The sequence below is a fragment of the Sorex fumeus genome, unplaced genomic scaffold (genome assembly GCF_029834395.1).
Source record: "Sorex fumeus unplaced genomic scaffold, SorFum_2.1 ptg000061l, whole genome shotgun sequence".
Taxonomy (NCBI): domain Eukaryota; kingdom Metazoa; phylum Chordata; class Mammalia; order Eulipotyphla; family Soricidae; genus Sorex; species Sorex fumeus.
Genome location: NW_026606118.1, coordinates 17,058,967 through 17,347,324, shown reverse-complemented (window position 1 = coordinate 17,347,324; position 288,358 = coordinate 17,058,967). Strand labels below are relative to the sequence as shown.

The 288,358-nt window shown below is 39.2% G+C and overlaps 2 protein-coding genes across 7 annotated transcripts; one reads left to right on the top strand and one right to left on the bottom strand.

Annotated features, from left to right (window-relative positions):
- Nucleotides 1-47,322: 47,322 nt before the first annotated feature.
- Nucleotides 47,323-52,826, bottom strand: LOC130034723 (translation initiation factor IF-2-like). The gene is made up of 2 exons (XM_056126353.1): nucleotides 52,342-52,826; nucleotides 47,323-47,395 (listed from the first exon to the last, which is right to left on the bottom strand). Exons 1-2 carry the CDS (start codon nucleotides 52,824-52,826, stop codon nucleotides 47,323-47,325), a joined length of 558 nt encoding a protein of 185 aa, XP_055982328.1.
- A 458-nt stretch (nucleotides 52,827-53,284) lies between these two features.
- STXBP5 (syntaxin binding protein 5) lies at nucleotides 53,285-233,767 on the top strand. 6 transcript variants are annotated; one of them, XM_056126390.1, is made up of 28 exons: nucleotides 53,285-53,522; nucleotides 54,918-55,015; nucleotides 80,015-80,096; nucleotides 82,003-82,103; nucleotides 100,336-100,470; nucleotides 103,010-103,073; nucleotides 109,532-109,615; nucleotides 121,468-121,591; nucleotides 136,098-136,176; nucleotides 154,552-154,706; nucleotides 155,904-155,976; nucleotides 160,573-160,720; nucleotides 160,906-160,973; nucleotides 161,227-161,267; nucleotides 162,954-163,174; nucleotides 163,703-163,881; nucleotides 169,251-169,376; nucleotides 173,339-173,490; nucleotides 178,908-178,970; nucleotides 184,797-184,856; nucleotides 184,957-185,004; nucleotides 195,322-195,372; nucleotides 207,757-207,996; nucleotides 211,935-212,304; nucleotides 212,565-212,730; nucleotides 219,106-219,217; nucleotides 225,193-225,413; nucleotides 228,179-233,767. In XM_056126390.1, exons 1-28 carry the CDS (start codon nucleotides 53,367-53,369, stop codon nucleotides 228,218-228,220), a joined length of 3,459 nt encoding a protein of 1,152 aa, XP_055982365.1. In that variant the 5' UTR covers nucleotides 53,285-53,366; the 3' UTR covers nucleotides 228,221-233,767. The 6 variants fall into 6 exon arrangements, with proteins under 6 accessions (XP_055982365.1, XP_055982364.1, XP_055982367.1 ...); XM_056126389.1 differs by having other exon boundaries at nucleotides 178,905-178,970; XM_056126392.1 differs by lacking the exons at nucleotides 184,797-184,856; nucleotides 184,957-185,004 and having other exon boundaries at nucleotides 53,286-53,522.
- The last annotated feature ends 54,591 nt before the right edge of the window (nucleotides 233,768-288,358 follow it).

The window sequence follows — 288,358 nt, the reverse complement described above, 5'->3', positions numbered from 1 at the left end:
ACATTAAATTCTTGTTACTTTCATAATTTGTTGCAAAACTTCTGCTAGTTATATTTATAGCATGCATTATTAACTAATATTATGTTACACTAAGATGGAGTTGTTTTTGAAATGGCAACTTCAGTGAGGCTGTTGCAGTGTACTATATTTATAATATTTCCATCTTCAGTTCAATTATAAATATATTCTGAACAATAGTAAAAATTAGTTTAACAACAATTAGAATTACTACTCTCAGAACATGAAATCTAGTAAATGAAAAGAGTTAAAATTACCTTTCTTAACTATTTCCACCTATCCATTTAAGCTAATGAATATCCATAGGGTTCATTATGCACAAAATTCTTATTTCTTTTCCATACCCCGAAACTATAAAATAAAGTTACATCCACATCTGAGATTGTTGATTCATTTTACTCACCATTATGTTAGATTGGGTTTCAATAGAAACCTTCTGCAAATACTGTGAACAAGCTTAAATAAACTAGGTAAAGCAGTTTAAATGTTTTCTAAATTTGTAGTAGACCAATTTTATAATTCATGAGGCACTAAGATCCAAAATTTTGGTTGAAAATAAAGTTCAGAGAAATTCACTTTATTTGGTTGGATGACTTATAGCAGGAATCAATGACCAATAACAACCCACTTCCCAAGAGACAAAAACAAGGAACCAAATCTTGCCATACCTCAACTGTTACTATAGAGGGAGGAGATGGTTTACTGTGAAACTCTACACCTGGGACCACACTTCTACACCTGGTCAGTTTCACACTTCTTATCAGTATTCTTTCTCCAAGGTTCATACTGGGTAAAAGCAGAATTAATGCTTAAGTCTACACTTAAAATTCTCTGGATCCTTTTTCTGTGCTATCAGTTGTGCTAAATGATTTACAATCCTATATGTCTGTATAATTATTAAGGTCTACTTGAAAACCCAATAGACTGTGTTACCAATAACTGCAGCATTTAATTGAAAATATATTTTTTGTTTCTTTGGTAAATATTGACTTATCTATGTGCATTTAGTTGGAATTCTTTTTTCTTTTACAAAGATATACAGGAGCTGGAGAGAGAGTACAGTGGATGGAGCACTTGCCTTGCAAACAGCAGACAGAATCCTCAGACCCCATATGATACCTCAAGACCATCCGGAGTAACCCCTGAGCACAAAGCTAGAAGTAAGACTTGACCACAATTGGGTGTAGCCATTCCCAACAAAGCAGAACAGATATATATCCATATATGCATGTATGTGTGAATTCTAGGTACATGTGAAAGACTACTATAATGAGGATCAGTCATTGAATGCCTCTCTTAGGTTACAAATGCAGATATTTGTATCTTTTAAGAATTGGAAACATCCTTTATTATATATATATACAAATATAGTATATGAAAGTTTAATTAATATCATTCAGCTTTAGAAACCACTGTAGTCAACCCTAACCAATATTCTTCTTAATGTCCCTGACTGATATTCTATAATTTGGTACTTCCCTAACTCCCCAGATTGTGCTCTTGTTCTCCCTTTCACATGATGTTTCCTCAGGCTTCCAAGTTTCTACCACTTATCCTTTGTACATGCTGATTCTGTTGTTTTGAACAGTTTTATTACACATTCACCCTTCAACTCTCAGTCCTCAAGGAACTTTCTTTGATGCTTTCTAATCTAATTTCATTACATTTTTCTATGTGTTTCCCTAACACTTTTATTTTGTTGTTGTTATTGTGGCAACTAAGATAATATCCTTTTTTTATATTTATAAAACCATAATGTATGTAAACTCTGGTTTTTCTTTTTCCTTTTGGACCATAGTGCTCAGGGCCAATTACTGACCCTGGGTTCAGGGATCACCCCTGGTGGGGTTTGAGGGAGCACATGGGGTACCCAGAAATCTAACTTGGGTTGGCTGCATACAAGGCATGTGCCCTACCCTCTGTACTATCTCTCTGGCCACAACTCTAGGTATTTTGAACATGGATATTTAGTTACTACAGTTTCAACGTAAGAGAAAATGAAATAATGATCCTGATGCTGGATATGAGGTACTGGAAGGGAGGGAAATTACAGTGAACTGACTAGTTCAATGTGTTATAGTTAAATAACAGTAGAGCTTGTCTGTAGACATTTGGCCTCTGGTGACTCATTCAATGTTTCTCTAGTAGAATGTTCCTTCCAATAGCACTTAATTTTCTGGCCATTTAGTCTTTATAGCTCACATTTGGGGGTATTTGTTAGTTTTTTCAAAATAAAGAACTCTATACTGAATATAAGCTGAGCCTTAAAAAATAAAGATATAAAGATAAAAAAAAACTATAAAAAAAAAACTTCAACACCATTAGAGATAGTCATGGTCCAAGAAATCTTGGCTTTAAAACATCAAAAAATTTTGTTAGACTCACCATGAAAGATTAATTCACTACAATTTATTCAACAACATTTATTTCCTAAATTTGCTGATTGAGAAGTAATTTGTTAACTTACATTATTTGAATTTTCATTATTTATTATAGTTCATATTTTTAAGAAGTCAAGGTATTTGGGTCAAGTCAAGGTATAGCACAGCGGTAGGGCATTTGCCTTGCACGCAGCCAACATAGCCGACCCGAGTTCAACTCCTCCGCCCCTCCCGGAAAGCCTGGCAAGCTACCGAGAGTATCTCACCCACACGGCAGAGCCTGGCAAGCCACCCGTGATGTATTCGATATGCCAAACACAGTAACAACAAAATCTCCAATGGAGACGTTACTGGGCCCGCTCGAGCAAATAGATGAACAACGGGAGGGCCTTTACTTTACTTTTACTTAAGATATTTGGGAACATTATTCTTTGCTCTGTTATTTAGAGTAATTTTCTGTAACATAATTTGAAGATTTGTTTTTAATAAATAAATCTGAGTTCATTTTCATGCAACAGCTACACTTTTGCTCAGACAGATAATATGATTTCTGTTCCATTTTTCTCAGAATCAACTCTCTTGTCTTCTTTGAAGACCCACTTTTTCTGCTTATTCATGTTCCTTGCTTTTCCATATTCTTCCTGTGGCTTTGTATCTGGAGGATGTTTTTCCATTTTTTTTTCCTAATTCATGGATATTGGCCCTACAATTTTATGTTTTCTTATGCTTTTTATCAGTTGAATACCTATATTAATCAGTCCTAGTGTTGACGCATTCAAATTTGTAAAAGATACAAAAAGATTGGCTCAACACAATCTTTGGGCATATTTCAATCAGATCAACAAGTGAGGACTCATAAGTAAACAATGCCACTAACACACAGTTCTTGACCCTGTCATGCCCCAAGTTACAACTACAAGATCTCCAAAAAAAGTGGGTGGATTAAGCAAATAAAGTAAACATGTCTATTGTTAGTAAACATTTATAAAACAACTAGGATACTAATTGCCACAATAAAGTGACATACAGGGTATTGCAAAATCATATCGAAGATGCACTTAAATTAGATCATTAATCATCACAAAAAAAATTCTATAGTGTTGATATTTAAAGGGTAAATATGTAACAAGACCATGATGTAACTTCTCTAAAGCAAGAAAATCAACATGTACAAAGATAACTGATGTAAAATGTTTGGTGTCTTGAGGAAAGAGCATATGAAATAGAGAACAAAAGAAAAATGCAGAGAATTAGGAAGGGTGAAGCTACAGAATATTTGCCAGGCTTTCTAAAGAATGTGATGCCATCTTAGAAACCACCATTTTTCTTTTAAAAATTGTATAAAGAACTAGGAATATAACATTAGCAATATGCATATTGCTAGTATATGTATATACATAAGTACATATAGAGAGAGAGACAATATAACAATAGCTAACTTTTTTAGAGGTTGGTATATCTCAGGCGTTTGGAACACATCTGACATCTGAAGATATTTTTACAGAAGGCGCCATAAGAAATACATTGTTAGTATCCTTATCTTTCATATAAGATCCATGAACCTAGTGTGTAAACCATATCCAAGACTGAATTCAAGAGGAGAAAAATTACAAACAGAAAATTCAATTACTCTGTTATTGCATTTATCTTTGTCTGAGATGATTAGAACTTAACTTAATGTTGTAAACAAGAGAATGAAAAGCTGGGTAAGCAAGTAATAAAGGGGTCAGAACCAAAATCTTGTTCAGATTAGAGGAAAGCAAAAGAAATAAAATTAGTCAATAATAAATCAAAATTATCTGTATTTGTCACTTAAGTTAGCAATGAGGCCTAGAGAAAATACTGTTGAAATAATGAATCAGAAACACCTGTGACATACGAAAGTAAAACTGTCCAGTTAAGAATTATACACACGCCCCCCAGTGCCATCTTTACAGCACACAGCCGTACAGAGAGAAGAAGGGCCACATGGAGGGCTGACTCCACAGCTCCTGGAGAAGAAACCAGGTTCCAAAAAGAGCCGAGATCACCGGGAAGTCCCAGATGGGGTAGGTGCCGCATCCCCCCTCCCCCAGATGGAACCCCGGTGACCAGAAGCCTCCACAAGCATAGCTCGAGTATGCGGGAACTAGGACTTTTTATATACAAAGTGATCAATGGGAAGTAAATCACCCAACGTTTCTCCCTGAAAATCAGAGTTAAGTTTGGAGCATGGCCACAGCCCCAGAAGCACAAGGACTTAATGCAGAACCCAGCAGCTTGGAGCAGAAAAGTGAACGGACTATGCGTTAATCCAGGCCATCATGTCTGCCTGGAGGGGAAAGGGTGTTGCCCCATTCACCCTCTCCTTTCTGGAAAGAAAGATGGCGGCCGCATGGGAGCCTTGTGGACAGCAGGTATGAACCGGGGGTGCGGGAGCGACTAAAACCACATGGGAAGGGGGGCGTTCCGGTCCGTCCTTCACGGCCTACCGAGGTCACCAATTGCCCCCCACGAGCGGCTCTCCAGCACGGCCTCGGCCCCAGAAGCACAAGGACTTAATGCAGAACCCAGCAGCTTGAAGCAGAAAAGTGAACGGACTATGCGTTAATCCAGGCCATCATGTCTGCCCGGAGGGGAAAGGGTGTTGGTCCCTTCCGCCCTCCTCCCTCTGGAAAGAAAGATGGCGGCCACATGGGTGCCTTGTGGAGAGCAGGTGTGAGCCGGGGGTGTGGGGGCGACTAAAACCTCATGGGAAGGGGGTACGTTCCAGTCCGTCCTTCACGCCCTACCGAGACCGCCAGTTGCCTCCCACGAGTGGCTCACCAACACGGCCACGACTCCAGAGCACAGAAACCAATCTCTTAATTATCTGACTCTCAGTAGAAATACTTCCAGGGTTAATTAGCAAAATAGCGGAAATCCAAAACCAACATTTAATTCTTGAACCCAGCTGTAGAAAGCAAATCACTTCACAATGCTTTCTCAGCATGTCTGATTTGGGGGGAGGGGGTAAACTCTAAATAATAGTGGTGTATCTTTTATTGAAACAATGAATCTAACCAAAGCAGATAGAATGTCAACTAGAATTCATCTGCCTCGCAGGCATTGGGAGGGGTGGGGGATGGGGTTTTATTGGGGTTCTTCGTGGTAAAAAATAAGTATCGGTAAAGGGAAAGGTGTTTGATATTTGCATGACTGAGACCTAAACCTGAAAGCTTTGTAACTTTTGCCACAGTGATTCAATAAATAAATAAATTATAAAAAAAAAAAAAGAAAGAATTATACACACACACACACACACACACACACACACACACATACACACAGTCACGGTCCTCCCGTTTTTCATTGATTTGCTTGAACAGGCCCAGTAACGTCTCCATCATGAGACTTGTTACTCTATTTGGCATATTGAATACGTCCCAGGTAGCTTGCCAGGCTTTGCCGTGTGGGCGAGATACTCTCAGTAGCCTTCTGGGCTCTCCGAGAGGGGCAGAGGAATCGAACCCTGCTTTGCTGAGTCAACTGCGAGCAAGGGAAATGCCCTACCACTGTGCTATTGCTCCAGCCCCCACCCCCCACACATCTATATGTAAGGTGCTCAAGAATATTGAGAAAATATAGTTTCTTAACCCTTGAAAGGTATTTTTCACATGAAGTACAGGAAAAATATTTCAGGTTGGTGGGTTTCTCTCCTTCATTAAATTAATTATTTAAAGACCCAGGTTGGTAGTGGCTTTCCCATGTTCAAAATGTGGCTACTCTACTCTTTGCATTTTGTCTACATAATTTATAATTGTATTTCACATTCTATAACCAACGTATGTCCTTAATGTCATAGGAGGAAGTTCAATCTCTCACTTGTAGAAGAACTTGCTCAAGGATAGTTAATACAAAAATACTCATTTTACTTTAATACCATATTAATACAAAAAAAACACTTCAGTACAGCAATGAAAGTAATGCAACTAATTAAATGTAAAATGTGCCAGACTTTATTTAATAAGTTTTGTACACTCAACTAAAATTTTCAGTAAATGAAACATTTTTACTTGGGAGATACAACCTTCCAAGTAAAGAGTAAAGAGACATGATTCTCTTCGGAGGATTATATTAACATTTACAGATATAATCAACCTGAATTCTTCCTCTTTTTTGACGCCAATACAATTAACACCAGTTCCATCTGGGGTACTTTGTATGACTCCTGAGATGTTGAATTGGTATTAAAGGTATAAATATTGACTCACTAATTTTATATGTATTTGCTCGAGCTCGAGCGGGCCCAGTAACGTCTCCATTGGAGACCTTGTTGTTACTGTGTCTGGCATATCGAATACTCTCAGTAGCTTGCCGGGCTCTCTGAGAGGGGTGGAGGAATCGAACTGGGGTCGGCCATGTTGGCCGCTTGTAAGGCGAACGCCCTACCGCTGTGCTATCGCTCCAGCCCATATACTAAATGTATGTATGTGTGTCATACACATTGATACATTTGACTAGCATATACATTTATAACTTCTCAAACAGAGGTATGAATGCATGTCTCACCAACATGTATTTGTCTGTTCCTATGTGTGTGAGTTTATAGCTCTGCCATAAGAACAAACTATCTAATACCCAGATTTAGTGTCTATTTTTAGAGGTCTGGCTTGGGCCCCTAGTCCTTGCTCTACACTCAGGGACACTCCTAGAAGTGCTAAAGGTATCATTTATGGTGTCAGAAATCCAACCAGGGTTGGCTACATGCAAGGCAAGTGCCTTAACTGCTTTGCTCTCTCTGCCCACATATGATCATCTCAAAAATCTTTTCTGGTAATAATGGAAAAAGATAACTTGGTATTGTATCAGAAAGTCAGAATATGCTTCTTTATTGTAGATGAGATATGGAAATAATCTTACCATCAATGATGAACAAGTAGATAAAGAAGATGCGGTTGCGACTGAAGCATAGTACAGGAGTTAAGACACTTGCTTTTTTAAAATATTTTAGTTTTTAATTTTTATTAGTGAGACACCGTGAGGTACAGTTGTAGACTTACAAAGTTTTGTGCTTGGGTTTCAATTATACAATGATCAAACACCCATCCCTCCACCAGTGCCCATTTTCCACCACCATGGATCCCAGTATCCCTCCCACCCCCCATCCCCCCCATCTCACCCTGCCTCTGTGGCAGGGCATTCCCTTTTGTTCTCTCTCTCCTTTTGGGTGCTATGGTTTGCAAAAGAGCAATGAATGACAATCATGTTTGGCAATCATAGTCTACTTTCAGCATGCTTCTCCCATCCTGGGAGGATCCTCCCAACACCCTTTATTTGGTGCTCCCTTCTCTATCTGAGCTCCCTTTTCCCCTAGACTTGCTTTTTGCTCCCAGTTCTATCCCCAGCACTGAATATGGTTCCCAAGCACCACCACGGGAAAGCCCTGAAAATATCCAGGGTGGAAGGAAGATGGAAAGAAGATGGGGGTGGGAGAGTTGGGGGGCGGAGTGAGAGGGGAGAGGGCAGGAAAGGCAGAAAAGTTTAAGGATAAGAGTAAGATGAGGGATAAAAGGAAGAGGAAGGGGAAGCAGTGAATGAGAAAGAAGAAGAGGAGGAGGAGGTAAAAGAGGAAGAAGGGAATATAAGGAGCAGCAGCAGTAGAAGAAGAATGACAACAACGTAATGATATACTACTCAGCTATCTAAAAAAATGAAATCTTGCTATTCATGACAGCAAGGGTGGAATTGACGTAACTATCCTGAGTGAATTAAATCAGAGGAGTAAGACAAATAATGGATGATTTCTCTCACACATGGCACATAAAGAAGCAAAGTGAATAAGCAGATAAAAGGAGACAATAGTTCAATTCTGTCTGCAGAATTGAGGTTACCAGAGGGAAGTAGGGGTGGCAGTGAAAAGCAGAGCAGTTACAGTACACTGTGGTGGTGTGTTAGCAGTATTTTGGTGATAGGTGTGATATGGTAACACACGTTTGAAGAACTGTGAACCTGAATTCCTGAAACATACACAACATCATAAACAAATGTTACATAAATTTTTAACAAAAGTAGGATTCAGGACCAAAAAAGAGAGAAAGTATTGAATAAATAATAAGATCTACATGTCAAAAAAGATACAGAACCCAGTTTAATGTGCACTAAAAATAGTGCATGTAGGTATAATGAGAAAGAAGATATAATTTTTTAAAAGATAATTATAAGGAAATATATAAGAACAATAATATTTTGAGAAATATAACACAAATTACTTATTAATTACAAAAGTAAAACTTTATAATCATAACTTAACAAGCCCAATTTGTTATTAAAGTTAATGTCACTGATTATGAGATAAAATAACCTTTTATGTTTCCAGATATGATGCCTTGAAGACACAATGTCACTTTTATATTAAAGGTAAAGGCCCTCCCGTTGATCGTCGATTTGCTCGAGTGGGCCCAGTAACGTCTCCATTGGGGACTTTGTTGTTACTGTGTCTGGCATATCGAATACTCTTGGTAGCTTGCCGGGCTTACCGGGCTCTCATTTTTATATTATAATAAAAAATACAAAATCTAAAGGCAGTTGTAATCAAAGATCAAAGAAATGTATCCTGAACAATATTCTACAAAGTTACTGACTTTTCCAAGTTGTTCAAATCATGAAAGAAGAAAACAAAGGCTGAGAAATTGTTTTAGATTAAAGGAAGCTAAAAATCATCACAATATAACCCGTGATCCTGTATTTTATGCTGCACAAGAAAAAAATCTACATAGGATATTATTAGAACAATTTATGAAGTCTGGATAAAAACTGTGAATTAGATAATAATATTATACCACTGCTGCATTTTATGATTTTAATAGAACTACTTGCTACACAACAAATAGTCCTTAGGAAATACATAGAGAAATTCTTATGGATTAAAAACTAGAGGTAGATACCGAGGTCACGAGTTGCCCCCCACGAGCACTCTCCGGCACAGCTATGGCTCCAGAAGCACAAGGAGTTAATGCAGAACCCGGCAGCTTGCGGCAGTAAAGTGAATGGACTATGCATTAATCCACACCACCATGCCTGCCTGGAGGGAAAAGGATGTTGCTCCCAACTGCCTTTTTCCCTCTGGACAGCAAGATGGCGGCCACCTTGGAGCTTTTTGGAAAGCCAGGTATGAACCGGTCATGACGGGGCGACTGAAACCTCAGGGGAAGGGGGGCGTTCCCGGCTCGTCCTTCACGCCCTACCAAGGTCACGAGTTGCCCCCTACGAGCGGCTCTCCGGCACAGCCATGGCTCTAGAGCCATAGAAACCAGTCTCATAACTATCTGACTCTCAGCAGAAATACTTCCAGGCTTAATAAGTAAAATATCAGAAATCCAATTGCGGCCACGCATCATCATTTGATTCTTGTAACCAGCTACAGAAACAAATTATTTCAGAATGTCTTTTCAAGAGGTCTGATATGGGGGTGTAAACTCTACATAATAATAGTGCATCTTTTGTCGAAACAATGAATCTAATCAAAGTAGATAGAGTGTTAACTAGAATTCATCTGCCTCACAGGCATTGAGAGGGTTGGGAGGGAGGTATATTAGGGTTCTTCTTGGTGAAAAATAAGTACTGGTGAAGGGAAATGTGTTTGATGATTGCATGACCGAGACTTAAAACCTGAAAGCTTTGTAACTTTTCCCACAGTGATTCAATAAATTAATAAATTAAAAAAAACTAGAGGTAGGTAAGAAGGGAGAGGAAGACGGAGCTGAATAGGGAAACGGGGAGATCAAATTCTAAATGGGGCAAATGTTTAGAGAATTGTTGAATTTAGATATGAGATATAATACAGTTCTGTGTAATATTTTTCAACATTTTCCCATTCAGCTTTCCTTTAATATTATTTTCCAGGGGCTGGAGCAAAAGCACAGCAGATAGGGTGTTTGCCTTGCATGCAGCTGACCCAGGTTTGATTCCCAGCATCCCATATGGTCCCCCGAGCACCAGCAGGAGTAATTCCTGAGTGCAGAGCCAGGAGTAGCCCCTGAGCATCGCTGGCTGTGACCCCCCCCCAAAAAATTATTTTCCAGTTGTTATTTAGGTGCCATGATTTTTACAATACTATTAACTATTGGGTTTCAGGCATACTGTGTTGAACTTTTCTGTAAGTGGAGAATTACCTAAAAACTAGAAACTTAGGCTGGAGAGATAGTACAGAGGGTAAGGTGCTTCCCTTGCACATAGTTGATCAGAGTACCATCTCTAGCACCCCATATGGTTCCCCAAGACCCACCAGAAGTGATTCCTGAGTGCAGAATCAGAAGTAAGCCCTGAGAACAGTTAGGGATGGCCCACAAACAAGCAAACAAACAAACAAAATTTTCTCAGCTAAGGTCTTAGAATGTTGCTGAGCAGTAAAGCATTTTTGCCTTACAAGTGTGAGGCCCTGAGTTCATTAACAGGACCTAATTACCAAGATGAGACACAGGAGTGTAGAGGTGGTGGGAGGTGTGGAGGACATCTTGGGTAGCATAGTGGTGGTGAGGTGAGATAACAGCGCACCAAGACACAAATATCAACACCATTTTAAAAGCATCACTCTAACTATAATAAATTTTTAATAAAATAACAGGTTAGAAAAAATGATAAAATCATTAGAATCTGACCCAAGTAGATATCAATAGATCATTTTCTGGATTTGGTAAATATTTGCAATACAATAAAATATTTCACTCATTTTAGAAGCTGCCATCTATGTGGTCAGAAAAAAAATGGAAAAGTTTACAAAGTTCGTTGTTTACAGTCATTCTTTATTGTTTGATATAACCATGTCTTAGCCCATAAGAGTAAGGTCATACCATTCAACAATCATCTGAGCAGTCCACTTTCAACAATGGAATTTTAAATAATAAGACAGCCAGAAAGCCATCTCTGAAAGGAATATGTTTTTAAAGATTCTAAGTGTGATCTCAAATAAGCTAAAAATATGCCATAGGTGTCACAACATCTTGGGAAATTTCATTCTTAGTATATATATGCCTTAGTGAACAACATGTGCTAAAGAGAGAATTCTCGGCAGAGCACTTCAGCCTTACAGTTAGAATTCAACTCTATTACAGAGAAACTAGCCTGCTGAAAACTCAGGTATATAGATCCTGTGACTGAAATCCCCAGGTTATCTTGGAATTGGGATGGGCTTCCTCCCTCAACCTCCCTGTACTTCCCAAAGCCCCAGGAATCACAATCACAAACCACCTCCACTACCATATAAACTCAACATTCTGCTTTGCTCCAGAGACTCATAAATAAATCTCAAAAGAGATCAACTAGCTGCAAAAATTTCTTGGATGCCGATTTATGACGAAAACATCCAGGGCACTCTGGGACAGGGGGGGTGGCGGCCAGCACCCGCCCAAACAATGAGCATCTCTCATTCCCACACTCCAAAATTGCCACCATGATTCCAGCTGGAATCCATCATCTCAGGATCAAGCCTCATACACAAATTAACCTGCTGAGAACTCAGGTAAAGGATGGGTCTCTGTGATTAAAATCTCCAAAGTTTCTCAGAGTTGGGTAGGGTTACCTCTCCCCAATCCCTGTACTTCCAGAAGTCCTGGCAGTCATGCCCACATCCCAATGCCACTGCCCAGTTAAAACTTTAACTCCAGCTATACCACTCAGTTAAAAATACTGGATTTCCTGGATCAACATCTCCAAACTCTGCAACTCTGCTAATCCAGTAATAGCATACCAGATTGGATGGGATATGCTATAGAAATCAACCAACTTAACTAACAAAAACATTAACACAGAAGGCTTAACTTGAAACATCTCAGTAATCCCTCTTACAAGGACTTAATGTCCCCATGGTGAGATACAACAATTTACACCAATTTTCTTCTAAGGAAATATTTTTTGATAATTCTACTAGCAAGTTATTGTAGCAAACAATATAAAATAAATTATTGTTGGGTCTACTATGGGGGCAGACTTGAGAGGTCAGGGAAATTGGAAAAATACTGTAAGGAAGTTAATAGTAATGATGGGATTGGTGTTGGAATATTGAATGCCTGTATCAAATTGTCATGAACAATTTTATAAAACAACATTGTTTAAATAAAGTGTAGGAGAAAATAATTTTTGCATATGTAGACCTTACGCATTTTATGTAAAATCAAAAGTAGATTAGCACAGAATTTTTTTAAAGTTTTATTAATGACAGGTAAGACATAATTATTATCATAATAAGATCAAATGACAAATAAAATTTAGTGTAGTATAGTTTAGATTCCAGAGTTGAAAACTTACTTATGCAAAAGAGAATAGGCTTATTATTATATTGTAAAAAATTGTTTTAATTTCCTTATTTACATAGGTTAAAATCATATAGCAATCACAAATTAGCTTTTATGTATTTATTTTCTGATAATTCTATTTGTCATTTCTTTAAATTTTGTTAGAACAAGCAATGTAAAGTAAATTTGTCATGTGCTTAAGAGGGCAGGTTGAGGTCAGGAGGGAAACTGGGGACACTGATGGTGTTGGAACGCTAAGTATCCTAAACGACTGTATTATAAACAACTTTGTAAATCATGGTGCTTAATAATAAATTTTTAAAAGAAATAAAATAATTTATTTCTACTAATAGATTATTTACAAAGATATTGTTTATATAGTCAATCAATTATCTTCCTAATAAGAATCCTGCAAATACATTTACTCACTGTATCACCGTATCACTGTCATCCCGTTGTTCTTCCATTTGCTCGAGCCAGTAAGATCTCTATTTCTCCCAGCCCTGAAATTTTAGCAGCCTCTTCTTACTCATCTTTTCCCAACAATTGGAAACTCTTTCAGGGTCAGGGGAATGAGACCTGTTTGTTGTTACTGGTTTTGGCATATTGAATACGCCACGGGGAGATTGCCAGGTTCTGCCCCTGTGGGCGGGATATAATTAAATAAATTTTACAAGCCTTACAAATAAAATCTACTTTGTGAATAGAGAAGAAAGGGCCCCGGAGAAATAATCCAGTAGATAAGTCTCTTGCCTTGCTTGAGGCAAACCAGGTTCGATCCTTGACACACCATAGCTTACAAGGAGTGATTCCTGAGTGCAGAACCAGGAGTAACCCCTGAGAATTGTCAGGAATGGCTCCAAACCTAAAACAAGAATAAAAGAAATAAAGCAGATTTTAAATAATTTTTTTCATATTCACACAATGTGCAAGAACTTGTGCTTGTACTAGAGCCCTGCAGTACCAACCCTCCCTACATTAAGTCACGTGGTAGGTAGAAGAAATAATATAGTCAGTGTGGTGACTACCTAGAAGATCGCTTCCAGAGATCTAAGAAACAATCAACACTGCAGGGGCTGGGGGTGCCTCACTAGAAGAGCAATAGCCCTGAACGTGTGAGACCCTAAGTTCAATACCCAGCAATGAAAAGAAAATCAACACTGAAAATAAAAGTATAGGTTCTAAGATACAGGTTCTAAGTTATATTTATATATACACAATACACAGATATATTTATCTGTGTATAGATCAATTTAACTTAGAATAAATATGGATTAATATTTATAATATATTTATAAATATAATAAGTATATATACATATATTTGGGCTGGAGAGATAGCACGGCGGGTAGGGCGTTTGCCTTGCAAGCAGCCAACATGGCCAACCTGAGTTCAATTCCTCCGCCCCTCTTGGAGAGCCTGGCAAGCTACTGAGAGTATCTCGCCCACACGGCAAAGCCTGGCAAGCTACCCGTGACGTTTTCAATATGCCAAACACAATAACAACAAGTCTCAAAATGGAGATGTTACTGGGCCTTCTCGAGCAAATTGATGAACAATGGGAGGACAGTGACAGTAACAGTATACATATATTTATATATATAAAAATATATGTTTATATATATATTTATATATAAATTATGTATATATACTTAAATATCCAAATATATGCAGTATTTAAATAAAAGATTATATATAACATAGTTAGATGTTTCTAATCATCATAATGGAACACTATATATTTTGTATAAAAGTAGAACACAAAATTATTGAAACAGCATAATTTAAATATACATGCTTATATGATATATTGAATATATATGTGTATATATACCCATACGCATAAGAAAAGTACTAGAAGGAAATCACCCAAATGATAACATATATATCAACAAGTATTGCAGCTCATTATTGCAGTTTGCATTTGTATATCTTATCTTTATTTCCAAATACTCTATCCCTAGTTTCAGTTATTTTTATAATTTACGCATGCCAATATATGACAGAATTAAGTTGAATATTAGCATAGCATTTGTAAGGATGAAAAGGGAAACAGAGGGGATGTCAATACAAGAAACAAATCCAGGGAGACTGGGTGTTTTCTTTTGCCAACATTCATCACATAAACCAGGACCTTCTTTAAATCAATGAACGTTAGACAGAGCAGCATCTTGAACTCCCAAGAAACCTCAATGAACTTGTTTATCTTGTGGATATGGTTGATCGTGCTGAATCCTTTGCGGAACCTGGCTTGCTCACATGATTGTCCTTCATCTAGTGTTCTGCCAATCCTATTCAGGATGACTCTAGTGAACAGCTTATAGGCAGATCGGGCGATAGTTGCCAATGTCATGGATGTCTCCCTTCTTGTACAGTAGTACAGTCCTGCTGGTTTTCCACTGGGACGGAAACTTGCATTCAGACAGCGTGTGAAGAGCCGAGCCACTGTATTGATGAGTACTGATGGCAGGTTCTTCAGGTGTTCAGGTATGACCTTTACTGGGCCAAGTGCTGTTCATTTCTTTACCAACGAAATGGTGTGTTGGATTTAGGAAGGGAGAACGTTGGGAACGACATATCCATCCTGTGGGATTTGGTATGTGGGCAGGTGGATGTGGCTATCAAAGAGATCCGAGTAGAAGTCATGTATAATCTTCTGCATTGCCCTTCTGGAAGATGTGATAGATCCACCAGGACATCAGAGGGCAGTCATCTTGGTCTTGTAGTTTGTGAAGGACAGGCGGGTATTGAGAATGTCATTATACATTTGTCAAAACTCATAGAATTTACAACTGCAAGAATGGCCCCTCCAGAAATAATGAGGTGTCAGTAAAGGTTGATTCTATAATATATCATCCTATAATATATCATATTGATTCTATAATATATCATATATGATATATATATTCTATATATATCATATATCATCAAATATATCATACGAATGCCAATAATAGGGCAGTTCTGTGGGTACATATATATATTCACTTAAATATCCAACAATATACAGTATTTAAATAAATGATGATATATATATAACTTGCTCAGATATTTCTCTGTAATTTCCATTCAAATTTTCTCTGCACCTAAAATTGTTATAAAAATATTATGTTCATTAAGTATAATGGTAAAAAATTTAACTTAAAATGAAGCTTCCTGATAAAATTTAACAGAACTCTTTAATTATTCCAAATTTAAGGCATGAAGTAACACACAGAGACTTAATTGGTTTAATTTAATTTGGATTGCTTCAGTCCAATCTGATTTAATTAGATTTAGCTACATTTTAATACATGCTTTCAAATTTTATTCCTAGAAGGTAGAATTATTTTTAAAGAAGTATGTATGTTTCTGTGCATGTACACATATAGATGATGACAGGTTGATAGAGCTAGGAGGCTAAAGATGTACATGTGTGTATATATATCAGAAAGATAGAGAGACATATAAATATATAGATATCAATTATTCATTTATAAAATGCCTATCTAGGTACTAGTACTGTCTATTGGAGATAAAAATAATTGAAGGCAATTTTTTTATTATTGAATCACCGTGAGATACAATTACAAAGCTTTCATGATTGAGTTTCAGTCACACAATGATCTAACACCCATGCCTCCACCAGTGTGCATTTCCCACCACCACTGTCCCCAGTATCCTTCCCCACACCCCCACCCCACCCCACACCCTGCCTCTATGGCAGACAATTTCCTTCTCACTCTCTTTCTACTTTGGGGCCTTATGGTTTGCAATACAGATACTGAGAGGCCACCATGTTTGGTCCTTTATCTACTTTCAGCACACATCTCCCATCCCGAGCGATCCCTCCAATCATCATTGACTTAGTGATCCTAAAGGCAAATTCTTGTCTTGTAGGAAATATCATTTATCAAGCGATAGCACAGCGGTAGGGCGTTCGCCTTACAAGCGGCCAACATGGCCGACCCGAGTTCGATTCCTCCGCCCCTCTCAGAGAGCCCGGCAAGCTACCGAGAGTATTCGATATGCCAGACACAGTAACAACAAAATCTCCAATGGAGACGTTACTGGGCCCGCTCGAGCAAATCGACGATCAACGGGAGGACCTTTATTGTTATTATTTATTATTATTAAGGAGGTATAAATGAAAACAGTTCAAGGCAATCTGGACTGATTGAACTCTGAACTCACAGTTCATGCTGTGAACTGCATGAACTTCAGCGGAACTATTCACTTAGTAGATGTGAATATCAAAAGATATGAATGATCAAAAGAAGAATTATGGAAGAGAAGAGAGTTTTCTAAGTTTCTGAAAAACAAAATGCAAGATATGTAATAATGATAAATAAATAAGAATTGGGGAGGAACTTTGGGAGGTGACAGAGAGTAAAAGACTTAAGTGGAAGATGGAGTGGAGAGCTTTGAATAAGGATGTGTCATGAGCAGATATTTATTTTAGACAAATAATCCTTAGGAAGCAAGAAGACAGTTAATGCTAAAGACAGTAAGATATTACATGCTGAATATAGGAAGCTCACTTGTATCATTTGTCATCCCGTTATTCATCGATTTCCTCTAGCGGGTGTCAATAACATCTCCATTCATCCTTGTTGTGTGCTAGTGTAGCCCAGTGGCATCTGCTCGTTCCAGGAACATGAAGAATAGGAAGCTCAATATTACAAAAATCAAAGTGAAAATAAAGGAGGATTCAAACTAGGATGGACATACGCTGAGGAGGGGAAAAGGAACCAGACCCAGAGAGATGAAAAGGTCAAAACCTAGGAAATAACTGCCCAGTCCTTCTGATTTAGTCACTAAGCAGAAGAGAGAGAGAGAGAGAGAGAGAGAGAGAGAGAGAGAGAGAGAGAGAGAGAGAGAGATTATAAGAAAAAGATCTATAGTGTCTTAGAGAAGAAGTAAGTAGTTCAGTTTTAGACATGTTGAATTAAAATGTTTATGGTGCTGATCAAGATGGATAAGTTCAGATGTCAGCAGGTTTTTGGTCATATCCTTCTCACTGGCCCAGAGCAAGAGGCACCCTCAGTTTTGTGAGTGTTACTGTATTTGTGATGAGGTCACACAAAGGAACATGGGGAATCTCGCAGAGCAACATGAACTAACTTGCTGGTACACTGAAGCAAACTGAGTGTTTTCTCTTCAAAGGTACCACTTTTCGGGGCTGGAGCGATAGTACAGCAGGGAGGGTGTTTACCTTGCAGAACCTGGAGGAACCCCTGAGCATCACTGGGTATGACCCAAATAGAAAGGGAAAAAAAAGGTACCATCTCTTTGCTGCCAGCTGGTTTTCTGTGAATGCCAGTAGGCTAAAACCCAGTTCTCTTGGATTCCAGAGGTGCATTGCATGACACGGTCCTTACATGTGCAAAGGACACAAATCAAGATGGATGTGACCACTCTGAGCATTTAAATCCATCAAGTTAGGAAAAAAAATTAACTATTCCCAATCTTGATATAGCACACACACACACACACACACACACACACACACACACACAGTGTCGCCAGAGGACAGCTCTGTAGCGAAAGTGCATGCCTTGAAAGTATGAGATCATGTGTTCAATCCTGGTGTCACCCACAAGCACCTACCATAACCCCTCAGCTCTCTGTCTTCGACCCCTCACACCCTAGGGAAGTGTGCAAACTCCAGAGCATGGCAGTCAGGTGTGTGTGAGACCACCTCTGAAGTGTGTACTCCCCAGTGAGCATCACAAGAATAAAAGTGTGTGCCTCTCTGCAGGAGTGCGGGTTTGAGTGAGCACATGTGTGGGCATCACCCAGACCCAGCCAGTCCTACAACCAGAATCTCTCTCAGCGGCACAAGTCGAAGAGTGTGACTACCAGCAGGGATACATTCAAGCCCCTCAACTGACAATGCATAACTCCCAGTGAGTGCCACACCTAAATGTGCAAGCACTTCAGCAAAGCCTATGTGTGAACACCCAATCACTACATCAACAGTGGCACAGGGAAGAGAAGGGGAATATTTCAAAATATTTGTTTTGTTTTGTTTTGCTTTTGCTTTTTTTGGGGGGGGGGGGTCACACCCGGCGATGCACAGGGGTTACTCCTGGCTCTGCACTCAGGAATTACTCCTGGAAGTGCTTGGAGGACCATATGGGATGCTGGGAATCAAACCCGGGTCGGCCACGTGCAAGGCAAATGCCCTACACCCTGTGCTCCAGCTCTTTACAAATATTTGTAAAAGACTATTTCTTCTGTAAATGGATGAAGCCCTCTGTTAGATACTCCACCCAAGTAACCAAACTTATCAAAGATATTGGAGTGGGGGCACACCGACTGGTGCTCAGGGCTTACTTCTGCTCAGTCCTCATGGATCATTTCTGGCAGGAGAAGATGGAGGGAAATCATACAGGGTATCAAGGATCAAACGCAGGTTGGCTGTGTGGCAAGGCAAATGTCTGACTTTCTGTTCTATCTCTTTGGCTATGTTAGCAAGACTTTTATTTTTTTCAAAATGTATCCCCACACACACATACACACACTACCATTCATTCCATCTCAACCCCTTTTTCCTCATATAACCTTAGTTCTATTCCTGATGTCCCTGGGTTTATCATTTTATTTGATAAATAAAATAAATAATCCAGCCACCCTCTACAGAAACTTTTGTTGCTTCCCTATTTTAACCACTGCATAAAATATTTCGTTTTATGTCACCTTAAATGTTTCATTTCATTTTCCTTGCTGGAGGGTTTTTGTCCCCAGAAACATCTCTAATGCTAATGCAATGGAACAGTTCACCTTCATTATCTTCTGTGTGATCCATGGCTTGGGGATCATGCATCTAGGTTTTAATCTGTTTTGAAATGACTTTTGTCTCTAAGTAGGAGAGTAGCTCAGTTTCACTCTCTTTCTTTTTTCTATTTTTTTTTTTTTTTTACTTTTTTTTCCAGAACCAGCCACCACCATGCTGAGACCACTCTCCACACACATGAAGGTACCGGCAGAGGAAAAAAGGCACTCAGGTCCCGGGGCTGAGATCTCCAAGCCTACTCGAATCGGGGCTGAGCATCCTCCACCCAGATCCTCCAAATTCCAGTAGGCGGGGGTCACACCCACCAACTGACTCCCTGGCGCCATGTAATCCCATCAACGGCCAAGACTCAGAGACTATAAAAACCAGTTTTCTTTGGAAGCACGCGGCCGCATTCACGGCCACGCAGCATCTTATCATCTCATTCCTACTTTGGACAAACTGGCAGGCTACCGAATGTAACCTGCCCACATGGCAGAGTCTGGCAAACTCCCCGTGTCGTACCCAATATGACAAATACCAGTAACAATGAAGGGTCTCATTCTCCTAACTCTGAAAGAGCCTTGAATATGGCACTTTTAAAAAAAATCTCAGGGCTAGGACGAAGGAGACGTTACTGGGGCCTGCTCAAGGCAATCGACGAATAACAGGATGGTTGTGATTTGTGATTTGTGATTTTTTTACAAAATAATTTTTATAAAGTTGTTTGCAATATTTGATAATATTTAATATTTGAACACCAATCCTACCACCATAACACCTTTCCACCACCGTATTTGGGATGTTTCCATCCCGATCTCCAATTCCTGCCTCAAAGCGGAACTGAATTTTATGTTGTTTGTTATGAATAAACCACTGAAAGTGATCCAAAAAAGTTTCCTTAAAGGAAAGTGTATAAAGATGGTTGTATTTCACACAGGGACCATTAAGTCTTTCTGTAAGAGATTACTAACATGTTGTTAAAGATTGAGCCCTGTGTGCTTATATATACATGTTTTAAACCCCACTAAATATGGTGTGCTATTCTTGGAATATTAGTGGTGTGAGGTATGACATGTAGCAGTCCAGGAGAAAATTCACTCTCTTTCTTGAGGCTGCCCAGTTTTCCCAGAGCTATTCATTGACAAGACTCTCATTTCTCCATTGTGTATTAAGATTCTCTTGTCTTAAATAGAATATCAAGAAACATATTAATTTATTTCTGGGTTTTTAACTTTCCTCTATTGATCCATGTATTTTTTTTAATCTAAAGGCATGTAGTTTTAATTACTCTAATTTTCTTTGGGGTATATATCCAAGATACCAAGAACTTTCAATATAAAGTAGCAAATGGACATGCACAATTTCCTTCGGGCTTAAAGTGATCATCATGACATATTTGTAAATAACATAATTATCCAAGTATGTCATTTTGAAGGAGGAAGCCTCAGTTTCCTCCTTTGCCCACTTTGGCTTGTGACTCTATTTTCGCTGACTTAATCTACTTTTTAGACATCCCTGCAAATTCCTGGACTTTCTCTGAGACTCAGGAGTTCACACTTTCCTAAGACCATAAACTCTTCCCAGCTTAGACTCTAGGAGCCCAAGAGATAATAGACAATACCCAGGGAGATGGTTGAATAAATAACCTAAAACACCCCAGAACACAAAGGGTATTAATCTTAACAACACATATGCATCCTACATTAACAATACATCTCTGGGAAACCAACAGTAATCTTCCCAAACTTTGATAAGTAACACAAAGACCCACTTTTCCTATCAAATCCCCACAAAACAAGCCATACTTAATTTAGTCCTATATAAAGTTCCTCCCCTGTTGGGGAGTTTCTTTCTCTTCTAGTTATTTTCCAGTAAATTTTTCTATTTCCCAACTCTGAGTCTAAGAATCTTTTTTACTCATTATTCTCATTCTTGAAAATATTGAAGGATCTAGGAACCAAGGACAAACACGGAGACCTGTCACCGCTCTTGCATCAGTTTGTAACCAACCCCAAATAAGTTAAGAGCTGAGCCACAACAACTCTCTAAGCAGAAATAGTTGTTCCTATCTGTTCTCCACTCACAGCCTAACCCTTACCTTTGGGTAACTCATCAATCAGATGAGTGACCCTCTGAGGACCAGCCCAACAGGGATTTTTTTTTTTTTAGTGACTCTGGCACCCACTGCTCTGCAATCCATCTTACTAAATTTTTTTTGTGGAGCTGGAACTATAGTATAGCGAGTAGGGCATTTTCCTTGCATGCTGCCAACCCGGGTTCAATCCCCAGCATCCCATCTGGTTCCCTGAGCACTGCCAGGAGTAACTCCTGAGGCAGAGTCAGGAGTAACCCCTGAGCACACCCACTGGTGTGACCCAAAAAGCAAATACATAAATAAATTTTGTTTGCTTGGGGGCCACACCCGGTGGTGCACATGGCTTACTCCTGGCTCAGTGCTCAGGGATCTCGGTTGTCAGCCTGGGGACCATATGGGTGCTGGGGATAGAACCTTGGTCAGTAGTGTGTGAGGATAGCACCCACTATGCTATCACTCTGGGCTCATCTGTTGTCTTTATCTATTTTTAAAAATCACTTCTTGTGTCCCTGCAGACAAGATGATTTCGTTGTTGATGGGTTGTTGGGGAAGCACGGAGAGAGAGACAGAGGTTACCAGAAAGAATTGCTACTCCTTCCCACCCCAGCAACATCTCATTGGCTAGACCCCTGGAGAGGCTTTCCTGCCTTTCAGGCCTGACCAAGTTCACATGAGCTCTAGCACAGCACAGACCTGACCGCTCTTTTGGACTTTCCCTGCCTATTTGACTATTCTTGCAGAAAGGGATGCCAGGGGGTGAAACTGAAGAATTTTATCTGGGAAATATGAAGCCAAAGAGAGACAAAAGTGCGGGGGTAAGGGAGGGTCCTAGAGTGAACATGGGTCTCTCCGAAGAGAGGGTGTGCGGCAAAGTACAGGAATTATATAACCCAAGCTGGGACGCACATGACTCTCAGGGATGGACTGTGCCCCCACGATATTACGGGGTAAAAAAAGGACACCCAGAAACACAGATGTGTTTGACTACCAGGTAAAATGGAGAGTAGATGCCAAGCCTTTCCAAAGTGGAGCTTTTCGAGCTCTCCAAGCTGTCCCTCATTGAGATATGTTTCTGGACTGGCATCTAGAAAAAAAGAATTGCTGAATTGTTCCTTGATGTCCCTTGCTGGGTCCTTAGTGGGCTTCAGATAGTCTTGACTTTTTGAGCTTTCTTGAAATTCAGCGTCAAGGATCCCTCAGAAGCTGAGTGTTTAGCAACGTTGAGGACTTGAGTCCACTGTTACAGCAGAAGGGATGGGAAAGTTGGGGTCCCGGGTAACTTTGTTCGTTTACTTGGTTCTTTTCAATCTCCCCAGTTTGAGGGATTGTCAGTCAGATAAATGGGAGTAGCTAAGGGCAGGAATAAAGGTGAAATACAAGTCAAACAAACACTCTCGGACTCCTACTCAGGCCCAGACAGAGGACAGCTTCTCCTCGACCTCTCATCTGTGACCCCTCGTCAGTGCCCAAATGAAAGGCAGGAAAGCCACATTTTTTACCAGCACATGCGTGGACAGAGAACTAGTAAAAGTCAAACCACCCATGTGCGAGCAGATTTGCACGAGCAGGCCCAGTAACGTCTCCATTGTGAGACTTCTTGTTACTGTGTTTGGCATACTGAATACTCTCGGTAGCTTGCCAGGCTCTCCAAGAGGGACGGAGGAATCGAACCTGGCTCAGCCCCGCTGGCTGCGTGCAAGGCAAACGCCCTACCACTGTGCTATCACTGCAGCCAAGAAAATCCAAGGGGACCAAGAGATGCTGGACCACAGGCCATGAGTGGCAACCTGAGGAGAGCCTTGTCAGATTAAAGAACAGCAAGCAACAGTGTAGATCTCCAAACCTGCTCGGATTGGGACTGGGGCCTCCTCCACCCCAATCCCCTATCTTCCAGTATATAGGCTTTACACCCACCAACTGGCCACCTGGCGCCGTGTAATCCCATCAATGGCCAAGATCCAGAGACTATAAAACCCAGCTCCCAAAAGCGACATTTTATTATCTCATTCTTGCTTTGGACAACTTGACAGGCTACCGAATGTAACCTACCCACACGGCAGAGTCTGGCAAGCTCCCCGTGGCATACCCAATAAGCCAAATACCAGTAACAATGATGGGTCTCATTCTCCTAACCCTGAAAGAGTCTCGAATGTGACACTTTTTAAAACCTCAGGACTAGGATGAAAGAGACGTTACTGGGGCCTGCTCGAGGCAATCAATGAACAGCAGGATGACAGTGATACAGTGAAGCAACAGCAAGGCGACGAAATAAAGAGCAGCAGGCAACAGCAAGGGGACACGGGCTCCAACGTTCCCTTCAGGCAGTGCTCAATTGCTGTGGGGCAGGACCTGGTCTCCGTACACTGGAGGGAGAAAACAGTGAAGGGACAGGACAAGTGGCATTATGTATGGGTAAAAGAGAGATGTTTCAACCTGGGAAGGGACTAGAACCACTAGTTTAAAACTGTACAAGAAACTAAAAGTTCACAAACATCTGGCCTTTTGTATGCAAATCTGTTGTACATTGCTCAAGGGTCTACTCACTCAGGAATAGAAGAGTTTCACACTGACATCCACCAGCCTCCAACCCGCTGGCTTAAAGTTCTTAAAGCTCTTTCTCAATCCGTCATCATGTCCCTCAATAAATTGGCCCTTGAGGGGGCTGGAGCAATAGTACAGCGGGTAGGGCATTTGCCTTGCACACATCTGATCCAGGTTCAATTCCCAGCATCCCAAATGGTCCCTGAGCACCGCCAGTGCAAAGCCAGGAGTAACCCCTGTGCATCGAGGGGTGTGATCCAAAAAGAAAAAAAATGACCCTTCAGAGAGAGTGGAAAGGGCCATTTGCAATTGCAGTTTTGAGGAATGATAAACTCAGACTGTCAAAACTAAAAATACCCTGCCTTTTATAAATCAACAGAAGCAACATTAATGACACAAAAGTTTAGGTACAGGATGATGAATTTGGATTTCTGGGATTATAAGAATTTTTTCATAGAAGAGAAATAGCCTGAAAGAAGGTTGAAGGACGAAGTGGGATAATCTAATAAAGGAAAGTTGTGGCTATTTGCTCTAGGAAAGACAATCTGTTGGAACTTAGAGTTTAGAAATAATAATGCAACTTTCAATGGAAAGTTATTTTGATTGCTACCATTGATAACATCTGCACTCAATAATAGTAAGTGCTAAGTTGAACTCTAAGTTTTGAGTACGTGTAAAACTGTTCTATGTGGTGGCTTATTACATAGAAGTAAATTTTGATTACATTATAGTTTTATAGATCTTTCCAAGCATAATTAGAATGTAGGCATTTTGTAGTGTAAGTTTCCAATTTTAAAGTAATCATAACAATGTGCTTAAATATGCATATTTGGGGAACTAAAAATACATTTCTATTTTAGGTGAAAGAGGAACTATTAACAACAAAAATATTTCCACCCAACTATCCTTAGTAGTTGAAAAACAAAAGAATAAATGATTCCAGAACAACTTCAGTACAACAGTTCTTCTGTCAAAAAATATTGATTTGATGATCTCATTTATGAAAGCAATCAATCTTCACTATTGGTAACTGTAAGTGTAGGACAGTTTTTGAAAACTGTAGTTTTTAAGCAGACATTTACTTGGCTATTTAAAATTCTGTGTAAATATTTATAATGTTTATTTTAGAAGAATATTCAAAAATAGGGATTTAATTTTCTTGTATACAAGTTAAAAGGACAGCATAAGATCATCACTGAGATTTGAATATTTAATGATCTAACCTGATAATCATTTCTCATAGCCATTGTATGTCAAATAATAACAAAACAACATATGATTTTAATTAATCACATACTATGAACCAACCGTGGTTTTAATCTTTTTTCATAGACTGAATAATCAAAATCTCATACATTACTGAAGGGCACCTAATATGATAAATGAAATCAATGTGCTTTACAGAGTTTAGTCCTAAAGTTTTATGATTTAAAATTATTTAATGTACTTTGAATATTAACTAGGGCAAGAAACAGCATAAAATTTAAATTCCTGATTTTGATTATTAAAAAGGCAATTTTATAGTCTTATAGTACCTATATTAATAGTTATATAGCAGTTATATTAATTGAAATTTAGAAAAGATTTTTCAAGAGCAGAACATAATTGGCAAAAGGAAAGCAAGAAATTTTATGTCTTAATCAGACTTGGTGTATCAGAAATCATGGGGAAAAATACTGAAGGGAAAGGAGAAATCTGATAAAGGTGTTAATTTTTAACAAAGTAAAAAAAGAATATACCATAATCCTGTATTGTTTTTTATTTTTTATTATTTTTATTTATTTATCTTTTTTTTTTTTTTTTGCTTTTTTGTCACACTTGGCAATACTCAGGGGTTATGCCTAGCTCTGTGCTCAGGAATTACTCCTGGCGATGTTTGGGGGAGTATATGGGATGCTGGGATTGAACCTGGGCTGGCCACGTGCAAGGCAAATGCCCCACCCACTATGCTATTGCTTCGCCCCCTGTTGTTTTTTAAAAATCATTTTATAACCAGAGCTATTCTCAAGGAAACTTTGGTATAAGAGAAAAGATTCTGGGGAGTGGGTTCTACATGCTATAGGTCTTTTTTGGCAATTGAACTTAAAAATTCTTCTCTGAACTTTATCTTGTCAGTCCTAAAATAGGAATAAAGAGATGTAAGCATTGTTATGAATGCAAAGCATACAATAGACTTTTAATGCTATAAAATCCATGCAAGTGGAAGATATAGGCTATATTATTTTTCAGTTCAGTCAATGAACATTATTCCTTTTCTTGATCTTTTTCTTGTGGGCATAACAAAGAATGTTGGCATCAGTTTGGAATTCAGTTATGCTAAGCTTTTGAAATTCTAAGTAGAAAGCCAGTTTGATGACACAGAGAAAAAGTGTGTTTGAGCCTGAGGCAGGACTAAATTCCTGAGTCTATACTTCAACAACCCATATACTCTGGTCACTCCACCCTATATCAATACATTCCTTTCAGCCAATCCAGCCGCCCAGGGCACATCAGAAGATGGATATCTGAGTGGCTCGAGGCAAGAGATAACCTTCATCTTGGAAGGAGACCCAACTGAACAACAGAGAGTACAATTGCCTAGCTTAATAAATCTATATTGTGACAAGAAATGGTATATTTTCTAATCCTAGCATATAAGGATTTGGAGAAATTCAGGTTAATAGGTTGTTCTTGTTTACTGATAGTTACTTTATATATCATAGGCCGAATCCTCCACCTCTACTGTGTCATCATGAAGTCAGCTCAAACAGTGGTTTACTACAACACAGTGGCAAGCAAGGGTAGTAAAGGTGGTCAATCTGCACCTCTTACCATGGTGGAGGCTGTGTCACTAGAAAAGTTTGGTGCAATTTTGTTTGTTTGGAGGGGCCATTCCAACAGTGCTCAGGGCTTACTCCTTGCTGCAAGCTAAGGGATCACTCTTATTGGGATCAGACAACCATATGGGGTGCTAGATACCAAAACAGGGTCTGCCACTTGCAAGAAAACCCTCTGCCACTTCTCTCTCTCTCTCTCTCTCTCTCTCTCTCTCTCTCTCTCTCTCTCTCTCTCTCTTTCTCTCTCTCTCTCTCTCTCTCTCTCTCTCTCTCCCTCTCTCCAGTATCATAAATTTTTATGCACTGTGGCTGTCACTGTCCTCCCATTGTTCATCGATTTGCTCGAGCAGGCCCAGTAACGTCTCCATTTTGAGACTTGTTGTTACTGTGTTTGGCATATTGAATACTTCACGGGGAACTTGCCAGGTTTTGTATGCAATGAAATGCAAATGACAATAGTAGTGAAAAATCCAACTCATCCCTTTAGGAACAGAACAAACTCCTGAGGCAAAGTGTAGGGTGAAATAGGACAAAGGGACTGATGTATTGGGAACAAGATCAAGATCACTGTCATGACCATCCTGTTGTTAGTCGATTGCCTCGAGCAGGCCCCAGTAACGTTTTCTTCATCCTAGCCCTGAGATTTTTAAAAAGTGCCATATTCAAGGCTCTTTCAGGATTTGGAGAATGAGACCCATCATTGCTACTGGTATTTGGCATATTAGGTAAGCCACAGGGAGTTTGCCAGACTCTGCTGTGTGGGTAGGTTACATTCGGTAGCCTGTCAAGTTGTCCAAAGCAAGAATGAGATAATAAAATGTCGCTTTTGGGAGCTGGGTTTTATAGTCTCTGGATCTTGGCCATTGATGGGATTACACGGTGCCAGGTGGCCAGTTGGTGGGTGTGACCCCTGCCTACTGGAAGGTTGAGGATCTGGGTGGAGGATGCTCAGCCTGGATCTGAGCAGGCTTGGAGATCTCAGCCCCGGGACCCGCATGCCTTTGTTTCTCTGCCGGTACCTTCATGCGTGTAGAGAGTGATCTCAGCATGGTGGTGGCTGGTTCTGGAGGTCTTCGGCTGCTGGAGCCCTGGTCGGGGCGGGGAGGGAAACTCAACCTGCTCCCCTCCAAGGGGCCTGGGCGAGGAGAGCCAGGCGTGGGGTCAGAAGCAAGATAGCTGGTAAAAAAAAAAAAAAAAAAAAAAAACAGTTTAACCAAATTGTGTTGATTTACTAGACCGATACCCAAAGTAGATTCATTGAAAAGAGTAAAATTTTGGTGGAAGAATGGGGTTGGACCATATCTGACTTTATTCTACAGCTACTTGGAGTTTGGTGCTCAGGGGTCACTATTCATGTCACTAGGATGACCATAAGATGCCAAGGATTGAGCTTTGGACCCCAACATTGAAAGCATGTGCTCCAAATAAGGTACATTTGCTTTAAAAGCATATAGCTATGGCATATATTCATGTACACAAATGCAAACATATATTGTTTATGGTAACTTCAAAGTTACTAATTTAAAGTCCTTTTAAATTATATATAACTTGTATTATATGCATATATACATACATACATACATACATATGTAAATGCCAGTAAAAGAAAATCACAAAAGCATGGATAAATAATAAGACAGCCAATGGAAGTATATTAATTCTCATGTTTTGGTAGAAAATCAACTAAAACATTTGACCAGTGAATTGAAATTTAATACAAAGAAAACCTGAGAATAATATAACTGCTCCCCGGTGGATACTGAATTAAACCTAGGAGGAAAGACAAAACCAAGGTGACAACCTTTATTTTCTACTGAGTCTGCTTATAACTTTGACTCAGGATCTTGAAATTTCCATTCATAAACTATATCCCCCAAATTCAAATTATCTCCAGGAGGTCACAAACTAATAAAAAATATAGATAAGATGTCTTTTAAACTATTCTTTAAATAATAGTTTTTTTCTTTAAAAATGAAATAACAGAGAAAAATTGAACAGTGAAAGGAAAGAAATAATGCTCATGTGCTATAAGAATTTGTGGGGGGAGGGGGAGGTGTGGCGGGCATTGGAAAGATAGGACAGAGGGTAAGATTCCCTTGCACACAGTCACTCTCAGACACTCCATATGGTCCCCGTGGTGTAGGCAGGTAGACAGGGAAGGCCCCCTCCCGAAGCAATGACAAAAGCCAGCCCTACAGAAAATAGGAAAACAGGAACTAAGGCTTAATAAGACTCTCACCTGGCTCCAGCAACAGACCCAAAGAAGCTCCTGCAGGAACAAAAGGCCAGGAAAGGAATTTCAAAGACCATCACCACTCCCATCCTCCCTGGTAACCTCCTTAGCAACGGACTTTTACCTGGGAAGAAGCCCCACGTGGGGGCAGGTTGGAGAAACCCTATAAAGGCCACCTTGAACAAAGGAAGGGCGCGCATATGCTGCCTGAGCCTATGTGCTGCTTGCGCCCACGTGGCTGAGCACATGCGGTGCCCAAGCACATGTGTGCCCGCATCGTCCCTCTTGAGATGTGTGCTCTCATGCTTTCGTGTCTAATGCTAGGATGTGTGTAGGGACTTGGAGAAGCCCGTGTTCTCTCTTGAGTACATTTCTCTCTCTCTCTCTCTCTCTCTCTCTCTCTCTCTCTCTCTCTCTCTCTCTCTCTCTCCCCGCCCCCCGCACCTAAAAATCCTCCAAATACAATCTATTTGTTTCACTGCTTGTCTAATCCTGAAATTCCTTTCTGCGAGGCGAGACAAGAACCCAGTAACCCTGGTTCCCAGGTGGCAGAGGCGGGTGGGGAGAAAGTGACCCTCTTTCTCCTCCCCACTTCACATAAGTCACCCGTGGGGCCCACCAACATCACCCAGAGCCCTAGCAGGAGCAATCCCTGAGTGCGGATGCAGAGTGAGCACAGATGGGTATGGCTCCGAAGCCCCCACTGCCTCCAAACAAATCAAAAAAATTAGTCCTATCTATCTGTAGAGAAGAGAAGCATAAATGTTTCAGAAGATCAGTCTCTGATTTACTAGAGGAGGAACAGGCATCTCGCACAGAGGTGACTGCAATGTGAAACGGTGTCGCTATGCATGTCAGAGAGTTTGGGTGTGCTCGCTTGAAGGAGCCCTGTTCACCTTACCTTGTGTTAGAATTCTGAATAATCTGGTTGTCAACATTTTTCTGCCTAAGGTGATAAAAGCAGCATGACAGTTTTCAAAGCAAGCAGGAGGAAGCCAAGAGGAATGCAGATAAATAACTCCAGATTTTTTGTGATCTTGTAAAAATAAAGCTGGTGACTTGTTATCGGTATACTAAAATACATGCAAAAATATTAGTAATACTATTTTACCAGGATGTTGAATGTAAGGTAATATGGTAGTATAAGAAAATTGAGACAATAATTATCCTATTATCCTACTTATTATTAAATACCCCTCCAATTATTCCACATTTAGGCTCTTCGATATGGATCTCTGTTTGACTCACTGAGGGACTGCAAAAACTATGCAGGCAATCAAAGGGAACACAATCTCTCTCTGTCTCTGTCTCTGCCTCTCTCTCTTCCTCTCTCTCCCCCATATCTTTTTCTTTTCCTCCCTCCCTTCCTTCCTTCTCTTTCTTTCTTTCTTTCTTTCTTTCTTTCTTTCTTTCTTTCTTCTCTTCTCTTTTTTCTTCCCTCCCTCCCTCCCTTCCTTCCTTCCTTCCTTCCTTCCTTCCTTCCTTTCTTTCTTTCTCTCTCTCCTTCCTTCCTTCCTTCCTTCCTTCCTTCCTTCCTTTCTTTCTTTCTTTCTTTCTTTCTTTCTTTCTTTCTTTCTCCTTTCTCTCCTTCTGCACACTCAGCAGTGCTCAGTAACAACTTCTAGTAGCTCCTGGCAGTTCTTAGCAGGCTGCGCAGTACCGAGAATCAAACCCAGGCCTCCCTTCTATATATGCAGTTGCCTTTTGAACTATCTCCTGGCTCCTTAAAAATCACATGCTTCAATCTGAGATACAGGAGACTTAAGAATAAAATAGATTTCTGTGTGTGTGTCTGTGTGTCTGTGTGTTTATGTGTGCTGGGGATTAAACTCAGGGCCTCACACATGCAAGGCTAGCTCTCTACTACTAAGTTATATCTGCAGTCCAACATCTTACTTTTTAGATTTCAATTTTAAGTGAAAAAGTTTTATGTTGAAGAAAAGAAGGTAAAATAATTATTAGCTCTCCATCTTCTCTGTGTGATAGAAGAAGAGATACAGTGGTTCAGTGTGATTGTAACCTAGGCCTTGCCCCTCTTTGCTCAGTGTGGAATATTAGAGCACTGTAGGATAACATTGCTTTGTCCTTTCTCCCTTGCCACAAGGAGCTTAACTTTATCAGGTTACACCCATCACAGTGCTCCCGAGTCACTCCCATTCCTTCATTTATCTGTAACCACTTCTCCCTGCTCTCTTCCCCAACCAGTTAATCAGCTTTTCCCTAATCAGAATCTGTTAACTTGTAAGGTCAGATCCTTCTAGGCCACTAAAATTGTATTGTAAGTTAATATTGCCTTTCTCCTCTCCTTATGTCTTTTGAATAGTTTAATACAATGTTCTTTTTGTATAGATATAGGAAGACAGTTAATATTATGCTTTGTAACTTAGGATTTAATTGGCTTTGAATATTATTCACTCCCGGGCATCTGCTTTCTCGACTTAAGCCTCAGTTGCCCTTAGTTCTTAACACCCCAAAAGCAGGGTCCAGTCAAGGGACTGAACAGATCCAGGGCAAGTGGTGAGCTACCCTGGCATCCAAATGGGCCAGGCCAAAGTGCCACGATTCTTAACTATAAGTTAAGAGCTTGATCATAAACAAATGCTGTCATGATCCAAAAGAAACGATGAGACTAGGACCCTGCTAGGGTTTGGAAAGACTATTTGGCCTGAGCTCTGTAGTCTGAGATTGAGATGACCCTAGGAGAGCAATTCTATAAGCTTAATATATTTCTTACTTTGTCCATACAAAATGATTAAATATTATGAATGCTTATATGTTTGTTGGACAAGGAGAGAAGAAATGAACCCATGGGATTCCACTCTAGGGTGGGTCAACCTTTTAATGAGAATCTGTACTAGAAGCGGCTTTCCCTGAGGGAAAGAACTTTACCCCTGTTGATTGTGACCACACCTATGTGTAAGCCCCAACCCCTCATGCTTTGGGATATAACTAGACTGCAAGAGTGGGCTGGGGGATCAAGATCCAGACTCCAGAAGAAGGAGGAGAAAGGGGATCCAGATTCCAGAGCCAGAAGGAGAATGAAGGGGGATTGAGGAGGAGAATGAAGTAGATGGTGGAGGAAGAAGCAGGAGGAGAGACAGAGGAGAATGGAGATGGGAACGGAATAAACTGCAGCTGACACCAACCAGCCTGGCCCTCGTTTCCTTCCTTTGCCTGCCCATCGCCATCAACCTCCCTGGGGTAGGGGAACCAGCATGAGACTACCCAACGTGGGCAGCAGAAGAGATAGACTGCTGCTGTCTTTTTTTGAGTTTACACAGAGCACCATACAAACACAGACTCAACCTCCAAGTGTCTTCTTTCTCCCTGTGACCCTTTACATAAGTGAAGGATGCTCAGGGAGGTCAGGATGTCCAGGCGCTGCCTTGGGTGGAAGCTGAGGTCCCTTCACTGATGGCAGCCTTTAAGCTGCACTTGACCTACTAAGCCTGGGAATCAGTCCCTGCCACCCTGACTCGGGGAAACTACAAACCTTAGTGTGGGGCAAAGTTATACGCTATAGGAAAAGGTAAATCATTCAATCATTTTGATTTTCCCAATCGTTGTCTTCATTACAAAAGATAGTTTTAGAAAGATGACAAACTCAGCAGAAGAGAGTCTTATTGAAGATATAGTACATTTGTATCACTTGTCATCCCGTTAATCTTCGATTTGCTCGAGTGGGTGCCCGTAATGTTTCCATTTGTTCCTGTTGAGTGCTAGTGCAGCTCAATGGCATGTGCTCGCTCCAGGAACATGAAGAGACTCAAACCGTTTGTTCAGAGTTTTGACGAAGAAGTCTAACCATCTCATGGGTGGTGGTACATTTAGTTCCCTCAAAAGGGAAAAAGAGGACTAAGGAAAAATCGAAATAAAGTTGGGGAGATTAAAATTCTCTCAGTTTGGGAATATTTGCAAAGAAATGAGGTTCTTTTCCAGATTAGAGAATTTTCAAAAAATTAAGTGTGACTAAAGCTTCTAGATGATCTAGTAACCATACTTCTTGGTCTCTACCCCCAAAACACAAAACATAAACTCAAAAAGTGTATGCACACCTATTTTCACTGTGGCATTTAATGCACTGGCCAGGATAGAGAAACAAGTCAAAAATCCAAGGACGGATGAATGAATAAAGAGGTTGTTGGTTCCCAAACTTTAGCCAGATTCTTGGCTAATATCTCTCACTCCCCAGACTCTCCCAGACAACTTGTCCAAGTCAAGTCCACAACTCCTAAGTTTATGACCACATGGACACTCTATCTCCGTTGTAAGGTGCTAGGATAACATTATGTTTCCAGCCTTGCCTAGAGTCAAACAGCTCTAATCCTGATGTTCTCACATCCACAAACATTAGGGGACCAGTAGCTCTTGATGGAGAAGGTCACCCAATAAGCTTCCAGTTTCTCAGTGATTTAGCATCTTCAAGGAAGCCCTTCCTTGAGACCCCATTAGGAACCCAACCAGCTACTACTCACCCAGCTTGGTACTAGTCCATGAGGCTCCTGGGATGAATGTTTTAGTCAATACCAGTCTTCCATCTGCCTTCATGCTATACCAAGGACAGAAGTAGTTTTATGTCCTCAGGCTTGTCCATCATCCTCCTTCCAGCAACTCTCTCATCCTGGCCAGTGCCACCATCTACCATTTCTTGCCCGCTCGGTCTAATACCTAGAAGAAGGCATGAGTGGTTTAGTAGGGAGAATTCTATGTTTACTCATGTATATGTTACATCCATCCAAGTAATTTGTATATATAAAAAAGTCAATTGTCTATTTTTGCTATGTTCATGTAAAACTATGTTTATCAGTTATTTCAGGTGGTGCTATTTAGAGATTTAAACAGAATAAAAATAATCCTGCTGATTATGCAGAGGGCTGGCATCTCAATCAACCAGGGCCCTCCTGCCCCTTTGTACCTCTGACACATCTCACTGTTCATTTCCTCTCCATATTATAGGGATGGGCTGGAGCGATAGCACGGTGGTAGGGTGTTTGCCTTGCGCGCAGCCAACCCAGCTGAGCCAGGTTTGATTCCTCCGCCCCTCTTGGAGAGCCGGGTAAGCTACCAAGAGTATCTCGCCCACACGGCAAAGCCTGGCAAGCTACTCGTGATGTATTCGATATGCCAAACACAGTAACAACAAGTCTCACAATGGAGACGTTACTGGGCCCGCTCGAGCAAATCTATGAACAATGGGAGGATCATGACCGTGATTATAGGGACAGCAGAAGGTGTGGGTAGGCACTCAAGAAAAATGTTGGGTGACACAGGCATGTAGAACCCAGCAAACAACAAATTTTGTGACTTCATTTTAATTTTTGATTTTGGACCCTACGTATAGACTTTCTGAAAACTCTCCTCTCCTCCCATCCCTCCTCTCCTCTTCTCTGTTACATGCTTCTGCTCAGACACAAGAGTACTCTTGTTCTGCTATTTGTTGGATTATGTTTATAAAAAGAGGCATGTGGGGACATTATCCATTTAATGGGGAGAGCAAGAGTTTTCAACTCTGCCCCCTCTCCCCAAGAAGCTGGGGCGACAGATGGCAGGGGTGCTTGAATCGCTTGAGTCATCAGGAACTGGCTATTTAATTGAGAGCACCCTTATATGGGACTTTCCAGGAACTTAGTTGATCGTGAATTTACTCAGATGTGCTATTGGGGGACTCCTTGACCCTTGTTGCTGCTTTCGGGGAGTTTCTCAACCTCCTCCCACCCCCTCATCCTTTCACTACTCCAACACACCTGCTTTTGGTGCTTTGGTTGATACTTTGGCTGTGCTTTGGTTAGTACTCCAGCACACGTGGTTGGAACTTTGGGGGAGACTGCCTATAAGGGTGATGGCTTGTTGCCTGGTCCGACTTTTCTACCTTATAGTAACTCCAAAGAAGAAAATCCACATGACATCTAAATTGAAAGGGTTGGGCATGTGGAGAGGTGAGGTTTTATTATTGCTATTATTGGTGCTTATTTTTCCTGGCTTATAATGCAGTGAGAAAGGAGGAAGAAACCAGAAACATATATTTAGATCATGTTAAATAAAATGGATGGAGAGTGGGAAGAGGGAGTACGGCCTTGCCACAAGTGGGAGAGTTCTTTGCCAATGCAGAAAGGGGAGCAGTGACCCCATTAGTGCCCTAGTTTCCCCTTGCCTATCCCTGATAGATACATCGTGGGAGTCCCTGGGTTGTGATCTCTGCAATCCTAGCTCCCACTCCTATCTGGATGTCTTGATACAATGCCTGTGTGGAGCAACGCATATTTATCCTGTCAAATGCTAACAAAATGAGTTCAAGAAGAATCCGCTTCTGCAGTCAAAACAAAGATAAGTTGTAGGACATCTATCAATATAGAAATATAGATAAGAGGAACACTATGCAGTCATGAGAAATCATGAATTTTTCTGCAACTTGGATAAAATTGGAGAGTATCATGTTGAGTGAAATTAATCACAGGGAGAAGGACAAATACCAAATAACCCTATTCATCTGTAGTATCAGAGTAAAGACAAGTGAATAGGTGATATCAACTGGTGGCAAACTCTGATCCTGGATCACAGAAATGAGAATGACTAGCAAAGAGACTGTGGGAGTGGGGAATGGTGTGATGGGCTGAGGATATCTTAATGATATTGGTTAAGGGGTCTTAGACATTTTGGTGGTATGAATGTGGGGTTAAACCATATGAATGATCGGTTTGAGGCTCTTTGTGTTCCTAGAACAAACAGATGCCATTGAGCTACACTAGCATGCGACAGGGATGAATGGAGACGTTACTGGCGCCTGCTCGAGCAAATCGATGATTAACAGGAAGTCAAGTGATCAAGTGAATGTGGGGTAACTGTGTTCTTCAGAACAGAAGAGTCAATACAATTATAGGGAGGTGATCCAGTTTATGATAAGTTTTAAAGAGGAAGTTTTTTTCCAAGAAAAGTTGCCCTTTGGATAGAGCTTCCTTCTACCCCTCTTCAATACCATGGATGATATTTTGGTGATTCTCATGTTTTCAGGTGCCTGATGGGGGAGGGTAGGTATGGTGATTTTACTGCAATCATATTACAATGAAGTAAAAAGGAGAGGTTATAGGCAAGTTCTCTGCCATCTCTATTTTCCTCCAGATCTGACCAATTCATCTGTGTGAGTTCTGGGGTTCTAGGGATTAGACGGTGGTATCACAGGAAATGACCAGAGGATGGTGACAGGTTACCCATACAGAAGCCTCCTGACTTCCCTGAGTGTAATAGCTTCCCTGAGTGTAACGATCCATAAGACTTGTTCTAGCTGTTCTTCACGAAGCCAAGGTTAATGTCAAGTTTCTCCAAAAAAGAAAGAACCCACCTCTTTTCAGCTGGTGCAACTAGTCAAGTACAAACACAACATGACAGTCAACCAACTTGGGCTGGAGAAAGGCTCACTGCCCCGGCTTGATCTTACAACTTGCCGGAAGCAGAAAACCTGGGCTTGTCCCAGCAGAAATAGGCGGAGTCTCTGGGTACATTTCAGAAGACCGTCCTCTACAGGGAGTCAAGTTTCCTCCTCCTGAACCTTTCAAGGGTGATGATTTATTATCTGTACTGAGAATTTAACAACTCAAACAATGGCTGGGAAATGACTCTCTCCCTTCCCCACCATGGCAAGTTTGGGGAAGGGAGCACAGAGTAAAACCTCTTGAAATGACGAGCCAAAAACTGAAATGGTTGAAAAGGTCTTTCACTAAGCTGACCTTTTGTCAGTTGAGAAAATAAGGAGAAAGAGAGAGAGTGGGCTTCAAGTCAGCAAATCATTTGATTGTTTGAAGATGAATGAAACTTCATGTCTTACACTCTGAGAACTTTGTGCCTGATGCTATAATAATAAGGCTTCAAATTTGCTCCTTGTCCCTCTCCCAAATATGCTCCTGGATAATTATTTGGCTGCCACTAAAGCAGCAGTCTGAATTGTATGGCAGCCAAGAAAATCTCAGATCCTATGTTTGCTAATTGGATATAACAATTCATGCTCCGGGCTTTACTCTGCCAGAATTGTTTTGGCTCCCACTTTTTGGTTAGCCTTACTTTCTCTTTCCAAGTTGTCTAACCCACGAAAGCTACTTTTCTGGCAAAAAGTATCTCAGTTTTCCACCCAGATATAAGAAGTATCCATTCCACTCGATCTGGGGATGACCAGTTTTTCTGTGGAAGAAGATGAGGGTTGGCAGTTGGAAAGAACTGTTTCTTTCTTTGAAATTTGATCAATTTAGAATTAACAAAAGCAAGTTATTGGAAATGGAATGAATTCATAAGAAGCTCTAAGTAGTAAACATTAAAGAATAATATAGTAGTATTTCTTTTTTCATTTTAAATACTCAAGACACAAAAAGCATGGTTCACAAATCAAATTTATCAAACAGGAGATTCAACGATACAAGTTTAGGTTTAATTAATAAAAAACCAATGATAAGTTTTTGGACTTGAATTAGCGAAGGAATTCCCTGTGCCTAATTTCTATAACAAATACTTAATTTACAAAGAAATATTTGGAAAAGAGAAAAATCAGTGAGATTGATTCTTCAAATGAGTCCTAAAGGTTTCTTTTTCCTCTTAAAAACTTTGAAGTACAAAAAAATGGTCATATAGAGAAAGTTAATTTGGTCTTTTATAACTTTGAAGGGGTCAAAGACTTTGCTTAGGAGAAATTTTGTATTTTTAGAAAATCTAACATTTATAAGCTAGTGAATATAACATATTTCTAATTTCTTATTTTGTTCTGTTTTGGGGACTTACTCACCCATGCCGAGGACTTCCTCCTGGCTCTGTGCTCAGGAATCACTTCTGACAGGGTTCAATGAGCTATATAAGATGCTGGGGATCAAACCTGGGTTGCTATGTCCAAGGCAAGTACCCTACCAACCGTACTATTGTTCTGGCCCGATTTCTAATCTTTTAATAATCTTTTTACTAGGTGAATTTTGTTTTACATTGGAACGATAGCACAGTGGGTAGGGCGTTTGCCTTGCACGCGGCCGACACGGCCGAATCCGAGTTCTGTTCCTTCACCCCTCTCTCGGAGAGCCCAGCAAGCTACCGAGAGATCTCGCTCACACAGCAAAGCCTGGCAAGCTCCCCGTGACGTATTTGATATGCCAAATACAGTAACAAGTCTCACAATGTTACTGGGCCCGCTCGAGCAAATCGATGAACAACAGGAGGACAGTGACAGTGATTTACTAGCTCATTTGATCTCTATGGAATGTCATATTTTTCCCCATTTTGCAAAGGGGCATTTATAACCTGAGGGGTGAGATGACTTGCTGAAGAGCTACTTTGGCTTACACTAGAAGCCAGCAGGAACTCCTGCCCAGAGCTTATTGATTCATTCCCTCTATCAACTGTTTTATGCCCCAGGGACACAGCTGACAAGAGAACAAACTCCCTTGCAAATAAATGTATAGCTTATCAGGTAGTGACACGCTATGCAGGAATTTTATTGCAGAGAAAAGTAAGACAGAGTAAAGAAATGGGTGGGGACGCAAAGAGTGTGTGTGTATGTGTGTGTGTGTGTGTGTGTGTGTGTGTGTGTGTCTCAGGTGGGGATCTGGTAAAAGTGCTCCTTTTTCTAGGAGGTAAAAGGTCAATGAAGGTGATATAGATAAGGTGACTTTTGTCACAATTAGCCAGAGACCTGAAGGAAATGTGAAAATGCATCACACAAGTAACACAGCAAATAGAAATATTGGCCAGGGATTACCAAATCCTGCTCACCACCTGTTTCTAAAAGCATATTTTTATTGGAGGGCCAGAGAGGTAGTTCTGGAACTGGAACACAGACTTTGCCTCCCTCCTGAAGGCATGTGTTAGAGCCTCAGAAGCATAAATTTTCCTGAAAACCTTCCAGAACAGCCCCCAGCACCATGCCAGCGGTAACCTCTAAGCACCACCACGCAATGGCCCTCCTACTAATACTGATAATAGCACTGCACTATAGTACTGTCCTCCCGTTTTTCATCGATTTGCTCTAGCGGGCTCCAGCAATGTCTCCATTGTGAGACTTGTTATTGTTTTTGGCATATCGAATACGCCATGGGGAGTTTGGCAGGCTCTGCTTTGTGGGCGAAATACTCTCAGTAGCCTGCCAGACTCTCTGAGAGGGACGGAGGAATCCGATCTAGGTGGGCTGCATGCAAGGCAAACATCCTACCCGCTGTGCTATTGCTCCAGCGATATTATTATAATGATAATAATAAGCAAGAAAAATAAAATAAACTTCGATTGTAATGCAGTCACCTCAGTCAAGGTATTATCTGTGTCTGTTTTGGGGGAGTCTGTATGAAGTTTCCCCCAGACTTAAAATACTTACCATGAGGTTCATTAAAGAAGACAGGTTTGCTGAGCCTAGGTGTAGGTAGCGGGAACAACAAAAGCCTGAGACAGGCAACGAAAGGCACTAAACAAGTGCAGTAAACAAGGAGAGAAGAAAAGACGGTGTGGACAGACCAGAGACCCCCCGCAGAGCCTGGATAGCTACTGAGGGAACTTTGACCTTTACTGGGAATGAAAGCACAGGAGGAGGCTGAACACAGAACTGACATATTCTGTCTACATTTTTTTCAAATGTCACTCTTGGGCTGAAGTGATAGTACAGCAGATACGGGCATGCGCCTTACACGTGGCTGACCTGAGTTTGATCTTGACACTACATGAGACACCACCAAATCCATCCCTGAACAAAAAGTCAAAAGTAAACCCTGAGCACAGATGGGTGGGGACCGAAGAACAAAACAAAAATAAATAAAATGTCATTCTTCCTAAGGGCTGGGGGAGAGGGAGTACAGGGGTTAAGGTACACGTCTGGCTGATTCTGATCACCATAAAGTCCCTGAGCTCCAGATTTAAGTGGAGTAAGCACTTGAACTAAGACACGAAGTAGAAGTTGGAGAGAAGTTTTCAAATCCTGGAGGTTTATGATGATGCGATTTGTGGATGAGCTTGACTTTCAGCTGCGGGTTGCTTAGGGAGGGGAGGAGAGTGGCTGTTCTAGTTTTTACTCACGTGTACCTGAACATCTGGGGGGTCAGAATGGACATGAACAAAGATGTACCTGCCAGAGCTGTAGGTATACATCGTGTTTACAAGTTCAGACTCTAATTTGATTATTAAAATTTGAACAACATACAAAGTCAATCTGGAGTTCAGGGGAAAAGTGTGAAATGGACAGACACATTTGGGAGTTATCAATGTTAAGACTGCATTTAAGTGACAAGAATAGAAAAAATTTCTTGAGTGTGCCAACACATACTAGGAAGTATGACTAAAATGGTCACCATTTAATTTCCATATATGTGAACAGGTTTTGAGCCAGGAAATTTATACTCTCTGTTGCTAACATTACAACACTCTAACTAGACAGGCACTTGTACACCCATTTTCCACAAAGACATGAAAATCTGATGCTAATTAGCTAGTGACAGAGTACAGAGAATCCTGCATCAGTTGTCTGAGACCTTTTCTATTTTGACACAAGATCTGCTAGGCGTTAAGAGTTGAAGAAAGAGGTAGAAGAATTACCCAAGTAGGTTTCACAACAGTGCTAACATATTATCACTTAATGGGCATCTCTGCTCCAACTTTGAAATGTAGTGAGACCTTCTTTAAGGAAACCACTAGGCTGGTGAGCTGAGATAATGCCATCAGGGAACTTCCTCCTCAGTTTCCTGAACTGAACAAACTCTTTCATCATGAATAGCAGAACATTTCCAGTTTGACAGCAGATGAAACGCCTGCCACTGCAGAATACTTTGTGCATCGATGTCATATACTATACTTTGGGCAAACTATAGGTTTCTAAGGTTAGAAGTCCTTACAGGATACTGCACCAAGCCTTAGTTAAGTCAGAGAAAAAACTGAAAACTGAGTATGAATCATTTGATGTTTTTAAATGTGAAACATTTAAGGGCAAATAGAAAGAATGTTACTCAGTCATAGATATAACTCCCAGTCTCACTAAAGTTCTTGTGTGATATTTAGCCTAAAAAATTCATTGGCCCTGAAAAAAGTTTTCTTGATCCCACTGACAGTCCCCTGACTTTTTTTTTTTTTTACTGGCTTCTTAAAAGTACAGTCATACTTAATGACTGAAAAATACAGCCAAGTCAAGCCTACTATCTTTCTTCCCTTTCCTCCTATCTACGACTTCCTACAGACCTTACCTAATAGGAATGTCTGGTGATTTTTTTTTTCACTACAAAAATTAAGATACAAACCTGGAGAGATAGTATAGTGAGTAAGGTTCTTGCCTTGCGTGCGGCCAAACACAGATTTGATCCTGGCACTGCATATGTTCTCTGGGACAAAACCAGAAGTGACCCCTCAGCAGACAGAAATAATCCCTCAGCATGCTTGGTAGGGACCAAGCCCTCCCCCTAACCCCCCAACTGAAAGATGCACACTGCTCCAGTCTAGAGTAATTAGTAACTAAATTGTGTGCAGAATGGAAGAACCTCCACTTTACCAATGTAAAGCCACACCTTGAGGTTACACCCTCATTACGGTTATGAGGAAACTAAGCTGTCTGAGCAGCCTGTCAAACCAGGGTAAGTCTTGGTGGAAATATGTGAGTTCTGTCGGCCTGGGGGAAATGTAGAGGGAGTGGTCAGAGGTTTGGGATGAATAATAAGGAACTGATTCCATTGTCTTTTCTCCTCCACCTTCACGTTTCTCAGCCACAGAAGCTGCTTCCATGGAGGCTCATCCTTGGGGACAGGTACCATGATGTTGAGTGCGTACCCAGGAGGAGAGTGTTGCTAGGGAGAGATTGAACTGATACATGCTAATCACCCTCAAGAGAATAAAAGTAAAATGCCTTTGGCATGGGCTCTAATCTTTCCTTTTAAGAGTTTTTGCTTTCCCATCATTTTATCGCCATCTTATTGTCCGAACCAATTTGTTTCATGTTTGTATTATCCACATCTATCAGTCACAGAGTGTACAAAGGGAAAATGTTTGTGGGCTAGAATAGTAATGGCCATGTTGCTGGCCAAGGACCTTGAGCACTAGGATTCAGATGCCTGATTTTCTATTTTGGAAGCTGCATTAGTGACACCATCCTCTTTCTCTCTCATTCTTTATAAATTTAGTTGTGTTGTGTCCACAATGCCATGACGATTGTTTCTCTAGACGTATTTATGGTCCAAGACCTAATTGGTACTGAACTTCTCACGTGTTGGGTAGTTACATTTCTCATCCTTCCCTGGTGACTAATGTTGTGTCTGGACTATTTACCTTTGTCTTCTTCCCTGCCCCACCTCTTCCTGATCAGCTGAGCATGTTAGCTGAGTGTCAGGGTAGGAACTGATAGTGTTACTTAAGAGACTATGTAGCACTGTCCACCTGCTGTTCGTTGATTTGTTCCAGCAGGCCCAGTAACATCTCCATTGTGAGACTTGTTGCTACTGTGTTTGGCATCTCGAATATGTCATGGGTAGCTCGCCAGTCTTTGCCGTGCAGGCGAGATACTCTCGGTAGCTTGCCAGGCTCTCCGAGAGGGGTGGAGAAATCGAACACAGGTCGGCCAGGTCGGCCGCGTGCAAGGCAAACGCCCTACCCGCTGTGCTATTGCTGCATCAGAGAGTATATGGAGAAGAAATTTTGTGTGAGACTTGAGGAAGAAGAATATGGGAACAGTGAGTAAGGTAGCTCTCAAAGGGCAGAAGCTAAGCTTTCTAAAGAGATGGGTTTGGGGATTATTTGCAAAATTGCCACAGAGGAGGGAAAGAGAAGGGTTTTGCTGCTAATAATTGTTGCATAGAATTCTGGAGAAATTTTCTTTGGGGAAATGTTTTATCTTCTTTAAAGGTTTAAGGTTATATTCAATCACTGAAAAAAGATTGAAAGAGTTTTCCAAGACTCTAGAAAGGCATGTGTGAAGACGGGCATGCCCACATGCACTATTCTATTAAGAGTTCGAAGCTTCCATTTTATTTGGGGACATGGTCAGTATCTTTGACACTTGACAAACATTTTGTTTGACTAACATCACCATAGTTTTAGAAATAGAGATTTTTGCCTTTGAAAATTGCTTGTCCAAATAGGAGACTAACACCCAAGAATAGCTGAGATAAGTACCAGGAGGTTCACTCCATGGCTTGGAGGCCAGCCACCATGCTAGGGGAAAAGGCAGCTCAGATAGAGAAGGGAGCACCAAATAAAGGTGTTGGGAGGATCCTCCCAGGATGGGAGATGCATGCTGAAAGTAGACTATAGACGGAACACGATTTCCACTCAATGCTTTTTTTTGAAAACCACAGCACCCAAAAGGAGAGAGAGAACAAAAGGGAATGCCCTGCCACAGAGACAGGGTGGGATCTGGGGATGGGGGGTGGGAGGGATACTGAGATCAGTGGTGGTACAAAATGGGCACTGGTGGAGGGATGGGTACTCGATCATTGTATAATTGAAACCCAAGCACAAAAATTTGTAAGTCTACAACTGTACCTCATGGTGTTTCACTAATAAAAATTTTAAAAAATAAAAATAAATAAATAAATAAAAAAGAAAATTGCTTGTCCAAGCCTACTCGGGATGGGAGATGAGTGCTGAAATTAGTCTATGGACCCAACAGTATGGATGCTTAGTACCTGCATTGCAAACCATAATACCCGAGAGAGAGGAGGGTAAGAGGGAATGTTCCTGCCACAGAGGCAGGGGGTGGAAAGGGGTGAGGATGGCAGGAGGGATGCTGGGAACATTGGTGGTGGAGAATGGGCACTGGTGGAGGGATGGGTCTCGACCATTGTATAACTGAAATGTATGATGAAAGTTTGTGAGTCTGTAAAATAAATAAATAAATAAATTTTAAAAAGTCAGAAATTTAGCAGAAATAATAAAAAAATCAAGACTTCCAAAAAAAGAAAGTGAGAGTAACTGTATACATAAAGTTGACACTCTTACACTATAAAAAAAAAATTACGTGTCCAGGAACAGAGCAATAGTCCAGCAGGCAGAGTGCTGGCTTGCATTGTTGCTGATTCTGGTGTTCGATCCTGGGCATCGCATATGGTCACTCAAGTCTTGCCAGAGTGATTACTGAGCATAAAATCGGTAGTGAGCCCTGAGTACCTCTGGATGTGGCCCAAAACCAAAGAACAAAAACCAAACAATCAACAAAATTTGCTTGTCAAGAGCATCTTAGTTTGTGTCATAGTACATAGGAATAGTACAGTGACTTCTGAATGTGGACACAAGAAAATGTTTCTTTTATGTAGAATAAAGTTTGGCTGAAGGGAGCAGCTGGTCAGGAAGTCATGGATCACCTAAAATCTGAAGATGTTTTACCTGGAACTGAGACATGTGGTTATGCAGAGACTTGTGGGTGCAGCGTGTGGAACTCAAAACGGAGTAATAGTCCTGTCAAGGAACCCATGCTGCATCCAAAGTTAAATACTTGGCTCTGTTTGTGGAACTCCATCCCGCACATGCGTGCTGAGACTAGCCTTACTCCTGTCTATATCAAACCTCCAAGAGTTCACTGTATTCCTCGCATGTTTTGATAGTTCTATTCTCTTGGCTCTGATGATTTCTTGGAGGGCCGTTTGCTCCCATTCTCCTTGCACTGCGATTTCTGTTTTAATCGTTCAGCTTTTTGATACCGTTATCTCATACTATGTCTTTCAGGTTGGTCAGAAACGAAAGTCTTGATTGAAGTTTTACACTTAGGGACCAAAAGATGGGAGGCAACTCTGGTTCTACCCTCACACCCCATCACCTCAGGCAGCCTCCAATGACACCATCTCACGGGACTTCTATGTGAATCAGCTCTCCTGCAGGCGAGACACTCCTCCATTTACTCTTAGCCTGCTAGCACTTACTGGCTGATGTACCTTAAGTAGAATTCATTTGTTGTTCTTGTTGTTTTTAAGTGTAGCCTGGAAATTTCCTCAGAATCACACTTTGTACTTGATCTGCCCTACAGGAATATCTTAATGCATATTTTTATATGCTATCTATTCTCTCTCTCTCTAAAAATTTACTTATTTGTTGTTCATAATTGGGTTTCAGTCATATAATATTCCAACCCCCATCCTTCCACCAGTGTATGTTTCCCACCACCAATGTTCACATTTCCCCTTCTGTACCCCCACCCCCACCTGCCTCTACAGCAGACTATTGTTTCCTCTCTCTCTCTCTCTTTCTCATTCTCTTTCTTCAAAGTGATCATTTTCAACAATTGTTTTCATACTGGTTCCTTCTCTATCCTAACTTCCGTTTGACCACCGCTCACTTGTGGTAAGTTTCTAACCATGGACCAGTTCTCTTGGCCCCTGTTTTCTCTGGCTTTGGATATTAGTCTCATATGTTTTTTTTTTTAATATCCCACAAATGAATGCAGTCATCCTATATATTTCCCTCTCTTTCTGACTAATTTCACTCAGAGTGATATTCTCCATGTCCAACTTTTTAAGAGAAAATTTTCATGACTTAATTTTTTCGCTAATGATTGCATAGTATTCCATTGCATAGATGTACCACAGTTTCTTTATCCAGCCATTTGTTCTCGGGTGCTCAGACTGTTTTCATACTCTGGTTATTGTGAATAGTGCTGCCATGAACATAGAAGTGCAGATTTCTGCTGTGTGTTTTTGGGCTCCCATGGTGTATTTTCAAAAGTGGTATTGCTGGGTCATCTGGGAACTCAATTCAAATGGCCTAAAGGCACATGAATAAATGTGCCTATATCACTAATTATCACGGAGGTGAAAATCAAAACAAAAATGAGATTTCACCTCACACCATAGAGACTGGCACATATCAAAAAGAATAACAACTAGTGCTGGCACTGATGTGGGGAGAAAGGGACTCTCATCGTTGTTGGTGGGAATGCCAGCTGGTCCAGCTTTTTTGGAAAACAATATGGACATTTCTCAAAAAAAATCTCTCTCTTTTAAAATAAAGAAATGGTAGTGTTAGCAGTTGCGGGGACCTGCTAATGGAGCAGATCAGAAGAAAATGGGGAAGTGGGGATGTGGGGGAATCCTTGGGACAATATAGTAACTTTCATTTTCCAAAACTCATTTGCTTACCATGGTATATTAAGTTTGAGTAGCTGCACAAGTACAACCAAGCAACACTTTATCTCTAGCTCTTTAGTCTATAAATGGTCTTTTAAAGAGTTCTTTAGGGAGGAAAAACTAGCTCTTTCCTAAGAAGTTTATGAAAATTCTCAAAATATTTATAACCACAGAGAGTAAAACATATATATATATATGTATATGCTGAAATAGAAAATACTGGAAGCATTATTCCTTACCTCGAATATTGTTTTCACTTTAGAAATATTGTTCCCACTGTGGCCCTGTCATTTCTAAAAAAATAATAATTTATTGGGATCTCTTAGCTGTCAAATAAGCTCCTGAGTTTTAAGAAATTAAGAATATTTTCATTTGTATACAGTAAAACCTCATACTTTACCTTTAAATTTTCATTTGGTTCAATTAGCTTTGTTCTGCACTTTTGGAACTTTCACTTGAGCTTCCTGGCCTGTCTACTACTACTACTACTACTATTATAATTATTATTATTATTATTGCCTATAGTTTAATGATATTCTTTGTTGTTGTTGTTATATGACTTTGGGCCACACCCCATGATGCTTAGGGGTAATTTCTGACCCTGTACCCAGGAATCATTCCTGGAGGTGCTTCAAGACCATGTAGGATGTTTGGGATCGAGCCCTGATTGAGCTCCTGCAAGCTCCCTATCTGAAGCACTATGATATTCTTATAAATAATATTAAATAGTGACAGAGGAGATGTATGAAATAATGGAGCTTCACTAATATCTGCCTGGTTTATTTTTCTAGAAAGAACAGAGCTTCACAAACATCACAAGCTAGTGGGTCCTGCTGATTCCCAGGTTTATTTACTTAGTTGATGATATTTGTTGAGTCCATTCAGGTATAAATAGTAACTGGAAATTATCCAGGGGTCATAAATGAGGACATTAAATTGCAGCATTCCTCTTCGAAGTGTGTAGCCCCCAAATGCACCGGTATCCTGGCTTCTTTTCTTTGATTCCCCCAGCCATGAGCAATGTCTCTTGATTCCACCTAGAATCAGACCCTTTCTCACCACAGTCACCACTTTTAATTACTCCTATTCAAACCATCAGTTCTTTGCTGGACGGCTCTTAACTGTTAAGAGACTGGTGAGTAGGAGGTAAAAATGGCAGTTAAAGAAGATTCTAATCACTCTAGATTCTTTACATTTGAGAGCAGACTGTGTCTAAATTTATGTCAAAATACTGGATTGCAAGAACTAGAACCCCGTTCAAACTATTAACACAAAGAAGAAGGAAAGAAAGTATAGCGAGATTTCATAAGATGCCATGACCGGGAACTGGAAATTCAGGAATGGAGATTCTACTCTCCACCCCCCTTGAGTGACTGGCCTAAAGTTTATGTGCACATTCTCCTCTGGCCCATTTAAGTAAGAAAGGGCTTGGCGCTTCAGTTCTAGTTCTACCTGGCTCTCTAATTAAGACTAATCAGCCACTCAATTATTCAATTCCAGATTCCTAGAAGCAGATGCTTTCTTGGCTGGGCTTACTTAAGGTGTCTCTGCATGTGATCTAATCAGCGTGGGCCAGAACCTAGGATCACCCTATTTAAAACGCAGTTACTAAACTCAAAAAATGTGCCTGGCAAAAAAGGCAGGCTGGGAGGTGATGAAACTATTGGTAAAGGGAAGGTCACTCTGGTGATGAGATTGGTGTGGATGCATTGTATGCCTGAAACTCTAATATGAACAACTTTGTAAATCATGGTGCCCTAATTTTTAAAAACACGAAACACAGTTACCAGGGCTTAATACTTCAGCAGAAACCAGAAGATCAATTGCTAAAAGGGGCCTGAACAGACATACTAATTAACCTACCCTGCAATTTACAAATAATTTAAATTTAGTGTTTGGTTAAATGGGCTAGAGCAATAGCACAGTGGGTAGGGCGTTTGCCTTGCATGTGGCCGACCCGGGTTCGATTCCTCCATCTCTCTCAGAGAGCCTGGCAAGCTACCAAGAGTACTCCACCCGCAAGGCAGAGCCTGGCAAGCTCCCCGTGGCATATTCAGTATGCCAAAAACAAGTCTCACAATGGAAGCGTTACTGGTGCCCACTAGGGCAATTTGATAAATAACGGACTATGGTGCTACAGTTCAGTTAAATATTTTAGTGAATCAATTATTGCCATTCACAAATCCTCTGGGATGCACTAAGCTGAAATTAAGTCCATGTAAATGGCTGCCAACAGATAAGGTATAGTGAGTCTACATTGCAGAAAGTTTTTGTCAATAATGTAATCTCTCATGATGAAAGTTTTTAGCGTCTCCTTTATTCCTTTCAATTCTCATCCAGTCAGCCCTGTGCAATCAACAATAGTCACTTCTAGCCTGGTGGCCTTTAAACCATGAGGACTGCTGGCTTTAGAAAAGTTGTACACTTTCAGCCTTTGGCTTTTCATGCCAAATAATTAATAAGTTGCTCTTCTTGGGGTAGGTCGATTGCAATTCTTTTTCATTTTAATTTTTATTAACTGAGTATTGTTTATCTCGGCCCTGACTCAGCTAAATGTAATATAGCTATCTATAATTTGTCGTGTTGTCAGATAATGGCGATTATGTCATCATCTATTGGTTCATTCTTCAGTAAGCAGGTAAGAAAGAAGCCATTTGGCAGAATATCAATTGCCCAAAGGCAGAAAAGCATTGAATTGCTTGGAATCAGTATACTGATTTATGAGGACAAAAAAAAAAAGAAAGAAAATGTTGAGAAATTATTATGGGTCAAAATTTCTGCTATGTGCTATTTTTTAAAGCAAATAATGTAAATTATTATATTTTATCATTTTGGGAAGCTGGAAAGAAAGGGGTAAGACATTTGCATAGCATGTGCTTACCCTGGTTGATTCTTTGCATCACATATTGACACTTGAGCAATGACACTAGTGAGCCCCTGAACACAATGGTACCAGGCCCTGAGCACCACTTATTTGATGTGGCCCAAATCCTCTTCCCCCAAATAGAATAAATATATTTATTATTTTATTCTAAACTTAAACTTTCATTTTGGATTTTGTTTTGGACCACACAGTATGGTAGTCGTCAGAGGCTACTCATATTTCTATATCTTGGGGTGCATGCCATCCCCAAGGAACCAAGAAGTGAGTGGAATCAAACTTGGGGTTCTTGCAGGCAAAGCATGGTTCAGACAACTGAGCTATCTGTCCAACCTCTAAATCTACACTTTCTAATTTTAATTTCTTTTTTAAAAAAATTTTTATTAGTGAAACACCATGAGGTACAGTTGTAGACTTACAATTTTTTGTGCTTGGATTTCAATTATACAATGATCAAATACCCATCCCTCCACCTGTGCCCATTTTCCACCACCATGGGTCTCAGTATTCCACCCTGCCTCTGTGGCAGGGCATTCCCTTTTGTTCTCTCTCTCCTTTTGGGTGTTATGGTTTGCAAAAGAGGCATTGAGATGAAGTCATGAAATTTACATACAAGTGGTACTACATGGAAAGTATTATGTTAAGCGAAATGAGTCAGAAAGAGAGGGATAGACATAGACTGATTACATTCATCTAGGGAACATAAAGTAACAAAATAGGAGACTAACACCCAAGAGTGACTGAGACTAGTACCAGGAGGTTTGCTCCATGGCTTGGAGGCCAGCCACACATCCTAGGGGAAAAGGGAGCTCAGATAGAGAAGGAAGAAGATGCTGAAAGTAGACTATAATTTTAATTTCATTTCTTAAGTGTTCTACTTTCAAGTCAGTTAATCAATTGAAATAGAGAGGTATGTTTGCGGATGTGTTACTTTTGTCATCATAAACTTAGATATTAGGGATCATTTTCTTACATAACAAAATTCTGGATATTCCCTAGTTTCCCTGAGGTTGGACAGGATGAAGCTAATCTTCATTAGCCTATGTTGAGTTTATATTTCTGATGCCCTCTCTGAACCAACTGAGTTCCTAATCTTGTGAGGAATGGAATAAAAAATAAAACTTTTTAAAGTCAAAAGTACAGAACTGGTTTAAATTGGTGATCTCTTGAAATCCTTTTCACTTCTGAGGTTCTGACAGTAGAATTTAAAAAAGTAATATTTCTGGGTGCTAATCAACATAACGCAAGTATTCCATTTTCCCATTTTATCTTCACAAACCCTAAGAAGAAAGTTTTCATTTCATTCTACACCTAGGGGTCTGGCCTTTAGGAAAAAGTAAGGTAAGGAATTTGCTCTGGGTCAGTTTTCTAATCCAGTGGTAACAAATTAGTTATCAATAGTCAACAGATTGATTTTTAACCTAGCTGATTTGTTAGGGAAGACTTTTTTTTTTTTTTTCTGATCCTTTCACCTGGTCAGCTTCTACTCAGCTGATTCAGCTATGGTGTGTCGCCATCCCAGGCACTCCTAGGCCTATCAAACAATCCTCTTCTGTCCTCCTCATCCCTGTTTTCATCCTCTACTACCCTCTACTCTGGCGAGCTCCCTAAAAGTAAGAATTGCATTTCCTGTGTCTTCAGTATTTCACACGAAATTAGTAGGGGAAAAAAGTTCAAGGTCATTAGGAAATTACCTAACAAAGCCTTTACATTTGTTTTATTGTGCAATATATCCCGTAGTTAACGGACTAATTCTATAACTATTAGAACACAGTTTCGGGGACTTCAAGTGCAAGACCTCGTCGTCAGACGCGGAAGCTCCGGAGAGAACTACATTTCCCGAAATCCCTTGAGACACAATCGTAGTTGGTTGGTCGGATATTTTTGAAGGGCTGTCACTCTAACCAATAGCGAGGAAGAAATTTCTAGGAGCTGCCCAATCATAAAGAAGAGGGAGGGTATTTCTGATTTCTGTTCCAAATGGGGGCTTAAAAAAAACAAAGCCCCCCAAAACCTAAAAAACACCCCTTCGTGGTGCTTCTGGCCCTACTTAGGACCTCCAGGGCGGGGAGCTATTAGCCCAGGGGAGTTGTTCTTCTCCCCCACCCACTCCTGCCCCACGAATTAGAATTGGTCTCTATGTGTAGCCCTCCCTATCATTTTTTCCTAGTTTCTACATCTTTCCAAATCGAGTACCTCCGCTTCTCACTACCTTTCCTCGTTTAACGCTCTCTCTGGGAGGGCACCTGCGGCACGGATCTCGACCCTTTCAAACTTGAGCCAGGCGTTTGTCTCTAAGCATTATTTAGAGATTGTCTCAGGGATGCGGCCAAAGGTCTGAGCAAAAAAACAAACAAACAAACAAACAAACAAAACAATCATCCCACCGCGCTTTCGCTTTGCAAGAGTGGAGAAGCTCCCGGGATTCCTTAGTGGATAAGCAGCATTGCAGGGCATTTGAGGTTCTGAAAATGAACGGCAGAGCCGGGCTTACTTCCACCCTCGCCTCCGTCCTCACCCACCCGGGTGTGCGGCTTGGAAGCTGGGGTGCAGTGTCTTCGGCTGGGGCGGGCACCCAGCTCCTGAAGCCGGTCCCCTTTGGCAGCCTTCTAGCAGCTACCTGCCCAGGCCACTCTTTTTTTTAACCAACAGCCGTAGCTTCAGAAAATTTCATTCCCCACCCCGCCCGCCTCCCTCGGAGGTTGATCTCCTTTCCTAGTACCTAAGTGACATCCTCCGGCCACAGACGTCTCGGTTGCCTTTGCTTTCCCAAACCCAAATCTATCAACAAAGTCCGTGCACCGAGCAACAACAACAACAACAACCCTGCAATCAGCAAAGCGTGTGTGTGTGTGTGTGTGTGTGTGTGTGTGTGTATGTGTTTGTATATTCCTCATCAAGTGCTGAGAACCTAATAACACCTCCCCTCCGTTTCCAGGACCAAATTTGAAATCAAGGTGTTTTTTTTCTCCCCCCACCCCCCAACCCCTAACCCTCCAACCCTGCCTGCCTCTTGTGGGTCGTCAACATTTTTACAAATTCCAGCTGCAGGAGTGCAGGAGGCAGCGCCAGATGCACCCTCGAGCTGCCGGGCCGTTGGGGCTGCGAGCTGTGATAGTAGTAGCCCGGGTGTGGGATTTTTCGCCGAAGAGGATCATTTCAGCCCCGGCTCCGCTCCGGGCTGAGGGGTGCGGGGGGCGCGCGGAGGGGCGGGGAGGAGGGGGGGGGGAAGGAAAGAGCGCGGCGGGGCGCGTGCGCATGCCCAGCAGCAGCAGCGGCGGCAGCAGCAGCAGCAGCAGCAACAGCAGCGGCAGCAGCAGCAGCAACAGCAGCAGCCGCCCCGGCCCCGCGGAGGCCCAGCTGCCGGCACGGCCGCGGCGGGCGCTGTTCCCGCCGCTGCTGCTGCTGCTGCCGCTGTCGCTGTCGCTGTCGCTGCCGCTGTTCCCGCCTCTGCTGCTGCTGCTGCTGCTCGGGGCGGGCGTTGGTGCGGCGGGCGGCGCGGGGCTCCCGAGGAGCGCGGACGGGCCGGTGGCGGCCGCCGAGGAGCTCAGCGGAGCGCGGCACGGAGCGGCGCGGGACGCGCGAGGAAGCGATGCCGGCCGGGCAGCGGCGCTGACTGAGCGGCTCGGGGGAGGCCGAGCGAGTGGCTCGAGAGCCCGCGGCGACCCCGCCACTGCACCCCCAGCTCCACCCGCTCGCCCGATCCCCCCGCCCGGAGGAGGAGTAGCCGCCGCCGCGGCGGCGGCGGCGGGAGGACGCGCCGAGGGAGCGCGGGGCCGGGGCGGGCGCCGAGCGGCGGGGCCGCGGGCCATGGACGCGGTGGCGGCGGTGGTGGCGGCGGCGACGGCGGCGGCGACGACGACGACGACGACGACGACGACGGGGGCGAGTCGGGGCGGCGGCGCGGCGCAGAGTCCGCCGGCGGCCGCCAGGTGAGGTCGGGCTGCGCGGGCTCCGCGGAACCGACGGACGGACGGACGCACGGACGGACGCACGGACGCGCGGGGGGTCGCCGCCCCCCGGGGTGCTGGCGGCTCGGCCGCGGGCTCCGTCGGCGTCGCCGTGTTTCCTGTTTGGAGTCTCTCGCCGTCGCCACCGCCGCTGCCGCCGCTCCTCCCCACCTCCAGCTGCCTGCCGCCTTCCCCTCCCACTCGCGGCCCCCCGCCGCTGCTCGCCAGGGGGGCCGGGGGGGTCGTCCTCGTGGGAAAAACGGCCCGCGACCCCCCCGGGGGACGCCGGCTCTCCGCCGATCCAGGCGACGGGGAGGACCACCCCGCTCCCAGACCACCCCTCCAGCACTACCACCGCCTCTCGCCTCCCCGGCCGGACCCCGGGGCAGCCCCGCCGAGACCATGAGGAAATTCAACATCAGGAAGGTGCTGGACGGCCTGACCGCCGGCTCGTCCTCGGCCTCGCAGCAGCAGCAGCAGCAGCACCACCACCCGCCGGGGACCCGGGAGCCCGAGATCCAGGAAACGCTCCAGTCCGAGCACTTTCAGCTCTGCAAGGTGAGCGCGGCGCGCGGCCGCCCCGCGGAAACGGGGGGTGGGTGGGTGGGTGGGTGGGGAGAGGGGCGGGGGGGGGCTCGGGGCGGGGGGCGCCGCGGGCGACTCCCCCCACCACCCCCGGGAGGAAGAGGAGGAGGGGGCAATCGCACCTCGGAGCTAAGGTTGCTCGCTCCTCCTCTGGCCGACGTGGGCTCGGCGGGTTTATTTTGGAGATTGACATCATCTCACTCCTGCTCCGGGTGGTTTTTCCTCTCCGCCTTTGCACTGGCCAGCTCTGGTGGTGGTGGTGGTGTCCAGGTCGCTTCTTCGATGTAGGGTGCTGCCCTTTGATACGTAGTTTGCAGTCATCGGGGAGGGAGCCTTTCGGGTCAAGCCTTTTTTTTTTTTTTTTTTTTTTTTTTTTGCAAGGAATCCACCAAACTGAGAAGTTTCCTCTGGGAAACTGTTAGCCGACCGCCCAACCTGTCCCACTGTATTTTGCTCATCACTTTTTCCCTTCAGATGTGGTCCAGGAGCCTTAACATATGCCACCGCAGAGTTTTTTAATTATTGCATTTGGGTACAAAGTTAACACTGTGATTCTTCTTTCCCCTAAGCTCCCCCCCCCCCCCCACACACCTATTTAAATGGCAGGACAATTGTCATAGCGGTTTGTATTTCAGAAAGAATGATGCAGCGAATTAAGTCACCAGCTGCTCAGTGAGAAATACACTCTTGTCTCAGTATTTATAGTCGTCTTCTTCATAAATACCATGTATTCTCTCATATGTCAGAATTTCCTCAGTGTGCACTACACTTTTTTTTTTTGCCCGTTTGCCCCAGCTTGTTAAGGTTTTTAATAGCAAAATGCACAGATACATGCTGCACTCTTTTCATTCTGGTACAATTAGAAACTGTTGGGATAGACGTTTGATAATCGCTTTCTTAAATTCTTGGTTAAAATGATACCTTGGCAGCTTTTCCTTTGCAGTACTTGTATTTAGCACCCAAATAAAGTAATGATGCAGCTATCATACTTGGTGGTGATGGTGGTGTGTGTGTGGGGGGGTGGAGCATGATTTGCGTTTTTTAGTGACTTTACAGAATTTTGACCACTGCTCACTTATTAATTTGATCTCAGCGTTGTTTTTGTAGAATATCATTAACGGCACATTTTCTTCAGTAGAACACTATTGTGGAAAGTCAAGTGTTAATACCCTGACACAATGAAAAAAAACTGTTTCCAACTTGTTATGTAGATTTCAGGTTTGTTTGTTTCTTTTAGAGCAGCAAGTGTGTGTGATTTTGTTTTGTATCAGTTCTAATCGATTGGTGAGTCTGACGCCCCTATTGACTTTCTGTTTTTAAATTTTGCTTGCTGCCTTGGTTGCTGTGATGTCACTCGCCCATCCCTAGACTGTTCGCCATGGATTTCCCTATCAACCCTCAGCCTTGGCCTTTGATCCTGTACAGAAGATCCTGGCAGTCGGAACACAGACTGGTGCTTTAAGGCTGTATCCTTTCATTTCATTTCATTTTAAAAATCCTTGACGAATATTCTCCCCGGCTCACTATGTCGGTGATTAGTTCCTTTTCCTCTTTAATTTTAAAAACATGATATGATCAGGTCTATGATATTTCAAATGATGTGGTGTTGATTTTTTTCCCTGGGTTTTGCAAGTATTCCAGTTTTATGTTGCTGTGATGTTTCTCACTTCTCAGTCTGAAACATGTATCCACATAGAAGTCTTAAGTTTTGCTGTAGTAAGGACTATCTTAAGGAGCTAGAAGTTTCTAAGGGAAGATACTTCTTATCCTAAGAGTCTATTGAATTGAATGAGTTGTGGGTGAGTTTAAGCCTCATTGCACTGAGCACATTAGAACTTTAAAAAAAATTTTCTCGTGTTAGATGTTGAATTTGTAACCTATTCAGATGAATTTGAGTTTGAATTTCATTTAGAAAATCATTAGCAAAATATAAATTTATTTTATATTTAAGTGGAAGCATTGATATTGCTAAAAGTTTTAGAACTTTTTCTTAGTATATCGCAAATAAATAAGTTTATCTCTGTGATGTGCTTTCCATTACATATGTATGTGTGTGTATATATATATGTATATATAAAAATGTAAAATGTTCAGGTTAACTACATGAACTCTCAGTATAGTAGAATTATTTTTCCTGGTTATGCCTGAACTCTTACTAGTCCTGTCTCAGTATTTTTCTTTTTTTGATATTGTCTCATTCTTCAATTTCATCTTTTGAGGCTGAACAGTAGAGAATAGTTTATTCTTTTGAGCAAGAGACCATGAAATAAAAATATACTTGCTTTATTTTGGCATTTATATTAGCTATCTAATACTGACATTTAGCTACATTGAATTAATGTGTTAGTAATAAACAGAAAAAAGATGATCTTAATAGGCATTACTATTGTCAAAAAAGAGAAAGAAATGAGAGGAACTTCCCCATCTCCATTTTAGACTTATCTGACTTCTGATAAAAGGGAGGTGAAAAGAATTTGAATTAAAACACAGTGCCTTGCATTTTCCTGTAATCTTTAAAGTCTTCATTTCAAAGAACTACTAAATGGTATCAAGATATGCCTCCATATCTTGGATTAGTGCGCTAATAAATAATGCTAAAAAAGGTTTTCAGATGGGTCATTGAATTTTACTAAGTGAGATCTCCCATTCCTTGTAAATATAAGAAGTATACAATTAGACCTAATGGTAATATCCCGTTAGACTAAATCTGAGTCTTCGATTTTAAGGAGCATTCCTGAATGGCTTGTGTCCAGAGCTGAGATATTTTTGGGCTTCACTTGCTTAGAAATTTTGTTCTTAATTCTGATAATCAGTCCCTTCTACTTTAGGTTTCCTGTTCTAATCTTGTGAAGATAGGACTAAAGTTAATTTCCTCAGTGTGGTACTGAGTATTCAGCAAAACTGATGACAAGGAGTTGTACATTGTACATTGATCTAGTTAGGTTGTTTTTAATTTTTTTTCCCCATCAAAAAAATTATCACTTAATTAAAATCAAAGTTGAATTGGTTCAAATTTTTAATTATTGTGCCTTTTAAATTGGTGCTCCTCCACTCTTTTTTTTTTAATGTTCATTTCCCAATGTAGTCTCAGTTTCCTATGGTGAATAGTTTTTTTTTCTTTTATCCACTCATCTAATGTAATTGTGAGGACCACCAGGAAGTTAATTCTGTAAACCAAATATGTATTCCAAACAGAACTTTCACCCTTGTGCATTTGTTAATTAACAAGTTGACGCAAAAGGAGGAGCTAAAGGTTAGCCCTAATGCCTATTGCCAAATGAAAGCTGGAATTAGGTGTCCAAAATTATCAGTTGTATATGACTTTTTCAATACATATTTTCTTATTGATAAAATCATATGAATGAAAGTGCCTCTTGAATTACAGTTTACAATTGTACTCTTAATTTTTAAATTTTTAAGAATGAAATCAGGAACAATATTTACAAAATCTCCCCCGCCTCCCTTTTTTATGAGATTCACATGAACATTAGAGTGGTAAATTAGTTTGCCTACCGGTAATACAACCTAGTCATTCTTTTTGTTAGGCTTAAGTAGACTTACAGACTTTATTTATTATGACTTTGCTTTATAGAAAATGACTAAGGCCTTTTTATTTTTATGTGAATTTCCACATATTTGAGTTGAGATACACATTATTTGCTCTGTTCTTTGTTATATTCAAAGCTACACACCTGGAACACATATATTCTACCTCGTTGTTTGTTATTTTTTAAGTAACCTAAACATTTAGTCACCTAAATTTAAAAAATTCTGATTTCAGGACTCCATCCTGGTTTAACATTCAGACATTTTACAAGTTATTTTATTGCCCTTGCTCTTTTTTGTTTTTCTTTCTAATACTTTTAAAAGAAAGACCAAGAAAGTCTTTCTTTATTGTCTTCTTCTGTTGGATTCATGTAATTTGTAATACATTTCTCACAAAGGGTATTTTAGAGTATAAATACATTTTTTGATAAAAAGGCTTTCATTTCATTAACTGCAATGTAAGAAGTAGGAGATGTGTTCAAAGGTAGGATTGGACTATTGGAATTCCAAGAGGCTGTCTCATTTGACTAACAGGGTGACTTAATAATATTGAAAGACTGTACTCAGTTGATCTATCTGCTTTGAGATTACAATAAAATCATGAACAACTTGAGTAAGTTCTATCTGATATGTGATGTTTGGATAAGAATTAGCATAAATCTGAATTCTTAAATAACAGTTTACCAAAATGTTATGAGGATAAAATTAGTGTATATACTATAGCAATGGTACAGCAGTTGATCTAGATCATTATAAACATTCCTTCAATCTTTTGACTTGTGGTAAGAATAAGAGGATGTATAGGAAACAGGGAAGTGTAATTTTATGTAATCATATAGTAGTAATTAAATGTAATTACCCCCAAATTTTCTTCTTCTTTTTTCTTTTTGGTCATCAAAATAGATTTATTTGAGTAATCTGGAGGTCAGACCTATTGGGATAAATTAATCTAATTATTCTCATATGGGTAAATAAAAGGATAAAAATGTTTTTTGGGCCAGGAGATGGCTCACTGGGCTTCAGTGCATATGTTGTACACATGCTTTGCATTCAGGAAGCTAAGATTTGATCCCTAGCACTGAATGATCTGAGCATCACCAGAAATGACCCAGGAATAGCCCTGGAGCACTACTGGGGATTGCACAGAAATGTGAAAAAAAATTAACCCCAGAATAAAGGTATTTTGGACAAAGGCTGCTGTTGTCATTATCCAGATTCCTGACTTTCTAGTATTTAATTTTGAACTTCTTTATATCGTATTATAACTATAGAGTACATTAACTTTTAAAAATTCATTTAAATTTATAAATACTTTGTTTCTGTACCACACTTGGCAGTGCTCAGGACTTAATCCTGCCTCTGTGCTCATTGATTAATTCTTACTGTGCTTGGGGGACTAGATGGGGTGCTGATACTCAAACCCAGGTCAACTCTAAGTGCTGTGCAAAAATGTATTTTTGTCTAAACATGATGAGGTCATTTAAAATATGAATATATAAAGCACGAAACAGAAAAATGGAATTTAAAAAAAGTCTGTTTTTTATTATAATTAGCAAAGGATCTCATTTATCATTTTTTGGACATGTGGAATATAGCATAATAGGCAGTCTCTGCTTTGGTAAGGCATGGGAAGTTTTAAGTTGCAGCATAATGTTGCTGAATGGAGGCTTATAAAATGAAGTTTGTACCTTGGCTTCATTTTACTAATACTTCAGTGTTGTATTAGATCATAAATTGTGGTCTGAATTCTGGTTCTTTCTTGCCACTTTAAGAAGTATATGCCCTTGTATTATCTTTTTCTTTAGTTTTCAAACAAGGGGTCATTTTATATGATTTCTTGAAGGAATAATTTTGTGATTTTGATTAGTTTTCTGTGTATTCTAGGTGAGTGCATGAAAGAAATGAAAATGCAGTAATTCCTCTTCATAAGTTTCCAGTCCTAATGATGAAAGGGCTAGAATGAATAAGCATAATCAAAAGTTAGAGAATTATTTAGGGTCTGTTGATATTCAACTAAGTCAGGCTGCATTTGATGCCATTTTTACATATAGTAGCTAAGAGTCATTATGTTGGGGAAGGTATGCACAATTAGTCGAACAACAACTGTTGGCTAAAGCAGAGGAAAGGGAACCACCCTGCTATCTTTATTGGACTTTCAAAGATATTGGTTGGAATCTTGGAGAAACTTGGATTTTAACCTACCTTTTCTGGATGGTTTTCAGTGATGAATCTTTGCAGTTATATAAGGAGATGCTAACAGGAAGAAGGTATGATTTTTAGGATGATTTAGTGGGCCATGGATGTCATGGATGAAAATAATTGACCAAATTAAATGTCACAGGGAACTATTAATACCTAGAGATCGTAAAGTGGATCCAAAATGGGAGTTGCAGAATGGGAGCTGGAGAGGGAAATTAATGATGAAGATGGTGATTTTTGCCATTATTGGACTGAGGCTATTACAAAGTGAAATCAAAAACTTACTGAGGTGGTGGCAGAATTATGGTGAGTTTGGAATTCTCTCATTGCTGACATTTATCATACTGCCATTTTGTGCGGATGGCCTAGATGTCTTATTTTAGCGCGAGAATTGATGCACTTTTCCATTTGTTGTCCATTTGGATTGATCTTGTGGGTTTCCTGGATTTCTGATTGAGGGCACTTGTTTAAAGTCAATTTCAGTAGTTTGATTTTGTTCACTTATCATTGGTTAGTGTTTCTCAGATAGTGGGTAGTCTGTGGATTTGCTGGACATATTTTAGGCTGTGTAATATTCCTGGTTCCTACCTATTAAATATGTCAGGTTTGCTTCTGTTCTCTGTGTGGCAGCATGAATGCTTGCTCCCCCACTATTGTGTATGTACACACACACACACACATACACACATGCATGCATGCACGCACGCACGCACGCACACACACACACACACACACACACAAACACAAACACCACTATCTTTTTTCCAGATGATCCTGGTTGAGTATCATTGTACTTAGCCCAAGTTCTTTGCCAATTACATAGGAGATAATAACCCTATATAGCTAATGAAATTAGTATCTGAACAAACATAATCATTTGTGTAGCTTAAGAAATTGCAGGGCGATTTTGGTAAATAAGCTCTATATAATACTCTTATTAATATGAGCGTGTATGTGTAGTTCTAATTTTCATGTCCTTAATTTTTTCAGCAAGTAATTTCTAGAGACAACTTGGTGCCAGATACTGTTTAGGAAATCCTTAATTTTATGTATTTTGATAGCTAATAGAGTCTTTGGAGTAAAGGTTCTGTTTTTGTCTTTAGTAGTTTAAAATACTTTTGTTCTTCTCATCCATAGTGTGTAAAATTTCTGTGTAATGCAATAAAAACTACATAGGAGTTTTATAATTAGTAGTTTATAAATAAATGATTACTGATTTTGTATTTATGAGAGAGAATTATAACGTTTGACTTATGGCTTATTTTTATTTACAAAACAATAATAATATTGGAAAAAGATTTGGAAGCAGATTTTTGTTTAAAATAGAATGGAGCCATTTAGCTGGAATTTGGCAAAAAAAATTTATCTACCTTCTTGCTGGTTTGCTTTATGCATAGAATTCATTGAATTCTCATTCTTTAGAATTCTAAATATAAAAGAGAAAGGAGATTTGAAGATACTTGAACTCTGCTACTTTGAGCTTTTCATTAAAGTAGGTTTTGTGTGAACAAAGTATGAGTTGCTGATAGGTTGTTACTGCAGTGGGAGGAGCAGGTATATGTACTTTAAAAATGGCCAGAAAATGGTATCTTTTTGGAAGCACTATTTAGCATTGGATTTCTTTTGCAGGGAAACACCGTGTGATAAAAAAATGAAGGAATTGAAAAGGATATGTTAATTATTAGGGAACCAAGTCTGTACTTGATAAGAATTTCTGCTCTAAGTAATGTGGTTTTTATTTCTGTTTGATATTCTTTGTTTTCTTTTTTCTTTTTCAGTGTAATTTTCTTTGAAAATTGCAACCTGACTTTGCTATCCTAAGAGAAAAGGTGAAGGGATTTTGGAAGAATTCCCTTTTCATGATAAGATTTGTATGTGAATCTTTAGGCTAATTTTGGTTCAGCCAGCTAAAATTTCTGGGCTTGAGTTTCCTTTCTTATAAAATGAGAAAATTGGAATGCATGATTTCCAGGAGTCCTTCCAGCTCTAGGATTTAGAATTTCTTTTTCTGTGGAGGATTTGGGAATGCTTTGAAGCATCTCTGTCCAAAGGGATCTGATTGGTCGTTTAAAGATGACGAAGTATGGAGCTTCTTTGTGTTGGCTGACTACATCCAGAACCCAAGTCAATCAAAGGAGATGTAAACTTTTATGTATGAAAGGGACCATCAGAAAGCATGGGAATAGCAACCATTTTTCAGTGTTGATTAACAGAACTCCTCTTGAATGCTAAGTTGACTGGTAGTTACATTTTCTGCCTTAGGTGTAGCTTGGAGACCGCAGCGCTGCCCTGAATCCCATCCTTGGCACTGCACAGCTTGAACTACTGACCCGGCACTGGTAGAGCCTCTAGTCCTTGTGAGCCATATTTTGGATGCTGGGGATGGGTTGGTCCCCACCCCACAATCTCCAATGAATATCCATCCAATGAATATCCATCTAAAATAACTTAGATTCACCTAAAATGGAGAATGTAAGAGATTTTTAACTAATAATGCATTTTTTAGCTTTATAATAATCTTCAGTGAAAATTTTAGGTTTATTTTAACACATTCCTTGCAAAATACAGTACTAGAAATTTCAGTGTTGTTTCCCTTTCAGTAGGTGCTATCTGTAACTTCTGAAGCCTTTCCTGGGGAGATTGTCTGTTGGAGAGTGATTAATCCTAACCTTTCTTCAAAGTGCATAATCTTTCCTTGTAATGGCAGTATCTTTTTTTTTTTTTTTCTGCAGCAATACTCTGCGAAAGCTGACTGTAAATCTACTGGCATCAGCTACATTGCAGTACTTTCTCCTAAATTGCTTCCCGTTTTTGTAGTTTTGTTTGTTTTGGGGAGAAAAAAGTGTTGAAATAGGTTTTTTTTTTATCTATTCAGTTTTTGTGCTTTATTTTTTATAATGATACCTGCATTTTCAGAAATTCACTTCGCCCATACTTAAGAAAAGAACTTCATCATTATGCTTCTTATAATAGATGCTGGGATAAAAACTTGTTTAGTTGTGAGCATTTTGCTGTGTGAGTGTATGCATTTCTTCTTTTATATATTTCAAAGTATATTGAGCAAGAATATTTTTCTAAAGACTATGTAATTACAGTGGTTTCTTTATAGGAGGAGTTCCTCTAGAAGCCATCCTCACTGCAAAACAGTGAAGAATATGTTCAGCCACTCTAATTCTAATTTGTAAATACTGAAGGAATTCTTTTTTTTTTTTTTTTTGCTTTTTTGGGTCACACGCGGTGATGCACAGAGGTTACGCCTGGCTCTGCACTCAGGAATTACTCCTGACAGTGCTCAGGGGACCATATGGGATGCTGGGAATCGAACCCGGGGTTGGCCACGTGCGAGGCAAACACCCTACCTGCTGTGCCATTGCTCCATCCCCAATACTGAAGGAATTCTTATTCAGAGTAATAGGGGAAGAAATATCTAAAAGCATATTCTGACCTACCTAACCTTAAAATTTTATATTAACCTAAATATTGCAATTTTTTTTGTTTTGAGTATTTTTTTACATCAAAGGCAATTGACAATTTTTTAAAATCTATTAGGTATTTATTATAAAATGTCATAGCCTTTTAAAGGGAGTTTTTTTATGTTTATATATCTTTTATGCGTAAATTTATCATTTTATTAATTTTATACCAAAGAAATATACATTGCAATTTTGCTTTACTAGACTAGTTGAATGTTACAATTGGAGTTAGCAAAATTCATTGTGTCCGCCTTTATAATATGAAACTGGCTAACTTCATTTATTCATGTATTAATTTTTTAAAACATACTCTGAATTTTTGGAGCAGTTTTAAATTCACAGCAAAATTGAGTAAAAGGTACAGAAATCTAAGTTTTATAACCCTGCCCCTACCCAACATTTCTTTCTCATTGACTGTGTTTTCCCAGTGGGGTTGTACATTTGTTAGAATTGATGAGTCTGCAGTGACTCATAATTGCAATACAAAGTTCACAGTTTACATTAGGTTTAACTCTTGGTTCCGAAAGTAATGTGTTTTAATTACCACTGTAATATGTAGAATAATTCCACTTCCTTAGTTCTCAGTGTTCTCCCTTTTTTATTCCTTTCTCCCACTAACTCCTGGCACCCCCTTTTGTTTGTTTCTTGAGCCTGTCCCAGCAGTGCTCAGGGCTTACTACTAGCTCTGTGCTCAGGGGTCTATTCTGGCAGCTTTTTGGCAACTCTATGCAGTGCTGTGGGCTGGAGCGATAGCACAGCAGGTAGGGCGTCTGCCTTGCATGCAGCTGACCCAGGTTCGATTCCTCCATTCCTCTTAGAGAGCCCAGTAAGCTACTGAGAGTATCCTGCCTGCATGGCAGAGCCTGGCAAGCTCCCTGTGGCATATTTGTTATGCCAAAAACAGTAACAACAAGTCTCACGATGGAGACATTACTGGTGCCCGCGCCAGCAAATCAGTGAACAATGGGAGGACAGTGCTACAGTGCTATGCAGTGCTATGTGCAAGACAAGTGCCTCCTTTCCTGTACTATCTCTCTGGCCAAATCCCAGATACATTTGTTGTCTCCATCATTTTATCTTTTCTAGAATGTTATAACATTGTAATCATATTTGTAGCTTTCTCAGTGTTATTTCTTGTGCTGCACAGGATGCATTTGGTTTCCTTTTTTTTTCATGTTTGATAGTGGTTTTTTTTTTTGTTTTTTTTGCTTTTTGGGTCACACCTGGCAATGCACAGGGGTTCCTCCTGGCTCTGCACTCAGGAATTACCCCTGGTGGTGCTCAGGGGACCATATCGGATCTTGGGAATCAAACCCGGCTTGGCCTCATGCAAGGCAAGCGCCCTACCCGCTGTGCTATTACTCCAGCCCCCATGTTTGATAGTTTTTTATTAGCCCTAAATACGATTTTATTCTCCATATTTACCACAGTTTCCTTCTTTTTTCTGCACCACACCTAGTGGTGCTCAAGGCTTACTCTTCACTTTGTGCTCAGTCCCCACACCCAGTGGTGCTTACAGAACCGTATGGGATGCCATGGATTGAACCTGGGTTGGCCATGTGCAAGGCAAGCACCCTGCCTGCTGCACTCTCTTCAACCCCTCCCACAGTTCCTCTGCCCAGACGTCTGCTGAAGGACCTCTGAGTTGCATCCAGGTTTCAGGAGTTACGAAAAATATGACTTGTCAACATGCGTATGCAGATTTTGTGTGGATAGAACATTTTAACTCCCGATCATTGGATTCTGTAGTGATAGTGTTTTTCAAAACTTTCCTCAGATATAGCTTTGCTATTTTGAGCTCTCATCAGCATTGGACAAGAGTTCTTGTTGCTCTGTGCTAGCCTCCTTGTTTGGGGCTGTCGTTCAGGACTTGGCCCACTCAGGTAGATTCCTACTGGAATCTTAACTGTTGTTAACATTTCCATTTCCCCAGGGTCATGTAGTTGTGGAATCCCTTTTCATAGGTTTATCTCTGGTAATTGCTTGGAAAGGTCATTCACCTATCTTGTAACCTAATTTTTTGTTTTCTTTTTTTAAAGGCATTTTTCCTTTCTTTTTCATTTGTATTTATTCTCTGGTGGCCTCCCAAGAATTGTTTAGGAATCCCAGGCACCCCTCCTGAGGAGTCTTGGCTAATCAGGCCTAACATTCGATGCAAGCTTTGATGATGTGAGGCTCGTTCTTGCCCTGCAGTACTGGGCATTATCGGGGCTGCCCCAGAGCTCGGCCTCCTGGGCCACATCTGGTGATGCTTGGGAGAGACTGTGATGCTGGCTGTGACATTGGAGCTGGTGACTTGCGGGCCACATACCTTGGTCCCTGCACACCATCTCCAGTTTGAGGATTTGGGTTCTCTTGTTGTTGAATTTTAGAGTTCCATGTAGATTTGGGGTAATCGTTTTCTCAGATATGTATTTTGCAAACATTCTCCCCCCCCAACTTACGGCTCATCTTCTCATTTTATTGAAACTGAGCAAGACATTTTCAATTTTGATGAAGTCCAGTTTATCACCTTTATTTTACAGCTTTAACTTTTGTTGTACATAAAGGGAGTGTCCTCCTGGTTTTCTTCGATGTTATTTTCTAAGTTTGTAATTTTGCATTCTCCTTTTGGGTCCATGCTCCTTTTGGAGTTTGGTTTCGTGAAAAGGGTGTCAAGTTTCTGTCTAGATTCACTTCTAGTGGTAACCTGTTGGTATGGTAGAATGGAAGCATTCTATGTTCTTCTGGTTCCATCTTCATCTGTGAGCCTGAGTTTTTACCAGTGCCTCATTTTCCCCCCTCTTGCTGCTTGCTGCTCTTGATCAGGTGAGACTCGATGACGTGAGTTTATTGGGATGGCGTGTCCACCCTTTTCTGAGCTCAAACAGGCTAATCAGTTTCTCCCAGTTCTGGCTCTGCTCAGTTTCTCCCAAGGATAGACCATGGAAAGAGAAGATCTTGTTCATTATATTTAAAAGATCTTGTTCAATATATGTTTCCCCTCTGTATCTGCTGGGAGCAGAATTTTTTTTTTTCTCACATTAACTGAGAAAGCTTGGTGGAGCTCTTAGGAAGTAAACTTACTGCGGTGCAGAATCTCTCCTCCCACTGGGTCCCACACACCCCTCCCACCCCAAAATGGGCTACTCAGGAAATGTCGGACCCTTAGATGTAAGTGAAGCCGCCAGTAATTCCGTAAATATAGTTTAGGTGTTTCTACTCAGACAGTCTTTCTTGCTAAGGTTTTGTGCTGGTTGGTACTGTTCGAGGGGAAGTTGTAAATCTTTGTTGCAAAGACAGAAGCTGAGCTGTAGACAGTTGTAAACTGATGGGCAGATGGCAGCTGTTTGCCCTGTCTCCTTACTTGTGAGGATTTAAGAGGAGTTCTCAATTTTTAGTTTGTTCTTTTTTCTCTTTACTTGTTCGGAAGAAAATGGCGATTTCCAAATTCCGTACTTTCTGGACCAGAAACTTCACGTCTATTTATTTTTGTAGGTGATAAAGCTGCATTATTTTCGCAAAGTGTTTATCATTTTTATCTGTTAAGGAAGTAAAACTATGGAATTGTGGAACTTCACTATAAAAATGCAAATGGTTATTTGTCTTGTTAATACACTCATAGGTCACAGCTTTGAAATGTTTTTCATTATATTAAATGTTGGTAATGACTTCCTAAGTTCTTGTTTGCAGATATTGGTATCAAGTTGATAAAAAGCTTGTTCAAAGCAGAAGTATCATTATTAGAAATTTGGAAAATAAGATCTATGATGAGAAATTAAAGTGATTCCTTATTTGATTTGGAAAAAAAAGGAAGTCTGAGAACTTAGAGTCATTTATATATTAATGTGTGAATAGTAATAATTCAATACACTTTGAGGTCAGAATGTTTTCCACAATTTTTAAAGGTTCTGTGTTAGAGTTTTTAGTGGAGGTAACAGCAAATAAAAAAACCACCAAAAAACAATGTACAAGCAATATCCAAACATATGCTTGGATTTATTCTCTAGAAGTTCTGGTTCACTGGTGTGAGGTGTGCCATGTAATTTGTAATTTTGAACCTCTATTGCTTCTTGAAATAAACTGGATAAATAGTCAGCAGACTGAGTAGCCATTTCTTTCTTTTTTTAAATTTTTTAATTTTTTTTAACCTTAAATTATCTTTTATTTATTTATTTATTTATTTTTTATTAGTGAAACACCATGAGGTACAGTTGTAGATCTACAATTTTTTGTGCTTGGGTTTGATTATAAAATGATCAGATACCCATCGCTCCACCAGTGCCCATTTTCCACCACCATGGATAATATCCCCCCCACCCCCATGCCCCCATCCCCCCCTGCCTCTGTGGCAGGGCAATCCCCTGTGTTCTCTCTCTCCTTTTGGGTGTTGTGGTCTGCAAAAGAGGCATTGAGTGGCAAACATGTTCAGTCCATAGTCTACTTTTGACATGCATCTCCCCTCCTGGGAGGATCCTCCAAACACCCTTTATTTGGTGTTCCCTTCTCTATCTGAGCTGCCTTTTCCTCTAGAATGCCCGGCTGGCCACTAAGCTATGGAGTAATCCTCCTAGTGCTGATCTCAGCTATTCTTGGGTATTAATCTCATATTTTGTTACTTTAGATATAAAGTATGAATGCAATCTTTCTATGTCTATCCCTCTCTTTCTGACTCATTTCGCTTAGCATGATACTTTCCATGTTGTACCACTTGTATGTAAATTTCATGACTTCATCTTTTCTAACAGCTACATAGTACTCCATTGTGTAGATGTACCAAAGTTTCTTTAACCAGACATCTGTTCTTGGGCATTCAGATTTCTTCCAGTTTCTGGCTATTGTAAAGAGTGCTGCAATGAACAAACAAGTGCTGATGTCACTTCAACTATACATTTTTGCCTCTCTGGGATATATTCCCAGGAGTGGTATTGCTGGGTCAAATGGGAGCTCAATTTCTAATTTTTTGAGAATCGTCCATACTGTTTTCCAAAAGGGCTGAACCAGTCGACATTCCCACCAACAGTGAAGGAGTGTCCCTTTCTCGCCACATCCGCGCCAGCATTGGTTGCTTTTGTTCTTTTGAATGTGGGCCAGTCTCTGAAGTGTGAGATGGTATCTCATTGTGGTTTTGATCTGCATCTCCCAGATGATTAATGATGTAGAGCATTTTCTCATGTGCTTTTTTGCCATTCGGATTTCTTCTTTGAGAAAGTTTCTGTTCATTTCATTGCCCCATTTTTGGATGGGGTTGTATGTTTTCTTCTTGTGGAGTTTAACCAGTATTTTGTATATCCTGGATATCAACCCCTTGTCAGATGTGTATTCGGCGAATATCCTTTCCTATTCTGTAGACTGTCTTTGTATTTTGGTCACTGTTTCTTTGGAGGTGCAGAAGAGAGTAGCCATTTCTTAACGAGGCAGAGGGCAGATAAGAAGCAGTTCAATACAGTGTATGGAGAGGGAGTGCCCTCTTAAAGCAATCGGCTATCTTGAAATTTGTGGTATAACCATGAGGAGATTTGCTGTTACTTTCAAAGACAGGATTATGAAGCACTGATGTAGGAAATATAAATAATGGAAAGGAACTGAGATTCTAGGGTTGAGTTACAGTGTTTTCCCTAACTATATATCACCGGACCTGAGTATCAGCAGTAAAAATAAAAGAGCACGTAGTCTGATTATGAGGTTGAAAGTATAGTCTTGTAACTGCAGTTGACTCTCACACCAGTGAGATGTTTGAAGATTATCAGAAGAGATCTTCAGTGGGGAGAAGTTGTTCCAACTATAACACATCATCTTACAGATTTTCATTTATTTTTCTGGTAATCTTTCTTAGAAATACATTTTTGATGGCTTGTATTTTCTAGAGTAGAGTAAATGTTTATGCTGCTATTTGCCTGTTGACTAATTTCTTCCACATAACAGCATGGGAGAACAAAGCTGTGAGGTGCTAAGTGATTTCTTGTTTATGTTTACACAAAATCAGCACAGAATTGATATGATGCTAAGACTCATCTCACTTTAAGAGTGCTTTCATCACTATGTCTTGACCATATTGGGCTGATCTTACGATTTTCTTTTTTTTTGAAAAACAATCACATTATAGTAAATCTTTTTAAGATTTAGGTCTTTAAAAATAAAAGTCCTCCTCTCACCAGTCCTAGGCCATTTGTTCAGTAGAGCAACATTTTGAAGGTTTACTATAATAGTTTGAGACAAAGTATTCAGTAAATTATCATTTGCTGAAAGTATAAAAAGTAATAAAAAATGATAATCTTTTGGTACACTTCAATGAAAATCTTCAGGGTTTGTGATGCATTAAAATTATGCTTTTGGGTTTAGTTTATTACTATGGAACAGTTTGCCCTTAGAAATCTTTCTTGGTTTATTAGCAGAATATCTCTACTCAAAGAAAGAAATTTACACTCACAGAACATTAGAGGATTAAGTGTCCGTCTAATACTGTAGGAAAGTTTACCATTCACAAGTTCATTAAAAGTATTTATCTTGCACATTTTTATCTTTAAACTTTACAGGATGTAAAAGTATTTTAAAAATGCATAGGATTTCAAACTCCCAATTGTTTTCTATTTTATGTGTACTCTAAACTTCTATTCCTAGATTAAAATACTAAGTAATTTTTTAGAACTTGAGCTTGTTTTCTTTTCTTCTTGTTGTTGTTGACAGGAATTGAACAGATTCTCTGAGAACATTCCTAATCTTTAAAAAGAAAAAGCCTTAACAATGTACTGAGTGTATACTAGTGTTGCTATTGTTAACGTTTGTCGTAAAATTATGGTTGTCAAAATATGTGTATAATAATACACAGTAGTAGTGACAGCAGCGAGAACTTGCCTTCTAGCCAAGTGTAGGTAGATAGGTAGGTAAGTTGACATACTTTACTGATAGTAGCGTAGAAATCTCAGAACTGTTACTGTGCTTGTAAACTACTTAACAAATAAACTGGAGGATTAAATGTGTGGGATCCCACTATCTTAGATTTTTTATTTAATTTCTAAAATGTGAGCTGATTTTGCATTAGAAGATATTTCTGGATGTTCATGATTTTTCTTAGGTATTTTTTTAGTGAAACACCATGAGGTACAGTTATAGACTTACAGATTTTAGTGCTTGGGTTTCAGAGTCGCACAATGATCAAGTACCCATCCCTCCACCAGCGCCCATCCTCCACCACCACGGGTCCCAGCATCCCTCCCACCCCCCCAACCCCCCCTTCCCACCCTGCCTCTGTGGCAGGGCGTTCCCCCTTGTTCTCTCTCTCTCCTTTTGGGTCCGGTGGTTTGCAGGAGAGGCATTGAGTGGCAGTTATGTCTGGTCTATAGTCTACTTTCAGCATGCTTCTCCCACCCTGGGAGGATCCTCCCAACACCCTTTATTTGGTGCTCTCTTCTCTATCTGAGCTTCCTTTTCCCCTAGCAGGTGTGGCTGGCTTCCAAGTCTTGGAGCAAAATTCCTGGTACTAATCTCAACCACTCCTGGGTGTTAGTCTCCCATTTTGTTGCTTTATGTTCCCCAGATGAACGCAATCTTTCTGTGTCTATCCTGCTCTTTCTGACTCATTTCGCTTACCATGATACTTTCCATGTAGTACCACTTGTATGTAAATTTCATGACTTCATCTTTTCTAACAGCTACATAGTACTCCATTGTGTAGATGTACCAAAGTTTCTTTAACCAGTCATCTGTTCTTGGGCACTCAGGTTTTTCCAGATTCTGGCTATTGTGAAGAGTGCTGCAATGAACAAACAAGTGCAGATGTCACTTCGACTATACATTTTTGCCTCTCTGGGATATATTCCCAGGAGTTGTATTGCTGGGTCAAATGGGAGATCAAATTCTAATTTTTTGAGAATCGTCCATACTCTTTTCCAGAAGGGCTGAACCAGTCGACATTCCCACCAACAGTGAAGGAGTGTCCCTTTCTCCCCATGTCCGCGCCAGCACCGGTTGCTTTTCTTTTGGATGTGGGCCAGTCTCTGTGATGTGAGATGGTATCCCATTATTGTTTTGATATGCATCTCTCTGATGATTTTTCTTAGGTTTTTAAAAGCTCATTCATTCATTCATTGAGTCTTACGTACCAAGTGCACATTTTGTATCAAACGCTGTTGGAGACTTTGCAGATCGAGTGAGAAGATTGCCTGTTATCCAAGGTTCCAGCCTCTACCTATACAGAAAGCTTTCAGAAACAGTTCATTAATTCAAACACAGATGGTCCTGTTGAAGAAAATAAGGAACTGTCTATAGAATACAGTAGCACTGATTAATAAGCAAGGAGGAAAACAAAAGGAGTAGCATAAACACAGAATGGTGTGGGTTAGGCTAAAGCCCAGATGAACTCATGTTTGTGAAAATAATTGGAAACTTTCATTTTAAGCTAAATCTGTTCTACAAAATAAACTATACTTAGAGATATCAGTGAATCAAACTGCTATATTGCTTTCATATTTTGGTTTGTAGGCTTGACAGCCTTTGAGATTAGGGACTATAATTTATATCCCCAATTCCTTTTAAAGTTCTCAAGTAAGAATAAAAGGAATGGGTTTTAAACAAACATAAATAAGCAATGCCATTCTATTGCTTGCCATTTTCACATCTGAGGAGATACAGGATAGGATACATGGAGGCAAAATAATTAGTTTAAGACGCTGTACTTTATTTCCCCCCCAGTTTACCCATTATTTTTGCCACCCATGTGTGTAAAATATGAATGTGAAAAGGTAGATTTGGAAAGAAACCTGTGGTGATAAGGACAGAATAGACAAGTGACTTAATTTTCCACAATACGTTGTAGAACGAAAACAAATTTCTATTGTATAGATCTGGATAGACTTCTTTTTTCTAATATTATAGGTGAAACTCTTGTGATAAAATAATAATGCGATAAAGTAAGCCCACATAACGGTTTTCTGCTGGTATATCTGATCCTTAGCAAATGCTATTTTCCACTTAAAAATCTAGTCAAACAAACCAAATTTGTAAATATAAGTGACTTGAAGCAGTGGTTTTTCACTACTTGTTCCTGAAGTGCCGATTGTGTTTGTGTACCTGTGTCAGTTCGAAAGTGTGAAAAAATTGGAAAACCACTGGATTCAAGGTTGAATTCTGAAAATCTTAAAATGTGTGCTTTGCTGCGCTCATACCTGCCTATGATCCCCAGAACTTTTGAACTATTTCTAATCCTAGGCAAATGTTAAAAAAAATTGCTTTCCCAGTGTTTCTTAATTCATCCCCTTTGGAAATACCTATTAATTTCCTGCATTGATAAATAAATATTTGACTCCTCGGGGCTGGAGCAATAGCACAGCGGGTAGGGCTTTTGGCTTGAATGCGGCCGACCTGGGTTCGATCCCCAGTATCCCATATGATTCCCTGAGTATCGCCAGGAGTAATTCCTGAGTGCAGAGCCAGGAGTAACCCCTGAGCATTGGTAGGTGTGACCCCCAAAGCAAAATAAATAAATAAAAATTTGCTTCCTCTGTCTCCTCCTATTATAAACATTTCTCTATTTTTGCTCTCTCTCTTCATTGCCTTTGTAACTTTCAGTGATTTCATTCACTTCCTAACTTCTTGCTCTGTCTTTATGAACTGATTCTTGACTCCTCACTTTCAAAAATGAAAATACTAACCCATCATTCTTCTTGTGTTGAGTTCTTTTTTTCTTCTTTACCAGCAGCTGCCACATAGACTCTTTGATTTTTAAAGTTGAAAACAGTTTTATGAATTATCTTTCTACTATAGTCATAGCCTCAGTTCCACATCTAAGGAGTATTGTATGGCATACTTCTTTTTTTGTAAGATTATCTTTTCAACTTCTGTCTTAATACCTCTGCTTTGATTCCCTGCTTAAATTTCTCAGACTTTTGAAAAGTACAGTTCTATCTCTACAGTTCGAGCTCTCTTGTCTCATGTCTGTCCTTACTCAAACCCCATTGTCCTTCTTCAATCTTGGCCAGTGCTGCTTATATCAAATGCTATTTTCTTGGACTTGGCCTTCTGAATTTTCTGAATTGGTATCAGTATTTTTGATTACAAATCTGCATCCTCTTTGTTTATTCTCAAATTTTGCAATGACTCTTTAAAAAGGCAGGAAGTGAACATACAGATGTGAAAATTATCTCTAACTCTTATCAATGCAGTAACACTTGGTGTTACAGGATTCTGGATTTTAATTGCCAGGGTTCATGCCCTAACTTTCTTGCTCATCAGCTTCATGGCCTGGAGAGACTTATTTAATCACATCTCTTGAATTTTGTCATTTGTAAAAGCAGAGTTTATAATACTCTTGTAAGGTAGTACAATACTTGGTACATATTAAGTGTTTGATTATTCATAATTGTTATCTTATTCATAATTGTTATCTTGGTGATGCAGTACTAGAACTCCTAAGCTTCCTTTTGCTCGCCCTAATCTCTGCTTCTCCTCCTCAAGAGTTAACTCTTGGGACTGGAGCGATAGCACAGCGGGTAGGGCGTTTGCCTTGCACACAGCCGACCCGGGTTAGATTCCCAGCATCCCATATGGTCCCCTGAGCACCGCCAGGAGTGATTCCTGAGTGCATGATCCAGGAGGAACCCCTGTGCATCACCAGGTGTGACCCCCCCCCCCAAAAAAAAGAGTTAACTTTTAGGCAAATGAATGAATACTTACCTTGAATCTGATGAAACAGTGTTTGAAAAGAAAATATTTTGTTTCTTTTAAGTTTTCAAGTTTTTGTTTCTGCCTCCTGTCTTGTATACATTATCCAAGTTTTTCTGTAATTGCTCGTTTCATTGTGTTAGTTGCATTTTAATATATTTTTAAAAAATTTTGTGCTTGTGTGGTGATGGTGGTGGTAGGGAGCATACCTATTGGTGCTCAGGGCTTATTCCTGACTCGGTGTTTTTGGGTTACTCCTGGTGCTCTGTGGATCATAGCAGCTATGTGTGTGACAAGTGCTTTACCCCTTGTACTATCTGTGCCCCCTTCCCTCCTGCCCCAGTGTTACCTTTTACTTAAAACATTTCCCCTTGATTGATTGATTAATTAATGTGTGGGGCTGGAGCGATAGCACAGCGGGTAAGGCGTTTGCCTTGCATGCGGTGACGGACACGGCCAACCTGGGTTCGATTCCTCTGCCCCTCTTGGGGATACCGAGAGTATCTCGCCCACACAGCAAAGCCCTGCAAGCTTCCTGTGTCCTATTAGATATGCCAAACACAGTAACAACAAGTTTCACAATTTGTTGTGAGACATTACTGGTGCCTGCATGAGCAAATCCATGGACAACTGAGGACAGTGTTACAGTGTTACAGATTAGTGTGTCACGTGTGAATGCAGAGAGTTGCATTTAAGGACTGCCTCCTCTCTTGGTTCTTGAGTCGTTATGAAAGTACTTGTCTGAATACATGCCATGGACAGTTAAGTAGAGAGTAACCTGGGTTATGAATTACATTCGTCGGTTGGTTTTCTCAGTTGTATGTTGAGAAAACTTACAACCGGTTCATTGGTTGTATGTTGAGGTAGCTACAATTTTTAATAGGTAAGTAGAAAAGAAGGCTAAAGGTATTTGAGATAGAATGATTAAGCCCATTAGAAAATAACACGTACGTGCACGCGTGTGCGCACACACACACACACACGCGCGCGCGCACACACACACACACACACACACACACACAGAGGGGGCTGGAGAGAGTACAGGCTTAAGGTGCTTGCCTTGTATACAGCAGACTCATTTGCAATCTCCAGCGGCATATATGGTGGCAAGTATGGCCAAGTGTAACCTATGAGCATGAGAGCACAGAGCCAGGACTAAGCCCTGAGTATAGCTAGGTGGGGCACAGTTATACCCAGCTCCCCCTTACACACACACACACACACACACACACACACACACACACACACACACGATAAGTAGATAGCAGGCAACATTGATTCTTCAAAGTTTAAGTTAAAAAGTAAAAATAAAATTTACTTTTAAGATATAAGTAAGTAATAAGTAGTTAGGATAAAAGTAAGATATAGTGACAGCGAAGTCTTAATATATGGTTTTGTGGTAAATTGATTCATTCATGTCTGAAAGAGTAGACATCAGAAGAGTAAATACACATTTCTACATTTTACCTCTATCTTTGCAGAATTGTTTATACTCTATTCTTATAGATTTTCTTCATTTATATTTTAGAAGATTTGTTTTGTTCATCTAGTTGTGGGCACAGCCATAATAAATGAGAATAATTTACTGAGCAGATCTCTTTCATAGTTTTTGATTATTTTATAATAAAACCATTAACTCTTGGTAATGACAGTATTAGGAAGAACCATAGCTTTATGAACCAGTACTCATCATAGGAATGAGAGAACAGGAATATAAATTTGTCTATGAAGTATTGTGGTCTCATTATTAAAATTGATATTTACATTACGGTATGCCTATGGTACGGTAACTTTACTTCTTATTAAAGTAATGAGTTACATTATGCTAAATAGTGATTATGGTCTTCATGTTATATGTGTGCTCTTTATTAATTTTAATTCTCACCACAGTTATGCAGAGTCATCTAGACAGGTTTCTCCATTACAAGGAGATGGCACTTGAGAGGTGTAATAATTCTTCCCCAGGTCATAAGAAATAATAGCAGAGTTGATGTATGAGCTGACTTGAAAGTAAAGGTTTTCATTTTCATGGAGTGTCAGATGTTCTTCTGGTACCAAACCAGCAATACATAAAAGATACCTCGTTAGGATGCTTTTCAGGCGTGTTGAGCTTCGTAAATCTGCAGTACCGCTGCAATTCTGGAATAGCTCCTGGGTTGAGAGCTACTTACTCTGAAATTTGTTTTTGCCACATTTCTAACAGTTATGTAAGCAGCATTGATTTCTTAACATTTAAGTTAAAAGTAAAATTCAATTTTTAAGCTTTCAGTAATTGTAAAGTATTTAGTGGGAAGTTTCCTGAATACACTGTCCTTATTTTAGTGAGAGGATCTTTCAGGAATGAATCATTCACACAGCACTCCATTGTCCAAAGGAAAAGGGAAAGAAAACAGTCATAACCTTGAGGAAATCACTTCTCTGAGCTTTAAAATTATCTGCTAAACATAGACAATAATGTCCTTTCAGATGACTATAGGAGTTAAAACGTTTTTAAGACTTTGCTTGAAATTTAGTACAGTGGTTGAATGACAGAAAATATCTTAGTATCTTCACTAGAAATGAAGAGACAGTATTGTTATAAAAAGTTCAGTTTTGGGACTGGAGCGATAGCACAGCAGGTAGGTCATTTGCCTTGCACTCAGCTGACCCGGGTTTGATTCCCAGCATCCCATATGTTCCTCTGAGCACCTGTGCATCGCTGATGTGACCCCAAGAAAAGCAAAAAAAAAAAAAAGTTCAGTTTTGGGGCTGTAGACATAGTGTGAGGGGTGAGGCACTTGTCTTCCATGCTGCCGACCCCAGTCCGATATCTGTCGCCCCATATCCCCAAGCTCCTACAGGAGTGATCCCAGAGTGCTTCCTGGTATGGCCCCAAAACCCAAACCAAAATCAAGAAATATAATTTCCTCTGAAATAGTGCGTTAAGTAGAATAAAAATAAGACTTTCTTCACCTGCATATAACCAAGTGCGAAGTATGCACTGTTAGCACTGTTGTCCCGTTGTTCATCAATTTGCTTGAGCGGGCACCAGTAACATCTTCATTGTGAGACTTGTTGTTACTGTGTTTGGCAGATCGAATACGTCACAGATAGCTTGCCAGGCTTTGCCGCGCGGGCGAGATACTCTCGGTAGCTTGCTGGGCTCTCTGAGAGGGGCGGAGGATTCGAACCCAGGTCAGCCTTGTGCAAGGCAAACACCCTACCCGCTGTGCTGTCGCTCCAGTCCAAGTGCTAAGTATATAGACACTTTCCTCTCTCTAGGAGTAAAACCTTGATACCCAGAACATACTACAGTTTTCAGACCAGTAGGCAATTTCTGAGGAGAACCAAGTTAGTAAAACTATTTTCCTGTTATGTTCCAAGAATGAATCTAGTGTATTTCCAAACTCGTTTGTTCCTGTTGTACTTAATATCAGATAACTCACTTAAATAATAATGTGAACTGATAAAATACAAATGCCAAATGTTTTAAAACTACAAAAATCTAAGGTATTTTGGAAAGACATCATGAAAGTCAGTAACTTGGAATGTTTTGTTTGCAGTAGTAGAAAGTAGGAATTCTGGAAGTAGCAATAGGTGATCACTTCACTTGATCACTTGATCCCCCGTTATTCATCGATTGACTCGAGCCGGTGCCAGTAACGTCTCCATTCATCCCTGTTGCGTGCTAGCATAGCCCAATGGCATCTCATCTGTTCGTTCTAGGAACATGAAGAGCCTCAAACTGATCGTTCATGATCTTCACGAAGAAGTCTGACCATCTTGTAGGTGGGCATCCACGCGATCTTTTGACGTCCCGTGGAATCCAGTCAGTAATGGCTCTAGTCCAGCGGTTGTCTGTAAACCTCATTACGTGTCCAGCCCATCTAATTTTTGATGCCTTGGCAAATGAGACAGCGTCCCTGATTCTTGAGCGTTGACGGAGATCGGAACTCGGGATTCTATCTCTCATTTGAGTGAAGCGTGATACTCCAAGCATAGCTCTTTCGATTCCTCTTTGAGAGACCCGAATAGCGTTCTCATCCTGTTTTCATAGGGCCCATGTCTCTGAGGCATATGTTAATGCAGGAAGAACAGTGGAATCAAAGAGATGTGCTCGTAGCAATAGGTGATTAGAAATGACTATGAATTCTTCACTTAGTTTGCATTGCTTGTTTTACAGTTTTTAAAATCGCAAAACTGGAAATCTTAAATTTGTGTAGTGATGTATGAATCCTAAACTTGTGTAGTTATGTTCTATTCAAGAAAAAGTCTCAGTTTTAGTCAGTAGATCCATTCTTAAATATTTGGCTAATAACAAGATTAGATTAGAAATATGTCTTATGAATACATGTAGCACTGTTGCTGTAGCACTGTCCTCCCATTGTTCATAAATTTGCTCAAGTGGGCACCAGTAATGTCTCCATTGTGAGACTTATTGTTACTGTTTTTGGCATATTGAATATTCCTCAGGGAGCTTGCCAGGCTCAGCCGTGCAGGCGGGATACTCTTTGTAGCTTGACGGGCTCTCTGAGAGGGACAGAGGAATTGAACCCGAGTTGGCCGCATGCAGGACAGAAGCCCTCCCCGCCATGCTATTGCTCCAGCCTGTGAATACATGATTATATAGAATTATTATCCTTTATTCTAATAGTTGTTAAAATTATTAGTTATATAGAATTGCTGGGCTGGAGCGATAGCACAGCGGTAGGGTGTTTGCTGCGTGCAGCCAGCCCGGCCAAGCCTGGTTCGATTCCTCCGCCCCTCTCGGAGAGTCCCGCAAGCTACCGAGAGTATCTCGCCCACGTGGCAAAGCCTGGCAGGCTACCCGTGACTTGTTCGATCTGCCAAACGCAGTAACAAGTCTCAAAATAAAGACGTTACTGGGCATGCTCGAGCAAATTGATGAACAATGGGAGGACCGTGACGGTGACAGATATAGAATTGCTATACTTCACTTATTGTTCACATTTTATCTATTTACTTTGTTTTTAGGGCCACCCTCAGTGCTGCTCAGAGCTTTTTCCTAGGCTGTGCACCCCAGACCCACTCATGGTGGTGCTTGGAGGGCCATATGGGATGCTGAAGATCGAACCTGGGTTGGCTGCATGCAAGGCAAGTGCCTTGCTACTGCCCACTGCACTAGCTCTCTGGCCCTGTATAGCTCACATGAAAAAAAAAAATTAGTCATCTGTACTGTTCTGCTTAAACATATATATGTTTTTACTCCATTCCCATGAGAATGGGAATGACAGAATATGCTAATAGCTTCCAGAAAGAAGAGTTCAGCTGGAACAATTACATGAGACTCATTCTACTGACTTAAAAATTACCAGCTAATAGAAGTTAACTCTGTTATCTGACAGATGAAATGAATGAACAGAGATGTAGATATTTGATTTTTCTGACTGGCCCGAGTGTGATTTGGTAGTTTTATTTGCCAGGATCAGCAGTTTGAAATCTAGCTGACTGTACTTGTATCAGGGCAACTGGTGTAGCAAAAGTACTACCGCTATTAATGTAAACAATGCTAATAGTGATATTAGTAATAGTAATTGCTATTTAAATTCCGGGTGTTGAAAGAGTAGAGTGAAAGAGGGTAAACAGCTGTGTTTAATTAGCGCGGTGGGGGGTCAGGCAACCATATCAGGTGCCAGGAATCGAATTTAGGCTGCCCACGTGCAAGGAAAATGCCCTACCATTGCTCTGGCCCCATTCATGGGAAAGTCTTCTCAGTGGTTTGTTTATTGTTTCTCCTTCACGTTTGCCTTCCTGTTCTTCAGGGGCTCCTATAATTCTTATGTTATTCCTCTTGAACTCATCCCATCATTCTTTTGCATGCTGTTCAATTCGTTTCCACCTTCTACTGTTTTCCTAGCAGTTTTGTCTTCATCTTGGAGCTCAGAGTATACGATAAATTTTTAAGTCCCATCCAATTTTAGATTTAACTTTTAATTATGTATCTGCACATGCATATATACAGAACACACATATACTTGTATATCTGTGTATGTGTGTGTTTAAATATATTTTTTACATATATAAAATGGGAGCCAGAATAAAATATATCAAATAATCATATCTATGTTTGGATTTCTGCTTTTTCAAAAATAATTCATTCCCCCTACCCCAATCCTCTGCCTAGAAGTAGTAGTTGTATTCTTTTCGACCTGTAATCTTTTGAGATTTCTGATCCTCTGCTGTAGCACAGTCCTCCCATTGTTCATCAATTTGCTCGAGTGAGCCCAGTAACATTGTGAGACAAGTTACTGTGTTTGGCATATTGAATTCGTCACGGGTAGCTTGCCAGGCTTTGCCGTGTTGTTGAGGTACTCTCGGTGGCTTGCTGGGCTCTCGGAGAGGGGCGGAGGAATCGAACCCTGGTCTGTACAGGCTGGCCGCATGCAAGGCAAACGCCCTACCCACTGTGCTATCGCTCCAGCCCGATTATCTGCTAAAGGTGCCTAGTTAGATTGTTATCTGATAAATGCAACTCCGAATCAATCTTGGGCTCAGAAAATAGCCCGAGTCGCCTCACGGTCATCAGAACATGTATTAGCCATTTATACAACTTTTTAGTTCCGTAAAGTTCCGCATGTGCCGCAGACTCCTTAACGGAATTCATGACAGTTTTGGTCGCCCAGGAGTCGAGTGCTACTGCCAGCACGAGAGCGGGTCTGCCGTCATCCAGCTGCAGTTCCTGATTAACGAGGTGAGTGGCGGCTTCTGCCTCCTGGTTTACAGGTGAGATGCACCCACAGCTGCTTCTTCAGATTCCCCACAGAAGCATTCGTATTGAATCTTTGGAATTTACAGAGCAGAAATAATAGCTACTCACTTTAAAGCATAGCACAAAGAGTAAGCTCTTTTCTCAAAACAGTATTGCAATTATGTTCATAGTTTTTTTTAATAAAACAAAAAAGGTGAGTGCAACCCAGGTTGCGTGCTTGGGATGCAAGTTTCCTACCAGCTACCTACCAGCTCTACTATCTCAAGGCTCCTAAGTAAAATTTTTGATACAAGTTGCTGCATCTAAATTTTATTTTCAAGAAATAATGGGGCCAGAGAGATAATTGAAAGCGCTGGGCACATGCTTTGCAGCCCCAGGTTTGAACTCTGGCACTGTGTGGTTCCTTGAAGGGCAATTGCTTGGTCACTGAGCACATGTGTGGGTTGCCCCCATGCACTTCCAGCAGTGACCCAGGCCCCCAATAGTAGAAACACTGACAGTTGTATAGGAACATCTATTAAAAGAATTCTGAAGACGTAGCTTATTACATAAACTAAAATGCACTCCACTTTTTGGGAGAAGTCCATTAGAAATTGGTCCCTGTCAAAGTTCTCATCTAATTAGAGTATCTCGCCCGCATGGCAGAGCCTGGCAAGCTCCCCGTGACATATTCAATATGCCAAACACAGTAACAACAAAGTCTCCAATGGAGACGTTACTGGGCCCGCTCGAGCAAATCGATGATCAACGGGAGGGAAAAAAAAAATTAGAGTTGTTAAATTATGTCTTTCTTTTTGATCCATTATAAAATCTGAGGGGCTGCTAAATAAAGTATCACTATATCAGCAAAGAAAATGTGTTTGGAGGTTTTAAAAAAACATGCAAGCAGAAAGTAGACTATAGACCAAACATGTTTGCCACTCATTGCCTGTTTTGTAAACCACAACACCCCAAAGGAGAGAGAGAACAAAAGGGATGGGGGTGGATGGGGGGGTGGGAGGGATACTGGGATCTGTGGTGGTGGGAAATGGCCTCTTGTGGAGGGATGCGTATTTGATCATTGTATAACTGAAACCCAAGCACAAAAATTTGTAAGCCTACAACTGTACCTCATAGTGTCTCAGTAATAAAAATTAAAAAAAAAACATGCAAGCAGATCTGGGAATTGTTTCAAGTGACAGGGAAGAGAACTCTGTCATGGAAGAAAGGAGTATTTTTCTAGATGCTGGATTCCTTAAATATAAAGGTGTCGTCATATAGGTTTTTTGTTTGTTTCCCAAATTTTTGAAGTTCATGAATACTTTAAGGTGTATGTTTAAAGTATGTCTAGTTTTTATTTTGACGGCAGGATTGAAGACAGGCATCATGGATATAAAAAGTTAAATTGTTGAGAATAAAGAATTGAATTGGTATTTAAGAGTTGATAATGTAAAAATTAAGTGAAATTGATTACAAAGAATCCTTCTTCCTCCTGCCAAGGGTCAGAGGAAGTACTTTTTAAAATGTCAGAATTGGGGCCAGGAGACAATTATAACAATTGTAGTGCTTGACCATGATTCGATCCTGTGCACCTCATGGCCTCCTAAATATTATACAGTGTAGCCCCAGAGATCCCTGAACTGCACCAAGTGTGACTCTGGAGGCCTCTAGGCAATACCATGGTGGCCTGTAACTCCACTTCAATGAAGAAGTTAGAACTTCATACACAAACACACGTGGCCCGTTACATTACATCTCCTGTTTAGAGTTTGAGTCAGAGAGGTGTTTCTCAAAATTAAACATACTGACAAATTCTAAAATTCAGGAAGATTTTTTTTGGAAGGATCTTAGTACTTTAGATGTTTTTGAACTTTAATACTTGTAAAATGCAGTATGTCTTGTTTTTTAGGGAGCTCTTGTGAGTGCCTTGGCTGATGATACCTTACATTTATGGAATTTACGTCAAAAGAGACCTGCCATACTACATTCACTTAAATTTTGCAGAGAAAGGTAAGAATTCTCTCTTACCCTATTTGGAGTAGATTTTTATCTGTTCAAACCATTTTTACCTGTATTTTATTTATTTGATAGACAATATGCCCAATCTCAAAACTAAAAATGTTCAAAGGATATATAATGAAAACTAAATTTCCCCTTTGTCTAGACTTCTTTTTCCCACCAGATGCAGTCACCTAAGTTTCTTTTGTGTCCTTCTAGAAATATTTTAAGTCCTTATGCATAAGCAAAACTTTTGGTATAGTTCCTGTATTGCATAAAAGAGAAGCTATTATATATTCTTCCTATAATTTGTTTTTTTAGTAACATCTGAATGAGTATTTTTATTGGCATATTTAAATCTTTCTTAATCTTTTTCATATCTGCATTTTATTTTGTTGTGAAAATGTGATCATTGAATCTTTATTAGTGGGCATTTATATCTTTTTCAATCTGCTGTTCATTTCGTTCTATTATGATATTATGTTGCATGTTATTTTTCCACATAAATATGTATATAAGGTAGATTTTAGGAGTAAGGTTGAAATCTCCTGCATGATTTATGATCTGAAGGTTCTAGTCACACAAATTCATGAAACAAATACACATTTTCTTATATTATTGATAATTTTCTTTTAAATTTTTGATTCATATGAAACATTTTGGCTTGAAATGAGTAATGAATCCTGTCCCTTTTTCTCCACGTTTGCTCATGTGACAATAGTTTATATATATAGTATTTTTATATACATATATGCATGTATATTTGCTTATGTATGTGTGTCTGCTAAGTTAAGGAAGTGGGATTTAGCTAGAATCTACATGTAGTGGGATTAATGTAATTAACCCACATCTAAGGAATGGCTAGCATCAGACTTTCCAATCCATGTTCAGGAATCAGGCATATTCTGTTTGTTAATTGTAGTTTCAGGTTATGTGATTATATTAGCAGGTCAGAGTGAGTCTGGGCTTCTGTGTTCAGAAGGATGTACAAAGTAGGCAAGCAAAAAAGGAGTCTGGGAATCGAGCAGTTCCATCTTGGTGTAGTCAACAGCAGGCATGTCTCTGTTGCTCAGTGGTCAGAGAAGAGAACTGGCATGAAGTCATTAGCAAAGTTTGCTATTGGGCTGTGTATATTCTGCGAAGATAAGTCTTCCAAGTGACTTTAGATGGATTATGGCTTTACTTCTAAGAGAGGGACAGAGATAAAGGTGTCAATGAGAGGAGCAAGGGGTGGGAGGGGAGGGTGAGCATGTACAGTGTCGATGTTTAACCTGCTGGTAGTTGGACCAACCTGTCTTCTTGTTGGACCGTGATCCTCAGTTAATTTGTCAGTTTGGTCTCTGAGAGAGAGTCCTTGATCAGCCCCTGATGTGATAGAGTAAGTGGAGAGAGTGAGGGGCGTGGTAGTAGCCGTACACATTGTTTTGTTGTTCATCTCACATCTGCTGCAAATGAACGTGTACATCAAACGGAACAGTTCCTCACTCATTCTGTTTTATCTGCAGCGGGCACTTGGCAGTGTCAGGAGGTGCTTTTTGTTGCCACATGTGGGACGTCCTGAGCATTGTATCTAGTGATACAGGCCAGTTATGCAACCGAAAGTGTTACAAAGCACAAGTCCCCCATAACAAATACAATCTGGTTCAAAATAATACCGCCGAAATATCTCTGGTCGCTGTGATGCTGTGCAAGTTTTCTTACATACATCACCCCCAGAAGGGGTTCTGACAGCATGTAGAATTCTAGCATAAAAATACTTTGTGAATGGATGTGGAAAGTATCATGCTAAGGGAAACGAGTCAGACAGAGAAGGACAGACATAGAATGACTGCACTCACTTGTGGAATATAAACTAACATGAGACTGACACCCAAGGACAGTAGACGCAAGAGCCAGGAGTGTTGCTCCATAGTTGGAAGCCTGCCTCATAAACTGGGGAAGAAGGAAGCTGGAATACAGAAGGGATCACTAAATCAACGATGGTTGGAGAAATAGTTCAGGATGGGAGATATGGGCTTAAAGTAGATAAAGGACCAAACATGATAGCCTCCCAGTCTCTATATTGCAAACACTAATGCCCAAAAGTAGAGAGAGAGTATGGGGGAAATTGTCTGCCATAGAGGCAAGGGAAGGGCTGGTAAGGGGGGGTGTATACTGGGGACATTGGTGGTGGGGGATGTGCACTTGTGGAGGGATGCGCGTTTGATCAGTGAATGACTGAATTTAAAACATGAAAGCTTTGCAGCTGTATCTCATGGTGATTAAATTAAAAAAAAATCAGTTAAAAATAAATTAAAAAAATAAAAATAAAAATACTTTGGATACCCAGTCCCCGGACATAAGTGGCAGGTCCATATTTCTCACTAGGACACAGGGATATGTCAGTGTGTGATTCAAGTTCACCTGCCACTGCAGGTAAAGATTAATATCCACGGACAAAGAATCAGAGCACAGGAGAGTCTTGGAGTCAGGAGTCAGTGCAGGTAGATATGAATTCTCCTCATATGGTTCTTTAATCTCACAGACACAGGTGAGGCTAATAAATAAGCTAGTTCATCTTGACAAATAGAAGGTAACTCTTTGTGTTGCGTAAAAACAAAAGGTGACCTTTCTTTGTGGATGCAACCTCACAAAAAGTCAGCCACGCCCCTCTTTAGTTGAATGCTTGGTGAAGTACCCCGTCTTGGAGCATGTGATAGTTTACCTTTCTGAACAGTAGAAACAGGCTTCTATAAAGTTCAGAACCTCTTCTTCTCTTCATTTGGGCCCCAGTAAACAAGCTGGTTCTTGACTATCTGGTCAAAATCCTCTTGGATAACTGAAAACGTGGATGGCAACTATTGGACTTAACATGCCGAAGAATGAACCTGGTGCCTCATGGATAAACCTCATGTATGAGTCTACCCAGGTTCAAGTTCAGATTTTCTTCAGAGGCAGAGGGTGAGACCACATGGAAGCTTAGGCCTAGTTTCCTTAGGACTTGGCGTCCTTTTTGGGTCAAACCCGGCAATGCACAGGGGTTACTCCTGGCTCTGCGCTCAGGAATTACTCCTGGCGGTGCTCAGGGAACCATATAGGATGCTTAGTATAGCATGATGTGTAGTAAATCAAGTTTAGTTCTTAACTATCATTGACTACTATAGAATTTTTTAAGTCACTTGAGAAACAGTATCTGATAGTGGTTAAGAGTATGGGCTCTCAAAAGTAGAGAGAGATTATGGGGAATACTGTCTGCCATGGAGGCAGGGGGAGCGTGGAAAAGGGGGGTGTATACCGGGGATATTGGTGGCGGGGAATGTGTTTCTGGTGGAGGGATGCGTGTTTGATCATTGTGTGATTGTAACCCAAACATGGAAGCTTGTAACTATCTCACGGTGGTTCAATAAAATTAAAACAAAACGAAACAAAACAAAAAACAGACTACAGGGTCTGGGCTGGGGAGATGACTCCGGAATCAGAAGCATATGCTTTGCTTGCTCACAGCCCTGTTTGTCATCCTCAGCACCTCATGCCTCCTACTAGCCCAGCACTCTGGGTGTGGTCCTGGAAGTTCCTTGGCACCCACAGGGTGTGGACTTGGCGGGACCTACACTGCTAGGCATGTGCCGTCGCCCTGGGCTGTGGCATGGGGCCATCTTGCTGAGTATCTCAGTGAACCGCAGATCCCTTGAAGCCTGCTTGGGAATTCCAGCCCAGGGGTTATATACTGTTGTCCTCCCAACAAGAGTAGAGACTCTGGGGCCAACTTCCTTCTGCTCAATCATAGCGCATTGTCTGGTTTCTTACACTCGATCTTTTAATCTGTAAAGGTAAAGGTAAGGCCCTCCCGTTGATCGTCGATTTGCTCGAGCGGGCCCAGTAACGTCTCCATTGGAGACTTTGTTGTTACTGTGTCTGGCATATCGAATACTCTCGGTAGCTTGCCGGGCTCTCCGAGAGGGGCAGAGGAATCGAACTCGGGTCGGCCATGTTGGCCGCTTGTAAGGCGAACGCTCTACCCGCTGTGCTATCACTCCAGCCCTGTAAAGTGAATAATTATTATTTCACAGAAAATCCTAAGATGCATTTTATAAAGTTAATACATAGCGGGCTGGAGCGATAGCACAGCGGGTAGGGCATTTGCTTTGCACACAGCTGACCGGGGTTTGTATCCTGCCTGCACGGCAGAACCTGGCAAGCTCCCTGTGGCATATTCGGTATGCCAAAAACAGTAACAGCAAGTCTCACAATGGAGATGTTACTGGTGCCCGCTCGAGCAAATAGATGAACAATGGGAGGACAGTGCTACAGCGCAATACATAGTGAGTAATATTGAGATGTCAAATACTTAGAACAGTGCATGGTACTCCAGTGTCACTTATTGTAGTTACTTTTAAAGGCGCTGAATTTACAAAGAAATACTTCTCGAACTTGAAATACAGGTTAGATCTAAGTCAGATTTTACTCAGGTAGTGTTTATGGAAATGATTGTTTCTAAAAAGAGAAATCATTAGTGCCATTGCGAGTGCAGTCCAATCCCTCTCTCACTTGCAACGCCGTCTTCCTTTTGAGACTTTTAAAATGTGTAGGTCATTTTTAGGGAGTGAGAAGGTAGATGTCTGAATCGTTTCATTTTTTTAATGCATGGGTTCGGGGAAGGCATTTATTTGCTAGGGCCGCCAGACCAGCTCTCATGCAGCTGATGGCTCAGATGATACACATGTGTTTCTGCAGCTCTGGAGGCTTGACTGTCTGAGGACCAGGTGTTGGCTGAGCTGATTTGTTTGGTTTTGTGTTCCTGAGGACCTCTCCTAGCTTGTAGATGGCTATCTTCTCCCTGTCGTTCTTCATGGTCTTCCTTCTGTGCTTGTCCGATTTTTCTCTTATTAAGACAGAGAGCCTTATAAGGACTCAGCCTTGATGTAGGACTACATCTCTGTGGATTAGGACCTACATCTATGGTGCTATCTTAGTTGCCTCTATCAACTTGTATTTTTGTGAATCTGTTTACAGTTGATCTACAGCTTTTTCATTTGAGGATACATCTGTTAGATTTATAGAATAAAATAAACATGCATGCATTCTGAATTGATTATTCAGAAAACACATTACTTAGAATACATTGGTAATAAACGTACCAACAGTTATCAGTGGTGTGTTAGCGTCCAAAGATTTTTTTGTGTGTGTGTTTGTGTGTTTTGTATTTTTCTAGAGTCAGGGATTAAACCCTGTGTTCTCATCACAAATGAAAAGCAAATGCTATGCTACAGAACTGTCTTTGTAACCTCTAAAGTTCCTTTAAGAAACAAAATAATAGCAACAGCAACAATCCCCGCCCCCCCCCCCCAAAAAAAAAACTCCTACTTTTTGACAAATGAAGTAATCCCTCAGATAGCAAACTCTCCATTTGGGAGAAAGTTGGTTCTTTCAGATGTTTCAGGAGTTGACTGCTGCCCAAGTATCAGATTTTCTTATTAGCATAAATAAATTAATGTAGAAACAAAACTAATCTCTCTTATTATACTCTTTATTATGATGTTATGTAAATTTTGAGCTCTGCATACTTGAGGTTTCTAATTTGCTCATTATGTATATGAACAGGGTATTTGGCCAAATACCAGCCCTCAAATATCTGTGCAGGTTTTTCAAAGATTTTGAATTAATTCACTGCACATATTTAACAAGAAAAAAAAGTTAATCATAATATTAGAACAAATTAGAGACTTAGAATTAGAGTTTTTGTGGTAATTGCATCATATCGGCCTAATATTTTTCCTTGAAAGCAGCTTAATGAAAAATGGACGAGCATTATAAATGAGAGTGCTTTGGTTGGATGAAATTCAGGAGTAGAATACAGTCATGGAGTGAGGGATAGTCAGGCCTCTTTGGAAGGCAGAAAGAGATGTATTTGGAATTAACTGTATTCCACAAGGAAAGCTGGTGAGAGGAAGTGACAAATCATCTTGGGAAATCTAAGTGTAGAGAACTGTCGTCGGAGACTCAGTGACAGAAACTGTGTCTTCAGGGGAGATAGGGCTGCTACAGATTTGAACCCTGGGAGGTCCCGAGTAGAGAATTGTTGGGACTGTAGTGATTGGATTCCCCACCTATGGAAGCTGAGAGAGACTAAAGGGGGCTTGGCTGAAGTCACTGATTTTGTGATTTGTTGCAAACAAAACTGATACAGATTCAGATACCTAGAAGCAGTAGGTGCTGTAGAAAAATGTGAAGATCTAGTCGATTGATCTTTTTATTAATTGGTTATTATCCCCCTTGCACCTGAGACCTGGGAGGAGACACACACGGCAGGATTTCCTGGTCCAGGAACTAGTGGGACTCGTTGAGTAGAAGAAAAGAATGATCATTTTGTCCTTTTATTTCTTTTTCAATAACTGGGATGTTGCTGTTGTAAAAAATAGCTACAAACGTGGACCTAAATCTCTGTGTTGGCGAGTTGTAGACTCTGGCCTTGGACACTTGCCAGGGAGTGTCCCAGGGGAAAGAAGAACATGTTTTGGAAACTGGAGGGAATTTTTGGTTCCTTGTCATCTGTGGTTATGATATGTCTAATGTAACAACGAGTGAAATTTATTTAAGACCTACAAATTTCTTGGGAAAATTTTGTAGCAGAAACTTCTTGGCTTGGACTGAATTCAAGACATGGAGTATGAAATTAAAGACGCTGCAGACAGAAGTGGGATAATAAAAACTCAGGCGCAAATTCCTTTTTGTTTGTCCATTGTTTTATGAAAGTTCTATTTCATGAAAGGGGGTGATGAGAAAAGGAGCTGAGCACCAAGGAGGTATATTCCTGGGTCTTATAATTTAGTTAAGAAAATCCCAACATTTGCCCTACTTGATTTTAAAACTTATTTTTTTGTTTCCTCCACTTGAAGCGGTATTTCTTCTCTCTGCTCTCACGGAATGATGGGAATGTTGAGGATACATAATTTGTCTCTCTGTTTTTATAAGTTCACAATTGGAAAATCGTTATATCTGAGAGTTATACTTCATGGGTTACACTTGAGACCTTCATCTACAACCATTTAGATGATGAAATTTGAGATTTTAGAGTTGCTTATATTTTATGAGATTTTTTTTTGGTACTTGGTTTAATGACATCATTATTTCAGAAGTTGGTGATGTTGCTTTGGTGAATGTTTTTGCATTAGGCAGGGAAGTAAGTCTTTGTAGGCTATAGGGAAGATCATTAGAGGCAGGTTTCTAAGGTGGTAGTTTAGGAATGAGGAGGGGGGATGCTGAAGGAAGAGAGTCGGTGTGCTCATGGAAAGAAATGAGATGTCTCCATTTCTCAGTAATATTTCAAGTTGTATACGTTCATGGGTTGGTGGATTTGGGGTCAGTAAAAGGCAAAGGCTTTTGGTTCTTTGTTGGCAAAACAAAGGGGAGCAAGAGAGCAGGAGGAGGTAGCCACAACAGAGAGTGCTGCTGGGGGGGTCCTGCTAGGCCCACCAGATGGTGCAGCTGCAGTGACTGCTGGGCCCAGGGCTGGTAGATGTTTGTGCCAGCTTCTGCTTGGTGTGGGCCTGAAATCCTGCCAGCCTCACTAGGCAGTAGCCAAGCTGCACCTGAGGTGTCCTTGATCCATGCCAGCTGGGTACTGCTTTCCACCACTCAGACTTTAGGGGAGCCCTGCTTCTCAGGCTCACATGCAGTTATGCGCCTTCTCAAGAAAAGTCGGTTCCAGTTTTCACCTGGTTTCCAAGTTTTTTTTTGTCTCCTGTTGCAGAAAAGAATTTCTGGAGAAGACAGCGACAAACAGTTTTATTAAAGGAAATATAGAGAGAAGAGAGAGCCCTTTACTGAAACTTGCACACCCAGAGTATGGCTGTGGCTGATTGCAGAACACAGTAACATGAAATAGAAGAGAGAGGTGGTACATCCCAACAGACTAGGGCATGTGTGGATGGCTCCAGAATAGAGTGCTGTAAGGTGAAAGGAAGAGAGAGTGTGCACCCAGCTGGGATGCAGATGAGCCCAGGATGGAGGGCCCAAGTTGCCAGGGAAGATGGTTAAATTTGCCAAGCGGTCTTGGCCCAGGGTTGCTACACACAAGGGTCTCCACTATGGCATTGGATCGTCGTGGTCATTACCCAGAGTTAACTTATCCAGAGTCTCTGGTCTTGCTGAGTTGTCTCCTGAAGGAGTGGAGCCTTCTAAGTTAGGTCTGATGATCTCCAATCTGAAGCAATGGGATAACTGCATTTCAGATTTTTTGTCTTGTTTGTTGATACTTTCGTAAGATACAGTACTGTTTCTTGTTATACCAGTATAATTTTGAAGGCAAGGTAAGTTAATGCTAGTATATTCTAGAAGGATTTTCTGCTTCAGGTGGGTCTCAGATCAATGGGCAGGGGGGAAGGTGTTTTCCCTTAGTCATTTTTCCTTCAAGTTGGCCTCTAGAGTTTCATTGGTTTTAGATTTTGACAATCTGACTTAAGTAGTAGAGGGGGAAGCCCTGTGTTCCTCCCTTCCTTTTCTCCCTTTCTTTATTCTTTCCTTTTCTCTTTCCCTCCCACTCCTAGGAATTAGGAGGAATTAACTGTTTTCTGAAAGTACTCTTCGCATATTTAAACTTCCTAAGTTTAGACATTTTGAGTGCAATTATTAAATATATCCAGTTGTAGAGATCATTGTATTTCTGGATTGTGATAAACAATAAAGGTTTTTTTTTTTAAGTAGCTTTGACAGATTACCAGGAAATAGCTAGCTAGCTACATGTATATGTGTATATATATATATATACATATGTATGAATATATATGTGTGTGTACATATATATACATATATATGGAACTGAAGATAGAAAAGAAATTCTTCAAAGAGATTTATAAATTGCACTTGATTGGGTGCTGTTACTTTTAATGTAGAATTTTAGAAGGTAGACAGGTGGAGGTCCTTTCTACCAGTGATAGAATGGGACAGGCCATGTGGTATTGGGGTTTGAACCTGGTGCCCTGTGTGTGTGCAACTTGGCGCCTGCTGTTACTTCTAATACATTACCATGTTCATGAATACAAACTTAAATTTTCATCTAATAATAGAACAGAGGGAGGTAAAATTAATTTTACACAAGTACCAAATAATTCCTGTTTGTTACCTTGTGCAGTGATTTATTTGATACGTTTTAATTGAACTTTTCTTTCATGCAGAACTATGTGTGGAAGTCATAATTGTTTAAGAGAAATGGCAAATTATAGTGCAATGGAAAATATGATGTGTAAATATAAGGATATAATACTGAGTTACTGAGTGTGTGGAATTTTTGGCTGAGTATTATAAAAGAGCTTTTATGAAAAGGTTTGTAGGATTCGTTGGAAATTTTTAACATTGTAGAAAGCAAAGGGATTTTCCATTTTGTTCATATGTACAGTGTGAAGCAGTCTTACTTAGGGGATCCCATCTGGTTAGACCTTGTGGATCTGTTTGGTAAAGGTTTATTTCATGAAAGGCCATTTAAGACCATTGTAAGATAGTATTCTCCACCTTTTCCAAAATTGAACAAGATAACATTGTTTTTCTTTGAGCTACTTTGAGAAGTGAATATTTTTGGTCACTCATATAAATTGAAGATAAGGTACTGTTCTTTTTTGTTGTTGTTGTTTGGTTTTTGCTGTGTTAGTCAATATTCAGTGTAGGAACAGAAACTACTCTAGGTACTTCAAGCATAAAGAAACTTAACTTACTGCTGGATGGAATCTTTGGGTGGCTTTTGTGTTTTTGAATGTACTATTGTATCTGTTATCCAGTGAGTCGGATTTGGTGCTGCCTTTATTATCGCTGCCACACAGCTGCCTTTGGTCATGTGACACTCAGAGTTGAGTTTGGCATGCTGTGTCTCGTCCTCACTGTGGCCAGTGGTGCTTTTTATAGCTCAGGCCTCTGGACAGCTTGGTCAGCAGAAACAGTACCAGGAAACCGGTCTCTGCCTCATTTTTGACTCGAGTTCTCTTATTTGATTAAAAACAACTTTATTTTCTCTAGATATAGCAAAAAGGGGAACATGGGAACTGGTGTAGCTTTCTAGCATCTGCAGGACAGGACTGGATACCTGGTGATGTAGAAAAGACTAAGGAGTTCCAGGTGACCAGATCCAGCACACTGTTTCTTTATATTCTTTTCTCAGATGTACGTAGCACAAAGTTTCACAAAAGTTTGGTTACTAAGCGTTTTGATGCAAGGTACGTTTTGATGCGAGATACGTGGCATTAAGTAAGGCAGTGATGGGGTCTCCCTTGACCCTGGAAAAAAAAGTCTTGTGGCAATTTAGAATTTGTTTGACAAGAAATGATGGTTTCAGTTAGGCTCAAATAAGGTGGATGGAGAGGGAGCAAGTCACAAATATCTTGTTTTGTTAAGATATTTAACAAAATAAATGATAAATTCCCACATAAATGATATGATAAATTTCCACATTTTATGTAGTCTGTTGTTTATTTAACAGATATTTGATGAAAACTTATTGGGTACAAGGTAGTGAAATAGGCATGTAGGTGCACTTATTGCTTCATATTCCTTCCTGAGAGTAAAATTATAAAATTTTAATCATCTCTATTATACTTATGCTTGTTTAAAGATGATTAATTTCTGTATTACTCAGGAGGTTATGCATGTTATCCTCCGTTATAGAATATTAGTAGCAGTAAAGTCTTGCAAATCTGGTATCTTTGGACTGCGTAATGTTTGACAAACTGCTGTTAAGCTAACAGTTTAAATGGCGAATGGATATATGGATCACATTTCCTAACACTTAATAGTACATGTGTTTTTCGGTCCCTTAAGCAAATACAGAAATTACTGTGTTCCCAGAAACACTTTGTATAAGAAAATTGTTTATGCATAACTATATAGCTGTTTAACTCCATTATATTATATGTTTACAATGTCCTTCTGCTCCCTGACACACTGAGGTAATTCAGCTTCATTCTATATTTCTAATGCATATGTTTGAGCTGCTCCATTGGCTCACGATACCCTGCCATGCTTGGAATCCCACATAGAGTCTCACTCACAGGAGGCATGTACTCTACAACTGAATCACATTTCTGACCTTCTGACAGGTCATCTTTGTGTTTGTTTGTTTATTTGGTTTTCTGCTCACATCCGGCGGGGCTCAGGGGTCTTTGTCAGTGATGCTTGGGGAACCAGGTGGTGTCAGGAATCACCCCTGGATCTCCTGCAGGCTACAGTGTGCTCTAGATTATTGAGCTTATATCGTTAAAAGTACGTTCGCCGGTTTTCTTCATTTTTTGTTTTATGCTTTTGGGTATTCCAAGAAGCGTCCCAGGGCTGTATCTGCTGGTGCTGGAGGTGGAGTTCATTATTGTGCCAGGTTGAACTCAGAGCCTGTGCATGTGGGGTCTGAGCTCCCATCCCCTAACCCTAACCCAACCCAACCCAACCTTAACCCTAGCCCTAGCCCTTAAACTAACTCAACTATAATACTACCCTCATTCAAACCTAACTCAAACTCAAACTTCACCGAAACCGTAACCCAACCAAACCATAACCCTAAACCTAACCCAACCCTACCAATCACCTTAATCCTAACCCTAAACCCAAACAAACCCTAACACTAAACCTAACCCTAGCCTTAACCCAGTCCCTAACCCTAACCCCCCCAAAAAACCCCTAACCCAACCCTAACCCTAACCCAAACATAAACGTAACCTAACCCTAACCCAACCCTAACTCAAACCCAAAACTAACCCAGTCCTTACCCTAACCCAGCCCTAACACTAACTCTAACTCAACCCTAATTCTAACCCTAACCCAACCCTAACTCAAACCCAAAACTAACCCAGTCCTTACCCTAACCCAGCCCTAACACTAACTCTAACTCAACCCTAATTCTAACCCTAACCCTAACCCAAGTCCAACTCTAATTCTAGCCCTAATCCTAACTTAACCCTAACCCTAACTCTAACCCTCACCCAGCCCTCAGGCTCAATTTAATAGATTCTTAACAGTAGTAAAATACATACCTTTAATGTTTGCTTTGTCTTTGATGTGAATCACAGTAGGTGTATTAATATCATTTTCAGTAGGACCTTAGGCTTTAGCATGTAAAACATTACCTTCGTCTCCTAGAACTGTTATTGTCATTAATGATCCATATCATCGTAAAATGCACTTTTTTTTTTACTGAAAGTGTATGAAAAGCAATAGTCACGGATTTGATTAAATTGTTTTTATCATTATCGAGGTAATATGGTTTACCATAATGTTAGTATTTTGGACTTAAACTTTTTCTGTACCACAACACCATTAATGAGCCCCCCAGCCTTCCCCCACTGTCCCCGAGTCCCTTTTCACCTACCCTCTCCCTCCCCTTCCCCATTCAGCCATCCTCCACTCCCCCTTGATAACTTCAGTTCTGTTGTCAGAGTCCAAGGGTTTGTTTGCATTTGCACGCTCTTCATTCCCTTGCTTTCTTTATATACCATATAATGAAATCATCAGGCATTTGTCCTTCACCTCAACTAATTTGTTTGACTCTGTATTGTTGACTTTTGTCGAAGTTGTAGCAAAAGGCAAGTGTTATCACATTGTGTATTTATACTATCTCCATGCATTCTTCCATCTGTCACTGGATACTTAGGTAGTTTCCAGATCTTGACTGTTATAACTGGTGCTGCAGTGAACATAGGTGTACCCCCAAAATATTGGTGTAGCTTCATGCTGTAGGGCATTTCTAAACCGTTTTTGGGGGGGTATTTTTAGCAGTTGTAGATGTCTAATAACTCATTTTTCTTACACTTTTTAATAACTTTTCTTAAGCAGTTTTAGTTGAGTGGATAATGTTATGTAATATAATCATCACTGTATAGCAGAACATCCGCAGATTCAAGAAGCAAAAGTAACAGCAACTTTGTTTATATTTCAGTGGGTCAGCAGCTTGAATTGGGCTCAGTATGAGAGGATTCCCTTTTTGTCACTTATGTAAGCACTGGCTGTTCAGTAGGGTTGGAGTCTGGCTTGCTTTATTCAGATGCCTGGTAGTTACAATTGGCAGTGGGTTGCACCATGTCTTTAACAGGTTAGCCTGAGCTTCGTCACATGACTCCAGGATCCTAAGAGCATACGGAAGAGAGTAAGCCTAAAGTAGTTTTTTGAATCTTGGCTTGTGTTCAACTGCTAATGTTCCATCGACCAGTGCAAGCCTCATGATCAACCCTAGATTCTTTGTGGATGTTTTTGGATATAGGGAGAAGGATGAGATCTGTTGGGGGCTGTTCCTATAGTGATTGGCTATATGTTTTTATTGTTGAGACTTTCTACTTACTATCAATATATTTTTCATAATCATGGATCTGAACTTTTAAATAAGGTTTTCAAATTTATTCATTGTCATAACGTTTACTGAAAATGAATGGACTTCTAATGTGGCTCACTCTGTTGGTCATTGTATAATAGTATCTCAATCTCTATGTAGTATATATGTGTGTGTGTGTGTGTGTGTGTATACACATTATATAACTTTTATTTACTCTTGTAGTAATCCATTTAAGTAGTCAGCATAATTTTTCTATCAGTTTAATAATTATATCACAACTTGCATAGTTTTATTCTTTAAATTTCCAACAAGAGATAGCCAAGGTATTTTTTTTTTTGAGGAAGAGGAAATTTAAGTCTCCCTATATTGAAATAAATATATATTAAAAAAAACACTGCTAAATATGCTGAGGAGGGTGCAGTTTTTTAGACCTAACAATTTTACATTTTAGTTATAATTAATGATAGATTCAACTTGTCTATAAGTAGGAAATGTTGCGTTTCTTTTCAAGTAGTATGTTTTAGGGATCCATATTTTGTTTTTTGATTTTTTTCCCTTTGGTCACACCCAACTATGCTCAGGGGTTACTCCAAGTTCTGCACTCAGTAATTACTCCTGGTGGTGCTCAGGGTACTGTATGGGATACCAGGGATTGAACCCAGGTTGGCTGTGAACGAGGCAAATGCCCTACCCGCTGTACTATTGCTCCGCCTCAAGGGATCCACATTTTCAAAAATGACGTTTTTCTGCCATGTTGTTATTTTATTTAGTTGTGGATTTTTTTTTACACTTTTATATGTTAAGAGTTATAATTTTTTTCTAGTCTGAAGAGTTCTTATATTAATTGTAGTAGAAATTATAAGTTTGGTGGTACTGTATAAGAATACACTTCTGTGATTTGCAATTGTTTTCATTTTATTCTACAAATGATATTAATGTCTTGGTGCCAAGATTAATGAATATTTTAGATGTTAGAAGTCTTAGTTTTTTCTTCAAAAATTTTTAGAAAATGCATATGTATATATGAAATAATCATGTTTTCCCAACAGTGTAAGTTGTTTTCATAATTGACTGAAAAAAGTTCTCGAATGGTACGAATATTGAGAATGTGAGTTCAGGAAATTCTAATTTTTTTTAACTGGAGATTTAAGTTTCCATTTCTTTTAAATATTTCAGAAACAGCTGTGGTATGCTGTTGCTATGCTAGAAACAGAAAATACTGTGTGATATATCCCGACTTCCTATCCTTAGGAGCTACATTTATTTTTTTTGTTTAAATTTTAAGGACTTTGAAGAGATCCATTTAAATAAGGACATACCATTTGGACAATTTTGTTATTGTTAAGTCAAAGAAGGTTAATGTAAATAAATTCAGAAAGTAGTTATGTCTTTGCTTTGGTAGAGTGAAGAATAATGGAGAAATGCAAAATAGTTGGACAGATCAGGAAGTTAGTATTCCTGATTTTTTTTCTTTTTTGGCCCGCCTTGTATCATTTTTACTTGCTCTGATGTATTTTTGAATTTTCAAAATATTTTATTATGTTTCTGTTTTAAGTGTAAGGCACATTTCAGAAGAAAGTTTTTATGATGGCTAAGACAGTGTTCTTTTGTGTATTCAATTGCATTTTCTTGCTAATTTCCATGCAGTTGAGTTTCCCCTCAAACTTCCAATTGGTAGAGGGCAACTCAGTTTTAATAATACGCAGTTAACGTGTATCGAACACTTAGCTGTGTCAGGCTTATTTTAAGCGTTCCATGTTTTGTCTTATTTGCTCTTCAGGTGACCCTTGTAAGGTAGGTGTGCTTTACTGCTTAGAAACTGAGACCGTGAGAGATTGAGTGGTTTACACAAGGGAGTGTGCGGCTGAGTGACAGCTGCGAAGCACTCCAGGCTGTCTCCTGCACTTCAGACCTTGTGCCTATCTGATAACTAGAATGACAGTTTGCTTTCATAATCATTGAATTCACAAATACCTGAGAGCAAGAAATTATAAAAATGTCGGAGGCACAATTGCCATGGGATAAAGGGTGCCTGGTTAAAGTGTAGGACCTGGCAAGATGTGACACACGTGTGGACCTTTGAAACATGACCAAGGTAACTACTAACCTAACCATGCCCCAGAGTGCTTCCTTCTGGTAATCCCTCCCCTCTCTAGTTACTCGCCCTAACTCCACCATAGCTAGGCAACTATTGATCTTTCCATTGGAATAGACTTGTTTGCATTTACCATTGCATGTAAATTGTACATAAATGGCATAAATCTTATAATAAGCCTTTTGTTGCATAGCTTTTTCACTTGGATGTCCATTGATACTATTGTGTGTTTATTCCTTTTTACAAGTTTTTACAACACAATTTTACAACACAATTTCTTTATTCATTTGATGGGCATTTGGACTGTTTTCAGTTTTTGGCTATTAGAAAGCTGCTTTAAACATTTGTGTGCAGGAGTTCTATTGGCATATGGTTTTCTTTTCTTTGGGTAAATATTTAGGTGAATGTAATAACTTGATCATGGTGCTATTAAGCTCTTTTGAGAAACTAAAGTTAATAATTAATAATTCTCTATATTTGAAAGTACACTTATATTTAATTCTGTATGCAAAGTTTAGCTACTTTTTAGCGAAGAATGGTTCGTAAAGTCTTCATTACCAGAAAAAAAATATTTCAACTGTGATTTATGGAGATTAACTTGGCTTATATAAATATGTGGTGCTCCTGAAGTTAACATAATGCTAAATGGCAATAACATATTAGTTGAAAAAAAGAAACTGTCAGAATTTATACCTAAAAAATAATTCAGTGTTGGATGGGGTGGAGCTGGGCCTGTCCTCCCCACCCCAACGAGACCCCAAGTCATCACCCACGAACGGCCTCTCTGGCTCTTCATCAAGCTGCTCAATGGCCACGATCCCAAAGACTCAGGAGCAGATCTCAAAACCCAGTGGCTTTTGGCAGAAATCCCTCCAGATTTAAGTGTTAAAATTTCGGAATTTCAAAACTACATGACCCTACTGCAGCCATGCGACATCATATGTTATTCATAACCAGCAATAAAACAGAAATTGTCTATTGTTTTAAAAAATTCAGTGTTTTTGAAAGGTAGAGCCTCTTTAGGAAATAAAAAAATATTTATCTTGTGACTCTCTAATTTTAGGGACATTCTGACATCTGCATTTCTATTGCTTTGTCTTCAAAAAGGCACATTTAACTTACTGTCTTTGTGAAATAATCACTGTCTCACTGTATCACTGTCATCCTGTTGTTCATCGATTTACTCTAGAGGCGCCAGTAATGTCTCCATTCGTCCCAACCCTGAGATTTTAGCAGCCTCTCCTTACTCATCTTTCCTAACGCTTCCGTATTGGAGGTTCTTTCAGGGTCAGGGGAATGAGACCCATTATTGTTACTGTTATTGGCATATCAAATATGCCATTGTGAAATAATAGGGTTCAATAAACTATTCCGTTGATTCGATAGATATTTCTATTCTCTGTTATACATACTTAGAGAGGGCTGGGCATGCCTCTCAGAAGGAAGGCAAATGCAGAGGCCCTGGGTTCATTTCCTTTCACTGCTGCAAAGAAGAAAATGTGAAGTACATTTAAATGTTGTTAGAATGGTTGTTTTGCCGTATAAAATGGCTTGGAAACAGAGGTGATGAACCTTAACTAATCGTCTAAATGGACATTTCCCCAAGGAAATAGTGAGAGCATGAATTGTGCGTGCAGTTATTTGATAAGTGTTTTCATCTTGAAAATTCTCTGTAATTGAGGTTGTTAATGGGACGAGCAGTTGTTCCAAATTCTGTATCTTGCTCAGTTCTTGTTATCAGCATTGACAGTTCAGCAGAGACGATTGCCATCATGTATTATTTCCACTGCTACTTCGTTGAAACTAAGAGATATGGTGTTTTTTTGTTTTGTTTTTGCGTCACACCTGGCAATGCACAGGGGCTACTCCTGGCTCATGCACTCAGGAATTACTCCTGGCGGTGCTCAGGGGACCACATGGGATGCTGGGAATCGAACCCGGGTTGGCCGCGTGCAAGGCAAATGCCCTACCCGCTGTGCTATTGCTCCAGCCCCTATGGTGGGTTTTAAAAAAAGAAGTATTAGGTGACTTTATAATAATATAGTAGTTTTGAGTCGGGGGGGGGGGGTGCGGTTGGGCCATGCTCAGTGGTTCCACTTGGCTCTGTAGTCAGAAATTTCTCAGTGCTCAGTGACCATATGGGCCAACAAGGATCTCGACCTTGAGTTAGTCACATGTAAGGCAAGCACCCTATCTGTTGTACTAACTTGCTTACCCAAGTGTTTCTTTTTTTTTTTTAGCTAGCAAAAGGATAGGATGTTCCATATTTTTTAGCTTGAAATCAAGTGAGATGACAGTAAAATTGAAGAGATGTACATTACAATTTGTAAATTACAATTTGCCGACAAAATTCTGAGTTTAAAGCCTTAGTTTAAGGGAGTGCTGTCTTTTCAAAGATGTGAAAGTTGGTGAGGAAGGTGGTTCTCACAAGGCATACCTGATGAAGATACAAAGTATTGGATTTTAATTTGAATTAAGTGGTACTGAACTTTGAAAGGAGATTAAGAGCAGAAGGAACTGTTTTTTTTTTTCCTGGGAGAAATAGTAAGCGCAGGAACTGAATTAAAGGTTAGTATATAAAATCATGACTGAGAAATAGAGTGGTTACAATAAAATAGAAATAGAGCGGGATAATGTGAGCATAGTTTGTGGCTTGGAGACTAAATTTGCTCACGGCCAGGCTTGAAACACATAGTAACTTGAAAATCCACCTTCTCTCAAGCATGTTGTGTGAGCACATATATCTGATTGTATGTCATTTTTGCTTTTCCTAAATTATATATATTATACACATAATCATAACTATAACTCTCTAATTCTAAGGTTTACTAGACATTACTCACATGTTCTTCTGGAAATATTTTCTCTTGCAGGGTTACATTTTGCCATCTGCCTTTCCAGAGTAAGTGGCTCTATGTGGGCACGGAACGAGGCAATATACATATTGTCAATGTGGAGTCCTTCACACTCTCAGGCTACGTCATTATGTGGAATAAAGCCATTGAACTGTGAGTCTGAGCAAATATTTGTATCTGAAAGTCTCGGTGGCATGTGCAATAATATCCTTATTTAAGCTTATCAATAAATCCATATGTAATTAATAGGTCAGACATTCTTGATACTAAATATAGATTTGCTAGTCCTTGTAAGCATCGTTCTGTTGACAGTTTTTAAACAGGTTATTTGTAGTATGCGCAAAGCTATATGTACCTGTAGTGTCCGCATATGTTCACAAGTGTAAAAATTGTGCCATGTTTAGCGAGAGTTATTTAGGTGAAAAACACACCATTTCCTTGATCTCTTTTTTTTTTTTTTGAAATGTTGATTGTGAGTACCCAAAAGAAGAGAGAGAGAACAGGGAGGAATGCCCTGCCACAGCGGCAGGGTGGGACCGGGGGGGGGGGGGGGGGAGGATGGGGGGTGGGAGGGATGCTAGGACCCGTGGTGGGGGAGGATGGGCACTGGTGGAGGGATGGGTACTTGATCATTGTATAACTGAAACCCAAGCACAAAAATTTATAAGTCTATAAGTGTACTTCATGGTGTTTCACTAATAAAAAAAATGATAAAAAAAAAGAAAATAAAATTATTATAAAATGTTACAGAAAAAAAAAAAAGAAATGTTGATTGTGACTCACTAAACATTTTTAACCCCTCATTGGGTTGCCATAGTATTTGGGAAACACTGCTCTATTCGACGGTCAAAAATACAGTGGATAGGGCACTTTCCTGCCTTGGCATCTCCCTGGGCCTGCCTGGTATTTCTATTTTCTGTGACCTTCCAGATCGTTCCTCCAGCCTGCCAGGAGTGATCCCTGAGTACAGAATCTGGATTAAGCTTTGGTACTGCAGGGTGTGGCCCCGAAACCAAAATAAATAAATTTCTACTTGACACTGGTGAGCTGGTTGGTACAGCAGGTAAAGTGTATCCCTGGCACCATATGTGGACGCCCATGCAATGTCCAGGGATGATCCTTGAGTGTTATCCTACAGTGAATTCTGACACGTCTGATGTGTTCCCAAAGTCAAAAGAGCAAAAATAAGAAAAACAAACTATTTGATTTTATTAATTGACAAATAGTTTAATAAATATTTTCCTGATGTGAATTAATTTTGCCATTAATTTTCCTTAATTATATATGAGAATGTTTGATTTGGGCTGGAGCGATAGCACAACAGGTAGGGTGTTTGCCTTGCACATGGTTGACCCGGGTTCGATTCCTCAGTCCCTCTCGGAGTGACTGGCAAACTACCAAGAGTACCCTGCCCACACGGCAGAACCTGGCAAGCTCCCGGTGGCATATTCAGTATGCCAAAAACAATAACAACAAGTCTCACAATGGAGACATTACTGGTGCCGATGAACAACAGGAGGACAGTGCTACAGTGCTACAATGTTTGATTTAAAAATTAGCCACGCAAAAAATAGGTTGAGCTATAAGGATCCTCAGGAACTTTCGACAATCTTCTCTTTAAGTTCTTTTCTTTATGAGACATAAAGATGCTAAAATTAAAAATGAATCATATTGGTCAAATTAATTTAAAACATTTTGGCTTTTGTTTTTATTTGTTTGTGTGTAAGGGAGGGCTCCCCACGCATGCTGCAGAACCTTCGGGTCAATGGTGGTAGTCAGCTAGTGATTACAAGGCCAAGTATTGATGAGGAATGAACTTGGGGCTGTCAGAAGTGAGACATATATTGGACCCCTTTGAGCTATCTCTGCTACACTTACTTTTATTTTTAAAGAGATGTCACTTCATTATTGCTCTCTACAGGATTTATCTTTATATCATGATGTCATATGAATAAATTTGTGGCTTTGCTCATAATGTGTTGGTACAGCTGTAATTGTATATTAAGCCTTCTTTTCCTTCCTGTGGTTGGGATACGGTTATTGTATCCCAGCCTCTTGCTACAAAACATGGGTTTTTGTGGTCTACTCTCTGAGTTGATCATGGTAGTCAATCCACTACTGTCTTGATATAACCATGATTTCACAATGTCACTCTCATGTGGACTGCTGTCTACCCATGCCTTTGGTTAATGAGATGAGGTTGCTGATTCCTGTTCTATTAGGCATTTGTTCGACCTCGTTTTATCTATAACACTTCTTTTTTTTTTTTCACTCTAAACAAGTGTAGGTATTTTGTTGGTGCTTTTAAAAATAAAATTTTTCTACTTTTGGTGTAAATTATGGAACTAGGTAAAATTCTAGAATTGACTGTAATCTGTGGCCTAGATTCTACTTTACTTAAAAATATGAAATATGTGTTCTACCATGAGAACAGATTTTCTCTTATCAAACGCAGAATAGAATATTCTTTCCTGTTGCAGAGAGCATACTTAATTGTAAATCTTGCTGCCTCGAGCAATGTGAGAGCCACTCTTTCTTTCTGGGATTCCTGTTATGCATCTATATCTGTTACTCATCACTTATTGGAATGCTTTCCTCCTTTTAAGATAGTATTATTTTCTGTTAATTACTCTTGTTGTAAGGAATATTGTATTGAAATTTTCATTGAGCAAAATTATTTTTTCTTCCTTAGGTCATCTAAGTCTCACCCAGGTCCTGTTGTTCATATAAGTGATAATCCGATGGATGAAGGAAAGGTAGGGTTTGTTTGTTTTTTTTCCCTAAAACATGATTTTATTACTTAAATGCATGGCTTTTTATTTTTTAGTTTTTTTTTTTTTGCTTTATGGGTCACACCAAGCGATGCTAAGGGGTTATTCCTGGCTCTGCACTCAGGAATCACTCCTGGCGGTGCTCAGGGGACCATATGGGATGCCGGGGATCGAACTCAGGTTGGCCGTATGCAAGGCAAATGCCCTACCCGCTGTGCTATTGCTCCTGCCCCAAATGCATGACTTTTTAGATAGGCAAGTTATTTTCTGATGATATATCTTGTAAATTTAAGATAGTTGGCAAAGCATATATATTTATGTATATATATATTACATTATGTATACTATATACCTAATTAATTATGTATAGTGAACAAGTAAATGAATCTGAGTTATTTGTAAATTTTTTATTCCATGTGTATATGCTATATATTCACATACCCATATATATATACAGGCATATACAAGTGTACATAAATATATATATACTGGGACTACACCCGGCTTCAGCAACCCAACCATGTGGATCTGACTCTTTCTTGTTCAGATCAGGAGATACAGTGCTCCTTGGGCTCAGTGCTCTGGGGCCACCAGCACTGTGCCTAGTGCCCAGGACTGCTTAGGGTCATATTCCTGCAAGCCTGTCCCATCCCCTCTGAGTTCCCTGGAGCCACCTGCCTCATTTATAATTTCAAAGAATAAAAGCCCATAATACAAGCAAAACATAGTAAATAAAATTAAAGGTTACTTATTTTTGACATGTTCAGACTATTTCCTCTGGATCACTGGTAATCTGTCAGAAACTCGCTTTATTTATTTATTTTTATTATTATTTTTTTAATTTTTATTAGTGAAACACCATGAGGTACAGTTGTAGACTTACAGATTTTTGTGCTTGGGTTTCAGCTATACAATGATCCAGTACCCATCCCTCCACCAGCGCCCATTCTTCATCATTTACTTTTTTTTTTTTTTTTAATTTTTGTTAGTGAAACACCATGAGGTACAGTTGTAGATTTACAAATTTTTGTGCTTGGCTTTCAGTTGTACAATGATCAAACACCCATCCCTCCACCAGTGCCCATTCTTTTTAATACTTGTAATTGTACAGTTTTCAAAATACGGTAATGTATTCTATGTTAGAATTATCTTTCTCATCTTAAATTTATTTCAGTGATAGCTCAAATTAATGTAGTTTTTTTTAAAATAACACTAATTTTTTTTGGTATGAATTACTTTCACAGTCTGTGTCTAACGTTTGTGACTATATTTAAAAATAAAACTTTTCTTACTGTAAATCTTTGCTAATATTAAAGTCTTCCAGATTACTTGCTTTAATTTTATTTTTCTACTTATACAGCGTTATGATATTTGCCTAATAATTTATTACAACCAGAAATCAGTGAAGTGAAGCTTGTGGATTTTGTGACAGAGTTTACCTAGGGTTTTCATTTCCTCAGTGGAAATGATCACGCCTATGCATTTACGACATTTCTCTTCCTTGCTATTGGGAAAACAAGAGTAGCCTTGATTGGAGATCATTTATAGTCCAACTGCTGTACGGTTGAGAGAAACTTTACCTGAAGTTAGAGTAACTTGGATCTTTGTTTTTTTTTCTTCCCTTTTCCTGGACCTTCCTAGTGGCTCTGGGGACCCTGGCACATCTCCTGGTAATCCCCTGCCGTCCAGGCCAGTTCCGTGCAAGGCTCTGGATGCTGTGTTGCCTCTCTCCATGGTCACACCTGGCGGTGCTGGGCGCTGGACCTCCGGGGCTGCCCTCAGCAGTGCTCAAGAGCCCACGTGGGGCCAGGGATCAAACATGGGTGGATAGTGGTCCCTGAGTGCTGTCAGGTGTGCCCCCACTCTCAAGGAAAGCAAACAAAAGATAAACAGGGGTATTTGAGAAAGGACTTTTTGGGAGACACGAATATAAATAAGAATTAAGGGAGCGAGGAGTTAGTTAGAAGCAAAAGAGCACAAATGATAGAACATTCCTAGGAGAGAGAACCTGTGCACAGGTGAAATCTGGGAGGCAGGAAGCAGCAAAGTGTGTGCCAAGATCACACTTTGAGGCACCATGAGCAGGGGTGTTAGAGATTAAGGGGAAGAGAATAGTGAATCAGATCGGGCCATCTAGGGACCTAACTTAGAGGGTTTTATATGTTATAGGGTTATATGTTTATTGGTTTATATGTTATAGGTTTTTATCCTATAAGACCACTTATGTATGTTATAAAGGGGAGTGACATGATCATATTTATCACCCCCCCCCCCCCGAAAAAAAAAGTCTGCTGTGCCTGCAATGGAAAGATAAAGGGTTATTCAGACCATTGTCTTTGTCCATGTATGAGAAAGGCGAGCGAGAGACGTGGGGAAAAAAATCACTGGTGTAAGGTAGTCAGTGGTATAATTAATAATTTAAAGAAGAAAAATTTGAAAAGTATATGAGAATGTAAACATGTAACTATGTAACTAAATAACTGTGAAATGCAGTTTTTTTTAAAATTTGGTATCTCGTGAGGACAAAATGATATGCTGAACTTGTTTACAAATAAAAACTTAAATGAAAATGTATTGATTCTGCCTTAATGAAAAAACAGGGGTGAACATCCTGCAAGGCCTGTGCTTTGATCCTTGTACTATCTCTCCACTTTATATTCTGTGATACGAGATAACTTGTCTAAAATCCGTGTCTTCGATGCACAAAACACAACAGACGAATTGGCAACCTCGTCAAAAAAATGGCAAAAGATGATGAACAGACTCTTCCAAGAGGTTATAAGGTTATCCAGCAGGCTTATTTTTAAATAGTATCCATCACTTATTATCAGGGAAATGCAAATAAAAAACAACAATGAGATATCCCCTCACACCGTTGGAAATGGTGTCTGTCAAAAGGACTAGAAGCCACTGGTCAGTGCTGACAGGGATATGGTGAAAAAGGAACCTTCTTTCACTCAGTGGGAATGTCATCTGGTTCAGCTCCTGTGGAAAACAGTATGGAGACATCTTACAAAATTAAGAATAGAGAGTCTACGTGATACTTGCCAAGAACAATCCCACTTCTTGGTACATTTTTCAAGAAACACAGAAACATCAATTCCAAGTGATGTATACACACTTATACACTGTAATGCTTAGTGTGATACTAAGATATGGAAGCACGTTTATTGTCCAACAACAGATGAGTGCATACAAATAGCTGTGTTGTATATACATTATGGGCTACTATGCAGCTCTAAGAAGAAGTGCAGTCTTGTATTTCACTGTATGAAACTGGAGGGTGTTATGTTAAGTCAGAGGCAGAAGACCAATGCCAGAACATCTCGCTCACCTGAGGTATTTAAGGCAACACAACAAGGGAATAGATGGCATTTTCCTTGTTTTCTTGATGATGAGGCAAAGACTGGGTGAATTATATGTTCCTGTGTTTACAAAATTAGATGTTTGTGGAGCTGGAGTTTTGATTATTGAATTTCTCTGATTTCAATCCCAGGGTACTCTGTTTTAGGTTATATTTTTTTGTCTAGGATATAGATTATTTATTGATGTGTGGTAAAGAACTACATTCATATTCATTATGGGAAAAAATTAAAAGGACTGATCAATAATACATACATTAGGATCTTTGAGTAGAAAAAAAAACTACTACTAAGAAGAATTGATATAATTAAGTTGAAGGACCATGTCTTTAAGTTGATTCTTGTGGGCACAGGTTTCTAAAAGCTGTAGAATGTTGTAGCTGACTAGAGTGGTAAAAGTTCGCTTTAACTCTCTAATGTAGGTCTCTATGGATAAAATTATTCCCTTCAACTTAGGTTGAAGCAGACAGAGTAGCAGATCTAACACTAGAGTTTAGGTTAGCTGTGTTCTGGACAGTTTAGTGCGGATTACATTGTAAACCAGTTCTTAACTTTTATTCTTGTTCATCTCATTCCTTATGTTTCTATTTACATCCCTCAATCAGAAAACACCGGTAATATCCAATATGTTTGCATGTACTAGGAAAAGGAAACAAAACAAGGAATTTGGGGCTGGAGAGAGTATAATTTGCAGGGATGGTGCAGGGCACTTGCACATGGCTGATCTGAATATAATTCCTAGAACTCCATGTCGTTCACTGAGCAGAGTGATTCCCAGCACTCCATGTAGTTCCCTCAAGAAAATGATTCTTAGAACTCCATGCAGTTCCCTCCAGCAGAGTGATTTCCTGTGGCTCCTTGTGGTTCCCTGAGCAGAGTGATTTTTTTGAGTACGGAGTCAGGAGTGGATCCTGACCACATTTTCAGGTGTTACCCCCAAACAAAATGAAATAAAATCAGATTTTAGTTACAAGAAGTATATCTCACAATGCCTTGAAAACAAAAATCAGGGTTAGGAAAATCAGTTTCTATCAAGGTGGGAAAACCTATCTTGTTAGTGTTGGTGACTGATACCTCTAGAAACTCCTGGCATCTGAAATTCATTAAATTGCTGTTTCATTAAAATTACAAGTTTGCCTCAGTTCTTATTTATATCTGCACATTCATGAACAGTTACAGAGTGCATAATTGTTTATATATTTATTTAACAAGTGGTTATTATCGCCTATGTATGGGGCAGAGCCTGGCAAGCTCCCTGTGGCGTATTTGATATGCCAAACACAGTAACAACAAGTCTCACAATGGAGATGTTACTGGTGCCCGCTCGAGCAAATTGATGAACAACGGGAGGACATTGACAGGACAGGACAGTGGACAGCATGGGGCAGTATATTAAATACTGAAGATACAGATAATGTTTGTAGTCGTGATAACAAGCATCTTAATTGGCCTAAAGGTGGAAGCTAGGCTCAGTCAAGGAGGCAGCACTAAATTGAGACTTAAAAATGAGTATAAGAGTGGCGAGTAAAGAATCGAGGGCTGCAGAGGTTTCAAACAGAGGAACTAGTTAGATTTGAAAAATTCCAGAATGAAGGAATCGTGGCAGCAGAGGTTGAATAGGCAGTGATTGTTTTTCAGGCAGATACATGCATGCCATTCAGGAATTTATTCATCCACAACATAAAGTTTACAAGCTGCTCATAAGATATGCCTTATATTTGAGATCCAGTGTTGAATAAAATAAAACATACCTTGTCGAAAATAACCAGTGTTAAAACCAGTCTCCATGAGAATTCAGATAAGGGGAAAAAAAACCTTTTTACCATGCCTCATGACCCTGCAGATTAAGAAATAAAAGGAAGGAGTGCTGTTGGGTACATAGGAAGGGTTTTAACTTATATTAGTCCTGGAAGGCTTCCTGGAGGAAATGACCTAAAAAATTGCAAAGGTTCAGAGAATTAGTCAAGCAAAAATAGATGGCATTTGAATGGAATGTCCTAGGTTGGAGATGTCAGAAACAGACTCAAAAGCAAGAGAGTAAGAATGTATTGGAGGGGCTGGAGCAATAGCACAGCAGGTAAGGTGTTTGCCTTGCATGCAACGAAACCAGGTTCGATTCCCAGCATCCCATATGGTCCCCGAGCACCGCTAGGAGTAATTCCTGAGTGTAGAGCCAGGAGTAACTCCTGAGCATCGCCAGGTGTGACCAAAAAAGCAAAAACAAACAAGCAAACAAAAATGTATTGGAGGGGCTGGAGTGATAGCACAGCGGGTAGGGTGTTTGCCTTGCACGCTGTCAACATGGCTAACCCAGGTTCGATTCCCAGCATCCCATATGGTCCCCCGAGCACCGCCAGGAGTAATTCCTGAGTGCATGAGCCAGGAGTAACCCCTGAGCATCGCCTGTGTGACCCAAAAAGCAAAAAAAAAAAATGTATTAGAGGCATATTGTCAGAGTGACAAGTGGAGATCAGATAACTCTTCATGTCATTGTACTGAGGAAAAACAGTTACGAAAGGGAGGGAGAGTAAATTGGGTAGATACTGAGATAATTAAACAATTTCTTGCTGACTTTTCTTGTCAGAGAAGAGACTAGAGTTAAAGATGAACCCAATGTTTTGGATGAGCAGCTTAATATGTGATTTGCAGCGAATATAGAAGTGAAAATAAGAAACTCAGTACTATAAGTATGAATCTGAATCTTGTGAACTGCAGCTAGGCTGGGTGTAGTTTGGAACCAGTTAATATATAAATGATAGCGTGTTGGATTAGGAAAGTTTGTAGACTGTAAATCATTTGTGAATGATATTTATTAATAATTTACCATGTTAATAAGAATGAGTACTAAGGACTTCTAAATGGTATTCTTTTCTTTTTAAGATTCAATTTGAGTTCCTAATCCTCCAAGGCATACACATGTAATGCACGATTCTCATTTGTCATTTATGTGGTTAGTTAACAATGCAGATATTTCAGTATAATTTCGTGCTTGAAGCATGTAACTGATAGTTTTGTGTGTGTGTCAACAACTTTTTTATATCATTAGTATTCTAGGTAACGTGTTATTTTCTCTTATTGCAGCTTTTGATTGGCTTTGAATCTGGAACAGTAGTGTTATGGGACCTCAAATCAAAGAAAGCAGACTACAGATATACATATGATGAGGTAATAACATTTTTGTAGATCAAAAGCTTTGTCATTTCTCTAGTTCAGAATAGCTTTTCTAAGAATTTAATTGGTAGTGTTAGTTGTAACTTCATTAACGCACTCAAAAATATATAGATTTTATATTCTTATTACTCAAAGATAGAAAAAATCTTTTTTCCATCCATGTGACTTTCGCCATCTGATTTCTCCTACACCAGGTACTATGAAGGTACTGTTACTTTTTCTATTTTTTCTATTTACATTCAAGTTAATAGGTTTTTCTGTTTATTTTATACATGTGGTAATTTGTTGACTGTTACAGTTTATTATCCAAATATTGATTGATTGATCTCTTGTCTCTTTTAAACTTTAGACCTCTCCTGTCACTTTGCTTTCTTCCTGACATCATTTCTTCTTTTTTGCCATTTTTTGTTTAAGATAGTGTATTTCGAAGACTAGGGCTTTCTGATGTCATCTCTTTTTTCTGATGTTTGAAACTTTATGTAAAAACTGTGATTTACAAAGTTGTTTATGATATAGTTGTTTTAGGTATTGATTGTTCCGACGCCAATGTGAATGTGACCTTCTTTCTACCATTATCTCCAGTTTCCTCCTCAGCCCTCAAGCCCTGCCCCCTTAGCGGGCTCAAAATAATTTACTTTTTATTTTCTTGTTACAACATATATCTCATAATGAATGGTGTGACTAAAGTCATTGTATAAGGATTTACTGAGCTGTGAGGTTGAGCCTTCTGTGATTTTGTTTTCGCTCATTAGCTTAGTATGCTTCTATGCAACTTTCCCATGTCATTTCCCTGTGCTCCTACAACGGTGTCAGTACTGTGAAATTTGTAGGTGCTGTGTGGCCTCCTTTGTGCCTACACACTCCAGGAGTTGTGATGATTCAGCAGCTTGGTGTTTCTCTGAGATTAGTGGGGAAGATGGATGTTTGTAAGCCATGTGGATGTGTGTGGGGGCCTCGTCCCTCTTGGCAGGGTGGGTACTTGGCCTACCCCAGTTACTGATAAGGCTCCAGAGAGCTTGACCTTGAGACTGAACCTGCCTGTGATGATTCAGCCAAGATTAATCCCTGATTGCATTTTTATTGTTTAATAGTGTATTTTACCCTCTAATGGCCTATGAATTGTATAATTTATTGAGAATTGACCAGTTGTACTTTTTATTTTTAGCAAGAGTACTTCATAAATGATGTTGGCTCTTCAGTAAAATAGGAATTTACTATTTACCATTTTGTTTTGCTGTAGTTCAGTTCATATAAAAAAGATATGATAAATACTTTTTTTTTAATTTTAGGGTTTAAATTTCAGAGTTTATTCTACAGTAATCTCAGTGAGGACAAATTTATTCTTAATTTTAGCTTTTCACTAAATTCTGAGTTGATATGCTCCAGTTCTTTTAAGTTATAATCCTAGTTTTTAAATTATCTGGTTTATGATTATTGAACTTCCTCTGATTGGATTTTGAGTGCTTTGTTGGTAATAGTCTTAGGTAGTTTTCTTTCTCTGTGCTATAGCAAAGGATACCTAATAGTTTCATTTATTTCTGACCCAGACTTAGAATAAGATCTTTTCCGTGAAACTGAGTTATTTAAGTGTGAGATGGTGATGACCTTAGTTTGTATACTGGGAATATTTTTGTTACCTAATTCATTGGTTAAAACTAAATTTAGGAAATACATCAGTGTATTTACTTACTTGATTGTTTTTAAGAGAAAATATGTTGGGTTTTCAAAACTATGTTTTCAGTAACTCAGACTAGAAATTACAAGGAGTTATAGCAACAATTTGGTAACTTTTGAAATGTTTGCATATGATTGTAAGAATGACTGAAAGAGAATTTTCTTGTTCCATAGTTGCTTACTTTTTCCTAAGCTTATCAATTAGTACACATTATTTCATTCACTAATCAGGATTATGTATAATATTAAAATAATGTAAAAAAAGGTTTTAATAAATGACTTCTGTTATTTCTCTGGAAGATTTGACCTACAGACCTGTTTTCTTTTACATTAAAGTTTAAAAATTGTTAGAAATGAACTTTTATTTTCTTTCTGTAATTTAAATAGCTCGGGCTGGAGCGATAGCACAGCGGTAGGGCATTTGCCTTACAAGCGGCCAACATGGCCGACCCGAGTTCGATTCCTCCGCCCCTCTCGGAGAGCCTGGCAAGCCACCGAGAGTATCTCGCCCGCACGGCAGAGCCTAGCAAGCTCCCCGTGATGTATTCGATATGCCAAACACAGTAACAACAAAATCTCCAATGGAGATGTTACTGGGCCCGCTCGAGCAATTTAAATAGGGTATTGACAGGCCATTATAGAATCATCCTTGCAATTGGATTTATCCTTGCAACTTAAATATTACACTGGAAATCTACATGAAACAGCAGTTTTAATTTTATTTTTTCTTTTTGGGTCACACCTGGCGATGCACAAGGGTTACTCCTGGCTCTGCACTCAGGAATTACTCCTGGCAGTGCTTGGGGGACCATACGGGATAATGGGAATCAAACTTGGGGTCGACTGTGTGCATAGCAAATGCACTATCTGCTGTACTATTGCTCCAACCCCTGCAGTTTTTTTTTTTTAAGTTTATTTTGACATGCCATGATTTAGAATACTGTGATAGTACAGACACACACCATCCCATCAGAACACCCACCTTCGAGGGTCCACTTCCCTCCAGTGTCCCACCCCTGAAATCTCAGCTTTGTTGACCATCTCTCTCATTCTTGCCTTTGACCATTTGTGAAACAACAATTTCTAGAAATGAGTTGGCAGGTTGTGCAGAGCACAGATTCTCTAGGGAATGGAAACAGGTGAAGTACACTCATGAAATGCTTTAGTTTATGACCTGGTGATTTTTGTCAGGTATCAGTACATAAAGGGAGTTCTGAAGTACAAGACCAGCTGTCTTCGTAGAGTTGAGAATTGGGAAATCAGAAAAGTCAAAATATCTAGTTTTTTAAGGCAAGTCAGCAGTGAATCAAGAACTGCCCAGGATTGAAAGTTTTAAAGTTTGCATAGAGCTGCTCAGCTTGCGTCTTAAGTTTAATACCTACTACAGCATGAGTGACTTTTTTTTGGGGGGGGGGGTGGGGTGGTGGAGGGAAGAGGAAACCTTTGGAAAGGAACAGAGGAAAATACCCAAAGCACACACAAGACAGAAGAGTTGATATTCCCGTTTGAGTGGAGAATCCTCCGTTTCACAGGATTCAAGAAGAATACAGTTGGACCTGGGATGTACTACTCTAGAAATTAGCTGTAGCTAACCTATCAGAGCTTAAAAGTGAGTCTTGAAAATTTTGAACTGTTTCACAGTAACTGCATCTCAGAAAAGAGATTCAAGGACATTTTAAATCATATAATAAATTACATAATGGCTAGCATTCAAATGAAATTCAGTAAAGATAGATTTGTGAAATTCAGTAAGCAGATTCATAGACATAATTACTAAATAAGAATATAAAAGGTAAAGGCCCTCCCGTTGATCGTCGATTTGCTCGAGCGGGCCCAGTAACGTCTCCATTGGAGACTTTGTTGTTACTGTGTTTTGCATATTGAATACCAATAGCTTGCCGGGCTCTCCGAGAGGGGCGGAGGAATCAAACTCGGGTTGGCTATGTTGGCCGCTTGTAAGGCGAACGCCCTACCGCTGTGCTATCGCTCCAGCCCAAATAAGAATATATTAGAACAAATATTATATTGACTCCACATGTTCTAGAAGATAGATGAGAACATAGGCATACTGAGGAAAGACATGAAAGAGTTGGAAAACACAAGTAGACTTTCTAAAAAAAAAAGTGTCTTCCATTGGAACTGGATAAATTAAAGATAATTTGATACCGCAAAAGAAAAGAATAGTGAATTTAAAGACATGGCAGAGTGAAATACTCACATAAAATATCAAAACTGAGCAGAATATTAGCAAACTGCTGTATATTCAAGCAGTCTGGCATTTTGTTGTCTTGTTTTATGAGCCACACCCACAGGTACTCAGGGCTTACTTCTGGCTCTGTGCTCAGGCATCATTCCTGGATGGGATTTCAGGGACCATATGGGTTGCTGGGTATTGATCTCAGGTCAGCTGCATGCAAGGGAAATGCCTTCTCTGCTATACTATCACTTTGGCCCTCAAGCAGACTATCAGGTTCACCAAGAATCCCAGAGTTGGAGACATAAAATATATTTAAAGAATTAATGATTTTGGGTTTTCCAAATTTGATTAAAACTGTTATCCTGTAAACTAGAGTGACGTTTAGAGCAAAAAGAATATGAGTAAATTACACCAAAATATATATTTCAATTGCTTAAAATACAACTTAGAGAATAGTTTAATCCAGCCAGATGATGTGGGTAGGAAAAAGTACTGTAGAGGAGAGAAGATAAAAGTGCATCGTTTTTAGTTGCTTAAAAGCAGTATCAACTACTGAAAGAAAAAGTCATGAATTTAGAATTTTATATACAAGAAAAAAAACTGTTGTAAACAAAGATAATATATATCCTTATACTGGTAAAACCCAAAAAAAATTGTCACTTGTAGACTATTATAGGACATGTAAAAAACACTTTTATATAAAGGCATGTGATATGAATGAAAATAATTATCTATTCAAAGTATAAAAGTTATCAGAAATGGTAAAGTAGGTAGATATAAAATATATCTTTATCTTTTTATTATCTTTTTTTTTTTTTTTGCTTTTTGGGTCACACCCAGAAATGCACAGGGGTTACTCCTGGTTCATGCATTCAGGAATTATTCCTGGCCGTGCTCAGGAGATCATATCAGATGCTGGGAATTTAACCCAGGTCAGGCTGCATGCAAGGCAAACGCCCTACCTGCTGTGCTATTGCTCCAGCCCCACTTTTTCTTATCTATTAATGTGGAAGAAAATATAGAAAATCCTGTAGGAAATGACAAGTGCCCTACACATTGTACTATCTCTCCTGCCCTTTAAATGAGTTTATAGTGAAAATATTTCCAATAAAGAAAGACTTCTGAAGAGCACTGGTGAATTTTACCAAATAACACCTATCATATCCAAATTGTTTCCCAAATGATGTAGAGAGTAATGGACAGATATTTAACATAAATGCAAAGTTATGAAGCTTATATTTAGTGAATGATATGTGTATATATGTGGTGTATACGTGTATGCATGTATGTGTATACACATATATATAACACTATACCTCATATTTAATATTTAAATAAAAAGGTAGGGTCTAATTTCTAAACTGATCTCTAAACTAAGTGAAATGTTTGTGCTATATGTCCATAAGTTTATGTTTATTTAGCTTGTTCCTGGTTTATGTAAAAAGCGTTTACCTTGAGTTTTAATTCACATTTTTGTAAGCATACAAATTAAACATTAAAGAAATTTGGGGGCCTACAGAGTTATCTCTGGCATGACATGTGGTTTCCTGAGCAATGCCAGAAGTGATCACCATTATGACCACTAGGTGTAGCCCCCCCAAAACAGCAACAATAAAAAATTATTTTATATTATTCGTAGTGAGGGTTTAGAATTTAAGGTTTTTCACAAAATGCTTCCCCTCCTCTTCCTATTCTCCCGACCAAGGAATTACTTGCATTCCTTTCCATGGTTGTTACTACAGTCAAATTTATTTATTTTTTTTACATTGGCACAAATCTATTCCATGGAACTATGTTATCAGTTCAGAATGTCTAGTTGGTACAGATCTTGGGTGTGTGTGGTCAGAGAAATTTCTGATTGCTCTTTAGCTTGTGACTTTGTAACAGTGCCCCTCTTTCATTGAACGACTCCCATTTTATCTGATGTCTAAATGATAAATTTTGAGTATACTTGGGAAGAATTCCTTATTTTGTGGTTAGGAAGTTTCTGCAGATGATTTTTCAGTTCATGAAAAATTACATATTTTTATCAATAGTGGGCTGGAGCGATAGCACAGCAGGTAGGGCGCTCGCCTTACACGCGGCCAACATGGCCAACCCGAGTTTGATTCCTCCGCCCCTCTCGGAGAGCCCGGCAAGCTACCGAGAGTATTCGATATGCCAGACACAGTAACAACAAAGTCTCCGATGGAGACGTTACTGGGCCCGCTCGAGCAAATCGACGATCAACGGGAGGGCCTTTACCTTTTACCTTTACCTTTATCAATAGTAAGTATAAAAATTCCTGTATTTTTTAAATCATAACCAAAGTATTGGGAGAAATGTAATTTTAAAAACAGTACTATTCTGTTTTTAGGCAGTTCTTTACTATTTAATACCTCTTTATTTCAATGGCTATTCTTTATCCTGGATCTGGAGACAGTTATCAGTGACTTATAGTTTGGTTTCATGGTTGGTTGTTTTACAAACAGAATGAAAAGCAAGTGATAGAAACCTGGTAAAGTACAAAGAATGGAGTTTGTGCGTTGCTGAGTACATTTGGATTTCAAGGTCGTCAGAAGTCTTTTTCAAAAAATATATGTTCATTACTCACAATATTGACATCAACACTTTAGCGGAATCACTTTCCTACTACAGATATAGAACTGAAACATTTATTCCTTTAAAATATTTTTCTTTAGTGCTTAGACAAATTTGCTTTTGAAACAGTTTATTCATTTCTGTCTCACTGACTTATAGATACACCACACACACACACACACACACACACACACAACATTACACTCAGATTGCACTTAGTGTTCCCCCAAAGGCTTAAGTTAAGTGATTTACAAAATCCTTGACATCGGAGGAGAAGTTTATTCTCATCTTTGTTAAAATGAAAAGACATTGAAGGTCTGGAGAAATAGTAGAGGGGTTAAGGCACTCAGCCTGCCCTGGGACAGCCAATAGTTTATGGCCTCAGCCCGACCAGAAGTGATCCCTGCCCCAAGCCTGGAGTAAACCACAAGCACCACTGAGCTCCAACCTCCCACATCCCCACCCCTAAATAAGAATCACTCAGAACAGAATAGTATTCTCTGAGGACCTGCTGTAAAAGAAAGAATTTTGTCACATTTTAAAAAATACTTTAAAAAGTTCCACTTGAATTTGATCACTTTTGAGGGTGTTGGGACCCCCAAGCAGGGTTCTGGAGGCCCAGGGCTTCCACCAATAACAGTTGGCCAGAGGTTGGCGGTTCAGTGCCAGGGCCTGAGGATGCAGTGCTGTTTGTGCCCTTTGGTGCTAACTGGGATTTCTCCCCTGTGTTGTTCTGGGGTTATTCGATAGCACAATGGTAGGGCATTTGCCTTGCATGCAGCTGGCCCAGCCGACCCGGGTTTGATTCCTCCGCCCCTCTCAGAGAGCCCAGCAAGCTACCGAGAGTATCTCGCCCACGATGTATTCGATATGCCAAACACAGTAACAACAAGTCTCACAATGTTAATGGGCCCGCTCAAGGAAATCGTTTAACAGCCAGAGGACTGTTCTACGGTGCTACAATTGCTCTGGGGTGTTAGGGCCTGTCCCGTGCTGGTTGGGAGAACAGATGGGTCTGGGCACTGAGCCTGGGCTGGCAGCATGCAGTACCTTCACCCCTGTGCAAAATCAGCGTTTGGGTTTGAGTTTTAGTGGAAATGTTGTAGTTTTTCTATGTAGGCCTGAAAGAGAGGATTTATGTATGAGTTAATGTTTGATACATAATCACGGTCACAGTCCTCCTGTTGTTCATCAGTTTGCTTGAGCCGTCCCAGTAACGTCTCCATCATGAGACTTGTTGTTACTGTGTTTGGCATATTGAATTTGTCACAGGTAGCTTGCCAGGCTTTGCCATGTGGGCGAGATACTCTCGGTAGCTTACTGGGCTCTCCCAGAGGGGCGGAGGAATTGAACCTGGCTCGGCTGGGTTGACGGTGCACAAGGAAAATGCCCTACTGCTGTGATATATAATAATTTTATCCAATATTTTACTGACCTGTTGTTCAGTAATTATCTTGTTCAGTTATACAGTATTATTATTATTGTCTAGAGTAAAACTAATATTTTAAAAAACTTAGATTTTAAAGTATTGGGGCCAAAGTTACATATTTTAATGTGCAAGAAATAATTCATTCAGTGCTCTAAGCAGTCACTTTATTATTTGATTGCTTGCAAGTAGTAAGAAAAGCTAGAGTATTTTTTAATATTTTGTCCTTATGCAGTTATAAGCATTGTAATGAAAATAAAATTTGTATTTGAAATTCAATTTTAAAATTTTTCAATGTGTTTGGAAGTTTAACAATAGAAATCAGTGTTGCTTTTGAACAGAATATTAAAATAAATCTTTTTTTTTTTTTTTTTTGGTTTTGAGGTTACGCTTGGCAGTGTTCAGGGATTAATCCAAAGTGGTGCTTAGGATTTATTCTTGCTCTGTGCTCAGGGCTTTCTCCTGATGGGGTTTGGGGGACCATTTGGGGCCCCAGAGATTGAACCCGGGTCAGCCACACGCAAGGCAAGTAGCCTGCCTGCTGTCCTATTGCTCCAGTTCCATTTCTTATTTCCTACTAAGAAATCATTCTCAGCACAAATCTGTTGAAATATCTTAATCTGTATGCGTGTAACATAAAAGCAGCCGAATTAAAATTTATATACAACTCTTACTGTGAAGTGATTCCAGTAATTAATGTGCTAAGTACAGTAGGTAGGTACTATTCAGTTTTCACACTGTTTTTAATTAGTGTATATTTTGATAGGTAAAATACCTAACTTGCTTTCTAGAAAATTGTTCTTTAATATGCCTCTTGATGAGAACAGTAAAAAGGCTTCACATGTTTAACTTTTTAAAAAGGCTAATAATTCAATATTCTTGCTTTTAAATGTATCAGAAAAGGCCGTAGAATGCTTTTTCTTCTAATTTCATCAAAATTAAAAACGCCAGCTTTTTAATCCATTGTGAGCTTTACTATTGTGATGACTTCTTATAACATGCTGCATTTTTAAAGAACTTTTAGAACTGTATATACTGTTCCTTTGTGACTAAGGCTAAAAAAGCCACAAAACCTTCCCTCTCTTTATTTTATTTTATTTTTTGTTTTTGGGGCCACACCTGATAGTGTGTGGCCCAACTCTTTGCGTGTTTCCCTATCTATACAGAATTCATGTTCCTCTGTTACAGTTTTTGTATAACTCTTGTTTATTAGTTTTTTTCGGTCATCTGTTTTCCATTTGTTCTGCCCTTGTTCTCTTTTTACCCATTTATTATTATTTTTTGTTTTTAAAGGAAGTAGAAACATTTATTGGAAAGTAGAAAAGGAACTCCCCATCAGGAAAAGAACTTGGTATAGGACTAAATTAAGTAAAACTAATTTTGTGGGATTTTAAAGGAAAAGTGGGAAGGAACTTAGTATAGGACTAAAGTAAGGCTAGTTTTGTATTTTTTTTTTTTTTTTAAGAATACTGGGTCTTTGTGTTAAAGAGAATGCAAGGAAGTTAAAGATAAGGGATTTTGTGTGTGTGTGTGTGTGTGTGTGTGTGTATCCACTTTTAAATGAAAATTGAATTCTTTACATTCTTTTTTTTTTTTTTTTTGGCAAGAAGGTTACAGAGAATGCAAGGATTTAACAGATCCTTGTGTGGCCATTTCCTTAGGTATTGTCCATTATCCTAGGATGAGCCTAAACTCTGAGGCAGAAATTTTGTTGGATACTTGGTAACTCCCTATGTATCAAATTGCCCAGGAAGTTGACCTCAGGTTTCTTTCTTCAAGGCTTATGGCCATCACACTACAGATGATGGTTAGAGTGCAACCATGGATGCTGGTGACCGTATTGTGGACTGCCAGGGCTACCCCTTCCTAATAACACCTTGACTGAACTCTACCCCTGTGTGATGCCCCAAAGTCAGCCGATAAGTACCTGATTGTAATCAAGGTTTCATATTTGGGGCGGTGGCAGGGGAGAAGGAAGCCTCAGTTTCCCCTGCTAACTGCAGTGAGTAGTCTCATTTTTGACTGCCCCCATCTTATAACATCGAATACTTATTTATACAGTGTTTAATTTTATTTTAAAAATAATTTTCTATAATGGTAATTTATTTAACATGAAAATTATATGGTTTTGTTTGAAATTTATAGTTTTTTTTGTGTGTATGTCATGGTCACACCCATCAGTACTCTGGACTTACTCCGGACTCTGTTCTTATGGATCACTCCTGGTGGGCTCAGGGGACCATTTGGGGCACTGGGGACCCTGGTCAGCCTTTTGCAAGTGCCTGTCATACTCGGTCTCTGGCCCCCCAGTCATTTATAGTTTTGATGACCACAGTTGCTGCATCTCTCCTTCACCAGGAGTTTAGAACGTCTAACCATAGTCCTTAGGTTACTAGCCCATCTCATCATTTTCTTGTTTTTTCCCCTGAAGCTTAATTTCTTTTTTAAATTTTTATTTAAATATAGAAAAAGCAACAAATATTGATACAAATCAAGAATTAAAATGGATTAGATAAAAGATGCAATATTAAAATCAACAGGTATAGAAAATCCATTTATTTGATAACTGTTATATTTGCTTATAGGGTTAAGTCCATGTCTTAAGATGTTAAGAATATATTAAGCTGTTTTGTTTTTTTTTTCTTGCTTTGGGTGGTGTCATGCAGCCACGTATGTGGCCATGTGGTCTAGAGATTTCAGGATCCATGGACTGGACAGTGAATTTATATGATGGTGACTATGGGAAGTGGGCTTGGTTCCCGGGACTTTCAGAGGTACGGTAGGTGGGGGAGAGGCTCCCCACCCCAGCTCTGAAAGAATCAGCGTTCTCACCTGGGCACACGGATGCCTGACATTATTTGTATATTGGTGTCTCTGCAGAGAATATATGTGAAGTGTTGGAGTTGAGGCCTTTGCATGACTGTAGTGGTGGGGTGAGGGTGCTGAGCAGAGCTTCAGCTGCCCGGGGGTTCAGAGTGTTCAGCCATGGGGACTGGTGATTCCATAAATTTTAGTTGCCTGGCCTGCATCTCCTGGGAGAGTTGGTTGGGAATAGGTGGGAAAGGGCTGGTATGTAAGTCAGCATGGCAACAGCTGTAGGAGAACCTAGTCTCATCATTTTCTCCTGCCTTCTTCCCCTGCTTGATTACTTCAGTTCTGTAATCCAATGCCAAGGGTTTATCATTGTTCCAATCTGTTTCTTTTTTTGTTGCTCACTCACAGATGAGTGAACTCATCTGATACCAGCCCTTTCCTCTGACTTGTTTTGCTTATCAAGATTCCCTGCAGGTCTCTTCGTGTTTCAGCAAAGTACCTGATTTTACCTTTCTATATAAATGCATATTATTCCATTCTGTGTATGCGTGTACATGTGTGTGCCCAGGCATAAAAGAAAATATTGTGACTTCGCATATAAAAGTTTGCATATGTTTATTTCTTATGTGGAAATGTTTATTGTTTCTCTCTGTTTTTCAGAATAATTATAAACATTTGTCCCTGTAATTAGTATTTATTTTTAGAAATTCAGTTATATAGAGATTATTTTTTAAATTGATCTAATCTGTTAGTGCAGCTAGGTTTCGTTGATAAAATGTGGTTGTAATTACTTTGCAATTATTTTTTAGGTATGACTTACTCTTAAAAAACTAAGGATACATTTTATTTTTAATCATGTCAGTAATACATATCTTCCTTATGTTGACTTAGTAAATAAACCAGAAAGAATTAAAATAGTGTCAGTATCAAATTGTCTCAGGAGAATTGCCCAGAGGGCCAAATTAATATGAAATGTAAATAAAAGGTAGAATGTAAAAAACTTGGAATGTAGAGTGAAAAAATATGGATGGATTTTAACTTAGAAAACATGAAAAATTTTTTAAACGTTTGTCGTGGTATCCTTTGTGACTTGTATGATATTTAATTTTTGTTGTAGTTTCTTTCTAACATGGAGTTCCCCATCCGTCTCTCTAGGCTATCCACTCTGTTGCTTGGCATCATGAAGGAAAACAGTTTATTTGTAGTCATTCCGATGGCACCTTGACCATATGGAACGTGAGGTCCCCTGCCAAGCCTATGCAGACAATCACTCCACATGGTAAGAATGGATTTCTTTGAAAACCTACATCCATTCTGATGAGCTGTGTACTTTTGTTGGAGTTTGGATTTGTTTATCTGTTCTTGACAATATGAAAGTTTTTTATTTTGTTTTGAGATATTAAAATATACATATAATGTGTAATCACTGGGATTGCATCTCACGTTAATTATATTCGTAGTTAATATTTCAAATTTGAGCTTAGAGAAAAATGAATGCTTCATTATCTTCTGAATATTGTTTCTCTTATAGCTCAAAAAATAATTTTGTAAGTGATATAAGGACTTACTCAGATTTCTGTCATATCAGAGTTTCTGGTTGCAAGTTCTTTCTGTCTAGCAACATAACGTATAATATTTATATATAATAACAGAGTATTGGAATTCTTCAAACTATAAACTTCTAAAAGTAACTGTCTACTCTTTGGGTTTTCTGAATTCCTAGAGCCAAGAGGGTTGGGGGGCCTAGGATTTAAAGGAATTCTTCAGAGTACTCTCAAGATTAGGGACCAGGATACTAATAGAAGAAAGAAGACAGTGTTAAAAACTGAAGCCTACAATTTCAAGAACAATTCTCTGAATGCATGCATAAATAAGCTTGTAGCAAATTAAAGCATGGGCTTTTCCAGACGATGATGCTAACCAAGTATTCCACAATATGTGGCTTCAAGCATTCTTATTTTCACCCAGAAAACATAAAGTCAGTTTGGTTTTGAAATTTTTAGACTGTGGTAATCAGACTGTAGCCATCTTTTCACAAAATGGTCTGCCTGCTTTTCCTGTGGGAGCCTGAAGTTTGCTCAGCGGTGAAGCAGAGTGCCCCCAGACGGGCTCCAGTACAAACTCTGACCATCTGGCCTCAGGTGTGCTTCCTGGTAGATGGCATTTCAGGAAGTTCGCTCTTTACTAGCCCAAGTAAACTGGTTGGATTGCTCCAGGAGAGGATGCCCGGAGTCACGAGCCCTGTTCCCTCACACTTCCCACAGCTGCCCCACCCACCCTGTGCTGGTTATCAGCCTTCCACCTGCCTGCCGAGTCCTTTCGTCCCAGGGTATCACTGAACCCTCTCACATCTAAGAACAAATCTAGCACTGAAGCTTCTAGGAAGGGATTATATTAGTTTTGCACTTCTAAATTAAGGTAAATTTTAATTTTTTTTTCTATTAGCATGTGTTAACTTTGCAAAATAAATTGTTAACATAATTTCAAATAACCTCTGATTATTCCAATATCTATTATTAAATTTTGATTTTGTTTATGCAGACGCACCCAGTGGCTATCAGGGTGCACTCTAGGTGGTCCTCAGGGAACCACATCTGGTGCTGGGGATCAAACCTGAGCCAGCCACATACAGGGCAAGTGCCTTAATCCCTGTACTATCTGACCAGTGCTCCAGTACCTACTTTCTACAAACAACCAGATTCTTCTTACCACATTTTATCTAGATTTAGAAGTAGAGATTAGATTCATTATTTCTTTAGTCTGCTTCAAACTGGAACAGCTCTGGAATCTTTTTTTTTTTTTCAGAAATAACAAATTTTGATGATTATAATCAATTATTTCATAGAAAGTGCCTCTGTTTGTTTTTTTTTCTTGATTAGATTAAGATGAGCCATTTTAGCATTGGTGTCCCTAAAGGACTCATATGTTCTTTGTGCATCTTCTCAAGTAGAACTTGTTTAATTTGTCCTGGATTGGTGATCTCTTATAATTTGATTCCTTGATTAAGCTTCTCTACTAGGTTTCTCCATTATGATGTGATTTTTTTTTTTCTGATGGAATAATACTTCCTGTGTATTTGAAGTCAATAGTTATTTTGATTTGAAGGAGCAGCAGTGAGGCTGTAAACATACTGTTTCTCTTCAAACTTTTAACCTCTGGTTTTAACATTTGTGGCTGAATTATTACTGTGATAATTAACCAGGTGATGTTTATTCTATTTAATCTTAATACCCTTTTCATTAAAAACAAGTTACATCTTTGAGAGAAGATTTTCAGAAGTGAAACAGGTTTCTGAATTTGTAATTTCTAAGCAAAAGTAGGTTACAAGCTAAAGCAAATAAAAGGATATTTTTTTTTAACTTAGAAACCAACCAGAAGTAAAATAATTTTTTTATGGTACTTAGCAACAGATAGGGTGACATACGTCACCCAGTACAGCAGCCTAAATACCATCAGAGATGATAGTCCTGGTGGAGAATTAAAACTTCCCTTTATAAAAGAAACAAATATTTTCAAAAGTAAAGGTGTTTACTACTAGTGGTAGGTAACTCGTCAGAGTTTATTTTATATTTATATTTATAAGGCAAAAATAAATGCATTTTTATATACAAAAGGAGAAATTATGTTCTCCATGCTGTAACAACGGTCATATGTATGTTATATATATTATCTAATTTTTGGCCTAATAATTATATATTTTACTGAACTGAATTTTTTCCCCTCATCACTGTCACCTGTAAAGTCTATTTTTCTTATTTTCTGGCAAAGTTAGAGTTATTGACTTTTAATGTACTAGACTTTGGGGCCAGAGATATAGAACAGGAATACCTACAGTGGACTTGGCTAACCCTCATTTGCTCCTGAGCACCACATATAAGTCCCCTGAGTACCAATAGGATTGAGCACGGTCAGATATGGCCCCGAAGCCAAAAAAGTAAAAATAGAAAATAGAGGAAAATAAGTTCAATGTATTAGACTTTTAAATTTGTTTCTATTCTTTTAAATATTTAAACCCATTTAATAGTTAAGCAATATAAGTAGTGTCTCATGGTAGTCAGGACTGACAAATATTTAAGTGCTTGCAAGTATTTTATTGTGGCTTTTAGTGTTAAGAATAGTTTTAGATGTTTTTGAAGAATCTGTTCAAAAGTCATAATACAAAGTCCTAAAATGGAGTTTTGGCTCTGTAATTTTGGAGAAAGTGAGTTGAAATTTTGGAATTTTACTATGGGATAAGTCATTGTGAAAAGTTTTTACTCTGTGAAAAGTCTATACCTTTGTTCAAATAAACCAAATGTAAGTGACAATGCTTAGAAAGAGGAATATGCTAGATATAAGTGACAATAGATAAAAGCATTGATGTGTTAATTCTATACCATAATTGGTATGATAATTCAATATGATAATTGGTACAGGACAGCTGAATTTTAGATTATTTTCTTTTACATATATTGAATTTCTTACTTTAAAATGTTATTTGGTGAAAAATATTTTGATCAAGAACTTTTGGAAGTCACAATTCAGTTGAGCATTTTCTTAAGGTTTTCTTTACTCTGTCAATCTCCAAACTAAAAGGATATATGCTCATATATGTGTTTATACTTATTACTTGTATGGGCTTACATGTTTATTCTATGTGGCTTTTCAAAAACCTGTTTGACTTCAGTATTTATTATTCACAGAACCTCTGGTATTCTATGAAGTGTGCTTTGGGGAGCATTGGCCAAGTGCTTGTAATAGAATTGAGGTATGGGACAGTTCTCCAGATTTGTTGGCTATGTTCAGTTATTACTGTTGACTGGCATTTTTCATTGAGGCTAGTTGATAACAGACTGAGGAGTATAGAAGTTTCTAGAGAGTAATGAAAGAATAACAAGACAAGAAGAAATCAGTTTATGATCATTCCCTGATATGTAGGGTAATTTAACTACATAGATCAAGGTGGCTGTAGGTTATACTTTTCCAGAAAGTTTTCATTTGTGTATTTGAAATTATTCAACAGGGTTTTTTTTTTTTTGACAAACAAGGAGTGATCGTTCCTTTAATCGGTTTGCATGAAAATTTAACAATATTTTCATGGCATTCAGATAACATGGAATATAATTGCAGTTTTATAATATGCAGAATACCTCATAGAGAAAATTGCTATTCTCTGGAACTTCTCATCATATGTAAAATCTCAGATTTCATGGAGTTATTTTTTAAGGTATATAGCTTTTTGATTTCCTGGAAATCAAACAATATTTGATACTGTATTTTGACTGCAAAGATTTTAGTCATTCGTAAATTCTATATTTCTGTATGGAGAATATAGGGAATATGTTAAGCTTCTATATCTTTTGCTCTATTTTGCCCCTGTGATGGATAGGTGAGAGTATCTCGCCCGCACGGCAGAGCCTGGCAAGCTCCCCGTGACGTATTCGATATGCCAGACACAGTAACAACAAAGTCTCCAATGGAGATGTTACTGGGCCCGCTCTAGCAAATCGACGAACAACGGGAGGGCCTTTACCTTTTACCTTTAAGAAGGAAAGAACTTTGATTGTCGAGGCAGGGCTGACTTGCCTACACTCAAGCAATCATGGGTAAGTGATTTGCTGGCCCAGGGCCTTAAAAAAAATCTCTTTCGTAAGTTGTGTCTCTGAAGATGAGGAAGGGAGAAGTGGTGATAGTATATTTGTGTATGTGTGTGTGTGTGTGTGTGTGAGAGAGAGAGAGAGAGAGAGGGAGAGAGAGAGAGAAAGAGAGAAATAGAGAGAGAGAAAGGAAAAGGAGAAAGAGGCAGAGAGAGGAGAGAGAGAAAGGAAAAGGGGAAAGAGGGAGAAAGAAAGAGGAGAGAGAGAGAGAGAGAGAGAGAGAGAGAGAGAGAGAGAGAGAGAGAGAGAGAGAGAGCAAGAGTGCGTGCTGCCAAGCAAGATTTTCTCTTACTGTTTTTTTCACCAGAATAGGATGATTCTCAAAGGAAATGGAAATTCTAGACAGACTTATCAATAGTATCCACTCTCAGAGCTGAAATTTAAAAAAAATTCTGGAGCTTTTCTATCAGTTCAACCAATCCACTTATCTAAGAACAAACCAAGATTGGGAATTTTTATTCTATTGAGGGTTGCTGAAAGAAAAATAAAATCAAGGTTCACATAACTTAAAGCCAATTTAATACCTGAAAGCAAGACTGTACAGGGAATTTTATTATTTTTTTAATACTTACTAAAGCACAAAACATTTAATAAATATTAAAACCATACTTCAGTTTGATATATAGTTAAAGTTTATACATTTTCCTGGTTTGTATGTTTGAAAGAAATTTCCAGACTCCACACAGTATATTCAAATAAAGCTTTTATTTAGAAGCAAGTGGATAGTGGAGCAGGAGAAAAATAAATTCAGACAAATTTTCTGAGGCTATCTCCCAAGGAAACATCTCCTGTGAGTACTTACTCATGTGAGAATTGTGTGGCGTCTTCAGCTCTCATCCTCAAGTTCACACTTCTGAGGAACTCAAATAGAAACTCAAAGAATCATTATATCGCTTTTTTTTTTTTATTGTTGTTGTTTGATTTTCCTTTTTCAGTGCCAGTGATTAAACCCATATCTCATGGATGCAAGCCATGCGCTTTCATAAAAAAAAAATCATCCCTTGAATCATTTCAGATACACAAATGAAAACTTTACAAACATCAACCATATTGACATGCATAATTAAGTCATCCTACACCACGTCAGAAAATTATCATAAATTATTTTTTTTGTGAGAATGCACCGTCACATGCCAGGCCGCCCAGGATGAGGCTCCAAAATGATGAGGCCTGTCTTGCCAAACCGGTTAGAATAGTTACCATTCATTAGTAAAATTACTGCACCAAAGGTCATCTTGTGAAGTTTTGAGCAAGCGTGTATCATACATAGGTCCCTCTTCCCTGCTGCAGAAACTAAAAGCCAATAACCAGTGTCTTCAGTCTAGCAGTAAATGGACGTTGTCTCCAGTCTCTTGAGGAGAGCACAGCCACCCCCCACTCCCTCTGTTTCTGGTGTGTATTGGTAGCAGATTGATTCTTGGGCTGGGAAGGGTTCAGTGAGTCAAGAGAACAGGCTTTGCATGCTGGATCCCTGGGATCCGTGCCTGTCACCACATGTTCTGGGAGGAACCCACTGATTCTTTCTGGGCATCACCCATGAAACAGACAAGAATGGTTCTCCTATTGGAATTCCTTTCATAGCATGGCTCAATAAAAATATAAAGTGCTTATAAATGTAAAGTTTTCTAGTAACAAAAGCTTAATAGTGAAAAAGAAACAAGTAAAATAATTTTTTATATCTTCACCGACCCAGATCATGCAAAATGTTGCCATTTCAACATCTGATCAGTATCCAGTCCTGAGATATTTTACCATTTTTATTTATTTATTTATTGGTATTCTTGGAAATCTGGCATGCGTTTTATACTTAGAGCACTTGGGCTTGACACATTTCAGGTGCTCTTGGCCGTGTTTATTGGATATCCTATACTGACAACATGATTGCTGTATAATTATAATAGGAATCAACTAGAAAATGTGTTGTTTTCTGGTTAGCAAAATAAATGAGGTAGTGAGAATAATTCACTTATTTTTTATGAATGACCCTCGTTTTTTTAAATGTATCTTCATTCACTCGGTAGGCACTTTGAACACCTCACATATCAGAAATTAAATACTGCAGAAATTTTGCCCTTGATGACCTCATAGTTCAGCGAATAAAAAATTGCCTGTAAACTGATAATTAAAATGTTACAAGTGCTGAAAAATGTATGCATAGTATGGTATTAAGATGGTACAAGTATGATGCTGGTTAAAAAAGTATAGGACAATTTCATAATTTCCAGTTGGAGATTTATTTCATAATATGAACCAGTGATAGATCAATTCATTTTTAAAAGTAAAGTATATTCTTGTGATGATTTATCATAACTTATTTTTAGTGCTCACATGCCAAATATAGGAGTTTGGTCTTAAGGATGAGTGGGAAGTTATGCGAGAAGAAATATCAGAGCAAGGCTATTTTAGTCTTAAGCTACAATAACAAATTAAAAAATCAGGGTGGAAAACTGCTAGTAGTTTAATATCAGCAGTTTTTAAAGAACTCTAAAGTTTTTAAAGAAAAGTATTTTAAAGAATTTCAACTTCCTTTGGGCCAGTAGTGGGAAACACAGAACTACCAAGGGAGACATGAATAAGCGTTGTAGTGTTCCGGAGCTTGGGTTTCAGGATGAAGTGACACAGTAAATGACTTTTCAATGAGAAATGAAAAAAAAAAACATTTTGAAAATGCTTTTTTTTTTTTGCTTTTTTGGTCCCATCCAGCGATGCACAGGGAATTCTTCTGGCTCTGCACTCAGGAATTACTCCTGGCAGTGCTCAGGGGACCATATGGGATGCTGGGGATCGAACCTAGGTCAGTCGCGTGCAAGGCGAACACCCTACCCACTGTGCTATCACTCCAGCCCCTGAAAATGCTTCTTATTACCAGGTGAACTTGGAACAGAGGAGGCAGGGCAAAAAAGAAGCTTTTGCTTTAGTAAATAATAAGCCCTGAAGATTTCATTTGTGAGAGGAAGTGAAAACAAATAGGCATACATGAATGAACTCCTGAAATTAAAATAAAGAGAACTTATAACACATTGTTTGGGCAGAGTGATTCACAGGAATTAGAATCAGAATATAGAAAGAGAAAAAGAGCCAGATGTGATGTGGATGTTTTCATGATTTAAGTCAATCAGATCTTTCCAACAACTTATCAGGGCACTTCACAGGTAGTAGAAAGAAAAAGCCATCAGTTTCTTCCCCCTTTATTTTTCAATCTATAAAATTGATTTACTATCCAATTGTTTAAGAGCACTGTAACAGGAGTCCAGATCATCAGACCTCTTCCATGGACTTGCCAAAAAGGCATTAGAACAATTGTACAGATACAATTTAAAGATATAAGGAGATCTTTAAATAACAATCCCTTTTAATCATAGATTCTTTCCTTAAAACACAATCTCGGACTGGAGTGATAGAACAATTCTAAAAGCAAAATAAAATAAATAAAGGTGTTATTTTTTAAAAAAAAAAACAACACAACCTCAGACTTTCTACATATTCCTTTACTTTCTCAAACCTGTAACTTTCCTTTATTCCATTTCAAGACCAGCATCCTTTTAACAGGATTTCTTTCTTTTTCCCACTGATATCTTTGCCCATTATTTTGTATACTCAAAATACACATCTTTTTTATGACATCTTATTATCTCATTCCTACTTTGGACAAACTTGCAGGCTATCGAATGTAGCCTGCCCACAGGGCAGAGTCTGGCAAACTCCCCGTGGCGAATGAAATATGCCAAATACCAGTAACAATGATGGGTCTCATTCTCCTAAAGAGCCTTGAATATAATCTCAGGGCTAGGATGAAAGAGACGTTACTGGGGCCTGCTCGAGGCAATCGACGAATAACAGGATGATGAAATGAAAAATGAAATGAAAAATTATAAGCTGTTTCTGTCAGGCTTATTTATACACCTGAATATTTTATAATTTTATACACCATAGTTACTTCACTGCTAACTTTTAGAAAAATTTGGGTAAAGATCTACGTAGTTGTTAATGAGGAAAAAAAAAAGGACAAGCTAGGGCTGGAGTGATAGCACAGCGGGTAAGGCATTTTCCTTGCATGCAGCCAACCTGGGTTCAATTCCCAGCATCCCATAAGGTCCCCCGAGCACTGCCAGAAGTGATTTCTGAGTGCAGAGCCAGGAGTAACTCCTGAGCATCACCGGGTGTGACCCAAAAAGGAAAAAAAGAAAAAAAAAAGGGACAAGCTAGAGATTTGCTACTCGGGCAACATAGCACTTAGATGTGATTAGGACATCTCGTGGCAAGATCCACTGGTTCTCTGGGTATCCTTCTACAGTACGATTTTCACAAAATCACAGCTAATGTCTTATTATTCAATATGATTTTAAAAATGATTAGTCTAGGATAATAGACTTAGTCTTTCTAGGTAGAAGTGATATTGAATGATGCAATTTTAAAATCCTGAATTGAAAAATGATTAGAGTATACAGATTAAAAGGTTATTTACAGCATAATAAAGAAAGAGCTCTTTTAAAACTGCACTATTTTTGGTATACAGAGATAATAAAACTTTTCTGTTATCATCCTTGTAGGAAGTAGAAGGTTTTATTTATATAAAATATTAAAGCATACTAGTTTTTAACATGGGCTGGAGCGATAGCACAGCAGGTAGAGCAATCCGGGACGATCCTAGTTTGATTACTTCGCCTCTCTCGGAGAGCCCGGCAAGCTACCGAGAGTTTCGCACCCTCACAGCAAAAGCCTCGCATGCTCCCCGTGACTTGTTCGATATGCCAAAAAACAGTAACAAGTCTCACGATAGAGACGTTACTGGTGCCCACTTGAGCAAATCTATAAACCATGGGAAGACAGTGCTTACATGCTGCAGTTTTTAACATAACCAAAATTTCAGATGCTAAATGCAGTGAAGCAATGCCAAAAATAGAATTTTTGAGCACAACAAAAATTAAGAGTGATCTGGTAATTATCTAGCAAATGCAAATCTTGAATTGTGACAGGATCAACAGCTACAAGTTGACATATTGTGTGTATTTGTAAAAATTTAATGTAATGAATGTTACTTTTTTATCAGTAGTGTTGGATGATGGTTCAGATAATAGAACTTGTTTATATTATAGACATATTACCTATAATATAGATACAGAACCTGTATTACAAATGGCCAAGTGTTATGTAGTTTAATTGTGTATTTACCCAGTGGAGTTACATAACTCAGTGGAACTAAAACTCGGATATGACTGATTATTAGTAGAGGAAAAATACCTTTTACACACCAAATATTTCAGAGAACAGATAGTTAAGTCTAATAAATTACAAAGCAGTTGCCAGATTGCAGAAAAAAAAATCTTTCCATGATTTTGGTATGAAATACTTTTCTAAGCATGAAAATGAAGCAGGGAATGACAGGTAATCATTGTTGTCATATACAAACATCATTGTACGTAAATGGAATCACATAAAAACAAATAAAATACAAGTGGAAGCCTATAAAGAATACCTTCCTCTGTATCTGCCTTTCCTGCCATGTCAGTTTATTACAAGCGATTTCCCAAACCACGTGTATTAGGACATGTACATACATAATCATCCAAGAGTTTTTGTTCATTATTTTATGTAAAACAAGATTGTATTGGTGTTTTTTAAAAAATCTCTTTAGAGTCCACTGTAGCACTGTCCTCCCATTGTTCATCGATTTGCTTGAGTGGGCACCGGTAACATCTCCATTGTGAGACTTGTTGTTACTGTGTTTGGCATATCAAATACGCCACGAGGAGCTTGCCAGGCTCTGCTGTGCAGGCGGGATACTCTTGGTAGCTTGCCGGGCTCTCCGAGAGGGGAGGAAGGAATTGAACCTGAATTGGCCGTGTGCAAGGCAAACACCCTACCTGCTGTGGTATTGCTCCAGCCCTGAGTCCACTGTACTTTAGGAAAAAGCCCTGTGTTGTTTGGCATATTTCAACTTTGTTTGCCAGCTACACCTCACGGGTTACTTCTGCCTGGCCTAGTGTGATGCTCAGATGCTCCTTCCTTGGGGGGCTGTGTGGTGCTGGGGGTGACTCCAGAATAATTAGATGCAAACCATATACTCCATCTCCTTGGCTCACCTCCCAGCCCTAATTCCTTCACATAACTACTCATAGAAGAGTCAGATATTTCAAATTTTCAGTTTATTCAGGCATTTCAAAATAGCGGACATGCTATTTGTTCTCACTTTGTGTGTGTGTGTGTGTGTGTGTGTGTGTGTGTGTGTGTGTGTGTGGTGGATGGGTCTTTCAGACAGTATTTAGGAAACCTGGGGGTTCCCTCTCAGTGACTTTTTGCCTACTGGTCCAGTGTTCAATGTGAGGGCCTGAGGATGTGGTGTTGGAGGACCCTTCAGTGCCGAGTCATCCCTACAGAGCGCAGGGAGCCCGGGGCTGCACCCTGAAGAACTGGTGCCTCCAGCATGAATCTGCACCACACACATCACCGACCAAGCTGGCCCTAGTTTCCAGCTTGTTTCCAGTTCTTGATCGTGTGGAATTTGCTGCCTTAACCATCTACATTTCTCACAGGAATTGGACCTTTTGTTTCTCTGGGGAAAAAAATGCTTACAAGAATTGCTCGCCTCACAATGAAAAAGTTTTCATTATTTCTAGGATAAATACAGGTTTTCTCGAGTCTTTTTTCCAAAAGTCTTTATCATTCATTATATTTTTTTGCCAGTGTGTAAAAGTGCCTCTTCCTGCCAGTAGTAGGCATGAGAGCTCACTCTACTCCTCTTCACATAGCCTCAAGTTGTTCGTGGTCTCAAATGTAGATGATTGACTTGGGCTTCTCCTTTTGAAAGTATTTTCTGGGAAAGACAAAATGTCATATGAGTGTGAAGCTTTTGAGAACGCCCCCACCTCCAGGATTATATCTAGTCCTTATTTTTCTTTATTTTTCCTTAAGGTTCCTGAACAGATTCTTTTTTTTCTTTGTTTTTATTTTGACTCTTCTAATACCCTTTTCATTTGCTACAAGATTGCCAGAGGTTGGTTGCCTCCTGCAGTGCCTTGGAGATAGGACTTTTTGTCTCCCTGAGCTCCTGTCACTTGATACTGAACTCAGTGTTCATTTCACACAGATCTGAACTCTCTGTCAAATGATACTGTCACCAGGCCTGGGAGGAAAAAAATAGAATAGAATTTTCCAGGGAACTGCAACTTGGGTCAAAATATTGATTGTGTTCTAGGGATGCTAGTTTTTGAAGGAGCTCAAAAGAAGTTTTTTTTTCTTTTTTTTTAACATAAATTTATTTTAGAACAGATTTTAAGATGTTTATGACTACCCTCACATCCAGTTATGTGACCCATATTTGCCATTGACGAAGTAAGAGATGAGGAATATGCTTGTGACACTTAAGAGGAATTACGGGGATTTGGGTCTTACGAGAAATGTGCTTATGAGGGGCTGGGAAAACCTTAAATATGTATATATTTTTAGAGTCGCCTGCTGACCGATATGGTATGGATATGAAACCAAGAATTTGTGAATGAGGCCATGGGACTAGGCCATCAAAACGCCAGAACTCCTTTTTCTGTGACTCTAGTGAGCTTCCAGAGTTTTCAAGTAGTCAACATTTTTGTTTTACTTTTATTTCCGTTCTTGTGCCAGTGAGCTCACCTAGACCCTTACTTTGAATGCCATTCAGTCAGTTTCCTTCCTTTTCCAGTTTCCTGGCCTTTTTTTTTTTTGTTTTCCAAATTCAGGTTTTATTTTAGGATCCCTGGTTTACAGTCCAGTGAACAATAGGATTTCACGCAGAACACAGTCCCACACCCTCCCTCCACCAGAGCGTCCATATCCTCGGTTGTCCCAGGGTTCCCTTCCTTGTCCTACTCCCCCCATCACCTCCCCTAAGGAAGCTTCGAACTGTGCAGCATGAAGTAGCTCTCAGTTTCTGTTGTCTTTGGTTGCTTGTTAGATCTCTACTGTTTCTTGACGCCCCACTTGTGAAAGAGATCTTTATCTCTTGCTTTCCGTGACTCAACATGATTCTCTCCAGATCCACATGGCAGCAAATTGTGTGATTTCATCTTTTCTTTATTTTTCTTTATTTAGTTTTGCTTTTTTGGGTCACACCTGGCAATGCACAGGGGTTACTCCTGGCTCTGCACTCAGGAGTTACTCCTGGCGGTGCTCAGGGGGCCATATGGGATGCTGGGAATCGAACCTGGGTCGGCCGCGTGCAAGGCAAACGCTTTACCCGCTGTGCTATCTCTCCAGCCCCTTTCATCTTTTCTTTAAACTGAGTCATTTTCCACTGTATACATGGGGCCTGTTATTTAAATTTCACACAACTCTGTCCATATCCAAATTTAATGCAGTGAATTAGAGTTTTATTACTTTATTTTCTTAATTGCAATGGCAGTGGCATGACATTTTATTTAAATGTTTTCTCTAGAATTTTAAAAAATTTGTAAGAGTTCATTCAGAGAAATGATAATAAGGAAAATACTTGCAACTTTTAATGGATAAACAATGACCTTTGAATATTAAATTTAATTGGGTGCATGGTTGGACCACTACTGGAAGTGAGCAGGGCTGACTCCCGGTCCTGTGCTCAGAGATCACGCCAATGAAACGTCACAGATAAAACCATTTTCAGCCACTTGCAAGGTTTAACTTTATTTTTAAACCTAAGCAAGGTAACATAAAAGCATGAATGTGAGCTATTTTAATGGAAGAAATACAGATGAATAGTAGTCCTAAATTATTTGCTGCTAGAAATTAAAATAATCCAAATTATGGAATGGGCATTATTTGGGAAGGGCATTTTGAAGAGCCTCATACTGCTGATATATATATTGGTGCAAGTTTTCAGGAGTACATTTCTACCAGCATACTCTTTCTTAGGAATAAACCTAGGGAAAGATCATTAATTTATTTACTGAATAAAATTATTGTTGATTATCATTAAGTGCCTGTTGTTAGTCATTGTTCACCATTGAATAACTGGCAAATAAATGTATTATTATGTCACATAATATATGTGTGATCACAGATCATCCTGTTATTCGTCGATTGCCTCGAGCAGGCCCCAGTAACGTCTCCTTCATCCTAGCCCTGAGATTATATTCAAGGCTCTTTAGGAGAATGAGACCCATCATGTTACTGGTATTTGGCATATTGGGTACGACACAGGGAGTTTGCCAGACTCTGCTGTGTGGGCAGGTTATATTCGGGAGCCTGCCAGTTTGTCAAAGTAGGAATGAGATGTCATAATAACATGTTGCGCGGCTGCATTTGCGGCCGCGCAGTTCTGGAATCTGGTTTTTATGGTCTCTGAGTCTTGGCCGCTGATGGGATTACACGGCGCCAGGGGGCCAGTTGGTGGGTGTGACCCCCACCTACTGGAATTTGGAGGATCTGGGTGGAGGATGCTCGACTCCAATCCGAGTAGGCTTGGAGATCTCGGCCCCGGAACATAATATACACACTTAAAAATCTTCAGTTTCATAGAAATTACATTATTGGTGAGGTAACAACAAAAATATAAAGTAAATTAGAACTAGAGTACAGCAGGGAAGGAAAAAAACAAGAAAGAGATAAAAATTGGGTGTTTGTGGGGGGAATAATTAATAATGTTTACAATTACTTAACTACAAATGGGAATGAATGAATGTTTTCTTTGTATCTTTTGTTGCTAATGAACATGTAGAAGTAGATAATCAATGCACATTTAAAAAAATCTTTTGAATTTATTGTATCTTTACTGAAAATTATTGTGTTTAGTGGTTTGGGGATGTCATAAGGGGTAGATTTACTTTAGGACAATAAATATACATGGCTTTATTAGCATGGGTCTGAAGTTAAAATTTTTTAGCTCACTAAAATGCTCTTGCACTTGTCTGCAAATGAGAATCTTGGAAGACCATTAATTTCTTTTACTAGAATCATATTTATATTACATAAATGCTGCTACTGAGTTGTTCACTGCATTTACTTTCCGGCAAAGAATTTCAAATAGTAAATTGTCTTGATCGTTTAAAATATCTTCTTTTGTGTCAAGTTCTTATTTAAAAATAAGTTCACAATGTTTCATGTTGGGTTTTGTCTTAGCTCGCTTTCATATCCTAAGCTGTCAATGTAAGAGTTTAGAGTAACGTAGCATTTTAGAATTTAATACAGGAAACTGTATTTTAGGAAAACAGCTAAAGGATGGAAAGAAGCCAGAACCATGCAAGCCTATCCTCAAGGTGGAATTCAAAACGACAAGATCTGGGTAAGAGTGCGCTTCACTGACCATAGCCAGTATGTGTTATACAAATAGTGCTGAAGACTGTTATTGTTGTTGTTATGTATCGAAGACCTACTTTTGAATCACCTGGCCTATTTCAAAATTTATACTTTAGTAGAATGACTGAAAATTGTAATGTTTTGCAGGAGTTCTAGCATTTATAAGCATATTCTCTATATTGGAAACCTTGAATTCTTTTTTATTTTTTTTAAATCAAGCTTCAAACTTTAATTTCATCAGAAGAATAGGTGGCAATTAGAAATTACATTTAGTATTAAGGGAAGTTCTATTTGAAGACATTGATTCCACTTAATGAATTAGCTATGTAAAATGTATGACATATGCAATTTAGGTACTATACATGTATTTTTGTGTGTATCAGTGTTGTATATAAAAATATAAACAAGTTTATTGCTTCTTTGAAAATTGCTTCTCTCTCTAACTGCTGAAGAAGCTCTTTTATATGTGTTTTTGTTCTCTAGGGGGAAACGTGTGGTTTTATTTGCTTAGGTCTGTAACAGTGATTTTAGGTAGCATGCATAGTATATCTCATCCTGTGGTTCCGAAATTGTAATTGACCGCACTGGGTTCTGCTATATTAACTGCAAACTTACTATAAATAGAAATTCTGAGATTCCACCCCAGACCTAAGAGCTGAAAATCCCTTTGGATAGCCCTCTGCAGTAGAAGAAACTGTATCTTAAACAGACGCACAGGAGATTTTGTTGTTCACTTAAGTTTGAAACCATTGGGTTATTAGACTTGATCACTTTCCTTCTTCATCTTTCTTTCTCCCAATCTAATTTGAGTCAGCTCTGTTCTCACTGAAAACAGGAGTAGGCTAAAGAATCTTAAGATTGCTGCTGGTTTGCCTTGATCCTCTTTAACCTTCCTCTGGGATCCAGCAAATATAGTCTATTCAGGTAATTGGGTAAATGGACTCTAAGGCGAGTAGCATCTGTTTAATTGACTGTGGCATCCCTCACTGTATGATCTTTGGCAGAGTCATTTGACCTTTCTATGACACGTTTTCCTCATTTATGACCAATGTATTAAATAGGTCAAAATATTGCTATGATGAATTAAGTGAGATAATCATTTATTCAAGACACTTCTCGCAATGAACCACGCATAATAAATGTTCTATAAGTGGTTGCCCTTATACAGGAAACTCTATCGACAATTGATTGGAGTTTGATGTTTTCTATGACAACAGGATGTAAATGGATAAACATGGCAGGCAGCAAGAATTATGTTGGCGGGGGGTGGGGGGTGAGGAGGTGGGAGGGAGAGAAACCCTTAAAAACTGCTTACAGTACGACACTAGCCTGGAAACGAACAGCTCTGATTGTTTTCTTGCTTCTTACCTATTAATCTGAGAAAATATTGAGTGGCAAGGAAAGGCAAAAGTCCAGGAGACATTTGTCCTCTCTCCCTCTCTGTTCTCTGTGGTCCCATTTTCCTTCCCCTCATATGTGAGAGTGATCCCTCAGAGTTCCAGGTTTCTCCAGGATAGCAGCCTGACTGTGTCTTTGTAGAGGAAAGTGTGGCTCATCACTCTGCCTTTGGAGATGCTACTAAGTAGATCTGTAGGCTGACCCGTGGCAGGAGACTTCTCCAGGTTTCCAGAATCTTTTTTTGACTTGGAATAAATGGGATAAATTGAGTGGGTTCTCTCTGACTCCGCGACACCCTTCCTTCAGAAACTTCACCCATTTCTTGGTCATGGGGACCTAACGTGCCCTCCTCTTCCACCGAGAGGGCCCACCAACAGCTCTCAACTTTTTTGTTTTTCCCACAAGAGTCTTGAGCAGATGCCACACTTCCTGATAACACATTAGCAGCTTGTATTAGCCGACCCATCTTTCTCCGTTTTAATTGTGTAGGTGTCTCCATATCTTAATTTTATCTAACCGAGACGTGATCATTAGGCAAAGGAACTTTCTTTGTCCCTCGGCACACATGCCTTCACTTTAAGAGCAACTGGGCCACATTGACTTGATGTGCTAGAAGCAACTTGTAATTTTTCCCTCCCAGAACTTATGCTTGTCTTCAATAATGAAATTATTCATGTTCCACAACTCCCCATTAAGTTTTCTGCTTGATGGAAGCCCGGGACATATTTCTATATTTCCAATGATTCTAGACAAGTGTTACTGAATGTGAGGAAGATAAGTTGGTGCAGAGACAATTGTAGCGTGAAGAATTACCTGTTAACTGTTAGTAAAAAATGCATAATTGAGTTCTCAGACAAAGGTGACTTCTTACAAACGGGAATCAAGATGTGTAGCTTTTTAAAAAAATCATTTTTGGCTCCGTAATTTACAGAATTTTTACTGTAGGGTTTCATGCCTAAACTATTGTGGCATCACACAGCCTCCACCAGTGTCCACTTACTCCCAGCGGTCCCTCTCTCCGTGGGGTCACAGTTTCTGTTGCCTTTGGGCATTCATAACTTTCTTACTATTTTTCCTCTATATCTCAAAAATGAGAGAGCTCATTCTGTGTTTGTTCCTCTCTTTACAACTTCACGTAGCAACTTACTGTACAGACCCATCCACATAACAGCAAATTTCATGATTGCATCTTCTTCCATTTTTAGAAATGTGTGTATATGTATACGTATGCATATATGTGTACGTATAAGATCTGTTTGTCTATCTTTCTGGCATAGTTTCTTATTTCAGTTACCTGTTTTTCGAGACTTGGGTTGTCTCCAGATTTTGGCTATTGTCAATAGTGCTGCAGTGAACATAGGAATGCACATGTCTTTTTTGAAATAGGTTCTTTGAGGCCCTTAGGGTGCACACCAAGAAGTGGAATTGGGTCCTAATGAAACTGCAATTCCTAATTGTTTGAGAAGTGTCCATGCTGTTTTCCAAAATAACTGGACCTGTAGAAGTGAATGAGAGTGACTTTCCCCCATCTCCATGCCAACACTGGTTGTTTTTGTTCTTTGTGTTGTGTGCCAGTCTCACTTGTGTGAGATTATTTCTATTTGATTTGCATTTCCTTGATGATAAGTGATGCAGAGCCTTAAAATTTTTTACATGCTGTTTTGACCATCCATTTGTAATTTTTTTTATTGAATTGCCATGAGATAGGGCATTACAAAATTGTTCATGATTGCGTTTTAGTCATAGTGTTCCGACACCCATCCTTGTACCAGTGTAACTTCCCAGAACCAGCGTCCCCAGTTTCTCTCCAAACCCTTCAAGCCACCTCCTATCCAGCCTGCCTCTATGGCTTGCACCTCTCCTCTTTCTCTTCCTCTCTCTCTCTCTCTCATATTAGGCATTATGGTTTGAGATACAGATGCTGAAAGTTTATCATCTGTATCTCTCTATCTGCTTTCAACACTCAGTTCTTGTCCAGATGTAATCATTATTATAAATGAAACTTTTTCTCTTGTGAACAATACATATAGTCACACATTGGTCTGCGTTCATTTTTTTTTTCTCTATCTCAGTTCTTGATAAGCCAAAGCAACAGAAACTCATTTGCGTAGTTTGCCTGTTGTAAGGAGCAAAAGTGTTTCCCTTTTGTTTTATCTTAGCATTTTATATTTATTTGAGAAAGAGATAGCATTTTTCATCTTCAACTTAAGACCTTTACTTAAATGACTTGATTTCCAAGTGCCAAGTTAAAAATGAGGCAAAATTAAATAAAATTACATTCCCTCATTGCTTTTCTGGAGGAAACATGAAAAGATCTGAGATAGCTGAGGTTTATTCTTTGTTGTTGTTTATTTGTTGTGTGTGTGGCGCGGGGGGGGGGGGGGGTAGAGTGCTCAGGGTTACTCCTGGCTCTGCACTCAGGTGGTGCTTGAGGGATCATATGGGATGCTGGAGATCAAATCTTGGTCAGCCACGTACAGGGCAGACGTCTCTACACACTGTATGACTCAGACCCCTCAGATTTACTCTAAGATCCATAAATGACCCACCACTAAGTTCCATGCCCCGAGCTCAGAAGAGACAAGTGTGACAGAACAGCAAAGCCACGCAACTCACAATAGCCAAAACATGAATTCAGAAACTCTAGTCTGTACACTCAAGGGACTACTACTCTGCCATTCAGAAAAGATGAACCATTCATTGCCTTGTCCAATAACAGGGATGGCACTTGAGGTGATGATGCCAGGTGACATGATTACTGGGTGGTTTCACTCATGTGGTAAACAGTGGCCAAAATATATGGGCTGGGCAAATGAAAAATATATGGTGATTACCGGAAGTGAAAGGGATCCTGTAAGAGGGGTTCAAGGAATATGGTAGTGTGGGGGATTGGAGCTTTGGTGTGAGTCTTACATACATACAGAGGTGTGAAATATTATGGTATTGTAAAACAGTGCCAGAATAATAAAATGTTTTTTAAAAAGCAAGTTGACATTTACATGCTTACTGTACACCATGTATTCTGCTATACAATTTGAATATATTATTTTTCTCAGTTTTCAGAACTGTGAAATGATTACTTTTGGATCTCGAGTCATGGTGAACTTAAGTTAATTTGCCACTAGAAAATTATAGCACTTGAATTTGAATTCAGTGGAATGTTTAATCAGTTCTTCAAACATTTTCACAGATTTCATTGGTCAAGATAATGTCATCCTAATGATTCCTGGGTCAATTTTCTGAGAATCGGGTTTTCTTTGAAGTTTTCTAGTTAAAAAAAAAAAAGTTTTTTACTTTTTCAGCTCATCATTTTAAATTAAGATTAAGGCATATTTTATTTAAACACAGTATTGTGAACTGAGAGAAGATCCATTTGTACTTCTAAGAAGCTGGATAATGTCATCATATGACCTTAGCTATTTTGAGGACTAGAAAGCTTCATAGATTACTTCAGGCTACATATTTTATTTATCCTCATTTGTTGAAGTCCACATTTTTATTTCATGGTATTCTTTTTTGGTCATGGCACTGGATTTGACAGCTGTTTAGGGACAAATTTATACACAGATATATATATATATATATACACATATATATAATTTCACGTAATAGTAGAGAGGCCTCTTTGTACTGTTAGTATTTCAAATGCCTCATCAGACAGACATCCCTGTAGAAACAGTAAAAACATTCTGCTGTTTCCTTGTGGATCAGAAAATTTCAGTCTGAAATTGAATTGTTCTCATTATATCACAGTATTTCAGAGACATTCTTATGAACCCCATCTAGACATGTTTATTCTCATTCTTTTAAAATTAGAACATCTCCCCAGTCTTATTCTCCAAACTTTATGCCTTAAGTAGGATGAACTCTTCAGATAGAAAATGAAGTTCGCTAACTTTCTGGAATGATTTTGGAGAAAAGTCTTAGAATGAATTTCTCACAGCGAGTAGGTTATTGTTGGCCTTGTACGCGGCCAACCTGGTTTCGATTCCTCCGTCCCTCTTGGAGAGTCCGGCAAGCTACCAAGAGTATCCCACCCGCATGGCAGAGCCTGCTAAGCTCCCCGTGGCGTATTTGATATGCCAAAAATAGTAACATCAAGTCTCACAATTTGATGTGAGTTGTTACTGGTGCCTGCTCGAGCAAATCAATGAACAACAAGAGGACAGTGCTACATTGCTACAATTAGAATTACAGATAAAAAGATTCCTCTTTTTAAATAGTAAAAGCTTTTCTTTTTAGGTAGTAGCAGACATGTATTTTTGTTTTTGTTTTTTTTTAATTAATTATTTATTGAATCACTGTGGGAAAAATTACAGAGCTTTCAAGTTTAGGTCTCAGTCATGCAAATATCAATCACAATTCCCTTTACCAATACTTATTTTTCACCACGAAGAACCCCAATAAACCCACTCCAATCCCCCGCCTCCAATGTCTGTGGGGTATATGAATTCTAGTTAACACTCTGTCTACTTTGACTAGCTTCATTGTTTTGATAAAAGTTGCACCATTATTATTTAGACTCCCCCCCCCCCCCCCCAAACTCAGCCATGCTGAAAAAGCATTGTGAAATGATCTGCTTTCTACAGCTGGGTTCAAGAATTAAATGATGTCGCAATTGCAGCCGCGTGGTTTTGGATTTCTGCAATTTTATTTATTAACCCTGCAAGTATTTCTACTGAGAGTCAGAGAATTAAGAGATTGGTCTCTGTGCTTCTGGGGCCGTGGCCGTGCCGGAGAGCCGCGCGTGGGGGGCAACTGGTGACCTCGGTCAGGCGTGAAGGACGGGCCGGAGCGCCCCCCGTCCCATGAGGTATCCATCGCACCCCCACCCCCAGCTCAGACCTGCTCTCCACCAGGCTCCCATGCGGCTGCCATCTTTCTTTCCAGAGAGGAGAGGGCGAATGGGGCAACACCCTTTCCCCTCCGGGCAGGCAAGATGACGCGGATTAATGCATAGTCCGTTCGCTTTTCTGCTCCAAGCTGCTGGATTTCTGTATTAAGTCCTTGTGCTTCTGGGGCCGTGTATTTTTGATCACAAAAATATTTTTAAAACAGTCGGGATTATGATTTGGGTTCCTGAGGTAGAACATCACAATAGGTGAACTAGGTAATAGAAAACGAAGTGGGTGAGAATTAGCTAAAGAATGGAGTAAAGCAGAAAGAAGGATTTGACGAGCATGCCAGAGACATAGTACAGTGGGTAGGGGGATTGCCTTGGCACACAGTCAACCCAAGCTGCTCTACATATGGCCCCCCAGCTCCACATATGGCCCCCCAGCTCCACATATGGCCCCCCAATATGGCCATGACTGAGTCCTGAACTCTGCCACTTCGGACCCCAAGCCATATATTCGATATGAAACAAGACTTCTTGGTTGCTGCTATAGTGACCAACTAATCAGCAGGCATTAAGCACTTACTAAATTTTTGTCTGGGGGCGGAGCAATAGCAGTGATGGCAGGGTGTTTGCCTTGCATACGGCCTGCCCATGTTCAATCCCTGGTACCCCACATGCTCCTCTGAGAGCCTGCCAGGAGTGATCCCTGGGCGCAGAGCCAGGAGTAAGCCTTGAGCACAGCTGGGTGTGGCTCCCAAATCACACACACATAAAATTGAGCTCAGCGATTTGTCCTAACTATCTATGAATTCATATTTATTGCTGAATGACCTACGAAGAAGAAACCACTTAAGCATCAGCTGTATTTTTGCAGTACAGAAATGTGGAGTATAGTGACAAATATGGAAAGATACAAAAATTGGCAAAATATTTTCCTGCGATTCCATAGGCGAACCTTAGTCTGTGAAAAAGAGTGTAATTACTCACAGTGTCACAGATACTATGCTAATCTCTGTTTCTCCCTTGTTTTTGTTCTGATGCCACTGAGCCTGAGTACGAGCTCCAAGCCCTCGGGGACACATCACCAGCTAAACGTTGCCAGGTGTGATCTCGAGACCCCTGAGCACTGCTGATGTGATGTCCCTTATAGAAAAAATAAAATTAAGCTTTACAATCAGAAGTTGTGTAACTACAATGTGAGTCCTGAAATGACTGCTGTTGCTGGAACGGCACCCTGCTGTGATAATAGGGGATTGAAATTAAATTTGTTTGTATCTGCATGCATAGCAGCAGTGATTCATAGAAATTTTCAGCTTAGTCCTAGTGTCCCCTCCCCCCCGCCACCCCTTTTCCCCGGCAGTCATCCAGCAAAGCATTTCTGTTTTGGCAGGGACCAGAATTATTTATATGTTTGTCTCTGTCCTTATATCCAGAAATTATCTGGTGAATTTTATCAAATTAGTGGTGGTCGATGCTTACTTTGTAACAATTGTCTTCCATTTCTCAAGTCCCAGGACAGAATTAAAATCTTGGAGCTTTTGAATGTTATAGATAATCATACTTATGTAATATGTATTATCCAAGTCTGCTTGTTGAAGACACTCATCTATCTTTATATTCTACTGCTTCTAGTTTATTATTCTTGTTTAAAAGTTCATTTTGCGGTTTTCCTCAGTTATTTTTAAAGTCACAACCGGGGGGTCAGAGAGATAGTACACTGGGTAGGGCTTTTGCCTTGTATGCAGGTGACCCTGGTTCAATATCCAGCACCCTATATGGTCCATTGAACCCTCCAGAAGTGATTCCTCAGATCAGAGTCAGGAGTATGCCCTAAACATAGCTAGGTGTGGCCTCAAATCGAATAATAATAATAATAATAATATGTAATAATAGTAATAAATATCGTGTCTTTATCTGAATTGGTTCTGCTGTATATTCTTAAATAGAATTATATGAGTTATCCAAGCTTATCTAAGGTATATTCCCAGTAATTATTCATCCTAACCTACATTTTTTCATTTCCTATGGATGCTTTCACTTGTGATCTGTATTTGTAGGCTACATATTGGTGATGGTTTCCTAATTATTCTAATACCTTTACTTGACTGCTTATATATTAATAGTAGATTGTATGATTAAGATTGTCTTTCTAGTGGACTTGGATTAAATTCATGCAAGACCTTGTTTTTTAGTATATTATTTAAATACTGTTGTTGTGTTTTCTTTTATAGGCAAATTTTGAAGTTATAACACTCTGAACCTCATAAAATCATTGAATCATATAAATTAACTTTAAATGGCCAAGAATGTGTTGAAAATTTAGATTTGAAATGAGGCCTACTTGTTATCGAGTTAAATTCTCTTTGTATTTACACTAGAAAGAACCCAGAGTATGTGACAGATATGAATTGCTAGTATGCCTCTATTTAGCTTATTTATTCTATTATGTGTATTTTATCACAGCTATTTTAAGACATTTTAACACTATAATGCTATGAAATTCTGAAGCTTATTTATTTCTGTGAAATTTTTATGATTATTATAGATGTACTAAATTCAGTATTTTTATCTCTTGACTTTTCATGTTGTTGCTTACAGTTCATTTTTCTTTGTAGTGTAGCATCAACACTGTATATGATGTGTCCTGCACCATGCAGGTGTGGACTAGAGAGATAGTTCAGAAAGGAGGACACTTAACTTGTACACAGCAAACTCAAGTTTTTGGCATCAGATCATTCTCCAAGCTAAGCACAGAGCCAGGAGTAATCCCTAAGTGCCACTAGGTATAGTCCCAAAAACAACAACAGACCAAATAAATGTGGTTTGAGAAAAGTCATAGATAAAAGAACGTCATCACATTCGGTTTTGTAAAGACTAGCAGGTTCCCTTGGCCAGAAGCAAGTTTTATAATTCTTCTTAGTTTATAGCAACTTGTGAAATAGTTTGTAGGGACAGTCAGCTAAGCTAATTTCTACCCTAAGGTGTAGAAGCGATTTTGAAAACTCTATTTTCTTTTTCATAATTAAATCAGAAGTGTAGCATTCACGGATTCTTCTGCCCCTCTGTCCAAATTTTGGCTTGTCAGCCAGATTTTAAATGAAGATTTAAGCTGTTGGAAACCTCATGCTCAGTAAGCACTAAATTCCCAAGTGATTAAGGAAGATATTAAAATTTGGCTAGTGTAAAGAAAATCATGAGTGGTTGAATAAGCCTTTATCACTAGATTAGTAGTTAAAGGAAGATCATAACGATTTAGGTAATAAGCCATTTTTGTATGGTATTAGTAGACTTTTTTAATAGACAAGGTTAGAATTTATAATCTTACTAAAATATCCTTTTAGATCATTGGATTGAAGTGTTTTAATTCCAATGCCCTTTTATATAATTATACTACTATGTAGTTAAATGTCATAGTAAACAATTAGAACTTTTATTAAAATGAAAACTACTATTATTTTATATTGTGTAGGCTTAATATTTAGACATATATTAGTCTGTCCACAATTGGGTCTCAGAGTTCTTTATACCTTTAATTATTGAGAACCCCAAATTCTACATGTGTGGATTTTGTGTAATGGTGTTAATCATGTTAATAATGGTGTTATTTAGATTGAAATTTAAATAATCATATTAAATGGTTACATTGTCATACATAAAAAGCATATTTAGAATATTTTGATACTTTTGAATATTTTTGAAATTTTGAATATTTTAAATATTAAAGGCCCTCCCGTTGATCGTCGATTTGCTCGAGCGGGCCCAGTAACGTCTCCATTGGAGACTTTGTTGTTACTGAGCAAATCGACGATCAACGGGAGGGCCGCTGTTTAAATATTAAACCCAGTTTTAAAATAGTAAAACCTGGCCATCTGAACATCAGTATCATGAATGGCATAATAATATTAGAGATATTTTAAACTGTGACTAAAACAAAGATAGGGACCGAGAGTTAGTATATCAGGCTAGGGTATTTAAATTGCACATGGCCAACTTGGGTTAAATCCGCAGCACTCCTCTGGTCCCCTGCCCCTCCTAGGAGTTATTCCTGAGGGCAGAACCAGGAGTAAGTCCTGAGTGAGTGTGTGTGTGTGTGTGTGTGTGTGTGTGTGTCCGCCCCCAAAAGCAAAACCGATTCATTTCACTTTTGCAAACTTCTTTAACCATCTAGTGCAGAGGATTTCAAGTTAATTTGGCCTGTTTCTGCCTTCTAAGAAAGACTTTTCATTTAACCACCTTTTAGAAATCGGCCTCCTTTCAGCAGACCAACAGGGAACACTCCCCTATCCCACTGAGTGTACGGCCGCCCCCCCCCCGCCCCCCCCCCCGTGTTTCTTTCGCGCCCCCTGGTGGACAGTTTCACTAGCACCTTCCGGGAACCACTGGTGTCCTATACTGCTCAACCACCGGAGTGACAAATCGGCTTCCACTTGCTATCTGTTCTATGTATTCTTGTAGTTGAAGTAGGTAAAGAAAATTCAGCTTTGGAAAGATATACCAAATTTTTAAAATAATGGTAAATTTCCTTTGTTACTAACCCAAACTTGGATAAGAATGAGTTTCATGAAGATAGGTGTAGAATCTGATCTGTAACATAAGGTTGCTATACTCTGTTTCACTAAAATCCTTTATTCTGTTTGTGATATCAATGACTCTTTAAGCCAGATGACTTTTTATAACATCTTGGCACGTAATTATCTGAAAAATACTGATTTAGTGAGACTTTAAGATCCTCTAGTGACGGGGGCCAGAGGGATGGTACAGCAGGTAAGGTGTACCTACTGTACACCCTTGCAGGACCAGCATCCTGGGTTGATCCCGGGCACACATCTGTTCCCCGAGTTCACCAGGAATAATTCCTGAGTGCAGAGCCAGGAAAGACTCCTGAGTACCACCAGCTGTAGTTCAAAAGCAAATATTTTTTAATTAAAAATAAAAAGTCTATTTTTTATTTTTAAAAGTATTCATTTCTTTATACAGTATATTTAATAATTGTTACTCTCATAACTGTTATCAGAAAATTTGTGAATCTCAATAGAAAAAAGTTAGAAGATAAGATTCTTTTCCCCATACTTAATTTGATTCAGGGCATTTAGGGCCTGCAGATACCATATTTTTAACTGGAAACCCATGTCTTATCTTTGAAACAAATTATGTCACTCGCTTTTATTGCAGTAATGAACTTTATTCGTTTTTGAGCAAATGTCTTTACAAAAGCCAAAGTAATGATTATTTGTCTTCTGAATATAAATAATATTGTGGATAGTTAGTTCATAATTCAAATGATTTCACAAGTGCTTTTATAGAAATAATAATCAAACTCAGCATATAGAAGAAATTCTTTTTATATAATTTTCCATTTTCTCAATATAACATGAAAAAGCTGTCAAGAACTAAGTTAATATATTAGTCATTACAATGCTTCATTAGGACATTTTGAAATTAAAAGGGAAAAGAAACCTCCAAGACTTGGCAGTGAAGATTTCATGCTCAGGTGTCATGAATTTTATCCACCTACAATTACTTTTGTGCCGTTAGGCAAAGTATCAACCTAGGAAGGCAAGTAATCCCTTAAAATAGTAATGTAAAGTGTTTTTAACTAGATATTTCGCAAGGGTCCTTAGAACCCCTTAGAAACTCTCTGATCATCACTGTTTCATACAATATGACGATTTGGAGGGGCCGTCCAGGTGTTGCCCTGAAGTCTTGGACCCTTTCCCCTTAATTCTTGGCCAACAGGGCCCGCAGGTCAGTGGGCTAGTGCCGGGTTCTGAGGACACAGTGCTGCTCGGGTGGAGCTTCGAGCCTGCAGGCCAGACTCCTGGACATGCCGGTGCCTGAGATGAAACTGGGGTTGGTTGCATGCCCCTTAATCACTGCATTACCTCTGCAGCCTAGAAGATTGCATGTTTTTGATACCTACAAAGATACATAATAAGTCTAATTGCCATAGTAACATAACCTAATTAAAGTTAGATTAATACTTAACTACAATTAGATTTTGGTTAACATCTAAATCATATTAATAAAACATTTACTTAAGAATATACCAAAATATCAGCATTTGATGCAGCACTATTAAAAAAAAAAGAGGAAATAATGAAGTTTCTCTGCAATATGGATGAGCTTGGAGACTGTTCTAATAAGTGAAATAAGTAAAAGGGAGAAGGACAAAACCAGATGATCTCATTCCTGTATGGGATATAGAGACAAAGCAAGAAAATAGGTAATACCGGGCTTGAGCAGTGTCAGACCGTTGGCAATAGAATATAGAACCGATCACCAAATTGACAGTGAGCGTGAGAATCAGACCAAAGTAAGGCGAATTAAGGGACAGTGGTGGAAGGTCCTGGACTTTGGTGGTGTTTGGGTGTAGTAATTTTGCATATTCATACCAAAAACTTTAACCTTCATGTAAATAGATCACAATCATGATCATCCTGTTGTTCGTCGATTGCCTCGAGCAGGCCCCAGTAACGTCTCCTTCATCCTAGCCCTGAGATTATATTCAAGGCTCTTTAGGAGAATGAGATCCATCATTGTTACTGGTATTTGGCATATTTGGTACACCTCGGGGAGTTTGCCAGACTCTGCCGTGTGGGCAGGCTACATTCGGTAGCCTGCCAGGATATAAATAGATGTATAATAAAAATGTTTTTTATAATAAAAATAATTTTTTTAAAAATAAGGTGTTTTTAACAGGTAGCTGCAAGAGTCAAGGTACAGTACAACTCAACAGATACACAGTGACTGTTTCTTGTAAAAGTGATTTCTCTTCATTTGTAAGATTTCTCTTCATTTCTTAGAGGACTCGACAGCGTAATGTAAACACAACTATATGACTGCATAGGGCTGAAAGGCTATTTTCTTAACTAGATTTTATTGGGCCACACCCAGGTGTGCTCTGGGCTGACTCCTGACTCTCTGCTCAAGGATCACTCCTGGCGGCTCAGGACTGTGTGTAGTACTGGGGATCAAACCTGATTTGGCCACTTGCATGTCAAGTGAATGTCCTACCCATTGTACTCTCTCTCTCTCTCTCTCCGGCCCCTTACAGGCCAATTAAAAACCATTTAGAATAAGCGACTCATACAGGTAAGAAATGCTGATTTTTCAAGGAGGGTATCAGACTAGCATCACAGTTAAGTTTCCAACATTTAAAAAATAGGTTTTCTTAGATCGAGCATGTTCTGGAATCCCCTGGGCCATTCTTGATGTATTCCTGATTCACTTAGTCTAGCACCAGCAAAAGATACACGAGAGGTTTAGTGAAATTTGATAAATATTTGTTATACCATACTTGGGCAGAGTAGTACAGAGGTGAAATGTACTTTCTGTCCTTAAAGAATTCTTAGTGTAAAGGGGGAGAGTACCCATGCTGAAAGCAGTGGTGTTTAGAGAGGGTACCGGGAGGAGCACCCCACTCAGTCAGGATGGTTGGGTCTGAGTGAGTCATCTCTGGTCCAGTTCTGTTATCTTGGTCTGTCTGGGGGCGCAGGCCTTGCCAATGGTGCTCAGAGTTACCAGGCCTGTCTGTGGCATTGCTGGGGATGGGGGCGAGACATCTAGTGGTGAAGATGGAACCCCAGGCTGGATCCATGCCAGGCATGTGCTCTGGGCCTTTTTTGCTATCTCCTTTGTCCCAGTTCCAGTTTGCAAGATCTAGCAGTTAACCAAACAGGAGATGAGAAGCATATCACAAGAAGAACTTGGAGAAATGCTGTTGTAATAATGGAAGCTGCTTGTTATTAGGGCCAGAAGTTTAAAAAAAAAAGTTCGGGGAGAAATAGAGGATCACATATTCTTGAGATCCTAGTTAAATAAACAGGATGTGCATAAAATTTAGATTCCTGTCATTCCATCTCACTCACTTAGTCACTGGGTCATAGGCATACTGTTTTTGACATTTGTTAAACGTACCAAATCCTTCCTGAGCTGGAATTCTGCAGTGGGTTGGTTATATCCCGTTACCTAGATAGTTGGACATCTTCTCCTTCCAACCCCAAGATTATGGAAAGGCTGACTCATCTGCATTATTTCTCTGGACTAGCTGTGAGTGTAGCCTTAGTCTCAAAAAGTATTCCCATATATGTAAGTAGATGAATGGTAGTGTTCTGGAATAGAACTGAGCCAGTTATATAGATGGGCACCTTTCAGTTAAAAGAAAATACGGCTTTTATTGTAAATACAGCTTCAGTCAAACCTAATGTCAAGACCAGTTAATCAAAGAAGAAAGCTTATCTACTATTTCAAAGTGTCTTGTCTTATAATAGTTTCAGTCAAAATTCTAAATTTTCTGAACACTACCTTTCTAACTAGGACACCTTTAAAAATGAGGTTCTCGGATCTGAGATAGTCTAGTGGGAAGGAGTTTGCTTTGCATGAGGCTGACCTGGGTTTGATCCTCGGCATCACATAATGGTCCTCCAAGTCCTGTGCAGAGTAAGCCCTGAACACTGCTAGGTGTGACCCCAAAAGCAAAAACAAAAGCCAGGAGCATGGATAGCAACCAGTATAATTCAAACGAGTTTTACTTAAATCCTATTTAAAGTAATGGTATAAAAATGAATTACCTCTAGACCTTATTTATAACTTCAGTAGATTCTCAATAAGAAAGACAGGATGTGAGGGCGATCTGGCTATGACATCTCTCACTTCACGGGTCACCAGGGTTGATTTGGCTAATCTGGCTGGTTGGAGGAGTTTCCTGTTCCCCACTCACCTCTCCTTGTGCCTCCCTACTGGAACTTCATGCGGGGTGGAAGAGAACAGGGACTGACCGATCTTCAGTCTAGCATCGCCTGAGGGGCCCCTTCCCCTAAAGAAATGATTCATATACCTTAGCACTTTCAAAGGATTCCAGATGCCAACACAAACTTTGTCATTTTACAATTTTTATAGTCTGGTGTTAAAATGTTGAGCTGCGTTTCTCATTGCATTTATGACTCATTTCATTAATATTTCATCTGTGAGACCTGGGACATTAGGAAAAATTGTATCCCATGGGGTCAGGTTATTTCTGCCTGCCTCACTTGGATGCATTTTTTTTAAAAAAATTCTTAATCTTCACAGCTATCTAGTAAACTGGACACCTGCCGGTAGTACATACCTAGAACCTCTAAGGATGCTTTCAAGAAAAAATCTTTTGTATTTTCTCTTCATAGTTTTCATATTACCTTTTACAAATTTTAGTTATATATAAAAACACACACTATACTGTTCTTGAAAAATTACATGTGAAGTACCTCGTCCAAGCCTTTCACAGTGTAAGATTTTAAATGTTGGATAATTTGCCCTTCTTCCTCATACTTTATATTTAGTTGCATTGCACTGTATTTAGTCTATTACAAAGTAGGAGAGAGAGCAATAATATTACATTTATTCATAACATTTGATAAGAAGTGAAAAAAAAGTAAGTATACTTTTCTGAACATGGACACAGCAATGCCGATATTGCAAAAGATTGAAATAGTCAATGTGTAGTTAAATTACACTTATGATTCTGGTTACTGTAGCGTAACTGTGAAAATAAGAATGCCCAAATCACTCTGATGGTGAGAAATTTGTATGATATTTGTGTTAAAATAAGATTGAGAATAGTGTGACATGGCATTTCTGTGAATTCATTTATAGACTTATAAGGTACACTGTTTTGGACACAGCATCAAGTATAATGGACTAAACTTCTTGCCTTTTCATGAGAAATAAATTAGCTAAATAATAAAAGGTAAAGGCCCTCCCGTTGATCGTCGATTTGCTCGAGTGGGCCCAGTAATGTCTCCATTGGAGACTTTGTTGTTACTGTGTTTGGCATATCGAATACTCTCGGTAGCTTGCCAGGCTCTCCGAGAGGGGCGGAGGAATCGAACTCGGGTTGGCCATGTTGGCCGCTTGTAAGGCAGCCCTACCGCTGTGCTATCGCTCCAGCCCATATGGCCATATGGTCATATAGTAGCCCTATTTTAATTTATTGAGGATAAATAATAATAAATAATAAAAAATCTAAATAAATTAGCTGTAAGCTATAAAGAAAATAATCAAGAAAGAAAAACAGAATATATGCGACTGCAGTTTCAAACAAGAAAGTACTATTCACAAAAGAAAATTACTATTCATACAAGCATACATATTTGTAATTTCAGTATTTTAAATTGTGTAAATATTATAGCTGGTATGGTTAAAAATATTTAAAAATATCAGTCACTTGACTAATATTTATATTTACGTATCATTTGGAAGTTATATTGCTGTTACTCTGAAATAAGATATAATGGATTTTAGTCATTTTTAGATAAAATTCTTTTTATAAGCTTTAATGTTTCCATGCATGACAATAAGGAAAATTTTCATAATGAGTGATGACTTTAATGATACTAATATCCCCACTATTTCATAATAATAATAGATAATAGTTATAGATAATAGTTAATTCTTACTATCTATACTATGTGCCAGGTAGTTATTCCACTTTTTTGTATAATTTACTCTCAGTAGTTAAATATACCACAATATCTGTATTTTATATAGTTACAGAAACTAGAGAGGCACAGAAAAACTTGTCCAAGATTACACAGAGACTAAATCCAGAACTGAGATTTAAATGTAGGGATTTTTGTTTCAGAACTAGCACTTTCAACCATTTTGTATTACTAAAGTCTGTACTGGATGTGAATGCTTTAAAATTAGGTGGGATTTACCATGCAAAAATATAGTTAGAGTGCAGTTTTTGAAAATAGCTCCAGATAAATCATCAGACTTAATAATGACGAATGACATTGTAAAACTAAGTCAAAGAGGCGAGCTGGCAGCACATGGGAGCTGTGTAAAGTGATTTAAATGACTTTTCATAATATTCTTAATAAACCAAAGACAGGAGGACAGTGTGTATCCAGTACTATTCTTTTATTTTCTATTTAATTTTTATTTTATCCCCCCCCCCACTTTATTTAACACCATGGTCGATAAAGTTCTTCTCTGTGATTTGTTATAGGCATTCAATATTCCAAACACCAATCCCACTAGGACCTTCCCTGTACCATTGTCTCCATTTTTACATTTTTCCCAACTATCCACCTCTCAGACCGGCCCCTATACAGGCCCATGATAATTTTATATTGCTTGTTCCCACTGAATGGCTAGTAAAATCACCAAAAAATTATTAGAGTTAAAGAAAATCTATGAAAACTGTTGAATCTTACCATGGGGACATTAGTCCTTGTCATCCAGCTTACCAAGCTGTTGTTATTCGTTATTTGTTGAGCCTTCTGTGTGGACGGTTTTGTAGTTGGGTTTAGTTGACTCAGAGTGACACGCCCATCGAATCTGGTGTGCTCCCACTGGGATGTTTGTATTGTAGAGTTTAGAGATGTTGCTGCAGAAAATCCAGAATATTTATCTGGGCATTGAGCTTACATGAAGTTTTCTGTAGGATAGCATCTCTGGAGCCCAGTTGTGAGTTGGTGGAGTCTGGCTTGAAGCATGGCAGCAGATGTTGGGGTGTGTGTGCTTCGGTAGGGTGGGAAACTTGGCCCGCCTCCCTTCCGGGATATCCCTAGAGGTCTCAGCCAAACAGAGGTATGGGAGAGATTTTTGCAGCTAGTTGATCTCTTTTGAGATTCAGTTACGAATCTCTGGAACAGGACTGGTAGTTGAACTTGCATCACGGTGGCTTTGGGATGTGGGTCTCTAGTACAGTTCTTGATATACCCATAAAACGTTAATTATAGACAATGGATGCCTTTGAGCATCAACATTCTCTCTTGAAAGATATGTTGGAAAAATATGGTTTCTAGGATTAAATTACAGGCAGTGTTCAAGAGACTTTTCAGCAGAAACAGAATTTTTTTTATGAATATAGGAGGAGGAGAAAGAAAAAGATTTAAGGACCGAGGGGAGGTATAGATTCCGATGTGGGCAGTATTCATACTTTCTATAAGTTAACTTTCAGGAGTGCATTTCAGTCTTTTCATATGCATTTGAAAGATTCTCATGTGAGTATTCAATTAAATCATCCATAAAGGTGTTAGAATTTAAATATAGCTTGACTAAACAAAAATATGACATAACAAGAAAATAATTCGTCTCTGTTATGCTATTTATAATCCTACGTATGTGTTTTATTTCCAGGGAACCTTTTATTATTTTATCAGGAGGTTTATCCTATGATACTGTTGGAAGAAGACCTTGCTTAACAGTTATGCATGGGAAAAGTACTGCTGTGCTAGAAATGGACTATTCAATTGTTGACTTTTTGACTCTTTGTGAAACACCATACCCCAATGGTAAGCTTCATATCGTTAAAACTGATTCCGTACAGTTCCTTGTCATTCGCGATAGAGACCTGCAAATTGTCTAAGTAATTTGCTTATCCTGTTTTGCTGCTTTTATTATTTTCTTGTAGAGGTTAATTTTTTTAATAAGCTTTTGTCTGTTGAGCATTTGATATAATAGTGCCTTTGGAGTATAAAACTACCTGTATATGAAACATTTTTAAATAACAGAATATTAGTAAATTAGAACCTCTAGAGAGACAGAAGCAGTAACTAAATAGATGGGTGGAAAAATAGAAGTAATGTCTATGCATAAAATGTGATACAGAATTTATTTTAAGGAATGAAATGACAATTGTGGAGGCTAGTAGTTCTGAATTTTATAGAGCAGACTCTCAGACAGATTATGCTGAAAAGAGTTGATGTCACATTCAAGTTGAATTCTTTGGACTGAAAACTTGAACAGTTTTCTGTGTTGCAGTCTCAGGTGGAAATTATTTGTTTTTTTAGAAAAGCCCAATCTTTAGCTTCTGATACCAACAACTGATTAGATGAGACACACATTATATAGGCTATTTGCTTTACTTAAAATTCACTGATAAAATTGTCAGTCCCTTCTAAAAGTGACCTTAAATGTAACATCTTTATGGTATCTAAACAGTTGGGCACCATAGTAATCATGTTTAACACATTGAATTTACCATCACAACTATCTAATGTAATTTAAAATATATCATTTTCAGAGAAATTTAAGTCAGGGCTTATTTTTTTAATTTGAAGTTCTTTGAGATGGAAAGATGTAATATGGTTTGTCGATTCCAGGTCCCATCTAAATAATCAAGAGAGAGTAGTACTATAGTGTTTTTTATTAGATTTCTATGAGATACAATAATAAAATTGGTTCTTATGAGTATTGAAATTTAAATTTGAGGTTTTGGTGACTATTCCCTTGCCTTTAATTATAATACTATTGCAGTTTTTTGAGCTTCCTATCTTTATTTAAAACTGAAGTAATTTTCTATGGTTCTTCGTATAGATTAATCTGATTTAAAACCTATTAGCTGCCAGTTGTATGTAGTGCAAGATCAGAATGTAAAATGCTTAGAGAAAGCCAAATAAAAGAAAAACCAAGCAAAAAATAATTATCTGATTTGCTCTCCCTTTGCATTTTTAAAACTACTGCTTATGCATTATTTTTTTCCATTCCAGATTTTCAAGAACCATATGCTGTTGTTGTTCTTCTAGAAAAGGATTTAGTACTTATAGACCTTGCACAAAATGGGTAAGACGATACGCTGAACAATTAATTCAGTTTATGGCAAAAGATTTCTTTTATTGCAGAGCTTTATGCAGTGGCACAAGACTATAGCCAGTGAGGCTTATCTGAGGCAGGATTATTGCTAATTGGAAACTTTTAGCATAGGATTGGCTGTTTCATTTTTTGAGCAATCTGTGCTCATTTCCTTAACCTTGACCTGTTTAGAGCTCTAGATAAGCACTTCTTCTTACCTGTCAAATTTCTTGTTATTTTTCCGGGCATGTTCATTGAGACACCATGATTTACAAAGTTGCTTATAATAGAGTTGTTTCAGGCATACAGTGTTTCAATAACAATCTGACCACAACATCCCTTCCCTCCACCAATATCCCCAAGTTCCCTTCTTACCACCAGCCTGCCTCATTGGCAGGCATAGTACAAACTTAACTTAAAGGAATGGCAAATAGAATGATCAGAAAATAAGTCAATAGAAATCAGTTTGTGATAATGAGTTGCTCTGCGTTTTGCCTTTCTGATTCTAGTTGAGGAAAAGTATATGTATCACTTGTGAGCGCCATACTCAGTGCCACCTGATGGAAGTTTCTCAACTTTTAAAGGAGCTCTTTCAATGCTTCTTGCAAAATCCGTTTCAGGGCTAGCAATTCCCTGAGCCTGTCTGTGACTCTCTGTATCACTTCCTTCAATTGTGAATGATAATCGAGCTGAAGAGTATTCTTGCTGGGGTATTCATTTTGTTGAGTTTTTGTACTATATTCATCTCTACTCTTCTGCTTTGCAAAGTTTCATTTGATAGATCTTATCAACTAGCAAATGAACTTAAGTCCATCTTATGAACATGATATTGTACATCTTCTGGACTTTTCCTGTTGTACATCTTCTGGACTTTTCCTGTGGACTTTTCCTTTTTTGGATCTTACTGCTTTCAGTATTCCAGCTATATCTTGGAACTTGTCACTTTGAGTACAGACTGTCTTGGAGTTTTCTTAGTTCAATCTATTTTTGATGGTCTCCTTTGGCCCCTGAGATCTTAGTCCCTGCAGTCCCCAATTCTGGCAAGTTCTGACTGATGTTTGTTGGTTGGTTGGTTGGTTGGTTTTGTTTTTTGGCTCACACCCAGCGATGTACGGGGTTACTCCTGGCTCATGCACTCAGGAATTACTCCTGGCGGTGCTTGGGGGACCTATATGGGATGCTGGGAATTGAATCCGGGTAGACTACCTGCAAGGCAAACACCCTACCCGCTGAGCTATAGCTCCAGCCCCCGATGTTTTCTTTAGCTTTTGTTTCTTCAAGTTTGCTTCCAGTGATTCTTACATTGTTGCTTTTGAACCCTTTCCCTAGTTCCCGGGTAGCTGCTCTTTTCTTTTCAGACTGTTTCCCACCTTCTGCTGTTTCCTAGTGCCTTCCTCCTTCTCATCTCGGAGCTGGTTGATCTTTGGCTTAGCTTCTGTTATTCAGAGCTTCTTTGACTTTTTAATATCACCTACCACGGGCTTCATTTCTCAGTATAGTAGTTTTTTTTTTCATTTCGAGTTTATTCTTCCTTGCGCTAACTCACTGAGCGTCTTCATTATAGCATCACTGAGGACTCAGTGAGGATTTATTGGTGTTGTTTATGTCTTCAATACTACCATTTCCCGTCTTTGTAGTTAACCCTCATAGAAAATGCTGCCGGTTTCTTTCAGACTCTTTCCACCCACATTGTGTTCTTGTGAGGGGTACTGTCATCAGATTCATTTACACGCGCTGCTAATATTTTACTCTTTAAAACCACTATGTTTTTCCATGGTGTCTGTTTAAAAACACCTTCCCTTCTACTTTTCACCATGGACATTCAGGGTACTTTCTTTTCACAGGTGCCTTTTGTCCTTTTCAAAATATTAACCATGTCAAACAAGCATTGTATTTCCAAGTCTTCTCCGATATTTATTTCTTTGCTGTAAAAAAATTTTATATAACCTTTTTGTTTTTTTCATTTTTGTTTTGTTATTTTTTTTGGTTTTATTTTTGGGCCACCCAGCATTGCTCAGCAGTGCTCATGGCCTGCTTCTGGCTTTGTCTCCGGGATTTAGTCCTGCCTCGCAGGGCTCAGGGAATCATAAGTGATGTCTGGGTTGGCAGCATGCAAGACAAGGACTCCCTCCACCCGCTGTGTCCTCTCCCCAGCCGTCCACATAACTTTAAAAGTCAATCTCCTTTTCCTATGTGATATTTCCTTATTCTTTCATATCATGTCTGATATGAAAATCTTTAGACCGTAGCTTCCCTGCAACTTTTTTTTGTATTACTTGCCAGCTTCTACTTCTTCTATCATAGAAATTCTTGGAATAAAAGAACATTCTACTACTTACATGTATCACCTGAGATGTTCTCATTAAAGGTGGTTTTAACGTTTAGTGTTTCTCAGGTGAGGACTATTTCTGCCCCAACCCTCCTCCCCCTCTCCCCCGCAAAAAGAGATTTTTGATAACATTTGTGCTGTTTTTATTGAGCGGAATGGTGGTGCTGGCATCTAGTGGTAGAATGCAGGCATGGCATGCTACAAAACATCTGCAAGGCAGAGTGACAAACCACTGAATATTAATAATATCGAGATGGGAAACCCTAAAGTATACAGGAACAGTATCATGTACCTTATTATAAGTCATTATTTACACAGGTTTAATACTTGCTACCTTTAACAATCACTTGGTCTTAATGTATGTGTATAAATCAAAAAAAAATTTCCAAAGACATTTAATGGTCACATTAGAATACTTTATTCTTAATATGTCAACCTTTTAAATAGTGAGACTTTTCACATGTGGTTTATTGCTGACATCTACTTAATAAAAGAAAATACTGTGTAGGGGACAGCGATATGATTTAGTGAGTAGAGCAGTTACCTTACAAGAGATAGACAGAGACAGATACACAGAGAGAGGATGAGAGGACATGAAACTGTGTCAAGGAGTTTTGAGATAAGTTTATGATTTTAATCATCGTAATTAAATGTATAGCAATTGTCGCATTGGTGAAGTAATTGATATCAAGAGAGAAAATTTGTCTGGTTTTTAATGTACATTATGAGTTTTTTCTTCCATCTGTTAAAATGTATAGCTGAAAATGAAGTGGGTTCAATTTGAGGTCTTTTAAAAATACTTCTAAAGTTTTTCTCCTCTAAGTTTTTTTGGGGGCCCATCCCCCTGCTACCCAGTTTCTACTCTGGAAGTGAGGTTTTGGGAGTCCACAAGATCAGAGCTGTGGATTAAAAAGGAACGTCCTGTGTGCATACCACGTGTTCCTGTCTGAGCTATCTCTGTGACCCTCCTCTAATTTTTCAATTACTAGCAGCAGTAGATGGATTAATGCATCCTATATTTGCAAGGTGGTCATCTAGGTTTTTCAGATCTTTTCAACTAGTTTCTCATTTTCCATATATTACTAAGTCACCATTCTCAATTCTGAGAGCATTAATACCAGAAAAGAAATAGTATTATATATTTTGGTAGGATTTTACTTTAATCTTTAGATTTTTCAAAACAATTTTTTTGCTTTAATAATATAATATCTATAAAAGGTATATGCTTGAATTTTATGTAGCTTATCACTACAATAAAGTAGAAGTTTTAGATTAAATGCTGCAATAAGCATTCAGTTGATGGAGAGACAAGGAGAATTAAATTTGTGTTAGATTTAGTAATACAAATATGAGGCACTTATTAATTGGGAGCCTTGAAGCTTAGTGGTTAAAATTCTTCTCCTATTTGCTGACTGTTAGTGTGTTTCACACATTGCTTCCTCTACGTTTTTTGAAATTTTCATTAGAAGAACTATATCATAAATTTGGTGCAAGATGTAAGCATGTAGGTCCAGTATGTGATACATGATATGTAGCTTCAACTGTGACTTAAAAAAAAAATTCTATTAGTTTGAGGTTTTTTGAATTGCAACACTGGTCATTGATGATGGTTTCCTATGCACATAGTTCCAATACCATACCCATCACCAGCATACCCACACCCCAAGGACAGCAGAGCCCCTCCCTTTCCATTGCTTGCTATCTCACTGTGTATCTTTAAGCTGCACCCAAAAGAAAGATCATTCTGCATCTGTCCCTTTCTTTCTGACTGACTCAGCATTAATTCCATCCATTCTTCTCAACTTTTCTATATGATACTCTTCGCTGGGTAACTTTCGGTATAAAAGGTGCCATTACAATGCATAAATTAACTCTGCTAAAAATACAGTGCAGGCCGAAGAGGTAGTGCAGAATACGAGCCACTTGTTTTGCATGTGGCTGAAAGAGGTTCTATCTTCAGCACCCCTGACCATAGCCAGGTGTGGCCCTCCCAAAAAATAAATAAAGTGCATGTAATTTAAATTGGAATGCGGAATGTATGTAATTGCAAAAACAATTCCGAGGAGATCATGCTGCCCTAAAAGTTAAAATACAAATTCAGAAAATATGTCATGTGATTCTTTCAAAGACTTGACTTTAAATTAATCAACTTAAATTTGCGTTCTTATAGTCTGGCTTATTCACTTTTTTCTTCTATTAATCAGATGATAGTTCATTAAATTAAACTGATAACTATTTCTCTTTTCTCCTTATTGTAGATATCCTATATTTGAAAATCCCTACCCTTTGACTATACATGAATCTCCTGTTACGTGTTGTGAATATTTTGCTGATTGTCCTGTGGACCTTATTCCTGCACTTTATTCTGTTGGAGCTAGACAGAAGCGTCAAGGTTATAGCAAAAAGGTACTGAATATGGTATTTACTATTTAATGTTACCGTTAAGGGTGTTTTTGTTGTTCATTACTGTGGAGTAATGGAGTGTTTGATAACCATTTTTGGAAAAAGAATATTTTGTTTTACTGTTTTCAATAATAGATAAGTAGCATGGTATGCTGAACGTTGTTTTACATAATAATCTTTTCTTACAGGAGTGGCCCATCAATGGAGGTAATTGGGGTTTGGGTGCTCAAAGTTACCCAGAAATAATTATTACAGGGTAAGTACATCTGTTTTTACTAAAGAAATCAGTTATATAAATGTAGTATGACTATATGAACATTAATTGTACAGACAGTACTTTCCTTATGCCATATCAATAAAAACTAAATTAATTTCAAGAATCTGACAATATCCCTTAATTTTTCTTCATTTCTGGAGATTGAATTATCCCAATAAATAGCAATATGTTTTATAAATAGAAAAATCGTTTGTTTTCTTTATCATCTCCTTAACTCATTTAATTTTCTTAGGCATGCCGATGGGTCAGTTAAGTTCTGGGACGCTTCTGCAAGTAAGTAGTCTGAATAGTATTTGTGAATGTTATATAACCGCTCTTTTAATGCGAACCTATTTTGTAATAATTTCAGAGCCAACCTTTAATTTCAAAATTGGGGGATATAAATTTAATATCAGATTATTAAGCAGCTAGGTTTAGAATTTTTAATAGATGAAAGATATTCTTCTTCTTTTTAAATTTATTTTTTGTATTTGAAGCATGGGGCAATGTTTAGGAACGACTCCAGGCATGTTGCATGGGGTTGCTTCCAGCTGTGCTCCGAGGCTGATGTGGTCCAAGGAATGAAACCCGGGCCTCCTGCTTGCAAAGTTTTCCCAGGAGCCTGTGGCATTATCTTCGCCACCTGATTTCTCACTCTTTTAATATCTTGAAGATATTTTTAAGATTTCCTAATATCATAAGGATTTTCTTGCTATCCGTAAGTAAATCTTATAATCCCCAGTGGAACTACTGAAATTATTTCTTCCTTTTTTTTTTTTTTTTTTTTTGCTTTTTGGGTCACACCTGGCGATGCACAGAGCATACTCCTGGCTCTGCACTCAGGAATTACTCCTGGCGGTGTTCAGGGGACCATATAGGATGCTGGGAATCGAACCCGGGTCGTCCGCATGTGAGGCAATCGCCCTACCCACTGTGCTATTGTTCCAGCCCTATTTCTTCATTTTTTTTTGAAACTTTCTTATGTAATTTAGAAATACGAGTAATAGGAGTGTATTCCAAATCTATAGAAATCTTTATAATAGTTTCATTATTTTTTAATTTTTTATTAAACCATCCTCTGCTACCAGGGCTGGAGCGATAGCACAGTGGGTAGGGCGTCTGCCTTGCACGCAGCCAACATGGCCGACCCGAGTTCGATTCTCCGCCCCTCTCGGAGAGCCCGGCAAGCTACCGAGAGTATTCGATATGCCAGACACAGTAACAACAAAGTCTCCAATGGAGACGTTACTGGGCCCGCTCGAGCAAATCGACGATCAACGGGAGGGCCTTTACTTACTTACTTACTTACTTATTTTTAATTTTATTTATTTTGCTTTTTGGGTCACACCAGGGGTGCTCAGGGGTTACTCCTAGTCTGCACTCAGGAATTACTCCTGGCGGTACTTGGGTAACTGTATGGGAAGCTGGAATTGAACCCCAGTTGGCTGCATACAAGGCAGATGCCCTACCTGCTGTGCTGTTGCTCCAGTCGCTCTATAATAATTTTAATGTCTGACTTTACACCTGTTTCACAAGGTTTATTTTTTCTCTGTGAAATAATATGTGGTGGTTACATGGTAGAATGAAAGGAAAGAATGTTTTGAATAACTTTTTGCAAACCTACAGAGCAAGCATTCAGTCTGAATCCAATTGTCTCAGGGTAGAGAATGTTTTCCTTATGCAAAAATGTTAGAAAATTTTCTGCCTTTGATAGAGAAAGCACAGAAAACTATTTTTAAGCAAGACTATTTTATTATAACTCTAGATTTTATTCTAAAATATTTTTGTTACTCATTTTTTCAAATTATCCAAATTTGGCATGATGGTGATTTTTTAATGAATTATCAAAATGCATAAGAGAATGTAGACTTAGTACTGAAAATAATAATTTAAATAAATATAGACTATTTTCCTTACATAGTATTACTGTTTAATATTGACTTTTACCTTGTATCAAAATATCTAACATTTTTCTCCTAGTAACCCTACAAGTATTATATAAACTAAAGACATCTAAAGTATTTGAAAAGTCAAGAAATAAAGATGACAGGCCCAACACAGACATCGTGGATGAGGATCCGTATGCCATCCAGATCATCTCCTGGTGTCCCGAGAGTAGGATGCTGTGTATAGCTGGGGTTTCAGCTCATGTCATCATTTATAAGTTCAGCAAACAGGAAGTGATAACAGAAGTCATTCCGGTAATAATTCTTAAATTATTTTGGTGCTAGAGATCTCAACATTTCAAAGAGTATGAATTATTTTAGAAAACAATTCACGGTGAGTTCTGTTCTGAAATTTTGAAAACACCTCAGTGTGTTTCAGTGAAGTTTTAAAACACCTCAGTATCAGAGTGACTTATTTTGTATCCAAGTGACTTATTTTTATGCATGTCTTTGTATTGAGCTAAATTTAAATCCTTGACTATGTTGTCTGCATCCATAGTGGAAGCTTAATATAAGCATGGACATTTTGTATGTGATACGAACAAATATTCCATAAATCTTAAAATATGCTCAAGTATGTGTGTGTATATTTATAGACATATGGATGCACATTCAAGAAATTGTGCCAGGAACGTTTCTCTCTCCCCCCCCCCCCCCCCTTGGCTCCATAAGAACTTTTTCTAAAGTTTCCCAATTAGAAACGTTCTTTCTACTGAAGCATATGTGTGTTATATGTCTAAGCTGAGCAGTAAGAACTCGAAGTAATAACTGTTTTTGCAACAGATGCTTGAGGTTCGATTGTTATATGAAATCAGTGACGTGGAGACCCCCGAGAGTGAGCAGGCACCACCTCTGCCAACACCGGTCAGCGGTTCCAATCCTCAGCCCCCTCCTCCTCAGTCTCACCCATCTACGAGTAGCAGTTCATCTGATGGGCATCGTGATAATGTCCCTTGCCTAAGGTTAGTGATAAAAAGCTCCAGGTGTTTTGGATCTTGACATTTTCTTCAGATCAGCATAAGCATTTGAAAAACCATAGTGAAAAAATTCCTAGTATTAGAGGAAAATGGTATAGAATCACTTAAGTGTTGCTGTGGTTAATAAAGCCAGCTGTTTCTACTGCGGCATCAAGAAAAGTTCAGTTTTATGTAATTTTCTGCTTAAAATAATAAAGTTTGACATCTAAATATCCTGGGAACACAGATGTTCTTTAAAGTTCGTTGTTCTAGTTTAGTCTACTTTACATGTGAATGAAACGTGTTTAAACTGCTTTCTACTACTCTGAAAATTTGGGGGTTTTTTGGTTTGTGTTCATGGATACAGTAATTTTATAATTAATGTTTTTTAGTCTTTTTCTGAATGTTCTCTATCATGAATGTATCTATTTAGTACTGTTATTGCAGCATACAAGATTTGAATACTTTATATAAAGCAATTTAAGTTTATTTTTCTTCTTAATTTTATTATTGAGTGGTTAATTTTTAAGACTGGGGGAAATGTACTGCAGTTACAAAGAAGTCAGTTTTACCATTGACTGAGGAGTGGTTATGGAGTGTAACAAAGAGATTCAGTGGGGGCAAAATCCAGACTGTAGTAGGTTGAAGTTGGGTGGTAAGAAAATTTTCCTAAGAACCAGATTTTGTGTTCTTTTGCTTCAGATTTTCTAGAATCTCTTCTATTGATTAATAGCTTGACAGTTGTAGAGGATGCCATATAATAAAAAGTGCATTCATCTTAAAGATAAGGTTGATTGATTTTTTTAATACCTAGAAGTTCAAAAGTGTGGACTTGGAAGTCTTCATATATCTACACAGATTTGAGAATGTATGTTTCCGCTGCCTCTCAAATAGAAATGATTTTTTTGTCTCATAATTTATCTGACATACTTTAGTCATCACAGCAGTCTGCTGCCGGCTTTTACTGTGTAGCATCACCTAGTAGGGACCAGGGATGATGCTAAATATCATCCAGTTCCCAGCACAGTCCGCATGCAAAGCTTCAAATGTTGATGGCATCAAGGAAGAGAAACTCCAGTCTCACCTGCCTTGTTAAGTTGTAAGCAGCAGTTTCTGTCCGATGCACCAGGTTTCTTTTGCTTTTCGCCTCTTCTCTTCCCATCTCTTATACTCTCAAGTTTCTGCCTCCCTCCCTTTTTCCTCTCTGCTATCTGCGAATTAAAATAATGAAAACTGAGATGTTTGCTTGTTTGGTTTTGGGCCACACCTGGCGTTGCTCAGGATTAACTCCTGGCTCTGTGCTCAGGGATCACTCCCTGGCAGTGCTCAGGAGAACAGATGGGGTGCCAGGCATCAAACCTGGGTTGGCCACATGCAAGACAAGCTTCCTACGCAATGTAGGAAGACTTTTGCTCCAGCCTAAAACTGAGGTTGATGATTTTGTGCATAATTGTTTCCAAAGAATGCTTTAAAATGTTATCTTTTACCAGTGACGTTTTACATTTTATTCAAGGCATTTGTGTTTTTTGCATGTTTTTTTTTATCCAAAAAGATCATCATTTTGAAATTCCAAAGCTTCTAAACAGATTTTGATATTAAAAACATTTGTACAAAGGCCAGAGAGGTAGTACAGTGAGTATGACACCTGCCTTTGCACACAGCTGACCTGGGTTCGATCCCTAGCACTAAATATGGTTCCTTGACCACTTCTAGGCATGGCCATGGAGCACAAAACGAGGAGTAAACCCTGAGTACCACCATGGATACCCTCCCCAATAGCATATGTGCAAATTATGAAGATTATTAATAAAGACTTAACCCCTTACCTTTAAGAAGGAAACAAATTAATTTGCAAATGTGAAAACCGTTAAAATGACAACTTCATAAAACTGTGGCGTACATAAGGACCAGAAAGAGCACTGTGGTATGAGCACTGCTTCACATGTAGGAGGCCCAGGTTCCGTCTGGAGAGATCCCAGAGCACAGAACCGGGAGTGTCCCCTAAGCAGCATCAGAATGCGTCCCCTACCCTGACCTCCCCCCAAAACAGTCAAAAAACCTACGCAGAGATTTAGAAACTTTGTCACTTCTTGCTGTATTTCCTAAATCTTAACCAGTTGGCGTTTTACAGCAGATCTTGTCCACTTATTTTTGTTTGAAGAACTTTTTTTTTTAATACTAGAGAATTTCTTGAGTTCTTTGTCTTTGCCTCTCAAGACTTAAACGGGCCCATATATGCGCGTCTAAAATTATCCCGAAATGCATGTTCCTCCTTGAAGGATCTAATCTTAAACGTACATTCAGTGTGCCAGAAGGAGGCTGGATAGAAAATAGCGTGCTCGCACTCCAAGCTCGCACTCCGAGGCTCTGCCAGCAGAGGCTGCGTCTGGGGGAGATGAAATGCCACTCTGTCTTTATTTCTGTCTCTCGAGATGCACTCCTGCAGTTCCTCAGTGCAGGTTGCCCCGCGCCGGTTCAAAGTCCCGCACAGCCAGCGTGCGGTTGTAATTTACTGCTGTTTGACCCTGGCTGGGCAGAGGCGCCTCTAATTGAGTTCAGGCAGCAGTCCCGCCCCGCAGGATTCCTGCCGGTCCCTCTGGTTTAGGCAGCCCTGTGATTCTTTTCTTACCGAGAGTGAGTCCGGAACATCAGTTGGCAAAAGGTCAGGCATTCCGGTCTTCTTCCCTAGAAGGAACTGTGTCTGTGACTGACGTCTGAGTTCGAGGTCAGGGGAAACCATACGGAGCCAGTCCTCTGCCCTTCTTTCATACGACCTGCGGGCAGGCGGGAGGTGCAGGACCGTCTGAAGTAACCAGGCTCTGGATGGGTTAGACAGAGTCTGTAATAAAGATTTTTTAAAAAAGTCACGGTAGGTTTGTCTTCTTTGGAGAGTAAGAGTCGTCACAAAGATAAAAACTGCTCCTTTAAAAATATTTCTGTTCCGAATTCAAGTTTACCGGTACACTTAGGACTGGTATTATAGCTAAGTCATCATTTCTTAGAAAGTATCCTCTCATAAATAGCTCCTTTATTCCCTCTAATACTATGCTTACAGTAATAAAAGTGACTAATAAAATTCTGTGTGGTCTTTCCATGTAAGTGGGATTTGAGACATATTTAAATGTTTGTTGAGTAAGTTCACTTGGAAACTTTACCATCTCCTCAAATGTGCTATGAATTAGCAAACACAGGTTTTTTTTTTAGTCTTATGAGTCTGTTAAAAAAAATTTTTCATTTTATGTGATTATTCACTTGCAAAGTTATCCATCTTTTTAAATGTGGCATGGATTACCAACACACTTTTATTTTTCAAAAGTCTTGTGAGTTTGCTAAGAAAAATATTTTTTATTTTATGTTATTATGATTGAGATAATATGTCCTTGGTGTTTGTGTTCTGGGCTGCAATGTTACTATACACCACCACCAATGTTCCCAACCCCCAATGTTCCTGTGTCACTTCTGGGCCACCTTATCCCTTCTGACTCCATTTTCCTTCTTCCTTCCCCTGACCTGGTAACATCAGTTCTGGAGAGAGTGGGACACAACTGGCTGTGCTCTAGGATTACTCCTGACTCTGCTCAGGGATCACTCCTGGCAGCTTGGGGGACCATATTGGGTTCTGGGGATCAAGCCTGGGTCGGCTTTGTACAAGGAAAACATCACGCCTGAGGTACTGTCACTCCAGGCTTGACAACCCTTTTTTGTTTTTGTTTTTTAAACTTAGAAATACTGTCTTTTTTACCCCTTTATTTCTAATGAGCTCCAAGATTATTCATTCAGTAAATGTTGAGGCCTTTGTGTCCTCAAGTCTTTAAAGTAATTGTCAGATTTCTCCCTTCATGGAACTTTCCATCTTTGATTCTTCATAAATATTTTTTTATTATTTCAATTAGAATTGTCACAGGAACTTCTTAATGATCTCATTCTACATCTTCTTAATGATCTCATTCTACATCTTGTGTCTTTCAGACAACTTTTTTATGCCTTTAAAGTATTACTCTTTTCCATAATTTGGCCGTTAACAAAGCACTGTGGTTGAAAGGGGCAGTATTTAGGACCACACCTAGCGATGCTCAGGGCTTACTCCTTGTCCTGTGCTCAGGGATTCCCCCTGGCCCTGTGTTTAGAGCTCACAGCTAGTGGTGCATCTGCAGTGCCAAGAATCAAACTGGAGTCTGCTGCGTGGAATACAAGTGCTTTATCCCAGGTACTTTCTCTCCAGTCCCCCCAAAAGCACTTTCGTTGGTAATCCCAACTCCTCAGACAGTAGCTAGGTGGTGATATTCCTAGAATGTAGACCAGAAGACCGCCAGGCTGTGACTCTGGTTTCAGAAGCTCAGAGTTCCTTTTGCCAGCATTTGTAGCAAGAACTTGAAGACCTTCCAGAGTATTACTCTGGTCTACCTTGGTATTCTGATTTGTCAGTGTTACTTACTGTATACCTTCCACTCTGATCATACTGACACATTTATTAATCTTGGAATACAGGTTTTCCACTCTGTTACCTTGTTTGCAGTTTTGTAAAAGCAGTATTTTTTAAGCATAGTTCAGCAGTTACAGGGAAGGACTCTGTGCAATAAATAATCTGTCAACTCCACTTAGGTGTTTTGGGGGAGGGCAGGCAAGAGGAGGTGACAGGCCTGTAGCACTCGGGCCACTCCCAGCCTGAGAGCTGTTCCCAGAGCTTAAGAAAGACCACTCTGTTCTGGAACTGAATCCAGGGCCCGACAACACACAAACGAGGCAAATTCCCTGACATCCACATGAACCACATTCTGGGCTCCCTCAAAGTAGATTTTTGTTTTTGTAAAGTGCTTATACAAATAAATTGCTCTTCACTTGGTTTAGCTAATATTTAGCTAATTTGTTGATAGTGGTACTCGCAGTGATGCTGGCCCCCGAAGCATGTGGTGATCCTGGCACTGTGATGCTGGGCACCTTGCTTGGCATGTGGTGCTCGGGGAGCCACGTCAGAGCACCGTAACCATTCCAGGCACGTGCCCCCTCCCTTGAGCTCTCCCCCAGCCTTAAGCACTTTCTTCTTCAGTCTTCTTTTATTCTTTTGTGAAGTCCTAGGCTGCTGTTTCTTTCATTTTACCCAACCCCTTCCATCCACCTCTCTTTTTCCCTTTGTCCCCTATCCCCGCTATAAGTGGAATTTAAGATTTTTCTCTTTTGGTGGAACACTTGTATATATTTTATCTTGAACCTGATTGAATGTTTGTTTCCAGAGGGTTCTGATTTTTGTATTTTATATATCACACAATTTCATATGTAAAGTTATTTTTATTTAGTTAGGTATGCCTATTATTATAATGGCAACAAGGTAATTGGAGATGAGTGAAAGAGTAACATGTTCTTCCTTTTTTTTATAGAGTTAGAAGTTCACCACTTAAGCAGTCTCCAGGTTATCAGACAGAACTAGTTATTCAGTTGGTTTGGGTGAGCGGAGAACCACCGCAGCAAATAACCAGCCTGGCAGTCAATTCTTCCTATGGGCTGTAAGTATTTTTTGTGTTTCTCTTCCTTTCTCTTCCAAGTGTCTCATACTTCTTAAAAGTAGGCAAAAGGATCTCTTTCATTACGCAACATCACTTAAAAAGTGGTTGCGTAAATTTAATTTCATACCGTATTCAGTGTTTATTTGGGACATAACTCTGTTCTGAATAATTTACTCTGGGTATATTTATGCTGCTTTCTGATATAAGATTAAATATTTCATGGGACAATTAATTATTTCAGATAAATTTTAAAGTCAAGGACATTAAATATTATATGTAATTTCTATGATAACCTGTTAAACTTAAAAGTTTTGTATCTAAAGTGTAGCACTTTGGGGGCTGTTGGCATGGGTTAGTGGTGGCATGTATTCCTCACCCGTATGAGAACCTTAGTTCATTCCCTTACACTGCAAAATAAAGGTAATGAAAATAAACATTACTGTATGAGAGGTAGACTCAGACAGGCCGGTCTTCCTTGGTATCATTTCTTTGCTGCCTTACAATGTAAGAACACAAATCTTTTTCCCTCTTAATACTTTGCTGTTCATAACCATAAAGTAAACCAGCAGGGGAAACTCAACAAGGAATTACTGACTTTGAAGGAAGAAATGGAAGAGATGGGTTTTGTGTGTGTGTGTGTGTGTTGGGGGGTGGAGGGGGAGTGTCTTTCATTCCTAAAAATCTAAATACACATTCTTTTTCAATGCACATGGAACATTCTCCAAGATAGACCACATTCTGGGCCACAATACATCCACACAATCAAGAGGATAGAGATTGTACCAATGATCTTCTAAAACCGTGATATAATGAAAGTAGAAATTAATTACAAACAGAAATGCAAACACCTGGAAATTAAATAGCGTGCTACTGAACAAGCCAGTGGGTCAGACAGGAAATCAAAAGATTCTTGGAAATAAACAAGAATGAGTACTTGAGCTGCCAGAACTTAATGAGACACAGCAAAAGCAGTGTTAAAAGGAAAGTCCATAGCTATGCAAGCATTCATCTAGAAGGAAGAATTAGCCCATAAAAATAACTTGAATGTACAGCTTAAACTGGAATATGACCAACAAAAGGATCCCAAAGCAGACAAAATGAAGAAATAATAAAACTTTGGAACAGAAACTAATGAATTGGAATTTTAAAAAGATCAAAAGGTTAACAAAAATTAGAACTGGTTCTTTGAAAAAATAAACAAGATTGTTGAAGCCAGTGTAATAATACAAATGAGAGGGTGTTTGGCCACCTTGCATATGGTCACTCGGGTTTGATTCCCATCCCCCATCCCCACAAAGCCAGGAGTAAGCCCTGAAGGCAGCTTGATGTGGCCCCAAATAAAAATCAAAGCAAAAAATAAAATCAGTAAATTAATAGCAAGACTCACAGGGAGACAATCCTTATAAATCAAATCAGAAATGAAAGGGGAGAAATCACACCAAAATTCGAAGTATCATCAAGATTACTTTGAAAATCTGTATGCCAGAAAACTAGAGAATCTAGAAGTGCATAAATTCTTGAAATCCTATGACTTCCCAAGGCCGAACCAAGAGGATATAGACTATATGAACCGACTTGTCACTATCAAAGAAATTAAAATGAAAAGTCTCCCCAAAACAAAAGCTCAAGCCCAGATGAAATCACTAGTGAGTTCTTTCAGACCTTTAAAGAAGAGCTACTGCTAATTATTTTCAGGCTCTTAAAGTTGAAAAGACAGAAATCCACCTAGATGTCTTATTTTTCTCTCCTCAATTTTATTTTTATAAATTTTTACACAATAATTTATTACATTCAATATTCCATTACCAATCCCACCACCATAACACCTTCCCAACGCCGTTAATATCAGATTTTCCCACCACAACTCAAACGTGCTCCCAAAACAGGTCCTAAATCATTTATTTTGTATGGCTTATGAATAATGTGTTAAAATGATCCCAAAGAGTTTCCTTAGAGGAAAATGTGTGAAGATTGTTGTATCTCACCCTAGAGACATTAAGCTCTTGTAGAAGAGATTACCAGACATCTTTTATGAAGCAAACCTCGCACTCATCACAGAGAACAGCAACCAGTATCGGCAAGGATGTGAACAAGGAGGCATCCTCATTCAAATACTGGTGGGAATGCTGACTAAACCTAAGAATTGAGCTTCCATATGGCCTTGCAACTCTACTTCTAGGAATATTATACCCTAAGTGTCCCCCCAAAAATGCAGAAAAGGCATCTTCACTCCTATGTCATTGCTGCATTATTCACATGAGGCAAAATGTGGAAAGAACCCAAGTGCCCAAGAATAGATAACTGTATAAATAAGCTGTGGTACATATATACAGTGGAATACTATGCGTCCATTAGATAAGATGAAGTCGTAAAATTTTCTAATACTTGCATGGATCTGGAAGGTATCAACTTTTTTGAGTGAAATGGGTCGGAGCGAAAGTCACAGAAGGATATCACTCATTTGTGGGATATAAAGAAATATAGTAGAGGAATAACTACTGCCCAGTGACAATGGACATTTCTCTTTATTAAGAGAACTGGTCCTTTTTTTCAAGGAAGTTTGCCACAGTGCAGGGAGAGCAGGGAAGGGACCACTACAAAATCACAGAGTGAAGTGGTCACTCTGGGTGGGAGCTGGGTATCAAAATGAGGTATAAGTGATATGCATGATACCATCTCAGCAACAGTATTTTGAAACTACAGCGCTTTAAAAGGGTCGGGGGAGGAAAAATAAAAATGTGCCTACCATAGAATCAGGATGGGACATAGGAGAGAAACGGGGGCATTGCTGGAGGAAAGTGGACACTGTGAAGGAATTGCTACTTGAACATTATATCTGAAAGTCAGTCATGAATAATTTTGCAGTTCATGGTGATTCAATTAAAAATGGGAGAATAATAATTTTTCAAAATTATGCTTTCTACTATTTATCGTTGACTGCAGGGATCACTAAAAATTTCCCAAAGTGTTAGTCTCTGTTTCACTAGAGAAGTGGGGCGGGGGGAGGGGAGGAGAGAGGGAGAGGAGGAAAAAGCAGAGGGGAGGGGAAAGGAAAGAGAGGAGAAAGGAGAGAGGGAAAGGAAGGAAAGAAATGTGAGATTGCCTAGTGTCGGGACACTCAAGTCGGTCACTGATGATGTTTCAGCTCCTATTCCAAAAGGCTTTGTAGGATGTTGAAGTTTAGTTCTTGTCTGCAGAAGATCCGCACACTTTCTTGGGGCGGCCTGTGTAGCTTATATTTCCACTCCTGTGACACTCGCTTGTTTTAAAGAAGAATTTTTGGAAAGACCCATGATCTAGGATATCAGTGGGTTTGTCCTTTCAGCCTTGCCGCAGGGAACTTAGTTTACCTTAAAGCAATGTCTTTTCTGTATGGACACAGGAAGACAGTTAATATTATGCTTTGTAACTTGGGAGGAGTTGATTAACTCCAATAATATTTACTCCTGGGCATCTGCTCTCGACTCAGTTGCTCTTAGTTCCTAGCACTCCAAAAGCAGGATCCCGACGAGGGACTGAATGGACTCACGGCAAGCTGTGAGCTACCCTGGCATCGAAATGGACCAGTCCATAGACAAATGCTGTCATGATCAAAAAGTAACGATGAGACTAGGACCCTGCTGGGGTTAGGAAGACTAACCTGGCCTGAGGACTATGGTAAGAGGTCCTCAGGAAGAACCAAAATTTAAGTTTGATATATCTCTTACTGTGCTCATACAGAATGATATTGCTAGAAAAATTAGAAGTAGATTTACTACAACTATTTAAGTGGAAAGAAGAAAGCAACACACCCTGAATGGGATCCCGCCCTTAAACACATCTCCTCGTAATCCAGAGTAATCTCTGAAGGCCGAAAGGACAAACCCATTGTTATCCTGCACCATCCCTCTTCGATTTTTATAGATTACAACACATTTACTTGTAATTACCTGTGCTAAGATATTGTTATTTATTGTTTCCAGGGTCGTTTTTGGCAATTGTAATGGCATTGCTCTAGTAGACTACCTCCAGAAAGCTGTACTCCTCAATCTGGGCACTATTGAGTTATATGGCTCCAATGATCCGTATCGGAGAGAACCTCGGTCCCCTCGGAAATCTCGACAGCCTTCAGGAGGTAAAAAGAAAAAAAAAAGTTAAATTCATTCTATCAGTTAGGTAAATAGCTTGTCTGGTCTAGTGTATGTGTGTTTGTGTGTGTTTGCACGCACGTGCTTTATGTCTGTGTGTATATATGTGTATGTGGCTATATATAATAAAAAAACTAGTTAAAATTAGTCAGTTTTTGTCTTAGATTGTTTTTCCTTCTGTTTTTATGCTTTAGGATTTTAAGTAACATTGGAAAAAGAACGATGTCAACTTTTTGAAAATTTCTCTCATTAACACAAGAAATATGTCTCTGTGTTTGATACTGAAGACCAATAATTCATTGTTTCAGTTACTTAATTCAAAGTAATAAATTTCCACATAAAATGAAATCTGAATTTTGAGGAATTATAGTTCCCTCAGATACAATACAAACCCAAATCATTAAGAATATTCTTTATACGGCCAAGAGATAGTATAGTGAGTGAGGCATTTACCTTGCAGATGCTGACCCCAGTTCAGTCCCTGGCACTCCTGAAGGTCCCCTGAGCCTTGCCTGGAGCGATTTCTGAGCATATAGTTGGGTGTGCCCTGCGACAAAAAAGTGATCTGTTTATAATATTATTTTATTTTATAAGATAATTGCTTCTAAGTTCTATATTAGTATCTTATGAAATGCAGTGTAGTTAGTGGCTTATACCATTTTTCCCATTTTTCCTTTTTTTTCATTTTTTAAAAAATTTTGTGGCACAGAGAAGAAGTGTATTTGATGTCTGATTACCAAAGTCCCAACTATAACTGATCTGTGGCCCCCAGGCTCCCCATCACCTGCCCAGCTGAAACAGACCCAAGGAGCAGCCCTATCCTGGGAAGATTGAGCTCCTTTCCAGAATGCCATTGGCAGTAGATCCCTGGGAAATTCTGATTTACGTTTCCTAATTCAATGCGTAGGAGTTAAAATTGTCCCTGAGATTTTAAATTTCATTTCTGGCAATCCAAAATTGACTAACATGGCAATTCATGAGGAGAAAAATGAGTTACAGTATAGCACTTACAATCACAGCAGCTTGTGTCCGACTATTGTTTTCTATTCTGTTGTGTGTGTATGTATGCGTGTGAACGTTTTGATTTTATCGTGTGACAGAATTATTGTCCCAGTCATACCACTCTAGTGTCTGTCTTTTATTTCTCTTTGGCTTTTCATTGCTTCCTTAAGGTTTGCTGAATGTGAGTTCTTGCATGTGCGGCCTTTCTAGCTTACATTCTGAATTCATGAAAAAGCTTCATTCTTCTTTTTTAAGTAAGTTATGTATTCTATGTCAGGAATGTCATCTTTGTTGTCTATAAAAATATGTTTTATTTGGTTTTAAAAGATCTTATAAATATTCCATATCTAAAATAATATATATATACTGTTTAAATTCATCTGATAATATATATGTATATATGGAAAGAGGCATTAAAGTACTTATTTTCCAACTCAGCTTCTTTTGAGTTAGAAAGCTAAAATGTGGTTGTGATAGATAGTCATTTGGTATGGGGGGGAAGTAAATACTTGCAACAATTTTACCAAAAAAACCCTCTGGTATAGTTCTTACGCCTTCTAAAATTAGTTCATTGCTTTCCTTCCTCAATTCCTCATTGTAGTATATATAAATTGCTAGAAACCAAATATCTAAATTTATCCAAAAATAGAGACCAATTTTACCAGGAGAGTAAAAATTATTTTTCCAGTTTGATTTCATTGTTACGGGAATTGTTGTGGGGTCCTACCCAAAGTTTCTAGCGGAGCCAGAACCACATCCTGTGGTGCTCGGGCATCACTAGGGCAATATTTGTAATTGTTCGAGTTATAATTTAGAAATTATATTTTATGTATTTTAAATATATTTTAATATGTAATATAAATGCATTTACTGAGTAAACTATCACTATCACTCTCACTATCCTCCTGTTGTTCATTGATTTGCTCGAGTGGGCCTAGTAAAGGTAAAGGTAAAGGCACTCCCGTTGATCGTCGATTTGCTCGAGCGGGCCCAGTAACGTCTCCATTGGAGACTTTGTTGTTACTGTGTCTGGCATATCGAATACTCTCGGTAGCTTGCCGGACTCTCCGAGAGGGGCGGAGGAATCGAACTCGGGTCGGCCATGTTGGCCGCTTGTAAGGCGAACGCCCTACCGCTGTGCTATTGCTCCAGCCTAGTAACATTGTGAAACTTGTTACTGTGTTTGGCGTATCGAATATGTCACGGGTAGCTTGCCAGGCTTTGCCATGCGGGTGAGATACTCTTGGTAGCTTGCCGGGCTCTTCGAGAGGGGCGGAGGAATTGAACTCGGGTTGGCCATGTTGACTGCATGCAAGGCAAACGCCCTACCCACTATACTATCGCTCCAGCCCAGTGAGTAAACTAAGTATTATATTTGAATAGTTGAAAATGAAGGTTTATTTATCAAAAATTATACCCCTATTTAAGGGGTAACTACATTTTGATGTCATAGTAAAAATCCATAAGGGAATTTATTAATAGGTGTCATAAACTTAAAGGAAATGAAGTTTGTCATGATAAATGTTTATTCTCCAAGCCAGAGAAGTATTGTTAGCAGATTAGATGCTTGCCTTGCAAACAGCTGACCCGGGTTCTTTCTTTGGCACCACATCTGGTCGCCCAAGGCCCACCAAGAGTGATTCCCTGAGTACCACTGGGTCCCAAATCAAACAGCAATTTTTAGATCTGTGATGAAATTATAAAGATTGATTACATCTATAGTGAACAGAAAACTGGCTTTGTGGATGTTTACATGAATATTCATTCGTGTGGACATGCTCTGAGTCTTTAATTCAGGCAGAATTAAATATAAATAAGCCTCAGCCCTCTTTACTGTGAGTGAAATGAAGGAAGATACTGTGTAGGGTGCTAATCTCTAAAAGGTTATTGCTATTCCCTCAGAAAGTTAGCTTCATTGTTAATGAAATGACCCCCGCCCCCTTATGACTGGAACAAGGTTAGTGTTCACATGGTTCTTTTGCTAGTGGTAACAAGTTTTGCATGTCAATTATGTGTTATAGATGTTAAATATATTAATGTGAGATTTGTGGGATACTGTGAGTTTTTAATGTTATGCTTCCTCCTCATTTTGAAAACAGTTAGAAAAACCCAGATTTTTCCTCAATGTAAACAGGAACTTTTGACTTGTACAGTGTCAGTGATACATGTATGAAGTTGACTGTCTTTAGACCTAGTACTTTGTCATTGACTAAAATAACTTAAATCTCAGTTGTTCACTTTCTTCTTCTGCAAATTGAGGATATTACCATCTTCCTCTTTTGCTTCAATGAGGGTTAGATGAGTCAGGTATTTAGATGAGTAGTAGGTACGCAGTAAGCACTAATAATATTATTACTAGCTAGCTAATTGGACTGGGATACACTTGGGCATAGACTAGATAACTGATGTTATGAATATTTGGTGAAAGGAATATAACAACAAAAGCACTCTTTCTTTCATGAATGTCCATTCAGTTATACAGATATTTCCGTTCCTACCAAATCAGTTTTCATAGAATTCACAGTCTACTAAAAAAAAAGTGATAAAAAGATAATATATAATAAATAGCATAATAGTGCTAAGTAAAAAAGAGATATTTTAAATGTCATTAATAGGGATATTTCATTTTAAGTGGAATATCAAGATACTTTTGTGTAAAACTTATAAGCAGATTTTTTTATGGATGCCTAAGAAAGGTAAGAGAAGAACAAATGTTAGGTATTTGAAAAAGCACAACTAGTGAGTTTAAAGTATAGTGAGAAGTGAGACTGGAGCAGAGAAAGTGAGGTGGGCAGGGAGGTGTAAGAAGAGGAAATACGACTAGACCCAGATGTATGCCTTAGTCATATGCCAGATGTGTCCACACACCATTGAGTTGACTTGGGCATTTCCCTGTGTCAAATGGAAAGTATTAGTTTTAGCTAAAAAGAGTTTTAGCTACTTCATTAAGTCAACATCTAAATAAATTCATTTTCATCCCTTCCTTTAATCTGGTTTCCTAATTGCTTCTTCTGAGACTATAGAATTACACCAGAGTACACATTTTTACAATATATGGTAGCAGCTGACAAAAATGCCAAAGACTTGTCAAAATTGGCATTTGTATTAAGTACTAGGCACATTGTGCTATGAAAATTAAAAAGGAAAAATAGACTTCATATCCAATGAAGGCAATAATATATGTAGTTCAGAATAGGAAACACTTCTTATAAGTTTTCTGGAAGCAAGTTCATACTCAGTGTTTTCTGGAACATGACTATAAAATCTTTCATAGTAACTCAAGATTGCAATAGCCTGGCTTTTACTGAAGGAATATAAAAACAGTACTGGCTATACCAACATGATACCCAACTTCCTATAAATTATAGACATACAACTTATTGCCTCTTGTCCACCTTAGTCAGAAGACTTTGTAGGATTTTTTGCTTTGCATTTGACATTTTATTTATTTATTTTTTACTTTCAGTCTGAAGCATAAGATACCTAAGCATAAGAAACCAGGGTATCAATTAGATTTACTTTACAAAAAGTATTAATATCTATGAAAGAATATATTTAGAGCTCTTTAAAAAGTGTTGGTGATACAATATTAAGAGATATAACATTATAAGTAACAAACAAACTGTCCTCTCGTTGTTCATCAATTTGCTGGAGCGGGCCCAGTAACGTCTCCATTTTGGGACTTCTTGTTACTGTGTTTGACATATTGAATACGTCACGGTAGCTTGCCAGGATTTGCTGTGTGGATGAGATACTCTCGGTAGCTTGCCGGGCTCTCCGAGAGGGGCAGAGGAATCTAACCAGGCTGGCTGCGCTCAAGGCAAACGCCCTACCACTGTACTATCGCTCCAGCCCCACACTATAAGTAATATATAATAAATTGAATATTGCAAAATTGGTGTCACAAAATATCTACTTCATTATTATTCAGAATATTTGAGAGAGTTATTTGAGGCCTATATAGGAGAAATCAGTGGAGTTGGTGTTTTGATGACATAAAAATCACCAACTTATTGCCTAGGATTATCCCTGAGATATACAAGAAGAAATATATATATCACATTTTTTTATATCACTGCATCTCATGGTGGTGTGGAATATATTGTTGGGCTATATCCTGCAGTGCTCAAGGGGACCGGGGATCAAACTGGGATCAGCGGCATACAAGGCAAGTGCCTTAACCCTCGTCCTTTCTCAGCCTCTCAAATGACGAATTTTAAACATTATTTCTGATGTTTTTGAATAGTAGCAAATTGTCTCTTTGGGATTCCAATATGATTGCCATATAGTGTGATATTCTGCTCTGTTTTTAAAGCGACAGTTAAAAGGGTACTCTAAAATGGGAGGTGAAACTGCGTAATTTTGTGTTGTGATCAGTTCTTGCCTTTGTTTCTTACAGCAGGTCTCTGTGATATCAGTGAAGGGGCTGTAGTCCCAGAGGATCGCTGCAAATCTCCAACTTCTGGTAACTTGTTTTTTGTTTTGTTAGTGGTTATGACCCTACAAAATCCCATATGGCATTTCTAGATACTCATTTAAAGTATCTGTGTAGGAAATGTTTGTCACATGTTTATTATTGGACAACTATATATTGAATTAAGGGCAATAAATATCCACTGCTTTGATCTGTTTAAAAATCTTGTAACTGAACATTTTTTCCTAGTATTTATATGGGAGGAGGAACCACTGGGTCAGACATGTAGTCATCTACCATTGTTTTAGCCATTCCACCATCGTCTCATAAAATAAACCTTCCTAATCTTTAAAGTGTCAATACTTACAACCTCATGGTGACTGTCGATAGAAGTTTAATTGTTGATGACTCAGATTTGATTTTGATCAAGTAGTAACTAATGGAATTTTTTAAAAATCTTAAGCCTGGTCTCTTTTCTTATCTGTAAATACTTCAGATGAGCCGCATGGAGATATTTCAAAGGATCATTGCTTTCCATTATCTTTGGAGTCTCCTTAAGACTAAAAGGATCCTACATTTATCACTTTTTAGCAGATTGAGTTTTGCCCATTTGTGAATAAAGTTGGCTTAAAAAAAATTAACTGCAGGAGGCCAGAGTTGACTTATGTGTGCTCAGCCCTGGTTCTGTGGGAAATTGCCCTTTAAATATAGGCCCTGACTCAGGGCACACTCAGTCAGGGAGAGAACCGGCCAGAAGCCCTGCGATAGACGGCCTTGCAGAGAAAGGTCTGCCAGATGGAACAGAGCTTTCCCTCCACCTCAGGACCTTTGCTTATCTACCCACACCTGGTGCTACAGCTGCACTAACAGTGCTTCTTTGTTCTTTGTATTAACACATCACAGGTAGCATAGGTGCCATGGGGGAGAGATACGGAGTTTGAACTTAATGAAAGGCCAAAGAGCCCTTTGCCTGGTCTGTTTAAGTCAGTTCAATACCTGGACTAGCCTCCCTGTCTGTCTCATTCTTTCTGACTGACCCACTGGATGCAGGATATCAACTTGTTTTTCTTCATTGGGACTAATCAGCCACAGGGTTTGATCCCTGGAACCTTATCTAGTCCCTGAGCACCAGCAGGAGTAATAATCCTTGAGCACAGAGCCAGGAGTAAACACTGAACACTGCTGGTATGGCTCAATTTTCCCCCAACATACAATAAAAATTTGCTCCTCAAATGATTTGCTCCCTCCAGTTAAAAAAAATTTTTAATTAGTTTTTCATAACTTATCTGGCTTAGAATTTTCATCAGCTTTCTACTGCAAATTGGTTCTTAGCATAAACTACAGTGTTCTTAGATTTTTATCCTTCCATAACTACTTCAGTTGCATCAAGTAGTTATAAGAATGAGAATTATTGACAGATACATTTTGCTTTTTCTCTATTTCTATTTAGCATTTTATTAGAGCTAGATGCTTTTTTTTAATTACATGTTCCCGCAATTTACTGCACAAGGTAATCATTTCTTAAAATAAGTTCACCTCCTGTTTTTCTTAAATTTTATATTTAAATTCACTCAGTAAGCTAATAAAGCATATGGAGAAATAATCAAAACTCACATAATTGGCACCTAATATTAAGTCTGAGCATTGGTAGAATAAGTTTGAATACATAATATGGATAGGATTATTATACCAAGTTATTTCTGAACTTGGCATTTAGAATTTTGTTATCTTTTGATTATTACCCTTCTTCCTCTAATAACATATCATTGTTTTGATATATTCGACTTCTCTAAATATTATGTTATTGCCATTGCCAGTCTGTCATGGCTATCAGCCAAATTGGATCATTTGAACATGTTATATATTGTATTTTATATGTTAATTGACTATAAAATGTAACAAGATTTAGTTAAAATAAATTAATAATTGTATCTTAGGGAGAACTTTTTATAGCTGTATCTGTCAATTTTGAATAACAAACTAAAAGTATACGTGTATATTTAATTTCAAGTATACATATGTGTGTATGCACATATATACGTATACACACAAAAACAAGACAGAAAGACCCTCCAAATTCTTTCTCAAAACACAAAAATGGTTCAACATTTTCAAATAAAAAGTACTCTTTTGCCCTTACATAAAGTAGTATAGTTTAAATGTGCAGGGATTTATAACCCTAGTTATTACTTTGTTTTTCTCAGTAAAATTGAAATGCAGAGTGAAAATTTGTAACATCAGAAGTCTTGATAAATTGAAAATTTTTACCCTTATGTAAACTACTTTAGGTTTTGAGTCTTAAAGTTACATTCATTAGTTCATATCAGGAATGCTGCTTTTATAAAAAAAATAAATTGAACTTTGGTAGACAGTAGTAATATCTGAAACTACTGTTTCAGGGGATAAAAGTCAGTCATGCATAGTACTGAGACTGTATCAGTAAAAACTAGACTAAAATTCAGAAAACTATCTCTTCATTAGCACTGTACTCCCACTGTTCATTGATTTGCTTGAGAGGGCATCAGTAACATCTCCATTGTAAGACTTGTTGTTACTGTTTTTGGCATATTGAATACGCCCTGAGGGAGCTTGCCAGGCTCTGCCATGTGGGCAAGATACTCTCGGTAGCTTGCTGGGCTCTCAGAGAGGGATGGAGTAATTGAACCTGGGTCAGCCATGTGCAAGGCAAACACCCTACCTGCTGTGCTATTGCTCCAGCCCATCCTTTTATTACTTATTTATAATGTTTATTTGTATTTTTTGCTACATATTCATTTAAAAATTGTTAATACTCATTTTTACCAACTTCTGTGGATCAGTTTTCTTATTCTTTGCACAGCTGTAAGCTGTCTTCAAATTTGTTAGCTTGTGTTAGGAAAACTAATTAATTTTTCCTCTTCCAATATATGCAAGTTCTGCTTATTTATATTTCTCAAAATAAAAAAAGGATGGGATGAGCTTAACATGAATTTCTAGAGCACAAGAGGATCACATAATTAAAACCACAGAAAGTAGTATTGAGCACCTGCAGGAGTTATTTTTCAGTACAGGGCCAAGAGTAACCCCTGAGTATTGCCCAGTGTGGCCAGAAAACAAGTTATCATATAAATACATAAGGAAATATTTAAATGCAGTGTAAAATAACAAAATTAATATATCAGTATAGCTTTTAGAAATTGCAATTTTTATGGGAGAGGAAAAGTATAAAAATGAGCAGAAGTCCAAATGACACCCTCATGAATTGTAAGAGGAGGGTCTATGCATTATGGAAATGTAATCTAAGTACATTCACTTTAATAATGCTTATAGATAAAGAAACTTTGTTGGAAAACCTTGAAATCTTATGTGAGTGCAGAAGATAAGATAATCAGTATCAAAGTCCTGTTAAAAATATCCTGAAAGGGGCTGGAGCTATAGCATAGCGGGTAAGGCGCTTGCCTTGCACGCGGCTGACCTGGGTTCAATTCCCAGCATCCCATATGGTCCCCTGAGTACCGCCAGGGGTAATTCCTGAGCGCAGAGCCAGGAGTAACCCCTGTGCATCGCTGGATATGACCCAAAAAGCAAAAAAAAAATCCTGAGAAAATATGAGCATATGCTTTGCCTATTTATTAAAAAATCAGGAAATTACCTGTAATAAAAAATTAATTTTACTGTTATGATTTAGCATGAAGAGTTAATTTTGCTAACTGTAGCAAATTTATTCTGCTATTTGTGCTATCACAGAATTCACATTGCTTCACTATTGGAATATTTTTGTACCCCGTCCAAAATTAAAAGTACTTTAGAAATTGACATATTTCTCTAAAATTGACATATTCTCTAGAGAAAACCAAAGAGTAGTAGGCATTTTATATGTCTGTATAATCTTAGCAATTAGCTGTGTTCAAACAGGATATTCTGAGGACAATTTTGGAGTGAGTTTTCACAGAAATAATTACAACAGAGATCAGTGTTTTCAGTGAGAAAAAAATAAGTAATTTTTTACTTATAGGTACAACTCATATTGTCTGTTTTAATGTTGAAAATGCTAGATATTTTTATATTCATATTTAGAAGTAACACATGAAATATATTGAATAAAATAATTATTAGTAAAATGTCTGTCACTCAGATATAAGTATTCATGCTGACAGTGATAACTTTAAATATATAAAGGAGCTGGAGAGATCGTACAGTGGGGTTAGGCTCTCGCTTTGCATATGGTCAACCCAGGTTTGATCGCTGGAATCCCCATATGGTCCCATAATCTCTGACCATGACCCTAAAACAAAACAACTTAATTAAAAGATACATATTTTCACACACAAGACAATCCAGCGAGTGCAAAAAGGATATAAAGATAAATCAGATGGAGCCCAATTTTTTAGTTCAATGGAAAAGATCATTTTTGTGGGAATGTGAAAATACAAAGTCTTAGATGGTTAACATCATCCAAAGAAAGTTTCCAGTTATAGGAATTTAAAGTCATGAAGGTGATTTGTAACAGAATATTGTGAAAAAAATAATTTTGTGCTGTAGAGATATATTTGTTGATGAAAGACATCTGATGAGACAGTACTTCTTAAATTTTCTCAAGACTCCTTAACCCCCAAATATTCTATGGAAACCTGGGTCTTTAGGTATATAACAAACATTTACGGGTAGCAAATTTTTAAAAATTTGCAAACAAACTTACTTTTAAGCTATCTGACCTGTGTGGAGTTGTAACCCATGTTTAAAGAACTCTGAGTAGAATACAGCTTAGAATTGCATTTGTAATAGAATAGTCACATTAGAAATTAAAGAATTACTATGTAAGTCGGAAACTGGAAAGTGAACAAAAATCTTAATAAAAATATTATTAAAGAATTCTAAAAGTATAGTCATATTCTAAAAGTATAGTCATTATAGTTCATTATAACCATGTTTATATTATGTATCATGTAGCTATGTTATATAGTCTATGGCTAATGTAATTTAATTATGAAATAAAATGTTAAGTAAACTTATTACAAATCACAGACAAAATTATAGTTAACAATTTACCTCATTGAATTTAAATATTTAAACACATCTAAAGAATAAGTATAGTCTTTAGAATTTCAAGTCTTATATAGAATATAAATATGTCTCAAAACTATAGCACAGTAGTACTGTCCTCCTGTTCTTCATTGATTTGCTCGAGCGGGCCCAGTAATGTCTCCATTGTAAGACTTCTTGTTACTGTGTTTGGCATATGGAAAGCTTATCTCAGAACTATTAGATTTATATTTGCTGTTAAATACTGTATCTCAAAAGTTAACTCTAAAAATTTTACGGTACAATATTTTTTCAGAATTACTAGATAAATCTATTTGATAATTCATTTAATGTCTATATAAAAATCAGATAAAGCTTTTTTTTTTTTTAGATTTTTATTAGTGAAACACCATGAGGTCCAGTTGTAGATTTACAAATTTTTGTGCTTGGGTTTCAGTTATACAATGACCCACCAGTGCCCATTCTCGACCACCACTGATCCCAGTATCCTTCCCACCCTCCATGCCTCCCCCCATCCCACCCTGCCTCTGTGGCAGGGCATTCCCCCAATAAAGCTATTTTCTAACATAGATATAATTTCTCAATTGGTTGTAATTTTAGGCAAAGCTGTACCAGAGTGATTGTGTATATGCACACACATGTTATGGATTGGTCTCTCTTTGAAAGAAGATTGTTATTCTTATAGTGTTTATAAGAATTTTTCTTAGCTGTTTAGATGACATTTTCTGTGTGACCAGTGGTGTAGGAACTTGTTTCAGAGGTTACCAGATTACCGTGTTTGTGTTTTTCCCTGCAGCAGCCCTGTGTTTGTGACTGACTGTGTGTCTGTTCCTTTCATTGTCTTCATTTGTGTAGGTTCTTCATCACCACACAATTCAGATGATGAACAAAAAATGAATAATTTTATAGAAAAGGGTATAGTATATTTACTTTAAAATATTTTCTTTAATTTATGTTAAATTGATTTAGTTTTTTGACTAGATTTTGACATTTTATATCAAAATATTATTTTCAGTGAAGACCAAAAGCAGAAAGTTTTCCAAGATGGTAGCCAGTGATATAGGTAGGAAATAGAAATTTCTATTTTGTTCCTAATCCTTGCTCTATGCAATGCTAACTCCACACCAGAAAATTATCTAATGCATTGCATTTTGTATATATTAATTCGTTATCCTTTGCTGAGCAATAATCTCTTGGGCTGTGTTTCTTCTACACGCATCGGGGCAATAATGATTAAAAATTGGTTAAATTGGGGTGGCAGCTCTTCCTCTGACTTACAGTGTGACATTTTTCTACTATTTATTTTTGCTTCCTTTCAAAAATAAAACAAGGTTCAATTTATGCCATAAGTAATACAATTTTATGTTTTCGGGTTCTTTTTTAAAAACTCTTGTTTGGGGGGCTCCTCCCAGCTCAGTACTCAGGTATTGCTCCCATAGGTGCATACCAGTGACACCACTGATTAAACCTGGGCCTCTTGTATGTAAAACATTTTTCATCATAGAGTTATTTGTTCTTCTGTTGTTCTTTTTTTTTATTCTCATATGTTCAGTACCTTAATTTTTTTTAATTTTTATTTTATTAAAAAATTTTTTAATAGTGAGGCATCATGAGGTACAGTTGCAGACTTACACATTTTTGTGCTTGGGTTTCAATTATACAATGATCAAATAGGAAACCTATCATTTTCTAAAAGATTGGCTCTTTGTTCTTTAATCTACACGCCCCAAGGGTTAAATGGCTTTTTTTTTTTAAAGGATCTCTTACCCAGTGTTAAAGTAAGTGAATGAAGAGTATTTTTAATTAGTGATTTTTATTTATTGGTTTTATAAATGTCCTTCCCAAACATGCCTAAAGTTCTCAGACTAGATTGGGATAAATAATGTATTTCAAACTTTGGATTTTAATCAGACTAGGACTTTCTGATTTAAAACCATTTATATTTTCTAAGAGATTTATAAAACCTCAAAAAAATACCACTTCACTGAAAGAATAAATTTATTTTTTATATATTCAATTCAGTTTTATTTGAACTAAAACTTACTGTTACATAGTTGCTATGTTACAGCAAATTCCTCACTGCATGTACCTGGCTTGTATAAATTGGAAGAATTTTTAGGCCTCTGAAATTACATTTAACATTTTTAATTTTTTAACTGATAAGTTTAATATATGATTAAATTTCAAATATTTTAGAAGTGCCATTCATTTTTTGTTGTTGTTGCATGTTGTAAATTGAACCCTGTTTGGTCATATTAATGTTGGCTGTTAGTGCCTCTGGTCATTTGTTAAATATGGTGTTTTATTCTTGGGCAAAGGGCTTTTCATTTATGGGAGAATCAATCATTTCCCTCTCTGTATCTGCGGGATATTAAGTGAAGCAGTTGGTAACAGTTAAATTACCTTAATTGTGTACTAGCGTTTTTCCGTTATAGTTTTTTCAATCACATCCTTTAATAGTATAATCTATTTTAAGAGTTCTTTAAAGGTTATTCTACTATCATAGGATATAAAATCGTAGAAGGGACTTACCTACTTAAATATACCAATGAATTTTAAAAAATGTAATTAAGAGAGGTATCTTGCTTGCAAGAGACTTAGTACTTGATAAATATTTTAAAAATAATTTTTATCTGATTGTTAGTCCTGGGGTTTTGTTTGCTTTGTTAAATGTATTAACTAGCTTCCTGATTATATCTGTTTTGAGTAGAATATGTAACTTGAAATGTTTAAACTTGATTTTTTGAAAGACTTCAATGAGAAAATTTATTATGACTGGGAATATTGTTTGAAGGATAGCTCTTTAATGCTCTTGCTTTCTGTGTTTTTGTGATGGTTTTGTTTTGTCATGCAAGATTCTATTACTAATTTTAGAAAAGCATTAACTCTTAGTCAACTTTTAAATTTATACACGGTTATACATAATTTTTTTTCCTTCAGGAACCAGTGTTGTAAAAACTGTTGTGTATGCTTATTAATATTCATAGATATGTATGGTTTATTTTCAGTTAGAATTTTTCAGTACATATTTTTTTAAATCCCAGGATACATTCTACTTATAACCTGGGATTTAAATGACAGATTATATGGCAGAAAATTTCACTTTCTCAATTTTTCCTTCATTCAGAAAAAAAAATTAAGACTATTTATTTTCATTATTTTAATTATAACTTAACTAACTTGGGTATAATAGAGCTAATATTTATGGGATTGTTGTACAAAGTTATGCACCAAGTACCCAAGGCTGTTCGTGACTGTTTTTATGTTATTTCTCATCCACGTCTTTCTGCTTCTCCCAACTGCTTGGTAATATCAATTACATCATTCAAAATAGGGTTTACACTCATCGTTGTTCACTACTATCCATTCACTTGTTTTATTTCTCCATATACCACAGATGAAATCATTGAATGATTTTCCTTCCTCTGACTAGTTTTGCTTACCACTAATACCCTCCAGTTCCAGCCAAGTTCAGTGAACTATGAAATTTCATCTTCTTATGGAGGCATTGTTTGTTGTTGTAAAAATACATGGCAGTTTCTATACCTGTTCATCTCTTATTCCACTTCTGTCTATTCTACTAAGTGCCGCAGTGAACAGAAGAGTGTATGCATACTTTTGAATTAGTATTTTGTGGTTAGAGGTCAAAATATACTCACTTTAAGACTACTCCATTTTAGACAAAAAGGTTTTGCAGTGTAAAAAGTAATAAAGTGACATTCACTTAGCTCCCTGTGTTAACTCCTAGTTTTATAATAAAGTGTAGCATCAAATATATTAGTAAAACATAGAGAATGTCAGGGAGACATTGAAAGGAGCTTACAGTTCTCTATCTTTAAAGACCTACCCCTCTCTCTCTCTCAAGGTTGACATTTTTCATATTGACTGCTCACGTTCTCAAAATTACTAGCAGTTTTAATCCTGTTTTCCCTTAGCTAGTAAGCCTTCAGTAATGTTATTGATAGGTTCCTTGTGGTGGTTGGGGAGTGCCCTGGTGCTCAGGGGAATTATAGGATGTAGGTGATTAAACTAGGGCTTTCATATGCAAAGCCTGTGCTTCAGCCCTTTGAGCAAGCTTCCTGCCCGCCTCTCTGAGCATTCTAAACTCAGTCTGTTCCCAATATCTAATACTAACCTTGTTCTGAAGTTCCTGAAACTTCCTAAGAGGATTCTTCTCCCTCAATCTGAAACCAATTATAGCTCCAGTTTAGACGCTTAAGTGGTGCCCTAACATGGAAAGACATAAGAAATATCCCTGTGGGAAGGATGATCTCACTTCTCTGTGATATACAAAGGAATAAAATTCAGGAACTAAAAGTATCTAAGGGATAACAAACCCTTCACCTTGGACTGCAAAACCGAGGTGACCCCACACTGGGAAATGAGTGGCAGGGGATTAAGATAGGAACTAGCAGTTAGGGACAGTGGTGAGGCGTCATAAGTGTGAATAATACTGTCACCATATTACCTAAACTATGTTTTACAGTGTGTAAAAAGAAAGCATTAACCTGTGAAAGAAACTGAATAAGGCTGAAGGGTAGGTTGCCTCTGAAATATTATTATTCCTTAAGTTCCCTAATTTGACGTGAACTGCTTCAGACACTTATGCTACTGGGAGCCATGTGTTACCACCGGATGTGCTGCCTGAGCAGAAGTGTCGCCTGCTTACATGCGTGTCAGCCCATGCACTTGCTCCTCACATGCAATGGCACCTCCTTCCCCCATCTTGACATGTGTACTCTCTTAGAGCCTTCCTACTGCAATGCGGGCATGCGGATGCTACTGGGATTCCCTCTCCACTCTGGAGATAACCTGGTTCCCTCAAGCACATCACTTTCTCTCCTTCCCCGTCTCTGTTGCCTCTTGTGCTCACTCTCCCCGACCCCCTCGCTCCCCTTTCTCAGGTTCTCTAAATAAAACCTGGTTTTACTTCCAAGAGAAAAAGAGAAAGAAATTAACTGCTTTGATTAGTGTCACGTTGGAACAGGGCTGATGTACGTTAACCAATCACTTTTGAACAATCAAGTCTGAGCCCAAGCCTGGAAAATCAGTCCCCACCATTTGTTCCTTTAATTGTTCAACAATACAGTCATGGTAACAGTAATTATTTTTCTAAAGTAGTTTGCAGTTGCAATGCTCTAGGCAATGTGCCAGCCCTTTATAAATGTATATTTCTTATTCAGTGCTCTTAAACAATGTTGGTGAGCCCGTTACTTTAGCTCCCTGTTTTACAGATGAGGAGACTGCATTTAAGTAATATCTCTTATGGATTACACAGCAAGCAGATTTATATCGAGGTGGTCTAACTAGTTTATCATTTTCCACAATGTGTTTCAAAGATCAGTAACTAATATTTGTAATTTTCATAATTCCTTTCAAAAAGAATATTAAATGTTTTTGTCTGCTCATATAAAATTTTCTGGAAAAATCATGGTCCAGATATGACATTGTTTGATAGATTTTGAAACTAAATGGTCCATCTTTTCAAAAAATTATTTTATTCTACTTCATGATGAAACTATATTCTTAGCTGGATAAAATAATCTACAATTTCATGCATGTCCAATTTTAATTATTAAATTTTATGTAGAAGTAATTACTAAATTGGTTATGGAAAACTATGAGTGATATGTAATAATATTGGAAGTTTAAGTATAAACATTCAAAAGTATGGTGATCTTATGAGTATTCTTCCAAGACATAGAAATAATTGCTCTGTATAATGGAGATCTCATTTTTCTAGGCACTTTATAGTTTTCTTATGGAATTTGTTAACACAGGACCTTTTTCATTTGTCAGCTTTTGAGTTTGCAGTTACTTCATAGTTAATTGCCATTTTATAGTAAAAGCTAAAGTGACTTTGGAAATGAATTTCAATTGAAATAGTTTGTCCATTAATTCAGATGCAGTTCTTTAGCTCTGATAGGTGAGTCATATTCATTTTCTTCATATGTGAGCACCAATTTTCTTTTTTTAAGTTAAAATGTTCTAAGAGAGCTTCAGGCTATTCTATTATTATATTCTAAATCACCAGAGCACTAGATCATATAATTTTAAGGCAATTCAAACCCGTTAACTTTTCAAGTGGAGAAATTGAGCCTTGGGGAAATTAAGTTGTGCTACCAAAGTAATGGTTCATGGTGAAGACCTAACCAGGACCAAAATCTATGCTATATTTCTGTAGTATATTCTGCTCTCATGTTCTGTGGTATCTTTTCATTATACTGTATTACCAGTTTTTATAAGATGAAACATAAATTCTCAGAGTTCCATTTGGATTCACACATAATATGTATGAAAAGGTATGTATGAAATTAAATAGAATTTTGAATTATAAAGTCACTCTAAGTCATTATAAAACTTCATATTATAAAAAGTATTGAGCTTCCAGTTTATATTCTCCAACATTCTATCCATCATATGACTGATATCTGTAGTAGCTCATCTTTATGTTTAATCTACAATATGACTATTGAAAGAAGCTCATCTGAAAGAGAAGATGAGTCAAGTGTGCAGTAACACATTTTAAGGTAATTTTTCTTATTTTCACTTTGAAGTTTTATTACCCTTAATGGGACAAGAACTAAATTTTAGTCTAGTACTTTAAAGCCATTATAAAAGCCTGAGTTTCTCCAATTAATTCTCTTTTCTTTTTCAGGGTAACTCAAATGAAGAATAAGAAATATTGTATATTCAATGTTTAATTCTATTTCTGAATGTATTTTGCATTAAATTTCCTGATAAAGTCTGCTCATTAGTCCGTGTTTTCTATCACAACACCTTTTATTTATCTCTAAAGAATGATGTCATTATTATATTACAAGGCTATACAGTGATCTTTCTAAAAATGACTTGCTGTTTGTTTCCTAGGATAAAAACATTAGTCCAAATTAGAATTATATTATTGAAATCATTTCTTTTACAACTGTTTTTAGAACAGCACTAAATTTATCCATTTCTGCTGTGATTTTTCTTGTATTTTGCCAAGGCTGCCGTCATAGGATCCTTTATTTTGAATTCTTCTGGGGGTGCTACACGCACCACTGCCGAGGGTGTACTCCTTGCTCTCAGGAGTCATTCTTGCTGAGGTTCAGAGGACTTCATGGGTTTCCAGGGCCAGACCCGCTACTGCCATGTGCGAGATTAGCACCCTACCTGCTGCACTGTTGCTTTGCTCCACATAATAGATCGGACGGTTTACACAACAGAAATCGATTTTGTCTAGAGTAGTTCTGGACACTAGAACTCCTGAGCAATGGTGTTGTGCGACTTCTAATTCTCTTCCTTTTACCTGTAGATGGCTACATTCTCAGTATGTCCTCAATTCTCTCTCTCTCTGTCTCTCTCCCTCTCTCCCTCTCTCTCTCTTTTTCCAGGCATGTGTACCCTAGTAGGTTTATGCTTCCATTTGTCCTTTTTCCTCTTTAAGGACTAGTCTGACTGGTTTTATTTATTTATTTTGGGAGGGCCTTGGGGTGGTTAGGTGTGGGAAGCTGGGTCACAGCCAGCGATGCTCAGGGGTTACTCCCAGCTCTGCACTCAGGAATTACTCCTGGTGGTGCTCAGGGTACCATATGGGATGCTGGGCATCAAACCTCAATTGGCTACAGGCAGAGCAAACTCTCTTCTAAGGATATAATCTAAAATACATGTTTATTTGTATTTTTTATTTCTCTACATCTTTTGAAAAACACTTTATTAACAGTGTTACTCTTTACAGTCCAAACTTTTTAAAATATAGTTGTAACAGTTGGAAAATGCTTGCAAAGAACAATATATAAATAATATTAAATTCAGTACAACTGTTTAAATAAAATTCAGTGGTGCAAGTTAGATCCTGGAGGTCTGAAAACAGATCTTTGCCTTTGAGCAAATCAGTGGTCCAGTAAAAAGCCCCATCACAATATGCAGCAGTTTTCTATACTCATCAAAGCTTTCAGTTCTTTCTCTCTCTCTCTCTTTAATTTAGCTGTAATAAACACAGATTAACAAAGGTTAATCTTTTAATCCTTGTCAGTTTCATATTTGAGGAGATTGTCCAAATGTCACAGTACTGTGGTATAAATCTCTCTTTATTCTTGAACACTGAACTGATTGGGTTGAAGATCAGAGAGTATCTCAGGAAGAAATAATCGACTTTGCTGTTAATCATTTTGTGACATTTATATAGTTATTGAAGTCATATAACTACCTAAATATTTATTATAGGCAGCTTTGACCTTTCAGTGTTAAATGTTACTAAAATGTTGAAATTAGAGAAAGTGAAAACATTTGAAAACTGGTAAGCTATGGCTGATATTTAGCTATGGTCAATATTAAGACGGGGGCCAAAGCACTGAAGGGAGTACTGTAGTACTGTATTTAACTTGCTTGCAGTCAATGTGGGGTTTGATCCCATATGTTCTCCAGCCCCACCAAGAAGAACCCTGAGTGCAGAGCCAGAGTAAGCTCTGAGCAGAGCCAGTTGTGACCCAAAAAAACAGTACATAAAGTAATGTTAGGGAAAAAAATATATATGGGAAGGACTATTTTAGAATTTGTAAAAAAAAATTAGAAATCATAAAGTCGTAAAATAAATTAGAAATCATAGGGGAAATTAAAGATGACACATGTGGAAAGGAAATGTGGAAATTTCTTGCTTGTGATACATATATATATATATATTTTTTTTTTTTTTCCTTTTGATGGGGGTTGGACTTCTGAGCCACACATAGCAGTAATTGACCAGCTGATTAACGCTTTTGTGCTTCAGCCGAAGGATGTGGCGCTGTTTGGACCCTGTATTGCTGGGGACTACCAGGGCCACTTAGGCAATGCGGAGGCTTGTGAATGTAGAGAAATGTGTATGTGTATATGCATTTCATGCATTTATATATACTGTGTGTATGCGTATACATGTACTGTATATGTGTGTGTATATATATGATATATATACATATATACATACACATAGTTACTAAATGAAAGCTTTGTCATAATGATGATCCCTTTCTGTCCCAACTGCCTTCTCTCCCAACACTTGAGACAGGCTCCAACTGTGAACCAATCCTCCTTCCCTTGTTTCTACTATCCTTGGGTATTAATTTTACATTATTATTATTATTTATTATTATTATTATTAAATGAAAGCTTTGTAAGATGTTCTTCTGACTGTTATTTCCATACCCAGTAAGGGATAAACCTGAGACAGCTAGTAAATTTCTTGATTATTTCTCTTCTAAACTTAGCTATTTATTAAAATTTATTTTGGAATTGAACTTTTGCAAAGGTTGGGCTTATAGTAGCGCATTCCATTCCGCACTTAAAGTTTTGGCTTTTGGGATTTTGGCTTTTCGTGCTTTGGTTTGGTTTGGTTTGACTTCATGCAAGGCAATACTTCATTCGGTTATTATTACAACTTTTCACATTTGTCCTTTATGTTACGTATTGTACTCAATGCTTTGCTTATTTTTATGGTCCTCACAGCTCTGTAATTGACATTACTATCTACTCTCATTTTACAAGTGAAGGAATTTGGGTTAAAATGACATGTCTTCAAACCCAGATTTGATCTTATTTCAGACCCAGTCCTCATGACTGTATTTTATCCCACATTTTATAAACTAGATGTTCAAGACATTTTGTTGTGGGCTTATTTTATATGTAGAGGTTTGATGAGTTATTCTGGATTCCTTTGTTGAGGAAGTCTTCCATAAAGTGTGATCCATAAGCACTCACTTCTCTGGGGAGCCTCTTAAAGGTGTAGTATCTCAGACCTGATGGGAGTACAGAATGTACATTTAACTGGGTACCACATAGCAGGTGCCCATATACAGATCTGAGAACCAGTGGACCTGCAGGCAACTATTTCTGCACATCACATGGTAGTGTCAAGAGAGGCAACCGTGAGCCGGAGAGACAATACAGCTAGGAAGGTACTTGCCTGGGAGTATCTCCTGAGTACTCCACCTGCCATCACCACCCCCCAAAAAAGAAAGAAAAGAAAAAGAGAGGCATCCACCGCATCTGATTCTTAAAAAGTTTCAGCTACCTATTCAAGACCAATTTTCTGATTTGCTAACTCATATAGAATGCACATTATGTTGATACTATTTCATTAGTCCTTGCACATCACACTATGATATTTGGTACAAGTCTCTGAGCTCTTTTGAGCACAGAACACTGAATTTAAGAGGATGATTCTTTGGATATTAATAAGGGAATCTAATGTGAAATAGAATAGTGCGACAGGCCTGTGTGCATAACTAGCCATATTTATTGTATTGCCTATTTTAGGTTTATATTACATTGACAATTTATCTTTTAACCGAGATAAAAATCTTAATGACAGTAGGATAAAACTGATTCATACATTTGACCCGTTGATTTTTTTTTGTTTGTTTTAAGGATGCTAATTTGATTAATGATGCTTAGAAGTGAGGACTTGATTTCCCCTTCCCTTCCCTGTTTGCCTGATACCACTTTCCTAATGCTGAATTTGTCATTTTTTTAGATGTGGAAGTTTTGTACTGGATTTCTCTTTGTTTACATGGCACCCTTGTGGACTAGCAGGGTCTGTGCTTTAAATATCTCCTAACAGTCCAAAGTTTAACACAATATATGCATCCGTGTATTAACATTCAAATGCTATTTTTTCATATGGGAAGCACTCTTTCTGCGCATGAATTACCACTAACAAAGTAGTAGTAGTTGAACGACTCCTAACTTTAAATCACTTCAGTTTAAGCAATAACTGATTTTGAGGATGGAAAGTGAATTTCAGTAAGTTTGCATAGTGTTCTAAATAGAAATAAAAGCATCTGCACTTTAACTTTTCTTGTAAATACTATAATGATAGAATATGACTATTTTACTACTAAAATATAGAGGTAATAACTTAACATCAAGAAAATGTTAAGCAAAATACTTTGATATAAAGAAGTACTTTAATTTGACTGTAGATGTAGGTTTGCCTGTGCTCTAGAACTTTGCTTAAAAATGCAAGCCCAGTGGCTTTGGAAATGAGCAGCTGGAAATATTTTATTAAATGGCCTACCCGAACTCAATCTTAAGTCTCTGTTGTTCTTAACTGCAACACCTTCCTTCTCAGAAATGACTTTGCTTCTCTTAGAAAAGCCTCTTTCCTATGAGCCAATAAAGTTACTTAACAGAATTTTAAGGCTTTCTTTAAACGTTTCAAACAACGATGATAATGTGAAGTAAGTAGATTTTTTTAAGTCGAAAGCAAGATTTACTTTCCACCCATAATATCATCTAATCATTCTTTTCATTATGTAGCATTCAGATTTAGTAATGAAAAATTCACTTCTATCTTGAAGATTAGTTATAATAATATAAGCAGATATTCTTCAGAATTTTAAAAATGCATTTTATTTTTCAGCAAAGATGTCAAGGAAGTTAAGCTTGCCTACTGACCTAAAGCCTGATTTAGGTAAGTAAAATAAATCATAAAAAAATAATAGCAAACTCCCTTCAATGGGAAGATAAGTAAGAAAATAAAAAGATTTTTAAATAACCAGAGACTAGACTTTTACCAGCAATAAAATTCTAAATGAGTAAAATATCTACAGAATAATGTTAAGGTACTATCTGAATATAAGATAATTATAAACTCAAGTAAGCATAAATAGTATATTTCTTCAACGTTTATACTTTATATCAAAATATAAAATTGAATATTAAATTTATGCAATAATTTATTTTACCATCTAAAAACTTAATGATATACAATTTATAAAGGTATTTCATTAAAGTGTGATTTTCTTTTAAATTAGGGACATTGGTCTGTTGAGGAAGTAACTGAAATTCTCAATAAAAATTTAAATAACTTCATAAGTGAAACCTGATTTTTCACCTATTGTGGCAAACTCTAATGAGATTGAATTTAGTATCATTGTTATTTCGGAAAATATAAATTTAAATTGAATTATTTTAATTCAATTTAAATTTATTCTAATATTGTAGCACACCGTGATTTTTAACTTTCTCTTCAGTAATAAGTGGATCCGTGAGGTAACATATAGAATTGGTACCACAGTATACTTATATTTAAACCTATATATTATTTTTCTGTTTTCTCCAAATTTTTCCATTTTGTCATTTTGAAAAAAAAAGTCTACCCTCTCTTAAACCTGGCTACTTTTTCTCCGATTTCCACCCATCAATATTACATATGGTTTTGTAAAAAATTCTTCCCTCTCCTTTTTATTTGCTCATCAACTGTGCTTGCCAGGAGTCACACACTCTGAGATGTTGCACATGTGTTCACTGGGGTCACATCATTTCAGTTGTGGTTTTGTAGAAGGCAATGTTTTCTTTTCCTTTTTTTATTCCATTTTTTTAATGTTTTATTTTACTGTGGACAAAAGCCACAACTGTTGATGCAGTTTTATTATTGAAATTGATTAGATTACAAAGCTTTAATATTAAAATCAATAAGTATTAAAAATCAGTTATTTATGTGAAAATGATTATATCTGATCATAGGATTGTCAAGTTCTTGTCTAAGAATTTCTTAAGCTGTTTGTTGCTAGTCACACCTTCTGTGTTCTTGGTTTTTTGTTTGTTGAGTTGACCTGGTTTCTAGGCTACTTTTCCATCCAATTTGGTGCGCTCCCAATGGAATTTCAGTATTGAGGAATTAGGTGTTACATGGTTCAGACCTCAGGATCTACATGGTGGGGGGGTGCTATGAGAGGTGGGTGAGGCTGCTGGGGCTCTTGGAAATATGTGGGATTGGGGGCAGGCTGTCCACCCTAACTAATGCTGAGAAGACCCCAGAGTTTCTGAGCCTGGACACTGGGATACCTGAAATTATTCATAGTTTGGCATCTCTGCAGAGAATATCATGAATTGGTGGAGTAGAGCCCTTGGCATGGCTGCAGTGGTGGGATGTGGGTGGCATTCCTGAGCATCAGCTGGGTGGGGACATGGCACACCAGCCTCCTGGGGACCCCTCAGAGTTTTCTGCTGTGGGACCAGTGTTTCCATGCATTTTAGCTGGTTGGTGTTCATATCCTGCGAGATGAAGTCGGGACTTGGTATAGCAGGGCCAGTGGGTGAATTAACGTGATGGTGACGATAGTCGGCAACTTTTTCAAAATAAATGAGTTTCCTGGATTATTATGAACCTCTCAGACCTTTACTCTTTGGTGGCATGTTGAAAATACTTCCTTTTTCTTTATAAAGCTTTCTGTGCAAGTAAGCCATTATGAAAAATATATTATCACATTTTTTTTACTGTATGTCTGGCTCAAAAACAAGTGATGTTTCAATAGAGATAAAATAAGATTTCATGTAATAAATATAAATCTGGGATTTCTTAAAATATTTATTTTTAATTTTAGAAATTTCTATTGCCGTTGATTGAGTAAGAAGAATGTTGTGTAGGATGATTTCTCCTACCCCTATCTTAGAAATAACCAGATTTTCTCCCATGCATTTGATCACCCACATAATCATCTCATTATTCTCTAGATTGCTTGGCTATTTTTATATTCATAATACAAACTTAGCTATTACTGGTTCATTTAATCATACTGATGTTAACACTTCCAAATTGTAGTCTTATTTATACTGATAAATAGCATGTGATTATGAGAGAATGGCACAGTATGTTTTTTTATCAGTCAGAAATTCTGATCTTGAATATCGGAAAAATAGTTTAGTGGAAACCTACATCAGCACCGATATAAAGGAGGAAGAGTCATTCATTCCTAAAATGTAAAATTGAATATATTTTGAAAAAAGAGCATAGTCACTGTAAAACAAAAGTCGTAGTTTGAGGCCACTTGCATCAGAAACCTAACACTAAAAAAATTTTTTTTAGACAGAGGCTCCAAAATTTTCAGAAGTCTCAAAAAGATGTTTCTGATTTCATAACATTAAATACTGGTTACTAGCCTGGTTTATGGCACTTACTACTTCAAAGTACTTACTACTTCAAACATTTGAGAAAAGATGTAGAAGCACTTTTAAAATTAATAAAAGTTTAATATTGTTTGGGTATTGGTCAGCGAAGTTCAGCACTTACTCCTGCTTTGCACTCCGGGATCACTCCTGGTGGGTTTTGGGAGACCGTGTGTGGTGCTGGGGCTCAAACTCAGGTTGACCAAAAGCAAGGTCATACACACACCCTGCCCACTGAACTATCTCCAGCTCCAGTGAAAGGGTGTGTGTGTGTGTGTGTGTGTGTGTGTGTGTGTGTGTGTGTGTGTAAGCGTAATTTTTATACACTTCTAAATTGTACAATAGATTGCTCTATTGGTCTAAGTTTCCCTCTCCATCTCTTCATTTGAATGTCCAAAGCAATCTCCCATTTTCCCTCAGTTAGGTCTCTTCACGTTATTGTACTATTAAACCTTTTTTGACTTTTAAACTATTTAAATTTATTTAGATGTTTTGTAAGACAGCATATAGACCTCAGTTTTACGTGTTCCCACACCACACCTACCAGCAAAAAGGCAATATCTCACCATCGAAGTCCAGTGTCAAGTTCTTCAGGCCTCTCCCTAACCCTGAAATAACAGTTCATGGAAGACTTTCCTTGGAGTTTGTTCTCTTGGTTTGCTCCTACATAGCCCACCTGAGTGAGACCGTCAGAACTTACCTAAATTTTCTAACCTACCTTGCTTAGTGTGACCCCCTCTAGTTATACCACAAGTATTGTAGCATCTTTTCTAAACAGTACGATCCTTTTGCGTAGCGTATGTCCCACTTCCTGTTTAGCCATCAGGGTCAGGCACTTGAATTGCTTCCATATCTGGGCTATTACGCGTACTGCTACAAACAACAAAGATGTGTATATGACTTAGGAGGTTAGAGTTTTTGTGTTCTTTTGTGGGATCATATAGTACAACTTTTAAAAAACTACATTGAGAAACTTATAGATCATTTTCCACAGGGTCTGAGCCAATTTACATTTCCACCAACAGTATCTGAGGATTTCATCTTCTCACCCTCAGCAACACTAATTGCTTTTGTATCAATAGGCCCATCCCCTTAGCTGTCATGTGAAATTTCAGTGTCCTTTTGATTTGCCTTTCCCTCCTAATGAAAGTGAGCATTCATGAGCCTCTCCTCCATCTCTGTGTCTTCTTGGTGAAATGTCAGTTCAGTACTTCACACCTTATCTTCATGGGGTTGTTTGTTGTTGAGTTTTGTGAGTTCTTTATAGATCTTGCATATTAGCATTTTATTATATCTATGATGTGTGACCATTTAATAAATCATCTTTGTTTCAGCAATAGTTTGTTTTGTAGTGCAGATTTTTCTTCAGTTTCATCATTTAATATTCATTTTATTTTCCTTACCCATGGAAATAAATTGCTGAAGAGAGCACTGAGGCCAATTTCATGGAGTGTTTTGCATATATTTTCTCCAGTGTATTTTATGGGTTTGAGCCTGACATCCAGTTCTTTATTTGAATTCATTTTGAGTTAACTTTTTATTGTATGAGAGTGATACAATTATGTTCTTTTGCATGTGCCTATCTAGTTTTTTCTGTGGCATTTGTTGAAGACACATTTATTTCTTCATTGGCTTCTTTGTAGTAAATTTTAAGAGGGTTTAACTTTGGGCTTTAAATTCTGTTCTCTGAATGTGTGTCCATTTTTCATTTTAAAATGATTGCTTTTTTTATTAAAAATTTTTTTAATAGTGAGGCATCATGAGGTACAGTTGCAGACTTACACATCTTTGTGCTTGGGTTTCAATTATACAATGATCAAATACCCATCCCTCCACCAGTGCTCATTTCCCACCACCACGGGTCCCAGTATCCCTCCCACCCCCCAACCCTCATCCCATCCTATGTGTGCCCATTTTTATTCTGATAACGCTGTTTTGATCACCATAGCTTTTATTATATAATTTATGTTAAGGAATATGATATCTCTTATATTCTTCTTAGGACTGTTTGGGCTAGTTCATAGTCTTTTTATGGTTCTATAATAATTTCCTTGAAGAATACATTAAATTTTTTATAAGAATTGCATTGAATCATTTTAACTTTGCTAAATCTTTCAATCATGAGCACAGACTTTCTTTCTTCTCATGTTTCTTCTATTTTACCAGTGGCAAAATTTTTGGTGTACAGTTCTTTCACCTCCTTTACTGATTTCTTAGGCATTTAATTTTTGGGTGATGCAATTATAAAAGAAACAGCTCTAAATTTCTTTTCCTTTTAGTGCATTGCTTACATGTGGAAATACAACCGAGTTTTATTTGTTGATTTTGCAGCCTACACCTTGACTGTATTGACTTTTTGTTTCTAATATTTCCTCAATGGAGTCATTCTGATTTACTGTATTTATTATCATGACATTTTCATATAGCAATAATACAACATTTAAAAAAATTTTGGAATCCAGCTTCTTTTTTTACATTTTGTATTTCTTTTCTTTTTGTCTTGCCTAATTGTTGTGGCTAAAGCTTCCAGTAATCCCAGAGGGTCAGAAACTTTATGGTAGAGTATGACTCTCATGTGGCATGCCTCATCTGTGGCTCTATCCCTGGCATATGGTACTGAAAATACACTCACAGAGACACACACACACACAGAGACACATACACACGCGCACAAGTACTTCTAAATTTTTTTTTTTTTATTATTGAGAGGTTTTTTGTTTGTTTTTTTTAAATTGTTTTGTTGTTTTTTGGGCCACACTCGGCGATGCTCAGGGGTTACAACCCTGTTTCTGGCTCTGCATTCAGGAATTACTCCTGGAAGCATTGGGGGCCACATGGAATGCCAGGGATCGAAACCTGTTCAGCCACGTGAAAGGAAAACGCCCTATCCACTGTACTGTTGCTCTGGCCCCTCTATTTTTTTAATTGGTTTTTGGGCCACATCCTGTGATGCTTCAGGGTGTTACTCCTTGCTCTGCACTCAAGAATTACTCCTGGTGGTATGGAGTACCAGGGATGGAACTAGGGTCAGCTGCCTTCGAGGTAAACACCATATTCACTGTATCTGTACTATCACTCTGATCTCCCTAATATTCTTTTGAATAATAATGTTAAGAGTGTTTGGAGAGAGACCTTTAAATAATTTTCCAGTTTCCAGAGGTTTTCATTGCTCTTTTAATGTTTCCTGTTTTTTTTTTAATATAGTTCTCTTCTATTTCATTATTTGCATATAGGAAAGTATTGGACTTTTGCATGTTAATTTTGTAGCATGCCTCTTTACTGTATACATCAATTGTTTCTAGGAACTCATTTGTAAAGTCTTTAGGATTTTCTAAGTATAATATCGTGTCATCATAGTGAAAGCTTGAATTCTTCCTTTCCTTCTAGATGGCCCTTGGTATCTTTTTCTTGCTTAATTTCCATAACAACTGCTTCCAATACTATCTTGTGTAAAAGTGATGAGAGTGGGCACCCTTGTCTTATGCCTGATCTTAAGGAAAAGGATTTTAGGTTTCCCCCTTGAGCAAATATGTTTGCTGTAGACTTGTGATAAATGGCTTTGACAATCTTGAGGAAAGTTCCTTCAGTTCCCATTTTATGGAGGGTTGTTATCATGAATGGATATTGGATCTTGTCAAATGTTTATGTCTGTTGGTAGAATCAATACTGAGTGACCTGGAGATGAAATGGCACAATTCTGAATGCAGATTCCTAGCTGTGAATTCCTGTGCTTGTTTTTTAATCTCATTTTTTTGGAGTCTGTGTTTCGTTTCTAGAACTCAGTCAGGTCTACTCTAGACAGCAGGCTTTTGTTTCCAATCTGTCCGCTGTGTGCCTTCTGATTGGTGAGTTCAGGCCATTGGCATTTAGGAAAGTTACTGATATGAAAGAATTTGCTGTCATTTTTCGGTGTTTCCTATGTGTTATTACAGTTGGTCTCTAAGCTTTCTCTTGTATTCTTTCTTTGTACTTTGATATCTCTCTTTTGTATAGTGACTGGATTCCCTTTTTCTCTTCTTACTTGTTTCCTCCTAAGTCATTTTGTTAGGAGGTTACCATGAGATTTTCAACCAGTGTTGAAAGCAAATGAGTCTTGACCAGGAGCCCATCATTAAGCTCCTTTTTTTTTTTTACCTAAGTATATGTTTTCAGTATCTTTCTACAAGTGTTTTTTTGTTTTTGTTTTCTACATTGTATAGAAGACCCTTTAGTATTTCTTAAATTCTTTCAGCTATTTTTATTTATTTTCTGCCTGCGTCTTTTAGGATTCTCTCCCTTCATTTTTATCATTTTAATTACTTTTTTTTTTTTTTTTTTTTTTTTGCTTTTTGGGTCACACCCAGCGATGCTCAGGGTTTACTCCGGGCTCTGCACTCAGGAATTACTCCTGGCGGTGCTTGGGGGACCATATGGGATGCTGGGAATTGAACCCAGGTCAACCGCATGCAAGGCAAGCACCCTACCCACTGTGCTATCACTCCAGCCCCTTAATTACATTTTTTTTATGTCCACATTTGTTTCGTTTTATTTTGTTTGAAATTCTCAGCTTCTAGGCATCAGCATCTGTCTTCTTCCTCATCTGTCATTTCTTGAGATTGGAATTTTGTCCCTTATCCCTTCTCCTTCTAGAACTTCATGTGATGGAAATGTCATTGATGTTTTCCTATTAGTATCATATTTACTAATTTTTGCTGTTTTTTTCTTGTTGAGTGACTTCCACTACCCTATCTTTTTAATTGTGTTTTTGCATGCGTTACCTTAGTTATTGTGTTACTAGTTTTATGATTTTTGTTTGGTGTTATCATGTACTTTCTCTTGAGCTTTCTGTTCTCTTGATTGGCTGACTTCTGTTGGCAACATGGGGACTGTTGCTTTGAAGTCTTCAGAAAGTTTGCAGTGTTCTCTTCAACTTGAGCGTCTTCCCAGGTTTTCATTTTCAACCACAGGTGTCAAATAAATTTCTCTGTCACCTCAGTACGGGTGGTGCCATACCTGGGCCTGGGGGATCTATGTCTGGGTAGACCTGAGCAGCAGCTGGAGGGTTTGTGACTGTCACAGCTAGCCACTGTGGCTCTGAATTCCTGCAGTCCTGGGTGGGCACCAGGAATCTGAGTTTCAAGCACTGAGTCCAAGCAGAACGGCCCCAGGGTTTGCCGTCTCTGCAAAGCAGCGACTGTGACATTGAAGTCATGTGGGTCTGAAAGTCACTAAGACTTACAGTTGCCAGTGCCCGGAAGAGACCATGGAACCTTGCAAGCTGCGGCTGGCTCCTGGGCAGTTGCAGTCACATGCCCCTGGCAGACACTCTGGCACTGAAGTCAGGTGACCTGGTGGACTCCAGGAGATGATGCGTTGCAGTACCCAGCAGTGCCCTGTGGGGCCAACGCTGGGCAGGCTGGGGTGGTGGCAGATGGGTATTGGGCAGTCACAAGCACCTGGCACCATCTCTGCACTCAGTGCGACAGGACCCCGGGCAGTAAGCAAGGGATCAAGGTCATGGGACAGTTGTGAAGTGACTCAAAGGGCCCTGAGTCACTCAGCAGCCATCGGTCACTGTGGGCCGTCAGACCTGGGCAGTGGCTGGGGAGCTCGTGCTGGGGCAGGATTGAGAAGATGCTGACGATGGAGGATGCGCTGCAGGGTGTGTACCCCCAGTGGCCGCACACCCACCCGATGCGCCCTAATCTGGCTGTGCACTGTGCATCCTGGAGAGTATCCTTGGCTGAAGCAGGTTATTCCCTAGCTGTCAGGTGGTGAGCCTGAGTCTGTATCTTGCTGTCTCTGGCTTCAACCAGCACCTGTTTGCTGGAGGCGGATGGTTTCCCCTCAGGATCTGTGACAGCACAGCTTCTACCTGCAGCCCTGGGCTGGAGCACCTGGACAGTAGCCACCTGCCAGCCCAGCCACTTCCTGTTTTGACCCTTCGGTCCTTGCTTCCTGTTGTATTCTCGTACATATGAGTATAGGGTTGGAGGGTTGGAAGGTTTTGTCCTCGATGCCAGCACCCCCCTCCTTCCCCCCACACCATCAACCCACCCTCAGAGTCTTGGCTTTGGAGCCATGCCCAGCGGTGCTCAGGAGATCCTCCTTGCTGTGTGCTTAGCGCACTGCTGTATCCTGGGCCCTGTGATCTCAGTCCTTCATGATATCCAGTTCTTTCCACGCCTGAGGTGTTGGTGACGGCACTGACTTCACATTTCCTTCTTGAGGTTTTCTGTCAACCCCAAGTAGTCTCGGGTTGTGGTCACCCATCCTAGTTTTCCTATTAATTAGCTTCAGCGAGTCAGTCTGCCTAAGGCTCTTGTATTACTCTTTTCTAAATTGTGATGATAATACTTTTCATGGTTGTTGGATATATCCAATAAAATGTTAAATGTTACATTTTCTGGCACACAGTAGGCCTCGCTTAATTAAGCTCGCTCATTTCAGTTCTGCTCTTATTACTAGAATTCAAATTTCTGTTCCATTAGCTTGCCCAGTTTCTAAAATTCGAAACACAAAGATCCAGTTAATTTAATTAGATAGCTAAATTCATCAAAGAGCTATTATTGGAGCTTGTAATTCATGAACTGTTGAAAATTCTAACATCTAAATTCTACAAATTGTTCCAGGGGAAAAATAAATAAATCTTACTGTGTCAGTTCAGATTTGGTTTCTGATTCTAGTCATTTTCCCATTTCACTTAAACCCTAGGAGTTATCTTTAGCAATCTAATTTTGTAGGTAAGTAATATAGCAAAATCCAGCTGTAGTTTGTGAATTTTGCATAGTTATTTTCTCCTTATAAATTGAAATATTGTTTGTTTATTTATTTTTAAATTTTTATTAGTGAAACACCATGACATACAGTTGTAGACTTACAAATTTTTGTCCTTGGGTTTCAGTTATACAATGATCAAGTACCCATCCCTCCACCAGTGCCCATTCTCCACCACCAATGATCCCAGTATCCCTCCCACCCACCCCAATTCCCCCCATCGCATCCCTCCTCTGTGGTAGGGCATTCCCTTTTCTCTCTCTCCTTTTGGATGCTGTGATTTGCAAAAGAGGCATTGAGTGGCAATCATGTTCGGTCTATTAACCTGTCATTAAATTTAATAGGTATCAGTAAGTTTTTGCACAGGCTAATTTATGTTCAGATTTGTATTTTCAGATTTTCTTGTGTCAGTGATTTCCATTTTTATCACTATTCACCTTGTGTTTTGATTTTAAAACAGTATTTTTATCATTGGAAAATAATTTTAAATTCCTGGTTTGGTGCTTTTTGTTTTGAAAATGAAAAACTAACATGGAATCAATATCACGTTACAAATTCACCTAGTAATGTCGTTGTGGAAAGTTTTTTTATTTACAGTAGGTTGTTATTTTTATGTCATAATCTGTAATAGGAAATTCAGTCTCAGGAAAAAAACATCTTTAAAAGCTATCATTAGAGATGACCCATGCTATTTTCATAACTTATTAGCTTTAGTGTTTTCAAGTGGTAGCTATAAATAAAATTATGTTTTATCTAATTATTATGTGGGAAATGTTTTTAAATCTATGAATTAATCTTTTAATTTTTAAATGACTGTGGAAAGATTGAGAGGGCTATGGGGTACAATAGTAGCTTTTATTTAACATAATTTAGATGACTTTAATGTGTTTTTAATTTCTTGTAATTTCAGTGATAACATTGAAAGCTATGATTTGACAAATAATATGAACACTAGAGGAGGACATAAACAAGTAGAAATTTTGAAATATGGTCAGTAGAGAGTACTCTAAAATTTTATTCTGTCCCAGTGGTGTAGCAGAAGTGCATTGATTTAGTTACTCTCAACTATGGATTTATCTTTCACAACTACTTATTGAATATTTTACCATGCAAAGGACACCGTGATAAGTTAAATTCTTCAAGATGCCAAAATGACACAGATCTTGCACTCAAGAGATTTTCTTTAAAACAAGGCTAAAGACAAGTCAGAACCAACTATAGAACAGATAGAGAATACAGCTTGTGGAAGACTCTGTGTGTGTGTGTGTGTGTGTGTGTGTGTGTGTGTGTGTGTGTGTGTGTGAAGATTTGCTCACGTTGAACAAATCTTCTTTAGAAAGACGTGAGGGGAAAATGGAAGAAATATATATTGAAGAGATAATACAGTCTTCTCCAGAGTGGAGAAAATAAAGAGACGTAAAGACAGGCTAGTGAGATACATATTTAAGGGGAAACTCAGGCTTGCAAAGTAAACAAGAAAACATTTTTTAAGTTGTTATAAATTATCAAAAGAGGAAAAAAATGTTCAAAAGAAAGAAAAGGATCAAGCTTTTAGGGATCAAGATGCTTTACCCGAAATGAAGGAATGAGCACACACTTTTTGGTAGTGAAAAGAGTGAGGTGAGGGCACTGGGGAAACCCACAAGTACAAGGACAACCTACAAGTAAGAAAATTCAGGGTATTCAGTTCAAGAACTTTGAGCAGTTTTGTTTGTGTTGCATGATGAAACAAAGCAGTATTTCTTTTTTATTTTTAATTAAAAAAATTTTTAATAGTGAGACATCATGAGGTACAGTTGCAGACTTACACATTTTTGTGCTTGGGTTTCAATTATAAAAAAAAAAAAAGGTAAAGGCCCTCCCGTTGATCATCGATTTGCTCGAGCAGGCCCAGTAACGTCTCCATTGGAGACTTTGTTGTTACTGTGTTTGGCATATCGAATACTCTCGGTAGCTTGCCAGGCTCTCCGAGAGGGGCGGAGGAATCGAGCTCGGGTCGGCCATGTTGGCCACTTGTAAGGCGAACGCCCTACCGCTGTGCTATCGCTCCAGCCGGCCTTGGGTTTCAATTATACAATGATCAAATACCCATCCCTCCACCAGTGCCCATTTCCTACCACCACGGATCCCAGTATCCCTCTCACCCCCCATCCCCCCCATCTCACCCTGCCTCTGTGGCAGGGCATTCCCTTTTGTTCTCTCTCTTAAAGCAGGATTTCTTTAGAAGACAGACCAGATAGTTAGTTCAAGATATTTTATAGAGAATGATAAAAACTTGGTTATGAACATGATCAAGTAGATAAAGAGGAATGCTTGAAATTTTTTTAAAATAGAGGAGACAGTTATAACTGCATCTTAATAAGCTTTAACTGAGTTTTGTTAGAGTAGTGAGAGATATAGACACGGAGATTACTTGGACAACGGACGGTAATCTAGATAAATGGTATTAGAGTACTTAGCATGGAATAATAACATTGGTAATTTTAAAAATAAAATAAAATAGGACTTGATGCAAGTAAAATAAACGGTAACAGCCAAAAATGTGTCTTACTTTAAGTATTATGACATTTAAAACTTGAAAGCTAATTAATACACTCTAATGACATTTAAAACTTGAAAGCGAAAATTTTCTGGGTTATTGTCAATGAACAGATTTAACTGAAAAACTTGACGGAAAACAAAAGTTCTTCCTCTAGCCTGTTTGAAAGCAGAATTGGAGTACTGTAAGTGCACTTTCTAAATGTAGAAAATTGAGAATACTATACTTTTCTAGTTCTCCCTCATCATGCTACCAAAGGAAGAAACAAAAAAGCATGGTGAAAAATGATGGTGTTAAGGGCTAGGATTAGAAAAGCCGTAAGATTGATAGCAGCCGAAATAATGAAGATCATACGTCCAGTACACCAGGAATATGCCCGGAAGTTCCCAGCTCAGTGCTGAAAAGTGTCTGTTTGTCGACATGTGCTTCATATTTAAGTAAAGAGAAATAAGAGCAGAAAAATAGATTTTCTTTTCACTGTGAAGGCAATAAAAGTGAAATATAACGCAAACATTGTCTTTCCACAGAATTTTGACCACATTTGTAGCAAAGCCCCCCATATTGTCATACTTTATAAGTTAAAATAATCCACCACTTTTTAAATCATTTCAGATGTAAAAGATAATTCTTTCAGTCGCTCACGAAGTTCCAGTGTAACCAGCATTGATAAAGAATCCCGAGAAGCGATCTCCGCTCTTCATTTCTGTGAAACTTTCACTCGAAAGGCAGATACATCACCTTCCCCCTGCTTATGGGTGGGAACTACACTGGGGACCGTGCTTGTCATTGCACTGAATCTCCCCCCGGGGGGAGAGCAAAGACTTCTGCAGCCAGTAATTGTGTCTCCAAGTGGTATGTATGTGCGGATGCCGGCTTACATTCAAGGTGTGGTTTGCTGTACTTCCATGGAAAACTCATTGATGGTTGTTACAGTGCTGTGTTTTTACGATGGACCACAAAAGGAAGATTTTAGAATATCCCCTATTGATCTTTAAAGCCATTCAAGTCCTCTACGTTTTTTTTTTTAACTCTAAGATCATGTCCAGATTGGTTACTAGATAAGAAAAAGAGGAAAAGAAATTTGCACTAATAATGCATTCAGGATATCTTAAGATATAGTGTTCCACAAGCAAGAGAAATCTGTATTTAGAAGAATAAACATGTTTTAATGTATTTGATTTCTTAAGTGTTAAATTTCAAAGACATTTCAAAAACAAATTTTTTCAGTTATCCAGGGAAAGGTGACTGAAGAGGAAATTTTAAAAAGAAAAATTTATAATTATTAAAAATTAGTTGAATTAAAGTAAATATTTATGGGTTCTGTGAGATCTGAAATTGCTGGCTTCCGTAACTGATTTACATTGGATTAGTTAGATAAAACCTTTACTGGGCCAAAAAACAGTCGAAGGCTGGAGCACTTGCTTTGCATGCAATGCCCAGGTTCAATTCCTGATCCTACGTGGTCCACTAATCCTTCCTGGGACTGACACCTGAGCACACAGCCAGAAGTAGTTTTTGAGCATCACCAGGTGTAACCTGCCCCACACTCTTTAAGCATAATGAAAAAAAAAAAAAAAGTCAAAGGAAACTCCAGCAACTTTGGTTTTTCTCTTATATACTGGCTTAAATAACACTAGGAATGTAGAATTAAGATAAATTATGATATAACATTCATTTTTGAGATATGTTAAAGAAGCAGTTTAACGGGCTGGTGAGAGTAAGAGGTTTTGGCACTTGCCTTGCACGTGGCTAGCTCTTTGGTTTGATTTCCTGCACCCCATGCAGTCTTCCGAGCACTTCCTGAGCATCAGGTGCTGTATGGAGAGCAGGAGTTAAAGACATGAGCACTATTGGAAGTGGCCTAAACAAACCCCAGCCCCTAAAAAAAAGCAGTTTAATTTATTCATTCAGCTTCACAGTTATGAATATAAACTGTATGTCAAACTGTGAGATACTTTGTTACTTATAAGTAGCAACCAATGTTGTATAGAGGGAAAAACCTTGGAGGCAGAAATCAAACTATTAACAGTTATCACTAAATACGTAAAGGTAAAGGCCCTCCCGTTGATCATCGATTTGCTCGAGTGGGCCCAGTAACATCTCCATTGGAGACTTTGTTGTTACTGTATCTGGCATATCGAATACGTCATGGGGAGCTTGCCAGGCTCTGCCGTGCGGGCAAGATACTCTCGGTAGCTTGCCGGGTTCTCCGAGAGGGGCGGAGGAATCGAACTCGGGTCGGCCATGTTGGCTGCGTGCAAGGCAAACGCCCTAAATACGTTACATTGGGGAGAATTTTTTTTATCTGATTTGTAGTCTCTGCATTTTCTAAAACTAATAGTTTATAATAACAATTAAGTGTTTCCAATTAAAGTGAGGGGTAAATATAGATAATTTAAATTGACCACATAAAATTTATATTCTAGCCAGTAGTAAAGTGTCGGGGTCCTGGCAAGTCGACCCTGGCACACTGGAGTATACGATCCCCCTGGTCGCCAGACTTAATCCCTATAGGAGAGGGAGTGAGCAGGAGAGAAGCACCTGGGACTCCCACTGCCACCGAGAAAACCGCATGGAGGGGAGAAAGCTGGTAGTCAATCAGCAACCTGTTTATGAGCTCTCACAACAGGAGTTTTTATACATACATTTCAGGTGCAGTCCACATGTATGATGTTTACTTTGTTTACCTTGTCAGGCGCAATATAGATGTTAATGATTTACATCTCCAGCTTTCAGGGCCAGGTGTATCTGCTCAGGCAGATGGTAACTATAATATCCCTCATCCTCAACCAGAGTGCCTAAGTGCTGGAACAAGCCCCTGGTCCCTGTAAACAGGGCCGGCTCTTTCTTTCAGGGACAGGGGATTTGGTCAAAGTCTCAGGCCGGCTACTGAGACCCCAACAGTAAAGTTAGTTATAAAATTATTTTAATATAGAAATAATGTTTGGCTCGATGGTTGACTTTTTAAAATTCTTTTTTTAAAAATAGTTGTATTAGGGACCAGAGAGATACTACAGGCATTAAGGCACTTAACTAATATTCAGCTGGCCCCAGATTCAATTCCTGGCACCAAAGATGGGCCCCTTAATACCACCCCTACACATACACACACAAAATAATAATTAAAAAAAATTTTTTTTTCAAAATAACCCCCATCACATAGACAGTCCAGAGCTTAGGGTGTGTGAAAGGATCTCCTCTTCCTGATGCACATCAGATATAGCCCTGGAGACCCCTGACCCCGACAGGATTCCCCTGGGGATCTGTAGCATTACAGGACCCACACATACAGTCTTGGCTTCTGTCTTATACTAAGAACGTATTATATACCTGAAATTTAAATTTAACTAGGCATCCTTTATTTTATCTGGTTGTCCTGCCATAGGTAAGTATAAAAAAGAAAAAGGTTAGTATTTATTAAGGAGAAATTTTGAGACAACACTGAGAAATCCTTCTCTTAGAAGTAAAATTTTAAAAAAAGTGAAAAAGAACTGCAAAATATGAAATTGAAAATAGATAGTATTAAAACTGTAAAAACAAACTTCAAAACAAGATCCAGAATACTGATCAATTCTCCTTCCAAGTCCTTACAATTAACTGTTAGCATGAACCCAAAAGATAGTTACACTATCAAGACATTGAAGGAAAAAGGATTTCCACTAATTAAGGCAAGTAAAGACATAGGCTTAAATGAAGGATTTAAATTAGCCAAAATAATGCCTTTCCTGTATTTGACACATACTAGTAAATAATTTAGAATGTAGTTAATTTTTGGAGGAATTTTTAAAGCTACATGGGAAATTTTTCTCATTGTCCCCCTAGATCAGTACTTCTTATTAAAAATCACGTAATATACATACAGATCTAATGTTTTCTAAATGCTATATTTTTAAAAGTAAAGGAATAGTTAAAATTTAAGAATAAAATTGCTGAGTGTCCAGAATTTATTATTTCAGCATGTGAACCATATTTTAAAATAATATTTTGTGATTGAATAAAAATAAAATTATGTTGCATATTAACTTTAAAAAATCTGTTCTAAGTCTTCAGCTACAACCTGTAACTCTTACAACACATCACAGTTCATTTGTTTGAGTAAACGGATTTCAGATTTGTTTGGGGGGTTGGTTTTGTTTGTTTGTTTTTGGTTTGTTATTGGTTCATATCTAGCGATGCTCAGGATTTACTCATGGCACCGCTCAGGGGACCACATGGGGTTCTGGGGAATCGAACCCGATACGGCTGTGTGCAAGGCAAGCACCCTACCCACTGTACAATTGCTCCAGCCCCAGATTTAAGTGCTCAGTAGCTCACATGTCTGTAGGTACCATGTACTCAACTCTCATACCTCCTGGAGTATGCCAAGTATGAGAGAACTTAAGAGTTCCAGATATCACAGCATGTGTTTGTTTATTTGGCAACACTTAAGTTGGGGGGATTTTTTTCTTTCAATTTTTTTTGGGGGGGTCACACCCGGCAATGCACAGGGTTGACTCCTGGCTCATGCACTCAGGAATCACTCCTGGCGGTGCTTGAGGGACCATATGGGATACTGGGAATCGAACCCAGGTTGGCTGCATGAAAGGCAAATACCCGCCATGCTATCACTCCAGTCCCGTCTGCCAGTTTTTTAATGTCATTCTGAAATTGAATCCCTTCTGTAAGCCAGTGTACAATTTCAGTTTAATATCATACGTATTTTTAATGTCTCTACTATGTGGCAAAGTTGGAATAAACATTTTTGCCCTTGACTGAAGATTTTTGTTGCCTACTAAACTTCTGTGTTGTAGGTACTATTTTGAGGTTGAAAGGGGCGATCCTGAGAATGGCATTCCTGGATGCCACCGGCTGCTTGGTGCCACCTGCATACGAACCCTGGAGAGAACCCAACGTTGCTGAAGAAAAAGATGAAAAGGAGAAATTGAAGAAACGCCGGCCTGTCTCCGTATCCCCCTCTTCTTCTCAGGAAATTAGTGAAAACCAGTATGCAGTGATATGTTCTGAAAAGCAAGCAAAAGTAATCTCACTGCCAACCCAGAACTGTGCTTATAAGCAGAACATTACAGAAACCTCATTTGTGCTCCGTGGAGATATTGTAGCTTTGAGTAACAGTATCTGCCTTGCTTGTTTTTGTGCCAATGGACATATTATGACTTTTAGGTAAGGGTCACATTTTTCATACCAACATGGCATTTTCTACCCCGAAGCTACTGCAGAATTGCATTCCAAAAAATTTTGACTTGTGCATAGCAATACAGTACTATAGTCAGAGTATTTATTTTCAGTTTGTATATGAGAATACAAATCTGTTACATTTCCAATTCAGGTCAGCTAAAGCAAATATAGTATAAACTTCGTTCAAGACTAAAAATTACTTTTATTATTTTTTATTAACAAATTTTTACCTTTTTTCCCTTAAGTTTGCCAAGTTTAAGGCCTCTATTGGATGTGTATTACCTGCCACTTACCAATATGCGGATAGCCAGAACGTTCTGCTTCACCAACAATGGGCAAGCGTTGTATCTTGTTTCACCTACAGAAATCCAGAGACTCACTTACAGTCAAGAAACCTGTGAAAATCTTCAGGTAAATTACATAAATAGTGATATAATTTCTTCAAACGTGAAATGTTCTTTATAGATCCTTGAGTACCCGTGTCATAGACTCACTGGAGTATACAACATAAGCTTATGTTTAGGACTTCTATGTATAGAATCTTTTAGTCGAAGTTTCAGAGCACGTGCTCTGAAATACGGTAAAGTAACTTCATCTGATTGTTATTATAAGATGGATTTACTTCGTTGATCCATACCATATTCTTTCTTGTCACTGATGACCAGAAGATGTGAACTGTGACATATATTCACATAGACTGAATAGCTAATTCAATGCAAATTAATTTTCTGAAGAATCTAATTCAAAAGGCTGAAGCGCATCCTAGCATCTAGGTTCCCGTATTTGATCCTGCCATGATAAGTTCCCTGGAGGCCCCTGATTGCCTCTGGGGTGGCTGGACAGGCCATGGAGGCCCCTTCCAGTGCCTTAGTGCCTGGCCCAAGCATTGAACTGCCTTCTCAGACTGGGCAGGTATCACCAGGAGAGCTCCAGTCCTGCTAAGGCAGGCCCCGCAAAATAATTAATACCTATTTCCTTGGGACTAAGCCATGATCTCGAGCAGAATCTACACTCTTCATAAGAATGCCACAAGAGAAAAGGTTTGGGGGTTTTCCTCTCAGTATTTTTGTTGATCACTTTGTGAGAAACTAGTTATTCCTTTACATCTAAAACTTCTTTTGCACATGTAGAAAATGATCAGTTTATTTTCAGCTTTAACATGACTGCCCATGGGCCAGAGAGTATACGTATAAGGCATGTGCTTTGCACATGGCCAACCCTGGTTGGATTCCTGGCACCACATGACTCCCCATACATCTCTGGGTGCATCACAGGATGCAATTTCCAGGGTGCACAGGTAATTCTTAGCACTCAGGGCTCTTGCAGGCCCACATCCTTGAGCCCTCCTGTTGAACTGAGGTCCCAGTTGGCTGAGAATTGCCAGGTAGGGGCACCCAAGAGCAGTCCCATCAAGACAATCCCAGATAATTTCCCCATGACATGATAATGAGATCACATTTGCTTAAGAGTTTTTTCTCTTTACAATGTAGCATTTGTAGGTTTCCGGGATTTAGACCTGAACTTTTCATAGGCCACTTGTTTGGCCATCTCCATGGGGAAAATGAAGGTTTTCAAGAAGGCCATGGCTCATTAGTGAGGAGTAGATAGCCTTAAATTGAGTATGGCTTCAGACTATGCTAACAATTCATAAAAGCAGGCCCAAGAGGATTGAAATATTTCCCAATACCCCAGAATGCATCTCATGGCAATTTAACAGTTGTCAGAAATATTCAGCATTAGACGGGGTAAAAGTCAAAGGATGTGGCATCTAGCCAGATTATCAGGTATGAAGATACAGGAAAACACAACTGTGATGTGCATAACCAGTAGCAATCAAAGCATAACTGAAACAGATGTTAGAATCGGTTCAGAAAGACCAGAAAGTTTTTTAACTGTGTTAAACATAATCATATGCTAAAAAGCTTGTGAAGTATGGAAGATACAAGAAGACCAAAACTGAACTTGTAGAGATAAAAAACTGCAATGCTTAAGATGAGAAAGATTATAAAATGTGTAAGATTGGCAACAAGTTAGATAGTGCATAAGAGAGGAAGTTACTAGAAAGCTCAGAAATAGAAAAAATAACTATTTAGATTTGGAAAGTCTATAACACTAAAAACATATTATGAAACAAGTTCTTATCAAATCTGTGATGTCAACTTTTAAGAAATGACAAAGTTAAGTCCAGAGTAAGTAGAAGAAAGAAAATAAACATTTAAGTGGAAAACAGAAGAATCATAGAAAAAAAATCAGTGAAACCAAACTCTGGTTCTTTGATCAGTAATATTTATTGCAAGCAGTTATAAGATATAAATTATGTAGAAGATATGAGATAGAAATTATAGATTATCATTATAATGAAAGGTGATTCTATAAATACTACTGTAGACCCCATAGATATTAAAATGAATAATTATTATTAAGTGTGACAATTAGAACTTTCAGATGGTCCCTTTTGTTGAAGGTAGTGACGTGGGGCCCCACCTGACTGTGGTTAGGGCTTATTTCTGGCCCTGTGCTCAGACCTGGCTCTTGGTGGTTTGGGAGGCTTATGTGTTGCTAGGGAATCAGACTGGCTGTGTGCAAGGCAATCGTCTTAACCCCTGTACTCTCTGGCCCCAGATGGTCACATTTTTTTTAAGAGATGCAAATTACTAGAGGTGATTTAAAGAATAACCCAAAGAATATTGTATCTATTTGAGAATTAAAAATACGTTGGAAATCTTGACCCAGGTGGTTTCCCTGCTGAATTTCAGTATATCATAAACATTTCCTACTAGGTCTACTATATGTAATTATTCCAAAATTTGAAATATGCAAACACTTCACAACTTAATCATGTTAGCAAACCAAAGACAATGCAAGAGAAGAAACATAGATAGATAGATAGATAGATAGATAGATAGATAGATAGATAGATAGATACCAGTATAAACACCAGTATAAAAATTGGGCTGGAGCAATAGCACAGTGGTAGGGCATTTGCCTTGCACGCAGCCAACATGGCTGACCCAAGTTCGATTCCTCCGCCCCTCTCGGAGAGCCCTACAAGCTACCGAGAGTATCTCGCCCGCACGGCAGATCCTGGCAAGCTCCCTGTGATGTATTCGATATGCCAAACACAGTAACAACAAAGTCTCCAATGGAGACGTTACTGGGCCCGCTCGAGCAAATCGACGAACAACAGGAGGGCCTTTACCTTTTACCTTATAAAAATTACAGAATGTTAGAAAATGTAATTTTATCAGAAGCATGATTCTAATCATGATAATTGATCATAACCAAGCTGAATTCATCCTGAGACTGGAGGTCTGATTTACCATTTGTAAATGCTGCTAGCAGTTCAACGAAACAGAAAACAGTTGCCAAAATCCAACATTCATTCCTGATTTAAACAAAACAAAAACAATAAATAAATAAAGGAAAGGGGAAACTTAAAGGACAATTAAGGAAATTCTCGTGGGTTGGGCCACTTGAAGCAGGGTAGGTACTAGCCCGGCTTGTACTAAGGGGTCAATCCCAGAGGTGTTCAGGTGATTGTATTGTGCTGGGGCCACTAAGAAAATTCTGCATCTGCATGAAGTTTGGTGTTGAACCTTTTTTCTCAAAATCTAGAACTAGAAAGGATAATCTCTTTCAGCACTTAATGTGATATCTAGCTGAGGGGCTGGAACAATAGCACAGTGGGTAGGGTGTTTGCCTTGCACGCGGCCAACCCGGGTTCAATTCCCAGCATCCCATATGGTCCCCTGAGCACCACCAGGAGTAATTCCTGAGCGCAGAGCCAGGAGTAGCCCCTGTGCATTGCCGGGTGTGACCCAAAAAGCAATAAATAAATAAATAAAATAAAATAAAATTCTAGCTGATTCATTCCAACAATGGAAAAACAATTAAAAAGACATTACAATTGGAAAGATAAAAGTAAAATTTTTATTGGTCATGTATTGCACGGTCATCAGTATGGCGAGTTTATTGAATTTTACCCCAAAACTTCTACTAAATATAGCAAGTTTGACCAAATAGCAGAATATGAAATACATAAAACTAAATTTATTCCTTTACTAAAAATGAATATTGGAAATACAGACTTTGAAAATGCTATTTACAATAGCAACAGACACATACTTTGTGATAATCTATTGAAACTATGAAAACTTTTGTAATAACAACCACAATTTTTTTAATAATCTGAAAGATTGAAATGTTTACCTGTCCACGGGTTCCAAAGTGGATTGACTACTCAGTACACCCACTTAAAGTTTCACTTTTTTTTAATTGAAAAATTTATTCTAAAATTTATTTGGATATTTGTGGGATCTACAATAGACATATTATGAAAAAGAACAAAGGTAAAGGACTAGTACTAGTACCTGAATTTATAATCATTATAAGTCTATAATGATTGATTATTGGCATCCAGCGATCACGATCACTATCATCCTGTTGTTCGTCGATTGGCTCTTGCAGGTCTCCTTCGTCCTAGCCCTGAGATTCTAAAAAGTGCCACATTCAAGGCTCTTTCAGGGTTAGGAGAATGAGACCCATCATTGTTAATGGTACTTGGCATATTGGGTACACCATGGGGAGTTTGCCAGACTCTGCCGTGTGGGCAGGTTACATTAGGTAGCCTGCCAAGTTGTCCAAAGCAAGAATGAGATAATCAGATGTCGCTTCCCGGAGCTGGGTTTTATAGTCTCTGGTTCTTGGCCACTGATGGGATTACACGGCACCAGGGGGTCAGTTGGTGGGTGTGACCCCTGCCTGCTGGAAGATGGAGGATCTGGGTGGAGGATGCTCAGCCCCGATCCGAGCAGGCTTGGAAATCTCAGCCCCGGGACCCACATGCCTTTGTTCCTCTGCCGATACCTTCATGCATGTGGAGAGTGGTCTCAGCATGGTTGTAGCTGGTTCTAGAGGTCTTTGGCTGCCGGGGCTCTGCTCCGGGCAGGGAGGGAAATTCAACCCGCCCTGCTCCCAGGGGCCTTGGAGAGGACAGCCAGACACAGGGGCAGGAGACTCTGCGCTGTTCTCTTCCGGGAGCTGGTTTTTATAGTCCCACATACATGTTTTGAAACTGATTTTTCATAAAGACAGAAAGGTGCAGTGAATATATATATATATATATATATATACATATATATATATTCAATATTATTTCTCCATAAATCCTAAGACTGCAGAGAGAGAATAGAGATTTTTTTTAAGAAATTGTTCAGTTTGAAGTTATTTTGAAGATGTCTATTTATACTGTAAGTCTTCTTGTTTCATCTCCATATGAAACACTTTCTATTTTATTTTATGCATCAAGTCCACCTGTTGGCACTTTATGTGTTGTTTTTATCTTTTATCCTGACAGCTCTCCTGAAGTTAGGTCTGATTACATATCTCCCCTTTTTTTGAAGCTGAATAAATAATTTCTCTGAGAAATTTATGTTGGCCTTAGATTCCTTTACATCTTTGTCAAATTGATAGTCCACTAGGAACAAAATTAAGTCTAAACCATAGTTGTAAAATGAGGTGAATAAAATAAGCTTGTCTTTATGCTATCACTGTATATGTCATATTGCTCTTCGTGTTGTCACTATTTTTTGTTGAGGCCATATCTAGCGGAGCTGAGGGTCTCACACATGGGCGACATGTTCATAGCCTGCCCCACATTACTCTTCGATTTACTGTAAAAGTCACTGTTCTTATTGTATAAATTTAACCAAAATAGTTTAAATTAGAAACTATGGAGTGCAGTATAAACATCTTTGGAAATACATAAAAAGTCATCTCTTATATAGATTAATGTGAATATTGCTACTAATTTTCTGGTGTGAGGAATTTTATATTCCACTCTATATACCTCGGAGACAGACAATTAAAATGTTAGTGCTTTAATAAGTATCAACATTATAAATAAAATATGGCTATAAAGTTTTTATGCTATATAGTATCCCACTTACCAGGTTATGTAAGACATTAATATGGATAGTAATAAGAAATTAACGTGCATTTATTCAAAAATATTTGTTCATTTTTGCTTTCTTACCCAGCTCTAAGGAGGAAACTTTAAAATATATATTTTGTTCCAGTTATAATAATAATGTCAAAATATAGCAGAAAACCCTACCCATCACAAATAGTGCATTTGTTTATATTATAGCACTTCTCTTTAGTAGAAAGAATGCAGTCATCAAACCTCAGTACGTTTTTGCTTCTCTGCTTTAATAAGTTGCATTGGAAATATTGTTTCTATTAAATTCCTGTTAAAGAGATTCTTCTTCATTTCTACAAAGTCAACATGTCAGCAAATTTTCTTTTCTCCTGACTTTACCATGTGCTCGGAAGAATTCTGAATAATTTCAGAAAACCGGTAGTGTAGGAAGACTTCCCATTGTTGGCAGGGTTCTTTTTCAAGCATATGTTTATGAAAAAAAAATAGTATATTTTTGACTTTCTAATTTTTTGATTCAGCAGAAGGTAATAATTTTGAAACTTTATTACTAGACTTTTTAGCTTACTAGTATTTTTTCTTTTTTTCTAATGCAAAAGGACTTAATTGCTTGTCAAATCTTAATAAAATTATGTGAAACATATAGGAATGTCTCCTATACTCAAAAAAGCAGCAGGTGTGCCTTCAGTCAGTACATGATGTAATCATTTAAAATATTCTCAGCTATTGTGACTATCAACAGGTAATGTTATATGCTTATGTCTGAAGAGCTTACAGTGGCGGTTTTGTAGACTATTCTTTACTTTCTCTGACACTTTTAACAGTTATGATTTGTTTTGATTTTAAAGGAAATGTTGGGTGAACTCTTCACTCCTGTCGAAAACCCTGAAGCACCAAACAGGGGGTTCTTCAAAGGCTTGTTTGGAGGTGGTGCACAATCTCTTGATAGAGAAGAACTATGTAAGTTGATTTATTCAATCACTTAATCACTTAATCACTTAATCCCCGTTATTCATCGATTTATTCGAGCGGGTGCCAGTAACGTCTCCATTCATCCCGGTTGCGTGCTAGCGTAGCCCAATGGTATCTGTTCGTTTTAGGAACATGTAGAGCCTCAAACCGATCACTTAGGGTCTTGACGAAGAAGTCTGACCATCTTATAGGTGGGCGTCCACGTGATCTTTTGATGTCTCGTGGAATCCAATCAGTAATGGCTCTAGTCCAGCGGTTGTCTGTAAACCTCATTACATGTCCAGCCCATCTGATTTTTGATGTCTTGGCAAATGAGACAGCGTCTCTGATTCTTGAGCGTTGACGAAGATCAGAACTCCGGATTCTATCTCTCATTTGAGTGAATCGTGATATTCCAAGCATAGTTCTTTCGATTCCTCTTTGAGAGACCCGAATAGTGTTCTCATCCTGTTTTCGTAGGGTCCAGGTCTCTGAGGCATATGTTAATGCAGGAAGAATAGTGGAATCAAAGAGATGTGCTCGTAGTTGGAGGTTCTTTGTCCTTTTAGTTATTTCTTCAATGCTCTTGAAGGCATTCCAAGCCGCTCTCTTCCTCCTGCGCAGCTCGGGTGCCAGGTCATTCATCATGTTGATTTCTCGACCTAAGTATATATAACTGTTGCATTCGGAGATGGTGGTTCCGTTGAGAGCGAATGGAGCGTCAGGAACAAGGTTGTTTCTCATAAACATTGTCTTCGTAAGATTCAGCTGTAGTCCAACCTTTCCACACTCACGGTCAAAGTCCGCAAGCATTTGTGCCGCTTGGCTGATGTTTGGTGTTATTAGAACGATGTCATCAGCAAAGCGGAGGTGGTGTAGTTGCCGACCATCTATCTTCACTCCCATGTTTTCCCATTCTAGTCGTCGCATGATGTTCTCGAGGGTGGCACTGAAGAGTTTTGGTGAAATGGTATCACCCTGCCGAACCCCTCTCTTGATATGGATGATTACTTCTTTGTAGAATGGTGAGATCTTGGTAGTGAATCCGCAATAGAGCTCACGAAGGATCCTGATGTATTGAGTTTGTACGCCCTGATTGGCTAGGGCTTCCATGACCGCTTCCGTCTCAACAGAATCAAAGGCCTTCTTTAAATCAATGAACGTTAGACAGAGCGGCATCTTGAACTCCCGAGATACCTCAATGAGCTTGGTTATTGTGTGGATATGGTCGATGGTACTGAATCCTTTTCGGAATCCAGCTTGTTCACATGGTTGTCCTTCATCTAGTGTTCTGCTAATCCTATTCAGGATGACTCGAGTGAATAGTTTGTAGATGACAGACAATAGGCAGATTGGGCGATAGTTGCCAATGTCGTGGATGTCTCCTTTCTTGTATAGTAGTACAGTCTTGCTGGTTTTCCATTGGGATGGAACCTTGCATTCAGACAGGTAGCGTGTGAAGAGTCGAGCTAATGTATTGATGAGTACTGATGGTAAGTTCTTCAGGTGTTCAGGTCTGATCTTGTCATTTATTCAATATGAATGATAAAATTATTAAAGAGCCATTCTGAATCAGTATATATATATATATTTTCTTTTTGAGTCACACCCAGCAATGCACAGGGGTTATTCCTGGCTCTGCACTCAGGAATTACCCATGGCAGTGCTCAGGGGACTATATGGGATGCTGGAATCAAACCCAGGGCCAGCTGTGTACAAGGCAAACACCCTACCCACTGTGCTATCGCTCCAACACCATCAGCATAATTTTTTTTTTTTTTTGGTTTTTTGGGTCACACCCGGCGATGCACAGGAGTTACTCCTGGTTCATGCACTCAGGAATCACTCCTGGCGGTGCTCAGGGGACCATATGGGATGCTGGGAATCGAACCTGGATCGGCAGCGTACAAGGCAACCACCCTACCTGCTGTGCTATCGCTCCAACCCCATAAGCATAAAATTTTACATATGAAAATTATCCTTTTTGTTTCTTGTCACAACAGTTTTTAATAATACTCGGGTTTTAGCAAAATACATAAAAAGCATATTTTGTCATTTTAATTCAGCTTGAGAATATTGTTCTCAGAAAACCTGCATGAATTAAGGAGTATCACAACTTGGATAATTTTATTTGCCAGTAACGTGATTATTTCTATTTTCATTCTGTGATTAATTTTAATTGAAGACTTTGACTTTAAAAAAAAGGTTTATTTAAAGTAAAAGCTTGAATTTTTTTTCTTAAAAATCTTCTAGAACTATTTTTAATGCACGAGAAGGTTTTTAAATGTAGGGAAATCAAATTCATTTACTGCCGTTCCCATAGTGGTAGAAACAGCCCAAGTGTCTTCCTGTTCTGAGTTGCATAAACATGATGCTGACTGGTGCTGTCAGGGCTGTGTCACTGTTGGGAGGTTCAAGGGATATAGATAAGGGCGAGGGATCTGACTCAGCAGTAGTGTTTGTCTCACATGCATGAGGCTCTAGGTTTGATACCCAGTACCGCCAAAAAAAAAAAAAAATCTGACATTTAATAAAACCTCTATCAAATCTATTATCAACTTCGTATAAAAATTCAAAGATTCTCACCATTTTGGCATGAATTCTTTTTTACAGTATTTAACTCCCATTTTAATATTGTTCTGGATGCTAATCAGGATGGTTAAGAAAGAGAAGCAAGGGACTGGAGCAATAGCATAGCAGGTAGGGCATTTGCCTTGCACATGGCTGACCCGGGTTTGATTCCCAGCATCCCATATGGTCCCCTGAGCACCACCAGGGGTAATTCCTGAGTGCAGAGCCAGGAGTAACCCCTGTGCATTGCCGGGTGTGACCCAAAAAGAAAAAAAAAAGAAGAAGAAGAAAGGGAAGCAAAACTCATGCCGTTGAAATGGAAGAACTGAAACTCTCTAGTCATGTCTAATAGTCTGTTAAGAAATCTTAATACAAAGAAACAGCAAGGTTATAGGATGCAAGCTTAAAGTAAATAATTGTATTTCTATATACTAGCAATGTACTTTTCAAAACAGTGAGAAAGCAGTTACATTTATAATGACATCAACAAAGTGCTTAAGAATTTAGCAAATGAAGTGTTAAACGTACCCTAAAACTTGAAAATACCATTTATGGAACTAAAGACACAAATAAAAGGATCAACAACCCATGTTTGTGGATTGGGAGACAACATTGTTCCATGTATCACTGCAAATTGATCTACATATTCAATACAATCTCTTTCAGAATCCCAACTGGCTTTTTTGCAGAAATAAAAGCTGTATCTAAGAAGCAGCATACTTTACAAGACTCTACCACTTGTAATGCAAGGGATCTCTCTCTCTCTCTCTCAGACACACACACACACACACACACACACACACACACACCCCTACCTTGAAAAAGAAAATGCTGAATGGTACCTGTATTTCAGTTTTAGCACTTACTGCAAAGATGTCGTTGATGTGGTATTGGCAAAAGTACTGATATAAACCCCAACAGAGTAAATTTGAGTCCAGAAAGAAGCCCATACATATTTATGGTCAATTAATTTACTGTAAAAATACCAAAAGAGCTCAATTGTCAAAGAATGGCCTTTTTTAACAGATGATATTGGGACAACTGGATATCCAAATGCAAAAGAATAAAGTTGGACCCCGATCTTACACCATACACAAAACTTAACTCGAAAGGACCAAAAACTTCAATGTAAGAGCTCAGATTATAAAATCTTCAAAGAAAACATAAGTATAAATTTTTATAGCCTTGGGTAAATTGATGGTTTCCTGCAAATGAAACCTAAATCACAACCAGATATTTTAATTGTATAAATAGGATTTCAACAATAATTAAGATTTTTTTTGCCTCAAAAAATACATGATTAAAAGTGTAAAGAAAGGCCTAGACTGTAGTTAATAAAGAAAAAAGTTTTAAAAAATGAATGGGGTAAAATGTTTACAAATTGAGGGCTAGAGAAATAGTTCAAGAGGGCAAGGCCCCTCTGATCCGGGTTCAATTCCTACCACCCAGTATGGGCTGGAGCGATAGCATAGCGGGTAGGGCGTTTGCCTTACAAGCGGCCAACATGGCCGACCCGAGTTCGATTCCTCCGCCCCTCTCGGAGAGCCCAGCAAGCTACCGAGAGTATTCGATATGCCAGACACAGTAACAACAAAGTCTCCAATGGAGACGTTACTGGGCCCGCTCGAGCAAATCGACGATCAACGGGAGGGCCTTTACCTTTACCTTTACCAATATGGCCCCCCAATCCTTGCCAGGACTGGGCTCTAATACAGATCAACGAATAAGCACTGAGCATTCACTGGGTGTGGCCACCACCCAAACCCCAAAATGCATATGCATCTCTACACATGTATACAAGACTTTAGTATCTAGAATGTTGAACTTTTATAGTTTAATAAAAGATAGTACGTGTATTTCAGTTTTAGCACTTACAAAGATGTTCTGATGTGGTATTGGCAAGTGGTCAGTGTAATTGTGTACCAAAACCACAATGAACTGCCACTCCACACTACTAGAGCTATAACCAAAATAATATCAAATGTTAGCAAAGATGTGGAAACATAGAAACTAATACATTGTAGGAATATAAAACAGAATAACTTTATTAAGAAAACACTTGCACTTCTTCCAATGTTTTAAGCATACTTGCTGTAGAACCCAAGTTTGTTTACTCCTGCAATTATCTTTGAAAGTGTATTCACAAAAAAAAAAAGTTGTGCAAATGTTCATAGCAGCATTATTTTGAATAGCTAAAAAAGCAGAAAAAAACCAAATGTCCATCAGTTGCTGAATGTATAGGCTAAATAAATGTCATGTATCTATAAGCAGAAAATCATTCGGTCATAAAAAGGATAAAGTAGACTGACACACGCTACAACTTGATCATACTTTGAAAACATTTTAAGTGAAAGAAGCCAGACATGAAGGGACACATAGTGTATGAATGCGTTTATAGGAAATGTTTAGATTTATAGAGATTGAGAACAAATTATTGATTGCCATGGGCCAAGAAATGACTGCAAAGAGCTTGGTTTTCTTTTTGGAGTGATGAGATTGCTCTGGACTTAGTTCCACTACCCTTTTCATAAAGCAAAAATACCACATTTTTTAAGGGACTCTATGTGGAATAATCTATATGTTTATATCTTATAAATTATATTTTTATTGGGAACGTATAGTTTATATTATGTATTTTCTTAGCGAGGAATTGGTCTCAGACACTGACAGAATGTAAGGCTCGCCGAGTAATCTAGGTGTTCCTAAGTAGGGTCTGACTCTTAGGTGGAAAAAGGAGCAATGAATGCCCGAGATCTTTGAAGGTGAGTTTTTATATGGTTGAAAGCTGACAAAATAAATAAAGCAATGGAAACAAAGAGGTGAATTCAAACTTTCTGTAGCTTCTGGTGGCTAAAATAGAATACCAAATACAGTTAGGTTTTCTTTACTTCTAAGTTAAGCCCAATAGTAGTTTCTTAAGTCGGGGAAAGCATGAAGAAATAAATGAAATCACATCTGTACATTTAAATTAAAACTGTTCAATGTTCCTTTGAATATTTTAGGATAGTTAATTTTTAACTTTTTGTTAAATATTTAACTTTGTGCACGGAAGAGCAACTTTGGCTCTTCTAATATGACCATCGATGCATTCTATCCTAAGATTACCCATCCCATGTGCTTGCACAAGCCCCACCATCTGCACTAGTGTCAAGTAGAACATTCATGAACTTAATTTTGCTTGCTTAAGAAAGGACCTGAACATTCACAAAACCATCGGTAAACACAGTAAAAAAAAAAAAAAGAAGTCGCATTCTTAAAGAAGTCGCATTCTTTAAGTCAGACAAAAGCACGTCCATCGTCATCCCATGTAAAAAGCGTTTTTGCATTTCCAGACAGAGCTGACGCTTGGGAGGGTTGGGGCATGAGGGAACGTGCCGTTTCTGACACTCTTTTTTCCTGGGAAACGCCTGCAGTTGGCGAGTCAGCATCGGGCAAGGCCTCGCGGAGCCTCGCACAGCACATCCCCGGGCCTGGCGGCATCGAAGGCGTCAAGGGGGCCGCCTCCGGGGTCGTGGGCGAGTTGGCCCGGGCCCGACTGGCCCTGGACGAGAGGGGCCAGAAACTGAGTGACCTGGAGGAGAGGACTGCGGCCATGCTGTCCAGTGCAGACTCCTTCTCGAAACACGCGCACGAGGTAAGCCTGGCCAAGAGGTGAGCAAAGAGAGCCAAAGTCTTTGTTAAGTCCCACTAGGGGCGGGTGCGAGTGTTTCTCCTCCTTCAGCTCCACTAGAAGAACATGGAGAGTGTTTGCTCATGCATGAATGTTCAGTCTGGGGGGAAAAAATGCAAAGAATTGCAAATAAACTCAACTGCCAGGTGTCTCACGAAACAGATTTCTGCGAGAATTGGAATTGGAAAGCAAAACAAATAGGGGGAAATGATTCAAGTGACCTATGACTTAGGTATTTCTGATTTATTTCTGATAAATGAGTTTTAGTAATAGTAGTATGCGCTGTGAAATAGCCCTCTTTCTGCATAGGTACGTAGGAGTAATTCACATTTAACTGGATGTCCTGTGAAGTACTTTTTTTTTTTTTGGAATCACTGTGAGGTAGTTACAAAGCTTTCATGATTGAGTTTCAGTCTTACAATGATCGAGCACTCATCCCTCCACCGGTGTGCATTTCCCACCGCCAGTGTCCCCAGTGCCCCTCCGGCCACCCTTACCCAACCCCACCCCACTGCCTTTATGGTAGGCACTTTCCTTTTCACTCTCCTATGGAGTATTTTAAAACATTTTTTTTTCTTTCATTGTGCAAAAGACGAGAGGGAGAGGTTAAAGTGCTTGCCTTGCACATGACCCAGGTTCAATTCCTGACATGATTTGAATCCCCTGAGTACAGCTGGGTGTGGCCTCTGACCCCCACCAAATGTAATAATGATTGTGAAAATAGATATCTGCCATGAGACTCTCTACCATTTAATAAAATCTTAGGCAAACAATTCAAAAAAATTATTTTTCAAAAATCACGTAGGAGCCAGAGAGAGAGTGTAGCAGTAAAATGCTTCCCTTGTCCACAGCCAATGTGGATTTATTTGATCTCCAGCATCCTATATGGTCCCCGAGCACTGCCAGAAGTGATTCCTGAGTGCAGAGCCAGGAGTTATCCCTGAGAATTATGGGGTGTGAATCCCCCCACACACACAAAAAAAAACTCAGCACCTAAGTAAAATTAAGTATGAAAGTTTTGAGTTTTTAGAGTTGAATTTCTACACTTGACTTTTCATGTACTCTTTGCATAATTGTAAGCTTCTGATTTTTGCCACTAGAGGGAGCCATCATAGGAATATTGTTCTGTGTCTTTGTGTTACTGAGATTTCACAGTTTGGAAGGAACCTGCTGACCTCTTGAGTATTTTTTTTTGTAAACAAAAGCAGAACTTTGTAACTACTTCCTCGGGAATACAATAGCAGAGATAATTTCCCTTAAGTTCCCCAGGATCTACTATCAAGTTTTACTGAAGAGGAAAATGAGTTACCTCTCTTGATTCTTTAAGTAGATCAAAGTAACAAAAATTGGTACACACTTACATTCTAATGTTAAGTCTGTCTGTATACCAGTTAGGTGTCGTTTTGCCAAAAATTAATCTTGATGAATTAGAAAATTATTGTGATGGGACTTAAATATATAAAAAAAAAAAAAACAGTGACTGAAGTGAGAATCCAGCAAGTAGGTCACTTATCTTGCTTACAGCTGCCCCTGGTTTAATCTCTACTACCACAGAGAGCCCCTCAACCCCTGTCAGGAGCAATCACTGAGCGCCACTGGGTATGTCTCCCCCCACCACCATAAAGAGAAGAGAAATATAAAGTATAATCAGAATACAAATAATAAAGCGCTACAGATACAAAGTAGGACTTCCAGACTGGCCATAAATAAGCCTGGTTGATTATCATGTCTAAAATACTGAATTTGATACTTTTCAGGAGAATTCCCATTCTTAGTTTTAACACACATCTGCCCCTGCTTGAGAACATTTTGGGTTTGTTGCCTTACCTGAAGAAACCAATATAAGGTTATTTTCTATTCCAATATCCACTCTATTATTAATACCTGTAATTTAAATGTTCCTGTTCAAGAATGTTGAAACTTCACATGTGTGAAAAAAAAATAGTCTTGGAAGAAGTTTGTCTCGAACTACCCAGAGATTCAGAGACCTTTTGGAAGTACTTGCACAAGACCACCGTTGGCCTCAGATATAAGCCTTCACTCTAGATCAGGATTTTTTTTTTCCTTTTGCTAACTGTCCTTTGTACACAAGAATGATTTCTAAAACCTCTAATTGCTTGAGTCAATTTTAGCTGTGTAAGCACTAAAATGTTTGGTGAAGATCCCAATCTGAAACCCATAGCTCTTCCTTTATGTCAGATGTCATTCTTGAACCACACAAGAAAATGTAAGACATGTCCATTGAGGAAGTGAGGACCTTTTGTTAGGCTCCAAGTCCCTGTTACTTCGGATAGCTCCTCCAAAGCCTCCTTCCCTTCATTTATAAAACGGATGAATAATACCTAACCCAGAGGGTTTGGGGTTATGTGACAAGGGCCTAGTGGAATCCTGAAGGAAAGTGTCATACTTACAGCCAAACTCAGAATAAGTGCTTAGCGAACTGAATGACTGTTAAAAAAAAAGTGGAACCTTGGAGACAGGTCTTAATAGTTATGGTTCCCTCCCCTATATATATGAGATAGTTATGAGGGTTTGTCATCCCCCCTCTATATGTATTCTGCTTTTATTGAAGATTGACTTGTAGTAAGTAATATACAGAGAGTTTCTGATTGATAACGATGTTTTAGACAAGAAACTATGTTTAGTTTAGATACTATGTTTAGAGAAGAAACCAGTTAAACCTTGTCCCTGGCATTTACAAACACATTTTTCATATTCTCTCTCTTTAGATGATGTTGAAATACAAGGATAAGAAGTGGTACCAGTTCTGACAACCAGAAGTCCAACGAAGTTCCACTTCAGTCAGAGGGGAAAAATGTTTTTCCTTGTTTATCTCAATTTAGGAAAGTTCACATTAAACGATGTTCCCCACTGGATACTGTTCTTTCCTAGCACAATCATGCACTGTTTTACCTCAGTCGTGTGGCTTTCACTGAGGGGTGTTCACACATGCAAACTGGAAGCGTCCATGGCGTGTACCTGCTCTGAGTGACAGTTTGGGAACTACAGCAGGTTACACGTTCCAGAACAAGCAACCACGGGTGAGGTGGAAGAGACCTGGCAGGGACGATTCCTGGATCATTCCTGTATTAAGCTTTCATATGCCAAAAGATTCCGTGCTGTTGTATCTGCCATCAGTGTTTGACCTCTTTGAGGGAGAGGCAATAAGTCTGCGGTCCCGAAGCTGAAATAGTCATGTTTGTGTCTTGGGATTTCCCTCCCTTAAACTGACTGGTCATCAAGTATCATTAGTGAAAAAAAGAAAACAAACTGATTGTTACCATACCTTTAGATAGATTAAGCTGAATGGTGGGCTTTCAATTATAAAAACATACACATAGTTGATTTGTGTATGGGCTACTCTTGGATTCTTGTTGTTGTATACTTGTGTTTAGTCCATATTTTGTCAAAAGCAAAATCAAGGCGAAACATCACTTTTCATTGCGAAGAAAAGTGTAGAACATGACTGAACTGCTCTTCATTCTGGAAGTTTCCATGTAGTGGCAATACAGTGTGGAAAGTGAAAAAAAAAAAAAGAAAAAACCCTCCATTGTGGTGAGGCGAATTCTTCCATGTCCCTTGTCCTTCTCATTAATTCAGCTAACGGTGGACTTTACCCAAAAAAGTTGCTGGTAAAATTTGTAGAAATGTGGAAATTGGCTGTTTTTAATTTTGCTTGAATTTTTATAAAATGTTTAACCAATTGTACCTTTGCATTATTTAATTAAAGTTGCTAAAAAACCGTTTCATTATTTCAGTAAAATGCTCAGCTCCCTTTTTAAAATGTCCTTTATTCGCTAACAGTTCCAGTACACTCAGGTGATGAGCCAATTAAATCTTAGTGTACAGGCTGTTGCATGGGAAATGACAAGCATCTGTTGTCAATCATTATCTACTTACAAGTCTAGTTGATGACCTACACAATATTTTCTGTAGAAATATACCGCACATGTCCTTTCAAGGTGTTTTACAAAGCCAAAAGGAAAGGAAATAAGTGCATTCTTTTGGTAACTAAATTACTTCTGTATTGGAAGATAGTGCATACGTGACCATCAGTGGAGAATGAACATTTGATTCCTAGAATAGCATTGCAGAAAGAAGAGATCCGTTGGTAAATACCGAAGGAACCAATCTCCTAATACAGGCTCCTCTGAAATTATCGACCTTAAAGCAACAAAAGAAGAGCAAAACAGAAGCATTATGATGATAATGGAATTGAAATATTTTCTTCTGTAGAAACGAAACAGTTTTATTCGTCATTAAGGGATCATCTGCGCAAATTGATGGCAGAATGGTTGTTTTTCTATCCCGTATGCTCATTCGCAGCGTCTATAGGACACCTCATGCATCCATCTTTTCCTCTTTTTGTTAATAATGCTTTGTGTTTACATTTTATGATGTGCACTACAGAACATGAAAGTTTACATTCAAATTGCTTTAAATATCAATGGGTAGGGATTACGTGTATGTGATATAGATAATTGATTAAGCCAAAAGAAATATTTTTTAAATGTGATTCATTTCAAAAGTTTCTGAATTTGACGGCATTTTTGAATGGCATTTTTCTGTTTAGTTGGTATCAGCTGTATGATGAATATTCAGCAGTTTACAAGTTGCTTAGTTTGTATTGCATATTACCTAATAAATCCATTGGTTATGATATGTCACAGAAAGTATTAGGTCCTTGTAAAAGATACAGTTTTGTGAATGTCATCAGTAATTTCAGCAGTTAGGGATTTAAAGTTGAAAAGCACTTAGTAAAGTAATATACTGGTTGATTACCGATTCATGTGAAAGGACATATTAACTCCAGTTATTTAATTTACTGTTATTTTATGTTAATTGTATATTGACTTCATTTTTACTGTTGTATATAAAATAAACTAACCTTGTAATTATTTTCAAATAGAGAAGCAGATACCTTTAACAGAGATGGATTTTATAAGAAAGTCTTGAATCAATATTTTGAGTTATTTTATTTCATTTTTTAAATTAATCTACAAAGTATGCACAAACTAGGAACTCGTGTAGAACTAGAAAGCTTGAAGTATTTTTAAGATAGGAACTAAGCTTCCAGAATAATACTTGATTCAGTCTGTAGATAAGAGACAGTCTGCAGTAATAACTAACCCAGGGAGTTTACTGTCATTTGAGAGATAGCATTTCTATTTTTTTTTCTTTTGAAACACAAATAATAGTCACCAGCAAACCAGATTTCAGGAAAAGAAACAAAAAAAAATGTCAAAAATAGAAATACTAGAAAATGAAAGATTTTATTTTGCTTGCTCCATATCCTCACATATTTTGTCACATTTGTCATTGGCACTAAAATTGATTAGCAGTTTGTCAATTGGAAATGATTTCCCTGTATAGGACACATAATCCCGTTTTTTTTTTCTTAAAACTAAAATCCATTATATTTGGTTAGAAAATTATTTGAATTCACTATTCTGACAAATTCTGTACATTCTACTTACTAGAAGTTTTGCATTATCTTAACCCCCTTGGTTTGCATTTCACTTATACATTGTGTCTCCAAAAAAAGTTATAGTTTAACTGAGCTATTACTAACTTTCATTTTTTTGTCCATGTGGAAAAAAAATGCTGCTACTTGTCTATGTTGTTACATGTAGTGTATTGCGATTAAGTATAGTATTTTAAAGTTAATGAGTTAAGCATTTCTTTTGCTTAGAACTTCTTAATTGTAGGTTTCTCTGAAGTTATTTCACGTAGATATATGAGTGATTTAGACAAGTCTGAAAGTGTTACTTTTTAGATGATAGGGGGTGGTGACACAGTTGAGGAGTGGAAAAATGCAAGGAAGGCCACCATGGTGTTCGAAGTTTTGCCCTGAGTTCTCTATTCAGTATATGTTTGCTTAAGGCATTCCTCATGTGACATTAGAAAAGCTATTATCCAAAGGTAAATTTTTTGTGGCAAATGTTTATTTTACATCTTTTGGGATTTTGTTTATTTGTTTTTGCAAAATAAAGAGCACTGAACTTTAAACTTGAATTTTTTCTGCACTTTTTTAGGGAAAGAAAACTTTTTATTGTCATTTAATCCACACTTTCAGTTTGAATCAAGTGATACATATGTATAAAACATACCAAAACCATGAAGATGCTGCTAGCTGTACCTATCAATTAAACTGATCATAAGTTTCAAAACCTTTAATAGGGTTTTATATCGTTTTCAAGGATTCAAAAACAAGAGTAAGCTTATTTGCTCTGTGTTTCAGTGTTTTAGGTCTTGAATCATTGCAACACTTTCAGATTTGTTTTAAGATCATACAGTAACATGTTATATTTATACATACTGCTAGAGAAGATACTTTTAGTTTTAAAATGGAATTTTTATAAATGTATTATTTAATTTTAAAAATGGTGAACTTGTTAAGTTTAAGTCAAAGTACTTAAAAAGTATGTATATTATCCATACAAAAAGTTATGTTCTACGCTTATAATAAGAAATACTGGTATCTCATATCGAGATACAATTAGTTAAAAAATATCATACATCATCCAAAAGTCTTCACATGTGACAGGAGGGTTATCATTCCTATGGTTTTCAAGAACCCTTTATTGAGCATTTTCCAATACGAATTTAATTTGGGGACATGCCCATAACACTCATTACAGGAGCTTTCTCAATAGCCGCAGCTCGCTGTTGGATGCCTACCTTAACTATTGTTTTAAAATATACATATATATATTTAAAATAGTTTTCCAGGTATTTTCTTCTACGTTTTTTAAAAATAAATTTCCAAAAATAAAAACAGAGTTTATGTATTTTTGTCAACGAAGGTTTTTATTTTGTAGTTTATAGAATTTGTTCCTTCTCAGTTTGATACTTGATCAATATTCCTAGACTTTTTAATCTGTATTTGCTTTGGAAAACAGCAGTCCTCTCTCCTAAGTGTCCTCCCTCTTTTCTTTTTTCCTTTCTAGGGTATTTGTTCTCTTGGAATGAAATTTATGCCCATAGATTATTTCATTTCCTTTGAAATTGTGGAGATACTGTTTACAGCTCTCATTAAGTGCAGTTTTCATCACTCTGCTCAATTTCTTATAAAGTGCTTTGGAGATTTAATGATCTTAATCCTGCCACAGAAGTTTTCAAGGCTCTGTGGAGAGAAATTAACTGTTGCACCAGCAACAAGATTTCAAGGAAAAACCAGCTTAGCTTTCTCTGCATAATTAATTGGTTTTAATAAGTTCCCAATTGCCAGAATTATACTGTTGCTTTTTTTCTTTTTCACTCACCATCTTAGTTTTAAATCATTCGGCAGACTTAATTTACAAATTGAGTACAGTAGTCCAGGGCTACAAGTAAGTGCTCTTTTTATTTTCCTCTTTAAATCAGAAAAATCACGTCCGTTTTGCCAGTAGTTTTGAATGAGGCTCTTAATTTAAATAATTCATAGTGTATGAGATGTAAATAAACCAGTATTAATTTATGGTGGGTTGTTTGACTCAGGCATTTAAATGGATAATAGGCTAATGACAATGGAATCCTATTTAGGAGTTTCATTTAAACTTTGACATGACAGCGTGTTTAGTTTTTAAACTTTGCTTCAACTTAAAGGCAATGTAAGGCATTGAAAACATTCAACATATCAATAGCAATGCAAAGAGGGGTAAATCATGTTTTAACGTTTTTTCATTATTTTTTTTTGTAAATATGTGGTACTGTGATAATTTAGATGTGACCTCTGCTTAACATGGTAGTTAGAATCAGAAAAACATTTTGCTTTCTAATTATACAATTGGTTCATTGTAAATGCATCACCGGATACAATATGAAAAAGCAAGATTAAGTTTTTCTACCATTGTCCACTTCAGGGCAAGCATGCTTGGTATAGAGATCTAGCTTGTGTATACCTTGAACTGTAGATGTAGGTAGTTTTCAGTTGCTGCACTTTAGTTTTTTGAAGACTTGCTCAGTCCAGTAACTATCTCAATGGTAATTGCTGGAATATGCATTTTAAATATGGTTTAAAAAAACATTTCTGTGTACTGTTTCATTTAAAACAAAAACAGAACAAAAAAAAGCACTATTGCAAACACAAGATGTGTTGAACTTTGTAGCTATTTTGCATTCCTGTACTTTACAAACTGTCATCAGAGCAAAAGGTTTAAAATTAAGTAATGAAATATTTTTGTAAATAAATACCTCTAAGCTGGTATTTTCAAAATGTATTCTAAATTAATGTTTCTGGAAAAAATGTTCATATATATGTATATGAATGTCTCTTTATGCTGAAGGGCTCTGATTGGGCAAAATAAAATACTCTAATCTCTCCTGAAACTAAACAAGCCCTTTTTTCTGGAAAATTTGTTTTTTTAACTTTTCCTCAGAATTGTGAAATTCACCCATTAGCTTAACCTAAGAAAATAGTAGACCAACCTTATTTCTGCATTTGCAAAGGGAAAGTCGATTTCAATTTTATCAGGTAATTCAAGTGTAGCAGATGGTGTGTAGCAGGTCTTTTAGATAAGAGGCTATCACGTCATATTGGGGTTACAATAGAAAGTGAGTGTCGAGGTACTGAGCGTTCACTGCAGTCAGTCTTTCACCATCACTGAGTTTGAGTATCCCTGGGCATTTCTAACAGCCTCCAGATAGAACAGGCTTCTTGCTTTACGAGGTACATTGAGTGATCAGGATGCAGTTATATATATTACCTTTTGCTAGTGAGTATCGTATTGGTATCCAACTACTTGTACCAAAAATGACCATCACATTGATGTATGTAAGATAACATACAAGAGACCAAACAGCAAGTTCATTTTTGATTGTTTCCATTGTGTTTCAGAATAAAGACTGGGAATGGGAACTCAGTAAACTGAAGGTGTATGTGATGTTGAGATGCACAAGACCTTACTGTCCACATGGTGGCACTCGCGTCTTTGTGTGCGCCTGTAACAAGCGCTTGCAGTAAGGTAATCACAAATTTGTGCTTGCAGCCCTCTAGCCTTAATACCTAGTGGGACTCTTCTGACAAAGATTTCTCATGGTTTGGTAGAACACGGAGTCCATTTTTTAACTTTGTTCTATCGAATTTGTTTAATGATTAATAGATTAGAAACTTTATTTGCTCCTGATAACCCAAATTCAGTTAAGTAATGAATGGTCCCATTGTTGTTAGGTAAGTAGGTTTGCCTTGTATTTCATTCTAAGACTTAATCGTGGACATTCCCTTTCAAGTGATCATTGACAAAATGTGGTATCAATCACTCAAATGTGAACCATTATTAAGAAATAAGAAACTAAAGAATTGAGACTCCCTCCACCTATTCTTAACTGCAAGTCCTCCTAGATTAATGTGCAGGAAAGTGCTTCAAAAGCTTTCCCCAGGCAGTAATTTCCTAGACGCGAGTCTCGTTCGTGTGCCTTAGTCCTGTGCATGATGATCACATAGCCACACATAGCGGGTGGCAGGAAACACAAGGAAAAATAATTTGAGATGAAGCCCATTCTGTGTTCAGTCAGAAGATGATAAAAGAAATTTAACATATAAGCCCCAACACATTTTTTGTAGCCCGTTTCATTTTGAACTTTAAGTGTCCCTCTGAAGATCTTCCCCTGCCAAAGGCCTTCACTGTGCCCTCTCCTGCTCTCTCCTTAGACTGGCTCCAGGTGTGTAGCAAGAAGAGTGTGCTAAGCCTATGGTCCACCCCGTCTTGGGTAAGCTATATCATTCTGGGGTGCTGGGCCCAGGGGGAGCTCTGAGATCCCCCCGCCCCCAAGAAGAGCCTTGCTGTTGGATATCTGGACATCTTTCCATCCTTGGGGAACAGCTGAATTCCCAGGGCTGAGGGACCCCCACTTCTCTCTACTCTTAGATTCAGCAGGTTTTTAGGGGGTTCTAACATTCTCCTGCCCATCTAGGGGATAAGAGACCCGTGAAGTTTCAAATCCCGTCATGTTTCTATACCCAACCCTGGAAATTATTATTTAGAGGAAAACCATTCCAGATGCTTCTCGTGGAAGCCAGAACCTCACCTCCTGATGCTTAAACCAAAGCTGCTGTTCACTCAGCACTACCCTCCTTATGTTTGTCTTATTGTTTTGTTTCGCTCCTGTCTATGTCATGATCTATGTTTGTTTTTTTTAAATTCAAATGGGAAAGTTAAAAAAAAAGGGACCGTATTTATTAGATTCCTGAACGTGTCCAATTCTGTTCTTTTTTTTTTTTTTTGCTTTTTGAAAGTGTTCTCTTTTTTTTTTAATGTTTTTTTCTTTTTTTTTATTATTAGTGAAACACCACGAGGTACAGTTGTAGATTTACAATTTTTTGTGCTTGGGTTTCGATTATACAATGATCAAATACCCAACCCTCCACCAGTGCCCATTTTCCACCACCATGGATAATATCCCCCCGACCCCCATAATTCTGTTCTTAAAACAGTGAACCAGAGCAGGATGCAGCCACGGGATGTCCAGTGCCGGGACAGCTGCTGTATTCCTGCCCTACTAGGAATGACCCTAAAGAAATGAGGGCAGTGCGGAAGTTATGTAGGGTGTTAGGTAGGGTGAGGAAAGCCATCATAAAACATCACAACTTTCTCTTCCCCATTTGCCGTTCCCTACTACTACCAACCTGTCACTAGTGTGTCTTTCTTTTTCAATCTCACCGATGACTCTCAAACGCATCTTCTTTCCTTCTCTTCTGCTCAGGAACTGCTTCTGTTTCAGCTTCTTCTTCATTGTGCTCCTCATTGCTGTCCCTTTTCAATCTCCTCCAGTAATGTCTACGCCAGCTCCCAGGAAGCTCTGCTTTAAACTTTGCTGCCACCTCCCCCCCCCCTTCCCCAAGAGGGAAGGTCAATGCTCTGACAACATGAACAATCTCCTCTCCACATCTCTCATTCCAAGCTCATTTCCTGCAATTACCTCCTGCCCCATCTCCCATACATTTATTTCTATTGGAGAAACCTTATCTTTCTTTTTTTTTTCAATTTTTTTTATTAGTGAAACACCATGAGGTACAGTTATAGACTTACAAATTTTTGTGCTTGGGTTTCAGTTATACAATGATCAAGTACCCATCCCTCCACCAGCATCCATCCTCCACCACCACGGGTCCCAGAATCCCTCCCACCCCCCACTCCCCCATCCCACCCTGCCTCTGTGGCAGGGCATTCCCTTTTGTTCTCTCTCTCTCCTTTTGGGTCCTGTGGTTTGCAAGAGAGGCACTGAATGGCAATCATGTTTGGTCTATAGGCTACTTTCAGCATGCTTCTCCCATCCTGGGAGGATCCTCCCAACACCCTTTATTTGGTGCTCCCTTCTGTATCTGAGCTTCCTTTTCCCATAGCACGTGTGGCTGGCCTCGAAGTCATGGAGCAAAATTTCTGGTACTAATCTCGGCCACTCCTGAGTGTTAAGTCTCCCATTTTGTTACTTTATGTTCCCCAGATGAATGCAATTTTTCTGTGTCTATCCCAATCTTTCTGACTCCTTTCCCTTAACATGATACTTTCCATGTAGTACCACTTGTATGTAAATTTCATGGCTTTGTCTTTTCTAACAGCTACATAGTACCCCATTGTGTAAATGTACCAGTTTCTTTAACCAATCATCTGTTCTCGGGTACTCAGGTTTTTTCCAGATTCTGGCTATTGTAAAGAGTGCTGCAATGATCGAACAAGTGCAGATGTCACTTCGACTATACATTTTTGCCTCTCTGGGATATATTCCCAGGAGTGGTATTGCTGGGTCAAATGGGAGATCAAATTCTAATTTTTTGAGAGTCGTCCATACTGTTTTCCAAAAGGGTTGGACCAGTCGGCATTCCCACCAGCAGTGAAGGAGGTCCCTTTCTCGCCACATCTGCGCCAGCACCGGTTGCTTTTGTTCTTTTGGATGTGGGCCAGTTTCTGTGGTGTGAAATGATATCTCATTGTTGTTTTGATCTGCATCTCCCTGATGGTTAGTGATGTAGATCATTTTCTCATGTGCCTTTTAGCCATTCGGATTTCTTCTTTGTGAAAGTTTCTGTTCATTTCCTCGCCCCATTTTTTGATGGGGTTGGGTGTTTTCTTCTTGTGGAGTTCAACCAGTACCTTGTATATCCTTGATATCAACCCCTTGTCGGATGTGTACTTTGCGAATATCCTTTCCCATTCTGTAGACTGTCTTTGTATTGTGGTCACTGTTTCTTTGGAGGTGCAGAAGCTTCTTAGTTTAAGATGGTCCCATTTGTCTATCTTTGTTTTCACTTGCTTGGCCAATGGCGTGACATCTTTGAAGATACCATTAGCTTCAATATCATGGAGGGTTTTGCCAACTTTGTTTTCAATAAACTTTATGGATTCCGGTCTGATGTTGAGGTCATTAATCCATTTTGATCTTTTGTGCATGGCGTTAGGCAGAGATCTGAGCCTACTTTTTTGCATGTAGCCATCCAGTTTTGCCAGCACAATTTATTAAAGAGGCTTTCCCTGCTCCACTTCACTTTTCTTGTCCCCTTATCAAAGATTAGATGATCATATGCTTGGGAGGAGATGTCAGTATATTCAACTCTGTTCCATTGGTCTACAGTTCTGCCTTTGTTCCAGTACCATGCTGTTTTAATTATTACTGCTTTGTAGTAGAGCTTGAAGTTAGGGAGGTTGATTCCTCCCATTTTCTTTTTCCCAAGAATTGTTTTAGCTATTTGTGGGGGCTTAAAAAACCTTATCTTTCTTAACCTGAAAAATATTCCATGGATCTTTTATGTCCATGTGACAGTGTCTTGTACTCTTGGACGTCTTTCTTGTCCCACAGAAATGACTCATTGCTCTCTCTGCTGCAGTCATGATTTCCTCAATGGTAGCTGGGTCCTCATCACTCTGGTCTAGCCACAGGCTCAGTCGCCAGCTTCCCTGTAGCTGATGGGTTCTGGAGAAATGAGACTGTCTTATTCACCTTTGTAACACCATTTTCTGCCATCATAGCTTCCACGGATATTTGCTGGTAAATGAACAAAATTCTAGTAGTTTATGAAATATACATCACACATAGTTAAGTCCACACACATACATACATTTACACATATGCAAAACCTTCCAGGTTACCCACACACATTTTATCTATTTCATATTTATATCACAAAATTTCAGTAGCTACTGATATTTCTCTTGAAACCATTCTCTTAAATGCAAAGTTCTTTTAATTTACTTTTTTTAAAATGAATCACCGTGAGATACAGTTACAAAACTTTCATGTTTGAGTTTCAGTCATACAATGATCCAACACCCATCCCTCCACCAGTGCACATTCTCCATCACCAATGTCCTTGGTACACCTCCTCCCTTTCCAACCCTCCCCTGCCTCCATGGCAGACAGTTTCCCCCATACTCTCTCTCTACCTTTGGGCATTATGGTTAAATGCAAAGTTCTTTATTTTAAATGGACTAAGATTCCATCTGAAGGCTTTTACAGTTCCAGCAATTCTGAAAGCCTGACCAAATTTCTGAAAGCTCATCTGTAACTCTGTAAGCCGTTCTGTTCTGTGGCGATCAGTATAGTGAAGTAAGATTGCTCATATGGTGTGTAAGTCGCATGTAAGACTCAGCATGAACCCAAGCAATGTGAAGTCAATGGCCTGGTGATTTGAAGTGAGCTGAGTTTCAGTCTGTTTCACGGTCACCAATTTCTCAGATCATTCAAATGCAACTTTCTGGATGAAAAATTAATAATTCTCCCAAGAGAAATCATTTTAGTCTTTCTCTTATTTTCTCCTTCATTTACAAACTAGTTTCGAGTGAAAGGATTTCATATCCTCCTTTGAAACTATGTTCTGGAGCAGGGAGGGGAAGGCTAGGGCACAGAGTCACATGGTATGTCCTTGGTCCATGATGGGACAGACACTTCCACTTATTGTAAGTTGCCCACAGCCCTTCTTCCTACAGTGTGTGGCCCATGAATGATGTGATATATATTCAAAGGCTCCTTGGCAGAAAACAGGTTGCCCAAGCCTGGTACAAATTATATCGAGTCAACTAAGAAATGAGTATTATGTGCAGGAGTAGAGATTTATAGAATAATTCTGTGTCTCTAATAAGCCATATCTTTCCATATTAGGCTTGTGTATTGAGTTAGGGAGAAGGTAGAGGTCTTAATAAAAAGAAATGTTGACTGACCAAAGAAAGTGTTCCGTAATCTTAGATGACTAACTATTGAATTAACTATTGAAAGACAGCTTTCCCTAAGAAAGCTGTCTCCATGTCAAGATTGACTCCTTTAAAAAAATTAATATGAGGACATTTGCCTTGCACGCAGCCAACCCGGGTTCAATTCCCAGCATCTCATATGGTCCCCTGAGTATTCCCAGGAGTAATTCCTGAGTGCAAAGCTAGGAGTAACCCCTGAGCATCGCTAGGTGTTACCCAGAAAGCAATAATAATAATAATAATAATAATAATAATGTGAAAGCAGATTTTTTTTAAGATAGTTTGTAACTACAACTGATGCAAGGGGACCAAGCTTCATTGCAGCCATGTTAACACAGAATCTGAAGACTTGGGGAAAATATGATGTCAACAGAATTCAGAGTAATCTGCCTTGAGTCACAACAAGGTTACTTAGCAACAAAGCCAAGATTAAAACTCCTTAATCTTGTCATCATCTACAAGTCTGATCACAGCGCACCTCTCATGTCCTAGTAGCACCCTGCGCCTCGGCAGTGCTACACTTATTTCCATTTCAGCACCTTCCTATTTACTGTACCTTCTGTCAAAAGCACTATTTCCCTGACTTTTCACATGGCTGGATGTTTACTACCTTCCAAATTTCAATTTAAATGTCTCCTCTGAGAGGCCTTACTTGACTTCGTGTCTGAATCTGATCTTCTCAAATAACCTCATCCTGGGTCTGGAGCAAAAGCACAGACGGGAGGGCATTTGCCTTGCACGCAGCCGACCCGGATTCAATTCCCATATGGTCCCCCAAGCACCGACAGGAGTAATTCCTGAGTGCATGAGCCAGGAGTAATCCCTGTGCATTGCTGAGTGTGACCCAAAAAGCAATAAATAAATAAATAAATAAATAAATAAATAAAATAAAATAACCTCATCCTGTTTGACACCTCCTCCTTATTTCATGTCCTTCTCTATTAAGGGTAAATGTCCAATTTCTTCAATTCCAGTATCCAATATACCACAATCGAAATGATCTTGCTTATTCACTTTTTTTTAGGTTTTATTTTTGTCCACCTCGTCTGTAAATGATACAGCTCGCAACTGCAGAGTTTTGCTTTTGCCCTGCCTCTCTCTGTTGAGTCAGAATCGCCACACTCATCAACTGAGACAGCGGGCTGAACCCAGATTCCCGAGACGTGGTCCAGTTCAAGTGGATAGGAAAGAGCCTGAACTTAGAAAAAGAAATTTTGTGTTTTGGGAAAGCCATAAGTGATCTAACTTTTCCCTGTCCTCATCGTTAGGAGAGGAATAACAGTGCTTCTTTATTAGGGCTGAGAAAAATAATCAACACATGTGAAAGTTGATTATAGATCATTATAAATAGAACCAGGTGTGCATATCCATAACTAGAAGTGGGTCACTGCCTCAGATACCTCATCAATGAAATTCAAGAGCTAAATATATCATCCTAATTCATCTTCTAATTTCAAGATTTTAAGCTTTTTTTTTCTTATGAGAAAACTCTTCATGTATGTCACTTTACTAGAACCAGAACTTTGCATGTAAACCAAGTGATAAGCTCCTTTTCTTCTTCTTATTTTCTTAGTTATTTGGTACTTTAGAGTCATTCCTATATTGAATCAGAAAGTGCACGGGGCTGCAGTGTTAGTACAGCAGGTAGGGTGTTTGCCTTGCACACAGTCAACCCAGGTTTGACCCCTGGCATTCCATATGGTCCTCTGAGCAGCGCCCACCAGAAGTAATTTCTGAGTGCAGAGCCAGGAGTAATCCCTGAATATTGCTGGGTATTACCCCAAAAACTTCGTCCCCCCCCACAAAGAAAAAGGAAAGAAATTATACAGACATAAATGAGGATGTATTGCATATTATGAAAGAGCCTTAGTGTATCTTAGAACATTCAAAATATACCAGTATGGTCATAATTCTATTGGGACAGACATCAGCTCAGTTGGATCAGAAGATAGACATTAAGTAACCCACACTCTGGTACTGTGGGAAAATGCTCTTTCTCAAAACTGTAAAACACAAAGACAAAGACAAGTTTCTCCTCCGCCCTCTCTCTGTCTCTATTTTCCAGCTTTTCAATGAACTAAGTTCCGGACTTATTTGATATGAAAAATCTTTTACATCAGAGAAAACCTCTTCTGCTTCTTTAAGCTGTAGATACTCTTGCTCTCCGTCTCTAACAATGTCTAAAAAACAATCTACTTTTTAAAGTTTTGTTTTTATTTAAACACTGTGGTTTACAAAATTGTCCATAATACAGTTATTTCAGGCATTCACCAATCCTACCACCAGTGTGACCTTCTCTCCACTAATGTCCCCAGTTTTCTATCCCCCCAGACCTTCCCCCACAGCAGGCACAAAATAATTTATTTCATATTTCTTTTTATAATAAAATGGCAAATGAAATTATAAAAAATAGTTCAGGAAAAGAAAATTTGTGAAAATATTTGTATCTCACAAGTGTTATTAAAGTGATAGTCTCAGTATTATTGAGCTGTTTTTTGCTAGCTAAACCTTCTGTTATTATTTTCACTCGTTGAGCTTAGTGGACTTCTATGTAACTTTCCCTTCTAATTTGCTCTGTTCCTACTGGGCTGTCAGTATTGTAAAATTTTGAGGTGTCACTTCAGAAGCTGTAGAACTGGGACAATTCTTTGGCTTGGCATCTCTTGAGATTCGTTGTGAACTTGTGCCATTTATATGCTAGAGACTGGAGGGTGAAGGTGAGAATGCTGGAACTTTGACACAAGAGGGTCTTGGTCTGCCTCCATTCTAGAATGCTCCAGAACTTTCATCCCAGAGGCAGATCTACCTGGGAGTTTCATTGACTTGATATCTCTTCCAAGATTAGTCTTTTTAAAAATCTCTTGTGCGGGGCTGGAGTGATAGCACAGCGGGTAGGGTGTTTGCTTTGCACGCAGCCAACCCAGGTTCGAATCCCAGCATCCCATATGGTCCCCTGAGCACCGCCAGGGGTAATTCCTGAGTGCAGAGCCAGGAGTAACCCCTGAGCATCGTCAAAAAAAAAAAAAAAGCAAAAAAAAAATCTCTTGTGCTCTGTAGCATATAAGATTCTGTCCTCAGTAACATGAATATCCACATGTCATTTGCTAAACTTAGTACACAAGTCCTAGAAATTATAAGGGAATTAATGAGATATTAATTATGAATAATGATAAAGACATGGATAAATGGGCCACAGAGATAGTACAGCGTGTACAGTGCATGCCTTGCAGAGCTGACCCACATTCAATCCCCAGTGCCATGTGTGGTTCTCCATACAGCACCATACAGCTAGAAACTGACTGTATGATCCCTGAGTGCAGAGCTAGGACTAAGCCTTGAGGATTGCTGGGTGTTCTCCCCCCTCCAAATAAATAACTCTGTGGACAGTTATTTATTCATTATCATATGCTAAATGGGATCTTAAAATGTCATTCTAAGATATAGCCACAGTGATAGCCATTTCTTCATAAATTCTAAAAATCCAACCAAGAAAAAACTTGACTTATCATCTGAAAGGATAAGGACTTGTGAGCAGCCTGAGAAAGACAATTTTTGTTAAAGAGATGAACCAGATAGAAGGACTAAAAGAAAGAGGCAAAAGTGGTGAGTCAGTTTAGGTCTTTGACATGAAAGACATGTGCACAAACATGAAAAAGAAAGACTGAGCAGTTCAACATTGCTTTGATCAAGAGGTCAGGGCATTTTTATGTGCTAATACCTGAAATTCTCACCTTGTCTTATCTGGCCACCTCTTCTATCTTATTTTCACTTTTCTCACTATGATCTTGTATCCCTTTTCTTGACATTCAACACACACTAGACCGAGTTTAAATTTTTCTCCATTTTTACCTTTGTTTTCTTAAAGACTCATACAGTTTCTAGGAAGATCTAAAGAGAACTGCTATATATAGGGTTAAAATATAGAAAATGCCTATTGTGGTGTGAAACAGGTAACACAATAGAACTCAGTCTGTCCCCAAAGATGGAAGTTTAAGTCCTCCCGCATAGTGTTTGGTATTTAATAGACCAGGTGTGAGTATGTCACATTCATTTCTTGTTCATTCACCTATTCATTCAACAATACCTGGGCATACGGTGTGTAATTAGCAACACATTCAGCTGTAAATATGGTAAGATGGAGCTTCTCATTCCATGGAGACCAGATCCTCTGACAGAGATAGAGAAGCAACCACAGTAAAATCCATGCATTCATGCAGGGATAACGGTGAAGAAGGCAAGTGTCAGTGTGGCTTTGGTGACACATTTTTCGGGGAATGGTGCTCCCTGAAAGAAAGCATATATGGGCAGAATCCAGAGGATGAGAAAGACCTGAAGTGCCACATATGATGCCTCACTTTTGGGGCCAGTTTTGTAATTCATGTTAGCAGTGCAATGACTGAGCTTAACAGAAAGGGGTAAGTGCTCAAAACTGAGTCTCTATGAGTCCACACCACTGTCACTGTCACTGTCCTCCTGTTGTTCATCAATTTGCTCGAGCAGGCCCAGTAACGTCTCCATTGTGAGACTTCTTGTTACTGTGTTTGGCGTATTGAATACTCTTGGTAGCTTGCCCGACTCTCCGAGAGGGTCGGAGGAATCAAACCCAGCTCGGCAGGGCTGGCTGCGCACAAGGCAAACGCCCTACCACTGTGCTATCAGCCACACCACACATTTCATTAATCCAGAGCAATGAGAGGGCACTGAGGAGCTTTAAGCAAATACATGAAGATATTAAACTCTCTAGATTAAAAAGCACTGGTGGCTGAATTCGTTTTATCAGGAGATTCATTGCCGGAGGATATAAAACCCATTCCTGTTTCTATCCAGCCTGCTTTGTGTAGAAGGAGCTGAGAGACTTTTCCTTTGGACAAACAATGCTGCTATGAATATGCTTCCCTCTGTAACTCTATGAAAAACTGTATCTGACAGTCTACAATATGAGAATTTCTCTGAAATCCCCCAGAAGATCACAGGGCAAGTGAGTCCTGTTCTTCCCCCCATGCAGTGGCGTTACATTGCCATCACAGCTGGGCATCACTGAAAATCTCATACATGGAAAATGCTGACTGAGATCTGCAGCTCTCAGCCATCCCCAGTGTCGAGTGAACACACACCACCACAAAGTCAAAAGATCCTATGTCCAACCACAATAACTTGAAGACCGCATAAACTCTGAAATCTTGGTAAAGCTGGTATCTCCAAAGAAAGAAAAGAAGCAAGTACCAACTTTCCTGGGGCAAGGGGTGTAGGACTGGCATACAGGGCGGGGGGGGGGGGGAGAAGAATTTAACTAGTGAAACTTTAAAGAAATTGCTGGCATCTTCTTCTTCTTCCCCCTCCTCCTCCCCCTCCTCCTCCCCCCCTCCTCCCCCCCCCTCCTCCTCCTCCTCCTCCTCCTCTTCCTCCTCCTCCTCCTCTTCCTCCTCCTCCTCCTCCTCCTCCTCCTCCTCCTCCTCTTCTTCTTCTTCTTCTTCTTCTTCTTCTTCTTCTTCTTCTTCTCCTCCTCCTCCTCCTCCTCCTCCTCCTCCTCCTCCTCTTCCTCCTCTTCCTCTTCTTCCTATTTCTTTTTCTTCTTCCTCAGAATTACTCCTGACAGTGCTCAGGGGACCATATGGGATGCTGGGAATTGAAGCCAAGTCAGCTGCATGCAAGGCAAATGCCCTACCCACCGTGCTATCAACTAGAGCCCCTCGTCTCTTCTTTGCAGAGCCCTTCATCTGCTGGCAAGATAGATTGAAGTTGAGGTGAGAGGGAGGTGCTCTCTGTTGGAGTCCTGAGACAAAGGGGTCTGCAGAGAGAGAAATCACCACACCACCAGGAGAGGACAAAGCCTCACCTGGGCCCTCATTCCCTGGGGCACAAAGAGCAGCTTTCTACAAATGTGGAATGACCATCAACTCCTAACCAGGGCACAGGTGATAGAAGTCCATTGGCTGCTGGGAGAAGGGACCAAAATATGTCTCACTTTATGAGAAAGACAAACAACCATAGGGGGCCCAAGCTATTAGCAGTTCCCTACAGCAGTGAGGAGGTATGAGATTACTGAAAAAACTCAACCCCATCGAAGATTCCGTGATACGAAGACTACCAAATACCCAGGACAGATGTAAAGGTTTAGATTTATGACACAGCACTTGATATTTGTTTAGTACTTATTATACACCATGCTTCATGCTAAGAACAAAAAGGTATGTTGTTCATTATAATCCTACAGGGTGAATTTATTATTCCCATATCACAATCAAAAAAATACAAAGTTTCCAGAGGAAAGTCCCTTAATCCCCTCTAGAACTCTTAATACTTGAAAAGCACAGACACAGTTCTTGATACACTCTCTATCACCCAAAAGAACTAATCTGTGCCTTCCCTAAATTGCTTTCATGAGATGAAAATCTGACTACACTTATAAATCTCAGAAAATATAAAACCAGAGCATTTGTCATTCTCAAACTCTGCAGGTTTTGTCTGGATCAAAGATCAAATCTGACTTTGTGTGTATGTGTGTGTGTGGGGGGGGGGGGGAAGGGGTCCTTTTTGTTTTCTGTCTCTTCTGTCCAAAGAGAATCTTTCTGTTCATCCGTAACAAGCAACCATGTATGTTGCTTAATGACTAAAGCAAGTTTGGGGAAACAAAAGTAAAAATGAGATGTTTGAGTTGAAAAATTTCAGTGCATAAGAAAATACAATCAGAACTAAAGTCAGAAACTGAATGGGCAAATATCTTTGCCCATCATATATCTTTTAAGGGATTAATCACGGTCATCATGGTCCTCCTGTTGTTCATCGATTTGCTCGAGCGGGCCCAGTAACGTCTCCATCATGAGACTTGTTGTTACTGTGTTTGGCATATCGAATAAGTCACGGGTAGCTTGCCAGGCTTTGCCATGCGGGTGAGATACTCTCAGTGGCTTGCCAGGCTCTCCGAGAGGGGCCGAGGAATCAAACTTAGGTCGGCCATGTTGGCCGCTTGTAAGGCAAACGCCCTACCGCTGTGCTATCGCTCCAGCCCCAAGGGATTAATAACCAAGGTATATAAAGAAAATCAACAATATAGCAACAAAAAATCAATTAACTCAAAGAATGGGCAGAAGTTATTGAACAGCTTGTCAATAGGATATAAAAATGCTCCTCACAATTGATTATTAAGGAAAGGCGAATTAGAACCACAATGAGACACCTGTAAGGATGGCTTACAGAATAAGCAACAATAGAGGGCTAGAGAGACTTACAGTGGGTAGGGTGTTTGCCTTGCTTGAAGTCAACCTAAGTTTGATCTTCAACACCCTCTATGGTCCCTGAACACCACCAGGAATGAGCATAGAGCCAAGATTCAGCCCTGAGTACTGCCGGATGTGACACAAAAACAAAACACAGCCAGTGTTGAAAAGGACATAGAGTTAAAGAAACCCTTGAGTACTGCTAGTGGGAACAAAAATTGGTGGACTCGTTTTTGGAAAACACTACGGAGCTTCTTTAAAATGTCAAAGAGAGGATCTAACTGTCTCACTTCTGGGGAACTCTTGGAGGAATACAAATGAATGTTACGGAGAAGTTATAGCCACCTCAGTTTTCACTGCAGTATCGTTTATGATAGCTAAGCTATGGAGGCCACCAAAGTGCCTTTGTTGGAGGAAGGAATAGAGAAACCATGGTGTGTTTGTGGAATGGCAAGATTATTCAGCTAGAAAAGACTAGAACTGGGGGTATCTCATAGAGCTGTGGTGTGGGCTAGCAAGTGAAGGCCATCATCATCACTTTCCAGCATCACACAGTCCCCTGGGCATCGTCAGATGTGGTCTGGGAGGCCCCCAACACCGCCACAGTCTCCTGAGTTGCTCTGGCACCAAAGGGCACAAGCAGCTTCACATTATTAGGCTTCTTGACTAGCTGGCCAAGATTCTCTAAAGGGCACCACTTAACAGACCCCGAGAATATAATACATATATATATGACACATATATATCTGCATAAATACTTTTTCAATAAGAATTTTGATCATTAATCATTTAAGGCAACTTCCACTACCCAGCCGTCGCCACACTCCAGGACGCTTTCCGGACCCGCGTGGCAGCTTCAGCCGAGACCCACACATGACTGAAGACCCACAGAACAAGATAAGCGGAACTCTCTGAGACCTTGGACTCCAGGCTCGGCGGACCCAGGGACAGAGCTTCTCTGCTTGCTCCCACCACCACAGGTGACAAAGGGATTCTAATCAGGAGCCCCACCCTACCCTGCCCTGTCTGCTTCCATCAACCACCCAGGGATCGAATTGTGCACAGGAGACCCACCCTACCCAGATAAATACCCCACTGGCAGACTTCCACTCTCGACACTACTTCCACTACCCAGCCGTCGCCACACTCCAGGACGCTTTCTGGACCCGCGCGGCCGCAAGCGGCCGCGCGACACATCATAAGACACTAAATACCCATCTTCTGGAATTGTCGTACCATATTTGATAGGGTTCAAATATGGTAACACCTACAAGGGTGATTAGAGGTCACCCCAAAAGCCTCTATCCCTCTTGGAAAGACTGGCAAGCTACTGAGAGTATTCCGTCCGCACGGAAGAGCCTGGCAAGCTATCCGCTGTGTATTCGATATGCCAAAACCAGTAACTACAACTGGTCTCATTCACCTGACCCTGAAGGCTTCACCGACATGGCAGCACTGAGAAGGATGAGAAAGGAGAGGCCGACAAAATCTCAAGGCCGACCTAGGCTGCCACAACGAAGGAAGACAAAAATGATCGTCTGTACTTTCAATGCACGTATGCTAGCATCAGATGCATCCATTGAAGACCTGATGGTACAAGCGCGAATGATCAAGTACGACATCATTGGTCTGACCAAGACAAGAAGGCACGAATCTCACCATGCCGTTTTCGACACTGGAGAATTGTTCCTCGGAACATGCGATAAAAGAGGTGTTGGAGGAGTCGGTGTCCTTGTCAACACAAACTTGGCCAAGAGCATTGATTCATTCGAATGCCTAACAATCTGAATCGGACGTTTACATTTGAATAGATGTGGCTCACTGCCTGCAGTTTCTATCTTCATTGTCTACGCACCAACATCTCATTATGATGAAAGAGAAATCGAGAAGTTCTACATGGAGCTAGAGAAGTTCTATAAAGAAGACCACACCTTCTACAAGATCATTGTAGGTGATTTTAATGCCAAGATAGGACCGAGAAGATCAGCTGAAGAACTTCACATCGGGACCCATGGCCTAGAATGGAACGAACAGGGTGAGAGACTGTCTGAGTTCATCATGTCGACCAAGACCATTCATGGTAACTCACAGTTCCAGAAGGCAGAATCTAAACGATGGACATGGGAGTCTCCCGGTGGACGATTCCACAACGAAATAGACCACATCATATTCAATCGATGGTTTTGCCTGACTGATGTCGCTGTTGTCCCAAAATTTCGAACGGGATCGGACCACCGTCTCCTTCGTGCAAAATTCTACTTCACAGAGTGGGGAGAAAGGGCTGCAAAGTTCAAAAAGAGAACTCCCAGAATGACCACCAACTGGGAACTCTTTGGTACTATTGCGGCAACATGGGAAGATGCCATTGTTGACAACATTGACGAGGAATACGATCGACTGGTTCAGCACCTCCATGAATGTGCGAGGAACACCAAGAGAGAGATAGCCACAAAAAATCTCCTATCTTCGAAAACTCTTGAGCTAATTCGCCAGCGTGGTTTGGCGCATGCCTCAGGCAACCGCAAGCTAACATCCGAGCTCGCAAAGCAGTGCAGAGATGCGATCAAGGAAGACCTCAAAGAGAGAAGAGCAGAAGTACTGGTAGATGCGGCAGAAGCCGGGAAAAGTATTCGTAATGCCCGCCTGTCCTTCGCCAACTATAAGACCAAGATTACTGCCCTCCGACGTCCTGATGGATCCATCACATCCTCCAGAACGGCAATGGAGAAGATTCTCCATGACTTCTACTCAAATCTCTTCGATAGCCATGTCCACTTGCCGACATACCAAATTCCACAGGATGGATATGTCGTTCCCAACGTTCTCCCTTCCGAAATCCGACACGCCATTTCGTTGGTAAAGAAACAAACAGCACCCGGCCCAGACAAGGTCAGACCTGAACACCTGAAGAACCTGCCGTCAGTACTCATCAATACACTGGCTCGGCTCTTCACTCGCTACCTGTCTGAATGCAAGGTTCTGTCCCAATGGAAAACCAGCAGGACCATACTACTCTTCAAGAAGGGAGATATCCATGACATTGGCAACTATCGCCCGATCTGCCCATTGTCTGTCATCTACAAGTTGTTCACTCGAGTCATCCTAAATAGGATTGGCAGAACACTAGATGAAGGACAACCATGCGAGCAAGCAGGGTTCCACAAAGGATTCAGCACCATCGACCATATCCACACGATAACCAAGCTCATTGAGGTTTCTCAGGAGTTCAAGATGCCGCTCGGTCTAACGTTCATTGATTTAAAGAAGGCCTTTGATTCTGTTGAGATGGAAGCGGTCATTGAAGCCCTAGCCAATCAGGGCATTCAAGCCCAATACATCAGGATCCTCCGTGAGCTGTATTTCGGATTCACTACCAAGATCTCACCATTCTACAAAGAAGTGATCGTTGATGTCAAGAGAGGGGTTCGGCAGGGTGATACCATTTCACCAAAACTCTTCAGTGCCACCCTCGAGAACATCATGCGACGACTGGAATGGGAAGGAATGGGAGTGAAGATAGATGGTCGGCAACTACACCACCTCCGCTTTGCTGATGACATTGTTTTAATAACACCAAACATCAGCCAAGCGGCACAAATGCTGGCCGACTTTGACCGTGAGTGTGGAAAGGTAGGACTACAGCTGAATCTTACGAAGACAATGTTTATGAGAAACAGCCTCGTTCCTGATGCCCCATTCGCTCTCAATGAAACGACCATCTCCGAATGCAACAGCTATGTGTACCTAGGTCGAGAGGTCAACATGACAAATGACCTGGAACCGGAGCTGTGCAGGAGGAAGAGAGTGGCTTGGAACGCCTTCAAGAACGTCGAAGAAATAGCTAAGAGGACGAAGAACCTCCGGCTCCGGGCACATCTCTTTGATTCCACTGTTCCTCCTGCATTAACATATGCCTCAGAGACCTGGGCCCTACGCAAACAAGATGAGAACACTATTCAGGTCTTCCAAAGAAGAATAGAAAGAGCTATGCTTGGAATATCACGTTTCACTCAAATGAGAGAACGAATCCGGAGTTCTGACATCCGTCGACGATCAAGGATCAGGGACGCTGTCTCATTTGCCAAGGTGTCGAAAATCAGATGGGCTGGTCACGTAATGAGATTTAAAGACGACCGTTGGACTAGAGCTGTTACTGATTGGATTCCATGGGATGTCAAAAGACCGCGTGGCTGCCCACCTACCAGATGGTCAGACTTCTTTGTGAAGATCATGAACGATCGGTTTGAGGCCCTTCATGTTCCCGGAGCGAAGAGATGCCATTGGGCTACACTAGCACGCGACAGGGACAAATGGAGACGTTACTGGCGCCCGCTCGAGCAAATCGACGACTAACGGGAAGTTAAGTGATTAAGTGAATCATTTAAGGCATTGTGATATAATTGACCCCATTTAATCTGGGGTTCAAAAAACTATATATCAAAAAATAAACAGTGTAAAAGTACTAAACATTTCATTTTCAATCACTGTTTCAGGACATCCAGGCCTCTCTGAACTCCATCCTCCTGAGCTCTGCAGGATGTAGCTCAGAGGTAGAACTCCTGCCTTGCAGGTGTAAAGCCATGAGTTCAGGCCCCTGCATCACCTTACATACCTAAGTTCAGCCCCAGAGCCAATGGCTCACAGCAAAGGAAAGAAGGGTGAGAAGAAGCCTTTTCCTCCTGTCCTCGGTTACTTGCAGTTACTTTCTGCACACTGCATCAAAATGGGAAGGGATTTCAATTCACTCTCACTCACTACATGCTAATGTGGGGGCCAAATGCTGCTTGTACTCCAAAGTCACAGATTTGGTGACAGCCATTGCTTTCTTCCTCTTTTCAGCCCCAAAGCATAGGACCAGGCACCATCGTCACTTAACACTAGACTGAAGTGCATCTTTTATTCATCTATTTATTATTTATTAATATTGGATGAGATGCTATGATAGGTGATATCATTAATGATGGTTTCCTGTGCACCTGATTCCAACACCACACCCATCACCAGTGTACCTGCCTCCCCCCAAAATCCCAATGCCCTTCCTTTTTAACCTCCCCCCACCACCACCCTGGCATACTTAGTTTTATGAATCGGTTTTCTTGTTTTGTCTGTCTGTTGCTACCTTACTATAAATCTTTAAGTCCCACATGTGAGAAACATCATTCTGTATCCATTCCTTTCCTTTTGACTTCACTCAGTATAATGTCCTTTAGTGCCATCCATGCTGCAGTAAATTGCATGATTTTGTTCATCCTTAGATGTGCATCCTTTTCATCCTTTTCCATTGTGTATATATACCACAAATTCTTTTTTATTATTATTATTAGTAAAACACCATGAGGTACAGTTGTAGACTTACAAATTTTTGTGCTTGGGTTTCAGTTATACAATGATTGAATACCCATCCCTCCACAAGTGCCCATTCTCCACCACCATTGATCCCAGTATCCCTCCCCCCCTTCCCCCCCCCCCCATCCCACCCTACCTCTGTGGCAGGGCATTCCCTTTTGTTCTCTCTCTCCTTTTGGGTGCTGTGGTTTGCAAAAGAGGCATTGAGTAGAAATCACGTTCAGTCTATAGTCTACTTTCAGCATGCATCTCCCATCCTGGAGGATCCTTCCAACGCCCTTTATTTGGTGCTCCCTTCTCTATCTGAGCTTCCTTTTCCCCTAGCATGTGTGGCTGGCCTCCAAGCCATGGAGTGAACCTCCTGGTACTTATCTTGGCTATTCTTGGGTGTTAGTCTTCTATTCTGTTACTTTATGTTCCCCAGATGAATGCAGTCTTTCTATGTCTGTCCCTCTCTTTCTGACCCATTTCACTTAGCATAATACTTTCCATGTAGTACCACTTGTATGTAAATTTCATGACTTCATCTTTTCTAACAGCTACATAGTACTCCATTGTGTAGATGTACCAAAGTTTCTTTAACCAGTCATCTGTTCTCGGGCACTCAGGTTTTTTCCAGATTCTGGCTATTGTAAAGAGTGCTGCAATGAACAAACAAGTGCGGATGTCACTTCGACTATACTATTTTTTGCCTCTCTGGGATATATTCCCAGGAGATACCACAAATTCTTGATCCATTCATCTGTAGTTGAAAATTTTTGTTGTTTCTATATAGTGGCTATTTACACTAGGGGTGGAGATGAAAATAGGTGTGCATATATTCCTTCAAATTAATGTTTTTATGTTTGGGGGAGAGATGCCAAGAAGTTCTATCGCTGGGTCTTATGGGAATCCTAGTCCTATCAACTCCCATTTCTTTCCACCTAAACCTGATGAGATTTCCTTTCTATTATCTACCTTCCCCAGAGTTGGACAATTATCTATTTTGTGGGAGGCTTGTATTTTATTTTAGCACAGTTATTACCTAACTACAAAAATTGGATGGGCTTGTTGGATGGATGGGAAGCTCTGAAAGCCTGCATGGAGCAGGAACCATCCTGCTGCCTCTTTGTATGCATGTATTTCTCAGATGATGCACCATTTGAATGGGTTATGTGTTCCTTAAAATAATCCTTCTATTAAATGCATGCCATTAAAAAACTTAAATGAAGTCATGATTTACAGAAGCACTTGATTGCAGAAATGAGCTTCCTGTCAACATTTCTCTAGTATAGCTCACAGAACCTGCACTTGCCTTGCTATTGTGAAGCCATAGGTTTGATCCCTAGAAGTCCCCTGACAAGCAGTAATTATTCCTTCATAATCCACTGGAAACCCTTTCCTTTCAGGTCCTCAAAGGAGCTTCCTGCATTGCATAACTTTATGCGTCTTGGGGTGCAGAGTGCAGAGCCTATATGTAGATTCTGAAACTTGGTGTGTCTGCTTTAACTGCATGCAGCCTCCACAAACTCAGCCCTCCTCCTCTGAATTCCCAAACCAGGACATCCCTGAACTCTCCTACTGGGTTAAACAGCAAGAGATTCTGGCTTTTTCTCTAATTGTTGAGAGAGAAACTCAAAATCTTGCTCCATGACAATTTTTCAGATCGATTTCTAAGACATTTGCTCAGTAGACAACATCATACATTGAGTGTAGTAAAATAATGCATTATATTATTTTCCTGCACTGGCGCCCACCTCACGCCCCTTGTCTTTTGGCGGAGGTGGGTGTCCTCAGATACTTTGGAGAGTTCTGCTCGCAGACTCCCTGCGATCTACCTCCTCACAGAGGTCACTGTGACTTTGAAGTAAGCGTTCGTCCTCCTTGGGCCTCCCTTTCTCGACCGGGTTACTCCAGCCTTAATATCTTGTACGGGCCTCACTTCAATTCCACTTTCCCAAATGAATTGCCATGGCTTGAGATATATGTGTATGTTTAGCTTCTTCTGCACAATTACCTCTCCAGCGCCTCTTCCTTCATGCTTCCCTGGGCCTATTACTCATTCTCCTACCTCTGTTCCTCCAGCAGCTCCCAACGTGCCACATCCTGCCGGCCAGCTCTTTGCAGAATATTCCAATGGCCTCAAAACACAACAGCAAAAGGAAAAAGCTCCTCTGTTGTCCAACTTTTTATTTCTTCCATGATTTTTCAGCAAATGTCTCTTTAGATTGTCATGTTCAAAATAGAGAAGAGCTGGGGCTGGAGCAATAGCACAGTGAGTAGGGTGTCTGCCTTGCATGCAGCCGACCCGGGTTTGATTCAGAGCATCCCATATGATCCCCTGAGCACACCCAGGGTGATTCCTGAATGCAGAACCAAGAGTAACCCCTGTGCATCGCCAGGTGTGACCCAAAAAGCAAAAATAAATAAATAAATAAATAAAACAAAACCTAATTCACCCTCCCCATTTTTTTTTAATTGGGCTGGAGCAATAACACAGCAGGTGGGGTATTTGCCTTGAACATGACTGACCCGAGTTCAGTTCCTCCATCCCTCTCAGAGAGCTCAGCAATTACCAAGAGTATCCTGCCCACACAGCAGAGCCGCCAAGCTCCCCCTGGCGTATTCGATATGCCAAAAACAGTAGCAACAAGTCTCACAATGGAGATGTTACTGGTACCTCCTCGAGCAAATCGATGAACAATGGGAGGACAGTGCTCCAGATAGTACTACAGGTTTTTACTAATATCCTTATTTAATAATGTGGGGGCAGGGCACACAACACCTCATGGTGATTAAGGACTTCTCTGAGCTTGGGGTGTTCTGACATGGACCAGATTCAATGCCAAGGGTTGGCTATGCTCTCAGCAGCCTTCACTTTACCTTCTTCACTCGAAGCACCACCCTCTCCTGCTCCTCCTCTTTATCTTCTGAAATCCCTGTCCCACTGAATATGGGACATATTTCCCATCTACACGCCCACTCTCCAGCCAACCCCCTGCGGCCCCTTAGCTTCAAGAACCACAACTCAACATCTCCATCTTCAGCCAAGATCTCTCTAAACAGCAGTCACATAGGACATTGAATGTGTCTGAGTGACCTCACAAATGAAATATATTCACAGCAGAACTTTGGTGTTTGGGAACTAGACCGAGGTGGTCATCACACACTCTGAAAGTCACCAAGTCAGTGACTTTTGTGGTTAATTCTATTGTATGTGAATTTGATCTTTGTAATAATAGCTATAATGATCTAGAAAACCCAAGACATTCACTTTTGTCCTCAGGCCAAATTTCATCCTCTCTCAAACCCTTCCACCTCTGTAACTGCCATTACCATATTTCCTCCTGTTCTATCTTCCTGACATCCCACTCAGGAACAAGTGCTTCCACTTTTGCCTCCAGAGTTTCATCCCAACCTGTCAACTTCTCTCCTCTCCTTAGACTTTCCCTCTCTCAGCCTCTGTGGTCTGAAGGATTCTGTGTCTCCACCCTTCTGAGTCTGTTCTCTAAAAACCAAGCAGTGTCATATTCTCAAACCAAATGATAGTGTTTCCTATTTGGAATCCTCCAAATGGATTTCCATAATACTTAGAATCAGAGGCAAATTCCTCATCTGTTGTCTGACCCCTGCTTATAATGCTCTAAATTCTAACCAGGTCCTTCTTGGCTGGCTATGACTGAGTCACCCCAGCCTTCTTTTCCTCACAGATGTTGGGTTCATTTAGCTTCCTTTTTTAACACATACCCTGCTAGATGGCAGGTACCTATCTTGGTCTGTTTAGACTGCTGTAATGAAATATCACAAGTGGGGTGACCTATGCAAAACAGAAATGTGTTTCTTACAATTCAGAAGGCTGAGAAGCCCATGCTGAAGGCCCCAGCATGGACAGCCCTCTCCTGGGATGTGGACTGTCACTTCTTGCTGTATTCTTACATCTTTGAAGGGGGTTGGAAGTGTATGTGATTCCCAATAAGAACTCTAGCTCCAAACACATGACCCACCCCCATGACCTCATTACCCCCTAGAGCTCCCACTGTGGGCGTCACTTTGGATAACAGTTTCATCACAGGAGCTCCAAAGGTATCCACCTTCACACTACAGCATTAGAGAGCAGAAATGGAGTGGGCTCTCTTGTTTAGCTCTAAATCTCCAGTAACCAAAACACCCCAGACACAGTGTGGTATTGAATGACTAAGACCTGCCAATCTGATTTTTTTTATAACAAAGTCTTCACTGTCTTACAGTACTAGAAGAAATTCTGCAACTTATTTTTATAGGGCAAGTCTCTAAAAGAGATTTTAGTTAAATTTAAATTAATAAAATAAAGGGTTACAGAGAGAGTACAGTGGGTAAGGCCCTTGCTTTTCATGCCATCAAACACAATTTGACTCTGACACCCCATGTAGTCCCCCAAACCACATAAAGAATGATACCTGAGTGCAGAGCCAGTAGTAAGCCCTGAGCACCTCTGAGTGTGGCCCAAAGAACAAAACCAAGAAAATTAAATAAAATAATAAGTAACAATTAAACACAAATATATCAGAACATCCTAAACTATGGTGTGACTGTTATTATCCTAAAGAACAAACAAAGGCCATCAAGGAATAAGCATATTTAGCTCTATATACTATTATTAAACAGTCAAAAATCATAAAACAAATGAACGTTAATACATAGAGATAAAACTATTTGACATACATATGAAAGATAAAAACTGACATTTCTAATATACCAGAGCTCCTACAAGTTATTGTTTAAAATAGTGAATAAGTCAAAACAATCAAATACGTGATTGGCCTTTCCATAGAGTTGATCCAGGAACAAGGACATTGTTCACCACAGTGAGGGTTATAGGCAGTTTGCTCCTTCCTCCTTTAACTCCTGATCTGACCAGCACATTTTCATTTGACAAACGGATTCATATTAAATACTGGAAAGGTTTCCAAAAGCTGGGTCTATAGCCAGGAATGTGGCTCAGTGTTGAGCATTTGCATTGTGAGTGTGAGGCCCAGGGTTTGATGCCTGATAGCTCAAATTTATGTAAACACGGCTACTGAGTTATTAGAAGCTTTGAGATTCCACCTGGGCCTTGACACTGCCTCATTGGGGAGAACCCTATTTTAGAACTGACATTCCTGACAAAACACAGAATGAAAGATTTGGTCAACTCTATACTATGTAAATCATCCTGGCTGTAGGGCCAAACACACATGGGATAGTAACCCAAATCATTCCCGTCTAAATTGCATTCACATCACAGATGCCCAGAGTAACATAATCAATTGGCGTTGTTTTTCACTACTCAACATTTATGGTAGCTTGTCATGTGGCAATGAGAAATCAGAAGAGGAGTGAATTGCTACTCCCATAAGTTAAAGTGGTCTGGTGAAAATACTAAAATAAACTGGGTCATACTCTTTACACTAGGAGTAACACCCCTTTGGGTCTATCTTGGGGAAGTAAAATGATCAGTACATAGAATACATAAATTGAAGTGTTTCTTACAGCCTTGTTACAGGACATAAAAAGAAAACCAAGGAAAAGAGTGAAGCCTATCAGTAGAGAAATACTGACTATACTATAATGTCTATCTATAAAGAATTAGACTTATATCACTTAGAATGAGTTCCACAAGATCAGAAAAGAATTTACAGCATGATCCTGTTTTGCATAAATTAAAGCCTGAAGGAGAAGGCCCCCAATATAGAAATGCATACCATATTTCATTAACTCAAGGACTATAGACACATTGATATGTCAAAGACATGAAAATGTGAACAAATGCTGCATCTCAGATGAGATATGACAGAATGCCTGGAGTCCTAATGTTTCGAGTGAAGGTTGGGATGAGTGGAATGACAAGTAAAAAAAGCTTTATCATTTAAAAAAAGCACACATGATCAAATTCTAGTTTATAAATCACGTTTATGAAGATACAAAATCTAAAGGAGATCTATGTCTAAGATTAACTTGTAGCAGTGTCTATTAAAAACTGTGAACTTGTGACATTGCAAATAATAGAGTGATGAACAGAAAAGGTTCATTTTTGGCAAAAGCAAACAGGCACATTGTCTTTATGAGCATGAAGAAGGTTCTGGATGTTCCAGACTGGTTATGATTTTTTTCTCTATACTGTTGTACTTGTGACAAGTATGATTAATTTGTGGTTTAAAAAAATACAGAAAATCAAAAGAAAACATGAATAAAAAATCAGAGGGCTAAAAGGACAGCAGTATACTGCCATGTGGCTAAAAATAAACTTGGTACTTTCATTTCTATTTTGGCATCCTTGTCAATAGCCATCATTTTAAATCTCTGCTATGAGAAAGCAACTATGATCTGCTGACTCCTCAGAGATCAGGAGCAAGTTTAGCCCGGAAGTTGAAACACCAGGCTTGACTGTCTTCATCTGTTGTCAACATTCTTGTCATTCTAATTACCTACCTCAAACATTGAAACAAAAGTACTGTTGATCATGCAAAAAATTCAAGGCTTTATTCAACTCCAGAAAAAATGTTACCATGAGGAAAGAGAAAATAAAACTGTATCTGTGTCTTAAGTACACTTCAGTTTTATTTCTTTGGATTTTTTTTCTCTTCACTTTTGGAGGAATATGGAAAGCTCTAGAGTCAAGAGATTCTACTAATTGTTGGGAGAGTATTGTTCTGTGTGTGTGTGTGTGCCCTGAATAAATCATCTCTCTCTGAGGCTCAGTCTGAAGAAGAGAGGATGAGGGACAGGGATCAGTTTAAGTAGAAGTACACACTCCTTACAGGCAGGAGGTCCTGTACCCCACACATGCCAGAGCCTGGTCCCCAGAGACCACCTCTTATAGCCTCACACTGTAGGGAATGCCCCTCCCTCCAAAAAGGAAAGATAGAAATCCAAACCACACCTAGTTCAAAAATTGATATGAAAGCTAAGTGAGAAAGTATCTGTGAAAACGTCCATATGCTAGCTAAAAAGTAAAAGGAATAAAATAAAAAATTAGAGTCCAACTCATCAGTCACCCCTTGGTCAGCTCTGTTCATTCCAGGTCATTATTTATAGACTTCATTTCTTCAGCTGTCTGATATGCTGATAGTAAATTCTGATACTCTTCTCTAACTCTTTCTGATACTTAAAGGGAATCAAGTCCAAACCTCAAATTTATAAATTTAGATAAATTCTATAAAAATGTATTTCTTTAGAGGGAGAAAAAATTCTTAAATTTTTTGACCATTCCCATAAAGCCAAGTGACTATTTGAACAAAATGTACTTCATGTCCATTCAGGAACCAAGAAACTTTCTTTTGCACTAAATGACAATGGAAAGTAGTTCAAGAGGTCCAGATAACGAATGGAGACAAAGGCTTCTATAATCCTCTTTCCATAAAAGTACACAATCTTCATTTATCTTCGTGGGTGACATCTGTTCCTTTAAAAATATTTCCTTTATTAGATGCGTTTCAGCGTCTGACTGTGCCTCTTCAGGACTCTTACATCTATTATAAACTGTCGGGCCCTCCATCTCTCAGCCGAGACTGGCTTCTGCTGACTTCCCACATTCCATCTCTGATTGATGGGCTTCTTTCTAATGGAGCTGCCCAGCGAGCAAAATGCACAGATTGTACTTTGCCTCTCTCCGAACTGTGGTCCAATAGAATTCTTGTCAAATACTGCAATTGTATGAAGTAGAGGAGTGACGCTTGAGCTCAGTGGAACTCACACCACACGTCCAATACTTATTAGTCTTTTCAAAGAAAAATATAAATCCTTGATTTTTTTTTCTTAGGATGATCCCTCATAGATGACCTTTTCGCTATCTGCATTTGGCCTCCAGTGCCTAGGACAGCATTAAAGTACTTCACCTCAGGACATAACCCAAGTCCTTCCTCACATTCTGCAAAACACACACCCATGGCTCCCAATGCCTTCCTTGCCCACCCCTCCTTTGCTCCTCCCAACAGACCTTTTCTCTTCTTCATGCTCATCTAAGGCCAGTGCCATTGGCATTTATCTCTGGTGACTCTGGCCCCTGATCTTGGTTCCATGACTGATAGACTTCCTTGTTCCTCTTAAGTTTCCTTCCCCTAAACCTGCTGTGTGTCCCATCCCAGTCTCTTGTTACTGCCTGTGATTTGTAGGTGAGCTTGTCCCATGCCTCATCCCTAGGGAGGTCACAAGAGATTGGTTAACAGCAGGGGTAGTCCCTCCCTCCTTTATGTCCCACCCCCTGGATGTGGGAGCCTAAAGGGGACTTGGGGACTGGGAAGGGTGAGACAGGAAGTCTCTTGGGATCCTTGTGAGAAGCGTTGACAGACACCAGGAGGCAGATTTCTAGATGGATAGATGTTTTCAACAGCCCTACAGACATTTTCTGTCCTGTGACTCCTGAATCCTATTTTTTTTAATTTCTCTTTACTCAAGAGACTCCATCAAACTCCTATAGTTCACCCTGCCACCACCACTATGCCCTTTGCCTACAATTTCAAATGCACTTTTGTGACTTTCCTTTAGTTTCACAAGTAAATTTGAAATCGTTTCCTGCAGGCAGTTCTGTCCAATTTGTCTGTATGTTACACAGGACATAGACACAGATGTCCATATGCATAGCGAAAGCCAAGTGTGAAGTTTATTCATTTATGCAGTGCAGACACTGTGGATATTCTCTTTTAAAGTAAACTGGATTTACTTGATTTGAAATTTTTCTTTCTTGCCATGATCTATTGTTGACCCAGATATTTCCTTTTTATTCCTGGACAAGTACACATATCTGGTCACTAGATTTAATTTGTGTACTTAACTTGTTGACTTTCTTGCTTTATTATCAACCTCTGGTGTCTCATCCTATTGTCCTCTATTTGTTCTGTAATTATTTTGTGTTCACAGTTTCACTATTCACAGTGACTCAAAAATTTAAAAACACACCTCAGGCTAGAAGCAACTTATGTGTTAAAACCTACCAAGAGGGTCTTTGTTTTCCTTTACTCTCATTCCACTTGACTGTCTCAGAGATGGGATGAAGGATGACAGCAGATCTCACTCATAAAACAAGCTAGAAATTCAGTGACTGCGAATTCTGGCTCTGGCTTTTTGACGTTCGCATATTTATAACCCCAGGGAAATTATTTAAGCTTTTCTCTGGCCCATGACATACTTGTCAAATCATGTAGGATATATGATAAATGTCATGTGTGAGTTGTGATGCTTGCTGAAAATTGATTGTGGACTTATCATGTTAGCAGAAGATCTCTAATTTAGATCTCTAATTAGCAAATTCATTTATTATAAAAGTAATTTTCAAACACAAGAAGAGTCTTTTTTAAAAAAATGCATATCTTCGAGTTCCATCCCCAGCCTGGTGCTTTGATTTTTAACAAGTCTCCTGATGCAGAGGCAGACTGGCCAACTCTCAGATTGCTGGACAGGCCTGAGGACCCATCTGCAGTGAACACTTACCATCCATCTTTTTGAGAAATTAGTTCCAACTTTTGTCATACCTACTAATTTATCAGCCACTAAAGAAAGATGCCCATGTCTGCATAATTGCAGACATGCCAAGTTTTGAACCCCTGCTGTTTACAGCAACTCTAGACTGTCAGGAGGCTCCTCTATATTTTTATGAAACTAGACACAGTATTTTTTTTTTCATTTAAACCAATTAAGTTTCAGTCTTTATTTCAAATTAAACTGTAAGTAAATGGAAAGTAGAGGAAGAAATTGGTACTTTCTGTTGCATATCTCAAGTCCTCAAAAAATTGGAATGAGGGACCGAATACAGAGGATAAGGTACTTGTCCTGCACTTAGCAAACTCCAGTTTAATCTTTAGAACCATAGATGATTCCCTGAGTACCTCTATGAGTGATCTCTGAGCGCAGAGCTAGAAGTAAGTCCAAACACAACTGGGTGGGCTCCAAATGAGATGTCAGGGTTTCAACTTGGGTCAGCCGTAGACAAGGCAAATGCCCTACCCTTTGTACTATCACTGCAGCTCATTTAGAAGAATCTGGATTGCAATGTTTCCTTAAGTTCTTTTGTACCAGTGATTCCTAAATGACTCTAGGGTTCACTCCTCCATCTTTATCACAAATACCTGCTTTGCTTCAGAAACCCCACAATAGCAATGGCTTTTTCATGTCAAAAATTTCTCTCTAGGTCATCCAGTATAAAAGGTAGAGACCCGCCCCCTCCCCCAGTGATAGCTGCCCTAGCTAGCTAGTGACTTCCCAACTGCTCCTGCAAAGATTTTCAACACCAGGGAAAGTTGTGTCACCTTTCCAGTAATGGTGGCATCATTTCACTATAATAATAACCAGGAGCATCAGCCCTCAACCACCACCCCCTCCCCATCTCAGAAAGTAGGATTTGGGAATCTCCACGTCATGTCCAGTATTCAAAAGATGCTTCCTGTGTTTCATCTAGTCCTCACTTCTTTTCTTTCCCCTCTACCCACAATCCCATAATCAAAGGATAAAAATGGAATGATTTGGGATGCACCGGATGATTTATTTGGGATCCAACAATGTCAGCTGAACTAAGGAGCACAGAGAAGAATGTAGAGGCCTTATTTAGGGGTTGATCCTTTGACATCAAATTTCTATTAAAATCAAGGATTTGGGAAAAAAACACTCAAATGAAAGAATGAAGACCAATAGATGAAAACATGAAGTTGTCTATACATAAATGAAACTATTTCACATTTCTACATAGTTTTAAGCAATAGTACCCTGAAGTTGATTTAACAAACTAAAAGCTACAAAAATTCTGAGAGTTCCCGTTAACATGCATGGTAGCTATTTTCAGGGATAACTAGAAAGTGTGATAATTGCTCCTTTGGCTTTCTATTTATTTATTTACTTTTTGTGTATTTTTTTGGGGGGGGGGCACACCTGGCACTGCTCAGGGCTTACTCCTGGCTCTGCACTTAGGAAATCTCTTGTGGCAGGGCTCTGGGGATCTTACAGGTTGCTAGGGATTGAACCCAGATTGGCCACATGTGAAGTCAAGTGCCCGACCTGCTGTACTATCAATCTGGCAGTATTTACTGTCATCTATTGGGCTATAATAGACATGTTCCATTAGTTTTAGTGTATAATTTAATAACTGGATATTTGAGTACACAGAGACATGATTACCATAGTAAGCAAAGTTATTAGCACTGCACTGTCTACTGTCCTCCCGTTGTTCATCGATTTGCTCGAGCAGGCAGCAGTAACGTCTCACAACAAATTGTGAGACGTTGTTACTGTTTATGGCATATCGAATATGTCACGGGTAGCTTGCCAGGCTTTGCTGTGTGGGCGAGATACTCTCCGTAGCTTGCCAGGCTCTCTGAGAGGGGCAGAGGAATTGAACTCGGGTCAGCCATGTTGGCTGCGTGCAAGGCAAACGCCCTACTCGCAGTGCTATTGCTCCAGCCCAAAATTATTATATACAGCTAAAATATTAGGGGAACCTCCTGAGCAGTGTGAGGGGGGCTTGAAGGTTAATAAAAGTGTCTTAGGCCAATGGGGTCACCAGAATTTTCAATGCATGGTCCCAGTGCTATTTGGATCCAGGGTTGCTGGGTACCACCAGGGCTGCACTCAGAAATATTGAGGATCAACCTCAGGGTCTTTAGCTCCAGCCCTTAGAGTTATCCGCTGGCTGGAGAATAGCTGATATCTACCTTTTGTTATTTTTTTTCTTGTTAGGAGAATTTTTAAGGACAGACTTTCAGGCATACAATCCAATATTCCCAACTGGAAGTATCTTGCAGCATATAACATGCTTCTGACTTAGTCTATACCTGGAAGCTTGTACCAATTGTCTTTCTTCACCATGTTCCCCAGCCCCTAATTTCATTCCCCTGTAGCAGTCACTGCTCTGTACTCTTGGTGAGCTTGCTTGGCTTTTGTTGGTTCCTTTATTCTGTATTTCACATTTCACATGTAGGTGAAGCGTCTAGACGTTGGTCTTTCTCTGCCTTAACTCACTCATCATGTGCTACTTCAGGGCCATCCAGGTTGAAAACAGGAAGTTTTCATTCTCTTTCAGCTGACTAGTATATTATACGTGAACCTCACCATTTTCTAATCCATTCATCCCATGTCATGACAATTATGAACAATAGCTGTGTTGAACCTGCAACTTACAGTAATTTTTTCCATCAGAGTTTTCATTTTCCTCAGGTATATATCCCAGAAGTAGAACTGCTGCACCAAAAATCAAAAAGGTCTAGGTTTGGTTTTAGTGTTGTTTTTGTTGTTGTTGTTGTTGTTGTTTAAGGAAACTTCACATGACTTTCCGTAATACTTATAAAAATTTGTGTTCTCATCCATCGTGTGGGAGGGCTACTTTTATCCACATCTTCACCAACACATTCTTGCTTGTGCTGTTTATTTCCCTAATGGTTAGGATTGTTGAGCATCATATCATGTGCCTGATGTCCATCTAGCAGTTGTCTTTGGAAATATATCTACTCAGAACCTCTGTCCAATTTTTTTATGTTTACATTTTGTTTCATTTTGCTGTTGCTTATTTGATTGGATTTTTGGATTTGGGGTTTTTTTTTTGTTTTCTGTTTTTACTTCTAGTTGGTGGCTTCTTTATGAATTTGGGCTATGAATACTCAAAATATATGATTTTCAAATATTTTATTCTACTTAGCAGGGGTCCTTTTCATGCCACTGAGAGTTCCTTTAGTTCTACAGAGCAACTTTTGAATTTTATATCATCCTGTTTCTTTCGACTTTTGCTGCTTTTGCTTTTGGACTCAAATGGAAAAAAATGATTGACATCTGCACTCTTGTTCTGTCTAAGTCCCTGTTGTATATCTGCATCTGAGGAGTGGCAGGAGCCAGACTGGGCTCTTTCCCACTCATGTGGCTGGTTCACTCAAAGGTATCTGCAACTGAGGGTCCAAAGCTTCCTGAACATAGCAGATATCAAGCCAGCAGTAGGCAGTGCAGAATCATTTTCATTTTTTAATTAAATGAGCATAATGAGTCCAAAATTTAGACCAAAGTTGTAAACTATGGTATGTTCAAATTAATTTCACATAGTAAAACCCAAACAAAGGCAATAGAAAAAAGGAGCAGAACTGTCCTTAGAAAGGGGGATTGGGCAGGGCAGGGACCACTATGACAATGATAGAGGAAAGTAGTCACTCTGGAACAGCTCTAGGTGTTGAAAAGAGGTAAAGTGACATGCATGATACCCTATCCCTGACAGTATTGTAAACAACAGTGTCAAAGGGGGTGTGAGGAGGAAGAAAATTTCAAATTTGCCTGACATAGTCTGGGGATGAGGGAGGAGCAGAGGGAAACCGAGGACATTGCTGGAAGAACGTGGCCTCTGGTGGAGGGATTGATGTTGAAATAGTGTACACCTGAAACTCAAACATGAATAACTTTTTAATTCATAGTGATAACTTTTTAATTCATAGTGAATGGTGATTCATTAAAAGTGTTTCAATTGATTTCAATTAGGGACTGGAGAGATAGTCTAGGAGTTAAGGGGCATGCTTTGCAATCAGCCTCTGATTTGATCTCTGGAACCAGATATGGTCCCCTGAACACCACCAGCAGTGATCCTTGAGCATAAAGTCAGGGGTAATCCTGAACACTGCCAGATATGGTACATCGCATCAGATAACACCAACTATGGTTGGTAAAACCGTAGTTGGTAGTTGGTGTTATCCCTTTTCTTTACAACTATAAACTGTGGGGGACTTTCCTCTGTATTGAAGCAAAAAAAAAAAACCAACAGAACACTGCACCTAAGTTATTATGTGCTAGATCCTGATTGCTTTTGCCAAATTATGTATTCTTTTGTTTATTTTTCAGCCATACCCAGGACACTCCTGGACCATAGGTTGTTCTGGGTATAAAACTAGGTTTGCCACATGCAAGACAACAGCCTTAACTCCTGTATTATCTCTCTGGAGCCCAAATGAAGTGTTCTTTATTACTATTATTATTGCAAATCACTGTGAGATACACAGTTACAAAGTTGTTCATGATTGGGTTTGAGTCTTACAATACTCCACCACCTAGCCCTTCACCAGTGTACATTTCCCACCACCAGTGTCCCCAGTTTTCCTTTTTCTAGCCCCTCCCCACCCCCAGTCTGCCTCATGCCAACACTGATTGTTCTTATTCCTTTTGATGTGTGCCTCGATGTATTCTTAACAAAAGCACTTGTGAAAATCTTTTACAATACCACTATTCATTATCACCAAATTCATTATCACCTCTATGGCAGATGCTTTCATTCTCTCTCTCTCTCTCTCTCTCTCTCTCTCTCTCTCTCTCTCTCTCTCCCTCCCTCCCTCTTTTTGGGCATTATGGTTTGCAATATAGGTACTGAAAGGTTATCATGTATATCTATCTACTTGCTTTCAACACTCAATTTTTGTCCAGTGATCATTTCCAACTATCATTGTTGTAATGGTTGCTTATCCATTCTAACTGTTCTTTCCTCTCCACTTGTGGCAAGCTTCCAACCATGAACCCACCCTCCTGGCCCTCGTTTCTACTATCCTTGGGTAAGTGTCTCATACTGTGTGTGTTTTTTATATCCCAAAAGTGAGTACAGTCATTCTATTTGTCCCTCTTCTTCTGACTCATTTCACTCAACATAATACTCTCTATGTCAATCTATTTATAAAGAAATTTCATGACTTCATTTCTTTTCCTGTTGGCTGTGTAGTATTCCATTGTGTAGATGTACCATATATTCAATTATCTCTTCTTTGGCACTTGGGTTGTTTCCAGATTCTGGCTATTGTGAATAATGCTGCAATGAACATACAAATGCAGATGGCATTTCTAATGAGTGTTTTTGGGCTCCTAGGGCATTTTCCAAGAATTGCCACTACTGGGTGACCTGGAAGCTCAATTTATAGTTTTCTGAGGAATGCCCATACTATTTTCCAAAAAACCAGTCAGCATTCTCACCAACAGTGAATGAGATCCCCTTTCTCTCTGTGTCCACGCCAACACTGATTGTTCTTGTTCCTTTTGATGTGTGCCTCGATGTATTCTTAATGGGTACTAAAGCACTTGTGAAAATATTTTACAATACCACTATTCATTATCACCAAATTCTAATCTACAATCAGAAAAATATAGCATACCATTCCTATTTTTATCCACAACCTAGTTCATTGTCTCAATACTACCGTTAGCTTGGGAGTTCTTTAGTTGATGGATATATTGTAGCATCTGTCTGACTGGAGTTCACAATACACCTCAATGACAGACACTTCTCCAGACAGAACTAAATTTAATACCTTTATCATTCTAGATACAATCCTTATGTCCTACATAATGAGACTTCCCTCAAAAACCTTAAAAAAATTAGAAAATTAATTAGAAAATTAATCCTCCCCCCAATTATTCAACAAAAAGTATTCAATGATAAGTTATCCTATGAAAACAGTAACACTTTGGTAAGCTTTTAAGAGAAAAAATTTTAAGAGGTAATCATCCCATCCTCTTTATATGTGCAAAATATAAGCACACAAGGGTTGACTTCTGGCAACTTTTTTTAAAGACATTAATTTGTTCCTTCCCTCCCCCCCCCTCCAACCACCATGATGCTTGTTAAAGATGGCAGGGAAGACTCTTCAAGAAAGAACTAATGGTATGGCAATATTGAGTGCGGCTCAGAATAGAAAAAGACTAAGTGGGAATTTATAGCCAGGCAACAGGATAGAATCAGCAGATAGAAAAATAATCAGAAGAAACATCACAAGAAGAGTCTTGCTGAGGACAGTCCCAGGGGATAAGACATTGAAGAAAGGGCATAATGCATTGAATCTATATGGGGGTGGAGGTGGGGGCGGGGGAGGGGTTGACAAATTGACCCAGTAGCGATCTTGTTACTGAGCCCATCAGGTAAAGACAGAGCCCAAGTTCAGAGAAGCCTGACTTCGGTGTGATAGAGGAGACAATCTTTGTCACGGCTTCCTATTTTGACACTGAACAGATGTGGTTGTTGGTATAGAATTGTTCTCAGGGAACCAATTCTCAATTGACTTGTTGAATTTTAATGTTAGATTTTTTTGGCTCTTTGGGGGCCACATACAGCTGTGCTCAGGGCTTACTCCTGGCTCTGCACTCAGAAATCACTCCTGGAGGTGCTCAGGGGACCATATCATTTGCCAGGGATCCATCGTGGGTTGGTCGCAAGAAAGACAAATGCCCTGTGTGCTGTATTATGTCTCCAACCCCCAGGGACTGATTTTATTAAAGGGAGGGTTCCATGGCTATGCCCTTCTTCTCTGTCCCTCGGGCAGCGGAAGGATGCTGGCCCCATACTCTCTGCTCTGTAACTGTCCCAGGAGGCAGGGGTGAGACTCCTGGACCTAGAAAGACTTCAGGGAGAAAATCAAGTCCTGGAGCCTGCTAAGATCTGGCCCAGGGAAGTTGGGAGGCGGGGAGAAACAGTCTTCAAGGTCATGCATTGTGACCAAGGTCATGCCTTGTGAGTCAACATTCTCATTGGAAAGACTCACTTTCAAACAGATAGTCCACTTTTGCTTCCACTTTTGGACTAGAAAATTAATCACCCTAAAAATATAGGTGCAAGGTCTGACGATGCAGCCACGCACTCAGCAATCATAAGGAAGCAGCACTGTCACATGCTATTGAAAGAAATAGGCCAAAAAGTGAAGAAGACAGTGAGTCATCTGGGATACCATCACACACCTACAGGCCTAAGTGCCTCCAGTGGCTGGTGTTTGTATAATGATTTTATTTTTATCCCTCTGTTTGTCCCCAGCTTTGATTCTCCTCTTTGCAATTTCCTGCAACAGAGCCCAGTTTCTCTGTCAAACAAGTTCTGTAAAGACACTATGTAGAATTTTGACCTGGACTTAGAGTTTGTAGGGGGCCAGTGTCTACTTGTTTTTGTTTTGGGGCCATGCACAAAGGTGCCCAGGGACTATTTCTGGCTCTGTGTCCAGAGACTGGCAGTGTGTTAAGGCTCTCCTGTATGCATCCCCAGAATTTACAGATGAGGCATATCCCTGTGATTGCCCATTGGATCTTCGGGTTATCATCAAGAACCTCTCAAGGGAAGGGGTTGGAGAATTTGGAGACAAGTGGATTTGAATATGCCTCTTTTCTCTAGAGAAATGTTCTGTTCTTCACCAAACCTTCACCTACCATTTTAAACAACCATTGATGCTTTTAAACCAAACCCATTGGTACTATGGTGAGTTTCAGATGGTGGGTTTCAGATTTCTTTGTCACATTCACTAGAAAATGTAAAGCTCTAAGAAAGGAAAAAAGGTGATCTGAGAAAATTATATACAGTCAACTTGTCATTAAAGCAAAGTGGCAAGAGATGATTTCAAACAGGAAAGAAGTGAAAATAGGCTGTCTACAGGGTTTCTTTGTTAAAATGAAACAGAGCAAAGAGAAGCAGTCAAAATGTAATAAATTAAAGCCAAACCAAGAGCACAAAGAACATATTAGCTAAGAGTAAAATCGAACTAAACAAGAAATAAAGTTAAAAAAAATTTGGAGAGAAGTGAAAAGGTAAAAGACATGGTGTAAACTTTAAATTCACTTACACAAAGAAATCAGATTACACACTGTAAATGAGAGTTACTCGGCAGAAAGCAAGTGCTATCAACCCCATTGCTAAGGGACAATCCTTCATGGCTCTCATGTTTCTGTTAAGCCACAATGTTTATTACCTCTGTCTTTGCCTTGGACTATTTTTCAAAGATGTTTGTGTTGCAAATAGTCTTCGGAGATTTAAAAATAAAATAATAGTGTCTTCCTCTGTAATGCAGAGTAGCATACTTCTTGCCCATCATAAAAGATTGGTGATCCCTACCACTCATGGGATGAGTTTTCCTGTATGGCAAGTTCTCTGAAAGTACAGGCACCTCTATAAAAGTACAGCACCTGTCTATTGCCTCTGTGGGACTCAAGGGCCAAAGGTGTTGGATGCAAATATGCTGCCTCCTTTGTTTTGGATCTAGGAGTCTTGAGTCTTTAAGAAACTGCAGACCAACTGTCCTTTTGTAAGTAGTAAAAGCAAAAACATAACCAAAAAACAAAACAAAACAAAAAAACACAAAACAAAACAAAAAAACACTAAACAAACAGATTATCCGTAGTTCTTTGATTCATATCAAAAGAAGTATAATACAGTAAGAGAAATGAGAAAGTTTTGGGGGGAAGAGAAGAAAGTGTTTCTATTTTGCCTTCAGATTTTGTCATAATATAAACAAATACAGATTTGATTATACTTAACACAAGTTAAGTGTAGTATATTTGAAACCAGACCAAACTGCTGGACGTGGGTTGTTGAGAATGTAACGATACTTGCCTTTTGTCTTGTCCTCTTTTTACCCACCCCCTCAAAGCCTGTGCAAGGAAGAAACCCTCTTGGCTGAAGCCTGTCTCTCCGAAGACTAGGCGGGAGGGAACTAGTGGACCAGCCTGCAAGTTGCCCTTTCTGAAAATGGATGTGCCTGTTCTTTTATGATGAAAGCTGCTCCTTCCGAGGACTCTGGAGGGTGAGTGGATTTCCGTCCAATCTGCTGGTCTCTTGCATTAGTTTAATTATAAACACTTTCTCTTCCTGCCACCACATCTCCCTAGTGATTGTGACCCTCCAAGCAGCAGTGGAATGCAGCCATGCTGTTACACTTTCTAATTCCATAATTCATGCACTATACAACTCTGTGTTGTCACAAAAAATATTTTTTCTGCTCTCTCCTTTTCTATCTGCATAAATGTAGACAGAAATGTCTAGAATAGAGTTTATCAAATGTTAACCCCATTTCACGTATGAAGATTAGTCATTGATTATTTATTTTTCTTGAGAATTCCGTGCCGTTAATGTGCTGCAATTAGTATTTACCATTTCTGTGAGTACTAAAACATCATTCATCATTGCAGAAGTTGAGCAATATTTTAAGAACACACGGATCTTAATTGACAAAGTTTGGTTGATAAAGTCTGACTTTAATCTTTACAGATTTTTTTTCTGGGATTAAGGAGAAGCTTAAACGTATGAAATGAAGGAATCAGAGAGATAGTACAGGGGCTAAGGCACTTGCCTTGTATCCTGTTGACCCCGTTTCAATCCCTAGCACCACATATGGGTCAGAGGTAATTCCTGTACACAGGTCGAGGAATAGCCCTTGAGGACTACTGGGTGTGGCCTCCCCCACCCTTTCCGCCCCCCTCCCCCAATCTACTAAAAGTAGGAAGTGGAGAATTAGAATATTTTAGACCAGAGAACAAGAGTGAATAGGATTTCTGAAAGAAAAACTTTATATAAATTGGGTTTGACACTAGTTCCTCTAAACTCAAATGATAACATAACAATTCCCTTCACATTATAATGGCATCATCCCAACATTTGAGTTAGAAGAGTGCAGTGAACGATAATATGTGGTAGGTATGATAATACTTAAATGGTGACTGTTTTGTCAGCAGCCTAAGTAGCTTTGGGTTAGCAGCAAAAAGAAATAATGTAGTGAGCGAAGCTTGCACCTTGACCAGACTATAGAGGTTGTCTTTGGAAAGACCTTCTGGTTCTCAACCCCTACAGCTCTGTTCTTAACCTGAAAAGGAGCACAAAGAAAACAGAACCCATAGGAACCATCTATACCTCTAAGAAACTATCTCATATAGGTAAAGGTAAGGTAAAGGCCCTCCCGTTGATGGTCGATTTGCTCGAGCGGGCCCTGTAACGTCTCCACTGGAGACTTTGTTGTTACTGTGTCTGGCATATCGAATACTCTCCGTAGCTTGCCGAGCTCTCCAAGAGGGGCGGAGGAATCGAACTCGGGTCGGCCATGTTGGCTGCTTATAAGGCGACCGCCCTACCCGCTGTGCTATCGCTCTCATATGTAAATGAAAAATTGCTCATGGGGAAGAAAGTAAGAAACTATCCTCAACGTTTCAGATCTCTGGATTTCTTACTGCTCTGGTAAAAGAAAACATTTGTAATTGAATTAGAAAAGTCGCTAAGAAAAATACTAGGTATAATGAATACATAGAGAGAGAGAGAGACAGAGAGACAGAGAAATAGAGAACTACATGATTATCCATGTCCATGCTCATGCAGATACAATCACATATGTGTATGCCTATGCACAAAATACATATTGCAGTTCCTGACTATAGATCATATGAATTGCCTGAAAATGATCAAATGGCCAAAGACAGGCTCAGCTGATTTTTTTTAGTACAGTTGAAACTCCATGTTATTTCCTCTACTGATAGCACTTAAGAAAAACATCAACCCCATTTGAGTTTCAAGGAGAGACACTCTATGAATCTGACTTCCTTTTGAGATTGATAAATAAAATTAACTTCTGGAACAGTGAAGTTCGTAATGAAGGCGTACAAATCCAGTTCTCAGAGCTCTCTTAGTGCTTATTGTACTTACAGCTAGGGAAAAAAAAAGATTCCAATAGAAGATTTTCACAAAAGAAAGGATCAGAAAAATCATACTTTCTGTAGACTGGACTGAACATGTTCGCCACTCAATGCCTCTTTTGCTGATCACAACACCCAGGAGGAGAGAGAGAACAAAAGGGAATGCCCTGCCACAGTGGCAGGGGGGATGGGGGGATGGGAGGATGGGGGGGGAGGGATATTATCCTGGTGGTGGAAAATGGGCACTGGTGGAGGGATGGGTATTTGATCGTGGTATGACCGAGATCCAAGCACAAAAATTTGTAAATCTACAACTGTACCTCATGGTGTTTCACTAATAAAAAAAAAAAATAATGCTGGGAATTGAACCCAGAGTCTTGGAAAGCCACACCCCCAGATATTTTCTTTTCATGAAAAGTATTAAAAAATTCATATAATCAAAATTTTTAAAAAATCATACTTTCTTTCTCCAGATGGGAAAAGTTTTTTCCATTGAAGAGGTCACGCAGTATCCTCAAGAGAATCGGCAGCTGTGATGGGTTCTGTAAGAGGAAGGAGCTAGGAAATGACTTCACAGGAGATTAGGAGTCTCCACAGCATTTGCATTCAATAAAAAAAAAATCAACTCACTTCATTTAAAGAATGTGCTCTCAGAGGTAGAAAGCTGAAAAAACCTTCCAGCACTAGAGAATTTTGGTCCCATCCATCTGTGGAATATATAGATTTGGAGAAAGCTGCTGGATAGTGAAACGATCTGCTCACATGCCTCAGCCTCCTTCGAAGTGACATGTATGTACTTACAGCAGTACAGCATCTCCACCTGGGGCTGAAGGCATCTAAGACCATAGACTAACCAGCCCCTTAGTTCCCCAAGAAATGTGCACAAGCAACCAATGAAAGATAAGAAGACAATATTAAATGAACTGCATCTGCTCTTTAATTTCTTGTCTTTTTGGTACTTATAGATGTGGAACACTTAAAACATACTTGTCCTAAATATGAGATTAATACACAAGAATAGCTGAGATCAGCACCAGGAGGATTACTCCATAACTTAGAGGCCAGCCGGGTATTCTAGGGGAAAGGGCAGTTCAGATAGGGAAGGGAGCACCAAATAAAGGGTGTTAGGAGGATCCTCCCAGGAGAGGAGATGCATGTCGAAAGTAGACTATGGACTGAACATGTTTGCCACTCAATGCCTCTTTTGCAGAACACAACACCCAAAACGAGAGAGAGAACACAGGGGATTGCCCTGCCACAGAGACGGGGGGGATGGGGGGATGGGGGTGGGGGGATATTATCCATGGTGGTGGAAAATGGGCACTGGTGGAGGGATGGGTATCTGATCATTGTATAATCGAAACCCAAGCACAAAAAATAGTAAATCTACAACTGTACCTCATGGTGTTTCACTAATAAAAAAAATTTAAAAAAAACATACTTGTCCCTTGTTTATTTGAGGGCCACACCTGGCTTACTCCTGACTCTGCACTCCGGAATCACTCCTGGGGTTCTCAAGGCACCAAATGTGGTCTAGTGGCTAAAATCCACGTTGGTCACATGCAAGGCAAGCGCCCTACCTACTGTACAGTCTTGCTAGCCCCTACTTAATGCATTTAAGAAACAAAAATTTAATTTTATGTCCACCTGAATACTCACAAGCTCCTTAATAAGAATGAGCAATAAAAAGAATTCACAGATCAGATCAGATCACAGATCATCCTGTTATTCGTCGATTGCCTCGAGCAGGCCCCAGTAATGTCTCCTTCATCCTAGCCCTGAGATTATATTCAAGGCTCTTTAGGAGAATGAGACCCATCATTGTTACTGGTATTTGGCATATTGGGTACGCCACGGGGAGTTTGCCAGACTCTGCCGTGTGGGCAGGCTACATTCGGTAGCCTGCCAGTTTGTCAAAGTAGGAATGAGATGTTATAATAAGATGTCGCGCGGCCGCAAATGCGGCTGTGCGGTTCCGGGAGCTGGTTTTTATAGTGTTTTTATAGTGTGACCCCCGCCTACTGGAATTTGGAGGATCTGGGTGGAGGATGCTCGACTCCAATCCGAGTAGGCTTGGAGATCTCGGCCCCAGAACCCACATGGCTTTGTCCCTCTGCCGGTACCTTCAGGTGTGCGGAGAGTGGTCTCAGCATGGTGGTGGCTGGTCCTGGAGGTCTTTGGCTGCTGGGGCCCTGGCCAGGGCGGGGAGGAAAGCTCAACCCGCTCCCCTCCAAGGGGCCCTGGCGAGGAATAGCCAGGCGCAGGGGCAGGAGACTGCGCTCTTCTCCTCCGGGAGCTGGTTTTTATAGTCTCAGAGTCTTGGCCGCTGATGGGATTACACGGCGACAGGGGGCCAGTTGGTGGGTGTGACCAACTCGAATTCACTCGAATTCACGCTAATAAGATGTAGTTGCAGCTTCAGTAACCAGATCACAGTTCATCTTACTTATGCTTTCATACTTCTGCCTTCAGGGGCTCCCGGGCGGTCTGTGCCCTCCGTGTGAACCCAGCATCCCTCCTTCAGCCCCATCCATGGATCCACTGCACATTGGATGAGACTCCAAGGAGCAGAAGCCACTCTGAAGCCCTCACACAGCCACATGGTTTCGAGATCATTAAAAACTTATTAGTGAGGAGGGATTGCTGGTTTAAATTAGAATGACACTGATAGACCTATAATTAGTAGGCATGAAAATTGTTAATTAAAATTATATCTTCTCTCCGCCCCCTGGCATGATCTCTCCTTGCCAGTTGGTTTTAATAAAAATCAAACCACTTGATGGAATTTGTCAACCCCAAACAAACATTAAGAAAGCAAAAATAAATAAATAAAAAGCCTCACTTTCTAGGGGTAGTTTATAGCTGACACATGGCTGTGCTCAGAGCTCGTGGGCTGTGAGCGTGTTGATTTCTTAAAATTTATTTAAAGTTGTTTGGTTTGTTATGAGTTGCAGTGTATCCAGCCAAATCCATGTGTTGAAATATTAATGCTTAGTAGCTTCTATGGTGATTGTGCTTAGAGCCTGGGTTTTAAAACACAGTCACTGTCAGTCACTGTCCTCCCGTTGTTCATCAATTTGCTTAAGCGGGCCCAGTAAGGTCTCCATTGGAGACTTTGTTGTTACTGTGTTTGGCATATCGGATATGATATTTTGCCGTGCGGGCAAGATACTCTCGGTAGCTTGCCAGGCTCTCCGAGAGGGGCGGAGGAATCGAACTCGGGTCAGCCATGTTGGCTGACATGCAAGGCAAATGCCCTACCACTGTGCTATCGCTCCAGCCCCTTTAAAACACAGTACTAAATTTAAATAAATTCCTGGTAGGGAGACTGTTATAACTGTACAAGAGAGGCAAGTAGGACACAGGGGAGCTCAGAAAAGACCAGGTCATGAGACAGGGAGAAGATGGCCATCTGCAATCCAAGTTAGAGTTCCTTTCCTTTTGGCCCTCAGAAGGACCAACCCTGAGACGTGGGATTTGTAACCTCAGTATAGGAGAAAATATTCTGTTGCCTCAGCCATCCTATATATAACTCTTTGCGATAGCACAACGGTAGGGTGTTTGCCTTGCGTGCAGCCGGCCCAGCTGAGCCGGGTTCGATTCCTCCACCCCTCTCGGAGAGCCTGGAAAGCTACCAAGAGAGTATCTCGGCCACATGGGAAAGCCTGGCAAGCTACCCGTGATGTATTCAATGTGCCAAAACACAGTAACAACAAGTCTCAAAATGGAGACGTTATTGGGCCCACTCAAGCAAATCGATGAACAATGGGAGGACAGTGCTACAGTGCAGATATGGCAACCCTGGAAAACAAATATGCCAATCAAGAAACAGATTTTGTCGACACTGATATCATCTCATAACGTAATTAGCTTTCATAATGATTAGAATTTAATGACACAGACATTAATTATGCCTGTGACAAGTTCTTCTCTATCAGCAGTTAACACATGGCTTTAGACAAACTATTCAACGTGTTAATAAAAAGGGAGTATGTTGTTTTCTGAAGGTTTTTATTCTTCAAATTATCTTCTCTTGTTCCAGTGGTGTCATCTTATCATGAATATCATCGTCCTCTTAAACAGAATGCAGAACAAACTCTTATACCATGATAAAGGTGTCAAGTGCAAATTCCTTCATGGAAAGGAAATTGCTGACTATATATGGTATATTCTCCAAAGAAAAGTGCTCTTAAAGTGATAAATGGTTCTCACATATATTCAGTACCTTGTACATTGTTTCACTGGAAAATGGACTTTAGTTTATATGACTATGAATACAAGTTATATACCAAAAAGTTATTAATTGAATTTCTTCATCTCTTGGTACTTCAGAAGTTTTTCCACAAATAGATGTATGTCACAATGAATTGTTGTTGGACCATAGCATTTCCCAAGCTCACACCTATTCACAAGTACACTCAGGCTCTTTCCAGAAGACTAAGGAAGAGATTTCTAATCTCAGGAAAGATCTCATTACATCTCACTTTGTCAAGCCCATTACTTATCTAAACACTCTAGTGGGAAATGGATTGTTCTAAGACCAATTAGATTCGTATCAGAGGTTGGAATCAGCTTCCCCCGAGAAAGCTGAATGTATGAGAGAGAATGAAAACTCTCAGGAAATTGAGGCTCTGTTAGGAAAGAAGAAATAGAATTTATAAGGTTTCCAAATAGCTCTTACGCTTTGCTAGATCTCCTCTCTACAGAAACTGTAAAGTAGTGGTTGAATGATCCAGTGTTAGCACCACACCGGCTGGGTAATATCTCAACTCCTATCCTACCTATTTCTGTGACATTTGACACATCACTTAAATTTTATATAAAGCTCACATTTTTATTTTATAAAATAAAATATGGATAATGATTATGTTCATAGGATTGATGAACTGAGTTGGTTAATATAAAGGAAACACTTGGAAAGAACTTTGATAATATGACAAGCAATTTCTCTCTACTGTATAAAGTACAAATGTTCCAATCATGCTCCAATTGAAAAACTGAACATATAAAGAAAAACCTTTATATTACTGAGTGATCACTTAAAGAGTTACTGTTCAGTTAAATACTTAAATCCAAGTCAACTCTTTTCCTCAAACCAGTTATTTTGTGGGTCGTTATGATTAGAAGGCGACAATCATCTGAGCAGAGGCCCAAAGGTGCTATTTTTACAAAAATTAAAGTTTTTAATTTACTATGACCTTACTATGACAGTATCCAAAATAGAGAAGTTTAACAAAAGATGATCTTAGTATTATATATGTCTGGCTGCAATTCCTGACAAACTAAGAATTAAGAGTGGATAAGGGTAGTCAGAAAGATAATTAGCATCTCTCCCTACAGACAGAGGCATCCAGAATTTGGGGCAGAAGCAATTTTTTTTGTAAGCAGAGGAACAGTTGTTTACAATACAAAACACATATAGCATGCCTAACATATGAAACAATTAGAAATTAGATTTCTCTACTGAAATGAAAAGTGACAAAAAGGAAGATTCCAGCTCTCTGCTCAGACAGAACCTTGCATAGGGTTAAACGCAAAGGACTCAGGACATCAGAATCCAGAAGGTGCAATTATACCTAATTATACCAAAAAGTGTAACTTGTGAATGTCTTATATATCACCACCACCCTCCCACAGCACAACCTCATTCACACCCTCAAGTGCATCCACAATTCCTATTCCTGACCCTTATGTTTTATTGCTCCTATTCTGAACCCTTGTGCATCCTCATGGCGGAACTGAAATTGGGTTCTGCATCACAAGAATGCTTACAGAGAGATTTTGCAGTTAACACTATGGTGAATTGTTAAGAGTCTTCTGAATGAACCATAGACTCAAAGTCATTCTTTCAATAATAAAAATGCTGGTCAGACAATATATTCAATGACAGCTATAAAAAGCTTCATAAAATGAAGACATTCTGAGGTCAAATAAAATTGTATTCTCCAGAATAAGCACTTGGAAATCTCTGCACTGAGATTCAAGCTTCTTGACAAAGGTGACTGGGATGCTGGAGCTTCTATTAAACTCATTAAATTACACCCATGCCTCTCTAGCTCAGTGTAGTCGGAATGCATGTCTTGGTTTGATTGCTTTCCAGAAACTTTTGTCACTTATTTGGTTATATATTAAGTATTGGTTTTCTGGGAACTAACTTTTTATATTGCTTTCAAGAGACATTTTTTACTCTTCTTTTCCAAATAACAACAAAAGTTCCTTTCTTCAGACTTTCTATTTTATCCACTTTATGGTTTTTTGCCTAAAAATCCCAAATGTATGCAGAACAAATCTTCTACATTTCCAGAGCTTCTAGTTTTAAGTTTCACTGTTCTTTTGCCATCCATATAAGAAAATATGATTTAATTATTTCATGTGTGTGTGAGGAGGTGGGTGGGTCAATAAACTGTGAATCATGTCCCCAAACAGTGATTTTCTAATTTTTATGAGCCTAAAGTTTTGGAGTGGGTTTTTTTGTACCTGTTCTCTCACCTAATTTTGTATAACTAAACCATGATACAAGTAGTTACTGTGTTATTTTAGAAATGAGAAAAGTGAAGTTCTGACTGAGCCATTGGATCCAGTTAACACAGCATGAGACTGTCAAAATGAGACTTACCCACAGTTCATTTATAACTATTCCCCTTCTGGCTGGAGCGATAGCACAGCGGGTAGGGCGTTCGCCTTACAAGCGGCCAACATGGCCGACCCGAGTTCGATTCCTCCGCCCCTCTCGGAGAGCCCGGCAAGCTACCGAGAGTATTCGATATGCCAGACACAGTAACAACAAAGTCTCCAATGGAGACGTTACTGGGCCCGCTCGAGCAAATTGACGATCAACGGGAGGGCCTTTACCTTTACCTTTACCTTTACCCCTTCTCCTATAGCGCCATGGCCTCTGAGCATTTCATCTCAAGTCCATCATGGCACCTGAATTCCGAATTAGGACACTCACCTTGAAGGAGCAATAGGAACCCTCTCATCTCTGAATTAGTCTCAAATGACAACAATTATCATCTTCCTAATTCCTTCTATCTCTCCTTTCCTCTCAACCATGTCATCTTCTCTGTTCCTTAACTATTCTTGCCTTTCATGTAATCATTATGCAATTAAAAAAAAAAAAGGTGTTGCCTCTGGATCTCATCCAATAGAGTTGTTGACTTAATTTAGGAAACCTTCTAGTTTGGGAAGCGATCAGAGAGAATTAAAGGAATTTAGGACAGTCTAATTCAAGAAAAAAAAAAACTTATCTCTCTCCAAGGGCTGCTTCTTTAGAAACTTGTATACAGTGTTTTAAACAAATGTTTGTTTTGCTTATTTGTTTTCCCCCAAACAAAGCACACCATACAATGAGAGCAGGGCACATCAACAATCCATCAGTAGGCCAGTTTGAATATCTTCATTTTGAGAGCTTAGTGTATTTCAAAGAGATAGCAGGCATCTGGAGTCCACGGAGTAGACCCCAGTTGAGTATTATAGTAAAAAACGAATCTTTGTCTCATTCAACACTTAGTAAAATCATAATATTGGGAAGAGGAGTTGTGGAACCTGCAGTTTAAATATGGGCCGAGATAATTGTCAGGTAAACATCTGAGGATGGATGTGAAAGGAACCAAGCTGCCGGGAGCATTGTGCAATGCAGTTCTCGGAGCTCAGAAATCCTGATGCTGAGCGTCCCAGGTCCTCTGGGAAAGGCACCTGGGATGTTGGATTATCCGTTAAATGTGCCGCAGCTGGAGGGACTTCAGTGGGATTATAGTTCAAATCCAACGAGTATGGGAGGAGATTGAAGCTCAGGGAGGAAATGTAATTAAGGAAAAGTCCTTTTCAATGTTACTCTCATGCCAAACAAAACAGTGTTTCCACTGTTTCAAAATCTCCTAGATCTTAGGCACTTTTTCCAGGAGGTCTTCTTTTCCTATTCAGACCTAATACAGATCATATTATAAACCACATTACGTCGATTGTATTATATAGAAAATATATATGAATCATATTATGTATAATGCTATTTGTGTTTTATAGATCATATTATAAAAATCACATATATATCTGCAGCAATGAGGAATTCAGATTCAGATAAAGAGTTGACATAATTTATATGTTCAAGATGTTTGTCAACATCTGTTAATTTGACTTAGAACGTTTTCTTCAAAATGTGAAATATCTTTAAAATCACAATCATTTTATGTTTTGTGCACATTTCATAGACTTCTAAACATTACTTAAGGTGTGTAAAGGATTAAAGAGCCTTGACATGCAATATGATCATATCAACAGTGTCATCTTGTCAGCCTGAGTCTCACAGACCTGTTCTTAAATTTTTAGCTTCAGAAATGACTTACTCAGTCATTAAAGTGTTTACTTAAAGTGATCAGGTAAACAAGTTTTGTACTGACAAGACATGGAGTACAAAATTAAAACACGTGGAAATAATTTACAGTGAAAACCAATAATCAATAAGACTCAATATTCTTGTCATTCTCATAGCACAAAATCATCCCAAGGGAGGAAATGTGGTCATTAAGTTAGAAAGTCAGCCCAAATCATTCCTCTACCTGAGACTGAAGAGAATTTGTCACTTGAGTTACATCTCTTAACTAGGGAGCACATGATTGTTTGATTGCATATTTGCACTGGTTGTCTAAATGCAGTGCTTTGCAACATTTCACTAGACTCTGTTGAATTATATAACAGATGTGTGCTTAATTTTTTTTAAAAACCTACCAAACTGGTTATAGAATTTTGCATTACTTTCAGCAATGTATGAGAGTGGACAAGGTCATGTAAGTTATTTATTTTTTTATAAGAGCCACTCTGAAAGATCTGTGATGCCTTATTTTTAAAATAATTTTTATTTAAGAACCATAACTCACAGAATTATTGATAGCTGAGTTTTAGGCAGATAATATTTCAACTCCATTTTCACCACCAGTGTCAACTTCCCTCCAGCAATGTTCCCATATTCCACCCTCCACCCCATTTTTTTTTCACTCAGCCCTGCCTGTCACCTTGACAAAGTTTCATGATTGTTTAGATCTCATGTCTGCATTGTTGTTGAGTCTGTGCTTGGGTATATATCAGTAACACTCTCCCACATCACCTATATACCTGAGACCTCTACTTCCCCATTACTTCCGTTTCTCATCTTCTTTCTCCACCCCACCCTCCCACCTTCTTGATTTCTTTCCTTCTCTGTCCTACTCCTCCCTAAACTCTGGGATCAAGGTTTACTTAGACATTCTCATTTAAAACATTACATTTCCTCATCCAGTTATTCTATATACCACAGATAAGTGAGATCATCTTGTGCTTATCTTTCTTCTCCTGATTTGCTTCACTTAACACAATATCTTCCAGTTTCAAACAGGTTGTAGCAAATTGCATGGTTTCATAATTCTTGTAGCTGCATAGTATTCCAGTATGCATATATGCCACAAATTTATAAATCTATTCATCTCAGCTCCTGGGAGAGAACAAGACAGAGTCTCCTACCCTATGCCTGACTGTCTCCACCAGGGCCCAACAGCTGAAGACCACCGAGGCCCAGCCAAGGCCATGCTGGGAGCACTCTCCACACACTTGGATGAGCCTCACGCATAAAAGAACTGACAGAGGAACCCAGGTGTGTGGGACCCGGGGCTGAGATCTCCAAGCCTGCACAGTTTGGGACTGGACCTGCCAGTAACTAGACAGTTACACCCACCAACTGCCGTATAACTCCAACAACGGCCAGGATCCAGAGATCATCACTCTCAGCTCCTGGGAGAGAACAAGACAGAGTCTCCTACCCTATGCCTGACTGTCTCCACCAGGGCCTAACAGCTGAAGACCACTGAGGCCCAGCCAAGGCCATGCTGGGAGCACTCTCCACACACTTGGATGAGCCTCACGCATAAAAGAACTGACAGAGGAACCCAGGTGTGTGGGACCCGGGGCTGAGATCTCCAAGCCTGTACAGTTTGGGACTGGACCTGCCAGTAACTAGACAGTTACACCCACCAACTGCCGTGTAACTCCAACAACGGCCAGGATCCAGAGATCATCACACTCAGCTCCTGGGAGAGAACAAGACAGAGTCTCCTACCCTATGCCTGACTGTCTCCACCAGAGCCCAACAGCTGAAGACCACTGAGGCCCAGCCAAGGCCATGCTGGGAGCACTCTCCACACACTTGGATGAGCCTCACGCATAAAAGAACTGACAGAGGAACCCAGGTGTGTGGGACCCGGGGCTGAGATCTCCAAGCCTGTACAGTTTGGGACTGGACCTGCCAGTAACTAGACAGTTACACCCACCAACTGCCGTGTAACTCCAACAACGGCCAGGATCCAGAGATTATCACACTCAGCTCCCGGAAGCGCGCGGCCGCATTTGCGGCCGCGCAACATCTTATCATCTCATTCCTAATTCGGTCAAACTGGCAGGCTACCAAATGTAACATGCCCACACGGCAGAGTCTGGCAAACTCCCCGTGGTATACCCAATATGCCAAATACCAGTAACAATGATGGGTCTCATTCTCCTAACCCTGAAAAAGCCTTGAATATGGCACTTTAAAAAAAAAAAATCTCAGGGCTAGGACGAAGAAGACGTTACTGGCACCTGCTCGAGGCAATCGACGAACAACAGGGTGGTCGTGATCGTGATTCATCTGTTATGGGACACTTAGTTTGATTCCATATTTTAGGTATTATAATACGTGTAGCAATAAGTAATGGTGTGCATATATTCTTTTGAACGGATATCTCATTTCTTTGTGTCCTTAATCACTAATGTGGTTGACTATCATTTCACTTGCTTATATGCCAATTTCTATCTCTTATTTGGTGAAGTCAAAAATTTTTTTTTTGCCTTTTAGTTACACTTTATTTTTTTTTGTTTCTTTTCTTTTTTTTTTACAGTTGTAGATTTACAATTTTTTGTGCTTGGGTTTCGATTATACAATGATCGGATACCCATCCCTCCACCAGTGCCCATTTTCCACCACCATGGATAATATCCGCCACCCCCATCCCCCCATCCCCCCCCTGTCTCTGTGGCAGGGCAATCCCCTGTGTTCTCTCTCTCCTTTTGGGTGTTGTGGTCTGCAAAAGAGGCATTGAGTGGCAAACATGTTCAGTCCATAGTCTACTTTCGACATGCATCTCCCCTCCTGGGAGGATCCTCCAAACATCCTTTATTTGGTGCTCCCTTCTCTATCTGAACTGCCCTTTCCTCTAGGATACCCAGCTGGCCTCTAAGTTATGGAGTAATCCTCCTGGTGCTGATCTCAGTTATTCTTGGGTATTAATCTCATACTTTGTTACTTTATATCCCCCAGATGAATGCAATCTTTCTATGTCTATCCCTCTCTTTCTGACTCATTTCGCTTAGCATGATACTTTCCATATTGTACCACTTGTATGTAAATTTCATGACTTCATCTTTTCTAAGAGCTACATAGTACTCCATTGTGTAGATGTACCAAAGTTTCTTTCACCAGTCATCTGTTCTTGGGCATTCAGGTTTCTTCCAGTTTCTGGCTATTGTAAAGAGTGCTGCAATGAACAAACAAGTGCAGATGTCACTTCGACTATACATTTTTGCCTCTCTGGGATATATTCCCAGGAGTGGTATTGCTGGGTCAAATGGGAGCTCAATTTCTAATTTTTTGAGAATCGTCCATACTGTTTTCCAGAAGGGCTGAACCAGTGGACATTCCCACCAACAGTGAAGGAGTGTCCCTTTCTCGCCACATCCACGCCAGCATCGGTGGCTTTTGTTCTTTTGAATGTGGGCCAGTCTCTGAGGTGTGAGATGGTATCTCATTGTGGTTTTGATCTGCATCTCCCTGATGATTAATGATGTAGAGCATTTTCTCATGTGCTTTTTTGCCATTCGGATTTCTTCTTTGAGAAAGTTTCTGTTCATTTCATTGCCCCATTTTTGGATGGGGTTGGATGTTTTCTTCTTGTGGAGTTTAACCAGTATTTTGTATATCCTGGATATCAACCCCTTGTCAGATGTGTATTCGGTGAATATCCTTTCCCATTCTGTAGACTGTCTTTGTATTTTGGTCACTGTTTCTTTGGAGGTGCAGAAGCTTCTTAGTTTAAGATAGTCCCATTTATCTATCTCTGTTTTCACTTGCTCGGCCAGTGGCGTGGCATCTTTGAAGATACCATTAGCTTCAATGTCATGGAGGGTTTTGCCAACTTTATCTTCAATGTACCTTATGGTTTCTGGTCTGATGTTGAGGTCTTTAATCCATTTTGATCTTACTTTTGTACATGGTGTTAGGCAGAGTTCTGAGCCTATTTTTTTGCATGTAGCCGTCCAGTGATGCCAACACAATCAAGCCCCTGTTTTGAAAACTATCTATTATCTTATTGACTTATCTTATTGGTAAGTTCTTTTATCTTATTATCTTATCAGTGTTCTTTTTTATATTCTCAATACACGTTTCAATTAGATACATCACTTACTTAATCACTTAATCCTTGTTATTCATTGATTTACTCGAGCGGGTGCCAGTAACGTTTCCATTCATCCCGGTTGCGTGCTAGCGTAGCCCAATGGTATCTGTTCGTTCTAAGAACATGCAGAGCCTCAAACCGATCATTCAGGGTCTTGATGAAGAAGTCTGACCATCTTGTAGGTGGGCATCCACGTGATCTTTTGATATCCCGTGGAATCCAATCAGTAATGGCTGTAGTCCAGCGGTTGTCTGTAAACCTCATTACGTGTCCAGCCCATCTGATTTTTGATGTCTTGGCAAATGAGACAGCGTCCCTGATTTTTGAGCGTTGACGAAGATCAGAACTCCGGATTCTATCTCTCATTTGAGTGAATCGTGATATCCAAGCATAGCTCTTTCGATTCCTCTTTGAGAGACCCGAATAGCGTTCTCATCCTGCTTTCGTAAGGTCCAGGTCTCTGAGGCATATGTTAATGCAGGAAGAACAGTGGAATCAAAGCGATGTGCTCGTAGCTGGAGGTTCTTTGTCCTTTTAGTTATTTCTTCAACACTCTTGAAGGCATTCCAAGCCACTCTCTTCCTCCTGCGCAACTCAGGTGTCAGGTCATTTATCATGTTGATTTCTCGACCTAGGTATATATAACTGTTGCATTCGGAGATGGTGGTTCCGTTGAGAGTGAATGGAGCATCAGGAACAAGGCTGTTTCTCATAAACATTGTCTTCGTAAGTTTCAACTGTAGTCCGACCTTTCCACATTCACGGTCAAAGTCATTCAGCATTTGTGCTGCTTGGCTAATGTTTGGTGTTATTAGAACGGTGTCATCAGCAAAGCGGAGGTGGTGTAGTTGCCGACCATCTATCTTCACTCCCATGCTTTCCCATTCCAGTCGTCGCATGATGTTCTCGAGGGTGGCACTGAAGAGTTTTGGTGAAATGGTATCACCCTGCCGAACTCCTCTCTTGATATGGATGATTACTTCTTTGTAGAATGGTGAGATCTTGGTAGTGAATTCGCAATAGAGCTCATGAAGGATCCTGATGTATTGAGTTTGTACGCCCTGATTGGCTAGGGCTTCCATAACCGCTTCCGTCTCAACAGAATCAAAGGCCTTCTTTACATCAATGAACGTTAGACAGAGCGGCATCTTGAACTCCCGAGAAACCTCGATGAGCTTAGTAATCGTGTGGATATGGTCGATGGTACTGAATCCTTTTCAGAATCCAGCTTGTTCACATGGTTGTCCTTCATCTAGTGTTCTGCTAATCCTATTCAGGATGACTCGAGTGAACAGTTTGTAGATGACGGACAATAGGCAGATTGGGCGATAGTTGCCAATGTTGTGGATGTCTCCCTTCTTGTATAGTAGTACAGTCCTGCTGGTTTTCCATTGGGATGGAACCTTGCATTCAGACAGGTAGCATGTGAAGAGCCGAGTCAATGTATTGATGAGTACTGATGGTAAGTTCTTCAGGTGTTCAGGTCTGATCTTGTCTGGGCCAGGTGCTCTTTGTTTCTTTACCGATGAGATGGCATGTTGGATTTCGGACGGGAGAACATTGGGAACGATATATCCATCATGTGGTATGTGGTATGTGGGCAAGTGGACGTGGCTATTAAAGAGATCTGAGTAGAAGTCATGAATAATCTTCCCCATTGCCCTTCTGGAAGATGTGATAGATCCATCATGATGTCAGAGGGCAGTCATCTTGGTTTTGTAGTTGGTGAAGGACAGGCGGGCATTACGAATGCTTTTCCCAGCTTCTGCCGCATCTACCAGTACTGCTGCTCTCCTGTTTTTGAGGTCATCCTTGATGGCTTCTCTGCACTGCTTTGCCAGTTCGGCTGTTTGCTTGTGGTTGCCTGAGGCATGTGCCAAGCCACGTTGGCGAATAAGTTCAAGAGTGTTCAAAGAAAGGCGGTTTTTTGTGGTTATCTCTCTCTTGGCATTCCTCGCACAATCATGGAGGTGCTGAATCATTCGATCGTATTCCTCATCAATATTGTCAATGACGGCATGTTCCCATGTTGCTGCAACAGAGCCAAAGAGCTCCCAGTTGGTGGTCGTTCTGGGAGTCCTCTTCTTAAACCTTGCATTCTTTTCTCCTCGTTCTGTGAGGTAGAATTTTGCATGAAGAAGACGGTGGTCTGATCCCATTTGGAATTTTGGGACAACAGCAACATCGGTTAGGCAAATCCGCCGATTGAATATGATGTGGTCTATTTCATTGTGGAACCGTCCATCGGGAGACTCCCATGTCCAACGTTTAGATTCAGCCTTTTGGAACTGTGAGTTACCATGGAAGGTTTTGGTTGACATGATGAACTCAGACAGTCTGTCACCCTGTTCGTTCCATTCCAGGCCATGGGTCCCGATGTGGAGTTCATCGACTGATCTTCTTGGTCTTATCTTGGCATTAAAATCACCGACAATGATCTTGTAGAAGGAGTGGTGATCTTCTTTAGAGAACTTCTCCAGCTCCATGTAGAACTTCTCAGTTTCTCTTTCACCATAACTGGATGTTGGTGCATAGACAACAAAGATAGAAACTGCCGGTAGTGAGCCACATCTATTCAAGTGTAATCATCCGATTCGGGTTGTTAGGCATTCGAATGAATCAATGCTCCTGGCTAAGTTTGTGTTGACAAGGATACCGACACCACCGACGCCTCTTTTATCACATGTTCCAATATTTTCCCATTTTAATAGTTTACTTGAACCATTTTGAGTTAACTTTTTTTATAAGATATACAATAGGGATATGTTTTCACTATTTCACATTGAATATTCAATTATTCTAACATTATTTTTGAGCTGGCTATCCTCCCCAATGAATGTCTTGGCATCCTATATGAAGATCAATTGACTATAAACATGAATGCTTAGTTCTAGACTTTGAATTGTTTCACTGATCTCTATGCTTACCCCAGTACAATATTTTCTTTATAACTATGGGTTTGAGGCAAGTTTTGAAATTAGAAAGTGAAAGGTCCCCTAAGTTGCTCCCAACTTTTATATAAATGTCCCACATCCTGGATCATTGCTCACATGTTTGGTGATGGTGCATGGGGGGCGGGTTGGGGGGGTAGAAATCACACACCTGGTTGTGGTGTTCACATACTTTGTAGTTGCAGCTGACTGGAGGTCACACTCTCAGATGGATTGATCTCTGAAGGTTTCACACTTTTATTGTTGTGTTTGCATACACAAGTTTGTTGTAACCAGAGAGTAATCAATTTGTTGTGGTTTTGGAGATCCTGGATAGCAGAGCTTCTGAGATTGTGTGCTGTATGTGAGGGTCATGCTGGGGCCTGCATTTGAGACCTCAACAACTTCAGATTTGTCAGGCAAGCACTTACTACAGCT

Coding starts and splice junctions, on each gene's coding strand:
- LOC130034723 (XM_056126353.1), bottom strand. CDS start 52,826: ATGGCCCGCGGCCCCGCCGCTCGGCGCCCGCCCCGGCCCCGCGCTCCC. Junction 47,396..52,341: donor GGGCCGGGGCGGCTGCTGCT/GTTGCTGCTGCT, acceptor TTGTGTTAATAG/TTTGAACGGGGTTCTAGTTC.
- STXBP5 (XM_056126389.1), top strand. CDS start 53,367: ATGAGGAAATTCAACATCAGGAAGGTGCTGGACGGCCTGACCGCCGGC. Junction 160,974..161,226: donor CCAGAAATAATTATTACAGG/GTAAGTACATCT, acceptor TAATTTTCTTAG/GCATGCCGATGGGTCAGTTA. Junction 161,268..162,953: donor GTTCTGGGACGCTTCTGCAA/GTAAGTAGTCTG, acceptor TTTTTCTCCTAG/TAACCCTACAAGTATTATAT.